General features: G+C 50.7%; 17 protein-coding genes and 1 long non-coding RNA gene across 30 annotated transcripts; 7 read left to right on the top strand and 11 right to left on the bottom strand.

Moving 5' to 3' along the window:
- Nucleotides 1–6,709: 6,709 nt before the first annotated feature.
- FBXO45 (F-box protein 45) lies at nucleotides 6,710–11,755 on the bottom strand. The gene is made up of 3 exons (XM_021545417.2): nucleotides 11,480–11,755; nucleotides 10,903–11,259; nucleotides 6,710–9,251 (listed from the first exon to the last, which is right to left on the bottom strand). The coding sequence occupies exons 1-3, from the start codon at nucleotides 11,753–11,755 to the stop codon at nucleotides 9,066–9,068; spliced, it is 819 nt and encodes a 272-aa protein (XP_021401092.1). The 3' UTR covers nucleotides 6,710–9,065.
- A 128-nt stretch (nucleotides 11,756–11,883) lies between these two features.
- On the top strand, nucleotides 11,884–17,049 carry WDR53 (WD repeat domain 53). Of its 2 annotated transcripts, none has more exons than XM_021545418.3 (3): nucleotides 11,884–11,959; nucleotides 12,813–13,304; nucleotides 15,789–17,049. In XM_021545418.3, exons 2-3 carry the CDS (start codon nucleotides 12,828–12,830, stop codon nucleotides 16,374–16,376), a joined length of 1,065 nt encoding a protein of 354 aa, XP_021401093.2. In that variant the 5' UTR covers nucleotides 11,884–11,959; nucleotides 12,813–12,827; the 3' UTR covers nucleotides 16,377–17,049. The 2 variants fall into 2 exon arrangements, with proteins under 2 accessions (XP_021401093.2, XP_077641722.1); XM_077785596.1 differs by having other exon boundaries at nucleotides 11,904–11,959; nucleotides 12,786–13,304.
- Nucleotides 17,050–17,828: 779 nt separating this feature from the next.
- Nucleotides 17,829–31,238, top strand: RNF168 (ring finger protein 168). 3 transcript variants are annotated; one of them, XM_021545421.2, is made up of 10 exons: nucleotides 17,829–18,143; nucleotides 22,283–22,426; nucleotides 22,642–22,826; nucleotides 23,126–23,196; nucleotides 24,062–24,405; nucleotides 25,477–25,553; nucleotides 26,702–26,878; nucleotides 27,536–27,660; nucleotides 27,941–28,028; nucleotides 28,507–31,238. In XM_021545421.2, exons 5-10 carry the CDS (start codon nucleotides 24,105–24,107, stop codon nucleotides 29,563–29,565), a joined length of 1,827 nt encoding a protein of 608 aa, XP_021401096.2. In that variant the 5' UTR covers nucleotides 17,829–18,143; nucleotides 22,283–22,426; nucleotides 22,642–22,826; nucleotides 23,126–23,196; nucleotides 24,062–24,104; the 3' UTR covers nucleotides 29,566–31,238. The 3 variants fall into 3 exon arrangements, with proteins under 3 accessions (XP_021401096.2, XP_021401095.2, XP_021401097.2); XM_021545420.2 differs by having other exon boundaries at nucleotides 22,639–22,826; XM_021545422.2 differs by lacking the exon at nucleotides 22,642–22,826.
- A 2,196-nt stretch (nucleotides 31,239–33,434) lies between these two features.
- UBXN7 (UBX domain protein 7) lies at nucleotides 33,435–59,960 on the top strand. The gene is made up of 11 exons (XM_021545423.2): nucleotides 33,435–33,554; nucleotides 37,375–37,522; nucleotides 39,635–39,702; nucleotides 42,495–42,560; nucleotides 44,720–44,832; nucleotides 50,378–50,524; nucleotides 50,930–51,020; nucleotides 52,075–52,202; nucleotides 52,589–52,982; nucleotides 53,436–53,515; nucleotides 55,099–59,960. Exons 1-11 carry the CDS (start codon nucleotides 33,482–33,484, stop codon nucleotides 55,258–55,260), a joined length of 1,470 nt encoding a protein of 489 aa, XP_021401098.2. The 5' UTR covers nucleotides 33,435–33,481; the 3' UTR covers nucleotides 55,261–59,960.
- Nucleotides 59,961–64,209: 4,249 nt separating this feature from the next.
- Nucleotides 64,210–67,525, top strand: TM4SF19 (transmembrane 4 L six family member 19). The gene is made up of 4 exons (XM_077785595.1): nucleotides 64,210–64,401; nucleotides 64,511–64,570; nucleotides 64,942–65,126; nucleotides 65,824–67,525. Exons 1-4 carry the CDS (start codon nucleotides 64,225–64,227, stop codon nucleotides 66,008–66,010), a joined length of 609 nt encoding a protein of 202 aa, XP_077641721.1. The 5' UTR covers nucleotides 64,210–64,224; the 3' UTR covers nucleotides 66,011–67,525.
- Nucleotides 67,463–71,732, bottom strand: NEU4 (neuraminidase 4). The gene is made up of 4 exons (XM_021545412.3): nucleotides 71,645–71,732; nucleotides 70,153–70,358; nucleotides 69,566–69,821; nucleotides 67,463–69,159 (listed from the first exon to the last, which is right to left on the bottom strand). The coding sequence occupies exons 2-4, from the start codon at nucleotides 70,351–70,353 to the stop codon at nucleotides 68,138–68,140; spliced, it is 1,479 nt and encodes a 492-aa protein (XP_021401087.2). The 5' UTR covers nucleotides 70,354–70,358; nucleotides 71,645–71,732; the 3' UTR covers nucleotides 67,463–68,137.
- Nucleotides 71,733–73,355: 1,623 nt separating this feature from the next.
- GAL3ST2 (galactose-3-O-sulfotransferase 2) lies at nucleotides 73,356–79,233 on the bottom strand. Its single transcript, XM_031505697.2, has 4 exons — nucleotides 78,904–79,233; nucleotides 75,275–75,361; nucleotides 74,574–74,853; nucleotides 73,356–74,499 (listed from the first exon to the last, which is right to left on the bottom strand). The coding sequence occupies exons 1-4, from the start codon at nucleotides 79,023–79,025 to the stop codon at nucleotides 73,639–73,641; spliced, it is 1,350 nt and encodes a 449-aa protein (XP_031361557.2). The 5' UTR covers nucleotides 79,026–79,233; the 3' UTR covers nucleotides 73,356–73,638.
- A 5,972-nt stretch (nucleotides 79,234–85,205) lies between these two features.
- D2HGDH (D-2-hydroxyglutarate dehydrogenase) lies at nucleotides 85,206–93,070 on the bottom strand. Of its 2 annotated transcripts, XM_021545405.3 has the most exons (9): nucleotides 92,692–93,070; nucleotides 91,470–91,527; nucleotides 90,337–90,476; nucleotides 89,702–89,895; nucleotides 88,411–88,579; nucleotides 87,706–87,849; nucleotides 87,168–87,310; nucleotides 86,857–87,022; nucleotides 85,206–85,695 (listed from the first exon to the last, which is right to left on the bottom strand). In XM_021545405.3, exons 1-9 carry the CDS (start codon nucleotides 92,963–92,965, stop codon nucleotides 85,421–85,423), a joined length of 1,563 nt encoding a protein of 520 aa, XP_021401080.2. In that variant the 5' UTR covers nucleotides 92,966–93,070; the 3' UTR covers nucleotides 85,206–85,420. The 2 variants fall into 2 exon arrangements, with proteins under 2 accessions (XP_021401080.2, XP_031361527.1); XM_031505667.2 differs by lacking the exons at nucleotides 91,470–91,527; nucleotides 92,692–93,070 and having other exon boundaries at nucleotides 90,344–90,409.
- Nucleotides 93,071–93,187: 117 nt separating this feature from the next.
- ING5 (inhibitor of growth family member 5) lies at nucleotides 93,188–101,642 on the bottom strand. Of its 3 annotated transcripts, none has more exons than XM_021545424.3 (8): nucleotides 101,506–101,642; nucleotides 100,954–101,025; nucleotides 100,124–100,290; nucleotides 98,734–98,845; nucleotides 97,871–97,964; nucleotides 96,503–96,638; nucleotides 96,293–96,354; nucleotides 93,188–95,750 (listed from the first exon to the last, which is right to left on the bottom strand). In XM_021545424.3, exons 1-8 carry the CDS (start codon nucleotides 101,540–101,542, stop codon nucleotides 95,708–95,710), a joined length of 723 nt encoding a protein of 240 aa, XP_021401099.1. In that variant the 5' UTR covers nucleotides 101,543–101,642; the 3' UTR covers nucleotides 93,188–95,707. The 3 variants fall into 3 exon arrangements, with proteins under 3 accessions (XP_021401099.1, XP_021401100.1, XP_077641720.1); XM_021545425.3 differs by lacking the exon at nucleotides 101,506–101,642 and adding an exon at nucleotides 101,156–101,328; XM_077785594.1 differs by lacking the exon at nucleotides 93,188–95,750 and adding an exon at nucleotides 95,775–96,098.
- An 82-nt stretch (nucleotides 101,643–101,724) lies between these two features.
- On the top strand, nucleotides 101,725–106,971 carry DTYMK (deoxythymidylate kinase). Its single transcript, XM_021545414.3, has 5 exons — nucleotides 101,725–101,866; nucleotides 102,430–102,538; nucleotides 103,706–103,796; nucleotides 105,716–105,913; nucleotides 106,420–106,971. Exons 1-5 carry the CDS (start codon nucleotides 101,737–101,739, stop codon nucleotides 106,528–106,530), a joined length of 639 nt encoding a protein of 212 aa, XP_021401089.1. The 5' UTR covers nucleotides 101,725–101,736; the 3' UTR covers nucleotides 106,531–106,971.
- Nucleotides 106,972–108,146: 1,175 nt separating this feature from the next.
- On the bottom strand, nucleotides 108,147–127,685 carry ATG4B (autophagy related 4B cysteine peptidase). 2 transcript variants are annotated; one of them, XM_021545426.3, is made up of 13 exons: nucleotides 127,625–127,685; nucleotides 122,280–122,378; nucleotides 121,775–121,846; nucleotides 119,685–119,783; nucleotides 119,185–119,286; nucleotides 118,722–118,794; nucleotides 118,331–118,410; nucleotides 114,772–114,968; nucleotides 113,735–113,813; nucleotides 112,902–113,047; nucleotides 112,242–112,298; nucleotides 111,640–111,763; nucleotides 108,147–109,907 (listed from the first exon to the last, which is right to left on the bottom strand). In XM_021545426.3, exons 1-13 carry the CDS (start codon nucleotides 127,632–127,634, stop codon nucleotides 109,834–109,836), a joined length of 1,212 nt encoding a protein of 403 aa, XP_021401101.2. In that variant the 5' UTR covers nucleotides 127,635–127,685; the 3' UTR covers nucleotides 108,147–109,833. The 2 variants fall into 2 exon arrangements, with proteins under 2 accessions (XP_021401101.2, XP_021401103.2); XM_021545428.3 differs by having other exon boundaries at nucleotides 111,670–111,763.
- A 683-nt stretch (nucleotides 127,686–128,368) lies between these two features.
- Nucleotides 128,369–148,773, top strand: THAP4 (THAP domain containing 4). 2 transcript variants are annotated; one of them, XM_021545429.3, is made up of 6 exons: nucleotides 128,369–128,497; nucleotides 129,326–130,482; nucleotides 141,883–142,042; nucleotides 143,763–143,872; nucleotides 144,730–144,833; nucleotides 148,443–148,773. In XM_021545429.3, the coding sequence occupies exons 1-6, from the start codon at nucleotides 128,421–128,423 to the stop codon at nucleotides 148,560–148,562; spliced, it is 1,728 nt and encodes a 575-aa protein (XP_021401104.2). In that variant the 5' UTR covers nucleotides 128,369–128,420; the 3' UTR covers nucleotides 148,563–148,773. The 2 variants fall into 2 exon arrangements, with proteins under 2 accessions (XP_021401104.2, XP_021401105.1); XM_021545430.1 differs by lacking the exons at nucleotides 128,369–128,497; nucleotides 129,326–130,482 and adding an exon at nucleotides 133,295–133,413.
- A 6,720-nt stretch (nucleotides 148,774–155,493) lies between these two features.
- TRPM2 (transient receptor potential cation channel subfamily M member 2) lies at nucleotides 155,494–173,828 on the top strand. 2 transcript variants are annotated; one of them, XM_077785593.1, is made up of 33 exons: nucleotides 155,494–155,796; nucleotides 157,175–157,441; nucleotides 157,777–157,862; nucleotides 158,299–158,467; nucleotides 158,916–159,096; nucleotides 159,500–159,666; nucleotides 160,110–160,290; nucleotides 160,906–160,967; nucleotides 161,150–161,350; nucleotides 161,687–161,789; nucleotides 162,004–162,125; nucleotides 163,063–163,415; nucleotides 163,826–163,961; nucleotides 164,555–164,684; nucleotides 164,986–165,131; nucleotides 165,261–165,373; nucleotides 165,505–165,718; nucleotides 166,307–166,425; nucleotides 166,731–166,863; nucleotides 166,999–167,170; nucleotides 167,430–167,613; nucleotides 167,782–167,960; nucleotides 168,109–168,241; nucleotides 168,360–168,447; nucleotides 168,995–169,082; nucleotides 169,419–169,570; nucleotides 170,065–170,141; nucleotides 170,229–170,330; nucleotides 170,585–170,671; nucleotides 170,829–170,934; nucleotides 171,520–171,621; nucleotides 172,180–172,296; nucleotides 172,534–173,828. In XM_077785593.1, the coding sequence occupies exons 2-33, from the start codon at nucleotides 157,247–157,249 to the stop codon at nucleotides 172,657–172,659; spliced, it is 4,524 nt and encodes a 1,507-aa protein (XP_077641719.1). In that variant the 5' UTR covers nucleotides 155,494–155,796; nucleotides 157,175–157,246; the 3' UTR covers nucleotides 172,660–173,828. The 2 variants fall into 2 exon arrangements, with proteins under 2 accessions (XP_077641719.1, XP_077641718.1); XM_077785592.1 differs by having other exon boundaries at nucleotides 155,495–155,796; nucleotides 165,502–165,718.
- A 5,389-nt stretch (nucleotides 173,829–179,217) lies between these two features.
- Nucleotides 179,218–190,282, bottom strand: TSPEAR (thrombospondin type laminin G domain and EAR repeats). Its single transcript, XM_077785550.1, has 12 exons — nucleotides 190,189–190,282; nucleotides 187,627–187,847; nucleotides 187,193–187,431; nucleotides 186,979–187,069; nucleotides 186,431–186,587; nucleotides 185,936–186,067; nucleotides 184,420–184,652; nucleotides 182,960–183,146; nucleotides 181,071–181,300; nucleotides 180,796–180,983; nucleotides 180,161–180,262; nucleotides 179,218–179,371 (listed from the first exon to the last, which is right to left on the bottom strand). The coding sequence occupies exons 1-12, from the start codon at nucleotides 190,280–190,282 to the stop codon at nucleotides 179,218–179,220; spliced, it is 2,028 nt and encodes a 675-aa protein (XP_077641676.1).
- Nucleotides 190,283–199,263: 8,981 nt separating this feature from the next.
- UBE2G2 (ubiquitin conjugating enzyme E2 G2) lies at nucleotides 199,264–219,337 on the bottom strand. 3 transcript variants are annotated; one of them, XM_077785590.1, is made up of 6 exons: nucleotides 219,275–219,337; nucleotides 213,525–213,560; nucleotides 213,393–213,438; nucleotides 208,069–208,187; nucleotides 204,481–204,621; nucleotides 199,264–202,629 (listed from the first exon to the last, which is right to left on the bottom strand). In XM_077785590.1, exons 3-6 carry the CDS (start codon nucleotides 213,431–213,433, stop codon nucleotides 202,517–202,519), a joined length of 414 nt encoding a protein of 137 aa, XP_077641716.1. In that variant the 5' UTR covers nucleotides 213,434–213,438; nucleotides 213,525–213,560; nucleotides 219,275–219,337; the 3' UTR covers nucleotides 199,264–202,516. The 3 variants fall into 3 exon arrangements, with proteins under 3 accessions (XP_077641716.1, XP_021401109.1, XP_031361525.2); XM_021545434.3 differs by lacking the exon at nucleotides 219,275–219,337 and adding an exon at nucleotides 218,970–219,043; XM_031505665.2 differs by lacking the exon at nucleotides 219,275–219,337 and having other exon boundaries at nucleotides 213,525–213,636.
- A 706-nt stretch (nucleotides 219,338–220,043) lies between these two features.
- LOC116183963 (small ubiquitin-related modifier 3-like) lies at nucleotides 220,044–222,652 on the bottom strand. Of its 2 annotated transcripts, XM_031505666.2 has the most exons (4): nucleotides 222,623–222,652; nucleotides 222,241–222,369; nucleotides 220,841–220,912; nucleotides 220,044–220,540 (listed from the first exon to the last, which is right to left on the bottom strand). In XM_031505666.2, exons 1-4 carry the CDS (start codon nucleotides 222,641–222,643, stop codon nucleotides 220,478–220,480), a joined length of 285 nt encoding a protein of 94 aa, XP_031361526.1. In that variant the 5' UTR covers nucleotides 222,644–222,652; the 3' UTR covers nucleotides 220,044–220,477. The 2 variants fall into 2 exon arrangements, with proteins under 2 accessions (XP_031361526.1, XP_077641717.1); XM_077785591.1 differs by lacking the exon at nucleotides 220,841–220,912.
- On the bottom strand, nucleotides 221,853–222,219 carry LOC110478652 (uncharacterized). Its single transcript, XR_002466797.3, has 2 exons — nucleotides 222,099–222,219; nucleotides 221,853–222,015 (listed from the first exon to the last, which is right to left on the bottom strand). It is a non-coding gene; the product is annotated as an uncharacterized LOC110478652 (long non-coding RNA).
- Nucleotides 222,653–231,345: 8,693 nt separating the features above from the next.
- PTTG1IP (PTTG1 interacting protein) lies at nucleotides 231,346–240,497 on the bottom strand. The gene is made up of 7 exons (XM_021545408.2): nucleotides 240,404–240,497; nucleotides 237,930–237,982; nucleotides 236,864–236,972; nucleotides 234,196–234,301; nucleotides 234,033–234,098; nucleotides 233,605–233,651; nucleotides 231,346–232,109 (listed from the first exon to the last, which is right to left on the bottom strand). Exons 1-7 carry the CDS (start codon nucleotides 240,480–240,482, stop codon nucleotides 232,066–232,068), a joined length of 504 nt encoding a protein of 167 aa, XP_021401083.1. The 5' UTR covers nucleotides 240,483–240,497; the 3' UTR covers nucleotides 231,346–232,065.
- Nucleotides 240,498–241,632: the final 1,135 nt, after the last annotated feature.

Here is a 241,632-nt window from a genome sequence, read left to right as displayed (position 1 = left end):
GGAGCTGCCAGCCACATTAGTTGCCTTTAATTTAAGAGGAACTATGAACACAAAAACTGAATTTGTTCCATGGGCAAAAGGGAAAAGCTGAAATGGACAGCTCAGTGCCTGAAGTTTAAACTTGAACTCTGCTGAACTTCCCAAAGGGAATTTAACCCCAGGGATAGCTAGGGATGTGTCCCATCCCTGGGTGGTGCATTGCTGCACAGGAGTGTGGGCTCAGAGCCCCAGCGCTGCAGCAGGGCTGGAGCTCTGCAGGAAGCACAGCTCCCCTCGGGGCAGCTCCTGCAGGGGAAACCAAGGGACAAAAACCAAGCATTTATAATCAGCCTCAAAACCATCTTTTCCCCCAAGCTGTGCCTGAACCACCTCTCTGCTGCTTTACCTGGGTCCAAGGACAGGCACGTGCCAGCTCTTGCATCTGTCAGTAAAGCTCCAGGCTCTGCTTTTGCAGCAACTCGTGTGTCTAGCAGCCTCTGGAGCCCAGCACCCTCCTCTGGGAGGACTCCATTCCACCCCCTGCCATGGGCAGAGACACCTTCCACTGTCCCAGGCTGCTCCAAGCTCCCTCCAACCTGGTCTTGGACATTCCAGGAATCCAGGAGCAGCCACAGCTTCTTGGGCAGCCTGTGCCAGGGCCTCACCTCCCTTACAGCCAGGAATTCCTTCAATGTATTTCCAGCTCTCAGCAATCTCCTAGCCCTTGCCAGGTTTTCTGACGGAAAGCAGGGTTCAAAGAAGACTTCTTTGAAGCCAGGATTAGTTCTGGGCTGTTCTGAGCAGAGCCCTGGGCTTGCTCACCCAGCACCAGAGAAGTTGAAGCTGTGGGAGATCAGGGAGGAGGGAGAGGCAAAAATCCCCCAGACTGACAACACGCAACAAGCCTACAGGGATCCAGGTGAACTGCCACAAAAACAACTGGGAAAATTATTTCTTTGGGCTTGGAGGACATTTGATCAAGGAGCTAAACACCAGTCAGAAGCCCCACAGCAAGAACTTCATAGAAGATCCCACCTTTGACCCCTCAGTCCCCAAAAGGTGCCCATTTCCTCTGTGGGACTCAGAAGAAAGGCAGGAACAGGATTGAGTGGGAAGCAAACCCAAGTTCCTGAGAGCACAGGGTGGGAAGGGAAGAGGGATTTTTGACTGAACACTGGCATGGATGCCTCTGAGAGCTGCCTCCAAAGGGAGTGGACTTCAACCTGCTGAGGCCTCAGAGGGATGTGGAAGGCACCAGAACTCACCCAGCCTTTGCAGTTAGCACCATCATCTTCATGTTGTTTTCTTTTTTACGTGTCTATTAACAGTTTGGTTTCTCAAATAAAGGTGATGCTTTTCATTTCCTCAACAGCCGCTCTCCTTGCCAGGAGCATTTGTTGCACATGTAAAGCCATGGCAAGGACATCCAGATATTCACACGTGAGAGCAGGTTTTAAAATCCTCTGTTAACAGCTCCGGCCTGTGTTAGAGTGTTTAATTTAACACGTCCCTCTTCCAGCGAGCAAGGTGCTCTGCCCTCTGCTTCACCCTGATTCCCACAAGCAGCTCTGAATTCAGCAAAAGAGGACTCTGTCCTTAGGTGGCTGGGACAGTGGCTCGGCCACAGCCCCCTCCCAGACCCCATGCTGGGGCTGAGGCTCTGCCCAGTTCCCTTCCCTCAGGCAGCTCCATCCGTGGTCACCGCTCCTCCTGCTCGGCCTGTGAATGAGGAGGAAGCAGCTGGAGAGGGAAAGCTGCAGGAGGGATCTCATTTCCCCCTGCCCTGCCCTGCCGCCGTCCCCAGGCCGGGCTTTGGGGGCTCCTCGGGATCCACCACCACGAGGCCGAGGTGAACTTCTCCTGGGAGGGCAGGAGAACATCTGGATCACTTGGTCTCCAGAACACAGCCTGCAGCAGGATGTGCTGGATGCTGAAGCAGCAGAACCTCGTATTTCGGAGCAGCTGGAAGCCAAGTGCATCCACTCCCTGGCGATCCAAGACAGTCCAGATGCCCTGGAGAATGGCATCTGCAGGAGCTCAGTGCCCAAAGCCAGAAAAGACTTCTGATCTTTTGCCAAGAGTGGTTGTGGCTGCCCCATCCCTGGAAGTGTTCCAGGCCAGGTTGGACAGGACTTGGAGCAGCCTGGGACAGTGGAAGGTGTCCCTGCTCATGGCAGGGGTGGGACTGGATGGGCTTTAATGTCCCCTCCAACCCAAGCCATCCTGTGATTCTTCCTTGATCTCCTCAGGGACTGGAAAGCCCCACAACCAGGTTGCTTTTGTCTAGTTTGGACTTTGATTGCAGTTAGAGCTGAACGAGCTGCCCAAGCTTTTCCCATAGGATTGCCAAACATGTGGATAAATTGACCATTTTTGTACTGTACAATAAAAGAAAGCATCGAAAGCAATAAACCCCCCTGACCCCACTACTCCAGCACATTAACTAAAGCTTTTTATCATAGAATCATGGAATGGTTTGGGTGGGAAGGGATATTAAAGGCCATCTTGTTCCATCCCTGCCATGGCAGGGACACCTTCCACTCTCCCAGGCTGCTCCAAGCCCCATCCAACCTTGCCTGGAACATTTCCAGGGATGGGGCAGGCACAGCTTCTCTGGGAAACCTGTGCCTGTAGGGAAGAATTTCTTCCTAATATCAAATCTAAACCTCCTCTCTGTTGGTTTTTAGCCTAAAACTCTCAAGGCTGGAGGCTGTAAGTCACCAGAAGGAGAAGGTTTGAACAAGTCACTGGTGTGACATCATTCAGGAATGCAAATTGTAACAAAAAAAAAATTACTCCCATCTTCAGCCCCAGGAACTCCCTCCCTGCTGCTGTTCTGCTTAAGAGAAGTGAGTAATTCAGTCATGAACGCAAAGGGAAGTGAAACTCTCTCAGCGCCTTGCAGAGCTCAGCATGTCCCACCCATCTTCCTCTCTGGCCAGAAGGACCAACATCCCTGTGCCACAGCCTGCTCTGGCAGGCAGATCTTCTGGAAGCAAATGCACCCTTTCAAAGTCCTCTTTTCCCAGGTTTTCAGCCATGGGGCACAGCATCCCTGCATTTCTAGCACGTTCCCTGAGGGACAAGGGACAAAGCCTGTCTGTGGCTTTTGGGTTTGGAGTTGGAGCATGCTCTAGCACTTAGGACACATCCCTTGGTCTTGGGTAAGAAAACAGGAAAACTGCCAGGATATTTCTGTGGGGTTTTAAAACAAACTCTAGCACGTGACACCACTGTAGCACAGGTGACATCAGTGCTGTATCCAAAATGCCATCCCTGGGAGGGACTGAAAGCAGTTCCATCTCTCAGTCTGGGGCCTGAATCAGCACAGGAGTGCAGGAGGGGGAGGTTCAGCCAGACACACGGATCAATATCAGATCTCCCTCCTGCTCTCCACACTCCTGCCGGGAAGAGCAGCTCACACTGCCAGTAGAGTCACATCCCAGAGCTGCACTGTGGGGTGAGGTGGGCATGAAAAACCTCCTGATTTCCATTCTGCACACTCCCTTAGTCCCACTAATGTTCCAACTCTGATCCACTTCTGCTCGTGTCAATTATTTACCCAGGAATAGATCAAACCTTATGCTGAAGCTGAGATAACATCTTTTGGCTGCTTCCAAAGCAAGATCCCACCCTCCAGCTCTGCTTTTGCACAAGACCCTGCAGAAGGGGTCAGGTTCCCAATGTCAGATGGGACCCGGTGTGAGGAAAGTGGCCTGTGTCACCTGAGCACAGAAAAACAAACAAAAAGCCATCAAAGAAACCCAAAAGGTGATCTGGAACTGGCAAAGGCTGTACAGCCTGGTCTAGTGGAAGGTATCCTGCCCCTGACAGGGGCTGGAACTGGATGAGTCCTTTCCAAACCAATCTGGATTCCACGAAAAATGTTAACCTCTGAATACAATAAAAAAGCATTTTGCCCAACATCCATTTCCTTACTAGAAGGTTTGTCCAGCACTTTATAAAGCCACATATTAGAGCTGGCAGAGTTTACTCTCTTAGATTGCTATTTAGAAGTGATGGGGTATGGCTGAGTTCTCCTAAGCAAGGGAAGCTCCAGATTAAAAAAGGCAAAATAAATCAAGCAGACATGAAACCACTGCAGGTAGCTCACACCACGCCTGCCAGTGCAGGCATGAAGGGAAAATCCTTTCAATTCCTGACTTGATAAAATTGCAGAAGAATGAACAACACTTGTAACATACACTGAGTTTCATTTCAAAATTCCCTTTCAATTACTTTGCAATCAATTGCAATGGATTTTTTAAAAAAAGAATCTTTTGCTGATATCACTATTTCCTCATCATAAATGCCTGAGGGGAAGAAAAGCAAGTCTTGGAAAAAGTGTTTGAGCCTCACAAATTCCTTTCAATCCTTTAAGGTGGTCTTGGAGCTTTGGCTCAGTTTGGTGTCACTAAAAATCATTTTCTGAAATGCAAATATTTGCTCAGCCTATTTCAGGACGCAGGGTTCAAATGAAGGAATGAACTTTAAAAAATTCTGTGTCCATCATCCACTTCTGCTGAGGGTTTTTAGTTTGGTTTGGTTTTTGAAAAGAACAGGAAGTAATTGTTAAGGGAGAAGGTTCCACACTAAAAACATTTATTGTTCTCAGCACTTGTTTGAGCAGAAGTCAAGGCTCCCACAGCTTTGCCCTCTCGTGGGCAGATGGGAGAGTTCCTTTGGTAGTCACACAGCCTCGTCCAGCAGTAGGAAAAAAACTGCTTAGGGGATGAATTAGCAGGTCCAGCAGCACTGCAGGAAAAGCTTTCTGTGTTCATTCACTGCTTCATTCTTTTTTTTTTCCTTTCAATCATACTTTAGCATAAGGTGGGCTACTGTCACAGAGTCAAGCATGGCCACTGCCAACCCCCTGAAAACCTGCTCTTTAAGTGTACAAAGGATCTTAGTGCAATTTCAATAATGTTGTTTTCTGTCTGCAGATTTCACTGCAAGCAAGTGAAAAAAATTCACTTACACATCTAGGAGCTATTTATAACACATAAAGACTGAAATATTCACATGGAATTACATAGCTTAAGGAATGACTGAGGGCTGCTCACCTCTTAAATACTTTGAAAAAACCAGTTTTGCATGATCAGACTATGATCAGGCCCGGTGTTATTTTAACTCATTGCTGCTGTCATCAACCCAGAGAAAATGGAAGAGGAAAAAAAAATAGAGGCAGCCATCTGGAAACACACCCAGTGTGCTCAGGGAATTTAGAAATGTAGATCAGAGATAAGGAGAGAGAAAAGTTGGATTTCTCTCTGTCACATTCGGAGGCAGGCAGGGAAGAGCACAGCCACAGCACCGGGGCCATCTGCTCCTGCCTGGGTTTGTCACCTGAAACGTGGCCAGGAGGGACAGGACTAAGGGGCCTTTGCCAGGAGAAGTGCACACAGGGCTCCCAAAAACGTACATTTACTGCAGCCTTTCAGCTGGGGTAAAAGCATTTTCCCAGCTGGAGTTTCCCAGCCCAGCACGAGGCACCAGCAAGGCCAAGAACAGCTCTGCCCCCAAACCAGCGACCACACCGAGCTCCTCAGAGAGGTGACAGGGACAGAGGACTGACTGTTCAGCTCCCAACAGATTTCACAGCACACTCAAACCACAAGGAATTCTGAATTTTATTAAAATTACAGACAAAATGCTCACTTATCCCAAAATCCTGTAAGATTCTAAAGCCAAGACCTGTTAATCTGACTGATTTCCATTATTGGAGCTGTGAACACTTGATGTTCCCCCTGACCAAAGTCCTTAAATCCCTTGTCAGGCAGGAAAAATACCCCAAACAACTGCTCAGCTGACCCTGAGGTACCTCAGGCTAAAAAAAACAACTCTGCCTTCTTGGCAAACCAGCACCAAACCTCTCTGCTCCTGAAGGAGGCATCAGCCAGGATTTACTGCTTAAAAGCAAACTCTTGGTGCAGAGTTTGGAAAGTGCCTCAGAGCTCAAACCCACAAAACTTCTTCCTAAAAGCACTGTGAAATACTGAATTTCTACAGGGAGAGCTAAGGAAGCAGCAGGAAGCTGAGGGGGAAGGATACTCGGTGCAGCAGTGGGGGCAGTGACCACACCACCCCAACTCCAACCCAGAGGCCTCCAGCAGGCAGGAATGTCTTTCCCAAAGTCATGAGTGAGCATCCCTGTTTCAGAGGAGGCAATTTCCCAAGCACAGCTATCAGATTCCTAAGTTTCCAAGCCCTCCCTAGCCACTCAGACTCTCTCTTTTCCAGCAGTCACACAGCAGATCACACAGCCCCAGTGCCTCTGTCCTCCTGTGGGATAGTATGTTTTTTAAAGATTTTTTTACAGAAGTGCATAGAGAGAATTTTTTTTTTTTAATGTAAAATGTACTTAAGAATATTGTTTACGTAGGGTGATTATTTGATTAAATTTTAGTGAAAATTGTTAAAGTCTGATAACGAATTAGATTTACTTGTGTTTAAACTTTAGAGAACAGGGTTATGAGTTGTAGGTAAGTTAGATATAGTAGTTAGAGAAAGTAGCATATAGTTTTAACTTCTTCCTTTATATAGTATATTAATATATTATAACATAGTTATAATAAAGAAATCATTCAACCTTCTGAACTGAGTGAAACATCATCAGTCCTCCTATTGAGTGCACCTGTATTTACAATACTCCTGGGGCACCAAACTGCAGCCCCCTTCTTCCCATCTGTGGGATTCTGCAGATGCCATTCCAAGAATCCACACCAATAGATCCTTCTGAATGATAGCGGAGTTTATTTTAATATTTTGTACAGCCAGCATTGGTCTCCAGGAATAAATTATAATCTTACATAAGTGAGTCCACCCAAACCCACCCTTAAGGAATGTTCAACTTTCAGCATTTCTGATTTAGAGGGAAATTATTTAGAGGGCAAGATGCAGTCTGAAGAATGGGAATTAATCTGAAATTTTGATTAAAACTCCTCAGAATTCTCAGGGTTTCCTTGCCTCTAACTGGATCATGGACAACTGCAGAGGTTTCATCTTTCAGGACTGCACTAAGAATACATTCATCCTGGGGACTATTTCTTTTCCTGAACTGGGCAGGGTTTTGTTTCCTTTATCCCCAACTCTGTGCCCCACGGTTCTGCTCTGCAGACACCTTACAGTCCAGTACAATCAATGCCTGTAACAGATTTGTCCGGGTACTTGGATGCCCATTCCACAGCCTTTATTTGGCTGCTCTCAGCACCACCTAAAACACCTCCACTGCTCACAGCACATTCTGTCTGGTGCAGCAAGAGGAACAGACCTTGATTTGCCTTTCAGCAATGAACACACAAAACAAATAAATACTTTTAAATCTTTTAAATGGTAACAACTTACACAGTTCCAGGGCAGAACCTGGTCACCTACCAGGCCAAAAGCACTCTAAGGCAAAGCCTCACTCACTTCCTTGAGGATCAGGGAGAGGGATGAGCAATAGCTCAAGAGGAATTCCTCTTTCTTCCATGCTCAGAGAATTGCCAGTGTCAGATACCAAGCAACTCACATTCTCTAGCACAAAATAGAAAAAAAAAAAAACCAAAACCAAAAACAAACAAACAAAAAACAAGCAAAAGAGGTTGCATAAACATTTCCTTCTCCCTCTCCAAAAAGCAACTCTGAAACAGCCCTGACAGCCCTGGGAGATGCCAACCAGCACAAAACCAGAGTCATGAGCCAGCCATGGGTCTCACAGCCTTCCTGTCCTGTTAAAGGACCCATCCAGGGCTCCCTACAGACCTTCCAGCCTCACAGGAAAGAGGTTTCACCAGGAATTCCCTCCTCACTACACCTGGCAGCTTCCCAACCTGCACAAGCCAGCACAGGGACACACCTGGGGTGGGGGGGGGGGGGAGGTCTGGACAAGGCTTTGAGAAAATCAGTGAAGAGCACACACATTGAATGTGATCCAGAATCCCCATCAAAGGGCTGGTGAGAGTTTTACTAGTCCTGGGCAGGTGAATGTTGGGGTACTGGGGGATTTGATTCAGTTAAGAAAGGTTCAGGCATGCCTTAAAGCTTTATAAAGCCACTGAAGCTGAAAGTAAGGTCTGGTTGCAGAAGCCCAATGCTCCTTCCACATTATGTTGAGACATCTCACAGGAGTGACTAGCAAGTGAGAGAATGCTTTGAAAAGGTGGCATTTTTGACGTGGAGAGGAAGGCAGGCTCAATGCTGTGCTCAGCCTTCCTTCCCCGAGGGGAGTGTGAGTTCTGGTGAAAGGAAACCCACGGGAAAAACGTTTTTGTTTCCTACAGAGAACAAACCTGTCACTGAAGCCATGGAAACTTTCACAGGAAACAACCCCAAGTACCACCACACTCCACAAGAGCATCCCAAAACACATTACAAAAGAACTGCAATGACATGAAGGCTGTACACCTGTCCCAGGTGTGTCCTCTGGTGCCAGGGAGGGGGATGATTTTTTTTTCCCTTTAAGAAATTCTGTCCCAGTTAGAATAAAGCAAACCCTTTCTTTTAACTGTTCTTTTCAACATTTTCTTTATATACAATCCTTAAAATACACTTAAAAATAGCTGCACACATGTTGTATGGTTATACCAGAGAAGGGCAGTTGCACAGACCATGCCTCTCAGGACAATAAAAACTGTAAATACTCCCAGCAGCCCCACTCTGCTCCAGCCCCCATGCTGGCTCCAAGGAGGGAAGGAAGGAAGGAACAAGCAGTTTGGAAATGGGAGTCTCTCACAAAACACGCCACTTACAAATCCCAGGGTAATTTCCTCAAGCATTTTTGTATCAAGTCCTTTCTTAAATGTTTGAGGTCACACTGCCATTTTAGCAATAAAATCTGTTGCAACATGCATGTGTCAGCTTCCCACTCAACCAACTGCAGCCCTGAGGATTTTTCTGGCCTGGTAGAAAGAGGAAATGTAACACAATTTCTGAAGGACGGCTGGTCCTCCGTTTCCAAACTCCATGTGGCTCCCTCGATGGCTCTCGGACACACACCCACACTTTTTTTGTTCTTTTTTTCCTCTAATACACGTTTCCCTCTAACCAACATGCAGATTCCTCCTCCCAAACATCCACATCTCGACGTCCCAACGGAACAATCCATGTCATCCATCCAGAGGCTTTCCCAGGTAGACCAAAGTCACTTCTGTGTTACCATACACAGCAGACACTGCTGGATACAGGCAAACTTTTGGCAGTCCTCTGAAGGCAACTCCCAAGAACTCATAGCCCCTCTCAAACGCTAATGTTTTGTCTTCCATGTCCAGGATAACTCGAATCCTTTCACCTATCTGGAAACAGAGACAGGAGGGAGAGTAAAAATAACACACAGAGAGTGTCAGCATGTTCGGATGGAAACAAAAATAATGCAAAATGTAACACAGCAGAGAATTATAAAGCAGGGCTGTCCTGTGTCTCATGACTGATTGCTCTTGTGACAGGAATTTCTCAATTTCACCATGATCTGAAGCAGGACAGCCTGCATCCACCACCTGTTTATGATAATAAACGTGACCCTTCCCATATGAACCTGTGAGAGCACTGAGAGCAGGCACTATGTGCTGTGTGCTTTGGAAATACTGCAGAGCTTTGGAATCTTTGCAATGGGCTCCAAGTTACCTGAGCTCTGTGTTCAGCTGCTGATATCACTGAGCAGCAACTGCTCTGTGAGGAGCATTTTTAAAGACAATGGGTTTAAGAAAGGCAAGTGCCACCTACAAAAAAATCCCAGAATAGATTAATATACAGGTTTTGTCACTGACAGAGGTGTTCCCTCACCAAGCACGTTTTCTATGAGCAGACCACTGCACGTGTCTTAATAAAAGAAAATTTCAGTACAAAATGTAAAACAAAAACCCTGAAAGGATATACATACAAACACATAAGTGAAACCAGCATTGACCACAGCAGGAGCCTCGGATCCAGGCAGGCCCAGAGCTCCCTGCATTTATATAGCACATGTTATATCAATGGAAGTCCCAGAAAACAGCCACAAGCACAGCAGGCACCACACAAACTCTTGACTCTTCTCCAGCCAGCCGCAGCACTGGGAATTTCTTCTAGTCAACACTAACACACACATGTGTTTCCTGTAAGCATGTTTTCTATGAGCAGATCACTGCACATGTCTTAATAAACACAAAATACACCAAAGGATCGCTGATTTGAACTTTCACACAAATTTAGGAACATCAGATGCAAGGTACTACACAGATCTTCAGCCACAAGTGGAATGTAAGCCAGTACAAAGCCACAGCACTGGATGTCAGACTGGATTATTTTTAAAGTCACTTCTAACCCATTCTCTGAATATGAGACAGAAATTACAATGATCCAGTTTAAGTTGTAACACGAGCAAATCCAGCAGTGAAAAGACAGCTGTGTGAGCAGGCAGAATGACAAGACAGGCTTCTTTAAGGACAAAAAGGTAGGCTGGCCTCTGCTCTTTAATACCCTGAAGTTATCTGAACATCAGATTCCAGATAAATGTCACCCACGGGAAGGTGGCCAGTGAGCAAAGCATCACTAATCAGCACTGCTGCAGGTTTTTGCAGGAAGACTCTCACCTATGCACTAACTTCAGCTCACCGTGCCGGACAACAAAGGGGTACAAGCCCTCAGACAGTCACCTTGCTGTGGGGCAAGTCGCTACTTCAGAAAGCTACAACAGCCTTTTCAGGTTTTATTCAAAAAAGCACCACGATGCCTAAGCAGACACCCACAGGTTTCACACTCAATGTGTGAGATTATAGTGTGGGAACAACCCAGGGTCAGGTGCACTGAACACCAGACAGGAGGGGAAAAGGCTCACGAGGTAGAATCATTTGCCTTCTGCAGGGAAGGCAAAAAGACCTCCGAGAGTCACTTCGGAGCAATCCAGCAGCCAGCCGGGACAGCGAGGGATGGCCAGCACCCCCCAGAGCCCACGCCGAGCCCCCTCACCTGGTACTTGGGCGCGTTATTGCACTGGGGGAAGCTGCCGTTCACCTCCCCGTTATGCAGCAAGTTATTGTCCACCAGGTTCCAGCCCCAACTCTGGTCGTCGCTGCCCAGCAGGGCCACGTAGCCCTGGCACTGCATGGCCGCGCGCTTGGTGGCGATGCCGATGACGGCCACGGTGCCCAGCGGGCCCTCCCACCACACCTCCCAGGCGTGCCGGCCCTCGCTGAAGCCGATCTTGGTGCGCGCCCCGTCCGTGCTCTGCGCGATGGGGTTGCGGTGCAGCGTGAAGCCGTTCTTCTTGATGTACACGTTCCTCGAGCAGTCGTTGGTGCTGAAGGCGTGGTGGAAGGCACGGACCTGGGCGAGAGAAGGCGGGTGGGGGAGATGGACGGGGCTTGGAGCAGCCTGGTCTAGTGGGAGGTGTCCCTTCCAACCCAAACCATTGTGGCTCTAGGAGATAAAACCCTGCCATGGTCCCCGGCCTCCCGCCCCCTTCGTTTCCGATGGCGGGTGGGCCGGAGGGCTGCGGGGGCGGCGGTGGAGGGGTGTCCCGGCGGGGTGGGGGTCCCGGCCTCACCTTGCCCTTGTAGGTGGGCACGTTGCAGAGGATGTCGGTGCGCAGGGCCTCCTCGGCCAGGCAGCGGGCGGCCAGGCTGCGCCACACCTCGCTGTTCTCGTCGCCGTGCAGGACGCGGTGCCACAGCTTGCAGACCAGCGCGCAACTCCGCAGCTCCCGCAGCTCCAGGTACGAGAACACCAGCTCCAGCACCCGCCCCGGCAGCCGCCAGCCCGGCCCTCCCCACGACGCCGCGGCCGCCCCGGGGCCGGGCCCGGGGCCGGGCCCCGCCGCCATCGCCCCCCGCGCTGCCCTCGCCCGCCCGGTGTCGCCGGGGCCGCCCGAGGCCTCACGGCGCGGGGGCGCGCGGCGCCGCCATCTCGGCCGCGGGCACCGCCCCGCGCGTGCGCGGCGGGCGCGGGGGGCCGGCGCGGGGCGGCGGCGGCGCCGAGCGGAGCCGGGGGCGGCGAGCGGAGCGCGGCGGAGCGGAGCGGAGCGGAGGTGAGGGCGGAGGGTCCCGAGCCCCCCGGCGCGGCCCCGGCAGCGCCGCGCCCCGCGGGCCGGGGGGCGGCCGCAGGGCCGGGCCTGCCGCGGCGGGGGGCGGTCGGACCGAGCTGCCGCAGGGCTCGGGGTTGGCGGGGTACGACTCACCTGGGGCCACCGGGGACCGGCGGCCGCGAGTCTGCCCCGGTGCGAGCTGCGGGGAAGGTATCGGCCCTCTCCGTAGTGTTATTTGATCGCCAAGACCGAAGTTCCTCTGGTGGAATGAATGGGCTCTGGCTGCTCTTTAGATCTGGGTCAGCAAAAACCACACGGAGAACATAACGTGGTTAAATAAACGCACGGACCTTAGGGCAGCGAGGCGGCTGCTGGGCTGTCACACAAACCCCGTGTGCCTCTCTCTTTTTCTCCGCAGCGTCCCAGTCCCTCCAACACTTTCGTGCTGCCCTTTTTCGCTCTTCACTTAATTTTTTTGCTGATGCGTTTCCCTAAGCAGTGCTGTGACACAGGCTGCTGCGGGGAGTCACACCAAGGGAGGGTTAAGGTTGGTGAGCACATGGCTGTGTACTGAGACGCAATTAAATATGTTGCAACCTGTTTTAAAGGAGTAATACTGCTTTTAAAAAGTCTCATTGTGTTATCTAGGTTGGAAAAGACCGGTCAGCGCTCCCGCTGTGCCTGGTGCCGTTGGTATTTGTGCGAAAGCTCCACTTGGGTACTGAGCTGTCCTGAGCTGCCGAGGTGCCCGTTTTAACTGCACGCTGAAGTTTCAGGATGATCTTCCTGCTTATAATTTCTTCTGTCATGAGCTCAACAACCGCCTCAGTTCGGGGCTTGTTTTTGTGTGTTTCAGGGGTGTCCCTGAAGCATGGCAGTGAAGTGGGACGGTGGGCACTCCTCCTCTGTGCTGTGCCTGAACGTGAGCGCGGAAGGGCTGGTGGCCTCCGGCGCGGAGCGGGGCGAGCTGGCGCTCTGGGACGGGGAAGGCTCGCCGGTGGCTCAGCTGCGGCTCCCGCAGGCGGAGGACGTGACCTCGCTGGTGTTCTCCGCCCGCCGGCCCAGCACGCTGTACACGTCCCACGGAGAAACCATCAGCGTGCTGGATGTCCGCTCCCTGCAGGAGCCCCTGCAGCGCTTCCAGGTGAACGAGGAGGAGATCAACTGCCTCTCGGTGAACGACGCCGACAGCTTCCTGGCTGCGGCGGATGACTCGGGGGCCATAAAGGTTGTGGACTTGGAAAGCAAGAAAGTCAGCCGGTCCTTGAGGCACTCCAACATCTGCTCGTCTGTTGCCTTCCGACCTCAGCGGCCTCAAAGCCTGGTTTCCTGTGGACTGGACATGCAGGTGATTTGCATACATGTGTACGGCTATTAATGAAGTGAAACAGTAATTACCCACCTATGTAGTGAAGCAGCCGCAGACTTTCACTGAGCACGAAGGTGTTCTCAGCCTGCAGTCACCGGAAAGCTCCCTCGCTATTCTGAAGTATTTTGGCCCAAAACTTAAGTGTTGGGACTGCTTGTGCTATGTTCCACTCAGCAGCTTCTGGCCCTGTTTTTATCTTCTTTAACATTTATAATTCAAAAGTGAGTGGGGTGAGGGGAAATCAGAATACACTGCAAAGCTCACTTGTGCTGTATTTGCTCTTTGTTGGACTGAGCAAAACCAGTAGCTGCCATTAGGGATCAGTTGTGGCTGCAGATAAGATGCAAATGATGGTGAGGAAAAGGCACAGTGTTTGAGGCAGGCAGGTAGAGCAGCATCTTTCCAAGTGGAACATATCACTGTGAGAACAAGTGATTTGTATAATTTATCCGTTGTTCTGTTAGCATCTTGGGAGCATGAAATGTTCTTTGCCTTTTAAATTTTTCTATCCTCATCAAGAGGAAACTTTGCCCCTTGCATTCTGAGACCCATGCTGGGAGTTAAGCCCAGAACAGATATTTTTCAGTAATTTCTTTCCAGTAGTTGAGGTCTGACCACATTCCTGGTTTAGCCCAGTATGAAAACTGTCACTTCTCAAAGGTTTCTGTGGTTCCAGCGGTGTCAGGGTGAAGTCTGTGTGACAGGTTTGAGCAGTTTCAGCCTGTGTTCTTGAAACCAAAGTACATCTCACAACCCATTAGAGCAAGTACATGCTGATATTTAGTATAAACTATTTTTCTGTGTTAAAGCCATGATGATCGATCCTGTTTCAGAGGAGTAAACTCTCAGTCCCTCAGCTGGCTTAATTCTGGTCCCTAAAATGCAGATACACAAGCTTGTGGCTGGAAACTTTTTATCAGAATTGTAAACGTTTATGTACAAGGAGGTACAAGGGAGCTGATTATTTTTTGTGACTTTTTAGTATTAGGTTCATTGATTGTAGCTCAGCAAGTTGTTTTTTTAGGTGAAAGTCAGTATCCCAAAACAGGATTTAATTAGTGTGCTTTTGTACAGTGAAAAGACCATCATTCTGCATTCTGCATTCTGCATTCTGCATTTAAGATACATCATTTCCCAAAGGGGAGCTTAGCTGCAGAACTCTGAAGTCCTGTGCTGCACCATGTCTTTGGACAAGTTATGAGCGCTACAAAACATATTCTGGGCTTGTCAAACCCTCGGGGAAGTCATGTCTGATGAAAATTGAAATTGAGGTTGCTGGAGTTCTTTCAGGAGTTCCAATAAAGCAGAGAAAGTGCCATGAGGACAGAAAATACTTAGTTTGCAGAAAACTCTTCAGCAGTTGATGGATTCATCAGGTTGTTGCCGTGCTGTTTGTGATGAAAACAGGAGTATTTTCTGTAAGCATCACCCAGCTCCTCTGATTTAGAGCAAATCACAGTTGTGGAAGTAGTTTTAGTGCAGCAGCAACAGCAGTAACTGAAACAGGAAAGTGACAGGAAATATATTTCAGATGTTTTAGTGTGATTTGGATTCCGGAAATGCAGAGCCAGGCTTTTTTGTGAACTAAATTTAAAGGCTCTGGTACTTCTTATTGGTGATTACTACTAAAGGAATATTTTTATTAATAACAAATTGAAGCTTAGCTTTATGAAGCAAACAGTACACCAGTGCTGCATTAGAATGACTTGGGCTTTTCAATCTGTTGGCCTTGAGAATTCTCATTGTCAATTCAGATCCTACAAAAGTCTTGAGAGCATTATTTTTAATTGGCTCAGTATAAATATGTAGTGCTTGAACTGCTGTACAAGAGACGTGGGATTCTTCACTGGGGGCTTGGAGGTGGGGTGGCATTGGAAAAGGAAGTCTAAAAGCACAACCTGCCCCATCTCAGTAGGTTAAGCATGCCCTACTCCATAGCACAAACCAGATCTACTCACTGGATATAAAAATAAATACAAATATGCCTGTTTAAAGACCACAGCCTTAACTGCTGTTTTTGCCTTTTGCTGTCCCATTTTTAAGACACATTCATGGCAGTGACTATTACAGGCCAAGTAGCAGAGACAGAAATCCAGAATGATAATGATCTCTATTCACTGCTAGGGTTTCCGTGTCCCTCCTTCTCAATAATTGATGTGCAGTACATCATGATTGCTACTGCTGGAATAAATGCAAAAGCTTTTAGAGCAGTGTTAGCATCTCTTCCATGGTCTAAAGGTGTGAGTCATTGACTGCAGAGTGTGGTGGTGGGGCTTTGGAAAGCAGGCCAGAAAGATTTGCTACATTTATTAGGGCAAGTTTAACCACACGCCTTACAGTTCTTGGAGTCACACACAACCTTTGCTCTGCTAGGAGAAGTGTGGTTGCTTATTTTACCGTTAAAGATCCGATTTGAAGTAAAACACACAAATAATTTCTTTATCCTATTGGTATTTTTTCCAGGTGATGCTGTGGAACCTGCAGAAAGTTCGTCCCTTGTGGACCACAAACCTGCAGGAGTGTGACATGGAGGAGGAGAGCCTGCAGTCAGCCGGGCAGTTCTTCAACCCGCCGCTCGCGCATTCCCTGTCCGTCGCCTCTTGCGGCAACGTCTTCGGCTGTGGAGCTCAGGACGGTAAAGTCCGAATATTCCGAGTCACAGGTGCCAGGTTTGAACGGGAGCTGGAGTTCCAGGCTCACAGCTTGGGAGTCTCACAGGTGCTCTTTATGCCTGAGGCATACCAGTTGTTGTCTGGAGGAAACGATGGGAAAGTCTTGCTCTGGGATGTCAGCAGTAATATTGGGAAGCAGCAAAAAAGTCCAGCAAAATCTCTGCACAGGAGGAAGGCCCAAGCAGCTGCTTCCAGCAGGAAAGATGGGAAGCTCAACAAAGCAGCCTCAAATGAACACCCTGGAGTTGTGCCAAAGCTCAGCATTGAACACGGAGAGAAGGTGAACTGGCTCTTGTTTGCAGAGCTCAAGGGCTCCAGGAGAGTGTTGGTTGCTGACCAGACCAGCTCAGTATCAGCCTATCCATTGCCAGAACCTTAAGGCAGCCAGGGGCTTACAGAAGTCTGGGGGATAAAACCACTTCTCAGAGCCAGTTACTTCCACTGACAGTGAACTGGACAGTGAACCCCTCTGGGTCCTTGGGAAGGGAAAGGGATTTGCTGTGCACTCATGATGTCCCTGGCCTCGTGCTGGTTCCTTGTGGCTGTTATGTTCACAGCTACTCTCTCTTGCAGGGTTGGAATTTTGCTGCTTGGATTTAAGTGAAACGGGTCTCTATATTTAGGGGTAACATTAGTTCATGGCTAAGCTGACGTAATTAAGGCTGGAGGAGAAAATTAGTGCTCAGGAGACACCCACAATGCTAAGTGAGGCTGCTGAACAGTAGCAGGGCTGTCATTGGCTCAGCCCTATGTGGTTTGGGCTGTTGCAGTGCTCTGTGCGAGTTCTCCCATGAAGCTGTGTCCCAGTTGGCTTGAACTGGTCATGGTGGGATCTGGTTTTCATCACTCTGTCAGCAGCTGCATAGACTAGATGCATCAATTAATGAGTAATCAAATGAGTTTCCCTGTGGTTGCCAACTGAGTTTTTTCACTGCAGCAAAAGAAGGAGCAGGGGAACTGTTACACCTGTTTGCTGGGTCAGCTGTCAGTTAGTTGTGTATCCCAGGGAAAAGAACTATTACACTTGGCTTAATAAATGCTTTCTCTCTCACTGTTCCCTTGTCCTTAGAATCACTCTAATAGTGCCAGACTCACACAAAATTGTGTCAAAAAGTTTATTTACCCCGATAGCAGGGTGAATATGAAGGGCCAGAGGCACAGCTTCTCCTTACCCAAATAGTTCCTGTCTTCCTAAAGCTTTGAAACACAATGAGTAGAACTTGGCTTGCTAGAAGCTTCATTTGCAAATTGAAGGTAGGAAAACCTAAGTGGAAATGTTACATCTCCAGACATGTTCAGTTCATGCTCAATTTCCCATGAAGTGAGCAAATAACTCTTTTAAAAGGGTTTTTTTTCCTGGGCTGTCCTTATCCTGTCACAGAACTGAATTCCTAGTACTGGCTGAGGACATGCTGCACTGGTGGTAGGTTTGGGTTTGTGCTGCTGTGTTTACCAACTGGGCTGTTACCAGACTCATACTATATTGGAAAAATTTCCAGTTCTATTTTTTTACATACAAAACTCTGGAAAATCATTATCTGGTTGTGCTGCCTCTGTTCACCCTTTATGGAAGAGATTCCAACTGTCTTGGTTTTGCTCAAAGCAGCTCCCTGCAACCAAACACAACTCATTCTCATCCAAATCAGATTTTACCTTTGTACCTTTTTAATTAAAACAAAAAACAAAGGCAATCTGCTTGTACAGCCTTTCCCAGCAGGAGACTTTGGCCCAAGACATGATCTGGTGGGCGCATCAGCAAATCAAAGCCAAAACACAGCAATAAAAAAAAAAAAAGGCATAAAATTGTACTTGTTCCTTTTTGTGTTACCTGTGCATGAGTTCATGTGTGAAGACATGGGATCAGTGGGGCAGAGGAAGGGGTCGGGTCGGGCTGTGTGGTTCAGTGTGTGACACATCCATGAACGTGTGTTGGTGCATCCATGACCTATATTTGGATATACAGGCTATAAAAAGCCTTGGAACAAACAACCTCCTGCAGGACTCGGATCCCCTGTCCCTGCTGTTGCTGCCGGCTACAGGAGAGAGGAGCGAGCCCGCTCCAGCTTTTATTTCTTCTCTTGGTGTTCTCCAGGAAGATGGCGAAAGCCAGCATCTCCCTGCGCTCCCTGAACGAGACGCTGAACAGGTCCTGCAGGGCTGGGGAGGGACAGGGAGGGCACGGAGGGCTGGGGCATGGGACAGCTAACACGGGACACCAGGCTAACCTGTGCTTCTCTGGAAACTGCTGTGGGCAACTGGCTGTGAACGGACAGCGGGAGGAAAGAGGGACCGAGCCATCAGCTCCACGGTGGTGTTATTCCCTCCCTGCCATCCTGGCAGTTTGGTGCAGGATTTGGGCAGTTGCTCCATCATCCCTGGCCTGCAGCTGCATGAATTGTCACCAGGCAATGAGGGTACTTGGTCTGTTCAGCATGGAGGACACTGAGGGGAGACCTCGTTGAGGTTTACAACTTCTTCATGAGGGGGAAGGAGGGACAGACACTGATCTCTGTGGTGCCCAGTGACAGGACCTGAGGGAATGGCCTTAAGTTGCATAAGGGGAGGTTTTTGTTGGATATTAGAAAAACATTCTTCTCCCAGAGGGTGGTCAGGCACTGAAGAGGCTTCTCAGGGAATGTCACAGCACCAAAGCTCCCAGAGCTTAAGAAGCATTCAGACAATGCTCTCACAGGGTGGGATTGCTGGGGGGTACAGGAGTGCAGGGCCAGGAGTTGGATCCTTGTGAATCCAACTCAGGATATTCTGTGGTTCTGTGAAATTCAGGCTTGCTGTTCTAATTAGAGATTTCAGGTGAACTTCTGATTTTCAGATCATGCCTCAGAGTCTGGAGAGTGGTTATCATGAGCAAAAAAGAACCCCAAGAATGGACCTTTCTTAAAAGTTTTAGGAAAGCAAATCACCATCACTGGGGAATCAGGTCATAGGTGATGCTGATTCACCCTCCATTTCCAAAGCCTGCACTTGGCAGAGGAATGTGACCAACAGGTTCATAGACTTCCTGAAAAATAATCTGGCCTCAGCTGCCCCCGCTGGCACCAGTTCCTGCTCGGCTGTGCAGCAGCAGGCACCAGTGGTGGTGGCTCAGGGCAGATACAAAGATACGAGCATGGATCTTCAGGAAAAACAGTCAAAAAAGGGTCAGAAATTCTCAGCAGTTAGAGGTAGGAAGGATACTGTCCCCACACTCTGGATTTTCACGTTCCTGAAAGGGAGGTGAGGCCCTGGCACAGGCTGCCCAGAGAAGCTGTAGCTTCCCTGGATCCCTGGAAATGCCCAAGGCCAGGTTGGATGGGGTTTGGAGCAACCTGGGATAGTGGAAGGTGTCCCTGCCCATGGCAGGGGGTGGAATGAGTTGGGCTTTAAGGTCCTTCCACTCAACCATTCTGGGATTCTAGGATATTTTACATTTAAAGGCAAACTATGCAGTGTTGAGACTTTTAAAAGTCAAATCAGGTGTCATACATACACCTGTGGTTTACCTGCAGTGAAAAGGATCCCTGTTGAGAGTATCACAGCTGATGGGATGCAGTACTTCTGCTTAGGAAATGAGTGATTATGTGTTGACAGACAGACAGCTGACAGACTTGGAAAGAAACTGCTCTTGTCGAGGTACTGCTCCTAACTGTTAGTTCATCCACAGCCTTTATAACTCTGATTCACATGATGGTGAACACAAAAGTAGCTATTGGAGACCGGACCAGAAGGAGAAACAGTGAAACAACTCCTAAAAGAAAAAAGTGAAAATTAATTCTGTGGGAATCTACTTGAAGAAGTGTGTGTCTAATGTACCATGGAGTGAGTGAATGGGGAAGGCTTGGAGAAGTGTGGGATGCTGCACTGGCCTGGAAAATCAAACCCATGTGACAGCTCTAAAATATCATTTTCTGTAAATGCCTGAATAGCAGAAATAAGGTCTCACAAAGAACCACACTTCCAGAGAAGTGGGAATGCTGGAGCTTCTACTGTATGGCTTCCAAATATGTTCTGTGTGCTAACAAGAGAGGAATTTTAAAAGCTTTCTGGTAAAGAATGGGGATGTGGTTTGTCTGTACACTAGTCAGAGTTAGAGGTCGCTGACTTAGTGGTAACTTCACTTACACTAAAGGAAAAAGTGTTCAGAGGTCATGATGGAAATGAAAATGGGAGGTTTAATCCATTCTTCCTCTTTTCATTCCAAACTTAGATCAAGAGGCAGCAGCACTCAGTCTATCAGAATTCAGTTACAGCTGTGGGAGATCAGTTATGGATCTACCATGGTATAACTGAACAGACATTTTTAGATCCAAAATTGGCAAATGCTTAAATGTTTATTGCAGGTGCTTGAAAACACAGAAGATTAATTTACAGAAAGGCAGTAAAAAATGTTTGAGAGATAAAACTGGTCAAATAGTAAAGCATTGGACTGAAGCCTGCTGAGAAACCACTGCTGCACTGAGAGTAGCATTAGTGATGAGATCTTAGATAACTTTACTCCTACTTGTAGAGGAGGAAGTTGGAGAATGGGCCGTGTGGAAGCTTATTTACCTTGACAAAAAGCTGCAAACCAACAATTCACCGGCAAGAACACTCATTATCTGACAAACCAGCTCTGGAAGTCATTCACAGCAAAGCCCAACTCACCTCACCTCAGTTTCTGCACTTCCTCTCTCAGTGCTGACAGATTCGATCCAATTATGACACATCAATCCTTCGGGTTTTTCTGAACTCCCTACATTTCTACATGACACCAGCTTAGTTTCCAATTAAAAGTTCAATTTTCATCCCAAAATTCTTGCTGAAGCAAGAGGAGTCCTGCCACAGTAAGATGAGCTCCACCAGGCTGCAGAGGAAGCCTCTAGCCTCAAGAAACAACAGCAAATCGTTAGACAAGGATCTGCCAGACAATGAATTAAGGTCGGGGATACTTAGTAAAATATGCCACTGTTGAGGTCTTTTTATTTTCTCTTCATTCAGGTCAGCTGCAGACAGAATCAAAAATAGGGTTTAGTTTGAAGGAGGAGGCAGGAGTAGAGGCAGGCAGGGATAGGGAGGAGCTGCTGATAGGAAAAAATGGCATTTTGGGTCTCTTATAACAACAGGCATTAAAATGCCATGGGATACATACCAAAGAATGGAAAAATGTTTGAAGGGTTTTCTTTTCCTTTTTATTTTTTAATGTCATCACCAGCTGCTGTGTATTTTGTCCTTACAAAAAGTTCATTCAAATACATGTAATAGAGTGTTTAACACAGGTAGGTCACAGAAGCAGTGGAGCAAACTAGGAATGAAAAAAAGGTAAGATAAAGAAAAATATGTAGGTAATATTTGCTGATAGTGTAGTTATTGTTAGGTGATACAGCCTGAAGTTTTTCCAGTAAAATAAAAAGAAAAATCACAAAAAATTCTGTAAGGAGTAGGTGATGCTCTGCTAGCAAATCACTATTGTCTACATGGTACTGAGATAGTTTTTCAGTATTTAAGAAGGAACTTTGAATTATTTACATTAGCTTTCAGATCCTCAGGATTCTCAAAAACACACCTCAATGTCAATCAGGTACCTGAGGAAAATGTGGACAAAACTCTGTATAAAAACCACCCACAGTGACAGGAACCCAGCACACCCTGTATCTCCAGGAAAGAGAGAAATGGGTACAAAAATAAATACATTACCTTGTCTCAACATAGCAAGTTCTTTTAAACCAGGCAGTTTTCTTCAGCAAAAGTGGAGCGGCTTAAACTCAAAACCTCATCTTTATAATTTCCAATTTTAAATAGGGAGAAACACAACAGACATCCAATAATGAAAAAGCAGTTAATAAATACAAGCTATGAAGTAGTTTTTATCACAGTTGTTCCATGGAAGGACAGTCCTATTAAAAAACCACTGCGGGTGGCTTGTTTATTGTTTGTATAGTTTTTAACCAGAGGAGTAATGAGAAGTTCTCCTCAATGTTAAAATGGTTCAAAAGACCATGACATGACAAATAAAAGCATAAATCACCTCAAAATGTGTTAAGAGAAAAACCTATGCCACTGATAATGCATATGGTTGAGAGCCACAGATATATCTACCTACTAATTTTGCAGATGTATTTGGAGATGTTAAGATCTCTGCACCAGGAAACGGCCAAAAAGATGTGACAACAAACCTTGACTTTTAGTGGTGTTCCCAGAAACCTTGGGAGGGCCCCTAGAAGGGGGTCTGAAGCTGTGCACAATGCAATGTCGTGACAGAAAGCCCCGAATGCTTCCGAAATTCCCTTACTCTCGTTTTCCACCGCGCAGAGTAGAAGGCAGGCTGCTGTCCCTGGAGGCTCGCTTCGCAGAGCTGGACTGCAGCCTGCGGAGCCTGGCGCACGCGTTTGAGCTGCAGGCGGAGGCGATGGAGGAGGACCTGCGGCGGGATGTGCCGTGGGCACCCGCGGACAGGTGAGCCCAGCCAGGACCACACCAGGCAGCAGAGCCCCGCACTGCCGGAACGGGGCCGCGGCTGCCCCGGCTCCTCAGCAGCCTCACAGGGAAGGATTTACTCCTCACATCCCACCCAGCGCAGCTCCCTGGCTGAGGGAGCCGTTCCCGCCCGCCCGCCACCGCAGCCTAGCCCGCCTTCCCCCTGAGGGGCCGCGGCCTCTGTCTCCCAGCAGGCTCGGCGGAGCAGGTGGAAAAGGAGAAGGAGGAGGCAGAAGAAGAGGAGGAGAAGAAGGAAGGAGAGAAGGAGAAGGAGGAGAAGGAGGCGGAGCCCTCGGCCGGGCGGCGGGAACTGCCCCTGAGTGAGGGGCGGGGCGGAGCCGCCATTGCGGAGCCGCGGCCTTTGCCGGCCTCGGGAGCGGTGGGTGCCGAGGCCGCGCTGGGACCCTCAGGGCTGGGGTGACGGGCACGGAGGGGGACGAGGGGCTCCCTTTTCGCTGGGCGCCGACGTCCTGGGGGTTATTTTTTGTCAATAAAAATAGCGGAAATAATAAAACCTGCCTTAACGTGTATTTGTCTCCATGGAGAGTTCTCTGTGAGGAATGGCAGCCTTTCTTTCAAGGGCCTCCTGTCTCTGAAGCTGCCTGTTTAAGAAGCTTGTTACTTAAATATCAGTGGGTTTCTTCTTTTGCTGTACATGTCTTGTTTTCTCTCCCACAGTATTGCTGGTCCAAGTGGAAAAATCGTGTGAGGAGACAGATGACCCCCACAGTTTCAAGTCATACAAAAAGGTGCTGAAGTTTTCATTCTTTATCTATCTTAACAAAAAGACGAATTTTAACTTTATAGTCCTAGCTTAAGCAAGCGAATGAGAAAGAAGCTGCTCTGCTCTGGTGTATTTCACCTTCAGAACATGCTGGAAGCAAGCTTGTGCCAAAAGCAGCTGTCAAAGGATGTTCACATTCTGAAAAAATGAGTGAATGGAAGGTTAAGGTAACTGGAGTAACATATCCAGCATATCTTATCATTGATAGGGAGTGATGGGAGAAGATGGGAGTAACAGAAGGTGGCTGGAAAAGCTCTCACCTTTTCCCTCCTCACCACCTCCTTCCTATCTCCAAAGCATCTGTTACAGCTCATATGAAACTGCAGTAGGAAAACCTGGTACAGTTTTTCTATGACTTCTGTAAAGCTCTGCTTCTTCCTCAGGAATCTCTCAGGCCCTGAGAAAAGCAATCACTTAAACAGCAACTATTTCTAAATCCATTAACATTTTCTTGCAGTAGTGTTGTTTTAATTTTTTAAGATTTTCTAAAGCCTTCTGAGTTTACATTCTTGTAACAAACTTTTTCACATACTTTCTGTAAATAACTTACTGTTTTATGTTCTTTTATAGAGGCAGAGAATTTTAGTAGACTAGTAGTTTATCCAGTGTCATTGGAGAGGTAACAATTTCACCCTCCAATCCACTGTCACCTTTGGGAAACCATAAATGCTAGAGTCAGAAAATAAACTTTCTCTTTTTTACCTTCACAATAACAACAGCTCACGTCGTGCTTTCTCGTGTCCTTTAGTGACAAAGTAGCTCTAAGACATTTTGTATTTTCCTTTATTTTACTTCCCATAAGGAACCTAAATGTTTCTTTTGGCTTTCAGGCCCTGATGTTGTCCTAGTGCTGTTCCTCTACCTCACGTCAGTATGTCGAAGAAATCCACGGCCCCGCTTTCCCTGTCCGACTGCCTCTGCCAGATTTGCATGGAGATCTTCGTGGAGCCTGTCACGCTGCCGTGCAGCCATACCCTCTGTAATTCCTGCTTCCAGATGACAGTGGAAAAGGCCAGCCTTTCTTGCCCCTTTTGTAGGCGTCGAGTCTCTTCCTGGGCACGGTACAATACTCGCAGAAATACTCTTATCAACTGGGAGCTCTGGGAGAAGATTCAGAAGAATTACCCAGAGGAGTGTGAGCGCAGGATGAACGGACAGGATTTGGATGAGGAAAGTAAGTGAAATGTCTCTTGTCCTGGGATGTCTCTGCTTTGCCACAGGAATTCCTGTGGGTGGACTTCAGATGTTGGGGAATACAGAGCTGTGGGTAGGCAGGTGTGTTACTGCTGGCAGAGACAGAGCTCTCCTGCAAAAGGGGCAGGGGACAGGTGAGCAATGCCTTCTTCATTTGTAGCACAGAGGATGAAAATTACATTGTCTGGTGATTTCAGGTATTTGATCATGCCTTTGGTGCGGGGTATTTGGTGTGTGGCTGCCTGACCTTGTTCATTGCTCATTTGCAGCTGTAGCATCTACAGGCAGAGTGTTTGAGTCTGTGGGTGTGTTTCTTTATCACTGTCAAGTTAGTGAAGTGGTTAGAAGATTTTTAGGTGTTAATTAGTTTGGTTGAAATTCCAGGGGTTCGGTCAATGCAAGAATCCGAGCTGAAAATTGTGGTGTCAGAGAGAAGGAAGTGAAATCTGATTAACTTTTTGAAGAATGATTTTGGTGTTTATGATGTTACAAGTGCACTTGGGGGACATTTTGATAGGCTGGCCATTGGGCTACTTGTTCGCTTGCACTGTTCTGAGGTCTTTTTAATGAAAAAAGAGTGAAAGACATAAATTATGGTCAGCGTACCAACAGAGAACGAATGAGGGAATGGTTTCGGATGGGTGAAACCTTAAAGATCTTCCCATTCCACCTCCCTGCCATGGGCAGGACACCTTCCACTAGACCAGGGTGCTCCAAGCTCCATCCAGCCTGGCCTTGGACGCTTCCAGGGATAGGACAGCAACAGCTTCTCTGGGAAACTTGTTCCGTTGTACTTACTTTGTATGCAGTGCTTGGGAAACACTGCCTGTTCCTGCCACTCCATAACACCACACTTTTCTATAGTGTAAACTTTATTCCTTTATATTTTTTGCTTTACTCCTTCCTTTTTTCAATCACAGCACTTGATTTATGTCAAATCATTTCCATGACAGGGTATGGAGTTAAAATCCTTTGTTGTTGTTGAAATCCTTTGTTGATAACTGTAAGGAATTTGTTGACTTTGGTTTTTCTTCTCCTTCCTCTTGATTAGTCTGTGTCCCCAAGCCGCAGCACCAGCTGAGCAAGCCTGGGGAACTGAGGCAGGAATATGAGGCAGAGATTAGTAAGGTAAGTCTAAAAATACATTTAAAAAGCATAAATGTTTCATATCCACTTATTTGAATTGTTCCTACAAACAGCTATAATTTTATTTAATAACAAAGATATTTTAATGGGCACTGCATCTGCAAGAACATACATACTGGTCACTTCTGGATCATGAATTAAATTGGTGAAAGAGATTTCTTTGTATTTGACATGAGGTGACATTCTTGATCTATACCTCCTACCTCATCTCTCAGTCGATGTACATAAAAGTAGCAAATATAGAAATTTGGAACTGTTTGGGCTTTGGTTTTATATTTGTCTTCTTGATTGCCCTCCAAGTAAGAGACCTCAATTAGATAACCTTCAGTAATGAACATACAGCAGTATTTCTTCTTTGCTCACTCTGTTACCTGTGCTCATTTGAAAATCAGTAAAAAATCTAAAGAATTCTCAGTTTTGGCTTACTTAAGGATCCTTCTTCCAATTCGGACACAGTAGTATTAAGATTTAGAGTTGGAATGTATGGGAATGCACTTTTCTCTGAGAGTCCCTTGCTGGTGATTACAGGAGCACATGAAGCAGAGGACTGGGGGGAATTTCCAAACAAAGCTTTATTCTTGAAGTACTTTGCAGTACTTCCTCATGGAGTTGCTGGTAACTGATCTCTCAGCATGTCTGCTGTAAGAAAGGCAGGTGTAAAATTCCTGACTGCTGACTTGGGGTTTGCGTGTTTCAGGAGAGCAGCACTGTTCTAGAACAGAGACGTTCTGTCTTTGGGATGTATCATGATAAAAGCAGGTTGAGCAAATGCTGTGGGATAGCTGGCATTCAGTCTTAGACAGAATTCTAATCTTACTTTCTCTGTAGATCCATGTATTTGGAGACCTTAGTTTTGTTACCAATACTTCGAGAAGGTGAAGAATGGAGTTTAACCTTGCAGGTTATTGGTATCTTAGAGAAACCCGAAGGTTTGTCACTGTGGTCAAACCCAAGGCTCTACACACAGCATCCGTATGATTCTTACATCTTTGAGACTCGTGCGATGAAATGCTGCTGTGTTTTGTGAACAGTGAATGGTTCATGTTTAAGCAGTGTCAGCTGAGAGGTTCTGGTGTAAAGTGTGGCCCTGCAGCAGTAACCAGGTGGATTTTTTCCAACATCTGGTTTAGGTGGAGGCAGAAAGGCGAGCGCACGAGCAGGAGGAGAACAAAGCGAGTGAGGAATACATCCAGCGGCTGCTGGCAGAGGAGGAGGAGGAGCACAGGCTGGCAGAAGAGAGACGGAAGGAGATGGAGAAGCAGCTGAAGCAAGATGAAGAGCTGGCCTGGCAGCTCAGTAACAGTCTGGTGAGTTAGGATTGAGTGGGACAGCAGCAAATATCAATGTAGTGCAAGCAGCTTGGACTTCTCAGAGCAAATGTTAAAATTTGGAGTAGTTAAAATTTATTTTAGTTGCAGGTGAAAGCTGTTGTCATTCCCCAGTACTTTAAAGCCTTGATTGACCATTAATTTTTGAAAAGCCAGGGGGGATGGTGAAGCCTGTGCAAACCACACTTGAAATCCAGCACCCAGCATGTGTGCTGCATGTTTTCATTGTGAAACATTTTAAAACATTGATTTTCTGCTGTATGCTTCCTTTTCCTCATGTTTTTAAAAATCCTTCTCTGGAAGAAATGAATATGTGTAACCTGTACTGAAGGAAGGAACATACAGTGAAAATGTACCTGACCTTTTGGAGGTGTTTTTTTTCATTTTATTAATTTGTTTTGCTTAGTTGAATTTTTGCTACCCAGTGATGAAACCTGTGTACTTATTTGAGCAAAGCCTCCTGTCACTCAGTGTTAGATCTAATGTTTCTTTCTCTTAACCGTCTGTTACTCACAGTTCTGGAATTCTTTGGACAACAATAACTAATTCTGCAGCAAAACCCAAGCAGTTCTCTGAGGTTTCTGCAGTTTTTATTGTGTTTTGTTTTACCTAATGTTGTTTTTCATTGTCTGGAAGAATGAGGATCCCGAGGGACACGTGCCCGGCAGCCCGTCACCAGCACACAGCCTCTCCAGTCAGACATCCCCACTTATCCTGAGCAAGGCAAAGAACAAACCAAGCAACTCTGGAGACATTCAGAAGTAAGGGATTTAGCCAAGTGTTTCTTTAATTATTGACCTGTTCAGGGTCCCTCAGCCCCATTTGCTTCTTTGTAATGCTGTAGGCCAGCTTCCCGAGATAACTGGGGACAAACGTGAAGTGTTGAAGTTTAAAACATTTCCTCATAGGAGGAGAAGCCATACACTTGCCTTCTTGTTGTTTTTTGTGTGTCAGAATGAACCTGAAGATCTTGAATAATGCAAAGGACTGACAATTTAAGGACAAAAATATTTAAAGAGGTATCCTTCTTTTCTTTTAAAGGTATCTGTCTCCAAAAAATTATGGTATGTTGGGATCAGCATTGTTCTCCAGTGCCACAGGAAGAGCCAGGAGCAACTCTATCTCTGGGGTAAGAGGAATCAGTTTGTTATAAATCTCACAGTTAGTAATTATGGGATATTTTCCCCTTGCCTGTACGGTTCTAGTCTTCTATTCCCCTTGCATATTGGCACTGGGCAGGTTATATTGCCCTTTTTGAGCTACCTTTGGTATTCATGGTTTGCAGTACTGAAGCCTACTGGAAGAGGGTGCACCCTGATTTACAGCATTCCATGGTTGCCTGTCTGATCATTCCTGTAAAGCCTTCAAAGAAGATGAGCATTTAGTCTGAATCACTGATAAGAGGAAAATGCTGCAGTTGTGGCTTCAGTCCTTTAGCTGGGCTTCTGCAGTTATTTTAAATATTTTCATTATTATTAACCAGGTATTTTTCAAAAAGAGAAGATCACTCAATGGCAATGCAGCCATGAGAAGCGAGTTTGGTATTTATTCACACCCATGGGCTTTTGATAAATTTACTTCATTAGTGGTGTCTTCCTTTTCTTCAGGAGATCAACAGCAATGAAGGCAGCAGTTCTGCAGTGCAGGATGAGCAAGAGGAAATGCCAACCCTGTCTCCACAGCTGACCAGTGTAAACAAAGATTCTGGAGCTAAGGATTCATTTTTGGAATCATGCCTGAACTATTTCAGTGCCTCAGCTTCAGGTGAAACTGTCACTACTGTCAAGCAGGAAAAAATACCAGGACCAAATGGTTTAGAAGATGGAGTTCCCAATGCACTTCATGGAACCACAGAAGGGGAAGGGTCTAGGACAGTTCTTCGTAGATCCAAAGGAGATGATGATGGAATTGAGTCAGACAGTGGCAATTTGACACATGTCCAAAGGGTAAACCTTGAAAAGTCTGATGAAACTTCTGCCTCTGGTATAAATTGTGTGATGTCTGACAGCCAGACCACGTTAGGTGGTCTGGGGAGGGGGGCTGGATACTCAAATGAAGAGACACCAGAGAGGCCACAGAACTCTAAGGAGACTCCCAAAAGGAAGCTAGTGGAGGCCCCAGCTGATGCCATGATTGACTTGGACATGCTTGATAAGAGGAGAAGAACCTTTTCAGAAAGTGTAGAAGAGCAAGGAGAGCAGATGAATGATTTTAACTTGCAGACACAAAGAGCCTTTGAGCAGGAGTTCTATGAAAGGCGCAGGCAGGAGGAGCAGGACAGGCTCTTGGCTCTGCAGCTGCAAAAGGAGCTGGACAAGGAGGAAAGGACACTGAACCGACAGAAGGGCTCTCCAGACGAGTATCTGCTCCGCACCAAACCACCCCGCTCTGGGAAAGACTCTTCTGCCAGGAAGGGAAGCTCCAAGGCAAAAGACTCAAAGGGATCAAAAACACAGGCTGAAACCAATCACTACAAGTCTCGGAAAGGTTCCTGCAATGAAAACTGGCAGTCCCCTGCTAGGGTCCGGGTGAAATCCCCCAGCATCAAGGAAGGAAAGGTTTTGAATTGTGTGGTTAATACCAGTGACACAAATGATATTTGTTCACTGCCTAAGAACAAGCAAAAGACAATCCTGCAGATGTTTAAAAGCCCTGTTGCAGAGTAGATCAGAGCCATGGACATATGGTGGAATAGGAATGGGAACTGTGGTGATGTTCTTCTGTGCTAGGCAAAGCTTCCCTAAGCACTTTTGCGTGGTTGCTTTGGAGGGGAACCACTCTGGGCAACAGTGCTGTGAGTTCTGAGATGTTCTAGTAACATATACCCCCAGAATGTAACATTTTAAAATTGTTCTTTTCTTGATTATTATTTTCTAGCAGTTGCAGCACTTCTTGCAGGAATCAGAGCATTTCTTATTTTCTAACTTGCATTTACATGGAGTGTGAATACTGGTAGTGTTGGAAAACAAGGATAACTGATGGTCTGATCTAAAAATGAGAATTTGAAGCCTTTAATGGAAAAGATGCACATTCCATGGAGGAAACAAATGAAAAACGAGCCTGTATTCTCAGCTGGCTGTCAGCTGCAAGGTTGAAGCTTCCATCAGCACAACCACTGTTCTGTAAATCAAAGCACGTTGCTGGAATTTAGGCTGTTGCTGGAATTGCATTGTTGGCACACCCATTAACACGAGTGTAAGCAGACAGTCACTCTTTCCCTCTCATATGGTAACCCCTCCCTTGGACAAAGAGGAAAGAAACAGGTCATTCTCCACTGTCAAAGCCAAGGATCTTCATGGATGCCAAGGCTCTGGGCTCCCATTCACCTCTGTTCACAGAGATCCCTCCTGCAGATCCCATCTTCCCTGTTGTTGAGAACAAGATACTTCTGTTTTCTTGTTAATATCCTGTTAATTGTACATGTTAATGTACAATTGTTACTATACATAATGCTGTTTAATTTTCATACTCAAACTGGTTTGAGTGTGATTAAAACAACAGTCCAGAAGCCAGTTATGATGGAGAAAGGTGAAAGGGAAAGAAGCAACTGAAGACTGGAGTTGTCAGTAATGACATAACATGACAGTAATTAGAGATTCATACAAGTGCCCTGCCTGGCTATAACTGTTTTCCTCCATTTTTAGAGGCATTACTAAATGCTGTTCCTGTTGGGTTTAAAACTAAAATAACTCAAACTGTAATTTAGATGTGGAGGTGCTGAGGCCTGTAGGAAGTTGAGGCTGAGGAAGAGGCAACCAGAGGAAGTTCTCTTGCTAATTGTTTAATCTGTTTTCTGAAGCCATATTTTAGCTTTTCTTTGCTTCTTTGGAGCTACTTTTGCACTGTCTGTGTTTGAAATGGAGCCAAGTGCCAGCTGCAGTGCTGAAGGGTGTGTGCTAGTCATCAAAGTCAGAAAATGTTTGAATTTTGTCCTTTATTTGAACCCCATTGAGCACTTTAATTCTGTTATAGGGCATTCCTAACAGACTAGTTTCTTCAGCAGCATCTTTTGATTGTTAAAGTTTTAAAAAAAGAAATTTTGTGGAAAGCATGACCAGCACACTGAGCCAAAAATATGAATTGTTGGGTTTTTTTCCCCCCCAAAGCCTGCACCTCTTTATCATTGGTAGGCTTCTCATAAATAAATGTTCTGTTCAGAGATGTTTTTTGAGGAAGTTACAACAGGTGACTAATGGCAAATCCTTAGTTTTTTCTCCTGCTGCCTCAGCCATTTTTCTGGAAGCTTTCCTTCAATATGGGTCTGTTTTTGCATAATCCTTAACACAGTTGGGATTCTTTTCTGATGTTAAAAAAAAAATTAAAAAGTTTTTTTAAGGCAGAGCTACTGACTTTCCATGCTGGTGACCCTCAGCCTTTCCAGTCAGGGTAAGCCTGTAAAAAAAAAAACAACAACCATTTTCAAAGCAGAATGCAAAAAAAAAAAAAAAAAACAACAAAAAAAAACCCCAAAAAACCAGGACTGAAAACTGATTGATAGATAACAAAAAACTTAACTGCAAAATCTACAATACCTGTCACGTATAGCAGCAGCCTTATCCAAGGTGGGATGCTGCAAGTCCCCAAATGATCCCATTCCTCACCACATCCATGGCACAATAATCTTCACTAGGCATACTTGGGCTTATTCTTTTAGGTCTTCATTGTTAGAGGGTGGAATTTGGCCACTGCTGAATGGATTTTGGTTGTACCAGCAGCTTGTTTCTGACCCTATAGTCTGGGAGCTTTGAGGCAGGTGAAATCAGCTTTGTTTTAGTGCTGTTGGTGAAGCAGGAGACTATTTGAGAGGTCTGGGCTGGTGTAACCATTCACTGCTGCTCACCTGCCTTCAGCCCTGATGATTAATTTGTCTTGTTTGTGAACAAGTTCAGCTCATCCAACTTCCAGGAAAAACAAGTGCCAAAACCACAGATACTTTACAGATTTGGTTGCTTCTCTGGGCACCAGAGCTGGTGTGGGAATGAGAGGCGGTAAGAGAGGGAACAGATGTACCTGTTTCCATGGCAGTGAGGTAATGAATTATTAGAATTCTAGGGAAATCTCAGCTTTCTGTGGTACTCAGAGCTGACAAGTGTTACTGGCAGGGTGTTCAGCAGCAAGGCAGCCACATTCCTGCTGTCTCAGGAAACTGAAAGGAGTAAAACATTCCTTTCCTGATATTTCTTCAGGTGGCCTGGGGATCAGAAACACCTGGTATGGCAAGTGGGGACAAAGCCAAGGGTTTCCTCTTCTGGCTTTGTGACAGTGATGGCAGGGCTGCCCTGTCAGGGCTGCCTGGACCAGTGCAGGTGAGCTATTCCTTGACCACCTCAGGTCCTGTCCTACAGAATCCCAGAATGGGTCAGGCTGGAAGGGACCTCAGTGGGTCCATCTGCTCCAGCAGGGCCATCCCAGAGCCCATGGCACACATTGTGTCCAGACATCTCTGGGATATCTGCAGTGAGGGAGGCTCCACACCCTCTCTGGGTCTGTTCAGGGCTCCATCACTGCCCAGGAAAGTTCTTCCTCATGTCCAGGTGGAACTTGCTGGGCTCAGTCCCTGCCCGTGGCTCTGGTGCCATTGCTGGGCCCCCGGAGCAGAGCCTGGGCCCTGCTCTGGCCCTGCCTGCACCCAGGGACAGGCAGGGACAGGCAGAGACACACAGGGACAGGCAGAGACACACTGGGACAGGTAGGGACACCCAGGGACAGACAGGGACACACTGGGACAGGCAGAGACACACAGGGACACACAGGGACATGCAGGGACAGGCAGGGAGAGCAAGGGACAGGCAGGGACACCCAGGGACACACTGGGACAGGCAGGGCTGAGGCCCCTCTCAGCTGGGCTCCTCTCCAGGCTGAGCAGCCCCAGCTCCCTCAACCTTTCCTCATCAGGGAGATGCCCCAGGCCCTTCAGCATCTCCACAGCTTCCCCTAGACCCGCTCCAGCAGCTCCACTATCTCCTCTCTTGAGGGGCCCAGAGCTGGGCACAGCACTCGCAGGGCTGGCAGAGGCACAGCATCACTCCCTGACCTGCTGTCAGTGCTGTTCGCAGTGTCCCTCAGGGTCCCACTGGTTCTTCTGGCCCCCAGGACACACTGCCGGCTCTGGAACAGCTGGTTGCCTGCCAGAACGCCCAGGTCCTTCCCAGCAGCGCTGCTCTCCAGCAGGTCACGCCCGGCCTGTGCCGGTGATCCGGGCTATTCCCGGTGTCTCCCCTGCACTCGGCCCGCTGCGCCGCGGGCCTTTTTAATGGGGTAAATCCGCGTGGGAGCCCCGGGTGCGTGACCTGAGAATGCCGGTCCGCATCCAAGGCCCGCGTCCCTCGGAAGCGGCGGGTCGGGAATTCCGGGGGCGTTCCCAGGGAGAGCCGCTGAGGCGGCGGGGGGGGGGAAAGGAGAGCGTTGCCACGGCAACTCCCGCCTCCCGCGCGGCCGGAGGGGCGGGGCCTGTTACCCCGGCAACCGAGCCCCGCCCCTCGCGGTGGCGGGCGGCGGCAGGGGCGCGCGCGCTGGCGGGCCCCGCGCATGCGCAGCGCACGCCGGCCGGCGGCGCGTGTGTTGTGGTGCGGCGGCGGCAAGATGGCGGCGCCCGGGGGCTCGGCGGGCGCCGCGGCGCTGAGGGCGCTGGTCCAGCAGTTCACCGCCATCACCGGTGCGTTCGGGGCGCGGGGCGCGCCGAGGCCGCGGGGCTGACGCGGGTGGGTCCCGCCCGGCCCCCTCCCGCCGGCGGGCCGGGGGCGGGAGGCGCGGGCCGAGGCGGAGCGGTTCCGGGCGCGCTGCCCCTGCCCCCGGCGCGCCTCCCGCGGGGCGCCGGCGGTGCCAGGGCCCAACGCGGCGGGGCTGCCTCGGCTCGGCCCCGCTCCCTGCGCGGCGGAGAGCTCGCTTCCCTTTGAGCGGCGGCTCGGAGGTTCCTCTCGGTTGTCCCGGTGGCGCGGGTCCGTGTCCCGCTCCCTCCCTGCCGCCCGCGCTCCGCCCCGGGAGCCGCTTCCCGCTCCCGCGGCTGGCTCTGACGGCCGGGAGGGATCCGGGCGCTGAGCCCCGAGTCCGCCTTTGAAAAAGCAGAAATACCCTGCAGCGCGGGCCACTTGAATCGCAAACGAGAAGAGCTGGTCGCTTTTGCGTGGAAGTTCGCGTCAGGCGATAGCTCCTGCTTCGGGTTGTGTGCTTGGAGCTCTTGACCCACTTCGTGTTTAATCTGCTTCGCCGCAGTTACCCCTGGTTGATGGCTTTGCATGTCAGATGCTGCAGGAGTGGTTAATAAGATATGTCAACGAAACAGCCAAAGGGAAGTGAAACTGCTCTAATTCGGTTATCCAGACCAGCTCCGTTTCAGATTGTGTCCCTGTTCTTGCACACACTCAAATCCTCGACAGGATGTAAGCAGGGAGATTATTGATCTCTCAGCTATTCCTAAATAATCTTTATAGAGTAAACCTTTTGAACAAAAAGAACTTACAGCAATTTTATTTTCAGTAGTATGTGCCTGTGTGTGAGATGTTTGCTAAAACCCGGATCAGAACAGGCAGAGCTGTGCTAAAGGTTTCCTCCTCCTGACACCTTTTATGTTTAGACACGTTTTATGCTCAACATAAGAGAACCCTTCTATGCTTTCAAAACCAAAACAGAAATAGCCTGCTGGGTTTCAGCCATCCACTGTTACATGGAGTTTTGAAGTTCTGTTTTGACCTTTATCAGAATTTAAGGTTGCATCTAGGAGTGTGTGGAACTTGTCTGACCAATGCTGCTGTGGTGTGACAGGTGCTCACACCTCAGTGCTTTGTATTAGTAGCTTTTTCAACTCAGAGTTGTAAGTGTATGCAGTCACTCCTGTCTGGGGGGAAAAGGCTGAGAGACTCTGCAGCATGAGGGATGAGGAGAATTAGTCCTTGATGCTTTTCTTCGCTCCTGGTGTCAGAATTGTGTTTCTTTGGTGCTCTCATCCAGGAAAGTACTGCTAAAAAAATGTAACTCCTGTGTGTCTTGCTGCCTTAAGTTTTAGTTTTTGTGTTTTCCAGATTCTGTGCTGCATTAGTGTATAACTCTGAACTTCATATAAAGTGTTAGCAAGTTCTCCTCACAGCTCAGCCACAGAGAGCAGACTGAGAGGATGGGACTTCATAACATGCAGCTGTAATTGGACAATTGACCCCAATATGAAAATAGACCAAAACTTATAAAAGTGTGAAAATTCGTGACCCAGGGTCCATCTTGGGTGTAGCCTCGGCCAGGCTCTTGCACTGCCCAAGGTGTATCCATTGAAGGCCTTTTAATAAATACCTACTTTATTCCTTAACTCTGTCTAGCCTCTGTTCTAGGCAGCCTCTCAAGGCATCAGTTTTCCCCAAGGAAATGATGGGATATCTGTGAAATTTGCTTTGAAACTTAACAAATATTTAGAATTTTCTGTTTTCCAACACAAGGATTGAAAACTTTGATTTGCTGGCACTTTTCTCAGGAATGATGAGGAATTAGTGAAAGCATTGCTGTGTCAGTATCTCTTTAAATAATAGCAGAGAGTTGAATTATCATTTTTCTTCCAGCTCTTGCAGATGAGTGACTTTGCATGACTCTGCAGTGAGGTGTACAGTGGGGTGTGTGTGTTTTCCAGGCTCACAGGTGTGGTTTCATTGCTACAGTTAGCATTGAAAAGTGCTGAAAATGCCAAAAAATTGTTTGAGTGAAGAACCTGAACTTCTCATTGATTTTTTGGGATGTCACTAGTTTTTATTTTGCACTTTCTTCCTCTCAGTTAAGGTCTTAAAAATACAGCTGCCTGTCATCCCAGCATGCTTGTTGTGGCAGGTTGGGTGTTTTGGGAAACCAGTTCCCTCAGTCAGTTTGGCTTTCTCTGTGGTTTGATGTGCAGGTTATTTAGAACTGATTGATCTCCACAGTTTCAAAGTATATTCTGTGTTCAAACCATAGCTTCTTGAGTCTTTCCCACAAAATCTGAGAAACATCTGAATATGTTTTGCCCAGACTGATGTTTTCTGTGAGCCTGGTTTTGGACAAAGTGTTTTTGTCATTTTGGTGACTTGCTGTGGAGTTAGTAAGAATTACTAGAGATCCCAAAGCTGCTCCCAGACTGGTTCAGCTGCATTTTACCACTCTTCCTCTCTACTAGCCTTTCTAAAGGAAAATAAGCTCTTTGGCACTCCACCACTTATGGAGAAGGTGCTATAAAGAATTTGGTTTCAGGAGAGCTTCTTCTTCTGAGGGAGCTTCTGCTGATGGGATGCTTTTTGAGGAGAAGCTGGGACATAGAGGCTCATCCTCTGAGGAAGGACTTAAAGGTGATATTAGGAACTGTTGCTTCATTGTGAGCAGCAACATCAAAACTGGGATTAGTTGCACTTTAGGTATTCAAAGCCTGTCTGGAGAGGGCCTGAAGCAACCTGGGGTAGTGGGAGGTGTCCCTGCCCATGGCAGGGTGTAGAACTGGATGAGCTTTAAGCTCACTTCCAACCCAAACTGCTCCATGAGTCTGTGATTTGAATAAATGTTAGTCATTATACAAAGAACTCAGTAGAAAAGTACTACTTTCTCCCTCTTTTTTTCCCTCTTATATAAACTGAGCTTCTGCTGGTTTCATTTTGCCTTTCAGCAGAATCAGTAAATCAGAGTGTCTTTTCTTTCCTCTCTAAATGTCTGTTACAAGTGGATAAAAAAAATTAGCAGCTGATTTAATATTCTTCCTGTTAAAATGTTAAGTCAGGTTTTCATTTCTTTTGTGTATGCCTGCTGGTGTTGAAAAATCCATAGAGTCATGGAATGGTTTGTCTTGGAAGGGACCTTAAAAACTCATCTTGTTCTACCAGCTGTGATGGTCAGGGACATCTTCCACTGTCCCAGGGTGCTCCAAGTCTGTCCTTGGACACTTCCAGGGACAGGGTGGCCACAGCTCCCTGTGCCAGGGCCTTGCCACCCTCACAGGGAAGGATTTCTCCTGAGTATCCCATCTAACCCTGCCCTCTATCAGTGTCCAGCCATTCCCCCTTGTCTGTCCCTCCATCCCTTGTCCCAAATCCCTCTCCAGCTCTCCTGGAGCCCCTTTAGGCACTGGAAGGGGCTCTGAGCTCTCCCTGGAGCCTCCTCTTCTCCAGGTGATCACCTCCAGCTCTCCCAGCCTGGCTCCAGCCCTCACAGCAGCACCTTTGTGGTCTCCTCTGGACTCATTCCAACAGGTCCATGTACCAGGAAAATGTCTGACCTCTAGAAGAAAATCCAGATCATGCTAAAACCCCTCAGATGGTTTCCTCTAGGTTTTCAGTTACTGGCAGGAAGAAACCCGGCAGTCCTGACTGCAAACATTCCCTTCCCCCTGAGCCGAGTAGTTTGCCTCCTCTCACAGTTGTGCTTCAGGGATAAATGGCAGCTGATGAACTGTTCCTCCTAATTATTAATGCTTTGAGAGAGAAAGCTGTTCTGGGCGCTTCCAGCCAAAACGCTGAGATTTCCCTTTGGCATTGCAGGTGCCAGTGAAAGCGTGGGGAAGCACATGCTGGAAGCCTGCAACAACAACCTGGAGATGGCTGTCACCATGTTCCTGGACGGAGGAGGGATAGCAGAGGAGCCCAGCACCAGCTCGGCAGCCGTGTCTGCCGCCCGCCCGCACCCCGAGTACGTACCCTGGGCACGGCTGTGCCACCGGTGGCACTGTGCAAAGCACAGCAGTGACACCAGGCAGCTGCCACTTCTCACCACAGCCTTACACACTGCTCAGTTGATTGCTGCAGCGTTCTTCTGGGTGTTCTGCTTTGGGAGTCTCTTGCACTTCAGAAGTTTACTGCCTACTGGTTTTTTCAAACAAAGCTCAAGTCATTAAAGTAGGGATCCAGTAATAAGAGAGTCTTATTTTTAAATGCTTCAGCAATCTTGCTTTACTCTAATTTGGCAGTTAGAGAATTCTCATGGTTTGGTTCTTATAAATGAAGCCACCTTACTCCCATTTCATAAATTCATAGAATTTTAGGTTAGAAAGGACCTCTAAGATCATCAAGTCCAGCATCAACCCAACACCACCACCACGTTCACCACTAACCCACATCCCCAAGTGCTACATCCATATGTTTATTGAACACCTCCAGGAATTGTGACTCCACCACTGCCTGGGCAGTCTGTGCCAGTGCTTTACAACCTTTTCTATGAAGAAATTTGCCGTAATATCTGACATAAACCTCCCCTAGCACAACCTGAGTCTCATCCTATCTCCTTACCTGGGAGAAGAGTCTGACTTGTGAGGGTTTTATTGTGGTGGTTTAACCAGTTTGGCACTGGAAAGACCAGGCCTGTACACCTGTATGCAGAGGAATCAGCAACTTCAGCACCTTCATCAGTCTCTTACACATCAGATGCCTGCAAAGGGAAGATAATTTCCACATGGCAGAGTCTCTGCATAGGCAGTGCTGCCTATTAATGTGACTGCTTGAGATAAAGGGAATATCTTGAGTGGTATAAATCACATTCCTTAAATATGGTAAATTAAACGTAAGCCAGGTTTTTGTCCTTATGAAAATCTTCCACTCCAGGAAAAAGACAGCTGACTTACAGAGGAAAATCCTTGCCTCTCATACTTCTGAAGCACATGTATAAATTTAAGTAATTCTTTTAATGCTAACCTTTATAGCTGATGTGAGATGCCTTCCTACTTGAACCTTTAACAAAGTTAAAGTAGGTACATAGGTTAGTGTTCTTATTTCTAAACAACTTCTGGCACATCAGTGACTTCAGATTTTTCTTGGAATACTTTCTTTTTTATACTCAACACCCTCCAGTTGCTGATCAGCTCAGTGTTCCTCCTAGGAGAGAGAACAGTAAATGTGCAAATGGAGAGTGACTAGCTGCACAGAGCAATCAAAGATGTGGAGGGTAAGAGCAAGGTCAGTGCATCCTGCTGACATCCTGAGTTACCTTTTGAATCCTGCATGGTCAACAGCTGCAAAGTGCACACTTCACACCTTGGAAGTCTGGGGGAAGAGGGAGTTCACAGACAGGATGTAGCAATGGATGAATCCTTCTGCACATAGATCCGTGGGCCAGGTGACCACACAGTTGTCTCAGAGATGCTTGTGGTTTCCTCTCTTCTCCTAATTGTAGTTTTGGATAGTGTCTGTAAGTGTCTGCAAGTATAACTGACTGAGCTATTGACATGTGAGGGAGCCCAGTTATGTAAGCCAAGAACTGCTTCAGAAATGGGGGGAAATGGCCATCTTGACCTTGTTTTCCTTCCTCTGGAAAAGAGAGGGGTGTGACTTTCAGGTGGAAGCAAAACATCTTCTGACAGACAAAAGTTGGTAATAAGGAAGAAAATGTTTTTCTGTGTAGCTAGCAAGGAAAGTAGGATGGCAAATGGATTATTTAACATCTTTTGGTAAGGTTTTAAAAACTTCCAAGTTTCTAACAAAGTTATTCAAGAACAAAAATTGTTTAAATATACATTGACAAAGCCTGGGATCGAGTCACTCAGGGGTTTGTGCAATGTTTTATCAAAGGTCATCCATGCCAGCTCTCAGTGCACAGGGTACCAGGTCCAGCAGCAGTGCCATGAGTGGGAACAGATGCTCCCTCAAGATCCCACTTAATCCAAACCTCTTCACTCTGCAATGGTACAGCAGCATCTTTAACTGGTTTAAGTTACAGGAGCCTTGGAGCATAATGAGATGTGGTTTGTACAGTACTTGGAATATTATCATCTCTCTGATATTTTCCTTTTTGTTTTTTCTCCTTTGATAGAGATGAAGTACGAGCTCCAATTCCTCAAAAACAAGAAATCTTAGTAGAGCCTGAGCCTTTGTTTGGAGGTAGGCTTGTGTTCTTATTTTGTTACTGTTTTCCTTACCTTAAGGTGAGCTAAGTGACAAAAGAAAATCAAAACTTGTTGAATATGAAGAAATAAACACCATTGGTATTGAAAACCTCACACACAAGGGATGCTTTATTCCCAGGGGTGCTAATTTGCCAAATCTTGTTTCATGAGATGTTGTGAGGTGGCAGCCAATTAACTTAATTAAGTATGCATCTGGGGGCCCAGAACTGTGGGATACTGCTGTGGAAATGTTTGATGTGCTGGGGTGGAAGATGGAGCCTTGGCTGACAAGTGAAAATGAAGAGGACAAATGCCTGTGTCTCGAGATGACAGATCAGAAAGAAGGGCTGAACTCTGTGATTGCTCATACCCTTCTCCATTTCTCGTGCAGGAATTTAATTTGCTCTTTAAGCTGTGCTGAGCAGCTACCTTTCTTGTCTCTGTCCTTCTCATGTGGACTAGGTCATTTCTGGGCTGGCCTTTGCCATGTCAGATGGATTGAGAGCTTTGCCCTTATCACCAAGGAAGGCTGTGCAAGTGCTTGTCACTGCAATGGCTGCATTTCCCACCCATGGGAAATGTTTTCCTATCATTTAGTTCCTGTGTTAGAAAGGAGAAGGAGAAGTTCCAGGTTTACTCTGGAACTGATTTTTTCTTGACTCTGTTATTCAGCATCAGAGAGGTGTTTAAGTGGGATGCACAGGCTGAGGGTGGTTCAGGGGGAGCACACAGTGCCAGGCAATACAGGTGCATACCACTTCCCTTTTTGCTGTACTTGTACTGATAGCAATGTTAGTTTTTCTAGTTTTAGTCCTTCTAGCAGGTTTTTTTTTTTTTCCTGTCTGTTTTGGGAGCTGGAAAATTTTGACTCCTTTAATATGCTTCATCCCCCAGTCCCATCAAAAAACTTAGACAGACTTTGAATCACTGAAATGGACTAACTTAACTTCTACATACTGATGTGAGATGCATAAAGTACCAGCAATTTGAAATACACACTTAATTTGCATTTGGGCAAAAAGGGAATGACATGCAAAGCATTTGCTTTCATTGATGTGTTTTTGCACTTCTGTGAGCTTCATTGATAAAATTTCATGCCATTCCCCTTGCTGCTGAAAGGCCACCTTGTCAGCAACAGTAAAGCTGGACTTTGAAGGTCTAAACCATAACATGCAGTGACATGAAAGCAAGGACACACTGTGTTTATCTAATCCTTGCACTTCCCATCCTACCTGGATTTTGGAAGTGGGGAGTTTAGTAGCAGAGGAGGGCAGTTCTGCAGCAGGAAATGTGCATCCAGAGGAGGATGCCCTGCTGATGCCTCTCTGAAGGTAAAGGAGCTCACTGCACTTTTTCCTGTGGCCCAGCAGCGTTTCTGACCAAGATCTGTTGACTCCTGTGGGTTATTAGGATTCAGATCTTCTGATCCTAATGGTGTTCTGATGCCTACCTGTTACACACTGATCTCAGTCACACTGTCACTGACCATCCCTGACCTGACAGTGACCATTCCCTCCTGGCACTGATCCACCAGTGTCTCTTGTGCTTCTGGCACAGAGCAGCCTGACAAAGCAGCTGAACCTGAAGAGATAATTGGTCTCACTTCTACACATACAGCAGGAGAGGTGGCAGTTTCTGTTTGCAAGGGTCATGCTGAGGTGGTTGTTTTCCAGCTGAAGAGGTGACCCTGTGTATTTGTGCCCTGCTGGATACATGGATCCCATCATTCAATATAAAGGATCCTTCTGGATTGCTGCGAGCCTCTTCACCTGTGCTGCCTGGCTCCAGCTGAGCCTGGCAGGGACATGCTGCTTTTGCTGAAGTGGTCCTTCAGTTGCTGTTCCAACTGAGTTTAAGTTGTTCTGAGCTTGGCTTGTGCCTAAGCACTCAGGGTGAAGAAGATCTTACTCCCTGGAGTTGAGAGGTGTTATTCCCCAGCACATCCCTTGTTCAAGCTTGCTTTCTTTCTCCATGATAGGTTGTGTCATTACATTTCCACTGGGTATAGGTTGTATTTATCTGACTTTAATTTGTATATTATTTATTATGTCTTGTAGCAATTGGACTTTGACAGTTCTATCTTTCAGTTGATAGGAAAGGAGATAAGTAACTGGAATAATCTTGGCAGGCAGTTCTGTTTTCCTTCCAAGTGCAGTGCTTGTGCTGTACCTTAGGACTTCAGTGGGACTTGAGGGTGCTATTTCTGACACCTTCCTGGGCTCTGTGTCCAGCTGCACATAATCAGTTCTGAAGGTTTCCTTGCAAACAGTAATGCTGGATCTACTGGAAGAGTGTGGCTGTTCAGTCCAGCCAAGAAGCTGGGACAGGACCAGAATAAGTGTTTAGAAAAGAGTAGAAACGCCTTGTAGAAAAAACAAATGTGCTTCTTAATTTAAAACAAATGCTCATGGAATTTAATCTTTTGAAGTTTTTCATCCCCTTGAAGGCCGTGGATAAAATCTTGACTGGAATTGTGACAAGGTGATGCTGTGACAGCACTGCCACTTCATGTGAAGGGTCTTGGGTGAGCCCATCAGAAGGGGCTTTAAGCCTCTCTGTATTGTTGATACATGTTTTGTATGGAGGGAGGACATGTTAGGAGATGGAATTTCCAAATTGCCTTCTGTCTATTTCCATCCATCTCCAGCTCTTCCCAATGACCTCTACTCCCACATAGTCCCTGCTTGGGGTTCCTATTCCGTTTTCTTACACATGTGGTGGAAAGTACTAAAATGCATTTATTTTGATAATATACTTTTCAAGTAATTCTTTGATTTTTTTTTTAAGCTCCTAAAAGACGCAGACCTGCTCGCTCAATATTCGATGGCTTTCGGGATTTTCAGACAGAAACCAGTAAGTGTCTACAGATCAGTAAGCCTGATATTTTATTTTATTACTTTTAATGCAAATAAGATGGAGAAATCTTTCCTGTTGTAGGGTAGGACAGCTTTTAGTTGCTGAAACATTTTTAAATTGCCAATTGTGTAGCAGGGTACGTTATTAAAAGTATAGAATCATAGAATGATGATTATCACAGTATATTCTGTCTGCTTTGGTGCTGCTAACTCTCAAAAAAACACCTTTTCTGCTCCAGAGGGAGCTGAAAAGGGGGAAGAATCCTAACACCCAAGTTGAAATTAAATTTATCCACTGGATATTTTTCTTGCTTAGGCAGTGGGCATTCTGGCACTTGAATTACATTGGAGTAGCCCTGAGGCTTCTTCCTTGGGCACGAGGTTCTTGTGGCTTTAATTGCTGTTTGCCCTTGGCTGTTCATGCACAGAATCTCCAGATGCCAAAGCACTGGCTGTTGTTTCATCCAGGCAGTGTCAAAGAATGTGATTCTGTGACAGCACAACACCAGGTGTTTCACATCTGCGTTATGGCTGTCGTGCTGATGTTGCTGGAGTGTTCCTGAGGTGTAACCACAGAATCAGTAAAGTTGGAAAAGTCTTCTGAGACTGAGTCCAACTGTTTTCCCAGCGCTGCCAGGGTCACCACTGCCCCATGTCCCCAGGTGCCACATCCACATGTCTGTTAAATCCCTGCAGGGTTGGTGACTCCACTGCTACCTTGGGAAGCTGTGCCAGGGTTGGACAGCCCTTTCCATGAAGAAATTGTCACTAATACCCAATCTCAGCCTCCCCTGAGGCTGTTTCCTCATCCTGTCACTGATTTCTGGGGTCCATCAACCATGTTCTCACAGTGTGGGGTTGGCTGCCAAACTGAAAATAGGTGTTGATAGTTACTTTCTTTCCCCTTTTCCAGTAATAATGAACACAACAAGTATTGGAATCACTGGCAGCTTTAGAAGTGAAAATGCTCCATGTACAGAATCAATACCCTTAAATTTTTTCTCACCATCTTCCAGGCCTGGACTAGCAGAAGGTGTTCCAGCCCATAGCAGGAGGGGGTGCAACTGGCTGATCTTTAGGCTCTCTTCTAAACCAAACCACCCTGTGATTCCACTCTTAAGACATTTAGAGATGCCCAACATGCTAGAGATACACTCAGAAGGATTTGTGGTGAAACTTTATAGTGCTTTTTGGCAGAACTTGACAGGTGGGCGTCACTGTCTGGCTGCCTCTGGAAAAGCAGCCCTGGCCATGAAATTCCAGATTATCTCCTGGATCCTAGGGCTGCTCCACAGGGATGCTTTATTCCCTGTGTGTCTGCTGAAGCATAGTTTTTATGCTTTGGCCCATTGACAGCTCCTTCCACACTGGAAAATTTCTGGCCATGGGATAGTTATTGCCCATTTCAGCTGACCTGGTTCCATAAAACACATCATGTATCTGCTGTGATTTACCTTTATTGTCCAGGGTCCTGTCTGAGTAAGAAATATGTTCCGTATTATTTCAGATGGAATTGATACTCTTTAAAAGAAACATCCAAAGAGATTTTTCCACGTAAACAAAAACTGTTTCTTTCTTTTCTGTGGGATTGCCCCACAGCAAACTAATGGAAACACTACAATAGAAATATTACTTTTAAAAGTTGTATTGCTACAATCTTGTGGGAACCCAGGACATCCCTCTGGCTGCCCTGGCTGTCTCAAGATCCTGGCAGTGGGCTCGGCGACCTTGGCATGAAGTCAAAAAAACCACCAGATCACTGAGACAATCTAGTTCAGTTTCCCATTTAAAAGCATCACTGGGGACAAGTAATGGCTTTTTTTGTGCTCCTTTGTTTTCAAATATTAGTGTGTGACCCCTCAGGTTTATTAAGGTGTTGTTTAAAAGTGAAAGCACACAAGAAAGCTGAGGCAGGGAGGTTCTGCCCTTACACACCAGCTAATCTTGTTCAGTGGGGTCTAACCCTGGGGCTCTCTGTAAGGGGTATCCTGGGATTTGCACTCACGAGCTGCCCTAGCCCTGTTCTCCCCAAACCTCTTGGGAGCTTGAGAGAATTTCACCCCAGAAGCTGTGTGTTTGAGCATTTAGGCAGTAATAAATGCCCATTGTGAGAATGTGTAGTCTAATTCCACTCCCTTTCCTCGTGGGGCTGTGCAGTCCGGCAGGAGCAGGAGCTCCGGAACGGAGGGGCCGTGGACAAGAAGCTGACGACGCTGGCAGATCTCTTCAGACCTCCCATTGACCTGATGCACAAAGGCAGCTTTGAAACGGTGAGGGCTCACATTTGGGTGCAGATTCTTGCAGAGGGGAGGGTGTCAGGATGGATCCATGGCTGGACAATCAGGAGGTTGGAAAAGACTGGGCAGTGATAAATATTTGATGGACTGCGTATAGGAATGTTGGTGATATATGGAAGGACTTCACTGATGATGGTGTCACTTGGAATGGGCCCATAAGGATCATTGAGTCCAACTCCTCACCATGCAGACCACATTGTTTTATGTTTCAATACCAGTGTGGCAAATCTCATGTGGTGAAAGATTTCAGTGAGCAAGGAAGGCTGGTCAGAATGGGAAAATTGCATCCCTTGAACTGTCTCCATAGAAGATACAGAAAAAGCTGGAGTAAGATTGCTTTGCATAGGTGAGGGAGGACTTTGCAAGGGGCAGTGTGGTTTGCAGCACAGCCCTGCTGAGAAGCTCAAGTGGAGCTAACATGGCTGAGTGGCTTCTGACACCTGAGTGAGTAAAAGTATTTGAATGCAATTTTGCCATCAAGCCACAACTTCATTGTCAGTGTAGCTGTTGTTCTATAAAATCACAGTGGTTGTCTTTTACTTCTGGTGGTGCTAGAGAAAGTATCCCAGAGATACAGGACACTGTCAGCTTTAAACAGTCTCAGGTGTCACCTTTCCTGACTGTGTAAGCATGTGTGGATCTATTCCTAAGTTGTTATGATGTGGATCAATAACTTAACTAATGATTAGAGAACATGCAGATTGGTATATATTTTTAATTTTTGAGTCCTTAATTTTCAGATATTTTTCAGAAATTCCAGTTACTACTGAACTTTCTCTTGGTCATCTTTGATGAGATGGATGATGGAGATGATCATTATTTTTACTGCATGAGAATGCAAAGTAATGATTAAATGGTTCAGTACAGATGTTGAAGAACCCACTGCACAGGCCTGCACTTAACAAAACTATACCTTGTTTTCACAAGTGCCTTGACTGCACAAATACAAGAGCACTGCTGGAGAACTTTTGGTGGAACACTGTGTGCCTTTGTGGAGTCTCCAGCTCTCATCCCATTACCCTCATCTCTCTTTTATGCTTCCCAAATCACCCGGGATCAGTTGCCTTGTCACTAATTACTGTGTTCTGAGGGTGCCCTCCACAATCTCCTTAACAGCATTGCAGCTGTGAGAGGATGCTGGCAGAGAGCAGCAGTGTCCACCTTGGGAAGGAGTTGCAGTGGGAGCAGAGGAGCAGCCTGAAGCAGGGTTTACTTCAAAAGACATGTGTCAGGTGTTCCAGCTGATGATGTTTGCTGGGCCTGGGGTCCAGAGCTGTTGGTGAAACCAGCAAATGTGTGGTTAAAGGCACCAGTAAGGGGAATTCACATGGCAACAACCAGTGCTGCTGCAGGAGCAGTCAGCAAGTGCCTTCTGAGCTCTGCTGTGGAGTTTGAGGTGGGGGCTTGTCTCGCCTTGGGTCTTGCTGGAAACATGTGAAGGCTTCAGCAGTGCTGATCTGTCACAGTCAGAAGTGTCAGAGAGTGAAATAACTGATGGATTTGTTTGTCCTAAAGTTTCTGCATTCTTATTCAGTCTTGAAAGGTCATTTTAAAAAGGGGTGGGCTGGGGTTGGGGAAGGGGTTTGTATATACTCACATTGCCCTGTTCTGTGCAGTACCTGCACTCTAAAGACCTGTATACTTTCTGGTGTTGGCACTCACCTTGCTTTGTTCTTGTACAGTTCCTTGTGCCGTGGGATACCTTCATTTCAGACTGATCCTCCTCAACTTCATTGCAATATAACTCTCCACACCTTCTCACAGTGTTGACCATTTCCCTTTGCATTTTACCTTTTCTGACTGCAAACTGTTCTACTGCTTCAGCCTGGGACAGTGTAGGGCCTCAGTGACTACAGTCTCCCAAAATTCATCTCTAGCAAGCTGCTCTTGGCTTCTCCCTTCTCTGTATGCTGAGATAAATGGATATAAATCATATGATAAACCAGAGCTGCTCATCACATTCCAGAGTATCAAAGATTAAATCCTGTCATTGTGATGTTCTTGTAGTTAAGCTTTGATCTAAGTGGGGTTTTCTTTCCAGGGTTGGTGTGTGGTGTGTTCAGCCTCTGGAGGGTGTGCAGGAACACTCTGCCAGGGTTGAGCCATGCACATTTATCAGAGAACCATTTAGGATTTAGGGCTTTGTTGGCAGGAGTGGTGACATCTGGCATTATGGATCTTTGTTGCTCATCAGCTGTTGCTGCTCTTTGGATACTTTAAGGTTGGATTTGATAGTAAGTACATGTATTTATCTTCAGTTTTCCCCTAGAAACCTTACTTTTCTTGAGTAACCAGGAAGCTTTGTTACCACCAGCTTTAGGAATAGGTGTGGATAATGTCATGGCAGAAAAATTTTCGAGTGTTGAATGACATTGTTTGTTTTTTTTTTACCTGCTGTATATGAAAAAGTATTGTGCTCCACATGCAGAACAGCTTATGATCACTGTACTTGTAAAGTTCAGTGTGTGGCTGACTGAATTCCCATTAATGTGGAATCTATTAGGAATGAATCACTCAAGTAAAATAAATAAATTGCACACCAAACATGTCTCTTAGAGAGGCGTGTGGTTTTGCTCTCATCTCAGGCTGCTTTCAAGAATTGTAGGGTGTTCTCTCTCTATATGCCTGTGATGTGAGAGATGATTGAACTTGAGGGGGACACACCAAATTGACTTAGCTTGCACTTCTTGTGGGCAGAGATGGTTCTGGTGTGTGCAGTTCTGTGCTTAACACTCAGCAGGGTTCCAGTGAAGTGACTGAGTGTCACATTGCTGAGTTTCAAGTCTGTCTATATGATTTCTTTTTCCCATTTAACAATAACCTTTTTTAGCTGCTCCCTACTTTACAGCTGAGACTGAGGGGGTTTTTGTTTCTACTTAAAAAGCAGCAATCATTTGGAAGCTGACCTGGTCACTGTATTCAAATGGAGCAATTACCTGTGCAGAAGGTGCCTCTGGCCTGGTTTGGGTGAGCACAGCTGCAGTACAGTTGTGGCTCAGGAATGGCTGGGTGCTGAGAGGATCTATTCCCTGCCCCAGGTAGGAAGGAGAAGTGTGGCCCAAATAGGAGATTTCTTGTTTGATAATGTCCTGCTCTGACTCTCTGTCAGCTGTTATCTTCCCCACTGAGTCACACAAATGTCCAGAGAATCACAAGGTCCTGGTCCACTTCCTTCTTCTCTCTGCTGCCTTGAAAGGATTGCTTTTCAACAAAACTGAGCCAGCAGGAACCACCCCAACATTTCTAAACCATACATGTTCAGAGAAGTCAAATGAGAGGAAAATTTATTTTTAGTAGTGCAAGATCCAGAGTTACACAGGGAGATCCAGCACTGAGCATAAACCAAGACTTGTCTCACAGATTGTCTCACCAGGCTGCTGGTTTGCTGCCCTAAATTGTAATGGTGAAATATGTGACTGGGCAGAAAGGGTGAAGGCACACTTAGGGCAGATGGGATTGGTTTGGGTTGTTTTTTGCATCTGAGCTTCACTGGCTCTGCTCTCAAAGAGTGGCTGCCCTGTACTGCCCTGTCTGTGGGCTCTGTGAGTGCCTGCCACTGGCCTTTATACCTCAAAGGAGGAGGGGAATGGGGAGGCACTTGGTGTTGGAAACAGAGGACCTAAATCCATCAGATCCCAGCTTTTGGGATACACAAGCCAGCTCTTGAGCCTTCCGTTGTTGCCTTGTCACTTACCAAAATGACCCTAATATAATCTCCAAATCTGCAGTGTTTCTTTTTCTTACACTGTTGTCCTTCCACGCCCTCAGAAGAATCCCTTGAGCTGTGTAGGAAAAAGCAGCAGTTTAACTGTGTCCTTTTAAGTATTAAATCCAAACCTTGTTTTTAGAAAGAAGTTAAAAGTAGTTTCAAAAGCTCTGCCTGTTCTGCAGGTGAAAGCTTAGTTTTGTAGATTTTCTTTGTGGAATTTCCTGCTTGCATCCTTCCAAGGCTCTCAGCTGGACAGAGGAAAGGTAGAACCAGAGGTTTTCATTAATATTACAAGATACACAGAGTGAGGGTAGAAGAATGAGATGCACTTTCCAGCTTTCTAATTACAGGGGTTTTTTTGAGTGTTCTTTTATCAGACTGCCTGAGAACATAGGACTAAGGCAATCCAATTGACTTAAATAACATAAAAATTTTTGTTCCCTTTAAACTTGGGCACTGCCTCTAGGTCTCATCTCATACTAGTTTCTTAGAACTACTTCTCAAAATGCAGTTAGTTCAAAACAAGTCCTTTAAATAAAAGCATGACAATTATATGTAAGACCCTTGCCTATTACCTGGGAGTCACCTTCCCCATTTTTCTCACCTGGTGACCTGGATGCTGGCAGTGTAAATTTAGTGGTAAGTAGTAAGTGTGAGGCCCCTTGTGGGAATAGGACTATTCCATGCTTCTACCTTCTTTTTTTTTTTTCCTTTGAGTAATACAAAAGCTGCCTCTGCAGGGCACTTGGCCACACAGACTGATTTTGTAGGCTGAGATTCTTGCCTTGGTGAAGCTGAGTGTGTGGGGTTCACATGTCTGTCTGTCACACAGTGACAGGACAGGCAGACTGTTCCAAACTACACTGGCTAAAATTGATTTCAAAAGTAAAAACTTCAGTCTGGGGAACAAAGTAGTGCCCAAACAGCAAAATCTTGCATAACATCCTGATTCCCCAGAATTTTTTTATCCTTTGAATTCCATAACAGTAGATTACCAGCAGGATGGTGAGCATAACTTTTAAATTTTTTTTTAAAGCAAAGAGAGTTCCTATATCAGTTCCAGTCTTTCCAGGTGGTAAGAGCATTCCTGCTGTTGATCTAGCCCTCTTTTTTTCAACAGGTATGACAGTTCAGCGATCAGAATTACATTCTTGATCAAACTCCTACCATTAACTTGCAACCAGGCAATCAGACAGTGCCAGCTTTGTGACTCAAACCAGTAAGATTTTTTCCTGCGCCTTCCTGTCTCCCTCTCCACTTGCAGTCTGGATAAGCAGCATTAAAAAAGGATGCCTAATTGGGCAGTTGGACAGTCACAGAGTAACTCAAAACTCGGAGAGAAAAAGAAAACACACAGAGAAGGGGTCCTGTTGAATCAATGCAAGTCCTCTGTCAATTATGCAACCTACTTAACTAGATGGTCCACGGGTTTATCTTTAGACTGAGCAGGTCTTTGTTGTCAGATCAGTGGGACTGACTACACTTTTCCCTGAATAAATACTTAATTCAGCATTGCCATGTGTGTCCCCCCTCTGAGTTGCTTTTCCCACCCTGTGCTTGGCTTGTTGAAATCCAGCAGCTCTGTTCATCGATGTGATTCTGTAATTCAACCAGGCTCATTTAAAGCAGATCCTTCAGCCCTGCCTTCTGTTTTGTGGGTGCCTTTTCACTAGCTCTGTCCATCCTCCTCACTGTGAAGGGGTTTGGTGGAAGGCCTGGCCGTGGTAGAAGCCATCTCTGATCATTGCTGGCATCGGTGCTGTCTGGCCCTTCAGCCTGATCTAACCAAGCTTTTCCTTCTGCTTCCAGGCCAAGGAGTGTGGTCAGATGCAGAACAAGTGGCTCATGATAAACATTCAGAACGTGCAAGATTTTGCCTGCCAGTGCCTCAACCGTGATGTGTGGAGCAACGAGGCTGTGAAGAACATCATCCGGGACCACTTCATTTTTTGGCAGGTGAGAAATTGCCTGGAGAGGGATGTGTGGGTAACTTGGTGTCTTGGTAAATGGGACAGTGGGAAAAAATTGGAATTATTTGGAAAAGATGGGATTCTCCTGGTGAACCTGCAGAAAAGGTGTGTTTCATGGAGTGTATGTAGCTTATGGATGGGGATGGAATTCATGGATATGCATTTCAAGGCATAAACTGCCTTTCACTTGTGCAATCAAGATGTTACCTCACGTAGTTTCTAATACATGGAGAGCTAGAGGCTTAATTCCAGCTTTTCAGAGTTACTGATAACTGTGTATATACAGTTGCAATTGCAGTTTATACTGTAGAAGAGAGAAAAACTCCGTGCATTTTCAAGGTACAGTTTGTTTGTGTTCCCTCTCCAGCCACTAATCTGCCCAATTTTGTAGGTGTACCATGACAGCGAGGAAGGACAGCGGTACATACAGTTTTATAAATTAGCAGACTTTCCTTATGTCTCCATCCTGGATCCCAGGACAGGTAAGACAAGTGGCAGCTGGTTTGCCTGGAGTTATCCCATGGCAAGCACTGACAGTTGTAGTCTGGAATACCTTCCACTGCAGTTTGTGTTACATGTGGCTGAAGAATCTCTTCAGGACCTGAAGGACTGACTCAGTGTGTTCCCAGAGGAACTAAGAGAATGAAACACTCAAAACTTGCAGAAATTTTGTGTATTTGAAGCTTAGAGTATTCTGCTTAGAAAGTGAAAATAGTTCCATCTGGTGGAAAAACTCTGAATTCTTTTTTTTAAGTCTTTCAAAAGCTTCTTGAAATCATTTGATGAATAACTACAATATTTGTAATTGCTACATGAATCTGCTTTCTGCTCCTCCCACAGAGTTTTGTGAGGCTCAGCAATGACTTTAAATTGCTTCTTAATTTTGAAATGCCATTTTGGCTTTGAGTTTTTGTTTTGTTTTGCTTGTTTTTTACCTGAGCAATCAAACTTCTCCCTCTCCCGAGCTCCAGCTCTTTCGAAGTTGTTGCTTTTTCTTTTGTATCCAGCAGCTTATTTTATCATCATATAATGCAGCTGCCTGGTTATATAATGTTGGTCTGATCTCCTGTTTCTAGGGACTGAAGTGACAGTGCCTCTGATCAGAGCTGAGACCTCTGTGTGGCTGACTTCAACCACCTAAAAATACATTCATTTTTTAATATTGCAGCTGAAGCTAGAATACTCTTCTTAGCACTTTCCTTCTGGGAACAAATGCTGTTTGCCAAGGGTTAGAATCAATTTGGCAAGAATGGAGAAATGCTTCTTCATAACTCAATGGTTTGGTTTCAATGCCAGATTCACCATTCTGTGCTTGCATTCCTATAGATTAAAAGAATGGAAATAAACTGTGTCTGTATCCATGTCTGTCCCTTTTCAAGGGGGTGGAAGGAGGAAGCTCCATAATTATCAGGTGGTAGCCTGTGGGAAGCTGCAGTTCCTCAAACAGGGACTCCTGCAGCAGTGAGTTGGTGTGTTTGACCACTAAACTGCAGCGTTTTGCTGAAATTTTTTTTGATGCCACCTTTTGTTCCCTAGGCCAGAAGCTCGTGGAGTGGCACCAGTTAGATGTGACTTCTTTCTTGGACCAAGTGACGGGGTTCCTGAGCGAGCACGGCCAGCTGGACGGCCACTCCAGCAGCCCTCCCCAGAAATGCTCCCGCTCAGTAAGTGTGAGGCTCCTTGGGAGACAGCCTGCAGGAGCTGAGGTGCAGCACTCTGACCTGTGCTTGTCAAGCTCTCCTGATTTCCCAGACAGACTCCAGGAGTTAGTGCTGGGGCATGCAGAAACACAGTGTGCCAGGGAATGCCTTCTCTCAGGGTCATTGTTTGTGCTTTTGGCGCTTGGTTTGGATTTAGCAGTCAGAGTGTGAAAGGAATATTGATTACTCCATGCAGAACTCCAAGGAGAAGCTATTAAGTAATCACAGCATGCCTAGCTTTCCCTGCTGTGCATTCCTGACAGGCTTCCCTTCTGGAAGACTGATGTCCTTTTTGTTTTCAGGAGATGTTTGAAGGCAGTTGTGATGTACGTGTTGTCTGCATCCCACAGGAGAGTCTCATCGATGCCAGTGAGGACAGCCAGCTGGAAGCTGCCATCAGAGCCTCGCTCCAGGAGACACATTTTGATTCCTCACAGGCCAAGCAGGAGAGCCGGTCAGATGAGGAGTCGGAGTCGGAGCTTTTTTCTGGAAGTGAAGAGTTTATTTCTGTTTGTGGATCTGAGGAGGAGGAGGAGTCAGAGACTCCAGCCAAGCTGAGGAAGTCTCCACACAAAGACTTGGGGTATAAAAAAGAGGAGAGCCGGAGGCCTCAGCCTGAGCCCTCTGCAAGGACTGAGCCTGGGACAACATCAAACCACAGAGTCCTGCCCTGCATCGATGCGGGGGCACTGGAGGAGTCACCTGACAAGCCTGAAAGTACCTTCCGGGGCCTGGACGTGAATGGTAAGTGCCCAGTTTTTATTGCTTTTGTTGTGGCTTTTTTGCCTGAAGCTGTTCATAGGCTGCCAAGCCTGGTTTCATCCCTTCCTTTAAAAATGCCTTCTGATTTCCTCCCTCCTTGCCAGCAGACGTGTGAGTGATTCACCAGCAGTGCCCCAGCCTGCAGAGTCCTCTGGGTTCCCTGACTCGGGTCTTGCCCAGGAGTAAAGTCCACTCTGGTGTAACACAGGTGCAGTGTGCTCTGGCCACACTGCCTGGGGTCAGTCACTGCTGCTTTGGAAGAGTCTTGAGCCTGATGTTTGTATTTTCAGCATTATGGTAGAAATTTATCTCCACAGGCTGGAACCTTGTGTTTGTCTCCAGTCCCTCACCCTGCTGTGCTGTCCCACCTAAAATCTACCACAGGCCTCAACTCAGCTGCCCTGGTACTAACTTGTGATAATTTTATTTGTGTAGGACCAAAGGCACAGCTGATGCTGAGGTATCCAGATGGAAAGAGGGAACAAGTTTCACTGCCTGAACAAGCTAAACTTCTGGTGAGTGGACTTGATGGGAATCCTTGTCTGAGTAGAAGAAAGATGAAACTGGAGAATTTCAACGTGCCTGGGGGACACCGTTGAAATCTGATCTAGTGGGAGAGGTGTATCCAGGGGGTGCTTGCACTGTGTTCCATGTCATTCCTCTGGTAACTGTTGGCTCTGTGTGTCTCCACTGCAGCTTGGGTTTTCTGTACACTCCAGTGTCTTTCTCAATCCCCACACTGCTCATTTCCATTATAAAATTACTCTAAATGGCTTTTGCATTAATCGTTAATTACCATTAAATGCTCTCAGCTTTCTCATTTCTGGGGCTTTGTTTCTAAAAGTAGTTGGTTCCCATGGTAAAATCAAAGGCAAAACTCCTCATTCTCCATCTCTCCCATCAAACTTCCACCCTTCATTCTGGACATGGGTGTTAGAGCAGACTGGAGGAAGTTCTCCCAAAACAGATGTGTTACAGAGTGTGGTGGTTTTGCATGGGAGGTAGAATTTTGGTCAATTACTGTGCCTCAGGTGTGTGTCTCAACTGTGCTTTGGGCTCCTTACCTTGGAGAAGTCCATGTGAATGGCATTTCCATCAAAATTCTCCAGGTGCTTACCTGGGAGCAGAGTGTAAAAAGTTGCTGTGGTCCTGTTTGCCATGAGTTTTCAGGAGACAGTGGCCAGTTAAGCTCATTTAAATGTAATCAATCTAACAGCTGAAGTCATAGGGAAGGCAACAGCACACCTCATCAGAAGGATTTTGTGTAGATTTGGGAGAAATTGTCCTATCTCTTACAAAGACTGGGGCTATTGCCTAGCCAGCAACTCTAGGAATGTACAGTATCCTCAGCTCATGTTCTCATCCTTGACTTTCCTGCTTGAAAATAAAAGGAAAAAAGAGCTTGACTGCCTTTTGAATGCAGCTTGTTAAGTAAATTTGCATGTATTATTAAATATGTAGCACTTTTGAATACTTAAACAATTCATGTAGGCAGTACAAAACTGCAATATTGAAATAAATCCTGACTTTTGGTTTGGCACTTTTTATGGACTGTGAGAGTAAAAGGAAAATTATCTCAGCATATGATTTCTCTTCTGCTCTACTGTCAGCAGAGAAATTTAGCTGAGTCAAGGTTTGTGGGTAAAGACATCTTTTGGTTGCAGAGCTGAACAAACAGCCTTTGTGCTCATCTCATGTGATCTTCTGGAGCCTTTCAGTCAGATCCAGATTGAGTCTCAGGTGCTTCTTTGTGAGCATCATTTCCATGCTGTTTTTTTTCAGCCTTTAGTTGCTTGCATTTTAAAGCTGTCCAGAACTAGCAAAAGAAATTGCTTAAGGAGACAGCTGCACTTCAGGAGTTTCAATTGATGACACTCCCCAATACTGGTTTTTAAAATGTTTTCTTTTTAATCATTGTGCTGTTATTGACAAAGCACTGGCTTCCTTACACACATTATTTCCGAGGTGATGCCCTTTCTTCCCCTCAAGCAAAAAAAAAGAAGAAAAAACTTTAAAAGGCAACACTTTTTAAAGGAAAACAGGATTTTTTTCCCCATTCTGACTTCTGTGACACTGGTTTGCCTTCCTTTCTCCCCAGGCTCTTGTGAAACACGTCCAGTCCAAAGGATACCCCAACGAGCGCTTTGAACTGCTCACCAACTTCCCTCGGAGGAAACTCTCCCACCTGGACTATGAGATCACGTTACAGGAGGCAGGCCTGTGTCCTCAAGAGACTGTCTTTGTGCAGGAAAGGAATTAGCACTGTGGCCTGAGCTCTCCCAGCCTTCCTCCCTCTCCTCTTTGCCCGGGACAGGAGTCGTTAAATATGCAGTTAAGGGTCGTGGGATTGCAGTGCTGGAATCAGGCAGCTGACTGGCCCTTCCTTCTCCCTCCTCCTCTCTCTCCCTCCCTTCTCCCTCTCTAGTGACCAAATGAGAGTGCTCAGAGTTTTATTTTCTTCCTCAGCTGCAGAGAGCATTGGGAAGAACATCTTTCCTCTGCTTTCCTGGAATAAAGTAAAACAGTGATCTGTGTATCCAGCATGCTGGAGCTTGGAGTGGCCATAATACACAAACCCTTCTCGCTGCTATTCTTAAATCTGTTTTGTTTAATTTATTTTTGAAGAGTGTGTGATGAGGCACGGAGGCACCTCTCTGTAAGGAGAGGGCATAACCTTCAGGACAGTCTTTCTTTTGTTTGGATTCCCTACACAAAAGGTCTCCATTAACCTTCCAGCCTTCTCTTATCCAACACTCTGGTTTTGGAAAGGAGTTGGGTTGAGCCGTGGTAAAATGCTCTGCTCCACCTAATTCAAAAGCTTCTGGATTGCCTGCCTGTTTTCCTCCTGCTTTAAATTGCCAGTGGACATAGTAAAAAAGCCAGGCAACCCCCCAGATATCCAACTGTGTTCCATATGGGATTGACTGCTTGGCCCAGAGGGAAAGCTGTGAGTTCAGTGCTGGAGCAGAACCAGCTCCTTGGTGGGGGTGGGTGGGTTATCCATGTTCCCTTCCCAGCATCCTCAAAGTGTTTCCTTACTTGCTCTCAGGATTTTGCAAATAACAAAGGTACTGTAAAGGTTTTGGATTCCCTGAAAACACCTGCCACAGACACCTGATAGTCAGTTGGCTTTTTCCCTTGGCACAGTGGTTGGTTTTTCTAGGATTGAATGGCTTTACAGGGGTTTTACAGCACTGACAGCATTGAGCATCAATTAATGCTTCATAAAACACTTCCCAGCCAGGTGACTTGAATTCCCTGGGGTGATTTGTGTTCTGTTTCTGTGTTCATCTGTTGTCACTTACCTCTAAATTTGGAGGGCTGCATGGAAAACTGCTCCTTGGTGCAGGCTTTGCTTTCAGCTCTGGAAGCTGGCACCACAGGTCAGTGCCCTGATTTTCCTCCAGTGTCTTCTCTGGACATGGAGCTCTTGGTCAGTTGGTGTTTCAGCAGATGTTCCAGTGGGACAGGAGTTAACTGGCACAGCATGATGTGGTGGATTTGTGTATTTACAACTAAAAATTCAGTTTATCATGGTCTTCAATCACTGAGGAGAAAGGCATGTGGGACCTGGCATAACTGCTGACTTTTTCTGCCTCTCTCAGATGATTGTCTTTGTTAAAGACTTTAGTAGTCAGAAATTTACATATTTCAATTTTTTCAAGATATTTTGCCTTTGATTTCATACTGGCATCTATACTTTGGAACCTTTTAATGCAAGAAATCACAGAAAATGTCTGGCATTCCCCATGAAAACTTCAGCTCACAGCTGTCTCCTGCTCCTAATTGAAGTTTGACATGGAATCATGCAGTTGTAGAAGTTGATTTCCCTTTCTGCTGCAGGATGTAGTGTCAGGAAAGCAGAGTCTCATCTCAGTTTCCTGATCAGTGGTTGATGGGACACCAGATGTCATCTTTGGTTTGTAAAGACCCCCAAGTGTGGAGGCTGCTCCCAGCTTGGGGAGGTGAGTGGGGGGGTCTTGTGTTTGGCCTGTGAAGGAGCAGTGCCACCTCTAGACTGAAGGATCCTTTAGTTCCTGGATATCCAGATCTCTAACTCACATTTCCATGTAGACCTAAAGCTTCCTGAAGCAGCTCCAGATGTCTGGTTGGAATGTGGTTTATTAGGTGTGGTTTATTGGCACCTTCTCTCCCCTGGCCCTCCAGGGCCTGCTCCTGTCTATGGAGCTGGGCTGAACTCTGTGGTGAGACCAGGAATTGCTCAGACAGGGGAAAGGAGATAGGGAAATTGAACATTTATACTGAAAATGGCATTTTCTTGTGGTTTCTAGGAGTTTGTTCTGTTCCAGGAAACTGTGATCCTGGGTTGGATTCTTTGTATCTGTCTCACAGTGTGGTTTTTTCTATCGCCTTTCTTTTGCTTTGCTTCAAGAGCAAGAAACGGAGAAAAAAAAAATTAAGGAATACATATCCCTGCATGTGGCTCTTCTCTTTGTTCATTCCTCCTTTCCTTCCCAACCCAAACAAACCCAGTGCCACACATCAGCTGTGCTTTGGGGCTGAAAGCTGATGAGGAACTGCAGCAGCCAGGATGCAGCCTCTTCAGCTCTCCATCCCTTTGGAGGAATGTGCTTTGCTGGCCTGAGGGGTGTGGTTGAAAACACAAATCGAATCCTGCCTGGGACAGGACAGCTCCTGGCAGTGAAGGTGATGGGCTGGGCAATGTTTAAAGAGCCTTTAAGCCTAGATGTGAAATCTGAAGCTTACATTGCGTTTGCTGGAAAAAATGTGTTGAATTTGGTTGGGAAATACAATGTTGAGCTGTGAAGGACGAAGGAAACCAATCCTTCAAAAGCTGTGGTTTGTGGCTTCCTGGGGGTGTCGCTGGGTCAGGATTTGCATGTGGTGCTGCAGGAGCAGCAGTGCATGTAGGCAATGCAGGTTTTTCTGACTGGAGAGCTGTCAGGGCTGTCGTGTTTGAAGCTGGAGCTCCTTGCTGCTGCTGGAGATGTTTCCTTTGCCTGTGCTCTTCATCTAACACAGCTTTGTTTTGGGATATAACGTCCAGTAGTGCCAGTCACATCCAGGATCCTGCAACAGAAGGCGAAACAAGTTCTGGCTTTCCCTGCCAAATGCAGCTGACAAATTTACTTCCCACTTCACAGGAGTACAGAAGGATTTTATATCTTTCTGATGCTGCACGCTCTTAAGCTTACAGACTCACTCATTCTCCATTGATGTAAAAAGGACAGGTAGAGGCTGGGCCAAACATTTCTGGCCATACTTGTGTTATTGTCTTTAGGCTTGGAACCAAGGTTGAAAGGTGATGTTTATGGTTTCTGACATTCATGGACTGCAGTGCATTGCTTTTCCTGGTAAATCAGGTCAGTTAACACTGTTGATCTTAGAGGAGTGTCAAGGATTTACAGGTAGCCTTGTAAAATACAGTTGTCTGTAAAAAGCATCCAGATGTACCCTTAGTCCCAAGTAGATCTAAACAGGAATTTTCCATCAGCTCTTCCCAGAGCTCCCTGACCTTTTCCTCACTGTTAGGGGAAAGTGACACCTCTTCTTTGTCCAGCTTGTGTTTCACAGGGTCTGTGTCCTCCAGAGCTGATTTGTACACTCAGCTTGCCCTGGCAGGAACTGGGTTTGGTGCAGGTTTTACTAACTCAGCCTCTCTGCTGAAGGGTCTTAAATTCCTGTTCCTGTCAGAGCCCTGAGCTTCTTCACTGGGACTCGAGCAACAAGGGCTAAATTAAAACCAGTTTTCTTCTGGGGGCAGGGCAGCATTTTGAGCTGTTTGTCAGGTAGAAAACACTGCAGAGTTGCTTGAAACATGGTGGTTTTTTGGTAAACCACGTAAAAATGAAATACGACCATAGGGATGTGTTATAGGAATGTCTGTGTGAGTGGGAAGATCTGTATCATTTTGGGGCCTCATCACTTCATTGTTATTCATTTTTAGTTTGTACTAAATGTCACCATTTTATTCTGGTTTAATCCCTGTTTAGTGAAGTTGGTAAGACAGGCAGTCTGGTGTTCCAAGAGGAGAAGGGGTGGCAGAGATGTGCTTTAGGTGGGTGAGGGGCAAAGTCGCTCTCAAGGACTGGCTGTGCCTCGTCTGGCTGTTCCCACAGGCTCAAATCCAGCCTCTGCTCTCCCTCACCCTTTCTATTTATTTATTTTCACAAGTGATTTTCTGTAAGTGGAACAGCTCCTGTTTCAAAGACAGAACAAACTGATGCTGAGCCCTGTGCTGGCTGTGCTGCTGGAAGTACCCAGAGGCCTGTGGGGATTTGGAGCGGGTGAGGTTAATGGATGCCCTTTCTGTGCTGACTTTTTTCCCTGTCTCCTTTTGTCCTTGGGATGCTTGGTGTTTGTGCAGTCCCAACAAACAGAGCCATATGTATTTACACACACAGGGCTTCAGGCAGAGACTGCTGCACCTGGCAGTGCCTCGACCTGCCTCGGGTTATCCACTGTGTTCCAAGGGCACCTTGGGAGTGAGCACAGAAATTGAGGATTTGGTCACTGACAGATCACTGGGAGTATCTGCAGTGCAGAGAAAAGTCACTTTGCAACTGCTTGTGAAATGGTGCCCAGATTGAAGGTGTAGAACTGAAACTGTGTGGAGCAGGGGATGAGGTGCTATTTTTATAGACCAGATTTATATGAAGAACATCTGGGTAAAACTCAACTCAGAGACACCAGACTCTAGGACAGATGATTTTTTAAAAATTATGCTGTTTCCTGGAACTGGGGAACATCCAGTTTCTAAGGAACAGCTTTTCACAGTGGTCAGTTTATTCAGTCATGGCAACTTCACATGGAAGGAGGGAGAAGATTAATTTGGAATTTTTCAGCTCACTGTGCTGGGAGGGACCAAACTCAAGGAAACCTCTGATCTATATACACAACTGCTGCATTTTTTATAAATATATGTAAATGTCCTATTGTAATATTTGATCCTGGAAATAAAACCAACTGTTTTCAGTAGCTTTCTTCAACTTTTGGTTTTTTGGGGTTGGGGTTTATTTGTTGCTTTAGTTCTAATGGAAGTCTGTCCCTGTGTTATTTGTGGAGTTCCTGAGTTTTTCCTTCAGGATACTGGGCTAGAAGGATAAGGAGCTGTAGATGACAGCATTTCCCAAGAAAACTTCAGGCTGTTGTAGAGGATAGAAAATCTTGAAGTGAGACAAACTTACAGGACCTTGACAGGAAAAATACCTGTATGAAAACTAATAAAAAGAGGCAGGGCTAGGATTTCCCATCCTTCTCAACAAAAGAGCAGAGGAAATGGGGCTTTCTTTTCTGATCTGTCAGTGTCCTCCTGGTAAGGTGCTGGCAAGGCAGAGCCTCTGACTTGTGCAGTTGGGATGTTCCTGTCGTGGCCTGGCATGAAATGCAAAAGAGCAAGGGCCCTTCTGGACCAGGACTTGGCAGATGCAGTGGAGAAAGTGAAATTAAGAAATCAATTTTGGGTCAATCTCGTGTTCCTGACTGTAGGTAAGTCTCCACTGCGGAGCTCAGCCCCTGCCACAGTCTTGAAGCTGGAAAACCCTGAACTCTTCACACAGCCTAGGAAAATATTCCCAGTTCCAAGTGAGTCAGGAATCTTTTTACATCAGTCTGCAGCTCAGGGAACTACTGGGATACCTCAAACTCAAAATACCTCTTGGGTTTCATTTACTTATTTTTCCTATCTGTAAACTTCCAGCTTTTCATGGGGTTTATCTGAACTGTAAATTCAGGTGACATTTGTAAGCCCTAAAGGGGATGTTGTCCAGCATGGTGTTAGTGTTTCCTCAGTCAGTTCCAGCCACAAACACCCTGCAGGGCTTGTCTACGGGGATTTTGGAGAAGTCTTGGCTGAGTAGTGGCACAAACAGATTTGCAGATGCTAAGAAGGGGAGTGGGAGAGACCAGATGGGTGCTGAACATCTTCCATCCAGGACCAAGGTGGAGGCTGCTTTGGCACAGAACGTTTCCTCCTCACCAGTTCAGACCCACCTCAGTCTCTTGGTTCTCCTTGAAGCCAAACCACTCTTGGAACCCAGCCTGCTGTGCAGGTTCCTCAGCCCCAAGGGAATCTCCTGGTGGAGTAGGGAGGTGAAGGCACCTCTTCAGCCAAGGGGGACCTTGCCAAGCTGGAATTGCGTTAGGTGGGACCACGTTTGGCTGCACCAGGACTGGGTGACTTGGCAGCAAATTCCTTGCCCATAATTGCTGTGCTGGCAGTTTCACAGTTGAACTCTGGTGTGGGAAAGGCAAGCACACAGCTCCTCACGTGCACGGCCAAAATTAGCCTTCTATTAGGGTTATTCTTATAAGGAAAAGATCAGCAGTCCAGGGAAGAGTGTCACCCTGATGCTTCACACTTCCTGGCATGGGGTTTTCTGTGGGAGATGATGGAGCAGATCATGTGTGTGGTGGGAACCTCAGATTGCTGTGACGTAGGAAAGGCACAAGATGAGGTTGCAAAACTTTTTCTTGCAGCAGAGTGAAAAAAGGGTTCCCCTCTTTCTAAGTGAAAAAGGAAAGGAAAAAGGAAGGAGAACTTGGACTCTGCTTATCCTGCATGCGTTGTCTGTCTTCATTTTGGAGACTGATTTGTCCCATTTAAGGATGAAATACCCTGAGGTTAACTCAGGTGCTGGAGCCCAGTGCTAAGGATGCTGAGGTCTCAGGTTCAATCCCTGCACTCACTCCAGAGCTGGACTCCATGATCCTACTGGGTCCCTTCCCCCTCAGACTGTTCTGAGATTCTAAAATGGGAATTCCTCTCCTGATGCCAGCTCTGATTTTCCTTTCAGAGGGACTGTCTGATAATCTGCTCCTCAGCTTGTTTTTGCAAGAGGAATGGAATTGCCTGCTGTAACTTGGCCTCACCCATTCATCTTTTCCCACGTGGCTCTTGGAGGGCTCCCAAAACTCTTCTTTGAGAAGGTTCTTCTTTGTGCCTGCACAGCCCACAAGCCATTCTTCTCTTTGCTGGTGCCACCTGCAACTCTTCTGCCAACAAAACTGTCCCATTTTTGCCATTTTTTTTTGTGCTACCAAATGCTGATATCTGATGATTTATAATAATGAAGATACCTAGAAATAACCTTCCTCTCTCAATCTTATTACCAAGGCATGAGACACACACATGGTGGGGATACATTCAGCACCTGAGGAAAAGGTGACACGCCTGTGAGGAAGCAAAGGGTGGGAGGTAGGAGCCAGTGGACACATGGGAATGTTTATTCTGAAGCTTTTATTGAAGTATTAGAGAGGAAACATTATCCCAACAGGTTGTTCCAGGAGCAGCAGTGTTCACTACTCGGGCACTGGTTGAGGCATTTAGTGCAGATGTGGTAGAAGCCTTAAAATCTGAGGTTATGCCTGATTTGGTGAACTCGGCCAGTGTAAATTCTGAAATGGGGAAGGGCAAGGCAGAGTGGCTCATCCAGCCACTCATCCTTCCCTGGGATGGGGACAGGGACAGAGGGTCATGGTCTGGTGGGCGGCCCGTGGGGGACAGGATGGGAGGGGAGCACAGGCTGAGGTGTCATAAATAGTCACCCATGGGTGATCCTCTGGGACAGGGCTCAGCCAGGGCTGGGTGCTGCTGCTGCTCTGCGTGGCACCGCTCCAGGTAAGCTGGGGAGTGGGGAGGAGTTCCCTGGGCTTTGCTGGAATCTCTGTGCTTTTGTCATGGAGGTGTGCTGGCAGAAGGGGGTCCTGCTTCGGACACAGGATGGACACAGGACCACCTGCACTTTGGTTTGCCTGCCCTGCACAGGTTTGTCTGTGCTGGCCCAGGAGCTGCTTGCTCAGGGGGATTTGCTTGGAAGGGACAGCGTGGCCTGGGAGCTTCCCAGGGGAAAGACCTGCTGCCATGCCCAGGGGGAGGGCAGTGGTGGAGGGGAAGGGGAGTGCTTGGAGAGGAGGAGGGGAGGTGAGCAGACAGGCTCTGCTGTGAGAGCCCAGGCTGTGAGCTCAGAGGAGCTGCAGCTCTTCCAGAAGGTGGTGGGGAGGTGGGACTCAGCAGAGGGCACTCATGGCTGTGCCACACAATCAATCCCTGGACTGCAGGCAGGGCCTCACTGGGGCCAAGAGGCCCTTAATTCCCTGTAACCAAGGCAGGGAGGATGGAAATCAAGAGAGGTGGGATTCTAGGATGTGTGGAGCTGATGGTCTCCCCCAGGTGTCTCAGAGCCCTGTTCTTCCATGCTCAGCTCCCCAGTGCCCTGCTGGGACTGGTGTCCCCCAGCCCCTCAGCTGTGCCAGGGCTGGATGTGCTGCCCTGGCCACTCCTCCCTGGCACTGAGGTCCTGCAGGAGGGGCTGAGCAGCTCTTCCCACAGATCCAACCCCGCGGTGCCGCAGCCGCTTCTGCTTTGCAAAGCCAGAGCGAGAACAAAACCAGCCAGAGCAAGAAACAGCTTCACTGGGGCACCTGTGCAAATGGGCTGCAGCCTAGCAGGAAAGGGGAAAATGCATAAGCCAAACTTCAAGCCAGAAGAACTCAGGGTAGCAAACGGCTGAGAGCAAGGACAACAGCAGTCCTGTTATTTTCAGCAGTCCCAGAGTGACCAAAGGACATGCTGTACAAAAAGGGTCTTGTAGGTGCAGAAGAGATGCCATTCTGGACAAGGTAGCACCTGGAGATGGGCAGGTGCTTTCTAGATAAACTCATAACTTAGTAAGATGCCAGTAGCACTGGAGAGTAGAAATTTAATTTCTTAATTAAATTGAATTGCTTTCAGCCTACTCAGACCTATGGTAGGGACAGGGATAGAATTACTGTCAGATTGAATTGGAGACTGATGTGCTTTCACAAGCCTTTGTACAAAGATTTTGACTCTTTCTTAGCTTCCTGCTGCTCATTGTAAATGCTGAAAGCCAAACTGAGCTGCGGTGGGTGGTTGGCTCCCTGCAGTAACATTTTCATAGAACCTCAGACTGGTTTTGGTTGGAAGGGACCTTAAAGACCATCTTCCCCTGCCAGGAGCTGGGACACGTTTTGGAAGAGCCACACAAGTCTTGGGGTTTGGTGTGGGAACACCAGCGCCTATTTGGCAAAGAAGTATTACAATTTCCACTGGAAACTGCCTTCAAGTAGGGGCAGTTCCAGCAGGGTGGGCTTGCACCCAAAAGCACAACCCAGCGACTCCCTCCCACCCACAGCTGTGAGATGGGCTCGGGATGGGGAAACCTCGGGGCGCTGCGGGGCCAAACGCAGCCCTTCCCTCTCCTCGTGCCCATGCAGGACAGCCATGTGCGTGGGGAAGTGCAGCCGGATCGTGGGTCCCTGCCTGCTGGTGCTGGGCACGCTCTCCACGGCAGCCAGCATCCTCCTGCTCTTCCCCGGCGGAGCAGCCACGTACCTGCTGGAGGGGCACATCAGCGGCCACGCCCGGGCCGTGCCGGGACTCTGGGGCGGCGGCATCGCCGTGAGTACCGCGGGGCGCGGCCGCCTTCCGCCGGCTCTGGAGCTGGCCAGGGGGCCGGAGCGGGGCAGCCGCTCCCCTTTGTCCCCCAGCGCTGTGTTTGTCCCTGCAGGTGCTGCTGGCAGCGACCCACGTCACGGCGCTGGGCTGGCAGCGCTCCGGCCGCCACAGCGTAAGCCGGGAGCGGGCTGGGCTGGGCAGGGGCGGGATGCGCCCGTGCCCTGTCCCACCGCAGGGATCCACGGCCCGCGGGGGGTGTGCCGGGTCCCCCCGCTGCTGCGTGGGGCACGGAGCCCTTTCTCACGGCCCCACGCCGGGATGCGCTGAACGCCCCCCGTCCCACAGCGGGGGCTGGGTGCTGCTCTCCAGTGCGGCACGGTGCCACCTCCGCAGCTCGCTGCCCACTCCTGCCGCCCCAGTGCTGCCTCCACCCTCAGCCGCAGCTGGCCAGGGCAGTTTTGCCCCTTCCCAAGCTCCGCTGACGAGCTGCAGCTGCGTTTTGACCCTCGCTGACTTGGCGTGTCCCCCCGGTGCTCCCTGCAGGCGTTCCTGTCCGTGGTGCTCTCCAAGCTGGCGCTCCTGGGCGCTGCCGCCTGCTTCGTCCTCTGCGGGGTGGGGCTGACCAACGGGCCCCTCTGCCTCTACAACTCCTCCGAGCCCGGCCTGGGGCACGCAGCCCGCTGGGGCTACCCCTTCCTGGATGCCTTTGACCAGGGGCCTGATGCCAGGTGAGGCCTGAATCAATGGGTTGCTAATTAAGTGGGTTAATGAAGGGGGGTGGGATGGATGCGTGCGTGGTGGTTGATGCAGAACCCCGGTAGCTCAAGGAATCCTCACCTTCCATGGATTTCTACATGGTGCTTTCCATCTTCATCACCCTCCCAGCCGAAGTAATTGCAGTATCAACGAACAGAATAGACCCCAAATAAGAAGTTGCAGCACTGTTTGCTCATTCATTATGAAGTGTCATAATCCCTTTGTGTACACTGTTCAAACCCCACTGCTCCCATTTCTTTACTTCAGATTCCTACCAACATTTCATCGTATCTGAACCCAGGGTTAATGTTTCATTCCACTGTTTTTACACTGGAACATCTTGACATTAGCTTCCATGTTTTTGCTTCCAGTGGTCGGGTCAATTCTCAGAGAGATGGCAGACTTTGTTATTGCATAGGTTTCTTTCCCTCCTGTCACTATATGTGCTACAAAATAATTCTGTTCTCTTTTTAGACTCAGACACGTGCGTAAATGTGATTCTTCTAACCATTCTTTTTCTTGCCTGCTCCTTTCCTTTTTGCCTCGAAGCTTTTATTCTTCCCTGAATCCTCTGAGTGCAGGATGGGGTGTCTGGGGGACAAGAAAGCGATGGGATTGTGGACCTGCTGCAGGCAGCATCCTGCACCTTCTCCCCTTCCTGTCGCACAGGGCTGAGAATTACCTGTACAACCGGAGAGCCTGGAGCATCTGCCTGGAGCCCGAGGGCATCGTCACCTGGCACGTCGTGCTGTTCTCCCTGCTGCTGCTCATCAGCGCGGCCGAGATGGTGCTGGCCTTGCTCCAGATCCTCAACGGCTGCCTCGGCTGCCTCTGTGGCTTCTGTGACGCCAAGTAGGGCCCGGTGGCAGTGCCAGGAGGAGGTGTCGCCTCGGGTGTCACTTGGCACATGCCGCAGAGAGGGCACAGCAGGGGCTGTGACACCAGCCCAGTGCAAGAGCCCCGTGTGAGACTGAAGAGCCCCCGTGGGGGATGACACCCTGGGTGTTGGGGCAGCTCGTGGGGCTGATGTGCCAAGGGCTGCTCCTGTGCAGATGCCCTGGCTCAGGCCATGTCCCTTCCCTTGGGGCTGGTGGCCATTTGGGTTTGGGAGCTGGCCCGGTGAGGGATGGAGGTGAGGACCTGGCTTCCAGCATCCCAGTATGAACCCAGCAGCTGCCTCAGCCACTCCTGTGCTACTGAAAGGAGGCAGAGAACCAGTTTAATCAATTTTCTGACACAGTTTGGAGCATTAGGAAGCAGGCATCCCTTACCACGAGCTGGAATCATGCAGGATAGATACCTCCTCTAACCCAGTGTGTGTTGTGAAGCTTCATGACAGGAGGTTTGTTCCATCATGATCAGACAGATCTATTACAAGAGGGCTTCCTAGAGAACACATAAATATCACTTTTCCTAGAACCAGTTTACATGCCTCCATCCTTTCCTGGAAGTCCTCTTTTGATCCTAGAGGGTTGTCTGGTGGTTGTGCTCACTGAGTGCCCCAACACTGTGACCTTGCCTTGAACGTCTCTCAGGGCAGGAGCTGCTGTTCCTTGTTCCATAACTTTGCCACAGAAGTCACTGTGTTCCTCATTACCTGCTTCTCCACTGGCTCCAGCTGTGTTTAGCATCCCGTGTGCCTACTTTTACACTCTTTTATCTCACTTGCTAGTTAGTCTTTAAGTCCTATTTTGCAACTTCAAGGGAACTGAAAATTTCTGTTTTACATGTTGTCTGTCACTTGTCAGCCTCCACCCACCCCGGTGGAAAATGAGACGTGGTGGTGTCGCAGACTGAAGAGATGGACACTCCTGTTAATCAGTTTTGTTAATCAGTTCATATTTAGGGCACTGGAGCTGGTGTTTGTCACCAGCACAGGCCAGGACAGGTGAAGGAGCCCTGAGGAACCGAGCTGGGGTCCTTGGATGGAGTCGTGCTGGGGGAGGCAGAGCTGGAATTGAGGTGTAACCCCAAAATTCACCCACACACAAGTGTCAGGAGAAGCTGCTGCTCATTCCCAAGAGCAGGACCCCACTCCTGTGCTCAACCCCCTCCCCATAACCTTTGCAGGACCCAGCCTGGGCCTGGGCCTGCCCGTGCTGGGAGGGGCTTGTCCCCAGACTGACAAGGGTCAGAGGAGAGCAGTGATGGCCATGGCAGATTAAAAAACCAAATCCCAGACCAGACAAAACAGCAACTGGGCCATTGGGGTGGCTGAACCCCAGCTGGCACACAAGCACCACCCAGCCACTCACCCCCATGCCGTGGGAGGGGGAGAGAATCAGAGGGGTAAAAGTGAGACATCTCCTGGGTTGACATAAAATACTTTAATAATTGAAATAATAAAAATAAATTGTAATGAAAAGGAAAATGTAATGAAATAATAATGAATAATAAAAAATTGTAATGAAAAAACGAAGAGAGAGAACTAAAAGCCCAGACAGACAAGTAATGCAATACGAACATTTCTTCATCATCAGCCCAAATATAAAACCCAGCCCCATCCCAGCCACAATGAAGGAACAGAACTCTACTCCAGCCCAAACCCTCAGAGTGACTTCAGAGACACCACTGAGAAAAAGCCTTTTCATGAAAAAGAAAGAATTTAACATGATATACCATATTTATATGGTGTAACTATTTCTAACAAGAGAGGACAGCCCTCAGGCAGGGTGGTGGTACCACATCTCCTGAGCCAGCACACAGGGATGGCACAGGGTACCCCTGGCTGCCACTGCTGCTGTTGCCCCCCAAATATCTGTTTCCAGAGGAGGCTCTTTCTTGGAGAGGAGCCTGGGGCTGGGCTGGGGGCAAAAGCCTCCCCACCCAAAATAGAATTTAAAAAATAGCAATAAAAATGAGATAGACCCTAGTGTGGGGACAGTCACACGCCTCTGTGCTGGACGGTGGCAGGACCCAGCCTATGGGTTGGTGCTCCAGGATCCAGCACTGGGGCGGTGTGGGGAGCTGCCCTGGGAGGGCTCTAGGAGATGAAGCAGCTCCTCCTCCTCCTCCTCTTCCTCCCGCGGCCCCGGCGGGGAGCAGCGGCTGCCAGGGGGATGTTCTGGAGCACGTCGTGCAGCGTGAACATGCTGAAGGAGATCTGCTCGTAGGGAGACCTCGTCCCGTTCTCATAGAGGCAGGCGAAGGCGATGGCCGTGCCGCCGGCCAGCGGCGCGTCCCTGTGGGGCAGCTCCATGTACGCCAGGTCCGAGTAAGCGCTCGGGCCCTCGTAGATGACCCAGGGCTCTGTCCAGCTCTCTGCGTCCCTGGGGAAGGTGCTCAGGTGAACCCCCATGTTCACCCGCGACATGGAGCTGGTGGGATGGGAGTAGAGGATCCACGTTGGTGCTTGGAAGAAGGGAGTGGGGCTGGGGGTTGCTGCAGAGTCCCCCTGGGCCGAGGTGACGCTGTGGGCATCACCGTGATGCCCTGGGCATGGACGGTCCCCATCGGGCTCATCTGGCTCACGGTGGTTGCCAGTGGGCAGCTCAGCACCGCCCGCCTGGCGGGTGGGCAGGCGCCCAAAGGCCCGGAGCGCCCGGCAAACCGAGCCCCGGCGGGGCAGCACGGCGTCCCGGGAGGCGGCGCGGACGTACACGAGCGGCGCGGGGAAGCCGATGACGCTGCCGTGACAGCCGTGGGGCGGCTCCACCAGCCGCTGCACCAGCTGCCCCCCGTGGAACACGGCCCCGTCATCCGTGCTGAGCGCCTGGACCCTGAAGCCCAAGGGGCTGCGGGCGTTGCAGTAGAGGACGTTGGATCCGTCCTCCTCGTCCACAGAGACCAGCTGGCACTCGCCCGTCTGCAGGTTGGGGATGAACTCCCCGAAGCGCCAGCCGCGGCCGTGGTCGTCGCTGTAGAAGGCGAAGGAGTGCGGGGTGGTCTTGCAGAGCTGCCCGAAGCACTCCTTGCAGTCGATGTGGTAACTGTAGGCTGGCACCAGCAGCCGGCCGGAACGCAGCTGGATCCCGTGCCCGGGGCCCAGCGCGAATGTCGCCCAGTCTGGGGAGCGGAGATGGGATGGGGTGAAGGTGGGATGGGGTAAAGAGTGACCCCCACAGCGCCCTGCCAGGCCCCGTGTGGAAAGGTGCCCAGGGATTCCTCCCAGTCAAGCCAAGCAGTGGGGTGGGAGGGCAACAGAGCCCAGCGCTGCCTAGTTGTCCTCACACATGCTCCCCGTGGCTGTGGGGCCTCTCCATCTTCTCCCCACTCTCAGTAACTGATATGCATACTCCCTCCATCTTTTTCCCCTCTGCTTGAGGTCCTCTTCCACCTTTTTGGAAGCCTGTGGGATTCCTGCGTCAAAATCACCCCAGCAACGTCACTGGTGGTTCCAGGAGACCAAAACCCAGGGACACCCCTCCGTGCTGGCTGCTCTCCCCTCTCCTCACCCCCTGCAGCTGGGTACCTTTGATGGTCGCCCCAATGACCTGCTGTGTCAGGTCTGTGGCTGTGCTCCAGCTCAGGCCCTGGTCAGTGCTGGTGACACAGCAGAGGCGGGTGACATTTTGGCCAGTGACAATCTGGTAGGCTTCAGGCGTCCTGCCCAGCACCGTGATGAAGAAGAGGAAGAGCGTGCCCGTGAACTCATCGTAGAGGGGGCAGGGGTTCATTGACCGGTGGTGCTGCAGCGTTGCCGTCTCCAGCACTCGCATGTCTTCCCACTGCCCAGGGAGGAGGAGGAGGAGGAGAAGGAGAGGACAGAGAGGGGTGAGGACCATGCCCAACTTTTTGCTCATCCCTGAAGTGCTCCTGGCTGGGCTGGACAGGGCTTGGAGCAACCAGGGATAGCGGAAGGTGTCCCTGCTCACAGCAGGGCACGGAATGAAATGGCCTTTGAGGTCCCTTCCAAGCAAAACCAACCCGTGACCCTGGGATTCACTCCACCCACGCCAGCCCCTCTCCCACGCGGCTGTCTCCAGGAGCCTGGCTGTGCCCCACCAAGCGATGAGGACAGCCCCAGCGTGTCCCCACGCCGGTGCAGCCCCGTCCCACCTCCACGTAGCTGCCGTAGATGGTGCCGCGGCGCAGCACCAGCAGGTTGGCGTGGGCATCGTCCGCGCTGAGCCGCTCCTCGGCGAACGCCAGCAGCTTGGCCACGCAGGGCAGGTAGAGCAGGGCGGGCACGCGGTACGTGACACCGCTGGACTCCTTCTCGAAGAGCACGGTCCGGGCCGGGAAGTGCCGGGAGCCCATGGTGGCTGCAGCAGAAGGTTGTGGTGGGCCGATGAAGGAGGGGAGGCCGGCTGCTGGGCATGGCCAGGGGCACGGGGCTGTTCTTGGAAGGGTTTGGGGTTTTACTTGGTGGGCTTGGGTCTGGGTAACCCCCCGGGAGCAGGGGCTGACAGACAGGGCTGGGGTGGAGAGAGCGTCCACTGGCAAGTCACCACAGCTCAGAGATGGGTCAGGGCATAGTGTATCAGCAAGGAGGCTGACCTGGGGACCCCAAAATAAAATGAAGTGAATTTGATCTTTGTAATATATAATTTAGAATAAATTTGTGCTCGGGACTAAAAAATACAGTAGTCTTTTTAATAGAACCAAGTGATGGGAAAGAGCAATATACACAGGGTGAATTCCTGTCTCAAAATATGGTTATTCTGAAGGATTATTCTGTCTAGAAAATATGCCTTGAATGATAAGATAAATATTCATTGCCGGAACAAAATATTTGAAGATATTACCATTTAACAGGATTTTAGCAATCAGAGTATTCCAGGAAAACCTCCATTTAGAAACACCACAAGAAAAGTACACGCATGAATATGTGAAAAAAGGACAAAAAGAAACAGGAAGACACCTCCCCCCCACCGCCCCCCCCAGAATCCCACTAAGTCTAGAAACAGTATAAAACAAAGCCTGTAAAATCAGTACCCTGTGAACTACTAGGGTATAGTGCTGCATTAGTCCAGACCCTGTTCACCCAGCACCGATCGCCTGGCTCGGTGCTGACTTGCTTGTAGCTTTTCCAGATTTTACTTTGATTCAATTTAACGGATTCCTTTAGTTATTAAATTGACTGATTCATTTATAACGATCTTTAAGATGCTTGTCCGGGAAATGAAGGCCAGTGAGCGAAGAGCAGGGTGAGACCTGCAGCTCCATGCTCTCCTCCTGCAGCAGCACGGGGAGGGCAGGGACCTCCAGAGCAGCCCAGGCTCATCGGGACAGGGTCGGGGCTGCTCCTGCTCCTCTGCCGCCTCCAGCGCAGCGCACCCAGCGGATCCCTCGTTTCCCCCGCTCCCTGGGGGGATCCCGAGGTGCGCAGCACGGACAGGGGGGTCCCCAGCCGGGCTGTCCCTGCGGCAGTGGGTGAGAGCTGTTCCCAAAGCCCTTCCTTCAGGGACAGGTCAGCTGTCGCCAGCTTCCATGTCCCTACATTTTCCAGGAGGAGCTCGGGCGGAGCAGTCAGGAGCCGCTCTCGGCTGTGCGTTCATCGGGAGCTTTTGCTGAGCCGACACCCCCCGGAGAAAGGGAAGGCACTCACCGGGTCCTGCTCAGCGGAGTGTGCCGTGTCCCCGGCCGCAGCAGGAGGCAGGCTGGCTGTCCGCAGAGCTGCCGCGTCCCCGGCAGGGACCCCCGCCGGTCACGGGCTGCCCCGGCGCGGCCCCGCAGCGACGCTGAGCCAGCGGCGGCACGAAGGCGCCCCCGTGGCCCGGGAGAGCCCCGAGACACCTCGCCCGGAACCCCGCCAGGGGAAGCAAGGGGGTCCATGGGGCGGGAATCGCATCTCCTGCCTCAGTTTCCCTCCTCCTGCAGGCTGGGAGAGGCTACACTTCCCTGCCCAGGGGCTCCAGCCCGTGCTCACCACAGCCCACCCCGCCGTGAGCTCCCCAGCCTGGGAGCTGTGGTCCAGAGGGTCCCGGGACCCCCAGTCCTCCATGGACCTCCAGCCCTCCCAGCCTTTCCAGGATCCCCAGCCCTATTGGCACCCCCAGCACCTGAGAATGCACAAACTTCCCAGGAATCTCAGCCCTCCCAGGATCCCCAGACTTCCCAGGAGCCCCACATACACATAGATCAGCTACTAAGAAACCATTTTTATACCTATACTCTAATATTCCAATATTCCATCTGTATGATCAGTTTAGCTAAAAGGGCTTGACAAAATCCATAGGGCAAATCACGCATCAGAAGCTCCAAGGGGAAAATTGAGGTGGAGGCTGGAGAATTGCCAGGGAAGGGCCCCTGGGATGGCCCAGGGTGACCACGTGTGGCTCCAGCAGCTCCGCCTGATTGCCACAAAAGCCTCGGGTTAATTTTAGTGAGGGAAAGTGCTTTTAATCTGGATTGTTCCTGCTGGACACCTGGGCTGGTTAACCCCTGCCTCAGCTGCTAAACACAACTGAGGAAAATCCTGGCTCTGCTTCTCACCCCTCTCCCCCTGACAGCATCATTCCTGCTTCCTAGCTGGAGCTGCTGCCCCACATCTTCACCCCCAAGGCAACATCTGGACCCCAGATGCATCCTCCCCATCCTGCCATCCAGGGCCCTGCTGCTGCAGCAGTGCCAGGAAGGTTTGTGAGGATGGCAGCACCAAGCCAAATGGATTTGGTGTCACTGCTTGTCACCTGCTCCCAACACTTCTGTCAGTGCCAACTTACGCTGACAAAACCCCAGTGTTTTAAAGCTGGGCCAGCATCTCCTCCTGCTTGTGCTGGTCAGGACAGCAGTAGGGATCTGGATGTACCAGTGTGCCCAAAGCTGTCCCTCACTCCATCCCCTCCTAATCCCTGCTGGAGAGTTTGGCCAACACAGCAATGGGAGCCCCAAAAACGTGTCTGCTGATAAAGGGCTTTGGGGATGCTGCACCCAATGGAACATCCATGCCCGGGCACCCTTGCCTGAGAGCAAAGGTCAAAACCACGAAACCCCCTCCCAGGGGAGCACCGAGCTCTCCTATGTGGGACAGTGTCCCATTCACCTGGTGACACTTGTGAGAGGCACAGCTTACATGCCACTGGGCAAGGCAGCCCAGCCTGCCTGGCTTTGGGCAGGATGCCTGAGACCCCCACACCAAAGGCAGCTCCAGCAGCGTGTGGTGGTTAGTCCTCATGAGCGTGGACTCCTGCTTCTTCCAGCACTGTGTCCCCTTCTCACACCGCCCTCCCTGTCCCCTAAACCCTCCAAAGTCAGTACTTGCTCCAGTGAGCTGTGACCAGACTGATGGATATCAAATAAAATGAAATGAAGGCAAATGATCACGCTCCCGATTAATGATTAAGAGGCTGGAATATCTTGACCAGTTGCAGCCAGCCTGGCTCCCTCCAGCCAGAAGCAGGCAGGTGGGATCACCCAGGATCTGGATGATGCAAAGCCTTTGGCTCAAGGTCCCCAAAAAGAGACCAGCCACCAACTTGGTGTCCCTAAACAAAGCCCCCACTGCCTTCCTCTCAATGCACAAGAGTCCTGTGGGTCAGTTACATGTCAGACAAGGGGTGATGCAAAGCGGTGGGAAGCCACAGTGTGTTGCCACATGTCCTAGTTGGACTGTGGGAGCTGCATCTTCTCCTGGAGACTGGTCCACAGCAATGGCAGCCCCACATCCTTCCTCTTCTTGTGCGGGTGTTGGACAGCATAAAGGTAGGACGTGTACTGGAGCTCTGGTATGACCATTTTCTGGCAGGTTCTCAGAGTCTTGTTGTCCAAGTCTTGTTTGAGGTTGTAACCCAGGATATTTGCAGCCCCTGACTGGAAAGGCAGAAGAGCTTTATTCCTGATGTGATCCTTCCTCACTGCCTCCTGCTCTGAGAGACAAGTCTCCATGAGCTCCTTCTGTCTGGTCCGCAGGTGATCCACCTCCTCTCCCAGCACCCTGAGCCCTATGGTCTGCTCAATTCTCCTCCAGAAGCTCTGGTTGAAGTGCAAGTAGAGCTTCCAGTCCAGCGAGCACCACACTTTTATCTGCTCCTCGCTTTCCGCAGTCAACGTCTGGACAGTGTCCTGGCTTCTGGAATTGAGCTTGAAGTAAATCACATCATCCAGGTCCCAGCACAAAGTGTGCTTCAAGAGGATCATGGACTCATCAAAGTAGTCTGCTATCAAGATGAGGTGGAAGTTCTGCTCGATCTCTTCCAGGACAGCCTGGGTGTAGTTCTTGTCATCCTTCGCGTTGTTATCGTAGCCAAAGTCAAACCACATGATATTCCTGGCGTACATGTTTTTCCTGTAATCTGCTGGGTGGTAATACTTTGTGGGTGATTCCAGGAATTCGTTCACATTCTTGGAACTCCGGAAGGCAGGCACAGAGTCCTTGTAGTAGATGTAGGAAGACTCCAGCAGAAGAATGGGGTTCCTCAGGATGGAGAAGTAGAAAGTGTTGGCTGCCATCACCTTTTTTACCTATTTGTGGAAGGAAGAAGAGGTTAGTCCTGTCCCAACCAAGTTTCTCCTCAGGTGTCATGGCTCTTTCTTACCTCCAAGGGGTTAAACCGCAGGTGATTGCACATGATGTTGTAATTTTGGCCTATGGTTTCAAAGCCCTCCACAAAGTGGGCCACAAAAGTCCTTGGGTATCCCAGGTGGACGAGCTGGTCAGCAGGGAGGGCGACAGTGAGGTTGTACCTCTCTGCGAACCTGAACATGATGTTGAGCACAGTGCTGCTGGCAGTCTTGTGGGTTTTGAGGAACATGACGTTCGTCTTGGCATGGCACAGCGTGGGAGGGATCAGCAGCTCCTCGTGGCTCTTCGAGATGCTGCAGGAAGGTGACACATGGGGCAAAGAGACTCTCTGGTGCTGCACCCCATCTCTGAGACCTGGCAAAGCCACACCCAGGTGCTCCTCTGACACCACACCTGCAGATGGTCCAAGGCTTTATCTGAGTCAGCCCCAACCCTCTAGTGTAGAGGTTTTCCCCCTCCAGTTTTCCCCCTCTCCAGATTCTCATTTACCAAAGACTTTAGCTTAATCCCCTTTCCCTGCACAGCTGGTTTGGTCCCTAAGAGGCTGCACTTTGGCTAAATCAATTCCTTCCCCAAACACGGATCTAAGACCTAGTTTTAAGCCACCACCCTTTGAACATCAACCCAAGGCCTCATGAGAAATAAATCAGGTGTCAGAGATCAGTCCCAGCTGCTCCAGGTACAGGAAACTGTGCAGCCTTGCTTCTGACTCACCTGTAATTCTTATTCTTCATATGGAGGAATCCTGAGAGGCAGGAAAGTCCCAGGCAGAAACTGAAAATGATGAGACACCTGGCATGCCTGGGAAAAAAAATAAGTTTCAGTGGATTTTTATCCAATAGTCCTCCAAACCACCGCATTTCACATCTTGCCCTTGGGAACTTTAATCAATGTGAGCACAGTTTTAAATCTCAGTTTTGGCAGCCACCTTTGGACCCCAAGCTGTGTTAGAGGCAAGACAGTGAGAAATTGCACTTTCACTTTTACTCTCCTAATTCAGCCTTTGGCAAGACACAATGTGCTTCAGGCAGAGCCTAAGCTCTTCCCACAGCCTCCTGCTCTGCTTGGCTGCCTTTTGTTTTGCTTTTCTTTTGGTTTTCTGGGGCTTTAGAGCTTATTCACTATTCAAACTCCTAGATTATTCACCAGAAAACGAGCCCTTTGTAGGGACATAAAGACTTCCCTGGCAAGAAACCTGAGCAGCTCCTGTAATCACATCACTCCAGAAGATGGGGATTGCAAAAAAACCCACTAAACTAAGGAAAAAAATCCACTAAACTGAGGTTCTTTTGCAATATAAATATGATTTCTCAAGGCAGAAAATCAAATAACCCAACAGAACCTGTAATGGTTTTATTACACCTCACTTTGAAAAGGGGGAGGGTGGATAATGATGAGGGTGGAGTATTTTCCAGCGCTAATTAAGCAACCATGATGTATCAAAGGTTCCCTGCACATTGCAGGGGGTTGGAGTGGCATGATCATTAATGTCTCTTCCAATTCAAACAATCCTATGATACCATGATAACCAGTGTACTCCAGCTGGGACTCAGAAGGGATCTTTTGAAGGTTTGAAGCCTACCTAAAAGGAATTTTTCACCAACAAGTTTGATCTGACTTCTCTCACCCTAGAAGCTTTTTTAGCTCTGTGTGAATCTCGTATTTGCAGACATGGGCAAAATGTAGCAGATCTGGCTCAGCCTTTACACTGTTTTGAGAAGATATAATCCAAATTTACAGCATGGTATGGTCACACTTGTGGTTTCCACTCTCCAAAGGGAGCAAGGAAGCCTTCAAGCCTTCCTCCAAGAGCCCTTCCCAAAGCCAGGGAAGACCCCCATCCATAGCTGGTACCAAGCTCTGACAGGAATTTGCAGCACAACTTCTGCTCAAAGAGTTTCAAGACAGATCTGCAGGCAAGATTTTATCAGGACTTCCTAAATTTTTGGCCTCAGGCCTGTTAGGGGGAGGGGAGTGGGGCAATCCCCTGTCCTTAGAGATGAGATGGGAGGAGAAATCAGAGGAGCACATGGGCAGCGAGCAGGCTACACGCAGCCCCTGCACCAATCTTGGCCTTTCATTTAAACTGAAGCTGTCTTTTATCTGATGCTTTTCCAAAGCACATCACCCTGCCTGCCTGGAGGTTCTGCCTAAGCTGACATCCTCCTGCTGCACATTTTCTGTCGAGTTTAATGGGTGCAGTAACAGTCCATTTATTAATTTAGGTAGTGCCCCCAAAATGCCAACTCTGATGATATTTTATGGGGCAAACAAATCCCATCTACCCAAAATAATCCTGAAGGCAGATCCAGATCACAAAATGCTCTAGAAGAACTATCAATCCATTCTGCTACAAGAAGACAGGCTCTGTAGACCTCTGCACTTTATCACCTCAAGGCAGCCCACAATATTTTAATAGTTGTTTACTTAAATAAAGGATTACATGGGGCCATCCTGCCTCCAAATATTCAGACACATTCAGCACACCGAGCCCATATCCAGCCTAACTGAATGCTCCCAGAAACCCATTTTGTCTGGACATGCCCCAAACCAAACAACAGCTAGATTTTGTCCCTGGAGACACAGGGAGGAATGAAGGTTTGAATTATCTAGGCCAAAAAATATTTCTTCCTGGAATGGTCAGTTTTTAGGAGCAAGAGTGACTGATCTCTGCAGGACACGGTCTGTGCACGTGCCACTCCCCACGCAGAAATAGCAGGGGTGACAAACAATGAATTATCAGGTCCTGGTGCTGGTTCCTGTGCCTGGGATGGATGGAAAGATGATGGATGGATGGATGGATGGATGGATGGATGGATGGATGGATGGATGGATGGATGGAAAGGTATCTGCCTTCCAGCCCAGGGAACAAGCAGAGAGTGGTGACATGGAGGGAACTCTGCTGCACCTCAGCCCAGCCAAGCGAGGAAGGTCCAGAGGAAGAGCAAAGGGCAGGAATCAAGGGGATCCCCAGGGAGGAGTGTGGGAAAATGGAGACCCTGGGGATGAGAGGAGGGTTGCAGGTACACAGGGTGCAGGCCAGTGCACTCATGGAGTCCTGTCCCCATCACCCCCTGGGCTTGGCCACCCACAGCTGCACTCACAGGGCTGTCACTGGCTCCAGCGTGACATCCCCACATGCACTGTGGGAATAAGGTGGCTGAATAAACAAATCTGTCACAGAGGAAACTGATGGCACCTTTCCCTCCTCTTCCAACAAGCCTCCATCATTTCTGCACATCTTGTGCTTGGAAGCAAATGAGCTCTTGAAATATTTCAAGGTTTTTACTGACAGAAATCATGTAGGATCTTTACCTGGAGCATACATAGTACTTTGAACACAGTGTGACTGCTCTCCCAGAAAACAGCACAGGGCCAGTGCGGGATTTGCTACAGACCTTGCTTCCAGCATTCATTCCAGAATGAGTAAGACATGGCAACTGTTTGAAATTCTGCAGAGAATGATTACATTTCAGGCACTCTATGCTTCAAATACATGTAATGGAAATTATGAGAATATCAAGAAGCATTTGGAAAATGCTCTCATGCACTTGGTGTGGCATTTGAGGCTGTCCTTTGCAGGACAAGGAGTTGCACTCGATGATCCCTATGGATCCCTTCCAGCTCAGAATATTTTGATTTTGTGTCTGCAAACCTGCACTGGGGTCTCACCTCTGCTTGGCCCCCACCACCCTGGCACATCTCTGTGAGAGCTTTAAGCTGTGTTCCCTTAGTGTCACACACTCCACTTTGTCACAACACGGCAAGTCTCTGACCTGCACAGCATCATGGAATTATTTAGGTTGCAAAATATCTCTAAGATTTGGTGAAGCAAAGTTCAAGAGAGAAAATCCAGATTTGAATGCTGTACTGAAGTTACCTGAAGGAGCCTGGAAGACCTTTGAGCAGTACATGGGAACTGACTGCTAAGACACAAAATTCTAAGAAGCCAAAAAACCCACGGAGCACTTGGCAGGGCTGGTGCCAGAGGTGCCACTTGCCTTTCCACCTTTGCTGTGCTATCTCCCCTCTGGGAAGAAAACATGGAAATCAACCTCTCTTAGAGGTGCAGTTATAGATGCTTTAAGGCTCGGGACCCCCTTCTCGTTCCTTTGGCTTAAGCTGAAAATAACAGACATCTGCAACAAACGAACAAGGTTCTTTTAAATTGAAAGACCTGGAACACAGGCAAGAAACACTAATGGCAAAATTAATCCCTTCCCTGCAGCAAATTGTAACTAACTATAGGTTATTAACTACTTCCAGGGATGACCTGAACCAGAGCTTCCTGCAAAACAAGTTTTTGTTCAGCACCCCAAGCACTCAGCTCCCTCTGCCCTTACCTTGGAGCGCACCCAGGGCTTTTCATGCTGCTGCGAGCTGGGAAATATTTCCTTTTGTAAATCGACTCCAGTGCCTGTTTGTCTCCTCTGGCGCTCTGTGGCCAAGTCTCTATTTCTAGCATCCGTTCAATGCTTTAAACGCCTGGGGTAGGTGAGGATGAAGGGAGTGGCTAGGTGTTTCCAGAAGTGGGTGGGAGTTAATAAATAAGCCATGAAAAGCACCGGTACGGCAGGACATCACCACAGGTATAAAGAGCTGCCTCGGGACACGGCGTTTGCAGCAGTTTTGCTGGGAAGAAAAGGTTGAACCGGGATTCCTTAGAGGGGATCCCTTTCTCTCCTGGCTGCAGGAGGGAGGCTCAGCCCCCCGGGCAGGGGGCTGGTGGAGGACCTTTGTCACCGTGCACAACATCACATCGCCAGGGGCCATGGTCAGCGCCTGCTGTCCCTTTTATCTGCTTCTTGCTTGGTTGGTAAGGATAGGAATTCCCTGCCGGACACATTTGGCAAGAGCAAATTAGGGACAACAGCAAAGCAGGAATGGTGTTCGCCTCTTAAAACATTTAGACTTCAAACTTTTTGATAAGAATGCAGTTATTGTGGAGGTTAAGGTTAAATGCAATTATTGTAGCTGGAGGTTAAGTGCTTAACAGACTTGTCTGTATCCAGGCCTTGCCAGGGACAAATCTTGCCCCTAAAGGGGCATTATTTTGTGCTTTATCTCTGGTGTCATTAACAACTGATACAATTTGCATTATGCAAGAACTTTAGATTCCACTGAGGCTGCTGTACACTAGGACTTAACAAACTGGATTTGATGGTTGCAGTTTGCCCAGGGGGAGCAGAATCTGTCCCACAAGTCTGGAGGTGGGGTCATATCCCTGCTCCCCATACTGGGGTGAAGCCAATGCTCTCCTCATTTGGGCAACTAAAAGTGTACCCACATCTCCCAGCCTGGATTAGGGGGGATTGAGTTGCTACTTTGGTCTCTTATAGCCATGCCCTGATCCATGCACCTCCTGGTGGTCCCCTTTCCCTCCCCACACACAGTGCCACCCTTCTAACCCTTGTATGCAGCTGGCCCCCCACCAGCAGCCAAATCCTCAGCACTCCAGGATCCTTCACCTACGTTGCTACATTTCCAGAGCAGCCAAATACACAGCATTTCTTTCTTAAATCACAGCTTCCCCAGACCAGCCCCAACTCCAGCACTTACCAAGATGCAGAGATTAGCAAGGTGTAGGATTGCTTTCCTTGGGTTTCTTAGTAGAACCTGAGTCAAAGTGCTCTTTTATGGAGAATTTCTAGGGTTACTCTTGGCATAGCACCAGCTGCTGCTGGCAGGGGGGGCACGTTTCAGCGACCTCTTTCTCCTGTTACATTACACACATCAGCTGTGCCATTTCTCACTCAGGAGCTGGTAGAGCCCACGGATCACCAAAGCCCATTTTTTACACTTTTACAATTGATTCATTGCTCTCTCCTGGGGTGTTGTACACGAATCATCAGCTTTAGTTATGCCAAAAAAAAACCAAACAAATGGTGCCAGGCACAAATACTTGTCCTCATGTGGAGGTGGGCTGCTCAGAGGGAAGGGGCAGCCAGGTGGCACAGAATTAGTGAGTTGCAATGAGATTCACCACTCCATCCTGCTGGAGGTGAGGCACAGAGGGAGTTGGCACCTTGCAGCAGCATGGGGAGAATCAGAATGTGGAAGCGCTGGTAGGGCAGGGCAAGGAGCAGAACAGACCTTGATGTTGTGTAAGCACCACTCAAGAACAGCTACAACATTCCTGTGCTTCGCTGACCCAAACACAGATCCATACCAGCCACTGTCAAGAAAATTAACTCTATCCCAGCCATAATCCTGTACAGAGAGAGGCAAAACCAGTGTAGAGAGCCATGTCCTTACTGTGCCAGAAGACCACTGGTTCTAAGTGTGGAGCATTCACAGCATTCTAGTATTTAAGGCCGTATCAAAAAAATTCAAATTTGGACTAGAAATTCCTGTCACAATGATTCTTTCTAAAAATACACATACATGAAGCCACCCTGTCTCTCCCTCTTATAAACAACAGTGCACCACTACATAAAAGCATCACTGAGAACACAGAAGTAAGGTCTAGGAAAGGGAAAATAACCCTATACTAACTCCTTCCTTGTATTCCCTCAGGGAACTGCTTTATTTTTTAATGAAACAGTAAAACTTACATGGAGCTTTAGGATCTTCAAGTGTAAGAAGATGGTTAAATGGAGCTATGCCAGAACTTCCCTGGCCACAGCACAGGTTTGTGTGCCTCCCTCCCAAGCACCCTCTGCATACACAGCTGAAAAAGATAACTATGGAAAGTTCCACTTCCTAAAAAGAGCCTTTCATGTGGAAAGTCTGTATTTTACACAGTGATGGTCAGTAGTTTAGGGGGAAAAAAAAGAAAGAATGGTGTAGGAAAAAGGCAGAAAATATAGAGCCTGATCCAGAAAGAACTAGCTGCATCAGCCTATCCTGGCAGAAGGCAAATCCTGCATATTTCTTTTCCAACTGCATCATGGTCTTCCCATAGTTTTTCATCACCCCACACCCAAGCATTACAGGCTGACTGTGTTGCACAGGCTATCTTCTCTTTTCACAAAGCCACAGAATTCCAGAACTATTTGGGTTGGGAGAGACCTCCAAGACCATTGAGTTCAGCCTGTGACCAATCCCAACCTTGTAACCAGCCCAGAGAACTGAGTGCCACATCCAGGTGTTCCTTGAACACCTCCAGGGATGGGGACTCCAAACCTCCCTGGGCAGTCCCTGCAATGCCTGACCACGCTTTCCATGACAAAATTCTTCCTCTTTGCACATTATGGCGTTGTTCACTTTGCTTCACCTCAGAAGAGGACAATCAGCTCCTCTCTGACTCGTCCTGAAGGATGAAGGGAGAGGTGGGGAGTGTGCCATAGTGGAGAGAAAGGGTTGAACGGACAAGAGTGGAGAGCAGGACTAGATACTGACAGGCCATGGAAGGTATGGAGGCATTTCTGACAAAAGCATCCACGTGGCCAAGCTGAGAGAGGTGTGAACTTAGAACTGGATTGAGAAGGGCATTGCAACACATTGCTGAGTACAAGCCAGCATCCTTAGTGCAATCTGACAGCATGCAGCCTTGTAGTGATTGTGTTCTGCCTTAAAACAGAAGAAAACACTCTTTAGGATGGTTTTTCTTCCAAGAACAAGGTTCTGGATGGAACATTTATTTCACTGCTCTGTGGAAGAACCAACATCACTGAAAAGCAGATTGTGGAGAAGATGGTTATTGCATAAGACACCCCCTTCCCTACTCTCATGGCATCCAGTAAGGCTTTCCAAAAAAGCACACCTGAGTAAAATCCATCAATTGGCTCCCTCTGAGCACAGCCAGAGCCAGCTTATTACCTGTCCCACAGCCCATCCAGGCAGTCCAGGAGAAACACAGAATGGTTTAGGTTGGAAGCTTACTTTATTCCAACCTCCCTGCCATGGGCAGGGGACAACCTTCCATTGGGCCAGACCAGTCAAATCGCTGTCCAGCCTGACAAAAACTGTGGGAAAAAGCATAACAGGTTTTGCTGACATCCACTGCTCTGCCCATGTTGACAGAAAACATACTTTTGCTGTAAAAGGTCATTAGCTTAGCAACGCTATTTACCTTTAGAAAATCCTGACTCTTTTCTGATCACCACCTGCTTCATTTGGATACAAGAGGGCCTAGGTTATGAGACACGTATCAGTAAATACGGATATGATTAACACCAAGGAAGCCAGAAGATTAATGACTCACTTCCCCCTGTAGCAGAAGGGTGACAGTGTGGTTTTCTACAACAAGCCATAAATTACAAAACAAACTTAGCACATAAAATGGAACCCCAAAACCAACAAAACCCTTCATGTTACAATAGAACAGTTCAGCTGGAAGGAACCCGGGACAATCATCTGGTCCAACTGCTTTGACCAGTTCTGACCAGGGCTGCCCTAAAGTTACACCACTGCTCAAGTGCCTCTCAAACACTGACAGTCTGACAGTCACTGACATCTCTCCAGGAAGTCTGGTGCAGTGTTTGATTATATGCTCTATAAAGAAACACTTCCTAATGTCCAGCCTGAACCTGCCCTGGCCCTGCTTTGAGATCAGCATTCCCATGAGATCATCACTTCCCTCTCCATGCCCCCTCCTCAGGAAGCTGCAGAGGGGGATGAGGTTGTCCCTCAGCTTCCTTCTCTCCAAACCACACAAACCCAGAGCCCTCAGCCTCCTCCCAGGTCACATCTTCCACCCCCAGCGTGGTTCTCCTCTTCTGGAGACACTCAAGCACGTTCCCACCATCTCTAACGCTGGAGTGCTCTGGGTGAGGCTGCCCCAGTGCTGAGCACAGCCAGGCCATCCCCTCTCCTGGCCCACTGCCCACGCTGTGTCAGGTGTCCCCAGGATGCCACCTGCCCTCCTGGCCATGGTTCCTGCTGAGCTGCTGCCAACCAGCAGCCCCAGACCCTTCCAGAGGGCAGCTCCCCAGCCACTCCTCTCCCAGCTTACGCTCATGCTCAGCCTTGCTCCACCCTGGGTGCAGAACCCAGCACTTGGGCTCAGTAATTCTGTGCCACTGGCACTGCCACATGGTGCATCTGTGCAGATCCCTCTGCAAGGCCTCTTGTCCCTCCAGAGAGCCCACAGCACTCCCAGCACAGTCTCAGAGTGGTTTGGGTTGGAAGAGACCTGAAACCCCATCTCATTCTACTTCTCTGCTATGGGCAGGGACACCTTCCTCTAGACCAGGTTGCTCCAAGCCTCGTCCTTTTGGATTATTACTCCAGGTTATCCCAGATATTATCCAGCCTGGTTGGGAGGGATCATTTGACACCTCCCTGTGAGACCAAATCATGATTTGCTGGGAAGAACAGACTAGAAATCAAGAAAGCAGGAAAATACTGGCGTGCCTAGAGCCTGCCCCTGATCAAGCAGGAGGGCTGGGATCCCCTCCCTCATCCTGGCTGCTGCTATTTCTCCTCCAGTTAATAAAATCCAGAACTGGGCCTCCAGCATCCTCTCTTCTCTGGCCAGTCTTTCCAGCACTGCAGACCTGTACATGGGACAACACTGATGCTTATTTGGGAAAGCCTGGAGGTGGCATCACTAAAGAGGGCATAGCCAGATGCTGCTGTGGGCTTTGGGATAAGTGTATTAAATAAAACAAGTGAGGAAGTGTCTCAGGTTTAGCTGGGTGTGTATTAAATTACCATCTGTTAAAGGTAGAGCAGTTCTCTTCTGTTCATTGGGCAGTTTTTGTTTATCTCTTCTACAACCAATCCTCCCTCCAGGAGATATCCTCTGTTAATGGGCCACTGAGTGTCCCTGCATGGGTGAGAAAATTCCATCATCCATGGGGAGATGTTCCGCCCAGGGGAGGAGCCAACATTCCTACCTGGATCCAATCTGACCTGGGAACAGCACAGCAGCCTCTGCCCACTGCATTCCCAGAGGAGCAGCTTTCTTCCCCACTGCATTCCCAGAGGAGCAGCTTCCTTCCCCCTGCATTCCCAGAGGAGCAGCTTCCTTCCCCCTGCATTCCCAGAGGAGCAGCTTCCTTCCCCCTGCATTCCCAGAGGAGCAGCTTCCTTCCCCCTGCATTCCCAGAGGAGCAGCTTTCTTCCCCACTGCATTCCCAGAGGAAGACCAGTTTTCCTCTGAAGGTGGTGTAGATCACCACCGCTGAAGCTCCAGAGGAAAACTCCCCCCTTGTGCAGGATCTGCTCCAGCAGAAGCACAGCTGGCACTGCAGGAGGCTGAGCCACCCTGGGATGGGGCTGAGCCACCTCCCTGACACACAAGGTGTCAGGTCCTATTTTGACTCTGGCAGGTTTTTTGTTTGTTTGGTTTTTGTTAGTTCGTTTGTTTTGTTGTTGTTTTTTGTACTATTGCATTTGTATTTTAATTTTCCTAGTAAAGAACTGTTATTCCTATTCCCATATCTTTGCCTGAGAGCCTCTTAGTTTTTTCAAAATAATAATAATTCAAAGGGAGGGGATTTACATTTTCCATTTTACAGGAGGCTCCTGCCTTCATTAGCAGACACCTGTCTTTTCAAACCCGGACAGGAAGAGCAACACTTTCATTTGGAAGACTTGCATCCACAGGTTCTCCTGTATCTCTGATGCTTCAGAGCCTAAGTGAGGTTCTCACTTGCACAGCCAAAGTGAGAAAATGCCTCCTTTGGCTGCTGTCACTCATAAATCAGAGCAAACTCAAGGGGAGAGAGAGTTGGAATACACAAACACACACAGTATCTTTGTGTTTAGTTTCAATGTTCAGATTCAGCAGGAAACCCAGCAGTGTGTTCTTCAGCAAGAGCAGGCACTCCCCAAAACAATCAACCACATTCCTTTACTTGTTCCATCCCACTAACAAAACCAAGCACGGAGCACTCCATGTGCTTGCTGATCCAGTGTGCTCGTGGCTCAAGTGCAGGCACGGAGCTGGAGCTGCCCTGCTCTCCTGGCTCCTCAGCCCGTGCTCCTCTCGGGAGCCGAGGGCAGTGTCTTGTAGGGGTTGAGGATGCCTTTGGGGTCCAGCATGGCTTTGAACTGCTGCATGAGCAGCACTGCCTTGCGTGGCTTGCTGTACTCAATGAACTGCCTCTTCTTGAAGCCCAGCCCGTGCTCTGCGCTGATGCTCCCGCTGCATCTCGCAGTCCACTCGTACACAAAGGGCTCGATGGCATCCAGCAGGGAATGGCTGTAGGACTCCGCCGTGATGTTCAAGTGCAAGTTCCCATCTCCTGGAAGAAAATTTTGCACAAGTGGGTCTGGGAGAAAAACCTGGTGGCCCTGCAATGGATACTCATTCCTGGCTCCTTCACGTTCTCAAACAATAGGGTCTTTGTTAGACTGCAAACTGTGCAAAAAGGACAAGCTGCTCACTGTCCTACAAATGTCAGCCTCACTGTGCACAAATAGTTCAAATAGTATCTTTTCTTTTCCATGCTCCTAGTGCAATATTTGAGGAAGTGTTCTGAGTTAAGCCACTTTCAAACTCCAACTTTTGTGATTTTAAAATTCCCACTGTGCTGCATTAATGCTTGTGCCACCACTGTGATGCAATGTCAAAGACTTCCCCAATGGCATTTCATAATGATCATTAGGTTCTAACATGGTCCTTCATCACTTTTTCTCTCCCTATTATGTTTGTGCAATGCTCTAAATGCACTTTGGCACTGTATCAATAGAAAAAAAGAAAGCAGAACAATTTCTCTTTTTTGCCACTGTGTGTGACAGTATTTGTTTAGGCACAGAGTTGCTGGGTACTCCAAAAGACAAAACACACAAAAATAAATAAAACTTACTCATCCTCCTCCTGCATCGTAGCACAGAACCCTCACAGAACACAGCTTAGTCCTTAAAGAGCTACCAACAGGAAGTCTTTGTTATGCAACGTGTCTTTCAGATGATCCCTAATCAAATGTGCTTAAGAGTGCTCCTTTGTAACAGAGCAGCTCTGCTAAAAGATCAGTTTATCTGCTTGTGAGATCAGGTTACTTTCCCAGCTTGCTGACAAACCTATCAGCCTTTCTGCGCATTTACCATTATCACTTTCTGTTAGAGGGTTAATGGCTCACAAAAAACTGATTTCCAGTAGGATTAATCACTTTAGACAAGAAAGTGTTTATCTGCCAAATGTGTCTAAGTACATTAACCAAATTGATGGTCCAACTGAACAAATTACATATTTAAATAGGAAGTACACAGCAAGAAGATACAGATGACCAGTTCCCTGGCTCATTGGCCAGCAACCTGCCATCAGTATATGGAAAACAGTCTAAAAGCAGTGAAATTCAAGCACAAAAATCCTAATGCACCCTCCTTTTCCACAGCCCTCAATTCAAGCCTCTCACCTGCAGCACAGAAGGGCCATCACCTCCTTTCCCAGCACCTCCACTTACCCAAGTGGCCATAGCCCACCACGTTTTTGGCGCTCTGGCCCAGCCGAGCCCTCATATCAGTCACGAGGTCATAGAGCTTTTCCACGGGCAGAGAGATGTCGTACTTGTACACATAACCCTCGTGAGTGAGGGCCTCGGTGATCCTCTCCCGCAGGCTCCACAGCACCTGAGGAATCGAGGACCACAGAAATCCATATAAGCCAAATAGCTCTTGGGTTCCATGCATACACCAAACCCGAGTCTGAACATTTCCCTATATAAAACACAAATCCATGTCAAAGAGATTTGTGGGAGAGGAAACACGGACTTGCCTTTATTTTCTTATTGTCTGTTGCCACAGTTCCATCAGTGACCAAACCAGAAGCCATGGCCCGTTCTAGGAAGTTGTTCAATTTTTCTTCATCGTGAGTTGTGTTGGAGCCCGAAGTTTCAATTAAAACATAAAAAGGGCTGTCTGAGAATGAGGGCAAACAAAGTAAGTAGATGCCCTGAGGCAAAACAGAGGAATTCAGGGCAGGTTTTGGAGCTTTCCCCACATGTTATGTGCCCAGACTCTCTGGTGCCAGAGAGGACACTTCACTGACATGCTAGATCTTTTATTAAGCAACCACTTTCCAGAAAGCCAGCAGATCTGTGAGGACAAATACAAGTAAGAAGTCTCATCTTTAAAGATAAAAAGTGTTTGGAATGGATATACTAGATATGAGGGAGGCCCACACAATCATCAACCTTTTAAAAGTCAGTGAGTCAACATTTTAAAATGAGTCACTTTTTAAAAGTGTTTAAAAGTAGTCTAAAAATCCCCAAGCAGTACAGTGCCCCTTTCTACACTGAGAGTATCACTGGTACCTGCCACTGGGCTGGACAGCTTGAGATATCTCTCAACCAATTCCATGCACTTCTCATCCATGAACTCATAGGCAGACAGGATCTCGCCCAGCATGGCTCTGCAGGTTGTGAATGTTTCCAGAACCTTGGCAAAACTCTGACACCCTTCGGGCAGAACAGAGAGAAATCAGGACCAAAAAACAGACATGTTCCCAAACTCTCTAAGGTCTCTGAGAAGTAAAAAAATGACAGTGAAGGCTCCCCACAAACCACTCTGGACCTGCTGAGGGACACTCAGAAGGAGCTTTTAAGCAGCCTGGCCACATACTCTGCTGATCAAGAGCCTGACCTGCAGACATGATTTCTCAGCTTTGCCTCATCACTTTGTCACTCACTTGACTCCTGGATGGTGGCTGCCTCTTGCCCTGCTCATCTCTTGAACCTGTCAGACCAGGCCCTCCCTCACCAGTGAGGGGACTGTCCTGCCTGCCTCCTCACCCTGCTAAGCTCCTGGCTCCACCTTCCTTACAGAACAAACTGTCCTTGCAGCTATTTCAATAGATATCAAATATCTGCACAGGTATTTTAGCACAGAGCCCCACACTATTTCCCAGAAACCAGTTGATGCTGGCAGTCCAGCTCAGGAGGCTGAACAATGCTTTCTCCTCTCTATCTCTATTCCCAGCCTTGGAATTCAGGTGTGAAATCATTAATATCAGCTTCTACCTAGGAATGCCACATTCACAGCCTTAGGCTTCTGAGGACAGAGTATGGAGACAGCAGTGATAACTCCCAGGGTCCCCTCGGATCCGATGAAGAGCTGCTTCAGGTCGTAGCCCGTGTTGTCTTTGCGCAGAGAGGTCAGGCAGTCCAGAGCTGAGCCATCAGCCAGCACCTGTGGGAACACAGGGGCCCAGTCAGAGCACCTGGGTAGGACTCTGCTGGCATGAACTTGCCTATCAGCAAGCTGATGGGAAGTGTCACTCCCCTTGAGCACCTGACACATCTGCAGCCCATTCCCACACTGCTCCTCCATTCCCAGCTCTTCCCCCCGCTCTAAATCCTACCCAAGTGGTATAGAGTAGATATTTCTCCTTCCATCAGGACAAGTAATAACAGAAGATCTGGAATGCTCTGCTTTTCTTACTAATGGTGGAGAATTCAGCCATTCTCTGCAGCCCTAGCTCCCACTATCCAGCAGAAGAAGGAAAGCTACTTGAAACAGTGAACAGTTAAGCAGACTGAAGTGAACCCTCAGCCACTTGAGCCTTAAATTAAGGCTGAGTATCTCCAAGACAGGTTATTAAAAGCTATTTTGACGTTAGAGCCAAACTGACCTCAGACAAATGCTCTCCTTTCTAAGCCTATACAGTAAAACAAAGCCAAGCTTCTGTTCCCTGCCCAAATTTTGTCCCCAGACGTGAAAACTTTTAGAACTCCTAATCCAGCCTTTACATCCCAAGACCTGTAGGACAGGAGCAGCTGAGGAACAGCAGAGACTCTAGGACACAGCCAGTAGCCAAACGAATCAGAAGCAGACAGCTCTGTTATAGGGTGGGCTTTAAACCTTAAGATAATCTTCAAAGCCCCGTCCAACACAAACCAGTTTGTGATCCTATGATTCTATTAAAATTCAAGTGAGCAGCCACTAGAAGAGAGTGGTGCAGGATGGATTTAGCAGAGTGCTCCAGAGACCCAATGCTCAGAGGAACTAATTCCATATAACCTGGGATGTCCAAACTTCTCCCTACCTTCTTTTCACTTGTCTGGATTAGAAAACCACCTAACACCACCTCTGTCATCAAGCACTGGAAGTCAGGAAGCTGGAAACTGCAGCAGCAATAACATGCTACACACATGAAGACGTGCTGACCCTTCTCAAAAGAGTCCAACAAGGAAAAGATAAGAGCGGAAGGCTGGAGAGGAACTTGACTGTGTGCTGGACAGTGAGAAGAGCAGGAAGCAGTAAGCAGCAGAGGATTAAACAGAGAAGGGAACTGCCAGGTACTCGCCTTACCACTTCCAGGCCCAGCACGGTCCCTCGCAGAGAGCCGTATCGCAAGAGCCGCAAGCCTCCGGCATTCGTGGCCACGTTCCCCCCGATGTGACAGCTGCCTTTGGCTCCCAGGTCCAGTGGCATGATAAACCCCTGCTCCTCCACATACTCACTGAGCCTCTCCAACACACAGCCTGCTTGGCACACAAGGATTCCTGGAACACAAATGCCATGCTACAAGCTGATGGGTGAGGAGAAGGTGCCTCCTCAAGAAGCAGGAGCAGTATGAGCAGATGCAATCACCACTTCCTTCAAAACTTCCTGGGATTCAACTTAAATGTACAAATCTGTGCATGCTCCAGGGAACTGCCCTCCCCATGCCTCGGGGAGCTTTGCTATTGCCTCAGTATCTTGTCATCCACAACTCTGGACTGGTAAAACACAGCAACATGAAGTGTGTCTCTGCTCGTTGTTTTCCCTCTCTGAACAGAGATACTCACGCCAGCCTGACCCCTAACCCCCCCAAAATCCAAACAAACCTCCTTATGATGCTGCTGGGCTGAACCCTGCTGATCCTGCTGCTATCTGTTCCCAGGAAAATGTCTGTTTTGCAGCCTGGGGCTCATTTCTGTGCTTCACATCCCTAGAATATTTACCAGACACCTTGTCAAAGCTGATGATCTGGTTCATGAGAGCAGTGGAGAGAATGATCTCATCAAAGACAGGAACGCTGCCACCAACAAGGCCTGTGTTTCCCCCCTGAGGGTTCACTGCCAGGTTCCTCTCATAGCAGTACCTGGAAGGAAGAAGGTTTCTGAATTTTTATGCATTTAAAAGCCATAATCAGTCTGTCAGAGAAGTTTCACCTCTACATGAATGTCGACTGTTGTGACAGTGCTCCTTGAAATTAAGCAGCATTTCATCAAAAGATTAAATAGATGGAAGGAGAGTTTCAATGACAAAGTGAGAAAGTGCAGCTCCTGTCTGAACACAATCGCAGTGCTGAGCAAAGAACCAACACCTGAGGTTAGCCCCCAGATGTGTATCTCCACATCTGGCACACAACAACTGCCTGGAAAGCCCTGCTTATGTTTCTGCAGAAGCTGCTTCTGCAGCAGGCTGTTTTAACAGCTTGGGCTCCCCAGTGGGCTCTGACAGCCAGCCTCTGGCAGTGGTTTCAGACACGACTGCCCTCCTCCTCCCAAGAAATTAATGCCCTGTAGGCAGCCATATGTGCACCTGTGCCTCAGCTGCTCCACCTGCCCTATCCCTGCCAAGCACCACCCACCACATCCCCTCTGAGCTCACAGCAGCTCCTGCACAAGGGATGGCACAGACCCCACAGCACCAGAGCTCCTTCAGAAGCCTTGCCCGCCCTTCCTGTGCTCTGCATCCCTGTTTTAACAGAGCCAAGAGCACGCTCCTGCAGCTTTCAGCTCCTCAGCCAAACACTGATCTGGCACAGCACTGCCCAACCAGAGCTGTGCTCACACCAGTGTGGATAAAACAGACCCTCCAACTGCCTGGTTCTGCCCTAACCTTCTTTACCTTTTCAAACAGACCCTCCTGAATCTTTCACAAAACTTCTCTTTTCTGAGCACCTGTACAATACCTAATTTCAGCCATTTATCAGAACAGAAAAATCATTAAGAAAACTGCCTCAGCAACTCCAGTGCTTAAGCAATGGGTGTCTGAACACCTACCTACAAGCTCCCTTCATGCACCAGATCATCCCTGACTCAACCCAAGTCTCCTCAGCACCAAGCCCAGCAGAAAAGGTGTGTGTTACCTGAGAATCTGAGACACCTCTGCTGTTGTCTGGGGCTTCAACACCAGCTGACTGCAGCCTGCAATGAAAGCAAGGGACTCTCAAGGCAAGCTGTGGCTCTGCAGAGGTCAGAAAGAAACAGGTGGGAAAACATAAGGTGGGAAATAACAATGCTCCCTCCACCGTTAGGCATTTCAACCACTTGGACAACAAACATTTCAACAGCAGCCTTGCCCTTTGAGCCCTGCAGAAAACTTTGTATGTACAGGTAGACTTGACTGCCACTGGGGGTAATGGGACAGAGTTTAAATTCTCATGCAATCTTTGACAGAACCAACAAATAATTCACAATGCTTGATTTAGAATCACAGAGTCATAGAACGGTTTGGGTTGGGAAGGACCTAAAAGTTCATCTCATTCCATGGGCAGGGACACCTTCCACTGTCCCAGGTTGCTCCAAGCACTGTCCAACCTAGCCTTGGATACTTCTAGGGATGGGGCAGACACAGCTTCTCTGTGCCAGGGCCTCACCTCCCTTACAGGGCAGAATTTCTTCCCAATATCCCACTTAACCCTGTCCTCTGGCAGTGGGAAGTCATTCCCCTTTGTCCTGCCACTCCAGACCCATATGAAGAGTCTCCCTCCTTTTTATAAGCCCCCTTAAGGTACTGGAAGGCTGCAGTCAACTCTCCCAAAAGCTTTCATATTCTTTTCTGAGGTTCAATCAAAACTGTTAGCTGAATCAACTAGTCTCAGGAAAAAAAATTAATTATTAAGTTAGAGGGTTTAGATTTATTTTTAAATGAAAGCCTCTAAGTTTACAAGGTATCAGGTGATTTTTAAAGGAGTAATTTTATGAGTAAAACTCATTTTGAAGGGGAGGCACTCAGGTGGTCTCTGGTGAGCAGTGACAGGACCCGAGGTGACCTGGAGCTGTGTCAGGAAAGGGTTAGGGCGGGTATCACGAAATGATTCTTCCTCCAGAGGGCGGTCGGGCACTGCCCAGGGAACGGGAGCTGCCCGAGCTGCTGCAGCAGCATTTGGATAAGGCTCTCAGGGATGCACAGGCTGGGGCTGTGTTGAGGGTCAGGAGTTGGACTCGCTAACCCTCATGGCTCCCTCGCTGGGAGGAACTGCGAGCCGTCCAGATGCGATCCGCCATAAACCAAGATCCCCTTTGGCAAACGTTGCTCCGGCGCCTAGCAGAGACACGAGGGATCTTTCGCGGCGCAGCTTCGCTCACCTCGCACCGACCTGAGCCAGTCCACGTTAAACGCCTCCGCCTCCTCCTCGCCGGCCAGCACCCTGCCGGGCATGAGGCGCTCGAAGAAAGCCACATCGCGCTCCTCCGGCCGGGCGAAGGGCAGCCGCCTCACCGCGTACCTCTCGCAGGTCCGCACCACCTCCCGGCAGCCGGCACAGCCCCGCAGCACGCCCGGACCTCTCCCCTCCTTCCCTCGGCAGCCCCTCAGCCAGGCGGCCCCGCGCCGCCACAGCGCCATGGTGAACAGCCTCATTGGGCCCTGAGGGGGCAGCGCAGCGGGGGAAATGCGGGATTATCCCGGGAAGAGCGGAGATTCCAAGGACGCTGCTGCGTGTGCGCTGGGAGCGCCGCGCGCCTCACTCCGAGCCGCCAGGGGGCGCTGCCGCCCGCCCGCGCTGAGCGCGAACGCGCTCAGCGCGGGCGGGCGGCATCGCCCCCTGGCGGCCGGCGGTTGCAACAGCACCCCCCTCACACATTTATTTCCCAAAAATACTTTTATTTATAATATAATCCAACATCTCCAAAAAATACACATATACTTTTTTTTGGTTTGTTTTAAACTTTACATTCCTCACATTTTTTTTTTTTTCTGTCGTCTCAGTAATTGGGTCTCGTCCAGTTTGGATGAGCTGCGGTAAAGCCGAGCCCCCCTCTGGCGGGGTTTTCGGGCGATGTTTATTGGGGCATTTCTTTAGGGGGATCACCCTTCTCCGGGAAATATTTAACACTGTACATTCAAAAGTCAGAAGGGTTAAATCTTTTAGTAAGCAAAAGTGAAGGCTGCTGGTATTTCTGTTTACAAGGAGTCGTAAAAATTCTCTACGACCAGGTGTAAGGAGGGCAGGAGATGCTCCTGAGCCCATCCAAGCCCTGAACTGGCATGTTCCCAGTGGGAGAGTTTATTGCTGGTATAAGATCTCAGATGCTTTACACATCACAGGCATTGTAAAGAACAGGAGAATGTTGTACCTCAAACTATTTATCATTCCTAGCAAATTATCCTTCCTTTTGAGGGCTCTACCTTCCAGAGCTTGTTTTCCTTTTTGCTTTGCTGGTTTCAAGTGGAAAATGCTCTTTGAAGCCCCAGTAGTACTTCTAAAAAATGTGTTTTGTTATCCTACCTGACCAGAAATTTAGAGCTGAGGGAAGTCGGCTCCACACTGGCTCACCCAGAGCAGCTCTCTTCCCTTGTGGCATGTTTCCAGCAAGATCTCCAGAGTGGAATTTTGAGATTGTTTCAAATCAAATGCTTAATCCACAGCAATACCAGTACTAACATAGCTTAGGAAAAACAGGAAAAGAAGTTGCCTACAATACCATTGGGTGGGAAGGGGAAAACAAAACCTGGGACAGCATCAGCATGGTTTTTCAGGACACAGCAATGCTCCAACTCAGCCCAGTGCAGGGGGTGAAGGAGGAGCAGCTCTCACCCTCTGGGGACTGGATCACAGGCTGGCTCAGCAGGTATCACATTTGCTCTCATGAAGAGGCAGGAAGAAGAAGAGGTCTCGTTGAACTCCAGGTTTCAGTGACTGTGCTGTTCCTTCTCCTTCCATCCAGCACTCTGGCTTTGATTTTCCTGCCTGCTTTCCATGTGCCACTCTGAGGCAGCAAGGACAAATGTGCATCATTTTCATGCACAGAACTGTGGGAACTTCATCTCTCCGTGATGCAATGTAGTAAAGACACCTGCAACATCACACTGGAAATGACAGGACCCTGAAGACGGATTTTTTTCCCTAAAATCCATCCTTTTTTCCCTGCCACAAATCAATGTTCATGGAAAAGCTGCCTCACAATTGAAAGGTTTCTTCTACATCAGCAGCAGGCACAAAGCCTGACAGAGGCAGGAGAGGTGGCAGGAGCTGTGTTCTACTTCATTGCAAACCACGAGTAAGAGGCTCAGTGTAACAGGAAAAGCCTTCTTTCCTTTGAAAACAGGTGCCAGAATCTGAGCAGAAGTATTTTTAACCTTCTGTGCTGTTTTTTTCAGCAGAAGAAAAGTTTATCTATCTGGGAGTTTCTTTATGGAAACTCCATAAACTCCAGACTCCTTTCCAGCAGTCTGTACCAAGAGCTCCTGCACACTGGTATGGAAAGCAGCACACAGCCCTGCACAGAGCTGCCACCAACACCCACCAGGGACCAGAGCCAGCAAAGTTCATGAGTTGGGGCTTTGTTTTCTTCCTTCCACCAGCAGGAAGGGAACCTGGAACACATTTCCCCACTGCATTTTCACCGAAGGCAGGTAAGCCTCATGATGCAGGAGACATATGAAGACAAGAGTTCTCTCTGCTCTTCCCTCAACTTCTGTATCTCAGAGGAAGGAAAAACCAGAGACTTGCTTTCCAGCTCCTGATTTCCTCTCTCTCTTCTGCTGCAGCCACTGACACTGTGCTAATGCAAGGATTCACATTCATCATCTGAAAGACAGCTAGAGAAGTCAAGAACATGCAAATGTGGCCCATTAAAAAAAGACAAGAAGCTCTGTTACAACATTCCTGATGGCCTTCTTCAACAGCAGAGCCACGCCATCATGGGAACAAACAATATCCTCATGGAGCCTTTCCCTAAAACCTGATTTACCCATGTGCCACACAGGCAATCACAGCTAACAATTCAGGCCTTCGTCTTATTTGGTGAATAAATCCGACTTTCTCTCTCTCCAAGAATACTGTAGGTTTCATCTTCACAGTGATGTACTTAGAGAATCTTCAGGGAAATGGAAACAGCCAGAAAAGGCAACAACCTCCCTCAGTATTATTGTGCAAGACTAACATAAATAAAATCTCCGTGGCAAAGGGATTTGGGACTCCCTCCCAAAGTCATTGTTTTAGGAAAAAACAGGAATTTCAACTGGCCACTGGATAATTAAATATCATACCGGAAAAAGATGGAGGATAGATTAACAAAAATATTCAAAGGTAATATTGCAACATGAATGAAGGAATATATTAAATTCTTCTTGCCTCGACGGTGTATCCCCCTCTAGTCCTTACTTCTTTTTCTTTCTTTCCTGAACACAACGAGGACAAAACCTGTAGAAAAGCAAGAGGCAGTAATTAGCTCCTGGAATTAACAGCACAGAGCCCGAAAGCTGTTTTTAACATTTGTGCATAATTAAGCCGGTTTCTGGCAAGCAATTTGTTAATTTGATTAAAACAGCCCATTAAATAAAGATAACAAGCACGTAGTAAAACCCTGGGAAGTCTTCAAAATTTGTCTCCAGAGTGAAAGGAAGAGTTACCTGTGTCTGTTCTAAGCACAGTCACAACTAGTGACAATAGAGCAAACCTCAGATGTAGAATGTTCATGTTTACACAAGCCTCAGGTCAAAGCCTCCTCTGTTTATCAGGCAGTCTTGCTCCCATCAGTACCTAAGACTTCTGTGGAAATGGACTTTAACAAGAAGGTTTGTCTCCTCTCTTCTACCCTCATAATAATCCCCAATCACAGAGGATGCAAACCCTCTGATGAGAAGAGCCAAGCTCCTCTGTCAGGGTCACAACAGGGTTTTTAATCCTTGCTGAGGCAAACTGCAGCCTGATAAAAATCCCAAACTGAATGCTGTCACACTCACCATTTCCCTTTTGGTTTGGTGGTCAGGTCCACACATGCAAAGTGGAACCACTCGATTGGGCACTGCAAAAGAGAAAGGGAAAACCCACAGAGGAGATTCTTAGTGGCTCACAAATATTCCCATAATTTGGAATGAGCTAACTGAGCAAGGATCCCCTCCTTGGACTGTACAAGGGTTGGGAGGCAACAAACAAACACCTCAAATGCTTACATCTGGGTTGTCACAGCCAATCATCTCTCCATAGGACACCTGGTGACACAGGCAGTAGGTGGGCTCGTTGGGATCCACTGGCATGTCCAGGACATCCGAGGGATGCACTGACAGGATGGTATCAGCAAACTCAGACCTGTGGGCAAGGACAGAGTCAGGACAAAACACTTCTCAACTGCAGACAGCACTGTGTTACAAGGGAATGGCTTCCCACTGCCACAGGGCAGGGCTAGATGGGATACTGGGAAGAAATTCTGCTCTGTGAGGGCAGGGAAGCCCTGGAACAGGTTGCCTGGAAAAGCTGTGCCTCCCCCATTCCTGAAGTGCTCATGGCCAGATATGGAACAACCCAGGCTAGTGGATGGTGTCCCTGCCCACTGCAGGGGCTGGAATGCGATGGTCTTTAAGGCCCCTCCAAACTCAAGCTATTCTGGGATTTGGTGTTTCCAAGATCCAAATCCTACTTTGGAAAATTAGTGTTTTACATTATCTTCCCTAAACCACACCAAGGCTGTTTTAGAGCCTATATTACATTACCACAATCCAGTAATTAAAATAATATGGTAGGCTGCATCAAACACGATATGACTAGAAAGAATTAAGAGAGGGATTTGGAGCTGTCATGAGTAAAGTAACAGAATTATCATACAGATCACTCCTGGTTGTGGGTAGAATAACCTGTTTGGGTTTTTCCCCAGTCTGATTCAATATAGATTTTTTTCTCACTGTCAGGCATGAGTGAACCCTCTTACCCTGACAGGGATGTGCTGATATGCCAGTAGCAGTCCACAGAAACTATTTTTAGTTTCCTGCCCTCCATTTAGCCACCTGAAAATATCAGAATGAACTGAGCCCCTTTAATATAAATGCCATCTCAGAGAGGGGACATGCTGTCCTCCTTGCCTCTCAAAACCAAATCAGACTACTCAAGGCTACTTAAGACACAATCCTTTGAAAACAACTCCCCAGAATTCTCCAAGATTCTTAGAACAGCAGCAAAACATCAGTTTCTGTCCTGATGGCCAAGTGAATTTCTTTTACCATCAAGACCACAAGCAACTGTTAAAAATAGCCCTGTGACAAAAATCAAAGCAATCTTCTCCAGCTTGCCAACAGCAACAGGGAGGCTGATCTTGTCCTTCCAGTCATAGTGTTCCAAGCATGCTGAGCTTCCACATGCCAACCAAGGAGTTAATTAACAATGCTGGCCTGTCCCAAGCAGGACATTAATGAAATGGAGTAAGACCAGAACACTCTTAACACTGCTCACCATCTGGACATGAGTCATAAATAGGGTAATATGAGCCTGTGGAAAATTCATGAAGTGTCAAGCCCAAGGCCCTGGAGTTGTGCCTGGCTCTGCCTTACCCTCCTTTGAGCTTCTTTTTCTTTGGTGTATCTTCTTCAGATGTTCTCCTGCCTCGACCACGAGAACTTCTTTTGTCTTTCTGGCTTCGTCCCTCTAGAAAGGAAAAACAACCCCATCATTTCAGCCTGAGCTGCAGAAACATCCCCAGCTGGTGTTCTTTTGATGCAGTTACTGTCTTGAAATTCCTATTCCATAGGTAATTGAGTAATCCTTAAAATATATATAGTTGAATACGCTGACTGAAATGCATTTTTAAGCCACAAATACAGCAAATTAAATAACAACTGAGCACCAAACCCGTGTTTGTAGTTTTGACAATAAAGCACTGCAGTATGACAGGAGAGTTCATAAACAGCATCACACTTGATTAGACATGCAGTATTTCTTTTTTCACCTCAGTGTACTTTTAAACACAGTTAATAGATTACTCAATAACTAACATAACTTTTTTCTCCGCCTCCTTGCTCCTACCCCTTATTTCATTGTTCAGAGTCATAAAGCTGTGCTGTGTTGCTGTATCCACATTCAAATGTCACTGTAATCACACAATGTTTCAGTATACATGACAGAAAATAGCACCTTCTTTTAATTCCTAATTTATCCTGAAACTAAGACTGTTATGCCAGTGCAGTTTTGGCACAGCACCCTCCTTAAAACCAGCAACAACCTCAGGATGAGACAGTGACAGTAACATTTATCTTCATCTCTTGCCTACTGTAAGCATTTTGAAGAGCATTAAAAACAAGCAGAGAACAACACACTTTCCTTCCTCCAGAAGGAACAGCCTATTTTACATCTCAGCCCTCCTGCTTTGATACTCTAAGTGCTGGAAAAGGCTCCCAGTTGTGTACAATTCACCCACTTTTCAGGCTTCGGGATCCAGGGGTTTCAAAGTCGCTGCCTTCCAGTTTATCTTTGAGATCAGCTTCAAACCGCGCCAAGTCCGCGTCCAGCCGGCGGATGTGCTTATCCACCTGCACCAAGAGGAAACCACAAACTGAACTACAAAGAAACACCCGAAAAAAAGAGCCCCAGACGAAAACAGGAAGGGCTAAAACTTGGCTGTTATCAGCAGGAACAGAGCGTGGTGGTGCAGAGTGAGGCACGGAAGGGGTACAGGCTTGGAAAAGGGAAATGGCACAGGGAGAGGGAATGAGGGAGGCAAAGGCACAAGGACCCCGTCCCTCCACAAGCAAGCAGAAAGGAAGGAAAAGAGAGGCAACAGAGAGTCAGAGCAACTCACACTAATGATTTTCAGAACAACACAAGATGAGAGGTACTAAAAATACTGGGTTTGTGCGTGTGATTTTCAGAATCCAGAGACAATCCTTGAAATGTGTTGAGCAGAGCAGTTAGGTGTTTGCCCCGGTACTCCACTGTCATGTGGATCCAAGTTTAACAATAAATACAGGCACAGGCTGACTATCATCAATATAAATTATCTTGTACTACCCTGGCTGCAATAAAGTGACTTTCAGAACAAGGATTTCAAGCCACCACCCCCAAACTGTGCTGCTGAAATAGTTTGTCATTAAATGAGTTCACTAGTTATCTAGGGCATTGATATTCCTGGGACATAATTTCCTTTTTTGAAGTATTTGATGGCAACCAAACACCTACTGCAGCTGTAGCAAAACCCCAAGCATCTCTGCAAGCTGGACAACAAACACTTAGTACAGTCAAAAGAATTCCCCTCACTCAACTTTCATCCAGGGGGTAAAACACGTGCAGATAAGAATAACTCAAGGGACAGAAGGAAAAAAAATAGTGGAAAGCTGCATCTTAAGAAATGAGGTTTTCTCTCAAGGTCCATTGAGGAAATTTTGATGTCCAATAAACCAAGGCAAATGAGCAGAATTCCTGCTGTTTCTCCACAACACACTACAACAGCTGGCTTAGAAAAAACAAATTGTTTTCAACTAAGTGTGCCCCAAATAAATTATCGGTGACACAGAGTTGCTGGGGAGGAGGGAGTGGGGTAAATTTGCTGGCATTATCACATGGCAGACAATTACTGCTGATAAAGCCGCCTCCAAGGGGGGGTAAACTCACTAATTCTTCAGCAAAAGAGAAACCTGGTGCCAAAGGAGAGAGCTTTTTGGGGATGGCAACAGAGAGAAATACAAGATTGAGAACAAATAATTTGTTTTGGTGAGAAATTTAAGTCAGAAAGAAAAAGTGAGGGAAAGCTGACACTGTGAAGCATCCCCACATGCACCACTGCAGAGGATGCCCATTTTTCCATGGCTCACCATCTCATAGGTCTGCATGGCCAGCTGCACTTTGTCATCACTGTACTCCTTACACTTGCTGTAGGCACTCTGGATCTTTCTCAGGTGCTCCACTCTCTCCTCAGGCAACATGTTCTTCACAGACTCGATGTAGGCTGCTGCCAGGCTGTCAATCTCTGCTTTCTTGTCTGGAAAAAAGAAAAAAAAACCAAAAAGCAGGTATTTTTGGTTTTCTGTTTCCACTTAGGACACCCTTCCTGACAGCTGTTACGCTGCCCTCAATTCCTTAATGCATTTTCCTTTTTAAGAACAACACCAGTAAGTTAAAGGTGTTTACTCTTTGACACTTGTGGTGTGAGTCTTTTTTTCTCAAATGTCCTACAACTAACTCAGAAGTTAATGCATAGTTAATTCATAGATAAGATCAGAAACAGAACCCATGGGTTCACAAGTTTCAGCCTCTCTTCCCACATACAGAGCATTTTACTTGTTGGGCCATCACTTACAGCTCTGATGGCTCAAAATTAGAATAATTAATGCACAGCCAGATACCAACAAAAACTTCAAAAAGGAAGAAAAAATCGTCCTGCAAGGCACACAGAAATTTAGAATTTATTAAATATGGAAACACATGGAAGGAAAGCCATCCAAATGGCCACTGAGTAAAGTGATCACACAGCTACGAATTTAAACTGGAAACAAAACCAAGCCCTGCCATGTGAGCTGTGTCCTCACAGGAAAGAGACAACCACTGCAGAGCGCTCAGCCTGAGAGAGGAACAGTCACGTCCTCTGGATCCCAGCCTCAACTGGGCTCTCCCGGCCTTTGCTTGCCCAAACACCTGCACCCACCTTCTGTTCTCTGATCCAGCTCCCGCATCAGCTGGAAGTTCCTCTGCAGCTCGCACGGCAGATTCTCAATACCTACAATGAAAACGCCACTAAATTCTCTGAGCAACCTTATCATTGGAGGGTGTCCGTGCCCATGGCAGGGGCAGGAACGAGATGAGTTTTAAGGTCCTTCCCAACCAAAGCCAGCCTGCGAGCCACGTACCGCCAGCCGCCCGTTCGGCTCAGCCGGCCCCGAGCTGGTTTTGGGGCTGGGCACTGGGCCGGCACCAGCGGCCCGGCCGAGGGGCGGCGGGGCCCGAGGGGCAGCAGGACCCCCGCCCCGCCAGCCCCCGCCGCCGCCATGGCCTCCCGCTCCCGCTCCCCAGCGCGCACCGCTGACGTACCCGGCGCCGGCTGATGACGTAAGCACCGTGCCGCTCCCCCCACCCCTCTGCTCTCCCCGTGGCGCAGTTTTAATTCCCGCGCTGCCGCCGCCGCCGCCCCCGCCCCAATCATACCGCTCCCGCCCCGTTCCCCGCCCCGGCCCCTCGGCCGCCGCCGCCCCGCGCTCACTGTCCAGGTAGTGCTCCAGGTACATGGCCGTCGCCATCTTGCGGCCCGCGCGCCGCTCCCCGCCGCCCGCCGGGCCCGCATGACAAGGCCCGCGGCCTCATCCCGTATGCACGGCCCGCGCGCCGCCCATTGGCCCGCCGCCGCCGCTCCTGCTGCATATTCATGAGGGGCGGGGCGGGCGGCGATTGGCGGGCGCGGCGGAAGGGGCGGGGCCGCACGGCGCGCGCGGGCATGGCGGCGCGGCGCGGGGCGCTGATCGCGCTGGAGGGCGTGGACCGGGCCGGCAAGAGCACCCAGGGCCGGCGGCTCGTGCAGGCCCTCAGGGACGCCGGGCACCGCGCCGACCTCCTCCGCTTCCCGGGTACGCCGCACCGGGCTCAGCCCGCCGAGGGCCGGCGGAGGGAGGGGGCGGGGAGCACTCGCAGCTCTGGGCGGGCCCCGCGTTTGAACGGAGGGACCGCCCCAGCCCTGACCGACGGACCTCTCCCGCCCTGGCCGGACCGCCCCAGTCCTGACCGACAGACCTCTCCCACCCTGGCCGGACCGACCGCCTCCCACCGCACAGATGGACCCCCCCACGCCCGGACAGAGCGGCCGCCCCTCAGGCGCGGCGGGCGGATAGATTCCTCCCTCCCGGACGGACAGACAGACGCGCATCCTGCATGGAGCCAGCTCCTTCCCGCGGCCTGTCACAGGCAGGGAAATCCAGCCCGGTATGGACTGACCTCCTATATATCCTATATATATAAATAAATATCCCCCCTCACCCTGGACAGAGCTCCTGCCACCCCTGACGGACAGACAGACTCCCAGCCTGGATGGACTGACCTGGTCCCTTCAATGACAGACAGACCCCAGAGTGATGGACACCCATCTGGGAAGAGCAGACTGAAGCAGCCTGTGCTTCTCCTGTCTTTCCTGCAGACAGAACCACAGAGATTGGGCAGCTGATCAACTCCTACCTGGGCAGGGAGAAGAACCTGGAGGACCACACCATTCACCTGCTCTTCTCTGCCAACCGCTGGGAGCACGTGTAAAGATGATGTTTGTTCAGTCGTGAGAGAAAAAGGGGTGGTGTAGGATCCCACGGGGTTTGAGTTTGCAATGGGTACACAAAGTACAAGAATGTGATCCTGTTTAGACAGGAGAACAGGCTGGAAATGGTGTCATAAGGACTCTTACAGCTTTGGATTTAATCACAGAATCCCGGAATGGTTTGGGTTGGGAGGGACCATAAAGCCCAGCCATTGCCACCCCCTGCCAAGGGCAGGGACACCTTCCACTATCCCAGGGTGCTCCAAGCCCTGTCCAGCCTGGCCTTGGACACTTCCAGGGATCCAGGGACAGCCACAGCTTCTTTGGGCAGCCTGTGCCAGGGCCTCCCCACCCTCACAGGGAAGAATTTCTTCCCGGTATCCCATCTAACTCTGTCCTTGTAATCTTAGATCAGATCCCACAGTTTAGGGTTTTTTTGAAATCATTAATGCCATGTGCTCCTGTGCTGTACTGGATTAAAAAATTGGGCAGCTGGGACTGAACCAGTTAGACTGTGAATTTACTCTCTTTCCTGAAGATACCTTGCTTTGCCAGGCAGTCCCTCTGAGTGACAATGCTCAAGGAATTGTGCCCAAATTTCCCCTGCAGCCAAAGTCTATGTTCAGCCATAACTGCCTGTCCTTGCTTTAGTCACAGAGTCTGTGTGTGGACGTGGGGAAATCAGTGTTGGCTGTTGTTTTTCCCTGGAAATACAGATTCCAAAATGTTCTCATTTTACAGAAAAGCTTTGCTGGTTCTGCTGTAGTGGCAGTGCCAGTTAAGCTGGGAGAACAGAAGGCACAGAAGTGAGCTCTAAGATGTAGTGTCACGAATAAAGGTGGCAGAGCATATCACAAAATCTGCTCTACCACCTAAAAAGGGAAGAGGACTAAGCTGTCCACGTTAATACAGTTCATTTGTGATCTTGCCTGGAAGCCCTGGAGCTGCCTAGAGCAGTGCCCAATGCTGGCACCCTGAGTTTGGGTGTCATGAAAGGGTATTTGGTCAGTACCTGCTGGAGAATACAAACAGCTCTTCACCTGCCATCTGCATCACAGTTGACCTCCCTTAATGATGACATACTTGGAGTTTTAGATGAGCTCCTTTCATTTCTGTCACCATAAAGGAGTGCAGCTTTGTTGTTTTATCTCCCCCATGGTTTCAGACCCATGATGAAAGAGAAGCTACACCAAGGGATCACGGTGGTGGTTGACAGATATGCCTTCTCTGGAGTGGCCTTCACAAGTGCCAAAGGGGTGAGTGAGACCTGCAGCAGCCCCTGCCCCTCTCTCTATTTGGGGATGCAGCTCCAGGCTGTTGGTGTGAATGGCCCAGGGGCCATTCTTCTGGGACACGAGGGATGGAAGTTTCAGCTCAGATATTAACATGGGTCTACCCTTCCCAGAAACAAGCAGAGAAACTTATTTGGTGACTTTTTGTAAATCTGGGCAGACTGCTGGACTGGAAGCTGACCTGACTCTGCAGAATGATTCTGGGAGTTTATTAAAGACTCTCTGTACTTGCTCAGGCTGCTGGCCCATCAATTTGTGGAACAGAACCACATACATTAGAAGAGACCTGTGGAATTCAGCCTCCTGACATAGGCAGACTTGCTTACATCCAGCCAAGGTTAGAGTATCTTCAGGGATGTATATCCATTCCTTTCTGGGTTTTTCTCTGCTCACCTTCAGAGTAAAAGTGATTCTCTTCATTTAGCCTGAATTTCTGGCATTCCCACTTGTGCCTTTTGGTCTTTCCCTGCTTTCAGAGCAAGTCAGTTCTGTCAGCCTCCCCTGGAGCCATTCTGCACAGACACTCCTGTCCCACTCCATCAGAAGTGTCCTGTTCCTGCTGAGCAGCCATCAGTCCTCTAAGAGTGGTCACAGAAGCTCCAGCCATGCTGCAGCACCAGCTGTGACCTGCATTCATTCCTGCCCAAGCCTTTCCCTGCTTCCTGGAAGGACTGAGGAGATCCTGGGCCCCCAAGCCCTGCATCCTCACCTGCATCTTCTCCCACCCTCCTGCTTTCCTGGACATTGTGTAGCTTGAGACAGATGCATTGAAACATTTAGGTGCTAATCAGGTGTCTGCAAAAGCCCCAAATTAAGAGCCAGGATGTGTAACACAAGCAGAGTCACCCCAAAACAATGATCCCAAACCCACATGGGCACAGCAAGGAATGTTCTGCTACTTTCGGGTGGGGGAAGAAGGGTCTCTTAAAGTGTCCACATTTCTTTGAATGTAGCTGGTGACCTGCAGGGCTCAGCCCATGTGGATGCCACCCTTGGGAAGCAGGGATGGCATCCTCTTCTGCTGGAAGGGACCTCCTCTGCTTCTTAAAAAGAATGGAGTTTGGCATGTTTTTCACTCAAGAAGCATTCCCAGAAGAAGGGAGATGTTGATGCTCATACCTAACACAAAAGTCTGCTGACTGCCAGAGCTCACACCCAAGATGTTGTGGCACTTCCAGCTTCTCTTACCCCCTCATGGGATTGAAAAACCCGCTGCACATACATCCCAAAAGTACCCAGATTACCAAGATACAGAACATCTGGGGAGAAACTGGAGGGCAGATGTGCCAGCTCCTCTTAGAGGGATTTAAGATGTGGATGAGCAGTAAGTGGACTTTAGTCTCAACCAGCATCATGGATTCACGTGGCCTGGTGAAAGTCTTCAGACCTGTCAGCAAAATCCAAAAGCTGGAACACTGCATCTGTTGTGTCTGGGCTGAAATTCCTAGGTAGGTGAGTATTGGAAAGGAGCCTGCGTAGGCTCAGGGAGATGTCCATTGCAGCTGTGTGGTGTTTGTGTTTGGGAACAGCTTTCTTTTGGACTGAGCAAGCATTGGAGTGGTAATGGCAGTGTGGAGGCTCAGAATGTGCCTTGGTAGAGCTCAGATGGGATCTGCAGAAGAGGCATGAAAAGCTTGCACTCTCTCCAACTTAAATAAGCACAGGTGGTGCTGAACACCTGACAAAACCTGCTCACCCCCAAATGAGCAGGACTGAATTCCCACATGGTAAGCTGGGCTATCACCTGTTCAGTTTGTAGCCTGTGCTGAGTTTTCAATTCCTGCCATCCTTGGCTGTTCCTGTCCCACCTCGCTCTCCAGCCAACCTGCTGCCTTCCTGTCTTTTTGTGTCACCTCAAACTTTCCTGTGTTTGCTTGGGACAGAACTTCGGCCTGGAGTGGTGCAAACAGCCTGATGTTGGACTCCCAAAGCCAGACCTGATCCTGTTCCTCCAGTTAAACCCAGAAGCAGCAGCAGAACGAGGTGACTTTGGACACGAACGTTATGAGAACAGCTCCTTCCAAGAGAAAGTTCTTCAGTCCTTCTATTGCCTAATGGAGGACAAGAGCCTAAACTGGAAGGTGAGGAATTAACTCCAATGGACTTGTCAGGGACTGGGGTGGGCTCTAGTGAGAGCTCCCAAATTTTGCCCGTCACTTCCCTGTGCTGCCCCTTCCCACTTCTACTCAGTGGGACACGTTGGGGACCAGCCAAGGGCACTGTGAGAGGTGGCAGAGGACACTTCCCTGTTCCAGAACACCCTGGTCAGCTCTTTGTGCACCTGGGATGAATCCCTAGCTTACCTGCCTCTCACACACCCCAGAGTCTGTCAGCAAACAACATGCAGCAGCAGTTTCTTCTGTTTACCTTCACCCACTCTCACATCTACTTCTTAAATGTCTATTCCTACATATTTTGATTTCTCCCAGATCCACTCCAGAAACTGCAGAGAGGTGTAATTAGCTCATTTCAGTACTCAGGAAGAATAACATATTGAGTAATGGGGGGTAAGCAGATGTTAACAACAAGGTTTTTTTCATTTCTTTATTCTGTTATCTGTCCTGTATTTTTGTTGTCTTGGAAACAGACAGTGGATGCTTCAAAGAGCATTGAAGACTTGCACAGAGAAATCAAGTCCATTGCAAAGGAAACTATGGAGGAGGTTCAGAATAAACCTTTGGGAGAACTCTGGAAATGAAACTTCATACAGGTCAAAAAAAAAAAAAAAGGAAAGGTCACTTCTTGGATCTTCTGCACTTGGATGACTGTGACATCCCAGCAGCTACAGCTTAGATCCTGTGTATTCTTTTGGGTCCAACATGCTGCTGATGTCCTTTTTATTGTCTATTCCTCCCTTCCAGCCTGCAGAGTCCCTTCTGCATTTTTTAAATGAGTATGTCAAGAGTGTGTATCAAATTCCTTGTCAAAACCTCCCTCTCCCAAGCTCCTGTTCCAGCTCCAGTCCTGGAGTGCAGATATGAGTGTGGAACTCAGTGCCATCCCTGGACACAGAGTTCCCATTTTTAGGGAACTGCCACGTTTCTGATCATTCTTCCTCTCTAGAAAATGCATCCCCCCCCACTCCCCCATGCTCAAACTAGTTTGTAGAGGATTTGCTAATAAACTGCTCTTTGAAACATCTGGCACAGGGCATTTTTTTTTTCAGTATGATAATTTATCTTCTAGAAGGATATATTGGAGGTGGAAGTGCTGCAGTTCAGGCACTAAATCCAAGGAAAACTGTTTGCCAGAGCTGTGGAAGAAAAGGGAGAGGTGAATTCAAGCCTTCTCCCCAGCTGTGAGCAGGTAAGAACCTGAAATAGATGGATGAGCTCATAGCAAGGCCAGTTTGGAGGACAAGTGGCACATAAATTACTTTAGACTGGCCAAGATGAGAGGAATAGTCACTCGTGGCTCCTGCACACACTCAGTGCAGTTTAAAACCAGACCAGCTCTGAATCACCTAATCACCAGAACAATCTGGAATGTTAATCATTTGCAAGGGCCACTGAGAGATGGGCATGGCCAGGGGAGTTCAGGTTTCTTTGCTGCATGTTTGACTCGCTTTCCAATAGGGTAGAATGCTCTGATCTCCACTAAATCCTCTCTAACTCAGAGAGAGGCAGGTTGAACTGATTCAGAAGCAGGGAGAGGAAGCTAAATATTTAAAACAACATTGCTAATACAAGCATCAGCTACAATGGCTAAAGCTTCCCTCCACAGCTGCCCAGCACTTGGCAGCCAGATGCTCCTGGTGAAGGAGGTGAGCCCTGCAATGCTGCATCAGGCCCTGACAGCAGCACTGGGACAAGGCAACACACTGAAAAGCCAGAAATGCCTATTAGAGATCTAAGACAGCTGAGCTTAGCTGTTATTGGGGTTGTGTTAACACTCAGGTAAAATCTTGTCTGGCAGAGCTGTCCTTAAACATAAAACCATGAACGTGAAATAAATAATAGAATCACAGACTGATTTGGGTTGGAAAGGGATCTTAAAGATCATTTTCCATGGTCAGGGTGCTTCATGCCCTGTCCAAGCTGGCCTTGGGGGACACTTCAGGGATGGGGCAGCCACAGCTGCTCTGGGCAACATGTGCCAAGGTCGTCTCCTGCTCTGAGAATTTCTTCCCAGTATCCCATCTAACCCTGCCCTCTGGCAGTGGGAAGCCATTCATCCTCATCCAGTCCCTCCAGGCCCTTGTCCAAAGTCCTTCTCCAGCTGTCCTGGAGCCCCTCTACATGCTGGACTCTCCTGGTGTACTGCATAATACCCACCACTGCCGTAAACATGTGCAAGGACATCAGGACAGGCAAAGATTTTAGATCTGTTTATTCAGATAGAAATTGAAAGCAGATGAATGGAGCACAGCCCCACTTCCTCTGCTGCCTCTTCCCCTGACTACAACAGAGAAGAGGAGAAGCAGGCAAAAAGCAGCAAATAATAATTTAGTGACAGAAGCATTGTGGTTCCCAGTTCAAGCCTCTGCTTTTGGGTATCACAGGGACAGAGCATCAGTAGGTCAGTCACGGGGGAAACAGGTCATTGCTAGCCTGGTGGCACCACCCTTGGGCACACCACCATCATCTGACAGGTTCCAAACCTGAATGCACAAACCAAGGCCTTGTAAACAAGGTTGAAGTGTGCAGCACACACCAAGGAAACCACGGCAGCACTTCCCTAGCAGTGTGTGTGGAGACAGCTCTCCTCCAAGGTTTACCTTTCTCTTTGGAGACAAGCCCCAGGCAGAGCTACCAGCTTGAAGTAGCTAAAATTTCCAGTATAGTTGGACCTTCTCAAGGCACTCTGCCCTTCTTGGGATGGTCACCTGACAGGGGTTTCTCCAGGTTAACTCCTACAGCACCTCTGGGCTCACTCCACAGGGAGCGGAGCTGGCAGAAGCAAGGTACCAACACAGCTCAGAAACCTACTCGGCCTTCAGGCACCTCTTCTGCTTTGGAAAGGGAATGTCTGACAGGAGGAGCTGGAGGAAGCACTGACCAACCCATCCAGGGCACCTCAAGAGGTTTTACAGCTTGGGTTTTTGGCAGCACATCAATCCCTAGTCACCATGCCAGCATACTGGTGGACAGGCACAAGCCTGGAACATGCTTGGCAGATCTCTGCTGCCTCGTTTCAGCTCTCTCAGCTCTGGACTCTTTTTTTTTTTCCAGGGCTGTGGAATTCAGTTTTCTGTTCAAAGCAGCTTTCATGAAGGTACTTGCAGTAGACTATTCCATTGTAGATGCACATGGATTAACTCGCTGAGCAACACATGCATTTTCTATTCTTCCATTCCTTCTGTTACTTAAACTGGGACTGAGATGCTCCCCAGCAGCACACCACTGCTCCACACTTCACTTATTGAATTCCCAGTCACTTAGAAACTCCCTCAACTCCCTTTCTATAGGTTGTGGAGAGGAGAGGTAGTGCTGAGTGTCCTGCAGAGCATGAACAGGAGTTGTACCGTAAGGACCTGCACTCCGGAGGCTTCACAGCTGTCTGTGGGACGTGGCTGCTGCTCCCTGGCTTTGTGAGCTGCAGTCCAGGTTGGCCAGTGAGAAGGGAAGCTGCTAAAGGCATTAACTGGACCTTTCTCCTGCTAAATGATGGGTGGGCTCTACTTAAGCTTCAGAGGGGAGTCCCCATGGAAAGATTCAGCGCTCTAACGATTTCCGTGCCTCCCCCGGAAGGCCCAGCTGACCTGCTGATGTAACAGATAGGCTTTGAACTCCTAAGCACCACTGCATCCACTTCCAGCAACTGTTTGCTGCTGAGCAATTCCAACTGCAGCCAGTAAGGCTGTAACACCCTCTGGGTTCTTCATCCCACTGCAGACACTGCACGCTCTGCTCCGAGGCTGCACGGAATGCCAGGATGGACGGGAGGCAGGGATGGCAGCAAGCGCCTATGAAAACCGGTAGCCCCAGGCTCTCGAAGGAGCTTCCCTCCCCCCTTCTCCCCACACATACACAAATTTGCAGAGTCAGTTTCCTATTTGTTTTCAAAGGGACAGGATTTCAAAGTCTTCATCTTCCGAGTCAAAGAACCTTTCCAATCTGTCGGCATCAGAGGAGTCTGGAAGAGAAGAAGAAAGCCTCAGTGGGATGCTGTGACTGAGACCAGCAGCTGGAGGGTGTCACAATTTGAGTGCCAAGTGCCTACAAGTTCTAAAAGTCAGTGACAAACCTGAGTGAGGGCTCTGAGGAGGATAAGAACATGTCAGTGGTGTGGAAAATGCCTTGGAGAGAATTACATGGAGCACAGAAGCACATCATCTTGTACAGATCCAAACACATTTCTGTTTTGTGAAACCTTCCTGGGCCCCAGTTCTGCATTAGCAGGACACTGTTCTGCCTCAAGAGGCTCACAACAGAACTTGCCCAGGTCTGGACCAATACCAGTGAAGATTTCTCTCCCAGTTAAGAGATACATTTATCCCTATGTGTTAGAGAATAGTTTCTGCTATAGTTGGTTTTGGTACAAATGTCAGGAAATGTAATTACAACATGCACTCTCCTAAAAGCAATTGGTACAGTTCACTTTGTGAGAAAAACTAATGTTAGTTGATCTCACCTCTCCATCCTTCCAACGATATGGTGAAGAGGGAGCTCACGCTTAAAGGGGAAGGAAGCAACTTTAGCACAGGGGGAAGAAGGAACCTTTATTAGTTCAGGCTGGACAGTTACAGAATCCCAGAATGGTTTGGGCTGGAGAGGACCTTAAAGATCATCCAGTCCTGCCCCCTGCCGGGACAACTTCCACTATCCCAGGTTGCTCCAAGCCCTGTTCAACCTGACCTTGGGACACTTCTAGGGATGGGGCTGACACAGCTTCTCTGAGCAACCTGTGCCAGGGCCTCACCTCCCTCACAGGGAAGAATCCTTCCCAATATCCCATCTAAGCCTGCCCTCTGGCACTGGGAAGTCATTCCCACTTGTCCTGTCACTGTGCCCTCTCCAGCTTTCTTGGAACTCCTTTAGGCCCTGAAAGGGGCTCAAAGTTCAATTACTCCTTCTAGTGAGAAACAGGACTAACAGAAATGAATGGCCTTGGCAGCTGGGAGAAGCTGTACAAGCCAGGGAAGAGGGAGAAGGAAAAGTAGTCCATTACAAAAACATTTTTAAGAGTAGGAAAGACTACATTAGGGACAATTTAAGACAGGCAAGGATCAATTGACAGTTCAAGGGACTTGAGCATGCTTAACAGCAAAGGACAGTGTGATAATGGAAGTTTTTAAGGAAGGGCAGCAGGGAGAGAGAGAGACCAGAAGTGCAGGGTACAGATTGCCAGGAGGCCTCCCCATGCCTGGTGACAGGATAGGCTTGCCCATACACAGTCACTATTCTTGGCACAAGCAGCCAATGGCTTTATCTCCTGCAATGTTTGCTCATGTCTTTAATGTGATAAGCCTGACAGGCAAGGTTAGGGCCCAACAGTTGTCCTTTTTTCCACTGGTAATGGTACATGCCAAGAAGGAGTGCCTTATGCTGAACTAAGTGAGAGCAGCCCTGTCTTGGAACATTTTCATTACCTACAAACTTGGTTCTCAGCCTTTTCCCTAAACGCTTTTGATTCCTCCAAGGATCCCTTCAGAAACCACAGAGTCACATTGCCATGACAGCCTGTGAGCTTGTTTGTTCTGCTCAGTCACCATCACCACTCACAGATTATTCTAAAAATCATCCTGAGACACTGTGGGATCTGCAAACCACTATCTGAAAGCTAAAGAACTACATCAATTGACCCAAGAACTCCAGCCATCATGTAATTCCTCATGGTTTCCAGGAAGCCAAAGGGACAGGCTTACCCTCAGCTCTCCTTCCCTGTGTGGCCTCACCTGGTGTGAGATTCAGGACGTCAGGGTTGGAGAAGTGTGAGGGCTGGCGTTCCACCAGCTCGAACATGGGCAGTGCTCCTCTGACCAGGGACAGCTGTGGAGACAGAGTAGAGCCATGAGAACCAACAGCTCTGCACTGCTGGTGCACTGCAGGGGTAATAATGATCTGCTGGGACTTCACTGTAGCTGGGAAAATGTTTTTCAAAGCTGCTGAATCACATCATCAACGGGATTGCAGAGCTATGCTCCTTTAGGTAGTTTAATGAACTATTTTAATACTCTTAAAATGGGGTCATCCTGCTGCTACATGGTCTCTGTGCAGTGGTTTGGAAACAAAACAATACCTAATATTCCTTTCCAAGGGACAGAGAATCAGAAAGAGAGAGAGGAAAATCGGACAATAACACCAAGATCTTCGAGTCTAACCATTCCCCCAGCACTGCCAATATCACCACTAAACCATGTCCCCAGGTGCACATCCACATGCCTTTTGAACACTTCCCAGGATGGGGACTCCACCACTTCCCTGGGGCAGCCTGTTCCAATGTCTGACCAGATCTATAAACACAAACCTTTTTGATTTGCTGGCACCAGTCATTAAAGTCTGCCTCTGTGTTGCAGAAAAAGCCCTGAAAAAAATAAAAAAGAAGAAAAATACTTTATCTTTCTATATTTTAGATTGATCATTTCAGACTTAAGGCCCTGTGCTAACACTGAGTACCATGATCAGGACTGGGAGCAGTTACTACTCCTGACTACCTTGGTTTAAAAATGTGCCTCAAACTGCCCTGTTAAACTGAACACTCCACAAAGGCTTGATGTCACCAGGCTATGCAAGTGCTGGAATCATCAACATTTTCTTTACTGCAGAAGGAAAACAAGGAGGAAAAAAGGAATCAAAGAGCAGGCATCTCAGGTTCAACAGAAAACAAGCCATGGTGCATCATCATATGGATTCAGGAATAGATTCAGATCTGCCCCTCAATCTAAATCAAAGCCCAAACTAAACCCCAGAGAAAGACACTGCTCCATGAGGAATGGCCTTTAACTACCACGCAAGGGGGACTTCCCCGAGACAAGCCACTCTCTGTGAGGAGCTGTTTACCAGTGTCACCAAAACCCAGGGCACAGCAGCACAGAGCACCCAGCCCAACACCACTGCTCTCCCTGTGGAGCAAGGGCAGCCCAGCAGTGCCCCTGGGGTGCTGGGGAGCAGGAGGAACAGGACACACCACGGCAATGGAGGGGTCGAGCTCGGCGATGCTCATCCTGCACGGAGGGTGCTGGCAGTGGAAGCTCTCGTCGGGGAGGCAGCCGCTGTCACCGGGCTCCACCGCCGGCTGCGTGGTGTGGGGGTCCAGGTAAATCAGCTCCTCACCTGGGCACACAGCAAGGACATATCAACAGCAAGAACCATGCCACAAGATGAGGAGTGCTGAGATAGAAGGAGGAGGAAGAGCAATGGCAAAGCCAGCTCTCGTAACCACACAGAGGAATCCACATTCCAGGGACATCTTGCTTTCAGCCACTTCCCGAAAATGTTTCTCAGCCAGGCACAGCTCCCAGCACAACGGCCACTCCACTGTGACACCCTGGGATTGAGGCACAGGCACTATTTGGGTTTTGTTCCTGCTCATCCTTTCCTGGGTGAGCTCAAATAGACCCCAGAAATCTAAAGCACAAATAACCTGAGGTCTCTGGCAGAGAGGAAACCACAGGGAAGGAGGAGAGTAATAGCAGTTTGTAGGGTTTGAGGAACACCTAAAGAACAGTTAAATCCAGCCAAGCTGCAGAGGGAGGTCAGCTCTGAATGCAGGAAGCAGGCTCTGTGCACTCCACAGACCAGATTTTGTGTTATGCAGTGGAAGTTTATGGCCACTGTTCAAATCTACGTTACTCAGGTGAGAGGTTCAGCCCACAGAAGCCTTCCACGCTTCCAGCAGGAAAGGAGAACCCTGCAGCATGCACCACAGGCTAAGCAGGAGAGCTGTGCCACCCCACAAGGATTTTTTTTAGCCAGGGGGGAGATTCTTTGGACAGTCTTTGCAGTCCTCTGGGCACTCACCTACATAGCCAATGAAGTAGTGAGCACTGTTTGGCTTCCCTCCGATCACTCCCAGGGACTGGGGCATCATGAAGCAGTGCTGGAAAAGCAACACAGAAAACACACAGCTGGCAGACAGTGAAACAGCAGGTGGCAACACAGGCAAACATCCAAAAATGCAGTGGGAAAGATGGACAGGGACATGGAAAATCAGCAACTCTAGCAGCAAAACCAGCCATTTCTGGAGAAAATCTCCATCAGGCTGCAACACAGGGCTTTCTAGGAACATGAAAGCAGCTCAAAAACACTTGTAACTGCAGATAGGAGTAGACAGGTGGACCAAATGAAAGAAGCTATGCTACTCCAGGACTTGGTATGGGCAAGTCCTGGCTCTGCTGCAATCAGTGGCAAGATCCCTGGAGCTGTCATCAGGTTGCAACAGTGCTCTCAGGAGGGAACAATCATTCAGGAAACAGTTTAAGTTCCTTATCCACCTGGAGCAGCCAAGCATGATCTACTGAGTTAAGGGAAGTAACCTCCCACAAATCTGAATCTGGAGGTCTCTTACCCAAGCTCAGAGCTTGCTAACATTGTGCTCCCTGTCTTGTGTACACCCTAAATTCTGCAGCTTCTCAATACTCCAACCTGCAGCCACCTGACAGCTCTTAGCCTCAGTCTGCAGCACAAACTTCAGCATCCGAGCCACGGGTGTGCAACACTGTATTGATTAACACTCAGGCTACCACCAAGGAGGGTAGAGCTGTGCTGAACAAAGGCTTCATCAGGTTGATACCATCTGCACATAAAGAGAAGCTGAGATCTAAGCTGTGAAGTAAGATCCCCAAAAGGAAAGAAAAAAACAACCCAACCAGAAAAGGCCCATCCCCTCAAGCCCCCCCATTTTCCTGATTACAGCTTTCAAGAACCTATATCCTGACCTCTAATATGGACTGTCTCTGAACACATTTTTCTTTTGCAATGACTTCTGAGTAATTATTTAATTCACAGCAGGATCCTTAAGCATCACCCCAGGAGGAATTCAGCTCCAGATTCCCTACCTTTAGTGTTTCAATATAGGCTTCATTGATCTCTGTGAGCCCGAGGCGGAGGGGTATCAGCAGCACCAGTGGTTTCCACAGGGCGAGCCTCTCTCTGAGCCCCACGTCCTCTGGGCACCCATTGTAGAGCACATCTGACTCCAGGGCAGGGCATGCTGCAGCTCCAGCACATGGCACATTGGACTGGCACAGCCTCCCTGTGGAAAGGGAACAGGAGCACAAAGCATCAGGACTCTGTCCCCACACCTTCAGTCTTTCCTCTGATCAACAACTGCTCTTTACCAGAAGCCTACAGCATTTAAACCCAAGAAGAGCTTGAAGAGTGCTGGGGCTGTGTGATGTGTGTGCAGGGCCTCAGCTGAGCTCACACCAAGCCACAGCAGCTTGTACCACAGCAAAAATGCAAAATCTTCCAGAAAGGTGAGCAACCACCTGTGCCAACAAAGCTGGAGGGGTTGATTAGCAGGTCAGACAACTGTCCTGAATTCACAGAGTTTGTAAGCAGAAAGAGGAAAATTCTGGAGTGTCCAATTCCAGAGGAGTTAATGAATGAACTGAGGACAGCACTATGAGTTAACATAGGAAATATTCACCTGTAATTAAGTGCTGCAGCAAGATACAAACATGGTATCTGTCTAGAGCAGTTAAAACTTTCTTAGAGGTCACAAAAAGCTTCTTAAATTTTCTTGGAGATCATTCAGAAGCTACTTTACAGACCTAAAGCAGTATGGTCATTAAACTCTGCAATTTCAGCATGAGCTCTGCCTCTAAGATATGGGGCAGCAGAACTCCTCAGGTATACACATGACAAAAGCACTCTGCATCCTCATCCTAAAGGCTTGACAAATACACAGCCAGGCTGTAATGCACCCAGGTTATGTAAATCCTGGTCCAGAAACAACTCCAAGCCTACTTGTTTCACTGGCCAATTTAATTACTTGCTGGGTGTGTGGAAAAAAAAAAAAAAAACAAACCCAAAACCCAACCCAAACCCCAAACAAACCCACAGCATGATTAAAGAATCATGAAGCCAAGGCAGTTGGACAGAATGCCAGAGGCTCATTTAATTTATTCCCAGCTTAGACTGAATGCCAGGACACTCTAGTAGGTAGGACATGATGTAAACAAACACCTTAATCACCAGCCATTTGCCATTTCAGCTGGGTATTTCTTCACTACTGACAGCTTCAAACCCAGCTGAATGAGGACAATATTGCACCCAAATTTAGAAGAAATAGGACTTTGATCTAAAGTCTCAGGAGGAGAGACAACCTGCACTGCAATGTTTGCAGTTCCTTCCTGTACTGTTCCTCAAGAAGGAAGAAGGTGTATGTGTGCATCTGATGCACAGACATAATTACCAGAGGTTCTGAGGAAACTCAAAGTCATTATTTGTAGCCATTTCTCCTGTCAAAGCAGGCTTTTTGTTGCAGTAGCCTGCCTGTCCAGATGATCTGAAATCAGCTGCCAAGCCAGGGCTGTTGCTGAATGGGGTGTCACTGCAGGGTTCCTCATCCTGCCCTGTGTATGAACATATTTACCTGCAGTTTAAGCAGCAGAGAGCTTGGCACAAGCTAAATTCACCTTAATATCTGGCAGACTTTGCAGTTCTGCGGTGCCACAGCAGAGCAGAACCTGCCTAAAGCTTCCCAGCTGGATCCCAACCACTTACTGCAAACATATTCCAACAGATCTGACACGACACCTCTCCTGCTGCAGCTGCTGCTGGCAGGTACTGGCTTTAACTGTCTTGGATTTTCACCACCTTTGTGATTCTCCTCCATCTCAGGTCTAGCTCAGATGCCCTTTCTCATGGAACACTGACACAAAAGGGATAAAGATGTATGTTTCTTCATTGCTGTAACAAAAGGCATTTTCTGTGAACCTTTGGCTGAACCCTATCAGTGACAGAATTAACAGATGTATGAAACAACATTACTTTTATCCACAAAGTTTGGGGCACAAGGTATCAAACACAAACCTACAGACATGTAACACATCAGACCCAGTCACACAGTGACTTTCAGTCCCTGAACAGGTACATTATGATCCACATTTGAGCAAAACAAGCACAAACACCCCAGCCCATGACAAGTTGTATGGACATGTCACTTGAAGCAGCACCAGTGCTGAACAGCCAGTGCCACACAGACAGAGCCTGCAGCACACCTGAGCCTTGTAGCCAGCATGCTTCAGCTCTAGAAGTGATATTTGCAGGCTGAAGATGAAAGATAATCCAATTTCTGTTTTAAAACTGGCCTTTGTTTAAGCCAAGGGCATCAGCACATGCCTTCAGCTAAGGTTAGGCACACACTTCTCTGTCAGGCCCAACTGAGCCTGCCTGGCAAGAGATGTGACTTTACAAAGTGACTGTCCTGCACTCCAGGCAAAAACTGCCCTGTGGTAGCCAAGCCAGCCTAAATGGTGCCTGCCACCATCTCACCTGTAACCCTACACCAGCTGTTTGAGAGCACTGCCCTGGCAGAAACATTGCAAGGTTTGTGCTGGGTGGGCTCATTGCCTCAGAAGCCATGAGAAGGCTGCTGAGGCCAGGACCATGCAGGGCTGCAGCAACCATTAGTGCAGGTGCTCAGCTGCATTTTTCAACCAGAAGGGGGGGGGATTGTCTTCATCCTAGCTGTACTACTGTTTTCTATTTGTTCAGTAACTAAGGTTTGGTATCTCAAAACTTGTTACCATCTCAATCTCTGTATTTTCTAAATCTTTTGCCAGGCAATCATATTTATAAAGGCTTTCCTAGTTCATCTTCCCCAACACTCAGCTTTGTAGCTTTGGTTACTGCAGTGCTGCAGCCAGAGCAGGCAGGCTCAGGATGGGCAAGAAGACCTGCTCAGCCTCCAGAGCCAGCCTGGGGGCAGGATGCCCCAAAAAACAAACAAGGAAAAAAGAAGAAACCACCAGTGAATATTCCTTGAAATTATGAGAGTGGTGGATTCCCTTCTTATCCTCTCCCCCTGCCAATTTTGGCCCTTTTCCTCTTCAGATCTGTTCTGGCTTTCTTACTCTGTCCAATAGCAGAACCCTCCCTACCAATTATGTGACAGCCATTTACTGCTTGCTCCTTGTGGCCATAAACAAGTCTGACACTGCCTACCAATCAGCTTTCATATGTTGTTTGAAGGTCAGCAAACCTTCTCTCCAGATCCAGAGGCATCACCAGATGAAATCAAAGTCAAACAAGGCCCTTTCTTGCCCTAGAACAGCAATTCTCACCTTGTTTTAGCACATCTGGACACAGCTTTCACAGATCATGAGTGCTGGAAGGGACTTAAGCTCATCCTGTTCTACTCCCTGCTATGGGCAGGGACACCTTCCACTATCCCAGGTTGCTCCAAGCCCTGTCCAACCTGGCCTCGGACACTATCAAGGATGGGGCAGCCACAGCTTCTCTGGGCACCCTGTACCAGGGCCTCACCACTCTCACAGGGAACAATTTATCAAAGAAGAACATGTACTTCATGTTGGTTGTGCTCTCCAGCTTTTTTCTGGGCTCTTGCTGCCCAGGATATATCACATTCTAGCTCCACATGACACTTACGGATTTCTTCCATCACCACTGTGTTGTCCATTGCTATGTGTACTGCCAGGGAACTCCACGTATCAAAGGTTGCAAGTTTTCTAGAGGAAAATTAAAAACAAGTAAGTAATGAAGGATGAATACAACTAGAAGGCAGAGACGGTGGTTTATCAGAGGAGGAAATGGATTAAGTGAGACTGGTGTTATCAGTTATGCTGTGCAATGTGCTTTGACCTGGGAAAGCTGCTGTTAGGCAATCCCAGGGGAGCTGCCTGCTCATCTACTGACGTGAGGGGAGAATGTGAGAGGAGGGAGGGTGTTACTAAAGGCAGAACCCTTCCAGCTCAGAAGTACCACACACCAACAGCCCCACTGCCTGATTCAACAGAGAAAAGGAAAGGGCAGCACTTACTTGAGCACCTGTGCCACCGTGTTTGGTCCGTACCACTGGCCTATGGATTTTCCCTCCCCGACTCCCATCTGGGCTGCATCACAACAAAAAAACAGAACAATGTAGTCAATAACTTCACCCACTTCCTAATCAGGTTTGTATTTAATAGGGAAGAATTCTCACTTGGAAACTTTATTGAATCAGCAGTATTTTCTGTTTCATGGGGGTGAGAAGGACATCCTGAAGGACTGCAGAGCAAATCCTTTCTCTAAAATGCAGCAGCACAGAAGTTCAAAGGGCAGTGTTGCCTCAGAAGAATCTTTACCCTGTGTTTGATGACTACACCACCCCTGTGACCTGAGTTCTGTTCACCCCACAGGAAACACTGGAACAAGCTGCTTCTCTGATTTTTCAGGGAAGTTTTTATCAAGGTGAGAGCCTTTCTTAGCCCATTTGCTACATCTGAGCATTTCTTTCTTCTTACCTATCTGGTGAATGGAGTAGTAGCTGTCTTTTTTGTCAATGAAGGCATTAAGAACATTGAAGTAATTATCCATCTGCCTCTTCCCTTTTATCCACCTCCAGTCTAGGACAGACAAGGGATATATGAAATAAACATGGTACTTATTAGCAACCAGAGGCTGCAAGCTGCAATTCTCTTGCTGTGTATTGACCAACTCAATTATCACATTGTCATATTATTACTAAGCATCAGAGGCATTCCCAACAGTAAAGGGATAATTTTAAAATAACAGAAAACATTCTTACAGCTGGGATAAGATACCATCACCCATAGAATAGCAAATAAACAAGCAAAAAATCAGAAAATCCAAAAATCCCTGGAGATTTCCAAGCCCCAAACTTGAGAAGAGTGAAGAAAAAGTTACAGAACCCTCAGCAATTCCCAGCTGCGTCCTTGTTATTTCTGTTCTTCCCTGGGAGCACATGGCCCTGGAAATCAGTGAGGGCTGTGCACTGGTTTACCTCTTCCCAAATGCCTGCAGACCAAGGCCTGAGCAAAGATCATCTGGCCACAGCGCAGCATGCAGCCCCAGCCCGTGTCAGAGGTGGGACCAGTTCCTCCTGGAAACAAGGACAGAAAATAAACAGGCAATGAATGGTGAGACAGTGCCAAAAGGGAGGAGAATGAATGGGCAGCAGGTTCACCAGGAGACAAGGCAGGGAAAGAGGACTAACTTAGTTCACACACCTGAGGCTGAGAACCAAAAATGTGGTTTTCGATGAGTAACTTAGTCGCATCCCTTAAAAACAAATAAATAAATTCCTCTAACACTAACTGAAAGGGGAAAAAAATCTGAGGGAAATCCAAACAGCTCAAGAAAGAGCTGTATTTCTCAGGAGAACAAAAGGCATTGAGCCTGGCTGCAGACTCTCAGCCCAATTCAGACACATTCCGACACGAAGGTGCTTGTTAAAGATGACTCTTGTAATCCTCATCTTGAGAAGGCAACTCATCCTGCAGAACAAGCCAGACCCAGGGAATTCCCACATCAGAAGTGGCCACAAATAACATTTCAAAGTGAACAATGTAGTCAGACCAAGAAAACAAAGTCTTCAGCCAAAAAAACCTACCCAAGCAGTGAAAAAAAGACACAACCTACATATTGTTGGATAAAGCTGGCTATCAGCTCATGCTGGACAGCCTAAGACAAAGGACACAAGGCTGAAAGCATTTCCCTGACAGATCTTCCAAATGAAACTCCTGCTCCTCCACTCCAGCTCTGGCTGTTACTACACACAACAGAGATCAAATGTTCAGTGGGATCGCAGTAGGTAATCTGTGCCTGGGCACAGCTTTTGCTAGCCTTTGTAATGCTGCTTTCTTCTTTTGGTCCTAAATGGGAGAAAAATCACCTGGAGGACTATTTAATCAGCTTCTCAATGGTCACTAGTTGTCTTCTATAATTTCACCAGTAATTCATAACATATAGAAATTCCAAAAGTGATAATGCTTTACAAAATTAGCATCAGACAGTTCCCTAACCCTTACACTAATTAAGTGGGCTAGCACAGAAGGAAGGGATGAACAATAACAGGGGTGACTGGGAGAAAAAATACTGAAAAATGTTTACTGTGTATGACACGCAGATCATATTTATGGTGTAGATGGGAAATTACTCTGAAAATGGGGTCTGTCTTCACCCCACAGCCTCTAATGACTCACAAGGAAACCAAAATTGTGTCTGTGAGCCAGTTAAACATGTGCTAACCCTTTGTTCTCAAACATATGTTTAATTATGGTGCACAAACATAAATTTAAAGGGATTAAACTGCATCAAAGATGTCTCAGAGCTTGTGAGGCAGAGGGCTTCCCAGCAGGGAAAGAACAGCACAAGCCAGAAGGACCAGTTATGAAGAAGTTTCTTTTCCAAAGCTGAGCCGTGCTTCTTTCCCACTGACTGCTGGGTGTGACAGTGACAGAAGGGGGACATGGGTAGGCCTTGGAGTCCCATTTACCTGCTCTTGGATCTCCTCAGATACACCTTGCACCGAGCACACAAACACAAACTCCAGAAGAAGCCATGCAGAGTATCTTAAGGAACCCAGACACCCTCCTTCAAGCTCACTGGGAAACATTTTCCTATCACTACAGCTCCTGTGTGTAACAGACACTTCAAACACTTAACTCCCCCCTAGACAAACAAAACCCCCACACAGAGCCTGGAGCAGATGCACAAAGGCAGCAAATTCTGTATCACTCTCTAGGTTTTATAATTTTAATCCACTTCAAGCCCAAGACCATCATTCAGTAATAATTCACACTAGACTGATGTAGGATGTGAAGTACAAAAATCCTCCCATGTTGCCTAAAAAAGAGCAGACTTCCCAAACTCCTTCTTGTGCTCCTTTAAGAACCATTTCTATCCCTCCTACCCAAGGGGATGAAGAATTCTCATTATCAGGTAAACAAAGAGTCTGTCTAATCAATTGGATGAAGCATATTTCACACTCTTATGAATGGAATGATGCCATGTTTGTGGGGACTGCTTCATTAGGGATAACTGGACTATAATAATTTCCAGGATGTCTTTAGACTCCTCCAGAGTACATACCAATAGCAGGGAAGTTCTTTCTGTAGGTGAACCAAAGCCGAGAGGTCACATCCAACAGGATCTCTTCCTTCTCTGGAAAGTGTTCAACATGGAAAGGCACACACATGAGAGGGGCACCAAGACTGCTAAACCCACCTCCCACTCACCCTCCCAAGGAACTCTGCTCCTCACAGTCTGCAGGCCCACAGAGGCACAGTCTGGCTGAGGAACACAGCAGTACTGCTTTGCACAAAGTACTTCTTTTCCCCCTCAAAAGAGCTGCCATCAACTCAAAGGCACTATGGCCACAGGCAAATTATGAAGCAGCAAACCATCCTTCTGCCCCCTGCCTCCACCATTCAGCCCTCACGACATGTCCCCACAACTCCCATATGGTAACTTTCTACACAAAAATATTCCTGAGTCCACAGAAATGGCCAGACAGAAGCATAGCAGCTAAAACCCAAGTGCAATGCTAACAAAGTCCTCTGGAGCCTTAAAACATTGCACTGTGCACACAGAATACCTGTAAAAACACTGTATTTCCGGCCAAGGATCCAAACAGGTTCTTTGGTCTCAGGGAAGTCTTCATACTCAAACCTGAGGGTGTCGTAGGTAAGAGTAGCTAAAAAGAGAAAGGAGAAATCACAAACCTTTGCTAGCTTTTCCTTTTGTTTTTAAAACCAGACAAAGCTACAGAATCAGAGCTGCTGTGGTCCAGTGAGTCCCACCCACCCCCAAAGCCCCTGGGCTGGCAGGAAATGTTCCAGTGCCCTGTACCCATCAGCTGTGGGAGGCACAGAGGTGTCCCAGCCCTGGCTCGCTCCTGGCTGCTCCACAGGCAGAGAAGGAGCAAGATTTCCAGGTTAAGCCAGCTCCAGGTTCTGCCTGGGGCAGAAAACATCTAAAGCTCCACCTGGCAGCTACACCGTTTACCAAAACAGGCACTATCATGCATGCCATCAGCTACAGCATTGATGTTGAGGGCCACTTTCCATCGAGCAAAGTGGTTAAAATCCTCTTGCAGGAAACACAAATTTTGAGGGAAGAACATGCAAAACACAGATCACCTTAAGGTGGAAACTAAACCTTGCTCAGTCCCTCCTCAAGAGGCACCAAACCCAGCGGCAGCCTTTACAGGTGTCACCCCACAAAGTGAAGGAACACAGCTGTGAAGATGTGCTCATGCAAAGGTGACAGGCAGAACTTTTGTCTCATTTACTGGCTCCCTTCACAGCATGGCATCCATCAGTGCCTAAAAATCTATCCCCTTCCAGGACCTGGACAGAACAACCCAGCAACCCAGGTTGCCCTTGGATCAGGACAGCTTCAGCTGTTGTGCACAGGGTACAAACAACAGGGAGGAAAAACCAGAGGAGCTGGATGAGCTGTGCTCCACTGCATCTGTGTTTGGAAACACAGACATTAAAGTAACCTGGGAATTCTGGAAAAGATTCACATGATTTTACAGGTGCCAATTCTGTAACAAACCACCTCTACAATTTAAAGCAGAGCTAAGGCAGACTGATCTGTAACAGTTAAAGTAGTGACTGAAAACATCTCTCACAGCAAATGCAATAAAATCTGTGGTAATGTGACGTGAATTTAAAGCAGGACAAAGGAGTACACGGCCACAAGTTCCTGTCAGCCCAGTTCTCTGCAAAAACCACCCCTCTCCATGGGACACACCTTGCTTTTGGCTTCTGCAGAGAAGCCTGCTGCTACATGAGACACTCTGGCCTCCTGAAGCAGCTCAGACTTCCAATGCAGGCTCCCTGACCTGGAATTCCAATTCCAAATGTCCAAGAAAACATTCAAGCAGATACCATCACTAAGGCCAATAAGCAGGAACCCCGGCAACAGAAATGACAACAGGCTCCTAAATCAAATTTTGCATCAGACTCTGCCTTAATTCCAGCCCACAAGACTTAAAGCACGTTCTTTGTGTGAATTAGTCTTTAAGACTGTTCCAAGCACCTTTAGGATTGCACAGAGCACATATTCCCATTGCCACCCCATTATGTGACTCCTCAGCAAGCTAAACAAAACAATTCTGCTTGCACAGAAATATCCCAACAAATTACTGCTGCAGTCTTCTCCTCTAACAAACTTCAGCAGGGAAATGAAGAATTTATTTCCCATCTCCTACCCAAACTTGGAAACGTCCAGATTTGAAAAGGTAACTGACATGATCTTCACAAAAATACTGGAGTTCTCAAAAAGATTTTAAAGCTCCAAGGGATATTCTGTGGTTTACTTTGTCAGTTCCTAAGCCTGCCATGTATCCAACTCTGTCAGGAGTCTCAAATAGCTTAAAGAAAATGAGTGGAACAAGGATGCTACTGAGGAACATCAAGCTATCCACAATCCCTCCTTCTCCTTCCCAGCAACATTCCCTGACCTGCTCAAATATCACAAGCTCTGCACCTGCACAGCTTGCAGGGCCCCAGGTCTTTAGCAAAGACAGGATTTGCAATTAGACACTTCAGAGCAAGGAGCAGCAGCTGGAAAGGAGCTGCTGGAATCTTTCCCCTTCCACCAAAGCTCAGAGAGGAAGGGGTCAGCAGATAGAGGGGGATCTCCAGCTGGACCAGCCAGGTGTTCAGGGAATGCAGCACACATGTCATGACACAGCACACTGGGGAGGAGAGTCCCAGGCTTGCAGCCCTTCAGCTGGATGCCCAACATCTGGCTCTGCACGAAGCCCTGTGTGTCCAGCTGTGCATCTCAAAGAGGTGGTCAGACATTCATGTTGGGATTAGGGGGAGAAAATAGTTGAAAAGGCACGACTACCAAATGCAGGAGTTCAGGTTTCCCTTTCACAGGGAAGAAATTGAAGAGGTTGCTCCCAGTTAGTATCAAGGACATTATAATGGGAGCAGTAAACTCCCCACAAGGCTGGAGGTCACTGAGTGTTTCCTTTACAAGCCTCCACCTTCATATGTTCCAGCACTTTTCTGAAGTCCATCTATCTATTGTGCTATTGCCCAGATGGGCTAAATACCAGCCAGTGGGACCCAAGAAATTCAGGCAGGGCACAAAGAACATCACAGCCTGCACAGGAGCCTTTCCCTCCTTCTTACAGCCAGAGATGAAGACAAGAAATACATCTGGAAATTCACCAAGCAGAAATCCTGTTTGAAGCTGCTCCTCTCAGAGCTGCAGAAGCTGGGTGAGATCAGCACATTTCTCAGGCAGTGCTCCAAAAGTTCACCTTCAGAAAGCCCTCGGTCTATTTTAATTACCGACCTCTGAGCATCCAGGACAGTGGAGCAGCAGTTCCTGCAGAGGAGGATGTTGCAGTCTCTGCACATCAAACACAACAGTTCCACTTCACACGGTTTTTTAGTGAAAATGCAGAGTGTCAGCCTGCACAGCTCACCCTGAGAAAGGCAGCCTTGCTTTCCAGGAGCCCTGAGCACACGGGGAACGAGGGGAGGCTGGCTGGATTGCTGCCCCATGGGGACACCTTCCATGGGATCTGCAGAACACTTCATCCCAGAAAGCCTCAGCAGGAATGCAGAGCTCTGTAAATGCCACAACAGAATTCCAGAATGGTTTGGCCTGGAAGGAACCTTAAGGCTCATCTCATTCCACCCCCTGCCATGGGCAGAGACACCTTCCAATAGACCAGGGTACTCCAAGCCCCATCCAACCTGGCCTGGAACAATTCCAGGGATGGGGCAGCCACAGCTTCTCTGGGCAACTGTGCCAGGGCCTCAGCACCCTCACAGGGAACAATTCCTTCCCAATATCCCATCAATCCCTGCCCTCTGGCAGGGGAAGCCATTCCCCCTTGTGCTGTCCCTCCATCCCTTGTCCCCAGTCCTTCTCCACCTCTCCTGGAGCCCCTTTAGTCACTGGCAGGGGCTCTAAGGTGTCCCCAGAGCCTTCTCTTCTCCAGGTGACCACCTCCAGCTTTCCCAGCCTTTCCTCACAGGAGATGTGCTCCATCACCTCAATATAAGAACAACTCTCTAAACACACAGAATTAGGGTAGAAGGTGAAATCTTCTCTCCTTTTTCATAGTCTTAATCAGCACAATGAAACACTGGGGATATAAACATTGTCCCAGCCTGCAGCAAACACACCCAGAGGCACAGCTGGGCGCTGGGAGCAGCCCCTGTGTGCTGCTGTCAGTTTGCAAACCTGCTGCAGGCCAGGCCAGCCAGTGAGGGATGCTAACTTCATCTCCCACAGCACAGCCAAAGTAATTTGTTTCCCCACCAACTCTGGGAAACAAGTAATAACAAGTGAAGGCTTGGGTGACTCAAACACAAACATGGCAGGTGATTTTCCCAGCACCTTCAGTTGTGCTGAAGAACTTCTCACACAAAACACAGAAGCTGAGCCTTGGAGTGTGGCACTGAAGGAAAGCCAGGCTTTGCCACACCTCCCTTCCCAAACTGGTCCTGAGGTTTCTCCATTATCTGAAAAGGCCTGGATCTCATGCCTTGCCAAATCCTTTAGACTGCAACTAAGGCCACCACAAAAGGATCAGAAATGAGGGGGGTGATCTCTCCTTTAGCTGATATAGGTACCTCACCCAAGGCACAGGAGGATCACAACTGGATGTGGAACGTTTCAGATACAGTCAAAAAGAGAAGGTAAATTTACCACTTTATAAAACGCATTGCTGCAAAACACCAAACAGTTCAAACCCTTACTTCCGGCCTTTGCAGAAGAAAGATTAAATCTTTTCTTTCCTCCAAGCTCTTTCAAACAAGACAAATCCTGATTATCCGAGCACCAACGAGGAGTTAAGAGACAGACAGCAAGGAAAGTCAGGCTACTGAAGGGTGGTGCTTTCTTGAAGGCCTGGAGCAACCAGTTCAAAGTTATGCTGTCAGCTCCCCAACCATCTCTGGAACAGGGCTGGACACCAAGGGGCTTGAGCCCAGAGATTCTCCTCCTCTCACAGAGAAGATCCAGCCCCACCATCCAGCACAGCAAAGTTTTCCTTTCCCCTCACGCCAAGGGAAAGCAAACACATCTCCCGGATCAGGGGTGCAAGTTCGCTCAGTGTGACACTGGATCCGGGGATGCTCCCAGCCGGCCCACGCCGCCACCAACAGCGGCACGAAGGCAGAAACCAGCCAGGACAGCCCCAGGAGAGAGGGATCGCGGCACACCGAGCTCGGCCATGCGGAGGAGGAGCCCAGGCGCACAGGGAGCGTTTGTTACTGTGGAACAACTCTTATCTCTGCCAGGGGGTGGAAGCCGCTACTACGCCAAGGCTGGAGGGAAGCGGGTCCCAACACAAGTGCCAAACGCTTATTTTTACTTTACCCCGCACGAAACCTATATCTCTACCACAAGCAGCTTTGCTAGAGCTCTCTGTGAGGGTGATGAGTGGCTGAGGCGCCTTCTTACCCCCAGACGACGCCTCCTCAACGCTCCAAAGCCACGCTCTTACCCCCAGGCTGCCTTCTCGCCCCTGGAGCGCTTATGGGGCGCGGGGCACAGCGACCCCAGCCCGCTCACCATCGCTCCCCGCTCCGGCTCCCCCCGGGCACACCCGGCCCGGCGGCAGAGCCCCGAGCTTTTCGGGAACCCCGGCAGCAGCGGGGCTGGCGAGGGGAGGAGGGAGTCGCCGCCCGACTCCGGCCTGCACCATCCCACCCCGGCGGCCGCGCAGCCACCGCCTTCTCCTCGCCCCACCACGGGGGCGGCCGGGCCCCGGAGGGCCGCGGCTCCCAGGGCCGTGCCCAGGGCGGAAAGCGGCGCCTATCTCCGCCGCCGGTCGGGGCGGCCGCGCCGGGGAGCCGCGGGCCTCGAGCGGCCGCCGGGCCGGGCCGGGCCGGGCCGGGCCGGGGAGCCCCGAGGGGAAGCGCGGCCGCCGCGCCGCGGGCAGGGCCCGCCCGGACCCACCTGCGTCCATGGCGGCCCCGCCGAGGCTGCGGCCGCCGCCGACTCGCACGCCCGGCGCGGCCCCGCGCGACTGCTGGCGCGACGCGCCGCTCCCGGCCAATGCGAGCGCCGCTCGCAGCCGGCCCCCGCGCCCATTGGCTGCCGCTGGTTTCGTCACAGCTCAGCGCCACGCACCGCGGTCTGCGGACAGGGAGCTGCCATGTTGCCGTACGGAGAGGCAAAGCGGAGCGCAGGGCGGCAGCGGGCCGGCGGTGGGGCCGGAGCTGGGGCTGGAGGGCGGCGCAGAGTGTGAAGGCTCCGCTCCTTGCCCAGAGCGCCGACAGGCACGTCCCGTGACACGTGTACCTAGGAATTGTGTGTTAAATGGGCACCGCCATCGTGCTGTACGGAGACGGCCCAGCCCCGCCCCTCTGTTCCCCGTGAGAGTAACCTCCTCTACCATGCCCGCCCCACTCGGAGACGCCTTTCAGGGCTCGGCTGCCACGGACCGAGAGGCTCGTCGGGAGGCGGACGCCCAGCTGCGCCGACGAGGCAAGCGAGAGGCGCAGGGAGCGAGCTCTCCCTTCCCCACCTTCCCCGCGCCGTACAGCTGCACCCCGACCAAAATGGCGGCGGCCATGTGGCGGCCGCCATGTTGTGCCGTACAGAAACCCCTTCCCCACCGGCGAGGGGCGCCGGGGTGACCCGGCTCCGCCATCTTGCCGTACGGCGGCGCGGCGGGGCCGGGGCCGGGGCCGGGGCCGGGGCGGGGGCCGGGGCGGGCCCGGCCGGCCGAGGGCGGCGGCGGCGGTCGGAGATGGTGATCTGCTGCGCCGCCGCCAACTGCTCTAACCGGCAGGGCAAGGCGCGCCACGGCGCCGTCTCCTTCCACAGGTAAGGGCGGCCCGCCGCAAGTGCCGCGGCCGGGCCGCCCGCGACCCGGTCCCGCTCCCCTTCCCCGGGCCCCCACGGCAGCCACTGCCTTTGTTTCCCTCAGGGGAGACGGGCTCGGGGCTCCCGGATCCTCCAGCCCGGCCGGCAGCCGGAGCGCCCCTCGCCACGGGGCCCGGCCCGCCCGGCCTGTCACCCCGACCCTCCCCGGGCTGCGCCCCCGCTCCGCCTCAGCCCTCGCCGGGGATGCTGCGGCCGGGAGTCCCCGGGAACAGCCCCTGCTCGGGAGTCCCGGTGGAAACGGCGCCTGGCTGCCCTGCTCAGGGGCTTCCTTCCGCTGCAGGCATTTCTACACCTAATTAAATGTTACTGAACACACCCGGGGTGAGCAGCAGCCGGCTCGGCGTGCTGGCTGAGCTGGGTGTTTTGGTGGTGGGCACGTCCCCCTTCCCTGTGGACAGGCTGTTCCTCGTGGGGGTGGTGAGCGGAATAATGGATCGATTGCTGATGGAAATGGAAACACCTTTTAGTCCTACGCTTGTTGTGAAGTGGAGCTGTTGATGCAGTGAATGAATATCAAATATTTCAGCCCAAAGTGAAATTATTCTTAAATGAGTGTCATTTAATTCGTAAATGAGTGTAACTTACCAAAACACAACTTTCCCCAAAATCTCGTAAACCTAGCCGCTGCCTTAGACTTGGTCACCGTAAAGGTCCTTTCCAACCTCAACAGCTCTATGATTCCGTGGTTCTGTAATTCTTAAAGTAACAACCCTTCTGGTTTCCAAAATGTAGCTTTTTTTTTGTGGGTTTTCTCTCTTCCTTTTTTAGATTCCCTCTAAAGGATTCGAAGCGCTTGATTCAGTGGCTGAAAGCTGTTCAGAGAGACAACTGGACTCCCACCAAGTATTCCTTTCTTTGCAGCGAGCACTTCACCAAAGACAGTTTTTTCAAGCGGCTGGAAGACCATCACCGGTTGCTGAAGCCCACTGCTGTCCCCACCATCTTCCAGCTCGTGGAGAAGAAGCACGACAAGCTGGATTATGTCAGGAGCCGAAGGAAAATAGCCAGGCAGGTGCTGGTGCAGGATGGGGAGGCCCCGCAGGAAGGAGGCGGTGAGGTAGCACACAGGGCCCCATCTTCTGGCCAGGACTTCATGCTGATGCAAGGGACGAAAGAGATGGAGGAGGCTGGTCTGAAAGAGGAAATAGGATCGATGTCCAAGGAGGACCAGGCCCTCCACAGCCAGCTGGACGGCCCGCGGAGAAGGACGTTAGGGGATCATTTGGGTGCGAAGCCTGGGGCGCAGGTAAAGCCTGAGAGGTCTCCCGCGAAGGACTGTGCCAGGGGCAGCTGGGCAGGGAGCTGGGTGGCCGACAGGAGCGGCGTGTCGGTGGACGACTTCACCCCTCCTGCCTCTGGTGCTTGCAAGTTCATCGGCTCCCTCCACTCGTACAGCTTTTCCTCCAAGCACGCCAGAGAGAGGCCGTCTCTCCCCAAAGAGCAGCTAGAAAGGAAAAGGCCAAAGAGAGACGTGGAACCGAGCTGCAGCAGCCACCTCTTGGGACAGGACAAGGCGGTCGTGGAAGTCTCCCCGACGTCATCTCTCACCGCCACCCCCCAGAAACCCTCCCAGGGTCTGTCGGCGTCTCCGGCAGACCTGACCCCTCGGCCTGCCACCGAGGCCGTGCTGGGGCGGAAGGGGGACACGGACGCCAACCCCATGTCCATCAACGAGGTGATCATGTCGGCCTCGGGGGCCTGCAAGCTCATCGACTCCTTGCACTCGTACTGCTTCTCCTCCCGGCAGAGCAAGAGCCAGGTGTGCTGCTTGCGGGAGCAGGTGGAGAAGAAGAACGGAGAGCTGAAGCTCCTGAGGCAGAGGATCAGCCGCTCCGACAGCCAAGTCAGGAAGCTGAAGGAGAAGCTGAACGAGATGAAGCGGAACAGTTTCCCTTACTTGAACAGCCTGATATCCCAGGACTGTGGTCAGTATTCCCAGCGGTGCTGCACTGAGGTGGAATTCCCTCTTTTCTTAGGGGCTGTTTAAGCTGGAGGCTGTGAAGGTGTGATGGGGAAAAAGTATGAGAAAGGCACACTCTGGGAAGGAGAAGTAGCAGCCTGTGTAAGACCAGTGGATGCAGGTTAAAGAATTCACTCAGTGAGCACACAAGTTAATTTTTACATCCCTAACCTTTCCAAGATGTGGAATGGGAATTTAGGTTGTGGTGTTGTAGGTGACTCTCTTGATGAATCTATTTTCTTTTATTTCTGGATTATTTTAACTTGTTTGTGATGCAGTGGCTCCTGTTAGGATTTTCCTTCTTCCTTTGGTACATGTCTGTGATTTTTTTCTGGTGTGTTAATGAGCTGTCCTAGCAGCAGGTATCTGGGAAAGCTGTTATTGCCTTCAGTGGCATAGGAAGTAGTTTTGATACTGGATTTCATATACTGCACTCAGTTCTGAGGATACAGGAAATATAAGTGAGGTGGGAGGTATCAAATATGACAGTGTCGTGATGCAGGTCATGTAGAAAGTTTGTTGCCTAGAAGTTAAATTGAGCCATAACTCTTCTTGTAAAAAAAAAAAAGGTGTCTTTTAATGTACAATGTGTACACAATGACTGGTTGCAAAGTGCATTTCAGGGCAGGAGTTTAGGACCATCTAATGGTGGTGTGTGTGTGTGTGGCTGCTGAAAAAACACTGGTTATAAAGGTTTTGTGATGTGGGGCTTGCTTGGAGAAGTCACCTGTGGAGGTTTGGGTGTCTCCTGATGGCTAATTCTCACCTTTCTCTTAAGGAGAAAAACTTCATGGCTTCTTCTGGAGCTGTTGGGCAGTCACAAAGGTGATGCTGGCATAGACAGGCACCTTCTCCAGGCTGTTGCAGCATGGCAACTTCCTCACTGGAAGAGGAAAGTAGACTCTAAAATTCATGAAGGTCAACATCCAGCACTACTTTTCCCATGTGTATCTAATTTTTCAAAGTATGGGAAAACTCACACTTTTATTTGGGTAGAGGAGGGAAAAGTTTTCCCCTGGGAAATCAGCATAGTCTTGTTTGTACCTTCTGGTCTGAGGTTTTGTATTGTTTAGGTGTCAAACTAAACAAAATAACTAAATACAATTTTAGGGTTCCGTAGTTGTCATTCATATATATATATGTATGTATATGAAATATTTATTTATATATAGATTTTAAAAGTTGTCTGCCTGTGTTGGGATACCTTCACTGAGATACTAATTGCAGAAAGAGTATCTTTAAGGATTTTTTTTTTATTATTATTCTGGTAAGCACTATGATTTTTCTCCTTTTTCCCAAGATCAGTGTTTTTATACATATATCTTTGAGAAGTGAATATTTTATGTTCTTGTAAAATATATTATTAATATATGAGTTACATGCTCTATTTTATAAGGGAAAACGTAATTTTTCTTAATGAATTGACAAATTCATTACCCATTCTGCCGTCTTTTATCAACAAAACTGGAGATCAGTGTGTGAAAATGAACAATTTTGGCAATCGTAGCTTGGCATGATGGGACGTTTATATGGAACCCTTTGGCTTGAAACTTTTTTAAAAGGTTGGTTGGTGACTGACAGGCTTACTGGCTTTTTTTTTTTTTAGCTTCATCTTGGTGCTTTTCTGTTTTAGACTCTTTTCTGTATGCTCACAGCACTAGTTTATGGCAGTGATAATAGCTGATGAAGTGCAGCCAGCTGCTGCCAGGCAGAGTCTGGTTCATGCTCAGACACTGAATTTTACTGTAATACAAAGCTGAGTTAAGAAAGGCTTTTCATATTCATAAAAAATATAGTCAGGTAACACATTAGGTTAATAATAGTCTTTGTTAGCAGCCCTGTCTCAGTTGTCCCAGCTCATCTGATGTGTGGTTGAGGTGATGGTTTTAGCTGTGAACCTGAGCCTGCATATTATTTCCTGCTAAAGGCATTTCCTTGAGTATAAGTACCTGACTGGACTGACCGTGCAGGTTGTTACCTGTCTGCATCCCTCACGTTCAGCTGCTTCCACAAAATCCTGAGCACAAAACACCAACTTTAGGCCCACACTCACTCGGCAGGATTTCATTTTGGTGCTAGTTCTCACATACTTTTCTCTAGTGAGACAAATGAATTTCTGCTGGCTATACCCAAGCTGCAGCGGGCTGGGAAGAGCAGGTTTCTGCAGGACTGCTGCACAGCACTGCCTGCCAGCCACGCTCTGGGCAAGTGGCTCCCAACTCCAGCTGTCACGATGTGCTTGAGTGGTGTTTCCCAACCTGTCCTACCAGGGCCATCAACTGGTTTGGGAGAAGCCCCAGGCTGTTTTCAGCACAGCACAGCTGCCATGGAGACCTTTTCTGTCTAAACTTTGAATTTAGGCATTTGCTTGGTAGGAAAATATTTCTTTCTGCCTCAAAGGTCCCAAAGCTGAGGACTGCTGCTGGTGGACAAGCGTGGTTAGGCATGGTGTGCCAGGCAGGACAGGCTTAGATGTGGCTTCTGGAGGATGACAGGATGCATTGGGAAAAATGAGGGAGAGCCAGCAAGCAACCAGGGATGCATCCTGGAGAAGTCATGGCTGTCCTAACAGCATTGTCCTCTGCTACCCAAGCACCATCTGTCTTGTTGTGCATGCAGGTCTCACAGCTCTGCTGTATCAGCTGTGCTCACTCAGACAGGAGATCCCAGCAGCTCTGTCCACAATACCACCTCCCCTTGCTGTGGCCCAGTTTGGTCTGGTTGTAAAACTACATCTCCCAGCAGGCAGCAGGACCAGTGTCTTACCCAAACATGAGCTCACTTCCCTCATAGCCATCTTACCACCCTGCGCAGAGCGCTTTCTGGGGCGGGGGGGCTGCAGGTAGAGCAAATAGCAAAATATCTGCAAACATGGCTGGGCATGGAGCAAACACAGGTAGGATTCCATGGGATTTGAGTTCCTGTGTCCATCAGAGGTAAAGCTCTTAGAATGGGGGTATGAGGAGCCTCTTCCATGCTGCATGTCTGTTTTCGTGAAGGTCATATTAAAGGCAGGAGAGTTTGTAAAATGACTTCATGTGAAAAATGGTTAGAACTCTGCTAGGAATCCGTGGGAAATCTGGCTTGGATTTGTCTTTGAATATCTGTGCAAAGCCAGTGTAGAAATGGGGTCATTACAGTATTTATTGCATGCAAATGCGGCATAGTTGTCGAACTTGGAACTCTGGGGCAGGCAGAAGGACTGAGCGCTTAATGCGTGGTTTTGTGCTGAGTTGAAGTTCTGAGACCTGGTCTGAGGGGCCTGACGTGGTGTTGCCCATCGTGGTGGCAACAGATTCCATTCATGTTGCAGAAAAGGAAAAGCAAAATCCTGTTCCTGACTGGCAGTGAGAAGTGGGGTTGTGCATGTTTGGAGGTGCTGTTCTTTCACCTGTCTGAGAAGGACTGGACCAGCAAGGGGCTGGTCTTCAGCTTGAAAGTGAAATGTGTCTAACAGGTCACAGAGGTGAGCTGTCAGGAAAATTGCCTCCACCAGGGCAGGCACTGCTAGTCTGGCAATTGCATGTTAACTTGGAGCTAGATTTTGGAAGATATCTGCTTTTATTCTGAGACAGCAGGTGGTGCTTGTGATTTTTTTTTTGTGCCCTGTCTGGGATGGGAATGGCCAAGGCAGAAAACTGGTCTGTAGGGTGGGCATTTCAAGGAACAAGAGAGCTATAAAGTAAGCTGAGAGTGAGATAAGGAGTAGGAATATGTGTGCATAGGGGCTGAATCCATGGCAGAAGGTGTCTTGAGAGATTTCACCATGGCCTGAACATTTGGGTTGGTTTTTAGTGGGAGCAAGCAGCGTGCATGCATGCCAGCTTTGGGACTTGGTTGAGGGAGGTGGCTCTTTGACCTTCCCCTTGGAGGGAAAGGCAGTTGGAAGGGAGGAAACAAGACTTTTTGCACTGCTGTTGTTTTTTTGTTTTTTTTCAGTGGGATGGTCTTGTTCTTTCCAAATTTGTTTGGGTTTTTTTTTTTTTTTTGCCTAATAGTCTATAGAGTTTGTGCATTAAGCATTTAATTTTGCAACGAGTTGGCAACGACTCGCAACAAAAACCCAGCTTGCAGCTAGGAAGCAATGAAACAGCAAACTAAGGAAAACTTGAGAGTAAGTCAGGCTGAGCTCAGGTATGGTGTTTGGTTTCTCATAATAGAGTATAATTTAAAATACATTTTCTCCATGTTTTGTAAAGCAGAACTCTGGCAATGACACTACAGGCACTGGAGCATTACCACCTTGGCACTTGGCTATGAAATGAACTACTGAGTCTGTAGCATGAACGTTTGTGAATATAACCCCATTTCCAGCTTTTGGAGCAGAGATGGGATGATCTGTTCAACAGCTGATATGCTGATCCTGGTGGGATGCATCTGTCTTGGGGGAGAAAGTTCTAGCAGGCACAGCTGGTAGGGCTTGTTGATAGGGCCTTAAACTAGCTTGGAAAGGGGAAAGGGACAAAGCCAGGGTCACCAGGGAAGAGCAGTGGGCTGGAGTGCCTAAAGTTGAGGAAAGGAGCACTAATGGGATCCTTCAATCTGCTTCACCAGGTGCTGGTTACAGTGTACCACACCAGAAATGTCTCTGCATTCATACACCCAGCAGGAGGGACCAGTGAGGAGCTGGAAGCTTTGGCCCAGTCCCAGAGATCTGACATCACTGGGATAAATGAAACCTGGTGGGAGTTTTCCCTGTGACTGGAGTGCCCTGATGGACAGCTCCAGGCTCTTCAGGAGGGATAGGCAGGGCAGGAGAGGCAGAGGGGTGGCACTCTGTGTAACAGAAGGGTTGGAGTGTCTGGAGCTCACAATTGGCAGTGGCACAGTTGAGAGCCTTTGGATAAGAATCAAGGGGCAAACAAATAATGCCATTTCACTGTGGGAGTCTACTCTGGACCTGCCAGCCAGGACAATGACACTAACAAATTATTCCTTGAGGAGCTAAGGGATGATTCCATGTCAACTGCCCCAGGGGACTTCAACCTGCCAGAAATTAAGTGGGAGCATCTCACAGCTGGTACAGCCCGGACCAGAAGGCTCCTGAAACACCTGCATGACGACTTTATGGAACAGGTCCTAAGGGAGCTGGCTTAGGAGGATGATCTTGATCTCCTGCTTGTCATCAGAGAGGATCTCATGAGCAAAGTGAACATTGGGGCCAACTTGGCCACAGCAACCATGGAGCCATTGAGTTTAAGATCTCTGGTGACAGGAGGAAAAGTGCCTGAAAAACCTCAGCTCTGGCCATGAGGAGAGCAGACCTCAGGCTGCTCCGGGAATTAGTGAGTAAGGTCCCCTGGGAAATGTTTTTTCAGGTTCTGAGGTCTGTCAGTACTTGTCACTTCTAAACGTCATCTCCTAAGGGCACAGGAACAGCAATTCCTAAATGTCAGAAGTCAAGCAGGTGGGGCAGAAGGCTGTCTTGGCTGACCAGGGATTTCTCTTGGAAATAAGATGGAAAAGGAAAGTGTGTGCCCAGTGGAAGCAAGGTTGGGTGATGTGGAAAGAACACAGAGATGCTGCTTCCCACTGTTGGGAGAAAATTCATACAGGCAAAGCTCCATTGGAGTTAAAGCTGCCAGAACTGCAGAGAGCAATAATTTTTTTTTTTTCAAATATATAAATGGCAAAAGGCAGTTTAGAAATAACATTGGCCTGTTCTAGGATGAGGATGGTCACCTCACAAACAGGGACAAGGCAGAGGTGTTTAATGCTTTCTTTGCCTCTCTCTTCAACGTGCATGATGGATCTCATGCCACAAGCTGGAGGACCATGACTGTGAGAACAATCAACTCCCAGTTGACCTAGAAGGTGTGCAGGATCTGGATCCTTACAAATCTGTGGAGCCTGATGGGATTAATCCAGGAATCCTCAAGGAGCTGCTGATGTCATTGCAATGCCTCTCTTGATGATTGATTTTTGAGCACTCTTGGGAATCCTCAGAGGCTGACTGGAAGCTGGCAAGTGTTGTCCCAATTTTTAAAAACGAGAACTCCAGAGATAACAGACCTGTCAGTCCCAATTCAGTGCCTGTTAAAATAATGGAAAAGATTATTCTGAGAAGTACTGAAAAACACCTAGAGAACAATGGAGGCATCAGTCACAGCCAGCACAGCCTTAGGGGAAAGTCCTGCTTGTCAAATCTGATTTCTTTCTATGATGGGGTAACCTGCCTGCTTGATCCAGGAAACTTGGGAGGTGGAATCTTTTTAGACATCAGCAAAGCTTTTGGTACTGTTTCTTACAGGATCCTTCTGGACAAAATGCCCAGCCCACAGCTGGGTAAGTGTGTTACACAGTGGGTGAGGAGCTGGCTCATGGGTCAGGCACAGCAGGTGACAGTGACTGGGGTGACACCAGGCTGGCACTGGTCACTGGTGGGGTTCCACAGGTCTCCATCCTCAGCCCTGTTCTCTTCAACAGATCCTCATTAACAACTTGGACACAGGACTTGAAGGACTACTGAGTTCACAGCCATCACCAAGCTGGGAGGAGCTGTCACTCCCCTCAAGAGCGTGACAGCAAGGGAGAGACCTCCACAAATCAGAGATAGACCATCTCCAGCTGTGTGGGCTTTAACAAGGACAAGTTGCCATGGACACTCAGGTCCATGGCAAGTTCAATATGAATCAGCAGTGTCCTGGCAGCCAGGAGGGACATCCCTGGTCCTGGGGGGCATCAGGCCCAGCATTGCCAGATGGGCCAGGGAGGGGATTGTCCTGCTCTGCTCTGTGTCTGGGGCAGCCTCATCTCGAGGCCTGGGAACAGGTTGGGGCACCAGAGTATAAAAAAGACATTAAGGTATTGGAGAGGGTCCAGAGGAGGCCACGAGCATGGGGAGGGGTCTGGAGAGGCCTTGTGAGGAGTGGCTGAGGGCACTTGGTGTGTTCAAGCTGGAGAGGAGGAGACTGAGGTCAGACCTCACTGTGCTGTTAACATCCTCACCTCCTCACCCAGGGAGTGGAGGGGCAGGTACCGATCTCTTCTTCTTATATCTTCTCATGATCAATGACAGGACTTGAGGAAACGGCATGAAGCTGAGTTGGAGAGGTTTAGTTCAGAGGTTTTTCACCCAGAGCATGGTTGGGCATTGGAACAGCTCCCCAAGGAAGTGGTCACAGCACCAAGCCTGCCTGAGTTCAAGAAGTGTTCAGATGATGCTCTCCAGCACATGGTGTCATTCTTGGGGTGTCTGGTGCAGGGCAGGAGTTGAACCTGATCCTGGCAGGTCCCTTCCAACTCAAGGATATTCTGTGTTGGAGACAGAGCACATCAGTGCCAGGAATGTTTTACTGGTTTGCTGGAGAGAGCATCAGCAAAGTGCCTGAAGGGGTGCAATTCTCAGGGCAGAGCAGCAGAGTATAAAGCCACCTTCTGTATGTAAATATGGATAGAATATGCCAAATGAGGCTGCTCCTTAATTATCAGAACCTTGATGATGGTGATGATTTAAATGCAGTGAGCAACTGTGCTGGAGGAAGAATTTCAGGGAACTGCCCAGTTGATGCTGCAGACCCCACACTTTGAAGACTTGGGATTTTGTTTTGTTTTGTGGTTGGTTTTTTTTTTTTTTTTTGGCTTTTTTTGTTTTGTTTTGGTTTGGTTTTTTTTTTGCGGGGGTGTTGTTTGTATCATTTTTTCCCCCTCAAGTTTGCTGCAAGAAGTGTTCCCCAGCTCAAGGAAATGGGTTAGGTGCCTTGTTATCAACCAGCTGGCCACTCTCTGTGGCTTTACAGATAAAGCTGTGGAGGAATTTGTGCCAGCTTAGCTTTCTGTGCCAGGGATCCCACTTGAAAGCCACACTGGCTGTGTAGACGTGGCCTGAGGGGGCTGTCCAGCTGCTCTGTCTGGTTTCTGTCACAGGGAGAACTCTTATCTCCTGGTGCAAAGCCTGGACAGCCAGTTCCAGGCTGACTGTGTTCCAGTGCAGGGTGGGATTTGGCTTGTAAACTCTCTGGGAATGGAAAAGATGTAGGAACAGTCTGCCTGTGAGTTTGGAAAGGTGTAGCGGGGTCTGGTGGTGAAGTGGAACTGACCTGTGTGCTCAGGGCGTGGGCAGGGGGGTTGTGGCCTGAGTGGCTTCCTGAAGGAAAGGGATCAAGGTGATCAAATTGCTTATGGGTGTGTGGTTCTGTCGCCCAGACTGTTACAACTCATGAGTGTCATGTGAGATCTTGTAGAACCACAGGATGGTTTGGGTTGAAGGGATCTTAAAGCTTATAATGTTCAAAGCCCCTGCCACGGGCAGGGACACCTTCCACTTCACCAGGTTGTAGAGGAATGGGGTCTTGGAGATGCTGGATCCCTAATGGCTTCCAGAAAATGTAGAGAAAGTGACTCCAGGAATGTCCTTGTTAAGGAAGAGGATGCAGAGAAAGCTTCCCTGTCAGTAGGTAAAAGAGGAACTGTGCATCTGAATGCATGAGAATGGCATTTAAGAGGACCCCCTCTGAGTGTGAAGCTTTAATTGTGGAGAAGGGTGACCAGGGTCTCTTGTGCTGCAAATTCTCAGTGTCATTTGTATTCATGACACTATCATACACTTACCTTTTAGGCCACTCTTCTGGGGTTTTTGTAAAAAAGATGTGCTAGGTGTTTAGACCTTTAAAAAGGGATATTCAGGCTTCTTCATCAGTGTCTTAACACTGAATTTGAAACAAACCAGCTCAGCATAGAACTTCTTGCTGCTACAGTAGTCTTGCATTTACCTGCCCCAACCGTGACATAAAAAAGAAAATTGCATTTCAAATGGCTGCTTTTTATTATTTTTTTTTTTGCTGATGGATTCAGACACTGTCCTGTCTGCTGTCTCCCCTCTTGCTTTTCCACTCTCCCAGCTCAGCCTTCCAGCCAGGAAGGAAAAAATTCTTAGTCCACCAGTCAGAGACCAACACTGAAGGTGAGAAGAGCATGGGATGAGATCAGGATGTCTGCACTTACCTGCACTTCACTGAGCCCGTGGTCCTTATTCACTTCTGCTGCTCTTGACTTTTCCAAGCCACATGAGAACTAAAGAACTCTTCAGCTTTGCTGCCATTGAGGTAGTTTAGAAAAGTGATCCCTTGGCCATGTTGTTTGCCCAAGTGCCAGAGACTTCAGGATGTACAGTTACATCTTCACTTTGCAGCTGAGTGGAATTCCAGCTCTTTGGAATTGAGACCAGCTCACCAGGTCAGGCACCTCCAGCCAGGCTGGATGCTGCACAGCAAGGCAGTGGGGTCAAGCTGGGGTGCTGGAAATGATCACTTGGCTTTTCTTGGTTTATAATCAAGTCTAAAGGGTGGGAATGGCTACAGCCATACATCTTGTTTCGATGCTTTTTCTGAAGTGCAAGCAGGAGAAAAGGAAGGGCTCTATGAAAGCACTGTGGTGACAGAAACTGTCCTGCTCCTGGGGTGCTGACCCAGGAGAGGGCAGCAGCAGCTCAGGCTGCAGGCTCCTGCAGGTTTTTCAAAGCTTTGCTTTTCTCTTCTCTCATGGGAGATGAGCATGCAAAAAGCTTGGAAGGAAATGCAGCTGAGAGTGAAAGGCAAGCCTCAGCTGGAGGGGGGGAGCAATATATATGCTCCTTATCCACAGAACTGTGTGCTCCCCTCATAGAATTGGAAAGGTGAGTACAAGGAAATACTGTCGAGTACACTGACACTGCTGTACAGATTGTGGGAACCCCTTTCCAAGTCCTGGGCAAGCTGCTGGGGACTGCACAGTCTGACAGGTGTTCTACAGATCCTGGCTCTGATGCTGCAGACCTTTATCACTGATTTCCTAGTTAGCTCTCATGTTTATTCATGTTGCTTCCCTTGCAAAATGCTTCATGATAAAGCAAAGCAAGTAGTAGCACTTTGATGACATGGGCTGGCTTTTCAATTCTGCTGTCTGTGGGAGAATGAATGCCACAAGTGGCTTCTTTTACCCAGGAAAGCTGCTGTTCTCCTTCAGCATTTCAAGTGTGGACTGTCCTTCCTCCTTGCTCAGTCTTTTAGCCTGACATTTCATAAAGAGTACAGTGGAACTCAGACTGGTTAAACAAATTTTGGCCACAGCCTTACTCTTTTAGGTTGTGATTTCTCCCTGCAGTTGAGTCTGTGCCTTTTAGATCAGCCAGTCAAGCAGCTTGTTCTTGTATTCTTGCTCTCACTAGGTGTGGAAAACACCCCCCTGCAGCGCCCACCTTGCCTGTATGAAATACTAATCTCGTGAGGGGGAAGAGGACATGTTTTAAGCTTACTTCAGTCATATTTCTTTGCATAACAGGCTACTGAGAGTAGCAGGCACCCTGTTTGTGTGGGAATCCATCTTTCCCAACATCCTGTGGGTGATGTTTTGCTTTCCCTACTTACACGTTAGTAATGGATTTGCTCTGCTCTTCATGTGGGTTTAATTTGTCTGTCTCCATTTTCCTGATGTATTTTTTTCAGGTCACAGCCTCTGAAAGTAAAATGCAAAACTGTTTATCAAAACTCTCCTACAGCACCAAGTCTGACAGAATTCAAGAATCATTTGGAAGCATTTGGACAATGCTCTCAGACACATGGTGTGACTCTTTGGGATGGTCCTGTGCAGGGCCAGGGGTTGGACTTGGTGATCCTTGTGGGTTCCTTCCAGATCAGCTTATTCTGTGGTTTTGTAAAATGATTTGTTAAAGAAGTTTTAACTTTGTGAAACAGACCTTGGTTGCTTTTTCATAACTGCAGTGACAAAGGGAAGTGTCTTTCTCTTCCGTTTACTCTTTGCCTCACAGGCACCCAAGTATTTTTAAAATGTTTGCCTTAGTCCAGAGCTTTAGTAGAACAGCTTCTGAATGATCCTTGCTTGTCTCTTTGTACAAGTTCAGACCATTGTTAACCTCTTAAAAAATATTATAGCCAAACTTTGATCTTGAGTATGTACACAGCCTGGTTTTCTTTTGAAATGAGGACTCATTTCCTCAGCCTCTGAAACAAACAGGAACAGTATGTACTCAGTGCTTGAGAGAGATTAGCCCAGAGCATTAGAGGTTTCATTATCCTTTAATGACTATTCTTTATGCTGAGGTTTCAGTCATCTTCTTCCCTGCACATAGACGGGAGGGGACTTTTCTTTCAGATCAAGCTACAGAGAGGAGAGTCAGAAATGGACCACCTGCAAGAGTGTATGTATGGCTAAGAGCTGGTTTGGAAACAGACCCACATTCCATAACTGTTCGTTGTTCCCCATCTCCCACCTTGGAGCTGGCAGTGCTCTAAAGAAAAGCATTGTTGTGTTGTTGAACCATTTCTGAGGTGTTTTGTGTTCACCTCCAGCCAGCTGGAGGCAGCTCACAGCAACCTGCAGAGCACAGATGCCTGAGTTTTCATTCTTCCTTCTTTCTTTTCCTGCACAGAGACTCCCCAGCTGAACCCTGTGATGGAACCCCTGTCCTGGATGCTGGGCACCTGGCTCTCAGACCCACCAGGAGACGGCACCTTCCCTACCATGAAGCCCTTCCAGTACCTGGAGGAAGTGCACATCTCTCACGTGGGACAGCCCATGCTCAACTTCTCGTAAGTCAAGGGATCTGCCTGTGTTGGCAGCAGCTGCTGGATGGGAGCAGGCATGGCTCCAGGGTGATTTGTTAGTTAGGTTTCTTTTCCAATGGCAAAGCATATAGATTTTCACCTACCAAACGAGATGATGTTGTGGTATGTGACTGCATTGTCTAGCTTTGATTTTTCTTGAAAACTTGTGATTAATTTGCATTACAAATTCCAATTACAGTGGCTCACAATGGGTAATTTTAGATGTTTAGCTTTAAGGCATTTGCAATAGTGTGGCAAAAGCTCATAGGCCAAGAAATGCTTATAATATATTGTAATTAAGAAATAGCTTCTGATTGTGATAACCTGAATTATAACGTCTCTATTGTCTCACCCTTCATGTGAAACTGAAAATGGAATAAAAGTTTTTAAAACGCCTCTCAGTTGCCCTATCTCTGAGTCAGAAGAGGGCATAATCCAACAAAAACTTGTGATTAATTGGCATTCTTTGTGAAATTCCCACTTAGAGTAAATGAAGGAGCTATGGCATGGCTACCAAGTTTCTCCATTTGAAGCTGTGGTCCTCTGTCTTCACCACTGTGAAAATCAGAGAAAAATCACTGCTTATCAAACAATGTGGGATAGGAGGCAGGTAGCTTAACTACTTGCTTTGGCTTCAAGTGGGTGTTCTAAGAGAAATCAAAAGAAATACAGAAGGAAGGAAGTGACAAGTTGGCTACTGCTCAGTAGTGCTCCAGTGTTCCTTCAGGAAGGGTGAGTTGGAAAGTGTGTTGCTTTGAAAACCAAGAAGAAAATAATTACAAGATGGAAGTGCTGTGTGACAGATGCCCTGTGTTCCTGGAGTGTGGTGGAGCTGCCAGCTCAGCCTATGACCAATTTAGTCCAATTTCCAAAAGAAACAAAGCTCTGTCAGACTTGCTCTGGCTGTACCTCCCTCCCCAGCTTGTGAACAACTGCTTTTTTTGAGTCACCCTCTTTTTGCCCCCCTTCTTTTCTTTGTGCCAAGGAGTTACTCAGCTTTGAGCTGTTGAGCTCGAGGAATCACCAGGAAAATAGGCAGCAGTCCTGGAGGACAGACACCCTGTGCTTTCCTGTCTCCTGGAGCAGTGGCTCTTAAAAGACAGTCCCTGTATCTTTTAAATGCTCCAAGCACTGAAAGCTGCCTGATTTCAGGTTGTTTCTCCTTTGATAAGTATAATCACCCATGTTATGGGTGACCAAACCTACAGTTTTTAAGGCCTCCTGAAGAATAAATAAGAGTCTGAGATGAACTTATCTTTTTGAAGGGGTTGATTGTCTGCTCTGTTGTTTCCTACAGCAAAGAATATACAGAAAAAACTTTTCCAAGTGTAAAAGCTAAATAAAGCTGATACAGTGATTCCAGATATTTGAGAAAATGAAGGTTTTGAGACTTGTAGTTCAGCATCTGTGAAACATCTGAGTTTCTGAGGGGTTTCTGAGCTAGTTCTTAGAAAGACCCAGGGACTGTGGAAAGTGTAAAGTTTGAACTTAAAGTCTTAACTCCAGCTCTAAGAAATAGCTCTGCCTCTCTCTAAAGTAACCATATTTTTCCAGGTTTACATCTCTCAACTGTGAAGTGTTGTCAGTCTTCTACTCTTCAAAGAGTACTGCAGACACTCATGTGATTAAATAAGAGGAAACCAGGCTAAAAAAATGTCTTTTGAGTGCAAAACACATCAGCATTTGTGCTCTGCTTTCCCCTCAGGTTCAACGCCTTCCACCCGGATACCAGGAAGCCCATGCACCGGGAATGTGGATTCATCCGCCTCAAACCTGACACTAACAAGGTGGCCTTCATCAGTGCCCAGAACACAGGTACACACTGGGGAAAAGAAGAGGTCCTTACTCTGCTGGGCCATTTCAGCACGTTTTCAGAAAGTTCTTGCACCTCTCACAGTTTCATTTAATTAATTTTCCCTGTCGGAATCGCTGCTCTTTGGTGCTGGTCCCACAGTGGTTCCTAAATTAGGAGAGCCTCCCTGTGTTGGTGTAGCACCTTGTTACTTCCTGCCTTATGGGGTCTGAATGACAGAGAGCCACATCTCAGTTATTATAAGTGCAAGTTTTAAACCCCAGTTGATGCTTCTAAAATGATGGTGCTGAAGGGAGGAGTGCCAGTTGTGCTGTGACACTCATGTGAATAAGTCCAGCTGGATTTTTGTGAGCATCATTCCATGTCTGAGGCTGTGTGGATCTGTAGTTTTCAATAAAAAAAAAAAAAATAGGACAAATAAAACCATTCTCCACAGGGAGTGCTGGTCTGTTAAGCAGCCTAATAGATCATGGAATGGTTTGGATTGGAAGGAACCTTAAACCTTAAATCTCATTCCACCTCCCTGCCATGGTCAGGGAAACCTTCCACCAGACCAGGTTATTCCAAGCCCTTTCTAACCAGACTTTGAACACTTTCCAGCCACAGCTTCTCTGGGCAGCCTATGCCAGGGCCTCCACACCCACACAGGGAAGAATTTCTTCCTAATATCTAATCTAAATTTCTCCTCTTACAGATTAAAAACTTTTTCTTTGTCCTGTTCTTATCTGAATGTGTAAAAAGTCCCTCTTCCTCTTTTTTATAAGCCTCCTTTTAAGTACCAAAAGGTCAAAATAATAATTGTGACATGGTTAAATAACCTTTGTAGCCTAATAATATGTATGCCCTTGCTTTTCCCTAGGTCTGGTGGAGGTGGAGGAAGGGGAGGTGAATGGACAAGAGCTATCTATAGCTTCTCACTCCATAGCCAGGATCTCCTTTGCCAAGAAGCCCCATGTAGAGCAGGTGAGTGCACACAGAGTGAGCCATTTCCATGCACTGCTTGCCCCAGAAGGAGTCTAGTTGAGAGGATATGTTATTAGCATGCTTTAATTACAGAATGCCATCAGGAGTTCTTGGAAGTACTGCATGGCATCCTGGCTTATTCTTTCTGCAAGAGCCTTCAGAAGAGATTTTATACATTATGAGACCCAGAGGAATCATTATGATAAAACTGACAGGCTGGATCAGACCAGCTAACCTAGAATCCTGTCTCCAGAGTGGCCAGTAGCAGGTTCTTAGAGAAGAAAATAGGAAAGTCTTGGCTAAATACTCCTTTATGGCAGTGGGATAAGTTATTAATGCTGGTTTTCTGGATTGATTGCAGTATGAGGATGCACATTCAAGGTATGGTCAGTATTGGGCCTCATGAGGATATTTCAGGAACACCTGCAGATCTTGCTCTCTTGCTTTTCAGAGCATTCAGACCTTGCTCTGGGCTCTTTTCCCATCTCTGGCTGCAGGGTAGGGCTGGCACTTGCTGTCAGCTCCACCTTTGGTTGGCTGCCTTTGGGGGTTTGACTTTTTTGAGTGTGTAGTGGGGGTTTGTTGGTACAGCTGGTAGTGGTACAGCCAGCTGTGAGTGAAGTGGCACTGCTGGAGTCAGTGTGGCATCCCGAGGTCACCTCTGGAAGTGTCACTGTCACATCTGAAGCTGTTGTAGCTGAGCAGCAGCTGACACACAGCGAGGCTGAACAACCTCTCACAGCCTGATTTTTGTGTGCTATAAAACTGGCCCTTAGACAACAGAGAACACAAGTTTGTGCAGATGTAGACAAAAATTTGATTTGCCTAATCAGATAATGTCCTAACTTTGGGAAGTCCCTGCTCCCCTGCCTTTGGATGCATGTTTTCAGTTGCTGGGTTTCCTGTTTGCCAGGAACAGCTGTATTGCCTCCTTCCTGTAGCAGAAGTAAAGCCATTAGATACTGTGGGTGTCAGCAGGGAGGCAGAGCTCTGCATGGCGGACATTAAATGAAAGGGACTGTCCCCTTTGGGTCACTGCCTGAACTGAGGGCAGATAGACTGGCAGGAGGGGAGGGCAAAGCACAGAAAGCTAGCTGATATCTTCTTAGCTGAGAGCTCCAAGGCTGGCCTTGGCTGCAAGAAGGAAGCTCTCAGGCTGGAGGTCCATGCTCATCTGGCACCTGTGGGAAGCTCAGGCCCAGGGACTGGTCCTAGTGAGTATCTGGGAGGCCCTTGCTGGTGAAGGAGGGTGTGGAATGAGAGGGGTTGTCAAGAAACCACCTCCCAGAGCCTTTTCTTCTTCACCAAGAACAACTTAAATTGCCTGTGGAAACAGAGGCTACAGGTTTGTGAGAAGGACATGTGTGCTGCTGCTGTAGTTGCTCATTTTGAGAAAACTTCACCATATTCTTGCATTCCTGGTGAAAAGTGATTTCATGGTGGCTGTGGCTTGGCTGAGCTGTCACTGAGGGAGGAAGGCCCATTTCCTGCACCAGGCTGTATCATGAGTGGTTTAGGTTGCTTGAAGAATCACCTTTAAAGGTGTTATCAATGCAGATGTAATACAAATTTGTGAAAGCACAGCTTAACAAAATTTAATGGCAAGGTTGCCTCTGTTGCTACTCATGGATGAGGAGGGGCAAGGGCAACCTCCATTCTTTACTGGATGCAGGGGGAATATAGTTACTGAAAATGAGGAAAATGCAGAGGTACTTAACACCTTTGCCTCAGTTTTCTACAGTAAGACAGGTCATCCTCAGGATAGCTGGCCTCCAGAGTGGATAGATAGGGACAGGGAACAAAACAGTCCCCCTGTAATCCAGGAGGAAGCAGCTGGTGACCTGCTGAGACACTCAGATGCTCACAGGTGTATGGGAGCAGATGGGATCCATCCTAGGGGGATGAGGGAGCTGGTGGATGAGCTCCCCAAGCTGCTCTCCACCATTTACCATCAGTCCTGGCTCACCAGGGAGGTCCCAGAGGACTGGGGGTGCTGGTGTGACCCTGTCCACCAGAAGGGCCATAAAGAGGCTCTGGGCAACTCCAGGCCTGTCAGCCTGACCTCGGTGCCCAGCAAGGTTATGGAACAGATCATCCTGAGTGCCATCACACAGCACCCAAGGGATAGCCAGGGGCTGATAGACCCAGCCAGCATGGGTTTAGGAGGGGCAGGTCCTGCCTGACCAGCATGATTTCCTTTTACCACCAGGTGACCCACCTGGTGGATGGCTGTTGTCTGCCTGGACAGCAAATCCTGTGACACCGTGTCCCACAGCACACTCCTGGAAAAGCTGCAGTGCACAGCTGGGACAGGAGCACTTTTTGCTGGGTTCAGAACTGGCTGGATGGCTGGCCCAGAGTGTGGTGGGATGGTGCTGCATCCAGCTGGCAGCCAGGCACCAGTGCTGTCCCCCAGAGCTCTGTGCTGGGGCCAGTCCTGTTTAATATCTTCATTGATGATCTGGACAAGGGGAGTGAGTGCACCATCAACAAATTTGCAGATGACACAAGCTGGGAGTGATTGTCAGTCACTACTCCTTGGAGAGTAGGAGAGCTCTGCAGAAGGACCTGGACAGGCTGGATAGATGGGCTGAGTCCAACAGCATGAGATCTAACAAGTCCAAGTGCCTGGTCTTGCACTTTGGGCACAACAACCCCTTGCAGCACTACAGGCTGGGGACAGAGTGACTGGACAGTGCCCAGGCAGAAAGGGACCTGGGGGCAGTGGTCAGCAGCAGCTGAACACGAGCCAGCAGTGTGCCCAGGTAGCCAAGAAGGCCAGTGGCTCCTGGCCTGTGTCAGGAATGGTGTGGCCAGCAGGAGCAGAGCAGTGATTCTGCCCCTGTACTTGGCACTGGCGAGGCCACACCTCAAGTGCTGTGTCCAGTTTTGGGCCCCTCAGTTTGGGAAAGACATTGAGATGTTCAAACACATCCAGAGAAGGGCAACAAAGCTGGTGAAGAGTCTGGAACATAAACCCTGTGAGGGGTGGCTGAGGTAGCTGGGGGTGTTTAGCCTGGAGAAAAGGAGGCTGAGGGGAGACCTCATCACTCTGCAGCTCCCTGAAAGGAGGGTGTAGCCAGGTAAGGGTTGTTCTCCCAGGCAACCAGTGACAGGACAAGCGGACACAGGCTTAAGCTGCACCAGGGGAAGTTTAGGCTGGGCATTAGGAATAAGTTCTTCATGGAAAACATGATTAGGCACTGGAATGGGCTGCCCAGGGAGGTGGTGTAGTCACTGTCCCTGGAGGTGTTTAAGAAGAGCCTGGACGTGACACTCAGTGCCATGGTTTAGTTAATAAGATGGTATTATGTCATAGGCTGGCCTTCATGGTTTTAAAGGTCTTTTCCAACTTAGTTAATTCTGTGATTCTGTGAACCTGTCTTGTTCCATGGCTAATGGGCTTGGAGCTGGTATTGTCGAGGGGGCTGCTTTCTTTAGGAGAGAAAACTCCTTGTTTATTTGCCTGCTGTAGTGAGGATGTGCTTCCTTGGTGGTTCATTGGCAGCAGGCACGTGGATGGCAGAGGGAAGAGAGCACAGGTAAGGGATTCAGCTTGTGGACACTCGTTGCTTGATTTCTTTATTTCTTTTCCTACCCCTGGTTTAGATTACCAGAAAATTCAGGCTCAATTCTGATGGGAAACTCGAACAAACTGTCTCAATGGCAACGACTACGCAGCCCATGACTCAGCACTTACACATTACCTACAAGAAGGTGACTCCCTGACACCAGGAGGGCCGGGTCTCCTTGCCGAGGGCAAGGAGCAAGGACATGGTGCACCAAGAGCAGCAGCAGCTCAGGAGCACAGCATGGCAGACCCTGGAGCCGGCTGCCTGCACTCCTCCCTGGGGCCCCAGAGCTGCCCGTCCTGTTGAGAATGTTACTCAGATGTTTCTGTAATGGTATATAAAAAATAAATAAAAAGCTTTTATTTTTATGGCTGTGTCTTTGGTGTGACTGCAGGGCGGCGTGTGCTGCCTGCTGCTCGGCAGTGCTTGTGGAGGGGCTTTGTGCTTCCTGTTCATTACTAGGTTGGGGTGGAGATCCAACCTCCTGGACAACCTGGGAAACTCTGGGGAAGTCACAGGTTCTGGAATGGATTTGTACTGCAGGGAAAGACCCTGAGAAGAGCAGAGCCTGTCCAATGAAACTTGGCTTAAATCTCAAGAGGGAGCAGCTATATCTTGCTCTGGGACGGAGGAAACTGTCGCAGGCCCTGATCCCAGCAGTGCTGTACAGCAGTTTGAAGGGAATTGCTGCAGTGTGGGAGGTCAGGGCCAGACTTCAGAATATCACAAGAGTTTGTGTGACAGCTGTGAGCCAACAAGCAAGAGAAACTGCTAACAGTGGGGCTCAATCTCCAGCTTTCAACTTCCAACTCTGGAGTCAGGATGCAGCCTTTGACCTTTGTGAGATCTGTCATGGAGTCCCTCAGCAATGAGGGAGGCAAAGGACTTTGATCACTGCTGGCCTATAGCAGAGACTCTTCAGCTGGGGCTTGGACCAGATGACCTCTGGAAGTCCCTGCCAGCCCAGTCACTCTGGGAGTGTAAGAGTGGCACGGCCCCACCCCAGCAGGGACCGCCTGTCTGAGAAGCCTCTGAAGGACAGCAGCGACTCAGGAACCTCTGAGTGCTGCCAGTGACTGAGGAACCTCCGAGTGCCACAAGTGGCAGCCAAGCCTTCAGTTCCTGCCAGCAGCCGAGAGGAGCCAGCTCCGGGAGCACCGATGGCGGAGGTCGGGCCAGAGGCACCAGCGCCAGGAGCCGTCCGGGTCTGCCGCATCTGCGTGGATTTCCTGCGGAGCCCCGCTGCTGCCGTGGAGCCCTGCGGGCACGTGTTCTGCCACGCCTGCATCCAGCACCAGGCCGGCCACGACCCCGCTGCCGCCTGCCCCATCTGCCAGGGGCCCATTGGGGCCATCCGCCTGCTGCAGGGGCTGCAGAACCGTGCCGGGCGGGCCCCACGTCGGCCCCGCCGCCTCCATCCCTTCGTGGTGCGGTGGCGGCAGCGGCAGGAGTTGGCTGCTCCTGGAGGTGGCCGTGGCCCGACATTCTCCGATGGGGACTGGGCACCGAGCCCCCCTGGGCTGCACCAGCGTGTCCAGAGAGACTTGGAGGGGCTGGACAGAAACGGGCCAGGGCAGGAACCAACCTCCTGCACAACCTGGGGAACTTCCATCGTGGCCACCGAGGGAGTGGGGGAGAAGAGCCGGCCTCGGGACCACGTGCACCTCCTCCCCTTGATCCCATCTGATGTGGATCCTCCATGGCCCCTCTGAAATGAAAACCAGGATGCTGAGAAAGGCCTTGCCTGATTTCTTCTGCTCGTTTGCTCTTTAGTGCAGGATTGAGGGAGTGGGAGCTCTGGGAGAGGGAAGGATACGGCTGTGGGAATATGGGCAGAGGGTGTGATAAGGCTGAAGAACTGGTGGAGAGGGAATAATGTGGATGTTGAAAATAGAATTCTGAGAGGCCATTCCTGGTTACTTCTGTGCTGCTTTGCTTATTCCTGGGGGAATGCAGTCCAGAAAGAGAAGAGGGAGAGCCCCTTGGATCTCTCAGCAGATTGCTAAGGGAGTAGTGTCTGCTCTTCCTGATGGCCAGGGCAAGGACAGAGACTGAGATGGAGACTGGGGCAGATCCCCCTTTCCTCACCCCACAACAGCTGGAGGAGGCAGCCCTGGCACGGCCACCAGCTGAAGGACACTGCCTGTGGGAGAAGTGGCCCTAGCTGGGACAGACCTATTCAGGGCGTCTCCTCTGAAGAAGCCCAGAGCCCCTCCTCATTTGGGGCATCACCAGGAGCTGTGTGGTGGCTGTGCATCCCAAAAGGTGCCAGGTCCTCGTCACCCTGCTCCATGCCCTTCCATGACCCAGGTGGCTGCAGAACTCCTGGCATTGGGACTGAGCTTTTGCGCACACCTCCCTTGGCAGACCTTGTTTCCCAGGAATAGCCCTCAAACATTGGTGTCAAGAGTGCTGGGGGCTGTGTCTGCCCCAGCCAGGGCAGCCAAGCATGGGATGAGGCTTCTCAGGGCAACCACAGCTTCACAGTGTGTTCTCCCCTAGAGATAGGTCAAAATCTGGAGGTGTTAGTGGAAAAACCCTGGCAAGCAGGAGGTGCCTCTTTGATACTTCCCAGCACCTCCCCCTGAGCAGCACCCTCCTGTTGGAGGCCTCAGGATATCAGTAACAGATCCCTTGGAAGGAGGCATCCTTCATGGGAGCTGCTCAGGGACAGGGATCCAAATGATGTCTTTGGGGCATGGAGGAAAGAGGCAGGAGGGATCAGCTCCCCCTGGCAGACCAGGCACGTGTCCTCCCTTGCCAGGGCCTTGGAATGCCTTCACCCCTGAGCAGAGGGGAAGCAAGGTTCCTCCTTGGGAACACAGGACAGCCTGTGGCACCCACAGCAGTGCCAAGGCAGCACCACGATGGCTTCTGGGAGGATGGAGAGGTCTTGGGGGTCTGGTGGTCGAGGTGACCCCGAGAATGCAGCAGTCCTTGCTTCCCAGCCCGCGCAGCCTAAGGAGAAGTTGGAATGCATAGGGTTGGCTTCTCAAGGTTGTTTAATTTCTCTTACCTATAACATGCTTTCTCCAGGAGCTGGATCTGTCTAACAGGTCAGTCTGCAGCAGATTCCCACCCCCTTGGGCTGATGCTAACATTTTATACTAAAAACTACCTGTACTGTGTTTACAATAACGTGCCAATATATATCATTTATGTTAGACAATGTGTCTCTACCTTACACCAATAGAAAAATGTCACCATCACTGCAAGACATGGAGGGCAAGAAGAAGGTCAAGACATGCCCAAATCCCTCCATCTGATCCCCTTGAACCCCTTATTTTAAAACCCTAAAAGTCTACTTTTTCACCCTGTGTTAACTACCACCCTACTCAAACCCTTGTGGCTTATAATTCCTCATACAAAGTTGGCAGTTTTTTCCATGGGCTAAAATCGAAGCCACAGGTGTTTTTGACTTTGTTTCAAGGTCTCCAAGCCCCCTGCCAACCGGGGCAGCCAAAGGGATGTCCTGGGTTCTCACAGAGAGGGGTCATGGTTGAAAGAGGCTTGGAGTGAGAGGCTGATCCCAGCCCCACAGCACTGGCAGGAGGTTTGCTGTGCTTTGGCAGGAAAAAGCATCCTGGATCACAAACATCCCTGTGGCTGAATGTGACCTGGGGCATGGGATGTGCGTGCACAGCCCCTGGAGAACAGCCAGTCCTCCATGCTCCCCCTCCTGTCTTCCCGTTGCTGCAAATGGATCTGAACTTGCTGGGAATTGCTCTCAGCCTTGCTGGTTTTTAGCAGGGCTTTTAGGAAGAGCAGTGAGAACCACCCCAGTGCTGGCTCCAGGCGAGTCCCACCGGACCATGGTGGTTTTGGCACGTTAAAAATTAAATAAAAGCCCAGGTCTCAGGGGAGCCAGCCAGCCGAGAGCGGATGAGCGCTCCCATTAATGTGTCATTAATGTGCAGCTCTGGCGGTGGCTCTTTTGGCAGTGCCGAGGTAATTACAACCCAGCTGTAAAGCATTGCACATGGATTTATTTACTGCCTTATTAGCAGCATCTGTTCTCCCAGAGAAGTGCCTCAGCTGTTTGTTCTCCTTCAGAGAAACCAATGGAACTCACCTCCTTGGGCTGGAAAGTGAGCTAAGTGAGCACACCACTGTAATTTCATTTTCACCCTGCTTGTTGGTTTAGTGCCTCTCCCCTGCACCTGGACCCAGTGCAGCATGAGGGGGCCACAGAGCTTCACCCCAAATCTGAAGGATACAGCTGTGTTTGAGCTCCAGCAGCATTTCTCTTCCCACCTGTCTCCCAGTACTGCCCCACAATGTTTTACCATCGATCAAGGTGGGAAAAGTCCTCTAAGATCATTGAGTCCAACCATCAACCCAGCACTGTGTTCACTACTAAACCATGTCCTCAAGTGGTACATCCACACTTTTTTTTTTTTAACAGTCCCAGGGATGGTGACTCCACCACTGCCCTGAGCAGCCCGTTCAAATGCTTGACAAGCCTTTCAATGAAGAATTTTTCCTTAATATCCAGCTTAAACCTCCCCTCATGCAGCATGAGGCCATTTTCCCTTGTCCTGCTCCTTGTTCCCTGGGAGCAGAGTCCAATTCCTGCTGGCTGCCCGCTCCTGTCAGGAGTTGTGGACAGCAAGAAGGTCCCTCCTGAGCCTCCTTTGCTCCAGCCAAGCCCCCTCCCAGCTTTCTAACCATTCCTTGTAAGGCTTGTGCTCCAGACCCTTCACATCTCTGTTTCCTTCTGGACACAGCTCTCCTCCAGCAAGAGCCATGGGGGTGAGCAGGACCCTGAGCTCACTCGGAGCTGCAGCTGCCTGGGCTCCCTGGTGTGTTGCTGCTGCTGAGCCCAGCAGCCAAATCAGTGCTGCAGCAACACTGCCTTGGCTGCTGTCCTGGCCCAGCTTTGCTGCTCAGCACATTTCCCAAGGAGAAGGACGCTGGCTTTGTTAACTGCATGTTGTGGCAAATGCAAGTTAAGTGGCTGCAAATGCACAGGAGAAGCCAGTTCATTCAGGGCACAGAGCATCACGGGAGGAGGGAAGCACCATCCAAAAGTATTTTGTTGCCTGTGTTGGGACATGAGGTTCCTCAATAAAAATTCACATCTGGCCCATGCCAACCAAGGTGCCAGGTTGAGATGCAAAGCTTGGAATTACAAGTGTAAATATTTATTTGTGGGCGTGAGATGTCCCAGGCAAATCAAGGCACCCAGGTCTAGGTGGGGTTTTTTAGGAGGTTCTTACATCCATCACCTGCTCAGGTACAGCACAAATTGACTGAGCACTAGTGACAGCCACACTAACAGATCTCCAGCCACAGGAAAACTTGGCAAAGCTGCTCTGTTGCTGCTTGTCCATGGATCCAGGTGTCCTTGAGTCCCTCTGGCTGCAGTGACCGACCTGTGACACCAGACAAGGCCGGGTGGGTCTCAGAGCCTGGGATGCTGTGGTATCTCGTCATCCCAGGGATAAAGCTGTTCTTCATCCCTCAGGGACTGCTCTAGGCCTCCCAAAAGCCAAGCCCTTCTCTCCAGGGCCGGGCTGTTGTTTTGATTGTTTTACTTCAGCACAAACAATACCAAAGTCTTCTGTAAAACTCCACAGTGTTTAATTAATATGTATATCTAGTATATATGTACACATAAAGTTAACATACTTTTGTACTATAAAGGAAGCTTGACAGGGAAGGGATTTTTCATCACATTTGCCAAGGCTGTCACACACCTGGGCCTCCATCAGCACCACCAGCTGCTGCTCCTTTCTAGCACCATCCATCCCCCAGCAGCCCCTGCTCATCACATCTGCTGTCAGAGAATGAAACAGTTCATGCCTCAAACATTGATATAAATTTTTTCTCATTATAACAAAAACTGTATAAAGAAGCTACAACCAAAGAAACCTCCCTGAAGATGCCTGACTGGGACTTTGGACTGGAAGTCAAACTGCTGAGATTAGATAAAGGGAAAACCCTGTCACAGCACATGTCACAGTTGAGACAGCCACAATGCACAGAGTAGCACCACACAATTTTAGAAAGTTTCAACCCATACACAGTTAACATCAGAAGGCATCAAGTGTCTGCTCTTTGTTGTTCTTTAGCTCAACCTTTTATCCCCTCACATTGATGCATTGTGCCCTCTGTTCCCTTTGGTGGTTGCTCAGTGCCCTGGGCACTCCATGGCTCATTGTGTCAGTGCTGCTCACAGCTGAGCCCACTGGGGATGAGGCTCAGCCCATCCCAATCACCACACATTGTGTGCCTATAGAACCCATTCCTCAATCACCTGAAAGGAACAAACAAGGAAAAGGATGTGAGCCAACCCCAGCAGCTGTGCTAAGAATCATCTCTGCCTTTCTTCAGGCTGGGGGAGGCTGTAGCCCACAGACCCATTGCTGGGAGCAGGTTGGCACAGCTTTCCCCCCCAGCCGAGGTGGGGGAGGAAGTTTGGGTGTGTTGTAACCTCTGCTGAGGGGCAAGGAACCCTCCCTTACACAAATTGCTGCGGAATCCCCAGCCCTGGGAAGGCCACATCCATGGGACGTTCTTGTGGGAGGCAGCTGAGGTTAATTAATCTGTTAATCCATCAAAGGCCCCCCAAAGTTCCCCCCAGAGTCATTCCTGAAGCCTTGCACCACAGGACTGCACGGGATGCTACAAACCCAAAATCTGTTCTAAGAGACAATGGCAAACTCCTCCCCACCCCAGGGAAGTACCTGGATTTTCCTGCCTGCCCTGAGCATATATTAAACCATTGAATTCTATGCTTTTTGGGGGGACCTTCACCACCAAGAAGACCATCTGGAGAGGATCAACAGAACATGGTTGGGATCTACAGAGTGCTGATATTTTCCTTATCCTCTCCCTGTTACTCTCTTTCTGTCCGTTCCCAACCCTGCACCTATTTCTTTCTTTCCCCCTCTCTCTCCCATATTTACTATCAAATAAAAACCCATACTATCGTCATTGGCGTATGTGACAGTGATGTTTGCGCCTTAATTCGGGCAGAGGCATTTCTAACACCCTCGGATCCTGGCGTCCTCGCGGGGTTCGGGCCGTGTCCCCGTCCCGGGGCAGCGGGGCCGGCTGCGGGCGCTGCGGGAGTGACTCAGCCGCTCCCGCAAACCGGGGCTCGCCCGGCCGCTGCGGCTCCGCGGCAGGCACCGCTCCCGCAGCCTCATTTGCTGGGAAGCTGCCAGCCGACTGCCACCTCCTCCTCTCTGCAGGCAGCTCTGCCCTGCTCTCCGCTCCTCTCCGGCGTCTCCAGTGACAGAATGACCCGCCGCGCTAGAGGGACGCGGGGCTGAATCCCTCTGGATCCCTCTGGATCCCTCTGGATCGCTCTGGATCGCTCTGGATCCGCCGGCAGGCGCGCAGCGCAGGAGGCGGTGATGCGGCCGGAGGATGCGGCACGGAAGGTAGGGCAGCCCCGCCGGGGTCGTGCCGGCGGAGGGGCAGCGGGGTGGGCAGGGTCACGGGCAGCATTCAGCCTTGCACTCCGTCCTGCGGGGTGCACGGGGCGACCTGACCCCCTCCAACCCGGAGGCAGGCGGCGTGTGCCGCGGGAGAGGCTCTGTCCTTGTTCCCCTTAAGGACAGGAATTCCAGGTGCTGGAGGACGGACAGGTATTCCAGGTGTTGGAGGACTTGCGGTGGAAGCCCTTCCTGCATGGGCTTCTGAGCTGCTTGTGGCCATGCCCCAAGCCCCCACGAGCCTGTCTGCCTTGTGGGGCCATGAGCAAGAATTAGGAGTGCATTTGACCTTATTTCAACTGCTCTTTCTCAAAAAATAAGATCTGCTGGGGGTTGTGCTGATGCAGAAATCCAGTCTGCCAAAATCTGCCTCCCAAGGTCAGTGGGGCGGTGGTGGATCCCAGGAGGGAGGCTGATAAAATAGCTTTTCCTTGCTACTCCATGATTTAGCATCAGCACTCCTTGTCCCCGCAAGGACTCCCCACCCTTGGGTGAAATGCAGGATTTGGCTTGAAGAAAGCAGACAAAATTCTCCTTAAACACAGAACCCACAGCTTGACCAGAGCATCATCTGAGTGCGGTGCTTCCTCCATTACCTAATCCCAGCTCTCCTGAGAGGACACCACCCTCCTCGGGCTCTAGAGACCCCAGGAGTATTTCCACCTTTGCTCCAGCAGCTCTCCCACCTCAGCAAAGGGGACTGTGGGTGTTCAGGGGTGTTCAGCAGTTTTGCAGCCCCTGTTTGCAGCAAGCCCATGTGCATCTTAGAGCCCTCAGGGCACCTTTGCAGGGGACACAGGATTCCTCCACAGAGGAGCACCCGGTCTCTGCAGCCAGCATGTCCATAATCCCAGATTTTCCATGCAGGGCCATGCTCAGGCTGCTCACACAAGAGACCTAGTTTCTGCTCTCCCTGCTGCCAGAAATATCCCAGCTGCCTGCAGTGGAGAGCAGGTGAGGAGAGCTACATGCTGGCAGGCTGGAAGTGGTGGACATTGATGGGCTTTCCCGGGGAAGCGTGGTGCATGCTGAGGCTGGTCACCACACACGTGGTGACACCCTGTGTCAGGATTGTGGTGAGGAGATGGCAGCTTTCCCAAGGACCAGCCTCCACCCTGGCAATGACAGATGGGGCACCTCAGTGCTCTGAGTTCATGGGCATCCCTTTTTTTCTTTGAAGGCCAGGTTGGAGGGTGCTTGGAGAAACCTGCTCTAGGGGAAGGTGTCCCTGCCCTTGGCAACAGGGTGGAAGGAGATGAACTTCAAGGCCTCTCCCAACCCAAACCATTTTTGGGATTCTCTGATTCTCTTCCACTGCCCTCAGGATGGGGATGTTCAGGAGCTCCCAGCCTAGGAACAGGAGAAAGGAGGCTGAGAAGCACAAGACACAGGAGCCATGTCAGCGCGTGGCCGGTGCGCCAAGGTGCTCCCCTCCGAGCTGAACAAGGTGTGCCCCGAGAGAGGAGATGACCCTGCCACACACCCCAGGAAGATGAGCGACTTCGAGGTGGTCCCCAACCTGCAGCAGAGCAGCAGCAGTGTCTCAAGGAGCAGGAGGAAGGCGCATTTCCCCGCTGGCAGCAATGAAAAGGCAAGTTCAGGCGGTGCTGGAAGAGGGGATGGTTGGGCACACACAGGAAAGAGTTGTTAAGGAGTGGCTCACTTAAAGGAGCATAGATAACTGATCAGGTTAGTTCTAGGGACAGAAAGAAAACCTCCAAAAATCTGAGGCACATGGCCAGAACTCATATCCCTTCTCCCTGGAGTGCATCTGGCTTTGTCCTTGCAGACAGCGATGGAGCTTTCATCCTTCACGCCCCAAGAAGCACCCAGAGGTGCTCCCCTCTCCATGGTGTCTGGCCCCTGGGATAACTTCTGGCCCTTTCCAGAAACCTTGACCCCTTGCTGCTTTTCTTGCTCCATCAGGAAAATCTCATCTCCTGGATTCCTGAAAACATCCGGAAGAAGGAATGCACCTATTTTGTGGAAAGCTCCCAGACATCAGATTCTGGGTAAGTGAGACACTTCCTCCTTCCCTCCCCTTCAGGAGAGCAGAAGTAAGGGTTGGTGGTAAAGCTACAGAAAAATCTCATCTTTCTCACAGGGATTCAAAACCCTCTTTTTAACTGGTTCTTCAGCATGTGGTGAGTCACCACATGGCTGAGATTCTGTGTCCCAAGGAAAAACATTTCCAATACTTTTTCAGGCAGTCATTTCCATCCTAAATATTTCTCTCCTAAATCTCTACTGGTGGAAATATTTTAATTTTTTTCCCTTAATTTCCCCCCAAACATTGCCCTTGTTTCTGCACAAGTTCTGAGCTGGAGGAGCAGCTGGGTGGGAGATGTGTTGTTCCTAAGGAGAGCAGCACCTCCTGCCCAGGCTGAGGTCAGGCTTTACCTTTGGGGTTTCAGCTGTTCTCCACGAAGTTGTTGGTGTGTTTTTCAGGAGGATCATTTGTGAGTGTGGCTATCTCAGGGAACAGCACCTGGACGATGCTGCCAAACCTCCCATCTTCCTGGGGAAGGAATGGGACCCCAGCAGGCACATCCAGGAAATGCCAACGGATGCCTTCGGTGATATCCGCTTCACAGGGCTGGGACAGAAGACAGGGAAGGTGATCTGTTTGTCCCACCCGTGGATGTGTGGGGAGCCAGTGTTGGGGTCTTGCCATGGGATTTGGCACGGGAGCATTTCCCTACTGAATGACAGGACATTGGGAAAGGGTGGAATTGCCACAAAGGCAACAGTGACTCAAGCAGTGGAGGGGTTGAGACAGGACCCCTCCTCTCAGCCTTAAATCCTTGCTGAAACCACAAGACTCGTGATTCAAGGAGTGGCTGTTCCCTGTCCTTGCCCTTAGATTTACCTGGGGAAAGTTTGCTCCCAGGAAAGCGAACGGGAACAGGGTCATGGACAAAGACCTGGACCAGCAGCAGGACTCTGCTGCGGAATGGTGTTGGGAAGCCTCTTGGGTGGGACGGGAGGAATTGTGTTGGAGGTGTGCTGTCACCCTGACCCTGTTGCTTATACCCGAAATGTGTGCATGATCCCCTTTCCTGCAGTATGTGCGTGTCTCCTCGGATACCCCTCCACGGGTCATCTACCACCTCATGACACAGCACTGGGGCCTCGACCCACCCAACCTGCTCATCTCCGTCACCGGGGGAGCCAAAAACTTCGTCATGAAGCCAAGGCTGAAGAACATCTTCCGGCAAGGGCTGGTCAAGGTGGCCCAGACCACAGGTAAGAGACCACAGAATAATAAAATCATGGAAACATAGAATAGTTTGGGTTGAAAAGGACTTTTGAAGGTCATCTGGATGCAGAAGGTCTCCCTGTGATTGTACCTGGCCATGCCAGGTTCAGTAAGTTGGGCTGTTCTGGTGATGCTTAGCTGCTTTTGGGAGACTGTAGGTCCCTACCCACGATCAGCAGGGATGGGCTGCTCCTGCTCAGTCACTGCAAAGAGGTTCAAAAGGAGCTGGACTCCAAGAGGCGCTGAAGAAGGCATTGCCTGTGCTGCCAGGGCAGGGAAGAGACATCTTCTGGGGGATGGAGCACCCCAGGGACCCACAGCCATATGGGGGAGGCTGGAAGACGCTGTGGGCAGAGCCTCTCCCTTCCCATGCCCCTCTGTGACCCCCAGGAGCCTGGATCATCACAGGGGGATCCCACGCTGGTGTGATGAAGCAGGTGGGAGAGGCAGTGCGAGACTTCATCCTGAGCTGCAGCCACAAGGAGGGCGAGATTGTCACCATTGGCATTGCCACCTGGGGGACCGTGTACAACCGGGAGAGCCTCGTCTGCCCCATGGTGAGCCAGGCAGCCCAGGACAACCCAACTGTACCACAAGTGATGGTCATAGAACTTTGGAATGGTTTGGGTTGGAAGGAACCTTCCGGCTCACCTTGTTCCACCCTCTGCCACGGGCAGGGAACCTTCACTAGCCCAGGCTGCTCCAAGAGCCATCCAACCTGGCCTTGAACTCTTCCAGGGATGGTCCCAGGCTGGCATGTGCTGAGAAATCCCTCCACTCTACCCAGTGGCTCTGTGTTTCTCCTGGGTGGTCTCTTGTGGGTGTGAGGGCAAGTGGAGCGTGGGGCAAGGCTGATGTGAGCACTGTGGGGGCACAGGGACAGTTTGGCCAGACTGTCCCCACAGGCTGACCCATCCCCGTCCCCACGTGCTGGTTACTTTGGCTGTCTGCTGCTCCTCTGCCAGGCTTCTCCCAGCGTGTCTTCTCCTGCACCTTACAGGGGGGCTTTCCTGCTGAGTATGTGCTGGATGAGGAGAACCAAGGCAGCCTGTCGTGTCTGGACAGCAACCATTCCCACTTCATCCTGGTGGATGACGGGACCCACGGGAGGTACGGAGTGGAAATCCCCCTGAGGACCAGGCTGGAGAAGTTCATTTCAGAGCAGACCAAGGTGAAAGGAGGTAATGGCAACACACAGCCCAGCCTGAGGCAGGGATGGGCCATCCCTCTGGAATGCTGTCCTTCCTGGGCTCCAGCAAGGGGCTGTGGCTTCCCCAGAGGATCCAGGCACAGGGTCTGAGAGAATTGCCATGATAAAGGTGGAACCTGGTTCCTCCACGACACAGATCAAAGAACCTTTCTCTGACTTATGGGATCACTAAAGGAGTCCCCAGACCTTGTGATGGTGAGCTGATCAGGGAAAGTCATTTCTCCCAGAGGGCCAGGTCCCAGGGGAGCTTCCAGGCATCATCTCCTTTCTCACTGTGCAAATGATCTCCCTCTATAACAAATGCACACACGTGTTCACAGAATCCCAGAGTCCCCTGAGCTGGAAGAGACCCATAAGATCCTCAAATCCAACTCCTGGCCTTGCACAGAACACTCCCAAAAATCCCACCACGTGTCTGACCTGCCATGCCAGACAATCACTGGGCATGGTTTTCCTCCCCTCTCCTGAAGCCTGACATGTCGGGGGCACCGCTCCCACCTCACCTTTCGCACTCCTGCACCCAGAGGAGACCATATGGGGGGATTGACCCTATGGGAAAGTGACCCTGGATTTTGCTTCCCTGCAGGTGTTGCCATCAAGATCCCCATCGTGTGTGTGGTGCTGGAAGGAGGCCCTGGGACTCTTGATGTAAGGAACTGCTTGTGGCAAGCTGAGGTGGGGATGCTAAAGAGGGACAGCTCCTTCCCAGGGTGCTGCTCTTGGTGGTGCCACACAGACAGGAGCACTGGGAGTAGCAGTGGGCCCCAGGCTCAGCGAGGGTCTGCAGGTGTCTGGCTGGGATCCGCACCAACCTCCCCGCTCTGTTGCAGACCATCTACAACGCCATCACCAACGGGACGCCCTGTGTGATCGTGGAAGGCTCCGGGCGCGTGGCCGATGTCATCGCGCAGGTGGCCAACCTGCCCGTGGCCAAGATAACCATTGCCTTGATCCAGAAGAAACTGAGCGTCCTCTTCCACGACACCTACGAGCTCTTCACTGAGAGCAAACTGGTGGAGTGGACCAAGAAGGTGAGCGCCTTGCAGGCTCCTATGAACTTTGGGAGACCAAAGAGGTCCCGGGGGTCCTGGTCTATGGGCAGGAAGGATCCCAATGGGAAGTTTAAGTCGCATCTGCCCCCAGCCACCCTCATCATTGTCCTGGTGGGCACCCCAAGGGCTCAGGCTCTGCTCCTCCTTTGGGCAGAGAGGCAGTGTTTGTGACCAGCCCGTGAAGGGGGACACAGCACAGGGGCTCTGCAGGTGATGGAGGGCACTGAGGAATTGCCCTGCACAGTGCAGGGGCCTGTGGGAAGCAGCAGGGAGGAGATGCTGCTGCTCACTGCTTGCCCACGGCTCTCCTTGTAGATCCAGGACATAGTGCGGAGCCGGCAACTCCTGACCATCTTCAGAGAGGGCAAATATGGCCAGCAGGACGTGGATGTGGCCATCCTCCAGGCCCTCTTCAAAGGTGAGGGGTGGGGGCCTCCCTGGGAGGATGGGGCAAGGTGAACAGGATAGGGGTCAAGTCACCTCCATCGCTGCTTTACTTATGGGGTCAACAAAGAAGTCCCCAAACCTTGTTACTGGGGAGAGATGATTATCCAAAGGGCCACATATCCAAGAAGGCTTCCAGGTGGTATCTTCTACTTGGGTGATCCTCTGTTCTGACACGTTGCATGCAGCATCCCGAAACCAGGACCACTTTGGTCGTGAGAACTGGGACCACCAGCTGAAGTTGGCCGTGGCCTGGAACAGGGTGGACATTGCCCGGAGCGAGATCTTCACAGATGACCACGACTGGAAGGTAGGGCCATCCCTGTGCTGTTTGTCTGGTCAGGCTTACAGCTTGTCAGGTCTGGGGATATGGAGGGCACTTCTCACCTTGGCTGTGCCCGGGGAGAGTTTTAAAGGGATTTCTCCAAGACCCAGAACTCCCACTGCATTAACTGGGGCTGTTCTTCAAAAATGCTCTCAAACACCCAAAGCAGAGCTAAGCACACACAAAGACAATTCATATTTTCTTCAAAACCAGTGTTTCTAAAGACACACCTCTTGACAGCTCTGCCCTGTGGTCACTGCTCAAAGAGCAATTTGTCTCTAAACTCATCTCACCCAGCCTGGCGTTTCCCTGCTCATACCTTCTTACAGAGTGGGGCAGGGGCCAGCTCTGCCATCCCTGCCTCATCCTGATGTTGGGAAGCCAAGGCTGTGCTGGGTTGTCTGTCCTTTCTGATGCGGCTGTGGAACTTGGAAGGGATTTTCCTATTGCAGTCAACAGGTTGGGCTCCCCCAGCTCACACACCTTTGATAAGACTGGGAAGGGCTGGTGGGAGCTGGGAATCCAGAAGTGAAACTTTTGAGGATGTATGCCCCATCCGTGGTTATGTTGAAGGTCAAGCTGGCAACCTGGACACCTGCAAGATGTCCCTGCCCCTGGCAGAGGATTGGAATGAGATGAGCTTCCAACCCAAGCTGTCCTGTGATTCTGTGATATTCATGAACTTGGGATAGGTGGTCTCTACCCTACCCATCCCTCTGCCCAACAGCCAAGGGGGCAGAGGGCTCCACTGCCAGAGAAGAGTGCCCTCTTCTAACCCCCTGGAATGTCCCACAAGTTTTAGTGCATGCCACATGCTCCGTCACATCCAGACTGCTCATGTGCTCAGCCCCCAAAGTGAGGAGCACGGTAGGGCCCTGCTTTGAGACCACGGAGCCCCTCACCTCTGCCTCTGGTCTGCCAGCCCTCAGATCTCCACCCCGTGATGGCAGCTGCCCTGATTTCCAACAAGCCAGAGTTTGTGAAGCTGTTCCTGGAGCAGGGAGTGCGTCTCAAGGATTTTGTCACCTGGGACACCCTGGTTTACCTCTACGACAACTTGGCACCGTCCTGCCTGTTCCACAGCAAGCTGCAGAAAGTGCTGCTGGAGGAGAGAGAGCACACAGCCGGCTCCAAAATGCCGAGGCTCCAGATGCACCACGTCTCCCAGGTGCTGCGGGAGCTGCTGGGCTGCTCCACGCAGCCGCTCTACCCCAAGCCCAAGCACACGGAGCGGCCGCGGCTCTCCATCCCCGTCCCGCACATCAAGCTGAACGTACGCATCTCCAGCTTTCCCAGTGCCAGGGTGGCAGCAGGGAGGGGACACTGCCTCAGGGAGCTGTCCTGGAGGATGCAGCTGGGTCTCTGACCTCTTGTCTGCTCAAAAATCGTACTAAAAGTGCCTTTTAGTCATCTGCCCTGCCTTCCAGGTGCAACCCCCACCTTCCTACACCTGCAGCATTGCGTGGATGTGTGATGCTGGTGGGCAGAACCCCATGGGGTGGGTGCACAGCTCCACCTGATCCCAGCCCTAGAAAAAGTGGAAATCCCAGGATGAGTCCAGTCTTGGCCACCCCTCTACCTGGGCAAAGTCCTTTCCATGGGTGGTGGGGGCAGCACCAGGTGTTTGAGTGGCTTTGTGGCTTTGTGCTGAGTGAGCAGGGCTGAGCATCGCACACCTTGCGGGTGCAGGGGTCAAGTCTTCGGTCCCTCTACAAGCGCTCTCCTGGCAGAGTCACCTTCACCATGGACCCCGTCCGGGACCTGCTCATCTGGGCCGTGGTCCAGAACCGTAAGGAGCTGGCAGAAATCATCTGGGCCCAGGTATCACAGCCCAGAGCTCTGGTCACAGCTGAGGGGCTCATATGGAGCCAAACCTCACAGCCCCAAGGGGAACCCTAGAACCTGCTGGGATTTGGGATAACGGGAGACCTGTCCTGAGCCTGACCCCAGCCAAACAGGAGCCAGCTAGCCAGCCTGAGGGCACTTTATGTCCATCCCCAGCCACACCATGAGGCCAGATCTCTCCTTTCCTGGCCAAAACAGCTAGAAGGGGATATGCTGGGCCGCAGGTGGGCTAGTCAGGCTGAGAGAGCCCACAGGGGCACAGCAGCTGGGGTGGAGAAGGCTTCCACTCATAAACAGCAGTCCAGGACAAGAGGCAGTGTAGCTGGTGGCACAGTGAACATGCCAAGGAGTCACTCTGTCCCATCAGCCAAGGACAGGGTTGTTCCCATATTCCCCAGGCAGTGGGTTATGCACAGGCGAGCTTGGCTCAGCCCCTGTCATGGCAAGCTGTCCACCAATCTGTTTGGGCCACCCTCCTTCCTTCCTGTGGGAGCTGGGGAGGGCTTGTCAAGGCTTCTGGGACTTGACAGACAGAGTGCCCATGCTTTCCTTCTCCTCTTCTGTGCCAGAGCCAGGACTGCATGGCAGCTGCACTGGCCTGCAGCAAAATCCTGAAGGAGCTGGCCAAGGAGGAGGAGGACACGGACACCACCGATGATATGCTGGCCCTGGCTGAGGAGTACGAGCACAAGGCAATCGGTGAGCGGGAGGGCACCAGCACCCCAGAGCTGCCCCTGCACCCCAGAGCTGCCCCTGCACCCCACAGCTGCCCCCACACCCCGCAGGGCTGGTGAGCTTTACCCAGGAGATGTCTGGGGGGTGAGAAATGAGGGTGCCATCCTCACAGTTGGGGATTATGCTCCAAAGGCTGTGCCCGCATGGTGGTGGGAGTGCAGGAGTTCCCCTGTGTGCTGCCATGTCCTGATCCTGCTCGGAAGGGTGACTCTTGGGTGCCTGGCCTCAGAGCTCAGCCTCGTCTTGCTGGTACTGGCTCTTCCAGGTGTGTTCACAGACTGCTACCGCAAGGATGAAGAGAGAGCCCAGAAGCTTCTCACCCGTGTCTCTGAAGCCTGGGGGAAGACAACCTGTCTGCAGCTGGCGTTGGAGGCCAAAAACATGAATTTTGTGTCCCATGGGGGTGTCCAGGTGGGCTCCCAGCAGTGGTCCTTGGAGGGAATGTGCCCAGGTGTCCCCAAGATCCAGAGTTCCTCGTGGGTAGCTGTGTGACTGCCCTTCGGCCTCTGTAGCCAGCACCCTCTTTCTCCCTCTTGACAGGCCTTTCTAACCAAGGTCTGGTGGGGGAAGCTGTCTGTGGACAATGGCCTGTGGCAGGTGATTACGTGCATGCTGTTCTTCCCCCTGCTCTACACCAACCTCATCACCTTCAGGTACTTCTGGCAGCTGGGACATGCACGCACTGAGGCAGGGGCTTCCTTCGGCCTCAGCTGTGGCTGGCTGGGGGAAGCTGCCCTGGCATCTCCGTGGGCACCGAGCCCACCTCCATCCCTGCTCCCAGCAGGGAGAAGAGGCTGCAGCCCTTGGGCTGCCTGGCGCGCCTCCGAGCCTTCTTCACAGCACCCATCGTCATCTTCCTCATGAACATCCTCTCTTACTTCACCTTCCTCCTGCTCTTCGCGTACGTCCTGATGGTTGACTTCCAGCCGACGCCGTCCTGGCGGGAATACCTCATCTACTTCTGGCTCTTCTCCCTGGTGTGCGAGGAGACCCGCCAGGTGTGGGCAGGCAGAGCTGAGGCTGGGAGGCGGCAGAGGAGGAGAGACACCCCTCGGGTGCTCCTGGGAGGTCCCACACTGCTCATGATCCCGTGCTGCTTCTCATGCCACCCCCCATTCCGAGACGTCCCAGCAGGGGAACCACCAGATCCCTCATCTCTGAGGCCAGGGATTCTCCTTGGCAGCATCTGGCTTGGCCCTGTATATTTTCAGAAGAGAATGCTGTGGGCTTTTCCCAGGAGGTGTCTGGTGTCTATTTTGGGAATGTCAGGAGATGGAGGGAGGTCTTCCTTTGGGTGAATTCCCAGCAGGATGTCCAGCTTTTGCTTCACATTTGAGATTTTCCAGCTTTTGCTTCAACATCTCAGTGCCTTTCTCCTCCATCTAAAAGAGTCCCAATGTCCCAGGTGTCCCCACACTCCTTCCCAGATGTTCCCATGCTCCTCCCATGCCCCTAGAGAAATGCACATAGGCTCAGGTTACCTTGGGTCAGCGAGAGTGTCCGGTGATGACCAGATGATCTGTGTGGTCTCCTCTCTATGAGGCACATGAGTATCTTACACCCAGCCCCTTTTCTCTTCCCAACAGCTGTTGTACGATCCAGATGGACTCGGGATTGTGAAAATGGCTTCCCTGTACATCAAGGACTTCTGGAATAAGCTGGATATCTGCGCCATCCTAGTCTTTATCGCAGGGCTGACTTGCAGGTGAGCTGCAGAACTCAACAGTATTTTCACAGAGTTATGGAATCTCGGACTGGTTTGGGTTGGAAGGGACCTTAAAGACCATCCAGTTCCACCCCGTGCCATGGGCAGGGACACATTCCACTATTCCAGGTTGCTCCAAGTCCTGTCCAGCCTGGCCTTGAACACTTCCAGGGGTGGGGCAGCCACAGCTTCTCTGGGCAGCCTGTGCCAGGGCATCACTTCCCTCTCAGTAATTCCAATCTAAATGATTCTATATGGTTCTATGGTGGCACTGAGGTGTTTCCTTTCCTCTCTTCCATGTCCAGACTGATCCCATCAACATTATATCCTGGGCGCATCATACTGTCCCTGGCTTTTATAATTTTCTGCCTGCGCCTGATGCACATTTTCACAGTCAGTAAAACACTGGGGCCCAAGATCATCATTGTGAAGCGCATGGTGAGAGCTCCCCTCCGTCCTGCTGGGGTGATGCTGGACTGTCCTGCTACAGCAGCTGGATATGCCACCCATGGTATCCCATCCTGGAGAGTGCTTACTCCAGGACACAGCTATCCTTCCCCTCTCTCTTTGCAGATGAAGGATGTCTTCTTCTTTCTCTTCCTGCTGGCAGTGTGGGTGGTGTCCTTTGGGGTGGCCAAGCAGGCTATCCTGATCCACAATGAGGAACGCGTTGAGTGGCTTTTCCGTGGTGTGGTCTACCATTCCTACCTGACCATCTTCGGGCAGATTCCCTCCTACATCGACGGTACGGGACACTGGCTGTGACAGCGCATGGCATGAGCAGGGTGGCTGTGACAAAGCTGATGTACCAAATCATGCCATGTTGGCCCATGGAAGTCCCACAGAGCTGGCACTGAGCAGAGCACCTGGGATGGTGGAGATGGAGGTTAAATCCCTGCCTGGTGCTAAGCTCCCTGGATGCCGGCTGCTTTCTGAGAGCAGAACCTGCTCCCCAAGACACCTGAGGTTTGGCCACCATGGGGTCACACTGTGCTCTCCCACAGGGGTCAACTTCAACATCGACCAGTGCAGCCCCAATGGCACTGACCCCTACAAGCCCAAGTGCCCAGAGACAAACGCGGACAACAAGAAACCCATCTTCCCAGAATGGCTGACGGTCATCTTGCTGTGCCTGTACCTGCTCTTCACCAACATCCTCCTCCTCAACCTCCTCATTGCCATGTTCAAGTGAGTCTGGGGGGCTCTAGATGTGGTGGAAGTAGTGGGATCTCCCTTGGGGACTGTAGATGTGGTGGCAGTAGTTGCAGCTCAGGGCTGGGTAGAGCTGGGACACCATTCAGACACAATGTGCCCCCGCATCCCCACGGCACGGCTGACACCTGGGCTCTGCCCCAGCTACACCTTCCAGCAGGTCCAGGAGCACACGGACCAGATCTGGAAGTTCCAGCGGCACGACCTGATCGAGGAGTACCACGGGCGGCCGCCCGCGCCGCCACCCCTCATCCTGCTCAACCACCTGCAGCTCCTGCTCCGGCGGGGCTTGCTCCGCCGGCCGGCCACGCACCACAAGCTCAGTGAGGACCAGAGTCCCCCTCCTGCCTTTGCCCCCTCCCCAGGGCACGGCACCGTGCGCCGAGGCACAAGGCTGGGCATACGGGCTGTGCTCCTGGGGTTTGGGATGCCCAGAGCTGTGACAGAACCACCCGCCTCGTCCTTCGGCAGAGGAGAAGCTGGAGAAGAACGAAGAAGCTGCCCTCCTCTCGTGGGAGATGTACCTGAAGGAGAGCTACCTGCAGCACCAGCAGTGCCAGGAGAAGCAGAACACGGAGCAGATGATCCGGGACATCGCACAGAGGTACGGCTGCTCCTGAGAAAGGAAGTTCCTTCTGTCCTTCGGTGTCCTGGGCACAGAAGAGTTGGGATCAGTGCAGGGGTGGCTGCTGAGGGTGTTCCAACCTGTGCTGTCTCTCCAGGGTTGATGTACTGGCAGAGCTGCTGGACTTGGACCGGGTGAAGAGGACGGGGGTAGTGGAGCAAAGACTGGGCTCTCTGGAGGACCAGGTGAGCCAAAACCAGGGCAAGTACCCAAGAAAGGTGAAATTTTTCCAGGGTCTGAGTCAATTGAACCAGAACTTAGAATCTCTCTGAACCAATACCCTTTGAGACAGTTTGAGTTTCCTTGCCATTAGCGTCTGAGGGTTAAAGGTTTATAGGAAAAGTTCTGTTTGACTCCAAAATAAACAGGATGCAGGTGAGAAGTGGTGGGATGGGCCACGGACTCCACTAGTCACCCAAAGAGTTAGGGCTGACCCAGCTCTTCTCCTTGGCCTGAGAGGGCCCTCCAGACCTCCTGGAGACAGAAACTCCCTGTCCCCTCCCTCTGGAGCAGTGGGGTGTCCAGGGAGCCAGCCCACCTTTGGCATATCCCGTTTCCACCTCCCTTTCCACCTACTCAGTAAAAATATTCCCCTGGAGAAGGTTTTCCCAGGCAAACACCAGGACTCAGCCAGGATCGCTGCTGCCCAGAGCGGTGCCTCCTGCCAGGGCAGGATCCCGTGGCACTCGGGGAGCAGTGGGGCCGGGGGTGACCCTCTGCTGTGCCCTGCAGGTGCATCAGAGCGCCCAGGCCCTGAGGTGGATGATGCAGGCGCTGCGGGGCAATGGCTTCAGCCCGGGCGAGGATGTGCCACCCGTGGGTAAGCAGAGCCTGACTCCTCCCCAGCAGCACCATGGCCCCGCACCAGGGCTGGGCTGCCCCTCACACCCCTCTGTCAAGCAGGGAGGCAGAGGTTTCCTAGGTCCTGGGAGGTTTGGTGTCTCCATGAGGTCATCCAGCTTCTCCTGAGTCCATTCTCACCCTCCCTGGGGTTTAATCCATGACCTACAAGAAGGGAAGCCAGGGCCCACGGCCCCAGGGGACACCAACATCCCCAGGGAGAGACCCAGGCAGCCCCCTCAGCAGAGCCCCAGCCCACGGTGCTGGACTTGGTGCCCTGCTTTGTGGGACCCTACTGTCTGTGTCTGCCTCACAGGCTCCTCCAAAGCCTTGGACACCAAGGAGATGGACCTGGAGGGGAGATCTGAGGAGAGCCAGCCCCCATGCCACGTGCTTGCCCGAAACCTCCTGTATCCAGGGTCTCACACTCTCCGCTTCCCTGTGCCCGATGAGAAGGTGCCCTGGGAGGTAGGAGCTGTGACGCTGGGCAGTGGGGCTGGGAGGAGAAGGCTTGAGGCATATCCTGACACTGGTGGGAAGAGAATCATCCCATTTGAGAGCTGCTGTTCTTCCCAGCCCTGGGACCCTTGGCTTCCCAGAGTCACTGCTTGAGTGACCCCAAAGAGAAGGGTGTCATTCCTGCTAGGATCTGCAGTGCTAGGAATGCCTGGGGATGCTTGGTCGGACACAGGGGGTACAACCACACACCTCTGCATTTCCTGAAGCATGGCTGGCTCAGGGTCAGGGAGAGGATCCAGCACTGGCCTCCATGGGGGTGTGAGCCCTCCAGCCAAACTCTGAGCTCAGCCCCCAGCAGAGCCTGGAGCATCAGCCGGAGAGCGATGCCACAAAGTGGGCAGAGGAAGAGACTGGGCCATAAGGTGTCCCTGGGGTCCCAGTCCCTGTGTGCTGTGAGAGCAGGGGCACAAGCTGGGGGTCTGACACATCCATGTGTTGTGCAGGTGGATTTCCCGCTCTACGACCCCCCTGCCTATTCGGCTGACCACAAGGACATGGCTGTGCAGGACCCCTTCAGCCTGTGAGTGTCCCCCCACGGCTCCCCAACCCTCACACAGGGAGGCTGGCACAGCCAGCCCTCCCTGCCGGGCTGCCTCCCACCCTCCAGCTCCTTGGAGTCTCTCCTGAAGATCAACTACAACACCATGGACGGGCTGATCGACCGGCAGAGCTTCCACGGGCTCTACGCCGTGCAGGACGGGCTGCCTCTGTGAGTGCCACTGCCAGGGCTCGCTGGCAGCTGCCTGCGAGGAAAAGCACGGGGACACGGAGAGGCCAGGCCTGCCTGGGCACACCCATCCCATTCCCACTAATGGTGGGGCAGGGATAACTGCAGGCATCGTGCTTAGGGCTGACCTCCCCACAGCCACCCCAAAAGATGTGGGATGCAGGGGCAGGGCAGTGTTATGGGGCGCACAGAGGCAGTGTGGCGCTGCCCTGGCGCCCTCACTGTCACCCTGGCAGGAACCCCATGGGCAGGACGGGGCTGCGAGGCCGAGGGAGGCTGCACTGCTTTGGGCCCAACCATGCCCTGCACCCCGTGGTGACCCGGTGAGTGTGTCCTGCTCCAGCACGGGACTGAGATGTGCGGTGGGAAAGGGGGCACGGGGTCCCCTCAGAGACCTGGCCAAAGCCCACAGTGCCAGCGTCAGCGCTGCTGGGCAGAGGGGAGCCACGGCAGCTGAGCGTGACGGGGCCTCTCTCACAGCTGGAGGAGGAACCTGGATGGGTCCATTATAAGGAAGAGCCTGAAGAAGATGCTGGAAGTTCTGGTGGCCCAATACCCACTGTCAGATGTCTGGGCTCTGCCCGGGGTAAGGGCTGGTGGAAGGGAAGGGAAGGGAAGGGAAGGGAAGGGAAGGGAAGGGAAGGGAAGGGAAGGGAAGGGAAGGGAAGGGAAGGGAAGGGAAGGGAAGGGAAGGGAAGGGAAGGGAAGGGAAGGGAAGGGAAGGGAAGGGAAGGGATCCCACAGAAAAGGGGGAATCACAGGCGTGTGTCACAGGCTGGCTGAGGAGGTACCTCTGCCCCGCCTGCAGAGCACCTGCATGCCAGGCTGCTGGGGGAGCAGTGGTCTCCTTACATTCACCCGCTCACCCTGACCTGCTGTCTCCTGCCTCCCTCTCTTCCCTCCATGGCTTGAATCCTCACATCTTTTGTGTGAGCCTGTTAAGCCACTGGCAAAGCATCCTTTGGCAGACACTGGATAAGGCAAACTTGGACATCTACTTAGGCAGAGCTGAGGACTTTGGGCAGGAGAGGGAGGATGGGAGGCACCAGCAGATCTTGTGGTATCTTCTACAGTGGTGGCAGGCAACTGCTTGATGGCCAAGCTGGTGGCAGGGAGGGAGGCTGCAGTGTGCTGATGGCAAGCCCCATAGCTGACATCTGCTTTGGCACAGGGGTCACTGGAGCCAGGTGAGACGCTGCCACTGAAGCTCAAGTGGATCCTGCGCCGGGAGTTCTGGCCCCAGTTCCAGAACCTGCTGAAACAAGGCACTGAGGTGGGGGGCACACACATGTCCCTGTGGTGCTGGGTCACAGGAGGGCTCAGGGGTATGGGGGCACGTAGCTGTCATGGTGGTACAGGCACAAGGGGACATTGCTGTGGATATTCTCAGTTCAGTCAGAGAGAAAAAGAGAAAGATTTTTCCTAGGCTTAGCCTGGCAGAAATCTTTCTCTTTTTCTCTCTGACTGAACTGAGAATATCCACACACAATGGCACAGGGACATGTGGGCATCAGGGTGTTACAGGGCCACGATGGTGGCGCAGGGTGCATCACTTCTTGGCCACTGCTCTGACCAGAGAGGAAGGGCCAGGGGAGGTGAGGATGTGCCATAATTCATGTCTGGGGGTCAGGGAGCAGCCCAGAGACCCCAGGGGAGGGCTGCCCACAGCAGAGTCTGTGCCTGCAGCAGTGACTCCCCACGGCTCCAGCTGCAGCAGGAGCTGGGCTCTGGTCTCCAGCGGGGCAGACCTGCAGGGCGATGCCCCACCTGCCCCCAGGGTGCCTTCAGAGAGGTGATGAGGGCTCTGCCCTGGTGTCATCTCCATGCACAGGTGCACAAGGGGTACCTGGACGACCCACGCAACACAGATAACGCCTGGGTGGAGACTGTGGCCATCAGCGTGCACTTCGACACCCAGAACGACGTGGAGATGAAGAGGCTGAATTCGGTGAGGGGCTGCCACCCCCAGGGGCTCCTGGCCCAGCTCACAGCACGCCTGGAGCACCACAGCCACATCTCCAGACCCACATCTCCGCAGCGCTGGGATTCTCTGGCTGCAGGCAGTGGGGGATGAACACGGGGTGGCACCTCAGCGTGTCCCCCAAAAGAAAGGGCAGGAGGTTGGGGACTGGAGGTGCTGTTGGGTGTAGCTGGCAGCACACAAGTGACATCTGTGCCCTTGCAGTTCCTCCAGGGCTGCGACCCGGAGCTGTGCATCCGCTGGCAGGTGCTGGACAAGAGGATCCCCCTGCACGCCAACCACAAGGAGCTCCTGCACAAGGTCTCAACCCTCCTTGGTGCCTACTACTGAGGCCTCGTGCACAGGCCAGGGCTCCTGCTGCCCCACACCAGGTTCTGGCTGGGACCTGCAGCTCCACCCCAGCTTGCCTGGGGGAACATGGCAGCTGCTGGAGTTGAGGTACTCTGGGCGCCTCTGTGAATGTATGTTGCAGGTCTCTGGGAGGAAAAGTGTCCCCTCCCTGAGGGCACGGGCTGCCTGGGCAGTGCATCCCAGTCACCTGAGCCACCAAGTTCAGCCCCAGCTTGTGTCTTGGTGCTTCCACATCAGTCCACAGCACTAGCCCAGAGCTTGGGCCACACAGAGGCACAGGGCTTTTCCTGTGAGATGGTCCTTCTGTCCACTCCAACCTGCTCTTGGCTTCAGGGTAGGCACTGGGGGCTCACCAGTCCCAGCTACCCCTCCACCAGAATATCCATCACTGCTCCCTGCTCCTGCTCAGAGCCCTGGCAGCCCCACTGCCACAGATCCCAAAGGATAGCTCTGGAGAAGGCTTGGAGTCGCTCCTGTGCCGCTGTACCCCTACCTCTGGTTGCCTCAGACCAAACAACATGGTCCTGAGCTGTGATGCAGCACTTCTGAAGGTGTGAGCAGCTCTTGGCTTATATACCTATGGTTTCATAGCTCTGCACAGGCCCACCTGCCATGCCCCAAGCTGTGTGTGATCCTGCTTGTGTATGCTGAGCACTGGCTTGTAGCTAAACTTCCCTCCTCTCTCTGAGCCAAACGTCACCTGCCTGTCCCCATCCCCTGTGCACATGGACGGGAAGTGGCAGCTTGCTGGGACACAGGTGGTTCGTGCTCTGTGGTTCCTTGGGCAGGTAGGGACAGGAGAAGGGACATCAGTGTGTCAATCCCAGACATCCCAGCTTTTAAGGGGTTTTTCACTCACGTTTTCTGTTGCCTGCCATGGGGAGAGCAAGGCACAGTAGATACATTTTTTGATCATCCAGAAGAGCCCCACAGTGGCATGTTATATCTGGGACTGCTCAGGAAGGGATTTTTCCCCCACCTTCTCCCAGTGGATCAGACACTGGCCAGCCAAGGCTGCTCATCCCACGCTGGTGCACCACGGCACAGCTGCAGTTTCACCAGTGCTGCGCAGGGGTTTGGCAAGGGGAGGGGGCTCAGTCTGGCAATGTATTCAACCCAGCTCAATAAACCATGTATTAAACACTGCAGGTGCTGGTGTCTTACAGCTGCTTAACCAGGGGCCATTCCTGGAGGCCATGCAGGCTGCTTGTGGAGGCCATGCTTGGGCACACTTCCAGGATAAGCCTGATTCCCACCCCAATCTTGTACAAACTCACTTTGCCTGCAGACTCACCCCCAGGGATGGCTGAGTCACAGAAGGGTTTGGGTTGGAAGGGACTTCAATGCTCATCTCATTTCAAGCCCCCTGCCATGGGTGGGAACACCTTGCAGCACCTTGCTCGAGATGACTGGCCCGGTTTAGAGCTGACGTGGGAGCTGTGCTCCGAAGTGATGGCAAGGCACCTTCTCCCATTGCTCCTCGACTGATTCTGCTCCTGGTCACCTCCAGACCGGGGCACGGCCAGGGAGGGACGACCGTGCCTTACAGCAGCTGATGAAGCTTCTAGACTCGCAGCCCGGACCGCAGCCACCAAAATATTGCGGAAAGCTCATTAGCAGCGCTCCATTTCTGCACGCCGGGCTCCGCGCGGCCGCTCTCCCGCAGCCCCCGGCTGTCCCAGCCCCGCACCGCCTCCAGCCCCGGTCCCGCACCGCCTCCAGCCCCGGTCCCGCACCGCCCCCGGTCCCGCACCGCCTCCAGCCCCGGCCCCGCACCGCCTCCAGCCCCGGTCCCGCACCGCCCCGGTCCCGGTCCCGCTCCGCCCCCGGTCCCGCACCGCACCGCCCCGGTCCCGCACCGCCTCCAGCCCCGGTCCCGCACCGCCTCCAGCCCCAGCCCCGCACCGCCCCCGGTCCCGCACCGCCTCCAGCCCCGGCCCCGCACCGCCTCCAGCCCCGGCCCCGCACCGCCTCCAGCCCCGGTCCCGCACCGCCTCCAGCCCCGGTCCCGCACCGCCTCCAGCCCCGGCCCCGCACCGCCCCGGTCCCGCACCGCCCCGGTCCCGGCCCCGCTCCGCCCCGGTCCCGCACCGCCCCGGTCCCGGCCCCGCTCCGCCCCCGCACCGCCCGCGGCGGGACCGCCCGGCCCGGGGCGCCGCGGGAGCGGCCGCAGCAACAGGTGGGGCCGAGCGGGACCGCGGCCGGACCGAACCGAACCGGCACCGGCACCGCACCTACAGCCCGAGCGAAGCCGAGCCGGTAAGCGACCCCCGGGCTCGGGGCAGCGCGGGCGGAGGGGGTCGGGGGCGCGGCGCGGAGGAGTCCCGGGAGGGCGGGCAGAGCATCACCCCCGCACACCCCCGGGATCCGCGGGGCTGCGGCTCTCAGGGGCCCCCGGAGCCCTTCCACGCGGTGGGAACCGGCGTCGCGTCCTTGTTCCCCCGGAGAGACGGAGCTGGCAGAGCCCGGTAGATTTCGCAGGGCCAGAGGGATTCCCGGGAAGCCCAACTTCATCTCCCCGGCAGAATCCACTGCTGAGGGCAGGGCTGCGGGCAGAGGTGCAGACAGCGTCCTTCGGGTATGAGCATCCCTCGGGTGTGAGCATCCCTCGGGTGTGAGCATCCCTCAGGTATGAGCATCCCTCGGGTGTGAGCATCCCTCGGGTGTGAGCATCCCTCTGTGGTACCCTGAGCATGGGCACACCTGAGGGATGCTGCTGCTGCTACCAGGGGAATGCCATTAGCAGAAGGATTGTGGTACCAGAGAGACAACAACTTGGTGCCCATAATGACTCACATGGGACATTTAATTCCCATGAGAAAGGTTCCCTTGGCCTTCTAGATCTCCCCTCCATGAGGATCTCTTCTCCCAGGCTGGCCAAGGTAGGAGGAGGGACATGAGCAGCACCAAAGGCAGAGGAAATGCGTCCCACCTAGTTCACCTCCTGCCTTGCCCCTTTCAGTATTGGGGTGTCCTTTTGGGCTCCTACATCACCCCTTTTACTGTGCTAGGCAGTGGCTCCTCCCTTCACCTCCCACTCCCAGAGTCAGGCTATCGAATCACACTCTTTATTTACTTTAGAAAACAAACTCACCTCCAAACACTTGTTTAGTGAAACTCTTGGAAACCTGGCTTTTACCAGCTCACAGACCAGAAGGGAAGGGAAGGGAAAGCAAAAGAGCTCCACATCTTGTTACTTAAAACCGTGGTGGTGATTAAATCAGTCTGATGATCCTTAGAGTCTGACTCATCATTTTTTTTAAACACTCAGGGTTGGTGAGATAGGAATTTACTGCTGCTGCTCTCCAGCAGCAAACGACTGCATCCCCCCTGGAAACTGGCAGCAGGATGGGGCAGAGGCTCCGGGCCCATCTCCACACCCCATCCTGCAGCTCCCTTTGTCCACCTGGGTGGTCTCTGCAGAGTCAGGGGTAGGGGAGCTGGGGCTTCTATTTCTAATTAATCCGAATTAAGCTATCCTGGGAAAGATAGCCAGTGTCACTCCAGCCTCGTTCTCCAGTCTCATGAGCCCAGCCTCTCACCCCTTTGCCCGGGCACATCACACATGAGCCATTCCCGGTGTTCCAGGAAATAACACCGTGTCACATCCCCTCCACCCACAGCTTCCCTTCAGCCAGGGCAGAGAACGCCGAGGGGCCGTCCTGCTGCCCAGGAGCTGCTGCCACGCCCGGGGAGCTGCCGGCAGCCATGCTGAGCTGCCTGCCTGCAAGATGACCCTCAGCACCACGGCAGCCACCAGCGTGGCCCAGGCTTTCTTCTGCCTCCTGCTCTGCATCCCCTGGGCCGGCTCCTGCCCCCCCAGCTGCCAGTGCACGCAGCGGGCCGGGGCCAAGGCTGTCCTCTGCAGCTCCCAGCACCTGGAGGAGATCCCCAAGGACATCCCCAGAGATGTGGTGTTCCTCAAGCTGGATGCCAACAGCATAACCAGGATCCCCAGCAATGCCTTCAGGCACCTCTCCCACCTGGAGGAAATCGACCTCTCCAGGAATGCCATCGAGAAGATCGACGGGGCAGCTTTCCGAGGGGTGGCGGCTGGGCTGCGGAGCCTCGACCTCTCCGGCAACCGCATCCGCAGCATTCCCAAGGAGGCCCTGCTGGCGCTCAAGGCCAGGCTCCGGCTGGCCAACAACCCTTGGCACTGCGAGTGCGCCTTGCAGGAGGTGCTGTGGGAGGCGCGGCTGGACCTGGACTCGGCGCGGGACATCACCTGCCACACGGCCCCGCGCCAGGAGTACGTGGGCAAGCCGCTGCTGCAGGTCCTGGATGCCGGTGCCAACCTGTGCGGCGCGCGGCGGAGGAGCGCGGACGTGGCCGCGTTCGTCGCCATGTTCGGCTGGTTCGCCATGGTCATCGGCTACGTCCTCTGCTACGTGCGGCACAACCGGGAGGGCTCCTGTGGGCACGGGGACCGCCCGAGCTCGCTGCCCAGCGCCCCGGCTCCTGTGGGCACCTCCAGCACCGCCCTGTAGTGCAGGGATGGCTGCCAGCCTCAGCCTTCTTCCCGGGGAGCCGCTGGCCACCCGGTGGGCATCAAAGCTTCCCGGCGGGATTCTCCAGTGCTTTCTGCAGCCAAGTGCCACCAATCTCCCCTCCCCGGCGATGCTGGACTGAGTGTGTGAGCAAACGACGTGGGGGAGGGATGCCAGGGACACCCCATGCGGGCCTGTCCATGGTGACGGGGTCCTGGGGACAAACAGCCCCAGCCAGACCCTTTTTCCCTACCAGAGCTGGGCTCACAGGGAACGCAGCCCCACTCACATGCTTGTGGCTGGGGAGAGATGGGCTGTGGGACCAGTGGGTGCAGTGGGTCACTGCAGAGGGGTCACCCCGTCTTGGCTCCAGTGGGGCATCAGCCTTGCCAAGGGCAGGACATCCTCCCCAAGGCCCTCGGTACCTTGGCAGCCTCTGCCTGCCTCCAGCAATGCAGGGGAAACGCCAAAACCTTTGTTTCTTCAATAAAGGCCTGCACTTAGGAAAAGCCCTGAGGGTTTGTGCTGTGCTGGGAGATGAGTGTCCATGGAGGGTGGTGGTGCTGGTGGTGCTTATCTTAATTCAATCTCTCCCAAAGCAGACCAACCTAAATTCAATGTACCAGCAGGACTCCGATTAGGTGCCATCCCTTCCCACCTCCAGCTCCCCAGATACATCTGGTCTTGCCTTATCTTGCCCTTCCTCGGGGCTGAATTAGAGTTGTTGCTCACAGCTCAGTGATGGAAGCAAATCAAATTCTCCCTTTTCTTACAAGGGAGAAATGATCCTTCTGGCAGAGCCAGCTGCAGCTGCACTGAACAGGGAGAGGAGGGAGGGATGCAGAGGCTCACCCTTCAGGTCTGGACCCTGGAACGGCTCAGGCTGTGACCCCCAGCCCTTCTCGATGGGGCTGGCACCTCCAGAGCACTCCCCAGTGCCAGGGTGGGTGGCCCAGCTCAGCAGGAACCCTGGCTCTGGGGAAGGCTGAGAGGTGCTCTGGGACACTCAGGTGAGGCAGGGGGTCCTGGGTGGGGGGAACAGAGGGGCAACCCCTCACCCCAGCACACTCCTGTGCTCAGGACCACCTCATCCTCACTGGGCTACCTATGGCCATGGACATTCAGGGGTGACTTGCTGGGTGAAGGGATGCCTCTGCCATGGGCAGAGCAGCTGGGTTACTCATGTGGAAGAAAGGCTGGGTGCACACAGTTTATTAGAGCTCTGGTTAAGCAGAAGAGTCCCCCAGCAAAGGTGAGGAAAAGAAAAGAGGCCACAGTTTCACCTGAAGCAGGTTTGGGTTTTTCCCCATTCCCGTGGTAGCTGGATGGGTTCAAATACAAAGCAGGTTTTCTCAGGGGTCCCTAACCCCATGCAAAGGTGCATGGACCAGCAAGGACCAGCACTGGCCCTTGAACACACCAACAGGTCTGAACAACACACACAACACTTGCTGAGGGAGACCCAACCCAGCCATGGCAGAGCGGGAGGGTGGGCAGGCACCTGTGGCAGTGGCAATGAAGGTGACATGAAGAATGGCTGCAATGTCAAACCAGATGGTCCTCAGGAACGTCACAGCCCCAGGCAGACAGAGCCAGGCCTGGACACATTTTTTTCTGCCATTTCTCACGTGTTTACTCCCCTCTGCCATGCACCCATCCCAGCAGCTCATGCTCTGCTCTGCCTCTTCCTTCCCTGGCTTTGTGCAAGCTTTGGCCACAGCGACGAGCAGCTCTGGGTCCCTCCTGGGGACTGGAAATTGCCAAGCATCATGGTCCTGGTAAGCCAGGGGATGCACCTGGCCTGCAGGACTTTAGGTAGGACATGGCTCTGGAGCATGGTGGCAGAGCTTTCCCAAGAGAAACAACCCCTGGACAAGGCTGCAGGGAGCCCTGGAGCTCCCCCCTCCTCCTCCTCCCTTCCTGCAGAGCGAACAGCCAGCCACTGCCCAGCTGAGGCTGCAGCCATTCCTGGGCTCTGTGGTCCATCTTCACCCGGCAGCCCAGCTTGCCCTGGAGCTGGCGAAGAGCTGAGCGTGTCTCAGCTGCCTCAGGTGGTTTTCAGCTTGAGCACCTTGGAAAGCGGCTCCTTGGCGCTGGAGTAGAGCAGGAAGGAGCCCTCAGCGGTGTGAAACGCCTCCCAGTCTCTGCAGCCGACCGTGGGGAGCTGGTGGGCTGCCACGAAGCCTTCGTAGCCTTGCCACCTGCACGGGGAAGGCAGTCAGCTCTGGGGACACCGGGGACAGGCAGGGGAGCTGAGCCATGGCACTGCCAGCTCCCATCTCCCTGCTGTGCTTCAGGGTGGGATGGCCCTCACTGGGGCTTCCCACTCCTGCCTGACAACAGGGAGCAAGCCTCCTGAAAACAGGGAGCAAGCCTCCTGAAAATGGGGAACAAGCCCCCTGAAAACAGGGAACAAGCCTTCTGAAAATGGGGAACAAGCCCCCTGAAAACAGGGAACAAGCCTCCTGAAAATGGGGAATAAGCCCCCTGAAAACAGGGAACAAGCCTTCTGAAAATGGGGAACAAGCTTCCTGAAAGCAGGGAGCAATCCTCCTGAAAGCAGGGAGCAATCCTCCTGAAAATGGGGAAAAAGCTTCCTGGAAATAGGGAACAAGCCCCCTGAAAACAGGGAACAATCCTCCTGAAAACAGGGAACAATCCTGAAAACGGGGAGCAATCCTCCTGAAAACGGGGAGCAAGCCTCCTGAAAAGGGGGAACAAGCCTCCCAAAAATAAGAAACAAGCCTCCTGAAAGCAGGGAACAAGCCTCCTGAAAAGAGGGAGCAATCCTCTCGAAAACAGGGAGCAATCCTCCTGAAAGCAGGGAACAAGCCCCCTGAAAAGGGGGAACAATCCTCCCGAAAACGGGGAACAAGCTTCCCAAAAACAGGGAACAAGCCTCCTGAAAGCAGGGAGCAATCCTGGAAACGGGGAGCAATCCTGTGCCCACGCAGGGCAGCTCCTGTGCCTGTGCCTGCCCTCTGCAGTACCTGTAGATGATGCTGTTGACGGAGAAGGTGAAGCCATCGAAGGAGTTGGCCACCACCAGGAAAGAGTCGTCTCCCACCGAGAAGAACTCCCAGTCCAGGGCACTGGGGATGAGAGGAGCAGAAGGGCAGGTGGCACGACCCCTGTGTGGCCACCCACCCCGATCTCTGCCACCCTGAGGACACACAGAAAACCCTGCTCTTCCCAGGCTACTCCTGGAAGAAATCCACCCTCATTCCCAAATCCAGGCCCTTCTCCCAGCTCCCACTGGGATTTGATGCCAAGGAGCCATCACCCATCACCCTTCCCACCAGTCTCAGTCCCTAGGAGAGTGAAGCCTGCAGGAACCCTCCAGGAAACAAGCAAGTGTAGTTTTAAACTGGAAGAGGAGAGGCCCTGGCACAGGTTGCCCAGAGCAGTTGTGTCTGCCCCATCCCTGGGAGTGCCCAAGGCCAGGTTGGATGGGACTTGGAGCAACCTGGGATAGTGGAAGGTGTCCCTGCCCATGGCAAGGGTTGGAAAGGGAAGGGCTTTAAGGTCTCTTCCCACCCAAACCATTCTGGGATTCTATGAGACCTTTGGGTTGCTCAGGGGAAGGACACAGACCTAGGAGCACCCTGAATCCCTGCACAGGTACCTGTAGGTGAGAAGGTCCTGGAATTTCACAAACATCTGGGCTGTGATGTTCAGCTCATAGATGGAGGAGTTGATGGCATAGAAGTTGGAGGGTGCTGGCATCCCGCTGTCATAGCTGTGGCTGTTGGCAACAGCCAGAAAGACTCTGTCCCCAATGTGAAAAACCTCCCAGTCAGCTGCACCAAATGTCTGCGGGGAAGGAGGCCATGAGAAGCTGGATGTGGCTGCCCTGTCCAAACACAGAGGGGGGACTGAGGAGCAGTGGCCAAGCCTTACCAGGATAGACTGGAAGAGCTGGAAAGAGCCACTGAGCCAGATGTAGATGTGTGAGTAGATCTTAGTGGACGTGCCATTGAATGTGTTAGCTACAGCCAGGAAGGAATATGGCCCGATGGTGAAGAATTCCCAGTCGTAGGCTCCAGAGGTGGGAATGGTCTGGTTGGTTTCAAACAGCCCTGTCCTGGGGTTCCACCTGTATATCACGCTGTCTATGTTGTGGTTGTTCCCTGGGGGGGGACAGATGTGCACCATCAGAGAAAGCAATTCCTGCTTTGTGGAGGAAACAAGACCCCAAAACAGGCTCAGTTACATGAGTATTTACCAGCAGGTCACAAGGCTGTTTGCAAGTGACCTGTTGCTCCCCGAGCAGTAGCCAAAGAGATTCTACAGCCTCCATCCCTACTAAAGGCCCCCTCCATCCCCACCGAGTGTCTCCATTCCTAGAGCCTCCATCCCATGGAACACACCAACAGCTTCTCCCAAGTGCACAGCAGCAGCTTTGTGGCAGCCCTGGCAGAGGAGGAGCAGGCACAAGCAGCACTCCAGAGGCTTCCAGCCAGCATCCTAGTGTGGACAAGCTCTGCTGGCTGTCCCACAGGGTGGCCCTGTGTACCAGGGCCAGTCCCAGCTGTGTCCCTGTGCCACAGCACATGTCACAATTGAGAAGGCCACAACACACAGAGGATCACCACACAATTTCAGAAAGCTTCAACCCATACAGAATAACACCACATCAGAAGGCTTCAAGTGTCTGCCCTTTCGGTCCTTTAGCCCAGCCTTTTATCCCCTCACGTTGCTGCAGTGCCCCTGTGTGCCCTCTGTTCCCTTTGGTGGTTGCTCAGTGCACTGGGCACTCCATGGCTCATTGTGTCAGTGCTGCTCACAGCTGAGCCACTGGGGATGAGGCTCAGCCCATCCCAATCACCACACACTGTGTGCCTACACCCCTAAGCTCCTGATATTTGGGGCTTCCCCTCTGCCCTAAAGCACATGTTCCATCCAGCTCCTGGGCTCTGCTCAAGCATCTCCACCTCATGCCTGTGTGGGACCCAGCAGGCTTTAAATCCTCAATGCAACAAGGACTTGAACAAAGAAAGGCTGCAGGAAGAGTGGGAATGGCCACACGGATAAGTGGCAGCTCCTCAGGGACTGAACCTCCAGTCCACTCTGAGGGAAACCCCAGTTTGGCTTGGCCATGATGGTCTCAACCCCTGTGTGATGTGCACAGCTGGCAAAGGGACCACACTGCCACAAGGGAAGGTCTCATCCAAAGTGACCCTGATGGACTCCAGCAGGTGACACAGGGACTTTCCAGCCCAGCCCACAGGTGCCAAGGAACCTGCTGCCAGCTCTGAGCCTGGTGCCAGAGGCGCTGATGCCCCCGAGGCAGCCCTGGTGGCAGGGAAGGAGCCACTGGCCATCATCTGAACCCAGCTGGGAGAATCCCACAGAGCCAGGGCTGTGCTCCCAACCAAGGGCTGCACATCCCAGCCCAGAACAGCTGCCTGGGGAGGGGAATCAGGCTGGATCACATCTAAAGGTCAGCTGGCTCTCTCTCAGTTTCCTGCATGCCCACAAGGCTGAGGATCTGGCCTCACAAAAGGCTCCACCTGTGGCACTACCAGGTTATGTAATACTGGGGATAAAAATGAAAAGGAGAAAGATCCAGCACAGACACCATCCCCACTCCTGTCCTTGTCCCCTGCAGTCAGAAACCCAGAGGGTGAATGTGTCAGCCACTTCCCCAAAAGCTTTTTTTCTCCTCTGCAAGGCTTCGGGGGTCCTGGGGGAGCCCAGGCTGGCAGCTGTGTGCTCACCTCCCCTGCACTCATTCCACCTGCCATGGCCCCAGCCACCACCCTGCAGGGAGCACGGGGGGCTGGTACCTTCTCTGTGGTTGACCACGGCCAGGAAAGCCTCTCCCTCGATGGCAAAGGCCTCCCAGTCCCTGGCGCTGTGCGTGGCGATCCGCTGGTGCGCCACGAACTTCGCCTTCCTGCGGCTCCACTTGAAGATGACAGAGAACTCCTGACCCCTCTCATTCTGCTCAAAATTCGCCACTGCCAGGAAGATCTGGAAAAGGAAAAGCCAGGATGGCTTGGTTTTCTCCCCTCAAAGGAGCACGGGCAAGAAAATGCAGGGGGAAGTGGGGTGGAGGTGGCTGGTGTGGGACAAGATGGCCCTGGTTGGGGTCCTTGAGGTGTCCCCGAGCTGCACAAAGTGGGGACAGGGACCCGATGGCCTGTGGGGGTCCTTGTGCACGGCAGGGGCACAATTGGCAGCCAGGAGCTCTTAGACAAGGAGAGGGAGAGCAGAGATGCCAGCACTGATGCCCTCCAGCCCCAGGAATGGGGAGCTTGGACATGAAATGCACTGGGGAAGGAGGGAGGTTCAGCTGAAAAACCCTCCTGTAAGCAAAAGTGGTTCAAACAAAAAAAAAGGCGGGTGTGATAATGATAACAATGACAATAATTATAACGATTCCCTGAGACAAAACATTTCCCATACCAAGAAACCCCTGTGAAAGTGCAGAGACAAGAGTGGTGCAGCAGAGATGGCCAAGTGCAAGGCAGAGAGCACACCCAAGCTCTGTCATGTTGGCTCTGTGCCACTCCAGTGTCCTTCAGATGGAGCAGCAGAGATTATGCCCCAGTTTGGGCCACAAAGAGGCACAGGGCCATAGCCCACAGTGAGGAAAGAGTCAGTGGGGCTGCCTCCTGCCTCCTGGCCTGTACAGCACCAGGGCTTTGTTCAGCCAAGGTGTAGCCACCCCCAGGGACAGGGCTGTGCTGGGCTGTCCCCCTGTCCCCCCACAAAAGCTGAATCCCCAGCTCTGTTCTCTCTGCAAGCACCAGTGCAGGGACCCTTTTTGAGAGATCTCCAGAAACAGCTTCAGTGGGAAGAGAAACACCCTGGGGACAAAGCCAGGATGGGTCATGACAGAGGGGGAACAATCCCAGCTTCCCTGGGAGCCCTGCACGGAGCTGGCTCTCAGCAGATGGCTTTCCTGGGGTTCCTCCAAAGTGACAAGTAGCTTCCCAAGGAGAGGAACCAGGCAAATCCTCTGCTCAAGCCCCAAGGCAGATTGCCCAGGGGAGAAGAGGTAGTTCTGAAGTCCTGGAATAGTTTAAAAGCAAGAGAGTTTAAAAATGCAGCAGGTTGGACTCAGTGGGTCTCGAGAGGGAACTGCAGGCCCTGATGGCTCTTGAAGACCCCAGGAGATCTCCAAGATGCAGTTACCTACACTCTCTAAACCACACCCAAGGCTCCGGGCTCAGAGAATCCAATGTTGGGCATCTGCAGTTTAATGTACTGAAACACAGGGGCACCTTCCTGGCAGACTCACCTTCTTCCCAATGGTGAAATACTTCCAGGACTGAGCCTGGTGGGTGGGGATGTTCTGGTAGTGCACAAACTTCCCGTCGGTCCACCTGTAGATGGCCGATCCCGGGGGCGTGATCCTGTTGGCCATGGCCGCAAACAGTCCCACCTTTGGGATGCTGAACACCTCAATGCCCATTGTCTCCGAGTTGGTCACCAGGTTCTGGTGTTCCTCCACGTAGTCCAGCCTGTGTTGGACTGGGAGCCCACAAAAAAAAGAGGGATGAGGTTAAAACCAGGTAATTTTAGCTGGAGAGCAGCCCCACGAGGGCTGGCTCAGTGGCACCAGCTGCTGTGCAGAGCTTTGTGGGGAAAATGAAGGTTCTGCTGACACTGGGGGTGAAGGGGGTGGTGAGAGGCTGACTGCAGCACATCCAGCCCCATCCAGCCCTGCCTGTTTTCCAGCAGAGCTGTGTCCTCTGGGAGCAGGAAAGAGCCCCATGCCACGGATTTTGACCACTTTGATATATTTATCCTCAAGAGAAAAAGGAGGAGGTGACAGCAGGAGAGGTTAGAGAAGACTAAGATGGAATTAATGGCAGAAATTGGAGCAGAAACCTCCAGAGCAGTCCCGATGGCAGATGGATGGGCACTAGAAGGGACAAATGGCAGAAGGAGCAGTGTTGGTGGCACCAAGGGGCACAGGTCAGTAAGACCCCAGCATGAGCTCTCCTTGGGGAAACAAGGACACTGTGCCAATCCTGATGACTTCCAGAGGCAGGGAAGGATAGGGGGTCCAGTCACTGCTACCTGCTGTGGGAAACAAATGGCTCATCCAAACCCACCCTGAGGGTATCAGAACAAGAAAAACACTGGGAGAGGAGGGACAGGAAGGACAGTTCAGTTAGAGACATATCCCATCCTCCATGTCCTCTCCAGGGATCCTGGGAGACAGCCTGGAGTGAGTGAGAGTGCCAGTGGATGAAATCCATCTCATTACTGAAGAACACCCATCCAACCCAGGCTCTGGCTGCCTTTCCCACTTTGGTACTCCCACTGTTTTCCTTACAAAGTGTCCCACCAGAGCCCGGATGACACTGAGACCTGTGTCTGCCAGGCTTCCAATTACCCCCAGTATTTCTGGCAGCTGAATTACTTACCTACTTATACTTTCCCCTTATCCATCCCACAAATGCTTCAGCACTGGGGCAGCGCCCCAACACCCTGAGCACGGCTCTCCGTGGGGTGAGCTGTCCTGCTCAGACAGAACAGGAGCTCATCCTGCTCAGAAAATTCCCAGGAGGGACAGATCATGTGGAGAAGGTGGAGGGACCACAGACACACTTGAATCCAGAGGTGCTCTGGAAGCATCATGGGCACCAAGAGCAAAGCAAAGCCTGGCCAAGCAGAGGAGAGACAGAGGGACACCCCAGCCCCTCACTGCTGCTGATTCCCATCCCAAAGTGGTCTCTGGGGCAAATCTCTGCTGCTGCAAGGGTCTCCTTCTCTCCCCAAGAGTGCCAGAACCTCCCCAGGGGTACCTTCCAGCATGGAGACCCAGGTGCTGCCGTTGCAGAGGTACAGCCCTCGCCGAGAGGCGTTGAACCAGAACTGAGCCTTCTCCTGCTTGGAGCAGCGTGGCCGAGCCCCCAGGGTCACCTTCATGTCAGCCTCTGGGCACGGAGAGGAGGCAGGCAGGAGCCTCTTAGTGCACACAGTGCCAATGTCCTGGCCTCATCCTGGTGATGGGCATCAGGCAGTGGGGAAAATGGAATCCCAGCACAAATCCAGGAAGCCACAGACTGAAGCAACCCAGTCTGTGTGAGACCACTGACACAAACCCAAGGACCCAGGCAGGGCCACTCTGTCTATCCAGGGAGATTTTGGCCAGGGATCCCAACACACACATTGCAAACCACAGAGTGCTGGGAACACCCTCTTCCCCTCTGCTCCTGCTTCGTTCCCAGCCCCATGCAAAGACCCCTCCTGACAGAGGTGGAGGGGGCCAACAGAGCCCGTGCCGTGGGGGCACTGACCGTAGGGGTATTTGAGCACCTCGTTGCTCACTGGCCTTGCAGGGACATCCTGGAGGACACTGGGGACAGAGAGCGTTGCTACTTTGAAGTTCACGGCGTGGCATATCCGGGGGGTGGCATCAGCTCCTGGCAGCAGGACAAGCTGTCTCAGCAAGCCCTGGGAAAGTGGGAGCAGAGGGATGGAGACCAAGTCCCACAAGATCACAGAATGGGAACTGCAGGTAGTCCACGCCTTGGATTTTCCTGCCTGAGTTCTGCTTGTTGCTCTCCCTCCTGGGATGCAGAAGTGTCCACGAGATTCATGCACATCTGTCCCCAGATGCCCAGCTGGGGCAATCTAACAGCTGATGTAAGGAGAGCACTGGCACGGGGCCTTGCAGTGCCTCCACACGGGAAGGACACACAGCCACCTCTGCCTCCTGTGGTGTGGCCCAAGCCCTGGCAGCGTAGGGGTCTGAGAGAGGGCTGTGGGTCATCCCATGGCCAGCCACGAGCACCCCTGAGCCCAGCTGGGCACCCCTGGACAGCCCACAGCACGGGGAGCCTACCGTGAACACGCCTTTCCTCCTCCGCCGGTTGCCCAGGTAGAAGCTGGCTCTCCTCACCGACAGCGAGGCTGGGAATGGTGTCTCCACCACCCTGGGGATGGGCAGAGAAGAGCTTTCACAGAAGAGGACAATTTCACAGCATTTACCAGTGGCCAGAGGAGATGCTGTAGAGGGACATCACCCTGCCCACCCTCCCAGCGCTGCCCCAACCTACACATCCTTGGGGATGCTGCAGTCCACTGTCAAGGAGAAGGACTGCCCGGAGACAGCCAGGATGAGCGTGTGCCACTGGTTGTCGGAGAGGGACACGTTGGGGAAGGTGACGCGGGTCTGCCAGCCGCCGGCGCGCTCCTGGCTCCAGAAGAGGAAGTGCAGCTTGTCGGGGGCGTAGCGCAGCCCCACCAGGACGCTGGGGCTCTCCTCCACCATCAGCGTGAAGATGTACTCGTTCCTCTGCGGGAGGGCAGGGGCTGCCACCAGCGGGGCCGCTTCGTGCCCGCTCCGTGCCCGCTTCGTGCCCGCTCCCAGCCCGCTCCGTGCCCGCTCCCAGCCCGCTCCGTTCCCGCTCCCAGCCCGCTCCGTGCCCGCTCCCAGCCCGCTCCCAGCCCGCTCCCAGCCCGCTCCGTGCCCGCTCCGTTCCGCGCTCACCTTGGCGGGGCGGCGCCGCGCCCGCAGCGTGACGATGAGGGAGAACTCCTCGGGGAAGCGGTCGCAGTGGATGAAGAGCCGCGAGGCGGGGAAGCCCAGGGCGCGGGGCCGCGCGGCCGAGAGCTGCAAGCCGCGCACCCCCTGCACCTGGAAGACCCGCATGCCCCGGGCCGGCCCCCCGGCCGGCACCGCCTCCGACAGGATGTCCAGCGGGCGCAGGTCTGTGCCGAGAGACAGCGGAGTCATTGATCCCGCCCCGTCCCGCTGTGGGACGGGGAATCCTGGCGCTGGCTGAGCGGCAGGATGGGCTGGCGTGCCGCAGCAGCCTGCCGGCCCGAGCCCGAGGGTGCCCCGAGCCCCTGCTCCAGAGCCAGAGGTGAGATGTGCCGTTCAGACACAAGGTTGGCATCTCCATCGCCACAGCAGGAGCACCGAGCGTGCAGAACCATGTCGCTGATGGAGCTCTGAATGCTGACACTGGAGCTGGGACCTGCCAGCCAGGCAGCCCCAGGCTGCCAGCAGCTCCCTCGGGATCCAGCGGCACCAGCAGCCGGAGCCAGCAGAGCAGGCAGGGATCCGGTACCACACACTTGCTCTCAGGGCAGCCACCCGTCCCCATCTCTGTCCACGGGGCAGTGGGGACAGCTCCACCCCTCCAGTCCCGTTCAGGCTCTCCCAACCCAGCCCTAATTGCACACACGCACACGCACTCTCCCAGCAGGCACCAAAACCACTCATTATAAATAATTACCCTCTCCCCAGAGAAGAGAACGCCGTGCCCAGCCCCAGGGCATCGCCCGGTGAGAGCACACAGCACAACAGCACCAGAAAGTGCCACCCCACGGAGCACTGCCAGGTCCAACATCTCGGCACAGGAAGGGCTGGAGCAGCTGTGGGGACTTCTCCGGCCTTCCTGGCCTCGGACCCTCCTGGTTTTATTTTTGAATGCTTTTCTAGCAGAGAAGAGAGATGGTGCCCAAGAGATGAAGCAGCACTTGGCTACACTAAAACATCCCTGATTCCATCCCACCCCGCTGAGACCTGGCTTTTAGCTCCAATTTGTACTAATAAATCCGGGCTGCTGGGGCACAGCGGGAGGGCTGGGAAGGAGGGAGCTGCGAGCAAGGCTGGGCTGTGTGAATCCAAACCAGCTGGAGAAGGGAAGCGCTTCCTCCAGCCACGCCTGGCCAGCCCGGTTCCAGGTGGGCAGAGCAAGGAGGAATCTGCTCAATGTGGCTCTATCCAGACCAGAACAGGGAGATGGGTGAGGTCCTGCCCACCCTGGCGGCCCTGTGTGCCCCCCTGCCCGCCCCACTGCTGGTTTAAGCTGTTCCTAAAGCAAAGTCTTGGTGGGGGAGTTTTAACTGGAACAGCTTATTTCAGAAATGTATCACTTGGGCAATGGCCAGTTCCTGTTTTTCCCAGCAAAAAGTACAAGCTGAACTCGGGCTTGGATTTGCTGGGGGTTCAGGAGCCCCCAGTTGCCCCTGAGGTGGTGAGGAAGAGATGGGGGAGAGCTCAGCTGGGACTGGAGGTGGTGTGCCAGGAAGGGGCCAAGCCCTAAGGCCAAACCCAAATCCCTAAATTCAAAGATCTGCCTCCCACATCCATCACTGCTAAGGCTGGCAGAGCAGCTGGGGTGCTCCAGCCCAGCTTGGGCAGCACAGGTGGTGTCAGGGGGCCTCGTGCTGGGGTCCCCAGGATGATGCTGGAGCCTCGGCACCCCCAGGATCCCTCCAGCCAAGGCTGCGTGGGGACAGCAGGGACATTCCCAGAGAGATTGGAGCACCTCAGGGAAGAGGCAGGGGGCAGAAACTCTCCAATCTCTCCCAGGTTTTCTTCTCACATCACCTGGGCTGTAACAAAAAGGGAATACAATTGCCATCAAACTGGGACAATCCCTAAGCACACAGAGCTTGGGCCCAAGCGGCCCCAAAAACTGAGCTCAGGCTTCGCTGCCCACACAGGGCAGGCACGGGGATGGGATGGCAGAGCCAGGGCAGGGAGATGCTCCTTGGCTCGGAAAATTGACACTGGAGCTGCCGGCTCCCGGCCGGGACGGTGGGACGGAAACTTTTGCTGCCGGGAGGGTGGGGGCTGTGCCTGTCAGAGCACAGAAGAGTCCGGGACAGGAGGGACTTTCCAGGGGGACTGCACGGCTCTCTTCTCCTTCTTCCAGTCCTTCCCCTGCCCTCCCTCTGCCTCCAGCAGAACCTGGGACAACGCTTGTGCAACAGGGGCGGACACAGCTCTCCCCGCAGCTCCCAGAGAGCTGGCCGCTCCCCCGTTGGCACTGTGGGGGCTGCAGGCACGGGGATGACCCCCAACACCCTGCCACCACCCACGGGTGCTGGCAGCCTGCAGCCCCGGAGGCATCTCTGTCACTCGGTGCGCTTGAGCGGACACCGAGCACCGAAACACCGGGGCTGGGCTTACCAGCGAGGGGCTGAGCCACCGGGGCACAGCGCAGCTTCTGCGGGCAGCGTGGGGAGAGCATCCCAGCGGCGCAATTCCCCAGCAGTGAGCCCCTGGCCCGGAGCTTCCCCCGCCCTCCGCTCCTACCTGTGCAGTGCTGCCACGTCCTGCCGCCCCGCACGGAGCCCCCGCCGCTGGCCCAGCGCAGCAGAACGACCCAGAGCAGCAGCGGCGCCGCCATCGGGGGCTGCCCCGGGGGGTCCATCCACCGGGAGCCCCCCGCCGCCGCTGCCGCCGCCCCGCCGGCGCTGCTGGGCTCAGCGCCCCGGGGGCTCTCGCATGCTCCGCACCGGGATCCCCCGGAGCCCCGGCACCGCTCCGTCCTGCCCGGGGCCGTGTCAGCGCCCCAGGCTGCCGGAGCCCCGCTCCCTGCCCATGCTTCGCCTGGGCATCGCCCCCGGGGCACGGCCGGGGGGCTCCCGGGGCGGCCGCCGAGGCAGTGCCGGCTGCAGCCTGCACACAGACATTTAAATGAGAGGTCGGTGGTGGGAGAGGAGGAGTCCCGGCTCCTCCGAGAGCTTTTATCTTTTGCCCAGCCCTCTGGAAGGCGGCTTTGGGGAGGGATTTTTTAATCTTTTTTTTTGTTTGTTTGTTTTTTGGTTTTTTTTTTTGCTTCCTTTCATTTTTGGTGATTCATTTTTCTGGGCTCACATGGGGGTAGGTGAGAGATTCACCCCTGCCTGCGGAGAACTGGGTGGGAACCCTCCTGCCCCTAAATGCATTGGTTTTCAGCTTGTATTGGATGAGAGGTCCTCTGATCCCTCTGGACCACTCCACCGTTGCCAGATCCCAAAAACTGCATATTTCTCCCCCAATATTGTCCCAGGCAGGTGATGCACATCCCATGCCCCAGGCCAGGCTCCATCCCAAGGGCTGGCCACCACAGCCACAAAAATTCAGAAAGCCTCCAGGTTCTGCTGCTCCAAGGGAAGCACCAGCAGTGGGGAAGCTCCCTGCACACAGTGAGCTCTACTGGGCTCCACCAGCCGCAGAACGAGTCTCTTCCATTCCCCAAACAATTGAAACAGGCTCCCACCCCCCTCGTCCCCACAGCCTTCCTGCAAGGCGAGCGCTAGAATAGAAAGCGGATGGCGAGGACCAAACGCCAAAAACTGTGTCACAAACTGGGGGTTTTGTCAGTGAGGAAGAGCCAGAGCTGGACCCGCAGCCATGTTCACTGTCAGTCTGTCCTCACCCCAAAATTGGCCCTGCTGGGACTGAGAGTGCAGCCCAAGGAGTGCAACCCGTGGTGGAGTGCAGCTCATGCCCACACTCGGTCCCAAATGCCAAGAGGAGCTGTTCTGAGCCCCACAAAGCCCAAGACACCAGAACGTTGGTGCCTCTGTCTCAGAGCCTGGAGAGTGGCTGTGTGCCTGTCCAGCAGCCCTAGCAGGGCTGCATGGAGCTCCCCTCTCCTAACAGCCTCCCTTTGGGCATCCCCCAAATTAGGGTTCTACCTGGATTGTGCTAAAACAGAGCTGAACCTCTCTGCAAGAGGTGAGGCACTGCTGTCTCCTCATCCTCATGCTAGGGATGGTGTCCAGTGGCACAGCCATAACCAAACCTGGGGCTCCCAAATGGTAGGTGGGGGTCCTGAATGGCACCTGGGAGTTCCAAATGGCAGCTGGCAGCCCTGAATGGCAGCTGCTGGAGGTGAACACAAGCGATGAAGGAGGACAAACGATCCCATCTCCCCTGACAGGCACAGTGCCTCCCAATACTCCTCACAGCCTTGGGGAAACCCACCAGGACTGGGACTGGGAGCAGTCACCTCACTGGAACCCCAGGCCATGGGAAGATGGAGACTGGTGCTCCAAGCACGTCTGGCAGAGAGGTGGTGCATTGGAGGCGAGGCTCCCATCAGGCTGGACCTGGGGAAGGCATCACAAACAAGAATCAGAGCCACCACATTTCCCAGGGCTGCACACATGTGTCAAGTTAAGCGTGGATTTGGGAGCTGGCAGAACTGCCCTGAGCAGGGGATGGATTTGGGGAAGGCTCCTGCTGAGGCTCTGCAAGGGTCCAGGGAGGGAGGGAAACTCCTGGCAGAGATTCTGAGTCCATTGGTTTACCAAAGGGGATGCAGTTACCTTTCAGTGCTTTCTTGGCCAAAAACAACAGTCGGTGGGGACATCTTCAGAGCCAAGAACACAGCTGTGGTGCCCCCTCGAGACACAGGGAGATCTGTGGAATTCCAGGCAAGAGGTGGAGGGACTGAAGCCCCCACCGATGAGCACAGAGGACATGGTGGGCTCAGGCTGCTGTTCAGCCACGTTAATGAACAGTCTCCAGGTGAGGACAGGGACATTGCAGGTCCTCAAGGTTTTCCCTTTGCTGGGCTAGGGGTGCTGGCGTGGCAGAAGATGGTGGAGTGGCTTGGCCAGTGGCCAGCGCTTTCCTCCCTGTCTGGGGAGCTGAGCTGTGATGTGAAGTAAGGACAGGGACACATCGCTCCCCACTGTCACATTGGGACCAGGACCTGCTCCGTGTCCCCAGGACAGTAGGAAGTGGTCTGCAAAATAGCTCCTAAGCACACAGGCACACATTCCTGTGTGCAGAAGCAAACACGAGGGGATGAAATAAGAGACAAACAGTGAGACGTTTGCCTAATTCGCATGGGGCGTAAATAAAACCATGTGGTGGCTCCGAACAAAATGATCCTTGGGTTTTCACCAGAAAGGTTTGGCCATCCCTGGGTTAGGAAAGGTTGAGAAACCCATCTGTAGGCAATCCATTGCAAGCAGAGCTTTCACACAGGGGACAGTGTGAGGAGGGCACCTCATCAACGCCAGGGACCGCTGGACCCTGCACACGGGGGAACGTTCCTGCTCCTCCAAGGCTGTAACTCATTCCTTATTATTTGCAGACACAAAGCCGTGTTTCAGGGCTTCATGCCTTATTCATTTCAGTCTTTATTCCTGACATCTGTATGTAATCAGAGAACGCTTTAGGTTGGAAAAGACCTCTAAGTCCATCAAGTATTTTTCCCTGAAACGCAGCACAGGCATCAGCACGGGCAAAGCTTTGAGGGACCTCATAAGTAACTGATGGGCAAATGCCCATCCCATGGTGTCCCCAGCTTTTGTCTGCTCTCCTGTCTGCACCAGCAGGTCAGCAGAGCCTGCCACACTCACATCCATGGGGACAGAGCTGGAGGTCAGTGATGAGTACATGGAGCTGGTCCCACCTGTGTGAGCAGCAGGGTGGACATCAGCCCTCTGGTATCAGTTATGAAGGGGATGGGGGGAATTTTCTCAGAGCGACATCCCAGATCGCAGTTCCCCAAACCACAGTTTGGGTTCAACGACTGGAACAACTTCCCCAGGATGGTGGGATGAGGTCTCCATCCTCAGCCGCTTCCAAGGCTCCTCCCTTGTCACCTCTGCCCTTTCACCCAGGCTGAAAATCTTCCCTGTGTTTCCTGGAGTAACTTCAGCCCCCTGAGTCCAACCCACCATCACGAAGCAGAGTTCTGGCAAGAGATCTCCACACCAGGAAACCTGTCAGCATTGTACAGAAGCGCAAATGTCTTTAACCCCAACACCTTTCAAAAGCTGAATTCCCAGAAGTTTTGGAGAGGTTCTGCCAGGAAAAGTTTTGTGAAAGACTATGAGGATTGCAAAACGCACCGTTTTTAGGAAAACCACCAAAAAAAAGCACACAAAGCCGCCCCAGTGCAGCAAGTCCTGCTGCCAGCTCCCCAGCACGGAGCTGCCTTTGGGAGCAATCCCTGCCAGGCGGTGGCGAGCCACCAGCATCGCTCGTGTCCCAGAGCCCTCCATGGCCCCACACCCACTGCCAGCCCCAGGGAATGAAGGAGCCAGGAGCTCCCAGCCAGCTCTGGCCATGGCAGCAGGCAGTGGGCTGCAGCCCATGTGCCTGTCCAGGCAGCCAGGAGGAAGCTGAGCATCCTGCCCTGCATTTGGAGGACACATGGTAGCTGAGCTGGCAGGCTCTGAAAGGGCTTCAGAAAGCAGACACTTAACTTTCACCAGTACAAGGGAAGACAGACTTTGAGACCACGCTTCCACACCGGAGCTGTTTCGGATGGGGCTGTGCAGCACCCACAGCTGCATCTCCCCTCATTTCGCCCTGCATGAGACCAGTAACTCTTCACTATTACCTGTCCATGTTGATGTAGTTGTTTTAATTTTTGTCACATTCCCATAGTGTGCACAAACCTGTTGAAGAAGCTGAGCCACCTCCCCACAGCCGCAGGATCCCCAGACTCACCACTTTCCAGTAAGGCAGCTCTGTATGGATGGACAGCATCCAACCCAGGCAGCCGTGAGCACGCTGACTGTGGGAACAGTGCTCTGGGTATTTTCTGTAGATCTCAGGTCTACACAGAGGCAAAAGAGCAGGACAGGGGCTTACAGGTCACTTAGTGGTGCAGGAGATCCAGGAGCTCTGCCTGGATCCACTGCTCCACCTGCTCTGGGAAAATTCTGCGTGGCTTGGAGCTCAGCTGAGATCTCTCCACAAAGGGAATAAACAGTATTCCAGAGGCCAAGGGGAAAGAGGCAACATTCATGTTCCATGCTCACTGCCTGTGCTTTAATCTCCTTCAGCAACTTCAGCAATCTCCTTCTTGTCCCAACACCCCGGGCTTGTGCAGAACAGCTGGGGTTTTGGAACCCCAGCTTTGGGGGTTTTGGAACCCCAGCTTTGGGGGTTTTGGAACCCCAGCTTTGGGGATTTTGGAACACCAGCTTTGGGGGTTTTGGAATTTGAGCTTTTCTTTCAGGATCAGCAGCTCAGCAGGCTGAACATGCACACTCAGGGGCTCTCTGTGGGGAACTGTCAGCTTGGCCAAGCAAACCCCATGCCAAGTGCTCTGTGCTGACTGTTGCCCAGAGATGTTGTGGACTCTTCATCCCTGAAAATGTTCAAGGCTGGGTTGGATGGGGATTGGAGCAACCTGGGCTAGTGGAAGGTAGATTGGAGTCAGATGAGCTTTGATATTGCTTCCAACACAAACCACTTGGGGATTCTGATTCTATGATCTCTCTCCGTAGGCTGCCTTGGAGTAACACCTGAGCCCCAGGGCTGGCTCTGGCATGGGGAGAGGAATCTCCCTTGGCAGTGCAGGGGGAAACCCTCCTCCGCTTTTGCTTGTAGCCCTTTGATCTGGGCAGTGACCACACAGCCCAGCTCTCAACAGGCAGGTGGTGGTAAGCAGCACAAAGAGCCACAGCAAGGAAACCCAGGGATCTTCCCCCACATGCTCAGGCCTATTGAGGACTGGCAGGAATAGAAAATGGGAAGCATGGTGCTGCTTGGGCCAAAATGACCCCATGGCTCCCAGGTTAGGGGCCAGTCAGCAACTTCTCTGCCACAAGACCACCTCAGACTGCCTGCCCTGGGAATGTGCGGGCACCACAAGCCCCAGCTCTGGCAGCAAAGCTGGGCTGAGATCATGGGCTGAGGTCCCTGCAGCAAACAGCAGCTCTAGCATCCTTTTGCTCTGCAGCCGTAAGAAAACCCCCTGCCCCCAGACACACAGACTCACCGGCCAATTTTCTGGCTCCCTCTACGACAGAGTTGGGCTGCAATTACTGCAGGAGCGATGGCCGGGCTCGGGAGGGGCAGAGCGGGCGGGGGCTCGGCGGGATGCCCGGTGCCAGGGCGGCAGCGCTCGCTCTGCCCACCCGCCGGCAGCCGAGAGCGGCTCCATCTCCTCCGACATCCGGCAAGGAAAGGGAACAAAGGCAGAGAACAATTCCCATTGTTTTCCATGACTTTCTTCAGGGCAGCTCTTCCAGCGCAGCGCTGCTGCCCAGTCACTCCGGCTGCAGCGCCGCGTCCCCCTGCGCTCCGAGCGGGGGAGATGCTGCTGGGGACCCGTGCCGAGGTGCCTGCCACCAGCCCTCGAGCCTGCCACCAGCCCTCCAAGCCTGCCACCAGCCCTTGGAGCCTGCCACCAGCCCTTGAGCCTGCCACCAGCCCTTGGAGCCTGCCACCAGCCCTCTGAGCCTGCCACCAGACCTCTGAGCCTGCCACCAGCCCTCTGAGCCTGCCACCAACCCTCGGAGCCTGCCACCAGCCCTCTGAGCCTGCCACCAGCCCTCGGAGCCTGCCACCAACCCTCGGAGCCTGCCACCAGCCCTCGGAGCCTGCCACCAACCCTCGGAGCCTGTCACCAACCCTCGGAGCCTGTCACCAGCCCTCGAGCCTGTCACCAGCCCTCGAGCATGTCACCAGCCCTCCGAGCCTGCCACCAGCCCTTGAAGCCTGCCACCAACCCTCTGAGCCTGCCACCAGCCCTCAAGCCTGCCACCAGCTCTTGGAGCCTGCCACCAACCCTCGAGCCTGCCACCAGCCCTTGAGCCTGCCACCAGCCCTCGAGCCTGCCACCAACCCTCCGAGCCTGCCACCAGCCCTCCAAGCCTGCCACCAGCCCTTGGAGCCTGCCACCAGCCCTTGGAGCCTGTCACCAGCCCTTGAGCCTGCCACCAGCCCTCGGAGCCTGCCACCAACCCTCAAGCCTGCCCTCCACTAGCACAGCCAGAGGCAGCATTGTCTGCAGGGTTATCCACTCACAGCTCCTCTCTTACTCCACAGCACCACTGGGCATTCCTGAGATGCTGAGGCATTGGAACGTGGCAGTGCTGGGTTAATGGTCTGTCTCCATCATCTCAGAGATCTGTGACAACACCCAGATTCCTGTAACCAGCCAAGGCACAACGTCTGTGGTGGGGAAGGGGCGAGCTCAGCACAGGCTCAAAGTGAAGGAGATCACCCTGATCACTTCTGTGGGTCTCCAAGGGGGAACAGAAGCATCTACAGAAGAATCATAGAATGGTTTGCATTGGAAGGGACTTTAAAGCTCATCCAGTCCCACCCCCTGCCATGGGCAGGGACACCTTCCACTATCCCAGGGTGATCCAAGCCCCATTCAGCCTGGCCTTGGACACTTCCAGGGATGGAGCAGCCACAGCTTCTCTGGGCAAAGAAGGCATCTACTGTGTGAGAGAGAATTCAGCCTACAAGCCTTGTTGGAGGGTGATAAATGGATAAAATAAATCAAATGCCTCCAGGTCACTGACTGGATGCTCCAGGGACAGGAGCTGAAAGTTTCAAATGCTAAGTGAGGTTGGATGGGGACACTTTGGACAAGTGGCTTCTCTAATATTACTGATGTTTTTGTAAAGCCACACTTCATATGGAGCCTTAGGAGCTTCCTACAGCCCACAAACCCCAGTCCTCTCACCAAGGCCATGCCTAGGTTCCAAGGAGAAGATCCCATACCAAACCAGGATCTGGCCAAGGACAAAGTTCAACTTCTAACTGCCTCTCCAGACAAAGTGAGTTTGAAAATACCTGGACTCCAGCCTGCCTGTCTGCCATCCTCCACTGCAAGAACTGTTGAGAAAAGCCAGGCTCTGGCTGAGCAAGGCCCCTTTGGAGCCACCCTCACAGCAAGCCTATTAGATACCAAGGAAGGATCTCCAGCCCCAGAGGTTTTTGCTTCAGAACACGTTCACCTGATACAATCTATTCCATATTTCACCACTTCCTAGCTTCCAGAAGGATGAATGGCAAGGGGAAGTAAGGCATCCCTGGGAATGAGCTCTGCTGTTCATTTCCAGCTTGGAGACCTGGGCATGTCTCTAACACACCTGTCTCACAGAGGGAGATCCCCCAGCACCTGACCTGCTGACCAAGCTTGGAGGGATCTGACTGGGATTAGATCTGATCAGATGTCTCAGGAGTCTTCCTCTGACTGGCAGAAGAAGACAGGGATCCTGCTGAAACACCACACCAGGAGAGGAATCTATGTGAGCCCATCCCAGGCAGACTCAGCAAAGAATCCTAATTCATTCAACCACGCCAGCCCAATTGGGTTCAATCTGCCAAATTATTTTGGCATTTGGAAAACTGTTTTGGGCCCAAACTTCCATCCCAGCTGTAGGTGGAGAGCCTCCCAATGCTGGGCCCTGCATGCAGGCGCGTGGGTGCCCCCCGCCCCCTGCGTGTTGCATCCTGCATTTCTGCTGCTTTGAACCCACCTCCCGTGTCACCCCACACCCCTGGCTGCAGCAGGGGCATTGGCCTCCACTCCTCAGTGAGCTCTGGCCCAGGACAGCCCTTCCTGGCCACCCCTGCAGCCAGGGACAGCCAGCTCTGGTCAGAGCTGTGACAGAGCCACAGCCTCATCCCCCACTCAGGACGCCCCATGCACGGAGGGAGGGACTCGGGCCAGGACCTGGCTCGTCTCCCCCACACCCTTTAAGGACATGAGCAGACAGACCTGCTCCCAAATCCCTCTGAGAGCTCACACACACACTGCTCACACCTGTAATACCCCACAGGCCGTGGTACTGCCATTCATTATCTATTAACATACCCCATCATCTTTCCTGCTGCCCAGGCCCCTCTCAGGGGCTGTGAGCCACCTTCAGAACCACCTACCCAGCTCTGCCAGGGCTCTTAACCCCCTGCCCAGGGAGAAGATCCATGAGAGCACCAAGCAGGACCACCCAATGTCACATGGATTGAACAATTCCCTCCTCAGCGATGGGTCTCACCCCTGCAGCACCAGGGAGCCTGGCACAGCACTTTTGGGGCCAAAGACATCAGGTGGCACCTGGCAGCAGGAGAAAGGACACCAGGAGCCCTTGCAATCCCACATCCAAGACAATCCCAGTATCAGCAGCACGGCTGGCACTGGGAAGGGACTTTTCAGATCTGTGCTGCTTCTCCTTTCCATTCTCACAGGGGTAGACACACCGAGCATCCTCACCAAGTCACAACTTCAGGAAGACACCAAGGCACAGAGCTTCCCTGTTGCATCCATCCCAATGCAGAACACCACCTTCCATTCGAGGTATCACCCCAGAAAGGCAAAACAAAAAAAAAAAGCTGGCAGGGAGCCCAGGGCTGGCTCTGCCCCCGAGCTGCAGCTGTTTCATGTGGCTCCAACGCCTCTCACACTTTCAAAGGCACACCAGCTCAGTTAATGGATGTCTCACAGCCCACTGTGTGTGTTCTGACACAGCCCCTCTGCCAAGGAAAAACAACAGTGAGCGTGTATGGATGTGTGTATATACAAAGGCTTTACAGAGGATGTTGCTTGCATTTTTACAGCTTTGTTGAAGGGTTTGGTTGGGGTTCTTTTTTTAATATAAAAGCCTAAAGCAAATACAATCCAGAGAAAAGGGTTTTTAAAAAAAATCTTTAATACTTTACCTACATGCATAACACCTGTAGCGCTCTGACACTGCCCAAGGAACATGGTTTATAGTGTTTCAGGCTGAAAAAAGACAACTGCTCAGAAAAACATTGCTACTGGCCAGTAGTGCACATCCTGCCAACATGAGTGTTCATTCAGGGACACAATTAAAGTCTTTCAGGGAAGCCTATCCCAGGAGCTACACACCAGCTTTACAAGCTTTAACCTCCAGGTGGTCCCCACCTGCAGTAAGGTGTCTATGCCATGAGACCCTCTCAGCTGGTCACAGCAGGACCCCACACACCTCCACTGTGTGAGCTGAACCCTCCTGCTTTATGCAATGGTGCAGTTTGTTGCAGAATAATGAAGTTTTAGTTCTTTTTGGCAACGAGAAACAGGGAATCTAACATGCCAACCACACTGCCACCTTTAAACCTTCCACAGAATCCCAGAATGGTGTGGGTTGGAAGGGACTTTAAGCTCATCCCATTCCATCCCCTGCCATGACGGGCAGGGACACTTTCCACTAGCCCAGGTTGCTCTGAGCCCTGGCCTTGGACATTTCCAGGGATGGGGCAGCCACAGCTCCTGTGGGCAGCCTGTGCCAGACCTAAGCACCCTCACAGGGAACAATTCCTTACTAAATCAACACAATGAACAATGAATTTCTTTTGACAAACACAAATGCTCACCCACTGTCTTCAGCTCAGTAAACAGCCACCAGCTAGGACACTTCTCACCTCAACACCAAGTTTCAGTCCTCTGAGGTGAATTTCTGCCTACATTTTGTCACCTTTAAGACTGAGAAGTAGATATGGTCACTGGGTGGCTTTAAATGCCCATCAGCAAGACCGCTGCATGTCAGTCACTTAAAAAGAAAGGTTTTTTACTTTTGAAGAGAGATTTGAGGACTATGGGAACTCTGAGTAGGAACTGGGTATCTGAGAAATCTGCTTGAGTGGAATTTGTCCCTGTCCATGGCAAGGGGTTGGAACTAGATGGACTTTAAGGTCTGTTCCCATCCAAACCATTCAGTGATTCTATGATCTATGTGTCCTCCTCAAATCTAAGTGCTGATACTAGCACATTCTGAATGAATTCACCTGTTGCATGTTCATAAGAACTCCCTAGGCCAGACACATGAATATAATGACATTCATAATGAGCAAACTACACCACATCTGCCCACCATCAGATTTTTAGTTTTCTTTGAATTGCCCAGCCACTGCCAGCATTAGAAACAAGGTATTTGCTTGAAAAGTCCATGCAATTATGTCAGCTCTTTCACTCCTGAAGTATGCAATGTTTTCACTGGGTTAGAATGAACCCTTCCACTCCTTTGGAGCAAGTCTCTTGGCTGTGTGGTTACTCATATACAACACCCACTGCAATACATTTGTGTACAACTATAAAATGAGAAAATATAAGCACTTTATTTTCAGTATACAGACTAAATCCCACCATAAAATCAAGATAATGAGCAAGCACACATGAATAAAACACTCAGCACTTAAGCAAACCCCACTTTTGCCACGTCCATGTTTCTGCAGTGGCTCCTGCAGCTCTCCAGCATTGCTCCCGAAGGTGGCTGCAGTACTCCCAGGAGAAATCCTCCCTCTACTCCAAAAAACACTCCCAGTTTGCATAAAGTGCTACATTTTCCTGTATGCCTTGAAATACTAGTTAGGTACAACACTATTTCATCATCTTTGCTCCCAAATTATGTCCAGTCCCACTTCTACCCTGACATCAAAGCCACAATTACTTCTACAAGGAGGTAAAATCAGCAGGTTGTAGCAATACAACTCTTCAGAAGTGCACAACGATGGCAAAGTGTGATCTGCAGCACAGACAGCAAGACAGAAATGCTGAACAGTTGTACCACACACATGCACATGATCACCTCTGTAAAGCTTTCTTCATGGTGTGACTCCTTCCACATCACACTTATTCACATTAAAAAAAAAAAACAAACCAAAACAGCCCTTGTCAAATTTAGCCCATTTAAAGCTGCCAACAAAATTGGATTCCATGTGCTCTCAATGGGCATGTTATTGCTTGTAGTAAATTGGAGAAATTCAGACCTACACATGAGACTGGCTTGCAAAGCAGAAAGGTTAGCAGAGGCCCCTCAGCAGTTTTAGGAACTGACCAGCTGGTATCTCCTGCACCCTTCAAAACTGGCTACAGCACTGCAATGTCCAAAGCACAGGTTGTACCATCCTCAAGCAAACAGCCCATCTTCTCTGGCTCCTATTTCCTACACAAGAGCACTCAGTGTAGAGTGTCACAGGTTATTTTTGTAAGTCCATCATGCTCACCTTGGCTTGTTCACCTGAAAATGGGTGATGGGGCTGTAATGGCAAAGCAGTGCCAAATCCTCTCAACACTCACGTGCCACCAGAGCAAGCTGATATTCTTGCAGAGCCATGAAGATGCCCAGCAGAGCAAACACATCCTCACTGGATTTTCCAGCTGCCAATGACCTACCTTGCCCAGGTGAACTTGCACAATCCAGCCTTTACACCTTGTGCCTCTGAGTGTGAAGTTTACAACTGAGTGTCTTCAAGGACTAATAAATCAGCTCTTGGAATTTCTGCCAAGCCAACACTGACTGAAAGGCTCAGTGTAAACTCACAGTGGTACATGGGAACACCAGGCTTTTCCAGATCCCAAGCCAGTCCTCACAGCTCACTCCCTGAAGTTCCCTTCTTTGCTAACACACCTTGACTATAGCCCTGCTTTACAGCCTCTCCTGCTAACTATACCCTTCAAATCAGACCTGACTGCAACTGCTGCCCTTAACCTAAAAGTACAAAATTGATAAGAGTAATTCCTGTCTACTGCTGCTCCAGATGCAATGCTACCTATAGAAACACAACTAATTCTGCCAGCAGACAATCCAAACCAGCACTGCTCTCCGACAGCAGATGGGTGAGGGAGGGCTGCAGATTGCCAAGTCTCCAGGCTTTCCACACTACAAAGTAAGGTAGCAACAAGCAGCCTTTGAAACAACATTGTCTCTGTATTTTTCTCTACCATTAAATCCCTTTTCCACACAATTTAGTGAATGAACTAGAGGCTTCTCTGGAGCAGTGGAAGAAAAGGGATGATAAATAAATAACGAATTATAAGAACTAGGCCGATAGTTTTACAAAGTTTTCCTTTTTGGTACCAGCACTGAGCACTGCTCGTTTCCAGGTGGAGAGAAATACAAAACACTTCAGTCTCTCTGTGAGCTTAAAGTCCGAGTGACTTCTGCACAATCTGCTTGGCAATTTTGTTAAATTGTTCTCTGTCTTCCCGCCACATCTTGGAGGCATCTACATTGGCTCCACTTTCATCATTTGGCTCTGAAACAAGAAAGACAAAGGTAGGTGGGCAATGGAGCTTCTTGCTTCTTCAGGAATGCCACTTCCCCAGGGCTTTGAAACACTTCTCCTCCTTTACACTGCAGAAACACCACTACAGCAAATCCAATGACAGCTCCTGGATTCCCAAAAGGCTCTGATTTAACTGACCACTAGAGAAAGGATAGCACAACAAATTCAAGTTTAGGCAAGAAACAAGTGGCACAGGACTTTCTGTTGTTTGTGCTTTCAGCAGTGGAGCCCCACCATACACATGGCCAGTACAATGTGACACCCCCTGTACTGTCAAGAGCTTTTAAAACCATGTGTTTCTCCCTGCAGAACATTTTTTTCCTTGCTCTCCAGCTTTCCAGACACAAAGCCCCTCCAAGCAGGCCACCCAAACAGGCTGTCACTTGTTCAGATGGTTTAACAAAACAATCCAAGGAAATCCATGGAATATGCTTTCACTTCTGTAACATCTTTCATCAGTTGATTTCAGAATGCTTTACGAAGCACATGGAGTGCTGAAGTCCCAAGGACTCCTGTTTTTTATGGAGGTAGACTGAAACCCAGCATTTACAAGGTCTGTGGGCAGCATACAGCAGGATACTGTTCTGGGGTTCCAGAAGGCACTAACATACTCTGCTCACCTCCTTGACACACCAGTCCACACCCACCCCAGACAACTTCATGGCAGTAGCTCAGGCTCCCATCCTTCTCCACGTGATCCTGGTCCACCTTAAACACCAGCAGGTGTGTAGGTCACCCAGTCTGCTAAACTTGGGCTTACACTACCTGCAGAGCCAGGGCTGAGAGTTTTCCAGTACCCTGAAAGAAGCTGACCACTGGTGTTTTAGTCTAATTTCTCCAAAAGCCATGGGAAAACAGGATGCACAGGCAGAAAAGGAGACCAGGTGACTCCCACACTTCCCAGTCCAGGTGAGGCTGCACCACAAGCCAAGCTCTTGGAAGCCATGGGAATCCCACAGGTACTATTTGTCTACACAGCTTCCCAACTGCAGGCCACTATTCTAAAGCTAAAACAGTCCCATGCAGGAATCTGTTGCTTGCTCTTTGGTCAACTTTGCAGCTTCTAAACACTTATTCTTAAAAAAAAAACAAACAAACAAAAAAACTTTTAAACATTTATCTTTCAAAACCAGTTCTAAAGGACATGGCTCTGCCCTCTTCAGGCAGTTCAGTGGCTCTGTCCACCATGTGGAAAATGATCCATCTTTCAGAGAGCTGTACAGGACAGAGCTGATCCACAGCCTTTGTTATATTTAAGAAAAACCATTTGAAAGGCTCCACAAAGAGTTTTTCACCCCAGGTCTCTTCTCAAGAAGCCTTAATCTGAACAGAGATGGCAGCGTGGAGCACATTCCCAGGCTAGGAATAACAAAGAGAAACAGAGTGTGCTGGCTTCTGCACCAGAGGCCATGGACTCCACTTTACTGTACTGGTTTGGTCTGATAACCCTTCAGCTGCCAAAGCCAAAACAAACACAGCCTGTAATCTACAGCTTTAAGATATAAAGAACAGCATAGCAAATATACAGATGGTTTCATTCAGCTGAGCCTCTGGGACCACCTGACCCATCACTACTGTCTCAGGTGCTACCAACCAGGAAGGAAAGCCTTGCAGTAAACCCCATACAGGGACACCTGCTACTAATTCATTTTTTCCAACCCTTCTCAGAGCACTGGTTCACTAATAAGTAAATAAATATCAGGGCTTTAAGACCTGTGGTTGCTGCTGAGCAGCTTTCCACGCGCTTTTCCCAGTGAATAAAGCAAAAAGCAAGGCAGCTCCAGCTGCCTCAGGAAGGGCAGACAGGACAGCAGAGCTCACCTGCCAGCATGCTGACGACTGACAAGAGGATCTTCTCCACGCTCTGCACGGGGCTCCACCGCTCCGCGCTGCTCTCGTAGCCCATGGGATCATCCCCAGGAGCATGAAGGATAGAGATGCAGACTCTCCCATCTGGGTAAACTGCACAAAAAGCACACAGGAGTTGTTGTTACTTCGTGGAAATGTTCAGCATCTCCACTGAGATGCTCTCTATCTCTCGAGCATAGATCAGCCTTGAGACTTAGCTATGATTAAAACTAAATCCAGGTTTAAATTTCCTCTTTAGGCAAGAGGATACAAAATATCAAAGACAAAAAACTAGGACAAATCTTCTTTAAGCAAATCTAACAAACTCCTTCCTCCACAGGAACCTGCTGGGAGTACTTGTGTCATTCAATAATCAGTGATGGGCTCCATGGAAAAAATGAATGATGCAGCCTGGTGGAAAAAGGCAAGAATTTATGCACAGACACAGCTCCAAGCAGGTAACCAGTCCCACTTAAATGGAAATGAATGCACTGAATGCACATTGGAATCCTCCACTGGACTATGACCATGAAAAGGATTACACAAAGGAGGGAAAAGCGTTATGTTATATATACTATGAACATGAGAAAAAAAATAAAGTGTTATGTTAAATATATTATGAACAGTAGAACTGATCTTTTTTTAATATTACTGAGGTGCAATCAGAAAAATTCAGACTACTTTTTTTTTTTTTTCCTTAAAACTCAGCTGCATTAGAACACCTGGAAACAAGGAAACCTATGAATTAAGGATCCAGGTGTTTCCCCTCCCACCTTTAGCATAAGCAATGTGTCTGCAACAGTACAAGTTGTCTTCACAGAGAATGGACTCTACTGACTTGGTAATGAAACCAAACAAAGGTTGAAGAGGCACCTCAAAAGAAGACACTGCTCTTCCAACATGGCCTAATTCTCCTGCATGGCAGGCTCCTGAGGAATGACAACTTTAGCACAATAATTTCAGGGCTTCCGTTCCTCAGGTGACCAAGCTGGTGCCATTGCCAGGAAAGCAAGACAAAACAAAGCAGGAATGACTGCTGGAAGCAGCTGTGCTCATTTCCAGCTCCTTCCATTCCCCCAGCTATGTCTGCCCAAGCACATAAGCACTGTGGAGGACTTTTATTTACAGTCCTTCCTTCAGCCCCAGGCTCAGGACTGGAGCTGGTCTAACCCTAGCTGGAAGAGGTGAGAACAGCAGGTGCTGAATCAGCACTTCTCACAAGTCAGGAACCCACTGGCAGAAGGGATTTCAGTGCTGAGGATGTCTCCTGTTCCTCTGCAGTGCCTCATCTAAAACAGCTGGAACACAGCAGCACAGTCAAGACATCAAAGGCTGATTGCAGGAAGATGTATGGATCTTCTCTCCCTCTGTTCAGGTGAGACCAACCCCTGTCCAGCTGTGAGGCCCCCAATCTAAGGATGTGGAGCTGTTGGAATTAGTCCAAAGGAGGCCACAGGGAGATGCTCTGGAAACAGGCTGGGAGCGCTCAGCCCAAAAAAGAGAAAGCTCCAGGGAGACTTCAGAGCCCCTTCCAGTGCCCAAAGGGGCTCCAAGAGAGCTGGAGAGGGACTTGGGACAAGGAGCAGTGTCTGCACACTGCCAGAGGGCAGGGTTAGATGGGATATTGGGAAAGAATTGTTCCCTGAGAGGGTGGTGGGAGACTGGCACAGGGTGCCCAGAGAAGCTGTGGCTGCCCCATCCCTGGAAGTGTCCAAGGCCAGGTTGGACAGGGCTTGGAGCAACCTGGGAATAGTGGAAGGTGTCCCTGCCCATGGCAGGGGGTAGAACAAAATGGGTTTTAATGTCCCTTCCAACAATCACCTATGATCCTGTGATCTCCCCACACTGATGCTCAGTGCCATTAATCACTTCTTAGTTACTTTTGCCAGAGTATCCAAGGTCATTGTAATGTAAGAGAAGACAGTTCTGTGGTATCTCAATTCCCCCTTCACATAAGATAAACTGCAAAGATGAGGGGACACACCAGACTTTCTAAACATTTTCCTTGCAATTTCTCACGAGGGGGGGGAAATAAACAGAAAAAGCACAGCCCAGCCACCCCTTTCTGCAGCCTATCTGGGTAGAAGCAGCCCACCACAACCCCAGCTGAGAAGAAAGATTCAAGTGTCTACTTCAGCTGATCTCAGCTTCAGATTAAGACTCCAAGACACAGGGCTTTAAAGAGCTGAGCTGACCTGTTCCAATTATGCCATGGAAGAAACCCCCATGTGTAAAGCCACTCTTTAACACAGGAGTCAGGCAATTTGTGCTTCTCCACACCCCACTCCTCCTGGCAGTGCTGCACACAACACAGCTGTGATCAGTGAACCTCAAGCCAAGGCCACAGCTGGAGCTGCAGGGACAAGGATTTGCTCAGGGAGACCAGTCCTGGCAAAAGTTTTGGGTAATTTACCCAAACTCCCAGCTGGAGTAAGGTGCTGACATGGCTACACTGCTTCCAAGTGCCAAAGTGGTCTGCTGTGGACATCAGAGCTCCAGAGGTAACACCACACTGCCTTGGGCATGTCCACACAGTTCTATGCTGTGACATGCAGGTGTGGCCTCCACAGGAGAACAAAGATGTGGATTAAATGGGCAAGAACCTGCACAGGTGGTGCTTCCAGAAGAGAATAACAGAGAAACTTCAAGAAATTGCAAAATTCCTTGTATATAGGGTGAAATAAACTGATTCCCAGCTGAGATTATGACCTGTGTTTTCCAAGTGCAAGAATGCCAGCTGAAGAGGAAGCACTAGGCAGGAGCACAGTGTTTGCCTTTTTCTTAAGGAATTTTAAGGTTTTTTTTTAAAAAACCCTTGAGGTTTTTTTCATGTCCAGGGCTCAAACTTGTTAGCTGTACTTCTTGTCACTGCAATAACTCCCACTGAAGAGTCTTCAGATAATACTGTCACTATCACAGATTCACTAAGCTAGAAAAGATCTCTAACTCAATCAATATCAAAGAGCAAAGACCAGCAAAGTCTTAATATTAAATACCTGTAAATGTGTTGTCTGCTTGGACAGAGCACTCTGTATTTCAGAGAGATCCCCTCAGAAATGTTAAACCTGTGATTTATGGGGTAAAAGCCATGCTGACTAATAAAGCTGCACCCTTTTCAGGTCATTAAAACAACACCAAAATACCTAAATACGACCCATAGAGCAAGACTGAATTCATGGTGTGTCCTGCATAGGGCCAGGGGTTGAACACCATGATACAGATGGGTCCCTCGAAACTCAGCATATTCTATGTTTCTATGTCTGGAAAGAGCCTGCATTAATTCCCTAAGTCTCACATCCTGTACAGAAGACTTAAAGGCATGGAATTTGCTGGAATCCTTGTTGGATGAGCAAAAGTTTGATGAGGATTAATGGGATAAAGATAAAAAGACCCTAAGTCAGAGCAAAACTGCTGGGCAGCTGAATGCTCGTGCTGCCTGCTCAAGGTTGGAAAGGGAGAGAACCACCCTTGGGAAGGATGCCAGATCTCCTGCTGCAAAAGTTTCTTTTTAAGTTGCACAAGCACCCCACCCCCCTGTGCATCCTGCTGCAGCAGACTCACTGTTGGGATGGAACATCTCACACGTGAACCTCATCTTCGGAGGACTCAGCGGGTAATCCAGCGGGAAACTCAGGATGGCAGGGAAAACCCCATACTCAAAACAGGTGTCTTCAGGACCCCTGGAAAGAGATAAAATGTTATTCACCAATGTTTTAAACAGCTCTTTCACCCAAATTCTTGTCTAATGAGACATTTGAGGCATGGGTTACATCATTTTCTCCAGGAAACAAAGAGTTAAGGTGCTCTTACCCCACACCTCATAAACTTAAATCCAAATATGAGGGTTGGGAGGCAAGGGGGAAATCAAAGCTTGCACACTAAATTACTAGGAAGGTCACAACACTGTTTAATTAGCAGGGTGTGTCTGGATATAATTAGAGTATCTGGCTCCAAGGCATGTTGCAGGATTTGAGTGTCTGCACGTCAAGCAAAAGCAGAGGCAGGTGTGGGACTCCTGTGCCTTTGAAGATACTGTTATGCTCTGCAAGAGAGAGATGTCAAATGCTGGAGCTCAATATTAATTTATAAATGCCACAGAGATACCAACCGCCAGTATCTAGCACAATCACACAAACACTTACCACTGTCTGATGCAGAAAGCACAGCAAAGGTTTGTAAAAATAAAAACACAGCTCAGAGACCATAATTGTCAGAAGAGATGCAGGACAACAATGTGTCTTTGCAGACTTCAGCTATTGAGTTTGCCCTCCCTCAAGTGCAGGTGGAGAACAAATGGCTTCATCAGGGTTCTTGTAGTAACATTTCCTTATTGTGTTCAGAATCTAGTTCAAAGTGCAATCGAGTTGAGAGCATAAAGACAACTATTTTACCCTGCCTACATAAAACACTTGTGGAAAGTGAGTAAAAACCAAGTTATTTGTGAGCAAAAAAACAAGTAATAAATCATTAGCCATGATTTATTCAAACTTGATGAACCATCTGGAAGTTGTAACACAAACATGATTTCCCTTGATTGGAAAGATGACGAAAAAAGCTTCAGCACCAAAAATTGTTGCCAAGGAAACCTCATGTATTTAGTCGAAGGCCATTCAAACAAAGGTTCCACTGTCCGGGAAATAAGGGTTAGGAATATATTCATGCTTCCTCCTCCCAATCCACATTCTCCATGCCAGAAAGAACATTAAAGTTTGAGAGCAGAAAATCCTAAAGCACTAGAAGACTTACTGTCTCAAACTTTGGGATTCAAATACTTGGCTGGTAGATAAACACAAGAACCATGTGATTTAAACATGAATATTGACACTGGCAGGTAAGCTAAGAGAAATGCACCAACATTTTGCAGGAATGAAAGCTAAATTGTCTAAACCACTTTGTTCTGTTTCTGGCCTTTTCCCTAAACTTAGTCAGGATTCAATTCACATCTGAGAGTAAACGGAATGCATTTTTTTCCTGACCATTTTAATTCCAGCTGCATTTTAAAGGCTTATTGTTGAACTTCTGAGAGTATGTACATACAGGCATTGAAAAGTTGGTGGGTGTCTATGTTCTGTTTTGAGAGCAAACCCACAGCCTTAAGGGCTCTTCTGTCAAATACACTCAACCCAACGTACTCCATTTTAGGCCCTGTATTATGTGAGCAAAATGCTTTTGTTTTAGCCACTCATCGCTGCCAGGATCAACTTCAAAGAAATTATTAAAGTTAATCCAAGACAGCATTTGCAACTACAAAACACGCAGCATTTGAACTTGACAGCATCACTTTTAGCTCACAAAGGACACTTCAGGGCCAGAGAGGTAAGAGCACGGCAGCTGCTGCAATCACCTCCTGCTCTGCAGTGATTCCAGAGCTGACAAGAAGACAAAGCATGAAAATGAGAAGCTCTGACCTCCAGGAGCTGGCTGTTACTCATGCAAAGAGAGAAGAGTGGTGGGTATCTTCCAAATAGGAGATAGAAGTACCTTGAGGAGGACAGCTAATGAGAGTTGTTTGGTTTGGAGAAAATGCTCCTCACCTTCTCCTACAACTCCCTGACAGGAAGCTGCAGCCAGGTGGGGGTCGGGCTCTGCTCCCACAGAACAAGAGACAGGACAAGAGGAAACAGCCTCAAGTTGCAACCAGGGATATTAGGAAAAATTTCTTCTCTGAAAGTGTTGTTCAGCCTTGGCACGGGCTGCCCAGGGCAGTGGTGGAGTCACCATCCCCGAAAGCATTCAAAAAACACGTGAATGTGGCACCTGGGGACATGGTTGAGTGGTGGATTTGTCAGTGCTTGGGGAATGGTTGGATTCGATGGTCTTAACGATTCTGTGATTCTAATTCTATAATCACAGCTTCACAAACATTTGCAAATGGCTTCTTTGTAAGAAGATGCTGGAAAAAGACCAAACCCCACAATCATCAGATGCCCAAAAGGGGAATGGAAACAAAAGTCATAAGCCTAATTATAGATCTAATTACCTTTCTAAACAGCTTTATGATAAGTTGACTTCAATTTAGACTGTTTAGTTTTCAAGCAAACTTTAGGGTAATAAAGTTCTGAACCATTGCGTGCTTTTGTGTCTTTTGGGGATAAACTTTAATAGCAATACACACTTTTACAGGCCAACCAAAGAGGGCAAAACTTGGCCTTGAAATGTTAAATCCTTGAACACAACACAGCCTGAAGGACCTCACGTAGTGTTAGGGAATTGAGCAACATAAGGCAAACTCTCCTGAAATGATGTGCAAAGATCTGGCTTTCAACAGTGCTCCCCACCTCTGGTCTTCAGAAAGGTTTTCACATGGGTATTTTCAGTTCTGTGCCCATCACACTCATTTTAGAAGTGTAAGATTTTTTCTCTCCTTTATTTTATTACGGTCTTAACATTTATGTGTTTCGCATTCCTCCAGCATTGCTGCTGCAGACAAGAACACTGGAGATACAAATAATTATTATTTCCATTATTTAAAAATGCATTATTTTATCTCCAAGTCAAGCTCTTACATCAACCTATGTAACATTACCCAGCCTACCTTTGAATTGATAAATGAGAGATGTCTTTTCTCTTTTAGGTCTCTTTTTTAAAAGTTATGTGCCATTCTATGTGCTCTAGCTTTATATAAATTGGGTGAAGGAAAGAAAGTATTCTGTTCTTTTCACAATTATGTTTCTTACCATTTGCACTTCATCTGTCTAAAAATTTGCAGGCAGCTTTACTCCAATTTTCTCATCTGCACACCTCATTCCCTGAATCTCACACAGCACAGTTGAGAGTACAAAACACTGGAGGAGACCACCACAGACAAATACAAACAAGTCATGTAACTTACTTTCCAAAAGCATTGCAAACACTGCTACTAACAAGGTTTGTAAAGAGATGAAAGTAACCCAATGTGTTTAGGGTAAACATGTTTCTATTGTATCACACCTTCAAAATTGAGCAGATCTTAAAATATAACTTTATTATGACACACACACAATACAGAAACCAAAATTAAAGCACCTCCGCCTCTCATTTTACGCTGACAAAGACCTGAAGCTCAACACTCAGCACTTTAAAGGGCTTTCAAGTCTGCAAAGCAGCTCCTCTGCTCTTTAAGGATGTGACAGGAAACATCAGTAAAGGTATTTTCTAAGCAATTCAGAAGTACTTCTGAGTGTCCCTCAGGAAACCTGTACTCAGCCTCTGCTAGGAAGAAGTACCAAAAAGCAGGAATTTCCTTCCATGCTCCAAGAAGTGCATAAAACCCTCTGGGATTTCCACACTCCCAGCTGTCTGACCTGAAATCTGGCCCATTCCGAAGCAGATGTGCTGACTATGCCTCTCACAGAAAGCCTAAGACCCTGCAGCCAAAATCTCTGCTGTCAGGCAACAGAACAACCCATTTCCATGCTAAGTGTTTATTTTCAGGGCACTGAGCTACCAGGAAGCACAACCTGCTATCCCAGGAGTAATCACTGCACATAAGCAGAGGCATTTGCCAACTCTTGCCATCAATGAGCAAACAAACAGTGCTAATCCAAACCTCCACTAACCAAGGTCTAAAATAACTCAGAGGCTCTGACTTGCCATGCAGCAGGATCACCCACACAAGCACTTTGTGTGGAATAGGGAATTCCCTACAGCTTTTGTATTGGTTGCATGCCTGAGCCCAAGAGACAGAAATCTTGTTTTTCATCCCTAGACAACACATTCCAAGCAAACCCAGCTAGGAAAACTCTGCCACCCACGCCAGCTGAGAATCTCACCAGTCAGCACTGGTGGTTGCAGGGAAACCTGCCCTGATCACAGTGGGCACGGAGAGGGCAGGGCCACAGCCACTGCCTGCTGCCCCCAGAGCCCTCTGGGACAAGCCAGCCCTGGCTGAAGGGGAGGAAATCACCCATTCTTACCAAAGGAATCCTGAAACACAGAGCCAGGATCTACCCTAACAACAGACCACCAGCTTCAAGATGGACTCAGTGGTCTGGAGCTTCATCTTTTAATTGTGCAGTATTTGCAGAAATTGTCAGATGCTACTGATCAACGTCTTTTCCCCTCTCCTCTGACATTTTAGAACTTTATTTTGTAAAAATCACCAGTTATTCCATGTACTCGAAGTTCCCAAAAAAGATACAGCATGAGTAGGAGTACAAAATAGAGAAGACAACCTGTAAGATGCTGGGCAAAAAGATTTTGTCTTTTCATGGCAAATTTTGCTACCAACAACTACACCCATCAGCTGGGGAGTGGAAGAGAGAGAACACAGTAAAGGAGTTTGCATCAGCCCCAAAACACAGCAGGTCAGGATCAGAGCTATTCACCAACAGAAGAGTGAATCTCTTTCTACATAAAACCACTGCACAACTCTTGACAGCACCATGAGATTAACGAAGTGTAAAGAACTTCAAAAGAATTTTGACTTCTGATCAGAACCTTTCAATATTTCAAGAAAAAAACTGAATAGTAAGTGAATTCATTTTCCTCTCACCTATAACCTGTGTATTTTGCTCCACTCAAAACTTGTCCTGCATTTGTAGTTAGGCAATGTTCCAAAAGGTATGTGTGATCTACAAGCACCTGTTTGTTTCCTACAGTGTTTGTAAATGTAACATATATCCAAGGGAGCCCAAATGAGGATTCCTGACAAATTTGTGAGCATTTTATTATTATGACACCTGTACAAGAAGTTATCATAACAAGTTGTACACATCACCAGTGCTGCCTCTGTCACTCTGTTTAAAGTTCCAATGTAACTCCCTCTTTGGATCAGAGGAGTTTCCAACTGAAGGCAGGCCAATGCTGATGTCACACAGAACTGTCAGTACTTTTTTACATTCTTGCTCTCCTAGAAGCTCATCACAGCAACTGCTGATTTCAGACACCAAACAGTATTAACTCACATGATCAGGGCTTCCCATTCAAAAAAGTTCTCTTCATTCATGGGACCTGTGAAACAGAACAGAACAATGCTCAGTGCTACCTGAACCCAAGGTCACAGCTCCAGAGTGCACAAACCCTGCTTGGTTCCTCACCTGCTACAATCCCTTCTGGAGGGTTCAGGGTCAGCTCTGCAAAAACAGAAACACAAGGAAGGTTGAGGTGACTTGTAAGCCCAAACATTTCAGGGGGTGTTTGAGTGACCATGGCTTAGCACAGGGGCCCCACCACCATTGCTTAATGCAGGACAGTGTTCTAGACAAAATTATTTAGCACTTCGGAGTTTTTCAGGTTCATAGAACTAGCCTTGGAATCACAGAATGGTTTAGGTTGGAAAAGACCTCTAGGATCATTGAGCCCACTGTTTTCACAGAGGCGATAATTTAAACTTGAGAAGGAAGACAAAAGCTTTTCACAAAGCCTGGGAAACACTCTTCTCTTGCACCTCTATGGTATCTGCTGCATAGCATAAGAGCCTGAAGTTTGTACTCCTGTAACCTCTCTGCACCATTCAGGTTTGATACACCCCAGTGCAAAACCCAGAACAACACAAAAACAGAAGCAAACACATGAGAATTCAATCCAACCTCCTGCAGGGCATGGAAAATATGAGTTAAAAAAAAAAAAAAAGAAGCATCAATAAAACAGCCATGGCTGCACAGGCAAGTTTGGATCCATCAATCCTCACTTTTGCTAGGAAACTGATACAATTCCAAATTCATGAAACAATCTGCAGCATCAGCCCCTTACTTGAAGCTGGTGAAGGCCAGTACAGCACGTGCTGATAAAATAACAACCAGATTTTCTCCTATCTAGTGGACTGACCATCAGTTTCTAGTTTCTGATGCTCTGCAGGGAGGCAGCAGCAGCTGAGGCACAGTTCAGCCACAAACAGCAAACCAATGTGCCAGCAGTCCCGGGGGCTCAACACCAAGCCCAAGGCTCTGAGTGAGCCATGGGGCAGCTGCTGGAGCTGGTGGCAGGAGGTGACACTCCCAGCTGCTTATCCAGCACTGTGTTCCCTAATCAATGGCCTCTGGAACACCAGTGGCCAGTAACACACAGAACACAGCCAGAGACACTTGACCTAATTTCTATTCAGGCTGTAGGTGAAAACTGTATGAGCAGTGCTGCACAGAACAGATCTGTGTCTTACAGCAGCTCCTTTAGTGCAAAATTTGAACAAGATGCTCAGATGCACTGCCAGGAGAGATCTTTAGTTTGCTCAGAGTGCCCTTAACTTTGGCACAGCCCTCTCTGAAGTTCCAAAGCCCAGCAGCAGATTGAAACTCAGCTTTGCTGTTTTCCACACGTCCTGGCATTCCATGGCAGGTTTTTCCAGCTTCACAGTGGGTCTCCAATAGCTTTTCTTGTTGATGTTTTCAGACAGAAAGAGGGAGATGTCAAACACAGGAGCTCCTGGAATCATTTTGCTCCATCTTGTGGTTCTCTCTAAGAAGAAAATCCCTCTGATGCTTCCCTGGAAAAGCTGGCAGCAGTCCCTGTGGTGGGCAGCCACATGGAATTGTGTCATACAGCACTCCACTCCAAGGAGAACAGAGGCAATGGGAATAAACAGCCAAAGCCCACAGAGCAAAGGGTCTTCATGAGGACACAGGTTCAATTCTCCACTTCCTTGCTCAGATCCCCCCTCAGAGAAAGGCTTCCATCCTTAAGGATCAGATAAAATAGAAACTGGGCATTCAGGGGCACAGGAGCTTTGATTTTGAGCAGCTGCACCTGGACATTGAGAAAGGTCTCCAGGGGGATGGTGACATCCTACCCTGTGACTTCTCCAGAGTTGTTCAAAAGGGAACTGAGAGCCCAGTTGAACATGAACCCCAGGAGCTGCTGCAGCTCACCAGAGCCTCCAAACCAGGTCACTTCAACGGAATGTCAGGGGGGCGTCCAATTATTTTAAGTGAGCAACAGAAATCGGTGAGAGGCTAAAACCAAGCTCTGATCACATGCAGAGCAACTCTGACAGACCAGCTAGGCCAAAGAGTCCCACTCAGTGGAGAAATTTTCCCTAATAGTCAATCTAAACCTCCCCAGGTGCAACTTTTTATTTGCTCCCTGGGAGCAGAGCCAGAGCTTGTAAACTTAAAACAGAGCTGACACCAGACAAGTGTGATGCTTCTATCAGGAATTCAGGGCAGATTTGCTGCACGCACAATCAGTGCCTTCCTTTTCATTTCACTGCTCTTTGTGGAGTCATTATCAGCCAATTACACCTTGGAGATGGTTCTCGGGAGAACTGAAAACACATCTTGTTAAAGCACTGAAGATTGTCCTTAAAAGAGAAGTTCAACAGTATGTTTCCTAAAAACTGCAGCAAGCCAGCAAGGGGATTAAAAGTCCAGGACTCAGGAGATATTATGGGAATATGCTCACTGCAGTATCTGACAGCACCTGGACTGAGATGCTTGAAAACAGCCAGTTTTCTTTTGACTCCACACAACCCTCCCTAGGCACTAAGGATGGGAGGCACCCACTGAAGCCCTGCCAGGTTCAGAAGGTTTATTATTAATGCTGTGACTTCCCAAAGCTCACAATTAACATAAATCTCTTTTTTTCAACCTGACAGCACTTCCAAAGAAACCTGTTGGCATAATCCACTGCCCTGTTGCCTGTTGTTCCAGGAAGGAAATCCAGTGCATATAATCAGACACTACAGTTCTCAGGTCTCTAGAAATTTAATTTTTCCAGAGTGACCCATTTTACACTTGAAATTTCAGCCAGCATAAGATATCTTCAAGATCTGCCATCAAGAAACACTAAACATAGAAAAATAACGTTTCCATCTCTTATCTCTCACAAATATAGGATACTGAGAGACTTAGGTCAGGCTTTAATACTATTATGCATCTAGAATTAATAACAGGCACGTGCATTAATAAAAATGATTACATTTTTATTTAATCAGATTTTTATATCTGATTATTTTTTTTCTTAAGCTTTAGCCAAAGTAGTTCTGGCAGAGTAACTAGTAAATCTGAGAAAGCAAAAAGTCAAACATGCAAAGATCCAAATGAGGACAAGAAACCCAATCTGTATCATCTGGATGTCCACAGCCATCTTCCCTTCCTTCTTCAATAGGAAAGAAAACCAGTGCCATTTCACAGCCTCTCCCAAAATGCAGTAATATATCTGGGCTCCAACAGGTAGAAACTCCCCACCATGTCAAGAATTTTTCACAGAAGGAAATGATAAATCTTTAAATTAAGACTTAAACATGTGCACACACATGCACAGAAGAAGATGAAAGACAAGAATTGAAAAAGGAAAAAATGGAAAGAATTTTAAGTCTGGTAAGGAAAATACACCCACCAGCAAGGCACTGACTGCCAACACCACTGTCACTACCAGAAGTAACCAAAGGAAAGAGGGAGAGGAGAAGAGGGAAAGTAAAGAAAAAAGATGTGCCCACAACTTTGTACGTAACACATACAAGATTTCTCTCAAGGTGAGCAGCCAGGAGGGGGTCACTGAAAACCATTCCCATGCCCACATTCACCCAGGGCCTCACAGCACCCACAGCCATGCCAGCAACACACATCATCAGGAGGGAGAAACTTCACCCTGAGCTGAACCTCAGACTCCAGCCCTGTCCCAAGGTAAGATGTGCTCCTTCTCTGCAAAAAGAGGCAGCAGAACTACCCACAACCAGGAGCTATTTTTATTTTTCATAATAATTTTAGCTGAAGTTCTCTACATGGCTAAGAGATTCTGCAGAGCTACAATTAACTGCCAGTCTTTAGAAAAACACTAGGGAAAGGTTGTAAGTCAGGCTTGATTCTGGGGTTTCTGCTGAAGGAAAAATAACAAACATGCAGCAGAGGGGAGCCACAGACAACAAAATGTCTGTTTTACTGCACTGCCACAGCTCAGGTTTCCAGAAAGCACTGTGCACTCAGACACTGCCAGTTACATTAGTTTTTTACAACACTGTGTTTTATTGGGCATGGGAAAGTGCTTGTAAAGGCAGATCACAGACAAAACATTATCTCTGTTCATGACTAGTGTTACCCTGGGAAGCTAGGCAGAGAAGATTCACCTCATGTCTGCCTGTGGCATTAAGTCAAAATCTTCCTGAGGTCATTTAATATCATTTTTCCTAAAGATTTCCTTCATACAAGACACTCCAATAAGACCTCTGTGCTCCTCAACAACACAAGATCATAAATGCCTTTCTGAGACTTAGGGGATTGATACAAGCAGACAGAAGCAGCGCCAAGACTTTCTGTGGTTGTTTTTCAGGTCACTGCCTCTGGATTACAATGAGAAAATGCAGATTTCTAGGACACACACTGTCAGCACAAACTTTATCCACTCACCACCCGCAGCTGCCCGTGGCAGCAGCCTGAGCTGGGTGGGGATCCCTGGCTGCCCAAACACCTATGTGACACTCCAGCTTAGAGACCTGTGCTCTGCAGAGCAGCCTGGGGACAGGCACGGTGCTGGCAGGAAACGTGTAGCTATAAATACTCTCTTTCACACAGGCTGGAGGATCCCACTGAATGATGACAGAAACAACTCCCCTGGACAGCCTGGGGAGCACAATACGTGACCTTCCCTGTTCTTACAGCCCAGCTCCACCAAACATCTCTTTTCTCTATTCTACTTCCAAACCCCAGAGCATCAAAGCCCGAAAGCACCTAGCTACACAACCAAGTATTTCTTGCCAACAAAAGGCACCTCTGGACACATCTCAAACCCATCAGGGAGCAGATGAGCCATCCCAGAAGCTCTGGGATTCCCAGAGGGCCCCAGCCCACTGCAGCAGGTCTCAGGTCCCTGTGGTGAGGATCAGAGGATCACTGCTTGCCACCCTCTGCAGCCACATCTCACAGTGCTTTTTAAACAAACAACTCTACGTCTTTCATTACTGAATTCGAGTTTAAATCCTTTTACTAGCCATTCTGCTTCCATTAAGGACTTGAGAGAATTACAGAATCGTTCGAGTTGGAAAGGACCTTAAAGTTCATCTCATTTCACCCCTGCCATGGGCAGGGACACCTTCCACTAGCCCAGCTGGCTCCAAGCCCTGTCCCACCTGGCCCTGGACACTTCCAAGGATGAGGCAGCCACAACCAGAAGGCATCTGCCCTGCCAAACACCTCTAAATACCTTTGACGTAATAACAGAGCTCTGCAACAGAGACTGCCATACCTGCATGCTGGAAAATTTATCAGGGAAAAACATCAACGTAACTGGCCACTAGCCCAGGGCTGCCAGCCTCCCCCTGACTAAGGCCCTGGACTCACGGAGCTGTCCCCTCGGTGTCCCGGCGGGACAGGGGGCAGGGTCCCCTCCCCACAGCTGCTCACGGCCGGCACGCTCCCGGTGACCCCCAGCCCGCCCCGGGAGCTGCACGGACGCAGAGCGGACGCTGCGGCCGGCGGGCCCGGCAGCTCCCGGGGCGCCGAGGGAGGCCCGCGGCCCGGCCTGGCCGGCGGCCGCCACCGCCCCGCCCGGCCCGCCGCCCTCCCCGGCTCCGGAGCGATCCCGCCCGGCGGGCCGCGGGCAGCGGCACTCACGCTTGTACTCGGCCATGAGCCGCTTCAGCGCCGTCCCCGCCATGGCGCGGCCCCGCCGCCGCTTCCGGGTGCGCGGGCGGGGCGGGGCGCTCGGCCCGCCCGTCCTCCCGCCGGGAAAGGACGCGCCGGGCCGGCACGGGAGAACGCGCGCCGTGTCGGTAGCCGGGCTCGCCCTTGGGATCGATCCCCGCCTGCCGGCACGGCCGCAGAGCGCGGGGCAGGGCATCCCGCAGCGGATCCGCGGATATCCCACCCCAGCTCACCACCACGGCGGAAAGGGGATAGGGGCCTTCCCAGCGAGATACCAGCAAGCAGGAGCAGAGCTAACGTGAACAAACGGAAAGAGAAAAGGCTGGGTACGATTCCATGGAGCAGCAGGACAGCCTGAGTTAAAATTCCCCTGGAGCAGGCTTCGTGGAGCCCAAACCACCACACAAATAATTAAACCTCAGCAAGGTTGGAGGGGCAACAGTTTATTAATATTATTATTTTGAAGACACCTAAATGTCTCTCCTCATTTACTAGCTCTTCTGCACAGTTTGGTGACGTTAAAAGGCATTTCTCTCCTTCATTTACAAAGTTTATCTATCAAAAAGAAGTATTAAAAAGAAACCTGAGGCTGCAAACTTCCAATGCCCACAGAGAAAGAGTCAAAGGGAGCAGGGCAAAGGGACAGATGCTGCCCAGCCCTTGGCAAACAGCTGGAATTTCAGTGATGGGATTTTTATAAGCTTTCACAACAAAAACACACAGCTACTCTATCACAAGCATTAAGTTTTTGGACCAGCTGCCCTGCTACCTTCAGTTCTGCAATAGTGCAAGACAAAAATTCCCATTTCTGCATTAAAAAACTGTATTTTGGTCTACTTTATCACAATATGAAAAAACACATGTAAACCTTAAGTATGTAAAAACCCTATCCTAAGCATTGTATGGTGTTCTAGCCCCAGTCAAGGGCACAATGCTGCCCAAGGGACTGACTGAATTTGTAATGCGAGCTAAAAATTTTATACCTGTATCTGTGTTCCTTCTCTCACACACATCTTAAAAGGAAACTTTTACACTCACACTTGCTATGAAAATACATTGAACTATTTATATAACTTCAGTTAAAACAGAGGGGCAAGACCAACCAGAGCCAGGAAAGAAAAAACAGTGTCCCAACACATGGATGAATGCTTAGGCCACAGGCTTAAAGAGAGAGGAAAAAGAGATAACACAAACAATAAATTTTTTAAAAAGGCTAACAACAGTAACAGACATTACTTAATCTGAACTTTAAATGGCTGAATTCAGACACAGCTCAATCCCTGCAGATACTATTTTGACTTGTGCACTCAGAATGTCAAAGACAACAAGCTACTTTGGTAAATATCCTATGGAGATTCAAAGAACCCTGTGAGACTGGCATGTTCATTTCTTTCCTAATAAAACAGCAAATCCAAGGACACACAAGAGAGTGAGGTGTGATGAGTATCCTCAAACTGTTCTCCAAAAGTTGCTGTGTCTTAGCAGCCTCCACCTGTCTGCTGGTGGTACACTTCGATCGTGTCCTCGTGTTCCATCTCCAGCTGAGGGAGTAACACAGGAATTATTTTAACATTTTAAAAGTATAGAAAATGTAAGTAATACAGAAAACTTGAAAATGGTGACAAAAGCACGTGGCTCTCTGCTCCTAATCAGCACTTCAGGAATAACTTTAATTAACTAAGACATGAAATACTTTCCGTCAGTCACCCTGCGCAAATTTGTTGGAACACGCTAAACTCACAGCAACCATTTCAGGATCATTTTGATTTCAAGCCCCTTTGATCACCACTCAGACATCCGAATATCTGTGTAGCAATTTGCAGAAAGAGTGTTTTTCATACCTCTGCAGGTGTGTCTTCTTCTCTAATTGGCTGTCCATCAAACAGGAATGTAATGTGCTTCCCTGACAAGCCCTGCAAGTTCAGTCACATACGAGAAACCACACTGGTGTTTCTGAATCCAAACTAATGGATTTACTGTCAGAACACATGGTAACAAAATTAGCACTCAAAAAACAAGGGGGATGACACAAAATAGATTTAGATTAGGTATTAGGAAGAAATTATCCCCTGTGAGGGTGCTGAGGCCCTGGCACAGGCAGCCCAGAGAAGCTGTGGCTGCCCCATCCCTGCAAGTGTCCAAGGCCAGGCTGGATGGGGCTTGAGGCAACCTGGGATAGTGGAAGGTGTCCCCATGGCAGGGGGTAGGACTGGATGAACTTGAAATTCCCTTTTAAGTCCAAACCATTCCGTGATTCTCTGATTTAAGATTTAACCACCAGGACACTTGAGCATATTTGTCTTGCTGTCTACACTGAGGAAGGTCAAATGCTGGTAACTTTACACTTTACGCTTAAAACCTGAGTTACCATACTACTGAATCCTGTTCTGACAAAGTTTAATCACATGAGGAAGGCCTTACTCCCTGCATCAGGGATTGAGGACATTGCTCTGCCCTCTAAAATCCATGTGATTCACACTTCTGTCACACACAGGAATGCTAAAACTCCCTGTACCTCTCCAAAAACCCAGAGATGTGTCAGGGTGCAGCAGGCACAGAACAGGTCAGAGTGTAAAGATTGAATAAGCAAAGAAAGGATCCTGCAAGTAACAGATAAGGGCAAACAAAATCTGACTCCATTTCCAAAGCCATTCACATGCCCACCCTCTGCTCTGTGTAAAACTGGGAGCTCCAGGCTCAGGAACTGAGCTGTGGGGATTCATCCTTCTGTTCTGTTCAGGATGGCACTGAGGAACAGCCTGTGACACCTGTGGAACACAGATCACAACTGTGCAATAGGCAGCAGGATTCACAGGGGAAGGAGGGAGGAGGAGAAAACCCATGAGGAAGCTGTGGCATAGAAGAATTTATTTTGTGCCGTTTTCCAAACTGAAAATTAAGTCAAAATTGATGAAGTTTTTGGAGGTGACAGGACTGAGGGTTAGTGCATTGTCTCAGAGAAAAGATCGGAAATGGAGGAATTTTCGTAACTCTGTCACAGGGTATTGGGGAGCACCTGAGGACGAAGAGGCAGCTTCCATTCGATAAGAGCTCTGCACCGAGAAGCTGCCAGCATCCCAGCTCCTCAATCTCCCACACCTGGATATCCTCAGCCTGCCCACAAGCATGTTCCACGATCCAGGCAGAGAAGCAGCGAGGGTTTCACCAGCACGGGGATGCTTTGGGTCCGTGGCAGGAGCCCCCCGGGGCCTCAGGAGCCCCGGGCCGTGCCCGCGCCTACCTGCCGGCAGCAGTACGCCTTCATGAGCTTGCTCAGCGGAGTGTGCCGCTTTATTCTGAAATGCACCACGGAGCCGTCCTGCCCGGAAACTTTCAGGTTGATGTGCTCGTTCTCTGCTTTCACGCTTTCCTGGATGAAAAAACGCGGCGGGCTCAGAGCCCGGCCGGGCGAGCCGCGCTCGGGCCGGACCCCGCCCGCCGCATCCTGCGGCTCCTCGGCCGCCCCCGCTGCCCCCGGCCTGGACACCTCGGTGAGGCCGCACGGCAGCCGCGCCCCGGGCCGAGGAGGGGCGGCCGCTCCTCCCGTCCCGCTCCTCCCGCTCCTCGCTGCCCCGTGCCGGCCGCTCCTCCCGTCCCGCTCCTCCCGCTCCTCTCCGCCTCACCCGGGGCTTCTCCTCCGCCATGGCGGGGGGGAGCGGGGGGGGCCGAGCCGGGCCCGAGGGCAGCGGGCAAGGGGGGCGGGGCCGCACGGGGGCGCTGTGCTGCGGCGCGAGGAGCGGCGTGAGGGGAGCGCCGGGACAGCGGGACAGACCCGGGACAGGAGCGGGACAGACCGGGACAGGAGCGGGACAGACCGGGACAGGAGCGGGACAGACCCGGGACAGACCCGGGACAGGAGCGGGACAGGAGCGGGACAGACCCGGGACAGGAGCGGGACAGACCCGGGACAGGAGCGGGACAGACCCGGGACAGGAGCGGGACAGACCGGGACAGGAGCGGGACAGGAGCGGGACAGGAGCGGGACAGGAGCGGGACAGACCGGGACAGGAGCGGGACAGGAGCGGGACAGACCCGGGACAGGAGCGGGACAGACCGGGACAGGAGCGGGACAGGAGCGGGACAGACCCGGGACAGGAGCGGGACAGACCCGGGACAGCGGGACAGACCCGGGACAGCACCGGGACAGGACCGGGACAGCACTGGGGGCTGAAAAAGCCCCTGGACACCCCTGAGGAAAACACATACTGGCCCCTTGAGAATATACTGTAAGTCTTAAAGGATTTTCCCTTTTCCATTTCCTTACCCAGTTCTGCCCCCTCAGAGATGAGCAAAGTGGCACAGGAGCAAACAGGACTGGCCTCTGTTGGGATATTAGGAGCTGGGTTTTTTCTTTTTCTCTTTAGGAATTTTCCCCATTACGTGTTGCTAGCACACGGAAATGACTGATACTTCAGAGAGGAGAAAGAAGTTGTCAGCTCAGGGGAGCGGTGCCGCTGGCTACTCTGGCTTTACCTGAGGTTTCCGTGGAGGGCAGAGATACCTCGAGTTTTGGATTGGGAAAAGGGCATTGGGTTCAGCCTCTTGTGCTCTTGACATTTGGAGGGGAGAGAGGCTGCGGCCGCTGTGGGGAGAATTCGTCAGCACTGCAGGGTTCTGCCTTCTGCTGCCTTTCTTCTACCGTGATTGGAGCACTGCTCGTTAGATTACAAGGTTTTTTTCCCAAGCTACGTAAAAAAAATAATAGCACGTACCCAAAGAAGAAGTTAAAAGAAAGATCACCTGTAATACTGAAGCATTCAGCAAATATGCCCACCAGACACACCTTTAGATGACCGCCAGGACTAAAAAAGGAATTCCAGGAGAAGGCAAATACAGGTAAATTAGTTCAAGGAAAGCCGTGTTTGTGTATGACATAGGAGGCACATTGTAATGAATCTGTATGTTCAGGGTGGAATAAATATTCTGTTGTGAACTTTCACCACACACATCAGGTTCAAAGAGACACTCTTCCGTGTGTCTGACGCTGATAAAGAATGTCTGCTTTCTAATACTTCAAGTGAACAAAAACATTTATTCTACAGCTACTATCCTAACATAAATGTCCTATCTTCTACCTAAGTTTCTATAACTATGTGCTTTCCCTCCCACAGCTCCCACTCCCCAAGTCTTGAAGTTATGTACAAAAGGGCCGAAGGAAGCAGGCGAGGCCCTTCTCAGCAGCCTGGATTTCAGTTCCGAGGGGCCCTGGAGGATCCACATCACTCAGACGACGGGCGGGCGGTGCTGGTTGTCCCCTGCGGGCATCGCTGCCTCTCCCCACGGCGGCCGCTGTCCCAGCCCGTTTCTCCGCAGATCCTCCAGCTCTCTCCGGGGCCGCTGGCGGGGCACAGGGCTCGGTGCCCGGTCCCCATCGGCGAGTCTCCGGCGCCGGCCGCCTCCAGGAGCCGCATCCTCCTGCGCCTCCCGCTGCTGCCGCTGCCGCCACCGCACCACGAAGGGATGGAGGCGGCGGGGCCGACGTGGGGCCCGCCCGGCACGGTTCTGCAGCCCCTGCAGCAGGCGGATGGCCCCAATGGGCCCCTGGCAGATGGGGCAGGCGGCAGCGGGGTCGTGGCCGGCCTGGTGCTGGATGCAGGCGTGGCAGAACACGTGCCCGCAGGGCTCCACGGCAGCAGCGGGGCTCCGCAGGAAATCCACGCAGATGCGGCAGACCCGGACGGCTCCTGGCGCTGGTGCCTCTGGCCCGACCTCCGCCATCGGTGCTCCCGGAGCTGGCTCCTCTCGGCTGCTGGCAGGACTCGAAGGGTTGGCTGCCACTTGTGGACTTGGAGATTCCTCCTCAGTCACTGGCAGGACTCGGAGGCTCCTCAGTCAGTGGCAGCACTCAGGTTCTTCGGTCACTTGCAACACCGGGAAGATCCTCAGACTGTGAAAGCCCAGAGGCTCCTCGGACACTGGCAGCACTGGGAAGCTCCTCGGCTGCCAGTGAGTCACAGCCTGAGTGCTCTGGCTCTGCCCAACGCTGGTGGTTATAGTTACCCAAGTGGTGTCACAGTGACCGAGTGGTGACATCACAGGGTTCTGCGGGACACGCCCAGCAGCTCCCCCATCCACAGAGATGGATCCTGTGGCACAAAGCCCACCTGGCAGTGGCCTGCACACCTCAGTGTTCACCCAGGTCCCTTCCAGGTGGTCCCTGCTGGGGTGGGGCTGTGCCAGTCCCACCACCAGGACCTGCAGAGGACCTGCTCTGCAGAGCTGCTTCCCATGGCGTGTCCTGGGGCTGCACCTCCCCAGGGGATGGACTGATCGGCCCTTGGCTGAACTTCAGGAGGCTCCATCAGCCCATTTCTCCAGCTTGTTGTGGTCCTTCTGGGTCCTCGGGTGTCTCAGCATTCTATGGACAGCCTGGGACAGCCCCTGGACACCCCCGGAAAAGCCATGGGACACCCTGGGACACCCTTGGTACCGCACCTTCTCCATCACACGGCAGCTCCTGTGTGCAGGAAAACGGGACGGGAAGCCTTCCATGAAAGCACCCAACATCTCCAGCCCTGCCCAGCCCAAACCGGTGCTGGGGTGTTCAGATCCCCTTAAAGGGAGAAGAGGCAAGTTTGCCTCGAGCCACAGTTGAGGAAAGAATTGGATTTTAAACATACCCGAAAGTGAGATTAAAACACAAATGAGGTTAAATGTTGGGATCCAAAGCAATATTTCTATTTCACTTTTTCTTAAAAGAGAAAAGAAGACTATAGGAAAGTGGGGTTAGCCAAGAATAATCCGGTGGAGCACAGGGAAGGTGTTACCAGCACCGTGGGCCCGGCGCTGCCTCACAGAGCGCCGTGGGTCTTTGGCAGCTGAAGTCCATCGGACAGCGGCAGTGCAGGAGCAGAGCCAGGCAGCCGGAGCTGCACTGGGGGAGGGCACGAGCACACAGCAAAGACTCCGACACTCTGCAGATTTGGCAGCTGCAGCTTCTGCGGCACTTGCTTCTGGAGGGTTTGGAGAGTGGCAATGTCATGTCCACCTCAAAGCAACAGCACGGCCGTGGGCAGATTCACCTTTGCTCCCTTAAAGTTCAGTGGCTGGGCATTGGTATTCAGCTGAAGTTTGCCTGATGGACCAAAATGTTTATTGCTTGCTTTTCTCATATATCGAAGCTCTCTTGATTGGTTGCCTGATGTATCAAATACAAGCGCTCTTTGTGACTTCAAACAGGGTTTTTTTTCCAAAATATGGCAGGAATGAAGGTTTCTATTAGAGGCAGAGTAAAACCTTAATTTTCACACTTGAATCTTCCAAGAGGCAATGAAGAAAAACATTCCTTACTTTTTACTCGTTCACTACACAGGGCCAGGTGAGAGCAGGGCAGGAGGTTGGTGCTCACGGAGCTGCCCTTGCAGGGAGGGGCAGAAAGGGCTCCGGGCTTCCCCAGAGGAAACCTCCTGAGTGTGAGATCCATCCCGGCTGAGTCCACTTCTCCCACAGGCAGTGCCCTGGAGCCGGTGGCCAAGGCTGCCTCCTCCAGCCCTAGGGCTACTCTGGGGCCGGGGTAGAGGTTCTGCCCCAAACCTCCATCTCAGCCTCTGTCCTCGCCCTGGCCGTGCGGAAAACACATACTGGTGCCTTCAGAATATGCTCAGAGTCTTAAAGGATTTTCCTTTTCCTGGTTCTGCCCCCTCAGAGATGAGAAAATTGGCACAGAATCAAGCAGGAATGGCCTCTGTTGGGGACTGAGTAGCTGGGTTTTAATTTTCTCTTTAGGAATTTTCCCCAGTACGTGTTGCTAGCACACGGAAATGACTGATACTTCAGAGAGGAGAAAGAAGTTGTCAGCTCAGGGGAGCGGTGCCGCTGGCTACTCTGGCTTTACCTGAGGTTTCCCGTGGAGGGCAGAGATACCTCGAGCTTTGCATTGGGAAAACGGCGTTGGGTTCAGCCTCTCGTGCACTCGACATTCGGAGGGGAGAGAGGCTGCGGCCGCTGTGGGGAGAATTCGTCACCACTGCGGGGTTCTGCCTTCTGCTGCTTTTCTTCTACCGTGAGTGCACCTCTGCTCGTAAGACTACAGCGGGGGTTTATTTGCAAGTTACGTAACAAAAAACAATGGTACATGCCCAAAGAAAAACATCAAAGATCACCTGTAATACTGAAGCGTTCAGTGAATGTGCCCGCCAGAAACCCCTTTAGATGACCGCCAGGACTTAAAAAAGACTTCCAGTAGAAAGCAAATACAGGCAAATTAGTTCCAGGAAAGCAGTGTTTATGTATTAGATAGGAGGTGCATTGTAATGCATCTCTATGTTCAGTATGGAATAAATATACCCTGCTGTGAACTTTCACCATACACATCAGATTCAAGGAGACACTCTTCCATGTGTCCGACGCTGATAAAGAATGTCTGCTTTCTAATGCTTCAAGTGAACAAAAACATTTATTCTACAGGTACTATCCTAACATAAATGTCCTATCTTCTACCTAAGTTTCTATAACTATGTGCTTCCCCTCCCACAGCTCCCACTCCCCAAGTCTTGAAGTTATGTACAAAAGCAGATGTATGTACAAAAGTTATGTACATAAAACAGAGGAGGCCCTTCTCAGCAGCCTGGATTTCAGTTCCGAGGGGCCCTGGAGGATCCACATCAATCAATGACGGGCGGGCGGTGCTGGTTGTCCCCTGCGGGCATCGCTGCCTCTCCCCACGGCGGCCGCTGTCCCAGCCCGTTTCTCCGCAGATCCTCCAGCTCTCTCCGGGGCCGCTGGCGGGGCACAGGGCTCGGTGCCCGGTCCCCATCGGCGAGTCTCCGGCGCCGGCCGCCTCCAGGAGCCGCATCCTCCTGCGCCTCCCGCTGCTGCCGCTGCCGCCACCGCACCACGAAGGGATGGAGGCGGCGGGGCCGACGTGGGGCCCGCCCGGCACGGTTCTGCAGCCCCTGCAGCAGGCGGATGGCCCCAATGGGCCCCTGGCAGATGGGGCAGGCGGCAGCGGGGTCGTGGCCGGCCTGGTGCTGGATGCAGGCGTGGCAGAACACGTGCCCGCAGGGCTCCACGGCAGCAGCGGGGCTCCGCAGGAAATCCACGCAGATGCGGCAGACCCGGACGGCTCCTGGCGCTGGTGCCTCTGGCCCGACCTCCGCCATCGGTGCTCCCGGAGCTGCCTCCTCTCGGCTGCTGGCAGGACTCGAAGGGTTGGCTGCCACTTGTGGACTTGGAGATTCCTCCTCAGTCACTGGCAGGACTCGGAGGCTCCTCAGTCAGTGGCAGCACTCAGGTTCTTCGGTCACTTGCAACACCGGGAAGATCCTCAGACTGTGAAAGCCCAGAGGCTCCTCGGACACTGGCAGCACTGGGAAGCTCCTCGGCTGCCAGTGAGTCACAGCCTGAGTGCTCTGGCTCTGCCCAACGTGGTGGTTATAGTTACCCAAGTGGTGTCACAGTGACCGAGTGGTGACATCACAGGGTTCTGCGGGACACGCCTAGCAGCTCCCCCATCCACAGACATGGATCCTGTGGCACAAAGCCCACCTGGCAGTGGCCTGCACACCTCAGTGTTCACCCAGGTCCCTTCCAGGCGGTCCCTGCTGGGGTGGGGCTGTGCCAGTCCCACCACCAGGACCTGCAGAGGACCTGCTCTGCAGAGCTGCTTCCCATGGCGTGTCCTGGGGCTGCATCTCCCCAGGGGATGGACTGATCGGCCCTTGGCTGAACTTCAGGAGGTTCCATCAGCCCATTTCTCCTGCTTGTTGTGATCCTTTTGGGTTCTCTGGTGTCTCAGCAGCTCCTCCCACTGCAGGAAATTCAGCCAAACTGCTGAGGGTGCCCTGGGCCCCATTAATCAGGCCACTATCATGAAAGAAGAGGCCTGGTCCCAGTACTGACACCTGGGCTGCACTGCTGATGATCAGCCTCTAGCTCCGCTTTATGCTGCTGATCAACATCCTCTACTTAAATTCCAGGAACAACAGTTAAAACCACTTCCTCACATGGCAGAGCTTATTTGCAGAGTTCTGCTTCCCCCAAGGCTCCTGCTTTCTCTAAACTCATGAGGAATGTCTTGTTGATCATTTATCAGCCCCAGTGAGCATTTTCCCTTTCAAATACAGCAGCTCTGGAATACAGCAGAGGATCTGTTGAATCTCTTGCCTCTTCCACCACTTTTCCTGCAATATACCTGGTATTTTCCTGCTGAAAATACCATTGTAGCACTACACACTGACACCACCTCTAGGAATAATTGTGTGCCCTTTGCAAAGGAACTGAGGTTGTTTGGCAGAGACTCTGCAGCACCAGGGCACCTCCAGGGCCCTGCTGCTGCTGCCACCATAGCCGTGCTGTGAATGGAAGGAGTGGAAGAGGCTGTGATGCCAGCAGGCCTCCCCAGCACAGTTACCCACCTGCAGCTGGGCAGCCTGTGCTCACAGCTCCTCTGCCCCTGGGATTTCACCTCTCACAGTGTTGGCTGCTTGTCCCACCTTTCCTATCACATGGTTGGAATTGGCCTAGTGCCAGCTTTTTGTGGCCTTTATGTGCAGGGTGCAGAACTCTCCTTTGGTCAAAGACAAGTTCCCTGTTCCACCTCATTAACCCCTTCTTTCCAAGTTCCCCTGTGCATCCTTCTAATACCCATGGCAGGTGGTGGGGCACTGTCCCACTCCTCAGCTCTGGTGTCCCCATCACTGTCTGCTTCTCCATCCCAGTCAGGACAGCTTTCCATCGTGGCAGCCTTGAAAAAGACCAGTTAATCCTCATGAAATCTCTTTTTTAGCTGCCAGGCTCCACTCCCAGTTACACTGCAGATGCTTCTTGCCAGACCTGAGCTGGCACCTTGGCCACCTAAGGACACAGCTTCACCTCCCCACCATGGCCCAGCCAAGCCAAAGGGTTCCCCAGTTTTCAGTGCATCAGCCACATGATCCCTGCACACAGCAACCTTCACAGGAGGAATTAGGAACATCAGGAGTAGCTCCATCCCAGGCTATGGGAGGCAGCCCTTAGGATGAAGATGCTGGGGCCCAGGACAAGCCCAGGATAAGAGGACACAGTGCCTCTGTCTGGGGACACTGGGTGCTGCCCTGGCAGCATGGCATGGCCTCTGCTTGTCCCCAGGGCATGGCCACATTCCATCCACCACCCATCCTGGCTCCCAGCAAGTCTCTCTGCTGCCCTGGCTCAGCATAGGAGGACAGAGCCAGTCACAAGTGGGGTTTGAGGAAGAGGAACTTGCTTGCAGGAGCCCCCCATCCCTGATAGGTTTGGAGACATCACCCCTTAGTGCTGGGAGCAGGGCCAGTGGGAGCACTCAGGGAACCCAAAATGAATTTACTGGTCCCAGTCCCAGGGCAGGGGGGGACTGGAGCCTGGTGCAGCCCAGCAGGGGAAAGGCAGCTCAAAAGGCTTTAGCACCAGCTGTCCCTGGACATCGCTGGCTCTCAAACAAAGCCCCCACAGCTTTGGCTGGCAGAGGCACCACGGGCCCTTGGGGCTGGCACAACCAGGATCCCTATCAGCACTTTCCCTTCTCTTTACTGGGCTCCACAGTTCATCTTCCATGCACGAGGAGATTCCAGCCAAACGGGGATCTCTGTCAATCCTCACCTCCCCGCCGCTCTCGCACCGCCCTGGGCTCCTGCCCGGCAGCAGCGAGCGCAGCCCCTGCCCGGCCAGCGCAGCTGCCTGGCACAGAGGGTGGGAGAGCAGCCACACGAGAGCTGGGCAGGGTCGGTGCCTCTGCTCCTCCCAGCGCTGCTCTTCTGGCAGCAGCCAGGACAGGGTGAAAAGTCACCCGCAGGTGCTGCCCTTGGGCCGCTGGCAGCAGCCGGGGCTCCGGCCTGAGCTCCGAGCTCAGCTGGAGCTGAGCCCCACGAGCCCGGCCGTGCACAGGGAGTTTCATCCGAGCCCGTGGCATTCCCCTGGCAGGAGACCACGGCAGCTTTCCTCAGCCCAGACTCTCCTGCTCCTGCCCAGCTGCACACGGGGCTGGGGGTGCTGCAGGGCCAGTCCTGGGCAGGCACCAGAGCAGGCAGCTCCATCCTCCTTCCCAGCCCAGCTCCCGTACCCTGCTCGGGCTGCACTCTGAGCCCCCAGGCCACCCCACACACACAGGGCCTCTCTCCTAGAGATGCCAGGGGACAAAAGGCCAAACTCTTGCCAGAACACCCAGCTCCTTCCTTAGAGAGCAGCCTTACTTCCATCCCAAGCTCTTCCTAACACCTGAACATCTCTGTAACAGACTCCTCCTTTCAAGCCCAGCAAGAGCAGCTTTGCTTCTGCTTCCCCCAGCTACCCACAACGAGTCAGAGCCACACAACAGCGACAACTCCATCAGCCACTACTCCCAACCTGTGCCTGCCATGGAAGCAGAATTAAACTCTTTCAGACCAGAACAGTAATTAAATCAGTTTAATATAGTCAGCATATTGTAAATACACTTGAAACTTACAGTATTGCTAACAGCTGTGGCCATTGAGCCCAAGACCACCTTTCTAGAAAGGCACAGAGAGGTAGGAGAGTTGGGGCATTTCCCCAGATTAGTTGCAAGTGAGAAGGTGCACATAAGACCTTCCTCCTGGAAGCACCAGATCACCAGAAACTTGTGCTCTTTGAGAGGACTGCTAATGTGCTGGGATGAGTGCAGGCACTTGGAGTGACAGCCAAAGCCTCCTGCTGACCCTTATGTCAGGAGACTCTTGCTGGCTTTTGCATATACTAAAAGAAAGAAAAAGTAGGGCAGAGCAGAAGAGCCTAGCTCTGTGTGCATGAAGTGTTCTTGGTGAGGCAGGAGTGAGGGAGATGTGTGACTTTGCTTTTGCCCTTGGCTGGGACAAGGACTGTTATGTGCATTGCTTTGGATACCGCAACCACCCTGAGGTGAGTGAGAAGAAATGCTCCATCCTCCAATATTGCCCCATGGTTTCCTGCACCAGCAGGGCAAGAGCAAAGCCCTAGCCACATCAAGCACCTGGAGTGGGGACAATGGTGTCACCAAGCATTTGGGTCATCCTGTGGCAGCTGAAGTGGCACCATGGTGGTGGGAGGAAGCCTGGAGACTTTTGGCTCTGCAGAAGGCACCATTCACCAGGGTGAATGGTGGGAGTGTCTGGAGATGCTAATTCTCAAATTTTGCATAAGGGTTCTCTTCCTTGAACAGGCCTAGAAGAAAGGAGAGATTTGTTCAGACAGCAGCACCCACAGGGGTCACAGCCAGCAAGAAACCTGTCCTGGGAAACAATTCTTTGTCATAAGCATCCTCAAGCTTCCCAGCTGCAGTTCTCCCAAAACACCTGCTCTTACTTGAGCAGACCCCACAGTCAGCACTGTTTCACTCTCCCCTTCTGCACAAGAGGAGACATTCATTGAGAACCTTGACCTGATGGCAAACTCCTCTCCCAGGCAGTCCATGTACAGTTCAGGTAAAGCAGCCTGCCTAAGATTCTAGAATGCTCCCTTGGCACACCCCTTCTGTCAGAGTGGACTTATAAGCAGAGAGCCCAGACCCAAATCAAATTAAAACTGTTTTTAGACTTGCTTCCCTGCTCCAGCATCAAGACTGGGAAACAGCAAGGCAGGGTATGGGGCTGATTTTGGGGCTAGCAAGGAGCCACGTTCCATGCTGTTTGCTGCTTTCCCAGCTCAACACTTCTGAAGAACAGCCACAAAGGACAAGGTTGTAAACTCTGGGGTCAGGCTCCAGCAAGACAGCCCTGACATGGTAAGACAGGCCCAGAGAACAGCTCTTCCACAGGCAGGTGCTTTCTCTACCAAGAGCTCCTTCAGGCACAGCTTTGCCTACTCTTTCTTCCCCAAAGGAGCCAGCCCATCCAGAGGCCCTGCGATCTCCTGCCTAACCTGGACTGCAGCAAGCAGCAGCTGACAGCAGAAGAAAGGTCTCTAGCTTTCTCTACAGCCCTCTCAAAGACAGAGACCAAGTGCAGCATGCATAAGCCCAACTGCCCCACAGCCAGACACTCCCAGAGCCCCTGGCAGCCCCAATGAGCAGGCTGGAGGAACCCTCCCATGCAACTGGCTGTTCCCTGCTTCCTTCCAGGCTGATGTTCTCCTCAGATAGGTCCAGAGCTGGCCCAGGTCCATGGCACTCACCTGAGGGACCATCCAGCCCCAGGAGAGAGGCTGTGCAGTCCCATCCCCAGAGGGCTGAGACACCACTGCTGGCACAGAGGACCAGAGGGACTGGGGTGGGATTGGTGCCTGCTCTGTGCTCCTGCACCTGTGGGCATTCTTATTCCTACCTGGCCCCACACTCCAGGCTGCTGGCTCCCCAACCACTTGCTCACCATGGGGCTACTGGAGGGCTGTGCCTGAAGGGTAACAGCATCATGCTGTGTCTGCCAGCTTCTGCTTCTCCCTTCCAGTCAAGCTCCATCAGCTTCTCCCAGATGGTAAGCTTGGACGACATATTCTGGGGAACATTATACACTTCCTCTTTGCTGCCCAGGAAAAATAACCCTTGCGTGGGCTCACACACCATGACTCCAGCATCTCTACACTTGTTGTGAGCCAAGAGAGCAGGGACCATGTTTTCCCTGCTGTCCAGATCTCATCTACAGCTGTAACCATGGCAAGGAGCACAGTTACAGAGAATGCTTCATCTAAAGCTTAGTTTGAATCACTCATGTCAGCACTGTACCGTATTTTCTTCGGATTTCATCATGACGTGATTTCATCTCTGCTCTCCTGCGAGAGGCAAACAGAAAAACCATGAGTCAGTAACTGGTGATACAAAAGGGAACAAGAAGAGCCAGAGCTCCTTGCTTATTCCCAACCAAGGGAGCTCCAGGCTGGCAGCTTTGCTCAGCCTCCCACCTGAGGGAGGCTCTGGGGACCACCAGATCCCACATGTCAGCAGCCCTCGGGGAGCTGCATACACAATAGCTGTGATGCTACATCCACAAGTCACCCCAGCATGACATTCCTAATAAGGCTTGCGTGTGAGCTAGGGCTGAAGCAGCCACTGACTGCATGTGTTGAGCCCCATGTGCCTCCTGGCATCACCTTTGATGGCACAGACAGGAGCCAAATCATTCTGCAGCCTCAGGGCCTGTGGTATCAACTCACCTCTCCTCCTGCCTCACCCGCCTCTTCTCCCTCTCCCTGGCTGCTCTCTCGTCATCCTTGTCTGGCCTGGTAGACAGAAAAACCCCTTAGTGCACTCAGCTCTGCAGCAGCACATGGCTGCATCTGAGCTGTTCCTTAATCAGGGGACTCCCTTGATACTTGCTTTTTGCTCTTTTTCTTACAACAGCAGCAGCAGCAGCAGACCCCCAACATGATCAGAAGTGTTCCTCCCACCACGGACATTGCAATGATCAGGGCTTCAAAGTTCACTGAAGGATTTGATAAAAACGTGTTTAGCACACACAGACACAGCTGCCTGGGGTTACAATATAGGATCATAAGATCACAGAATCATTAATGTTGGGAAAGCACTCAAGGATCATCAAGTCCAACTGTTCCTGCAGCACTCCCAGGTCTTCCAGTAAATCATGTCCTCAAGTGCAACAGCTCTATGTTTTTTGAATGCTTCCAGGGATGGCAACTCTACCACTGCCCTGGGCAGCCTGTTCCACTGTCTGACTCCCTCTGAGTGAAGAATCTTTTTCGTAATATCCAACCTAAACCTCCCCATGTGCAACCTGAGGCCATTTCCTCTTATCCTACTTTCTCTTGTCCTGTTTATGAACACACAGCTACTGTCACCAGCAGCTTCAGTCACTGGGCTGGAGATGTGCAACCACCTGGGAAAGCAAATGGACATTGTTAGCTGTAGATACACCTGGTGTTGGTACCCACAAATAAATACCAGCTGAGCATGTGTACCTGCTAACAGGAGTGCTCAGCTACTGGCTATGAAGAAAGGCAAGGACAAATGCACTCAGGTCAAACTCCTCTGGCAGAAACAGGAGCAAAGCTATCTTAATCACTAATCCAGGTAAAAAGTAACCATCAAGGGAAAAAAACAACAACTGAAGGTTTCAGGGCTAAGGGACAATCTCTGACAGGGAGGAATTACTGTCCATGGGAGCCAGCCTCAGAAGTCATCTCTGATGAGATGAGCACTTAGAGGTGTCATCTCTGAAGTCCCTGGGTGAGAGATAAACTGAAACAAAATCTGTTGGGATTTATCAGCATGGGCCAGGAATGCTGCTGAAGGCCAAGTCCTGCTTCCTGCACCTGACTGCCATGTCTCCCCAGGGCTGGGGGGATCTGCCTGCCCACACAGAGAACAAAACCTGCTGGAACATGGTGAGACAGCAGCTGTGAGCCCTGGTCCCTGCTCATCCTACTCAGCTCCTGCAGGAATGACAGTAGAGACACCAGCCAAAACTGACACATCTAGATGGCAAGGATTTCAGGTGGCAACAAAGAAGAGTTTCTTCCAGGTGTGATTCAAGCTGTTCAGAAACTTGTGCCTGTGAAAATATTTGTTTAGGAGCCACTTTGCACACAATAGCCAGGCTACAGAAATCTCAGTGCACCTGAACCTGCTCAGAGCACTTTTGAAGGTCGTTTAGTCCAACTCCCTGCCATGGGCAGAGACATCTTTCACCAGACCAGGCTGCTCACAGTCCTATCCAACCTGACCTTGACTGTTTCCAGGAATGGGGCATTCACTATCTCTCTGGGCAACCTGTGCCAGTGCCTCAACACCTTCATTGTAAGAGAATTCTTTCTTTTATCTGTTCTAAATACATCCTCTTTTAGGTACTCCAGCCTGAGCTGACTCCACCACTGAAATTGTTTTCAAAGACTGCAGCAGTGTCAGTGCTCCTGAAACCCTTTTGGGGTTTCAGGATGAGCCTGGGGTTCAGCTCTCCCCTTCCCACACAGAGAGGTCTGTGGCAGAGCACCAGGCACTCCTCCAGCTGATGACAGAGGCTAAGTCACACACCAAAAATGCACACTCACGTAAGAGCTAATCTCTCACAAGACTAATCTCCTCTACAGCAACTTTCACAAGCTAAGGAATGTGTTCTATAATGAAACCTTTTGTGAAGCTACTCACATCAAAACTAGTATTTCAAGGCCTTACAGAAGTTTCAGAAAAGCATACCACAGGGCTTACAAAGAGGAGATTCTTCCTCCACAAGCATAAGAGCAGTTTGAACTTTTGTGGGCAGACAGGAGAGCCCAGCCTCGAGCACAAAAGATGAACAGGCAACAGCAATTCAGCTCCAGGCTCCTCATCAAGGGGGTGGGTGAGAGCAACCAGGCCCCAGCTTGCTTTCTTCCTGCTCCAGCCCCCAAAAGCTGGCTCCTGTCTGTCTAAACAAGGCACCAATCTCTCCAGAAATCTTCAGAAAACAGAGCAGCATGGAGGAGAGGCAGCTGTCCACTGCAAAAAGCTCCTAGAGGAGACCTGCACATACAGGAGTAGTTTTAGAAGAGGTTTTTTCTCAGGTGGGTAAGAGCTGAGCAGGACCACAGTACACTCAGCTCTAGAAGCACACACAGGTTCCCAGAGAAGTCACCACACCTCTGGCTCCAGGAGCCCACCTGGGACAGCAGCCACATGTAGAGCCAGAAGCAGTGCACAGAGTGACAAGCCAGCTGCAGAGGAGAGAACTTCTGGGATTTAGACACCAAGAAGGGCTGCACAGGCCCACAGAGAACTTCCACTCCTGTTTCCAGGCGCTAGCCACGTCTGGAGCCTCCATCACACCAAAGCATAAGGGAGGTATTTTGGAGTAGCTAAATCCTCACGGGTCCTACTTGCCAGAAGGCAGGGAACTGCTCATACTCTGCTTCCCCGCCCACGCTTCAGGGAGTTTGCAGAACCTTGACTGCCTTCAGCCTGTCACTGCTACACTGGCAGAGAGATGGGGAGGCAGGGGAGCCTCCCACAGCAGCAAGCTCTCACACAGTCCCCAGCCCAGGCTGGCACTTACCCCAGCAGACTCCCCAGCGCGCGGAGCGGAGCTCGCACAGCTCGGCTGGGGGAAGGATCCTTCGGACGGGGTACTCCATGCACCTCCTGCTGCTGGCACACCACAGGCACTAGAACACAGAAGCAGGCAGCACAGCATTACTGGTGCACTGCCAGTGACCCACGCTCTGCTTTGGCAGCCACAGCACACGGCCACCTCTGCTGGCTCACGAGAACCAGGTATCACCCAGCACAACAGGGTGCTCAGGAGTAAGAGCTGTGCCAGCACAGATCACACCAGCAGAGGCAGGAGAGGGGAGTGCAGAGTTCTAGAGCAAGTAAAGATGCTGAGAATCCTTCTCCTGGCTTAGAATTGTACACTATCCTGAGCTGGATGGGACTCAAAAGGATCACTGAGCCAAGTACTGGTCCTGCCCAGGACAGCCTTAAGAATCCCACCATGGCTTGCACAATTAATAAAGACAACTCCTTTATGTTTATTTTGGGATAAGAAGAAAGCCTTTGGGACCAAGCACCTCTACACACACAAAGGTGATGAGCAGGAGAGGCGTGCATGTGCCCAGACACTACCAGAGCATCTGCAGAGCTTTGCACGTCCTCTCCTGGTGGCTCCAACCCCCAAGCCCAGCATTCAATAGGGTTTGGTCAAACTGGTTTTGGCTACATCAGCTGCAAGATCTGACTCAAGTTCAAGTTTGCTGATATCTGTGATAAGGCAGCGGGGACTGGCAGGACACCAGGACACATCCTGCACCCACCCAGTGCATGGCACAGCTGGTGGAGGGGAACTCACCCAGCCAGCCCAGCCAACTCAGTCCCTTCTCCAAGCACGTCGCCCATCCATCAGGAAGCATCTCAGTAATTCCATTAATCAAAAAGCACACAACAAAACCCACCCAGTTTCTAGCAACCTCCTTCCAGAGCACCAGAGAGGGATTGCCGTCTCACCCTCATAGGTGGGTGGAATTTGCAGCATATGGGACAAAGGCAGGGGACCAGCCCTGCTTCCAGGAAGGAAACTTTTTCAGGCATGGTGAGAGGTTGGGAGTCTCACTGCTGCTACTCACAGTGACATTTTTCAGGCATTCTTCACAGCTCCTGTTCGTATATTGGTGACAATCTGCAGGAAGGAAAAAAGACACCTCAGGACTTTGAAGAGCATCAGTGGTTTAAAACTCTGGGCCCTTCCAAGCCTGCTCCTAACCCACCACTGGGCCAGCAGCAGTGCATGCTGCTGCAAAAGAGCCAGCAGCTTCAGCACGTGCTCCGTGTCATGGTGGGAGGCCCAAATGCTAATGAAAGTTCATCTGCCTTGCTCTGCTGACAAAGCCCTAAGCTGTGAGTTCCTCTCTTGGGTTTTATTTCCCTAAAAGCCTGAGCATGTGTACTATGGCAGCAGGCAGCCAGGGGACACAGCTGGATTTGGTCTGGAGGGACCCTATGAGCATGAGGGCAAGCAGTGGGTAGGTGACACAGTAGCACCAGATGATGGAGCAGCTCAAGCAAACAAGCTCCAGACACAGAAGTTGCTACCAGGAAAAGCAGAGAAGTATATAGGGACACACAGATCTACAGATCCTACAGGAGGCCTCCTGCTGCACATGAGGGCCATACCCTACCACAGCCTGTTCATCCAAATCTTCCTTCAGCAAGACACAATCCAGGCAATGGGAGCAGCACTGCAGCAAAAAAAAATCTGTGCTCATGGTCAAAACCTGTTTCCACCCCCATCTGGCAGAGGAAGACCCCAGTTCTACAGACACAGGTGGCTCTCAGGACCAGAGCCACCATGGATGAAGGTATCCTCATGGGATGCATCCAGCTGGGCAGGGGAATGGATAAGGTCTGAACCTGAACACAGGACAAGTTGGCCTAGTCCAGACCCCATTCTGAGCTTAGCCACAGCTCCCAGCAGTGCTCCTGGGAAAAGTCTTCTTACAGGATATTCACCTGCAATTCATTGGTGATCTGCAAGAAGGGTGGTTTGCCAAGCCCTCAAGAATGAGCCATTTAAAACCGACTCCTGCTTAAGAGTCTAAGCAGCAGCCTATTTGACAGTGGTTTAAATGGAAAACTCAAATCAATTTGCCTGACCACTCACTGCTGGATGAAGGATCATTGCTTTGCAGTGTCGTAATCAGGAAAAAATCAATCCCAGAGGTGCTTGTTTTCCACTCTCACAATCAGCAAAGCTGGATTTTCTCCCTCCAGCTGGCAGGAGCCCTCAGCTATGACCCACTGTCAGCAGTCACATGCTCTGTATAGCCTTCCAAACAACTGGGCAATTGATTAACATAGCTCAGATAAGGGTGTTTACACACCAGAGAGGCTGAGATTGCAGATTTTAAACACTCTGAAGCTGCATCTTCCCGATTTCTTCAACTGAGGCTGGAAAAACACAGCAGCTCTCTGCTGCTCCAGGACTGTTTATCAGGAGTCACAAAACACCCTCCCACACCACAGGAGGCCAGTGGTGGGCAAAAAGCAGAACCTGTGGTTTTAACTGGGCTTTGCTTTCCCCCAGGGTATCCCCTCTCCTGGCATCTCTAGCTGGGGACCATACTCCAAGTCATTAAGTCAAAGGCATCCACTTATGGCTGTTTGGGAATGGGCTGCTTCGAGAACACCACAGCCCTTCAGGATCTGGTTTTCCAAATGTCCCATCTCAGGTGGCCAGACAGCTCACATGGCATGGCACAGGAAGCACTGCACTCCTCGGGGACAGAGACAGGACAAGCAGCTCTTGCTGGCCTAGAAGCCACCTGGGTAATGCTTTTACAGCTGGCTACAGGAGGAAAGAAGTGAATGGAGAACAATTCCCGGCTTGGGAGAGGGGGCAGGCTTCTTAGGACACGCTGAGGACAGTTATCCCCTGCCTTTGCTACAGCTTCATCTCCACCTGGTGCAGCAGCTCAGGGGATTATACTCTGTCCCCCAGCCACTAAGAAGAAGAAGCTGAACACCCGCTGCTCCCCACCCATCTTCTTCCTGGTCTGAGGCTGCCCCAGCCACCCTCCCCCAGCCTCCACAGGGCCATCAGCAGGAGCCTGGCAGCCCAGAGACTGCCCCCTGGTCAGGGAAGGTAAGCAGCTCTCACCCGAGCTGTTATCATCACTAAATCATTGAATCATAGAATGGTTTGGGTAGAAAGGGCTTTAAGCCCATCTTGTCCCACCTCCCCGGCCATGGGCAGGGGCACCTTCCACCAGCCCAGGTTGCTCCAAGCCCCGTCCAACCTGGCCTTGGACACTTGCAGGGATGGGGCAGCCACAGCTCCCCTGGGCATGGAAGTTCCATTGCAGTGGAAGCCGGAAAAGCGGCGAGCACAGCTCCGCTTCCAGCACCCGCTCAACTTTCCCGGACTCCGAGGCACACGCGGGGCTGCACCGGGTCCCACCCGCCCTGCGGAGCTCCGGCGGGGGACCCGGCCTCCCGTGCCAGCCCCACCGCCCACTCCGAGCGGCCACCCGCACGGACACCGCACGGCAGCGGGGCCCAAAGCAACGCCCGGCCGGGATCTCGGGCCGCGGTCCCCGCTTACCTCCGGCCGCGTCCTGCGCGGCCACGGCGGCGGGCAGCAGGGCCAGGGCCAGGGCGCACAGCCGGAGCGCCGGGGCCATGGCGGAGCGGGCCGGGCGGGGCGGCACCGCCGCTATGTAGGGCCGGCCGGGGGCGGGCCGGGGGCGGCCCCGCGGGGCTGCGAGCCCGGGGTGGGGCTGGGGGAGACCCCCGGGGCTGCCGGAGCCTGCCGGGACCGCGCCGGGACCCTGCCGGGACCCTGCCGGGACCGCGCCGGGACCCTGCCGGGACCCTGCCGGGACCCCCGCCGGGACCCCCACCGGTCCTTACCGGCACCCAACGGTCCTTACCGGGACCCAACGGTCCTTACCGGGACCCCGCCGGTCCTTACCGGGACCTCGCCGGCCCTCCTTACTGGAACCCTGCCGGCCCTCCTTACCGGGACCCCCCCCGGTCCTTACCGGGACCCACCGGCATTCCTTACCGGGACCCAACGGTCCTTACCGGGACCCCCACCGGCTTTCCTTACCGGGACCCCCACCGGTCCTTACCGGGACCCACCGGCATTCCTTACCGGGACCCCCACCGGTCCTTACCGGGACCCAACGGTCCTTACCGGGACCCCCACCGGCTTTCCTTACCGGGACCCCCACCGGTCCTTACCGGGACCCCCACCGGCTTTCCTTACCGGGACCCCCACCGGTCCTTACCGGGACCCCACCGGCTTTCCTTACCGGGACCCCCACCGGTCCTTACCGGGACCCCACCGGCTTTCCTTACCGGGACCCCCACCGGTCCTTACCGGGACCCCACCGGCTTTCCTTACTGGGACCCTGCCGGCCCGCCTTACCGGGACCCCACCGGCTTTCCTTACCGGGACCCACCGGTCCTTACCGGGACCCCCGCTGGTCCTTACCGGGACCCCCGCCGGTCCTTACCAGGACCCCCGCTGGCCCTTACCGGCACCCTGCCAGCTTTCCTTACCGGGACCCCCGCTGGTCCTTACCGGGACCCCCGCCGGTCCTTACCGGGACCCCCGCTGGCCCTTACCGGCACCCTGCCAGCTTTCCTTACCGGGACCCCCACGGGTCCTTACCGGGACCCCCACCGGTCCTTACCGGGACCCGCCGGCCCCGCGGCCACCCCAGGAAGGGGCCAGACCCCCGCGGGAGCAGGAGGAGGAGGCTGAGGAGGATGGGGACAGAACCGGCCTTTCCTCACGCCCCCCAGGTTAACCTCCCGGGAGACTGA

Source organism: Lonchura striata, chromosome 10, assembly GCF_046129695.1.
Source record: "Lonchura striata isolate bLonStr1 chromosome 10, bLonStr1.mat, whole genome shotgun sequence".
NCBI classification, from domain to species: domain Eukaryota; kingdom Metazoa; phylum Chordata; class Aves; order Passeriformes; family Estrildidae; genus Lonchura; species Lonchura striata.
This window is presented reverse-complemented; position numbering and strand designations above follow the sequence as displayed.

Bases quoted from the DNA above. Each gene is read 5' to 3' on its own strand.
- FBXO45 (XM_021545417.2), bottom strand. From the start codon at position 11,755: ATGGCGGCGGGGCCCGGCCCCGGGCCCGGCCCCGGGGCGGCCGCGGCG. The intron at 11,260-11,479 runs GTGAGGCCGGGA...TCTCTCGCCCAG, and splicing joins TGCCCACCTACAAGGGCAAG to GTCCGTGCCTTCCACCACGC. The intron at 9,252-10,902 runs GTGAGGGGGCTC...CTCTGTTTCCAG, and splicing joins ATAACGCGCCCAAGTACCAG to ATAGGTGAAAGGATTCGAGT.
- WDR53 (XM_021545418.3), top strand. From the start codon at position 12,828: ATGGCAGTGAAGTGGGACGGTGGGCACTCCTCCTCTGTGCTGTGCCTG. The intron at 13,305-15,788 runs GTGATTTGCATA...TATTTTTTCCAG, and splicing joins CCTGTGGACTGGACATGCAG to GTGATGCTGTGGAACCTGCA.
- RNF168 (XM_021545422.2), top strand. From the start codon at position 24,105: ATGTCGAAGAAATCCACGGCCCCGCTTTCCCTGTCCGACTGCCTCTGC. The intron at 25,554-26,701 runs GTAAGTCTAAAA...CATCTGGTTTAG, and splicing joins ATGAGGCAGAGATTAGTAAG to GTGGAGGCAGAAAGGCGAGC. The intron at 26,879-27,535 runs GTGAGTTAGGAT...ATTGTCTGGAAG, and splicing joins GGCAGCTCAGTAACAGTCTG to AATGAGGATCCCGAGGGACA.
- UBXN7 (XM_021545423.2), top strand. From the start codon at position 33,482: ATGGCGGCGCCCGGGGGCTCGGCGGGCGCCGCGGCGCTGAGGGCGCTG. The intron at 42,561-44,719 runs GTAAGTGTCTAC...GGGGCTGTGCAG, and splicing joins GGATTTTCAGACAGAAACCA to TCCGGCAGGAGCAGGAGCTC. The intron at 52,203-52,588 runs GTAAGTGTGAGG...TGCATCCCACAG, and splicing joins CCCAGAAATGCTCCCGCTCA to GAGAGTCTCATCGATGCCAG.
- TM4SF19 (XM_077785595.1), top strand. From the start codon at position 64,225: ATGTGCGTGGGGAAGTGCAGCCGGATCGTGGGTCCCTGCCTGCTGGTG. The intron at 64,402-64,510 runs GTGAGTACCGCG...TTGTCCCTGCAG, and splicing joins TCTGGGGCGGCGGCATCGCC to GTGCTGCTGGCAGCGACCCA. The intron at 65,127-65,823 runs GTGAGGCCTGAA...CCTGTCGCACAG, and splicing joins GACCAGGGGCCTGATGCCAG to GGCTGAGAATTACCTGTACA.
- NEU4 (XM_021545412.3), bottom strand. From the start codon at position 70,353: ATGGGCTCCCGGCACTTCCCGGCCCGGACCGTGCTCTTCGAGAAGGAG. The intron at 69,822-70,152 runs GTGGGACGGGGC...CTCCCTGGGCAG, and splicing joins TCTACGGCAGCTACGTGGAG to TGGGAAGACATGCGAGTGCT. The intron at 69,160-69,565 runs GTACCCAGCTGC...TCCGCTCCCCAG, and splicing joins CATTGGGGCGACCATCAAAG to ACTGGGCGACATTCGCGCTG.
- GAL3ST2 (XM_031505697.2), bottom strand. From the start codon at position 79,025: ATGCTAGAAATAGAGACTTGGCCACAGAGCGCCAGAGGAGACAAACAG. The intron at 74,854-75,274 runs GTGAGTCAGAAG...ACCTTCCTGCAG, and splicing joins ATGAAGAATAAGAATTACAG to CATCTCGAAGAGCCACGAGG. The intron at 74,500-74,573 runs GTAAGAAAGAGC...TTCCACAAATAG, and splicing joins TGCGGTTTAACCCCTTGGAG to GTAAAAAAGGTGATGGCAGC.
- D2HGDH (XM_021545405.3), bottom strand. From the start codon at position 92,965: ATGAGGCTGTTCACCATGGCGCTGTGGCGGCGCGGGGCCGCCTGGCTG. The intron at 91,528-92,691 runs GTGAGCGAAGCT...CTTTCATTGCAG, and splicing joins CTGGCTCAGGTCGGTGCGAG to GCTGCAGTCAGCTGGTGTTG. The intron at 88,580-89,701 runs GTAAGGCGAGTA...GTGTTCCCACAG, and splicing joins CCGTGCTGGGCCTGGAAGTG to GTGCTGGCTGATGGCTCAGC.
- ING5 (XM_021545424.3), bottom strand. From the start codon at position 101,542: ATGGCGACGGCCATGTACCTGGAGCACTACCTGGACA. The intron at 98,846-100,123 runs GTGAGCCATGGA...CTCTTGGTGCAG, and splicing joins CCATGCAGACCTATGAGATG to GTGGATAAGCACATCCGCCG. The intron at 97,965-98,733 runs GTGGGTGAATTG...TTTCCTTTCTAG, and splicing joins TGGATCCCGAAGCCTGAAAA to AGGGACGAAGCCAGAAAGAC.
- DTYMK (XM_021545414.3), top strand. From the start codon at position 101,737: ATGGCGGCGCGGCGCGGGGCGCTGATCGCGCTGGAGGGCGTGGACCGG. The intron at 101,867-102,429 runs GTACGCCGCACC...TCTTTCCTGCAG, and splicing joins CGACCTCCTCCGCTTCCCGG to ACAGAACCACAGAGATTGGG. The intron at 102,539-103,705 runs GTAAAGATGATG...CCATGGTTTCAG, and splicing joins GCCAACCGCTGGGAGCACGT to ACCCATGATGAAAGAGAAGC.
- ATG4B (XM_021545426.3), bottom strand. The intron at 119,287-119,684 runs GTAAACCAGTGC...TGTCTGTCCTAG, and splicing joins CTGCAGGCATTTGGGAAGAG to ACTGGAGGTGGATAAAAGGG. The intron at 118,411-118,721 runs GTAAGTGCTGCC...ATTTTCCTCTAG, and splicing joins ACGGTGGCACAGGTGCTCAA to AAAACTTGCAACCTTTGATA.
- THAP4 (XM_021545429.3), top strand. From the start codon at position 128,421: ATGGTGATCTGCTGCGCCGCCGCCAACTGCTCTAACCGGCAGGGCAAG. The intron at 128,498-129,325 runs GTAAGGGCGGCC...TTCCTTTTTTAG, and splicing joins GGCGCCGTCTCCTTCCACAG to ATTCCCTCTAAAGGATTCGA. The intron at 130,483-141,882 runs GTCAGTATTCCC...TTTCCTGCACAG, and splicing joins CCTGATATCCCAGGACTGTG to AGACTCCCCAGCTGAACCCT.
- TRPM2 (XM_077785592.1), top strand. From the start codon at position 157,247: ATGTCAGCGCGTGGCCGGTGCGCCAAGGTGCTCCCCTCCGAGCTGAAC. The intron at 157,442-157,776 runs GCAAGTTCAGGC...TTGCTCCATCAG, and splicing joins CCGCTGGCAGCAATGAAAAG to GAAAATCTCATCTCCTGGAT. The intron at 168,242-168,359 runs GTACGGCTGCTC...CTGTCTCTCCAG, and splicing joins ATCCGGGACATCGCACAGAG to GGTTGATGTACTGGCAGAGC.
- TSPEAR (XM_077785550.1), bottom strand. From the start codon at position 190,282: ATGGCGGCGCCGCTGCTGCTCTGGGTCGTTCTGCTGCGCTGGGCCAGC. The intron at 187,070-187,192 runs GTAGGTTGGGGC...GCCCATCCCCAG, and splicing joins TGCAGCATCCCCAAGGATGT to GGTGGTGGAGACACCATTCC. The intron at 179,372-180,160 runs GTACTGCAGAGG...TTCCCCGTGCAG, and splicing joins GTCAACAGCATCATCTACAG to GTGGCAAGGCTACGAAGGCT.
- UBE2G2 (XM_031505665.2), bottom strand. From the start codon at position 213,636: ATGGTCACTCAAACACCCCCTGAAATGTTTGGGCTTACAAGTCACCTC. The intron at 208,188-213,392 runs GTGAGTTAATAC...ATCTCTTTCCAG, and splicing joins GAATGGGAAGCCCTGATCAT to GGGTCCTGAAGACACCTGTT. The intron at 202,630-204,480 runs GTGAGCTCTGCT...TTCTTGTTTCAG, and splicing joins AGTCGTCAGCATGCTGGCAG to AGCCAAATGATGAAAGTGGA.
- LOC116183963 (XM_031505666.2), bottom strand. From the start codon at position 222,643: ATGGCGGAGGAGAAGCCCCGG. The intron at 220,913-222,240 runs GTAGGCGCGGGC...CTGAACTTGCAG, and splicing joins AGGCGTACTGCTGCCGGCAG to GGCTTGTCAGGGAAGCACAT. The intron at 220,541-220,840 runs GTATGAAAAACA...TTACTCCCTCAG, and splicing joins AAGAAGACACACCTGCAGAG to CTGGAGATGGAACACGAGGA.
- PTTG1IP (XM_021545408.2), bottom strand. From the start codon at position 240,482: ATGGCCCCGGCGCTCCGGCTGTGCGCCCTGGCCCTGGCCCTGCTGCCC. The intron at 237,983-240,403 runs GTAAGCGGGGAC...TCCTTCCTGCAG, and splicing joins CGCGCAGGACGCGGCCGGAG to ATTGTCACCAATATACGAAC. The intron at 236,973-237,929 runs GTGAGTAGCAGC...TCTGTGTTCTAG, and splicing joins AATGCCTGAAAAATGTCACT to TGCCTGTGGTGTGCCAGCAG.